General features: G+C 43.0%; 49 protein-coding genes, 1 long non-coding RNA gene and 1 other non-coding gene across 69 annotated transcripts; 24 read left to right on the forward strand and 27 right to left on the reverse strand.

Annotated features, from left to right (window-relative positions):
- Nucleotides 1-759: 759 nt before the first annotated feature.
- Nucleotides 760-16,922, forward strand: LOC6501281 (serine-rich adhesin for platelets). The gene is made up of 3 exons (XM_001954876.4): nt 760-1,323; nt 10,326-10,578; nt 14,995-16,922. Exons 2-3 carry the CDS (start codon nt 10,377-10,379, stop codon nt 15,600-15,602), a joined length of 810 nt encoding a protein of 269 aa, XP_001954912.1. The 5' UTR covers nt 760-1,323; nt 10,326-10,376; the 3' UTR covers nt 15,603-16,922.
- LOC26515136 lies at nt 12,873-14,134 on the forward strand. The gene has a single exon (XM_014911901.3). It carries the CDS (start codon nt 13,003-13,005, stop codon nt 14,059-14,061), a length of 1,059 nt encoding a protein of 352 aa, XP_014767387.1. The 5' UTR covers nt 12,873-13,002; the 3' UTR covers nt 14,062-14,134.
- Nucleotides 16,923-18,070: 1,148 nt separating the features above from the next.
- LOC6499301 lies at nt 18,071-19,830 on the reverse strand. Of its 2 annotated transcripts, none has more exons than XM_032449649.2 (3): nt 19,660-19,830; nt 19,085-19,545; nt 18,071-19,029 (listed from the first exon to the last, which is right to left on the reverse strand). In XM_032449649.2, exons 1-3 carry the CDS (start codon nt 19,699-19,701, stop codon nt 18,186-18,188), a joined length of 1,347 nt encoding a protein of 448 aa, XP_032305540.1. In that variant the 5' UTR covers nt 19,702-19,830; the 3' UTR covers nt 18,071-18,185. The 2 variants fall into 2 exon arrangements, with proteins under 2 accessions (XP_032305540.1, XP_001954913.2); XM_001954877.4 differs by having other exon boundaries at nt 18,071-19,032; nt 19,660-19,829.
- Nucleotides 19,831-19,902: 72 nt separating this feature from the next.
- On the forward strand, nt 19,903-22,116 carry LOC6501282 (actin-related protein 5). Its single transcript, XM_001954878.4, has 2 exons — nt 19,903-20,527; nt 20,582-22,116. Exons 1-2 carry the CDS (start codon nt 20,027-20,029, stop codon nt 22,034-22,036), a joined length of 1,956 nt encoding a protein of 651 aa, XP_001954914.1. The 5' UTR covers nt 19,903-20,026; the 3' UTR covers nt 22,037-22,116.
- On the reverse strand, nt 22,097-23,092 carry LOC6499300 (proteasome assembly chaperone 2). Its single transcript, XM_001954879.4, has one exon. The coding sequence runs from the start codon at nt 22,905-22,907 to the stop codon at nt 22,164-22,166; it is 744 nt and encodes a 247-aa protein (XP_001954915.1). The 5' UTR covers nt 22,908-23,092; the 3' UTR covers nt 22,097-22,163.
- Nucleotides 23,093-23,188: 96 nt separating this feature from the next.
- On the forward strand, nt 23,189-28,337 carry LOC6501283 (mediator of RNA polymerase II transcription subunit 17). Its single transcript, XM_001954880.4, has 3 exons — nt 23,189-23,357; nt 23,429-25,184; nt 25,247-28,337. The coding sequence occupies exons 1-3, from the start codon at nt 23,269-23,271 to the stop codon at nt 25,328-25,330; spliced, it is 1,929 nt and encodes a 642-aa protein (XP_001954916.1). The 5' UTR covers nt 23,189-23,268; the 3' UTR covers nt 25,331-28,337.
- On the reverse strand, nt 25,490-25,966 carry LOC6499299. The gene is made up of 2 exons (XM_001954881.4): nt 25,691-25,966; nt 25,490-25,633 (listed from the first exon to the last, which is right to left on the reverse strand). Exons 1-2 carry the CDS (start codon nt 25,964-25,966, stop codon nt 25,499-25,501), a joined length of 411 nt encoding a protein of 136 aa, XP_001954917.1. The 3' UTR covers nt 25,490-25,498.
- Nucleotides 28,338-28,710: 373 nt separating the features above from the next.
- Nucleotides 28,711-33,517, reverse strand: LOC6499298 (single-stranded DNA-binding protein 2). The gene is made up of 2 exons (XM_001954882.4): nt 32,634-33,517; nt 28,711-30,992 (listed from the first exon to the last, which is right to left on the reverse strand). The coding sequence occupies exon 2, from the start codon at nt 30,432-30,434 to the stop codon at nt 29,091-29,093; it is 1,344 nt and encodes a 447-aa protein (XP_001954918.3). The 5' UTR covers nt 30,435-30,992; nt 32,634-33,517; the 3' UTR covers nt 28,711-29,090.
- Nucleotides 33,518-34,019: 502 nt separating this feature from the next.
- On the forward strand, nt 34,020-48,316 carry LOC6501284 (hexosaminidase D). Its single transcript, XM_001954883.4, has 5 exons — nt 34,020-34,188; nt 45,768-46,499; nt 46,553-47,673; nt 47,730-48,035; nt 48,147-48,316. Exons 1-4 carry the CDS (start codon nt 34,180-34,182, stop codon nt 47,980-47,982), a joined length of 2,115 nt encoding a protein of 704 aa, XP_001954919.1. The 5' UTR covers nt 34,020-34,179; the 3' UTR covers nt 47,983-48,035; nt 48,147-48,316.
- An 85-nt stretch (nt 48,317-48,401) lies between these two features.
- Nucleotides 48,402-49,671, reverse strand: LOC26514395. Its single transcript, XR_006507385.1, has 2 exons — nt 49,221-49,671; nt 48,402-49,154 (listed from the first exon to the last, which is right to left on the reverse strand). It is a non-coding gene; the product is annotated as an uncharacterized LOC26514395 (transcript).
- A 137-nt stretch (nt 49,672-49,808) lies between these two features.
- On the forward strand, nt 49,809-52,334 carry LOC6501285. The gene is made up of 6 exons (XM_001954884.4): nt 49,809-50,199; nt 50,260-50,382; nt 50,444-50,499; nt 50,558-50,691; nt 50,748-51,393; nt 51,454-52,334. Exons 1-6 carry the CDS (start codon nt 50,038-50,040, stop codon nt 51,680-51,682), a joined length of 1,350 nt encoding a protein of 449 aa, XP_001954920.1. The 5' UTR covers nt 49,809-50,037; the 3' UTR covers nt 51,683-52,334.
- On the reverse strand, nt 52,258-54,079 carry LOC6499297 (coiled-coil domain-containing protein 174). The gene has a single exon (XM_001954885.4). The coding sequence runs from the start codon at nt 54,014-54,016 to the stop codon at nt 52,340-52,342; it is 1,677 nt and encodes a 558-aa protein (XP_001954921.1). The 5' UTR covers nt 54,017-54,079; the 3' UTR covers nt 52,258-52,339.
- A 48-nt stretch (nt 54,080-54,127) lies between these two features.
- On the forward strand, nt 54,128-55,074 carry LOC6501286 (SRR1-like protein). The gene is made up of 2 exons (XM_001954886.4): nt 54,128-54,336; nt 54,387-55,074. Exons 1-2 carry the CDS (start codon nt 54,194-54,196, stop codon nt 55,072-55,074), a joined length of 831 nt encoding a protein of 276 aa, XP_001954922.1. The 5' UTR covers nt 54,128-54,193.
- LOC6499296 (little elongation complex subunit 2) lies at nt 55,064-57,340 on the reverse strand. The gene has a single exon (XM_001954887.4). It carries the CDS (start codon nt 57,235-57,237, stop codon nt 55,234-55,236), a length of 2,004 nt encoding a protein of 667 aa, XP_001954923.1. The 5' UTR covers nt 57,238-57,340; the 3' UTR covers nt 55,064-55,233.
- Nucleotides 57,341-57,495: 155 nt separating this feature from the next.
- On the forward strand, nt 57,496-58,402 carry LOC6502681 (general odorant-binding protein 68). Its single transcript, XM_001954888.4, has 4 exons — nt 57,496-57,720; nt 57,779-57,913; nt 57,970-58,126; nt 58,181-58,402. The coding sequence occupies exons 1-4, from the start codon at nt 57,616-57,618 to the stop codon at nt 58,372-58,374; spliced, it is 591 nt and encodes a 196-aa protein (XP_001954924.1). The 5' UTR covers nt 57,496-57,615; the 3' UTR covers nt 58,375-58,402.
- On the reverse strand, nt 58,384-59,540 carry LOC6499295 (acylpyruvase FAHD1, mitochondrial). Of its 2 annotated transcripts, XM_014910516.3 has the most exons (5): nt 59,401-59,540; nt 59,189-59,294; nt 59,030-59,126; nt 58,815-58,961; nt 58,384-58,759 (listed from the first exon to the last, which is right to left on the reverse strand). In XM_014910516.3, coding segments are annotated over exons 1-5 (693 nt in total). In that variant the 5' UTR covers nt 59,402-59,540; the 3' UTR covers nt 58,384-58,417. The 2 variants fall into 2 exon arrangements, with proteins under 2 accessions (XP_014766002.1, XP_044572006.1); XM_044716071.1 differs by lacking the exon at nt 59,401-59,540 and having other exon boundaries at nt 59,189-59,384.
- Nucleotides 59,541-59,843: 303 nt separating this feature from the next.
- On the forward strand, nt 59,844-67,089 carry LOC6501287 (beta-TrCP). The gene is made up of 8 exons (XM_001954890.4): nt 59,844-60,453; nt 61,981-62,203; nt 63,807-64,078; nt 64,142-64,321; nt 64,382-64,836; nt 64,897-65,086; nt 65,156-65,291; nt 65,373-67,089. The coding sequence occupies exons 1-8, from the start codon at nt 60,397-60,399 to the stop codon at nt 65,390-65,392; spliced, it is 1,533 nt and encodes a 510-aa protein (XP_001954926.3). The 5' UTR covers nt 59,844-60,396; the 3' UTR covers nt 65,393-67,089.
- A 219-nt stretch (nt 67,090-67,308) lies between these two features.
- LOC6501288 (peptidyl-prolyl cis-trans isomerase CPR6) lies at nt 67,309-68,330 on the forward strand. The gene has a single exon (XM_001954891.4). The coding sequence runs from the start codon at nt 67,413-67,415 to the stop codon at nt 68,271-68,273; it is 861 nt and encodes a 286-aa protein (XP_001954927.1). The 5' UTR covers nt 67,309-67,412; the 3' UTR covers nt 68,274-68,330.
- On the reverse strand, nt 68,265-69,840 carry LOC6499294 (protein Peter pan). The gene is made up of 4 exons (XM_001954892.4): nt 69,446-69,840; nt 69,008-69,372; nt 68,530-68,954; nt 68,265-68,470 (listed from the first exon to the last, which is right to left on the reverse strand). Exons 1-4 carry the CDS (start codon nt 69,776-69,778, stop codon nt 68,328-68,330), a joined length of 1,266 nt encoding a protein of 421 aa, XP_001954928.1. The 5' UTR covers nt 69,779-69,840; the 3' UTR covers nt 68,265-68,327.
- A 138-nt stretch (nt 69,841-69,978) lies between these two features.
- LOC6499293 (ras-related protein Rab-11A) lies at nt 69,979-74,135 on the reverse strand. The gene is made up of 5 exons (XM_032450843.2): nt 74,037-74,135; nt 73,645-73,844; nt 71,760-71,881; nt 70,974-71,322; nt 69,979-70,910 (listed from the first exon to the last, which is right to left on the reverse strand). The coding sequence occupies exons 2-5, from the start codon at nt 73,682-73,684 to the stop codon at nt 70,777-70,779; spliced, it is 645 nt and encodes a 214-aa protein (XP_032306734.1). The 5' UTR covers nt 73,685-73,844; nt 74,037-74,135; the 3' UTR covers nt 69,979-70,776.
- Nucleotides 74,136-74,243: 108 nt separating this feature from the next.
- On the reverse strand, nt 74,244-76,491 carry LOC6499292 (major facilitator superfamily domain-containing protein 10). Its single transcript, XM_001954894.4, has 6 exons — nt 75,883-76,491; nt 75,474-75,821; nt 75,344-75,417; nt 74,897-75,072; nt 74,532-74,837; nt 74,244-74,470 (listed from the first exon to the last, which is right to left on the reverse strand). Exons 1-6 carry the CDS (start codon nt 76,303-76,305, stop codon nt 74,379-74,381), a joined length of 1,419 nt encoding a protein of 472 aa, XP_001954930.1. The 5' UTR covers nt 76,306-76,491; the 3' UTR covers nt 74,244-74,378.
- A 61-nt stretch (nt 76,492-76,552) lies between these two features.
- Nucleotides 76,553-79,743, forward strand: LOC6501289 (exocyst complex component 6). Its single transcript, XM_001954895.4, has 3 exons — nt 76,553-77,027; nt 77,098-78,191; nt 78,244-79,743. The coding sequence occupies exons 1-3, from the start codon at nt 76,952-76,954 to the stop codon at nt 79,348-79,350; spliced, it is 2,277 nt and encodes a 758-aa protein (XP_001954931.1). The 5' UTR covers nt 76,553-76,951; the 3' UTR covers nt 79,351-79,743.
- Nucleotides 79,643-82,434, reverse strand: LOC6499291 (TBC1 domain family member 22B). Of its 2 annotated transcripts, none has more exons than XM_001954896.4 (6): nt 81,873-82,434; nt 81,555-81,750; nt 81,027-81,195; nt 80,434-80,965; nt 79,966-80,189; nt 79,643-79,902 (listed from the first exon to the last, which is right to left on the reverse strand). In XM_001954896.4, exons 1-6 carry the CDS (start codon nt 82,231-82,233, stop codon nt 79,768-79,770), a joined length of 1,617 nt encoding a protein of 538 aa, XP_001954932.1. In that variant the 5' UTR covers nt 82,234-82,434; the 3' UTR covers nt 79,643-79,767. The 2 variants fall into 2 exon arrangements, with proteins under 2 accessions (XP_001954932.1, XP_044571994.1); XM_044716059.1 differs by having other exon boundaries at nt 81,027-81,285.
- Nucleotides 82,435-82,658: 224 nt separating this feature from the next.
- LOC6501290 lies at nt 82,659-86,317 on the forward strand. The gene is made up of 6 exons (XM_001954897.4): nt 82,659-82,962; nt 83,034-83,217; nt 83,384-84,734; nt 84,799-85,003; nt 85,063-85,235; nt 85,294-86,317. The coding sequence occupies exons 1-6, from the start codon at nt 82,839-82,841 to the stop codon at nt 86,191-86,193; spliced, it is 2,937 nt and encodes a 978-aa protein (XP_001954933.1). The 5' UTR covers nt 82,659-82,838; the 3' UTR covers nt 86,194-86,317.
- A 270-nt stretch (nt 86,318-86,587) lies between these two features.
- Nucleotides 86,588-100,017, forward strand: LOC6501291 (filaggrin). Its single transcript, XM_032451761.2, has 14 exons — nt 86,588-87,193; nt 88,219-88,309; nt 94,671-95,089; nt 95,201-95,286; nt 95,353-95,539; nt 95,638-95,978; nt 96,034-97,144; nt 97,202-98,038; nt 98,101-98,244; nt 98,305-98,485; nt 98,551-98,667; nt 98,728-98,851; nt 98,919-99,073; nt 99,136-100,017. Exons 1-14 carry the CDS (start codon nt 87,174-87,176, stop codon nt 99,358-99,360), a joined length of 4,038 nt encoding a protein of 1,345 aa, XP_032307652.1. The 5' UTR covers nt 86,588-87,173; the 3' UTR covers nt 99,361-100,017.
- A 1,997-nt stretch (nt 100,018-102,014) lies between these two features.
- Nucleotides 102,015-105,843, forward strand: LOC6501293 (hematopoietically-expressed homeobox protein hhex). The gene is made up of 2 exons (XM_001954900.2): nt 102,015-103,043; nt 105,275-105,843. Exons 1-2 carry the CDS (start codon nt 102,533-102,535, stop codon nt 105,766-105,768), a joined length of 1,005 nt encoding a protein of 334 aa, XP_001954936.1. The 5' UTR covers nt 102,015-102,532; the 3' UTR covers nt 105,769-105,843.
- LOC6499290 (doublesex- and mab-3-related transcription factor A2) lies at nt 105,803-111,682 on the reverse strand. Its single transcript, XM_001954901.4, has 3 exons — nt 111,166-111,682; nt 106,122-106,643; nt 105,803-106,071 (listed from the first exon to the last, which is right to left on the reverse strand). Exons 1-3 carry the CDS (start codon nt 111,421-111,423, stop codon nt 105,874-105,876), a joined length of 978 nt encoding a protein of 325 aa, XP_001954937.1. The 5' UTR covers nt 111,424-111,682; the 3' UTR covers nt 105,803-105,873.
- Nucleotides 111,683-112,184: 502 nt separating this feature from the next.
- Nucleotides 112,185-114,894, forward strand: LOC6501294 (uridine 5'-monophosphate synthase). The gene is made up of 3 exons (XM_001954902.4): nt 112,185-112,467; nt 112,536-113,052; nt 113,598-114,894. The coding sequence occupies exons 1-3, from the start codon at nt 112,315-112,317 to the stop codon at nt 114,404-114,406; spliced, it is 1,479 nt and encodes a 492-aa protein (XP_001954938.1). The 5' UTR covers nt 112,185-112,314; the 3' UTR covers nt 114,407-114,894.
- On the reverse strand, nt 114,495-120,151 carry LOC6499289 (annexin B9). 10 transcript variants are annotated; one of them, XM_044714257.1, is made up of 5 exons: nt 120,131-120,149; nt 117,939-117,995; nt 116,715-117,423; nt 116,471-116,652; nt 114,495-114,722 (listed from the first exon to the last, which is right to left on the reverse strand). In XM_044714257.1, the coding sequence occupies exons 2-5, from the start codon at nt 117,966-117,968 to the stop codon at nt 114,669-114,671; spliced, it is 975 nt and encodes a 324-aa protein (XP_044570192.1). In that variant the 5' UTR covers nt 117,969-117,995; nt 120,131-120,149; the 3' UTR covers nt 114,495-114,668. The 10 variants fall into 10 exon arrangements, with proteins under 10 accessions (XP_044570192.1, XP_044570193.1, XP_044570191.1 ...); XM_044714258.1 differs by having other exon boundaries at nt 120,115-120,148; XM_044714256.1 differs by lacking the exon at nt 120,131-120,149 and adding an exon at nt 119,792-119,808.
- Nucleotides 120,152-124,413: 4,262 nt separating this feature from the next.
- Nucleotides 124,414-127,096, forward strand: LOC6501295 (hematopoietic lineage cell-specific protein). Its single transcript, XM_001954904.4, has 4 exons — nt 124,414-124,608; nt 124,751-124,935; nt 125,018-125,421; nt 125,480-127,096. The coding sequence occupies exons 2-4, from the start codon at nt 124,775-124,777 to the stop codon at nt 126,559-126,561; spliced, it is 1,647 nt and encodes a 548-aa protein (XP_001954940.1). The 5' UTR covers nt 124,414-124,608; nt 124,751-124,774; the 3' UTR covers nt 126,562-127,096.
- Nucleotides 127,097-127,907: 811 nt separating this feature from the next.
- Nucleotides 127,908-137,254, forward strand: LOC6501296 (protein Malvolio). 4 transcript variants are annotated; one of them, XM_032450858.2, is made up of 12 exons: nt 127,908-128,396; nt 130,370-130,593; nt 130,652-130,836; nt 130,891-131,055; nt 131,148-131,286; nt 132,009-132,164; nt 132,227-132,385; nt 132,443-132,888; nt 132,952-133,067; nt 133,129-133,220; nt 133,443-133,513; nt 135,130-135,433. In XM_032450858.2, exons 2-12 carry the CDS (start codon nt 130,384-130,386, stop codon nt 135,215-135,217), a joined length of 1,827 nt encoding a protein of 608 aa, XP_032306749.1. In that variant the 5' UTR covers nt 127,908-128,396; nt 130,370-130,383; the 3' UTR covers nt 135,218-135,433. The 4 variants fall into 4 exon arrangements, with proteins under 4 accessions (XP_032306749.1, XP_032306755.1, XP_032306751.1 ...); XM_032450864.2 differs by lacking the exon at nt 135,130-135,433 and adding an exon at nt 134,271-134,564; XM_032450860.2 differs by lacking the exon at nt 135,130-135,433 and adding an exon at nt 133,815-134,225.
- A 487-nt stretch (nt 137,255-137,741) lies between these two features.
- Nucleotides 137,742-138,749, forward strand: LOC26513894 (circadian clock-controlled protein daywake). Its single transcript, XM_014911740.3, has 3 exons — nt 137,742-137,841; nt 137,901-138,378; nt 138,431-138,749. Exons 1-3 carry the CDS (start codon nt 137,781-137,783, stop codon nt 138,624-138,626), a joined length of 735 nt encoding a protein of 244 aa, XP_014767226.1. The 5' UTR covers nt 137,742-137,780; the 3' UTR covers nt 138,627-138,749.
- A 338-nt stretch (nt 138,750-139,087) lies between these two features.
- Nucleotides 139,088-140,129, forward strand: LOC6501297 (protein takeout). The gene is made up of 3 exons (XM_001954906.4): nt 139,088-139,229; nt 139,288-139,774; nt 139,838-140,129. Exons 1-3 carry the CDS (start codon nt 139,163-139,165, stop codon nt 140,043-140,045), a joined length of 762 nt encoding a protein of 253 aa, XP_001954942.1. The 5' UTR covers nt 139,088-139,162; the 3' UTR covers nt 140,046-140,129.
- Nucleotides 140,130-140,600: 471 nt separating this feature from the next.
- On the forward strand, nt 140,601-141,570 carry LOC6501298 (protein takeout). 2 transcript variants are annotated; one of them, XM_032450894.2, is made up of 3 exons: nt 140,601-140,733; nt 140,796-141,279; nt 141,337-141,570. In XM_032450894.2, the coding sequence occupies exons 2-3, from the start codon at nt 140,849-140,851 to the stop codon at nt 141,560-141,562; spliced, it is 657 nt and encodes a 218-aa protein (XP_032306785.1). In that variant the 5' UTR covers nt 140,601-140,733; nt 140,796-140,848; the 3' UTR covers nt 141,563-141,570. The 2 variants fall into 2 exon arrangements, with proteins under 2 accessions (XP_032306785.1, XP_001954943.1); XM_001954907.2 differs by having other exon boundaries at nt 140,601-140,729.
- Nucleotides 141,571-141,964: 394 nt separating this feature from the next.
- On the forward strand, nt 141,965-143,203 carry LOC6501299 (protein takeout). 3 transcript variants are annotated; one of them, XM_001954908.4, is made up of 3 exons: nt 141,965-142,122; nt 142,196-142,679; nt 142,735-143,203. In XM_001954908.4, the coding sequence occupies exons 1-3, from the start codon at nt 142,056-142,058 to the stop codon at nt 142,958-142,960; spliced, it is 777 nt and encodes a 258-aa protein (XP_001954944.1). In that variant the 5' UTR covers nt 141,965-142,055; the 3' UTR covers nt 142,961-143,203. The 3 variants fall into 3 exon arrangements, with proteins under 3 accessions (XP_001954944.1, XP_032306774.1, XP_014766978.1); XM_032450883.2 differs by having other exon boundaries at nt 141,996-142,126; XM_014911492.3 differs by lacking the exon at nt 141,965-142,122 and having other exon boundaries at nt 142,264-142,428; nt 142,491-142,679.
- Nucleotides 143,204-143,358: 155 nt separating this feature from the next.
- On the reverse strand, nt 143,359-144,018 carry LOC6499288. Its single transcript, XM_001954909.3, has one exon. It carries the CDS (start codon nt 144,016-144,018, stop codon nt 143,359-143,361), a length of 660 nt encoding a protein of 219 aa, XP_001954945.1.
- A 1,922-nt stretch (nt 144,019-145,940) lies between these two features.
- LOC6501300 (dynein beta chain, ciliary) lies at nt 145,941-164,434 on the forward strand. Its single transcript, XM_044717757.1, has 28 exons — nt 145,941-146,743; nt 147,169-147,321; nt 147,390-147,601; nt 147,677-147,918; nt 147,991-148,273; nt 148,330-148,595; nt 148,661-149,112; nt 149,212-150,788; nt 151,003-151,275; nt 151,554-151,583; nt 151,727-153,715; nt 153,774-154,486; nt 154,856-155,208; nt 155,276-156,099; nt 156,156-156,517; nt 156,580-156,736; nt 156,811-158,160; nt 158,231-158,400; nt 158,465-158,962; nt 159,017-159,527; nt 159,581-159,751; nt 159,815-160,131; nt 160,189-160,603; nt 160,909-161,910; nt 161,968-162,116; nt 162,699-162,831; nt 163,023-163,487; nt 163,564-164,434. Exons 1-27 carry the CDS (start codon nt 146,020-146,022, stop codon nt 163,185-163,187), a joined length of 13,491 nt encoding a protein of 4,496 aa, XP_044573692.1. The 5' UTR covers nt 145,941-146,019; the 3' UTR covers nt 163,188-163,487; nt 163,564-164,434.
- LOC6501301 lies at nt 164,048-166,810 on the forward strand. The gene is made up of 3 exons (XM_001954911.4): nt 164,048-165,291; nt 166,313-166,492; nt 166,562-166,810. Exons 1-3 carry the CDS (start codon nt 165,264-165,266, stop codon nt 166,594-166,596), a joined length of 243 nt encoding a protein of 80 aa, XP_001954947.1. The 5' UTR covers nt 164,048-165,263; the 3' UTR covers nt 166,597-166,810.
- A 338-nt stretch (nt 166,811-167,148) lies between these two features.
- On the reverse strand, nt 167,149-169,903 carry LOC6499287 (ralA-binding protein 1). The gene is made up of 4 exons (XM_001954912.4): nt 169,697-169,903; nt 169,502-169,634; nt 168,603-169,442; nt 167,149-168,385 (listed from the first exon to the last, which is right to left on the reverse strand). Exons 1-4 carry the CDS (start codon nt 169,791-169,793, stop codon nt 167,581-167,583), a joined length of 1,875 nt encoding a protein of 624 aa, XP_001954948.1. The 5' UTR covers nt 169,794-169,903; the 3' UTR covers nt 167,149-167,580.
- Nucleotides 169,904-170,100: 197 nt separating this feature from the next.
- LOC123257276 lies at nt 170,101-171,081 on the reverse strand. The gene is made up of 3 exons (XR_006507301.1): nt 170,728-171,081; nt 170,196-170,458; nt 170,101-170,118 (listed from the first exon to the last, which is right to left on the reverse strand). It is a non-coding gene; the product is annotated as an uncharacterized LOC123257276 (long non-coding RNA).
- Nucleotides 171,082-171,237: 156 nt separating this feature from the next.
- On the forward strand, nt 171,238-173,064 carry LOC116654471 (sex-lethal homolog). The gene is made up of 2 exons (XM_044715751.1): nt 171,238-171,376; nt 171,457-173,064. Exon 2 carries the CDS (start codon nt 171,458-171,460, stop codon nt 172,856-172,858), a length of 1,401 nt encoding a protein of 466 aa, XP_044571686.1. The 5' UTR covers nt 171,238-171,376; nt 171,457; the 3' UTR covers nt 172,859-173,064.
- Nucleotides 173,065-185,556: 12,492 nt separating this feature from the next.
- LOC6499286 lies at nt 185,557-186,398 on the reverse strand. Its single transcript, XM_001954914.4, has 2 exons — nt 186,185-186,398; nt 185,557-186,124 (listed from the first exon to the last, which is right to left on the reverse strand). Exons 1-2 carry the CDS (start codon nt 186,344-186,346, stop codon nt 185,618-185,620), a joined length of 669 nt encoding a protein of 222 aa, XP_001954950.2. The 5' UTR covers nt 186,347-186,398; the 3' UTR covers nt 185,557-185,617.
- Nucleotides 186,399-186,649: 251 nt separating this feature from the next.
- Nucleotides 186,650-188,491, reverse strand: LOC6499285 (helix-loop-helix protein 1). The gene is made up of 4 exons (XM_001954915.3): nt 187,948-188,491; nt 187,753-187,883; nt 187,109-187,692; nt 186,650-187,010 (listed from the first exon to the last, which is right to left on the reverse strand). The coding sequence occupies exons 1-3, from the start codon at nt 188,259-188,261 to the stop codon at nt 187,598-187,600; spliced, it is 540 nt and encodes a 179-aa protein (XP_001954951.2). The 5' UTR covers nt 188,262-188,491; the 3' UTR covers nt 186,650-187,010; nt 187,109-187,597.
- Nucleotides 188,492-208,810: 20,319 nt separating this feature from the next.
- LOC6499284 (allergen Tab y 5.0101) lies at nt 208,811-210,219 on the reverse strand. The gene is made up of 3 exons (XM_001954916.4): nt 210,056-210,219; nt 209,607-210,004; nt 208,811-209,547 (listed from the first exon to the last, which is right to left on the reverse strand). The coding sequence occupies exons 1-3, from the start codon at nt 210,185-210,187 to the stop codon at nt 209,235-209,237; spliced, it is 843 nt and encodes a 280-aa protein (XP_001954952.1). The 5' UTR covers nt 210,188-210,219; the 3' UTR covers nt 208,811-209,234.
- Nucleotides 210,220-210,927: 708 nt separating this feature from the next.
- LOC6499283 (xanthine dehydrogenase) lies at nt 210,928-216,459 on the reverse strand. Its single transcript, XM_001954917.4, has 6 exons — nt 216,201-216,459; nt 214,472-215,400; nt 214,119-214,352; nt 212,056-213,871; nt 211,376-211,996; nt 210,928-211,314 (listed from the first exon to the last, which is right to left on the reverse strand). Exons 1-6 carry the CDS (start codon nt 216,238-216,240, stop codon nt 211,133-211,135), a joined length of 3,822 nt encoding a protein of 1,273 aa, XP_001954953.1. The 5' UTR covers nt 216,241-216,459; the 3' UTR covers nt 210,928-211,132.
- Nucleotides 216,460-217,488: 1,029 nt separating this feature from the next.
- Nucleotides 217,489-220,993, reverse strand: LOC6499282 (abscisic-aldehyde oxidase-like). Its single transcript, XM_032449510.2, has 5 exons — nt 220,742-220,993; nt 220,454-220,687; nt 219,308-220,399; nt 218,543-219,251; nt 217,489-218,483 (listed from the first exon to the last, which is right to left on the reverse strand). Exons 1-5 carry the CDS (start codon nt 220,991-220,993, stop codon nt 217,684-217,686), a joined length of 3,087 nt encoding a protein of 1,028 aa, XP_032305401.1. The 3' UTR covers nt 217,489-217,683.
- A 72-nt stretch (nt 220,994-221,065) lies between these two features.
- LOC123257016 (probable aldehyde oxidase 4) lies at nt 221,066-222,041 on the reverse strand. The gene is made up of 3 exons (XM_044714233.1): nt 221,987-222,041; nt 221,548-221,702; nt 221,066-221,482 (listed from the first exon to the last, which is right to left on the reverse strand). The coding sequence occupies exons 1-3, from the start codon at nt 222,024-222,026 to the stop codon at nt 221,117-221,119; spliced, it is 561 nt and encodes a 186-aa protein (XP_044570168.1). The 5' UTR covers nt 222,027-222,041; the 3' UTR covers nt 221,066-221,116.
- Nucleotides 222,042-222,388: 347 nt separating this feature from the next.
- LOC6499281 (indole-3-acetaldehyde oxidase) lies at nt 222,389-227,026 on the reverse strand. Its single transcript, XM_001954919.2, has 5 exons — nt 226,804-227,026; nt 226,001-226,735; nt 225,203-225,436; nt 223,666-225,148; nt 222,389-223,603 (listed from the first exon to the last, which is right to left on the reverse strand). Exons 1-5 carry the CDS (start codon nt 227,014-227,016, stop codon nt 222,474-222,476), a joined length of 3,795 nt encoding a protein of 1,264 aa, XP_001954955.1. The 5' UTR covers nt 227,017-227,026; the 3' UTR covers nt 222,389-222,473.
- Nucleotides 227,018-231,462, reverse strand: LOC6499280 (xanthine dehydrogenase-like). Its single transcript, XM_044714234.1, is given in 7 exon segments — nt 227,018-228,492; nt 228,546-229,119; nt 229,122-229,336; nt 229,387-229,831; nt 229,892-230,089; nt 230,216-230,950; nt 231,019-231,462. Coding segments are annotated over 7 exon segments (3,513 nt in total). The 5' UTR covers nt 231,232-231,462; the 3' UTR covers nt 227,018-227,359.
- A 64-nt stretch (nt 231,463-231,526) lies between these two features.
- LOC6499279 (indole-3-acetaldehyde oxidase) lies at nt 231,527-236,683 on the reverse strand. The gene is made up of 7 exons (XM_001954921.4): nt 236,191-236,683; nt 235,521-235,675; nt 234,721-235,461; nt 234,433-234,666; nt 233,287-234,378; nt 232,518-233,226; nt 231,527-232,458 (listed from the first exon to the last, which is right to left on the reverse strand). The coding sequence occupies exons 1-7, from the start codon at nt 236,228-236,230 to the stop codon at nt 231,659-231,661; spliced, it is 3,771 nt and encodes a 1,256-aa protein (XP_001954957.1). The 5' UTR covers nt 236,231-236,683; the 3' UTR covers nt 231,527-231,658.
- A 697-nt stretch (nt 236,684-237,380) lies between these two features.
- Nucleotides 237,381-241,609, reverse strand: LOC6499278 (indole-3-acetaldehyde oxidase). The gene is made up of 6 exons (XM_001954922.4): nt 241,502-241,609; nt 241,288-241,442; nt 240,480-241,220; nt 240,185-240,418; nt 238,327-240,127; nt 237,381-238,261 (listed from the first exon to the last, which is right to left on the reverse strand). Exons 1-6 carry the CDS (start codon nt 241,539-241,541, stop codon nt 237,462-237,464), a joined length of 3,771 nt encoding a protein of 1,256 aa, XP_001954958.1. The 5' UTR covers nt 241,542-241,609; the 3' UTR covers nt 237,381-237,461.
- Nucleotides 241,610-267,488: the final 25,879 nt, after the last annotated feature.

Raw genomic sequence — 267,488 nt, forward strand, 5'->3', positions numbered from 1 at the left:
AACACTTTGAATTGAGGGCGTTTTTTGCATCAAGAAAGTCTGACAGCAGCTATGGGTTTTTATTAAACCTATAAATACTTAATATTTAGATGGAAGCACATGCATAAAAATGGTTGGACGGTACACAAATTAAAATAGAATTTTATTGATAAGAGCGGCGATAATATTAACGAGATTAATATTCGAAGTTCGAACCAAACTCAATTAGTGACTAATCAGCAAAAACGTGGAACACTCAAATAAATGTTATCTGCGCTTAAATTAAATTAACCAGTGGCAGTTCTATGACTTTTTGAACCTAAGAATTTATTTCATTTTCATTTCGAATATTTTGTACCTTTAAGAAAAAATTACTCATACGACCCGTACTCTACCACACCATTTTATTTTAAAAATTTAAATTCTGATACAATAAACTGAATTTTCCATCAAAATTGTATGTAGGACAGGAAAGTTAAATATTTAAATAGAGGCAAAACATTACTCATACGACCCGTATTACGACTGAAAACACAAACTAGTAGAACAAACGTTACTCATACGACCCGTATTACAGTTGAGAAAATCAATTCTATGCTCTTAATGATTAGGTCTGAGTGTATAAAACCTGATTTAAAGATTATTATTATTAAATTTGAAACTATAAACAATTAAAAGTGCCAGAATAGTGTATACAATTTCGCACCTTATCCGCTTATCTTGCAAACTCATTTTTGCCACGTTTGCTGGGTGTACGTTGGGGCCAGAGCTCCCATTAAAACGTCGCTCGGTCCACGGGCGCATTCATTCTGCTCTGGGCTGTCGAACAGCTCGCCTCGCATTCGAGCCAAAAAAAAAAAAAAACTGGAAAGAGGCGCGTTCGTGGATTCGAGAGCTTCGTGGATTCAAAGACGAGAGTCTACGTACTCGGCATATCCGTGTTTGTTGTTTGCCAGCGCGTGTGAGTGCCACTGCCGTAAGGTGTGCGAGTGTGTCTGTGAGTGTGGCAGTTACTGCTGTTTTTAGTGTAGTTGTTGTTGTTCGACAGCTCCACGCGCAACGAAAGCGAAAGTTTTGTTTGGCGCGCGTGTTGCCATTGGCGTCGCGAATGTCTATGAATTCGCACACACACGTACCTACCACGTACCACCTAGAATAGATTAAAAGCGTGTGAAAACAACAAGAATCGGTTGGCGAGAATATGCTGTTCATTATTTCCAATGAGGGTGCATTAAATTAAAGCAATCGTGTTAGCCAAGCGGAAAGACAAAATCAACTCACACACAAATACACCCAAAGAAGTACAAGAGGCCCACCTACCCCATCATTCCTGCAACATTTCGGGTAAGTCCCAGAGCGCTGTGTGTGAAAAGGTTGTGCGGCCATAAATCTCCGAGCATTAGCATTAGCATTTGCCAACATTTGTGTGGCACACGTGCCGCGCGGAATAATAATAAAAGGAAAAATTGCACTTGACAGCCGACTTCCGATGCCGAAAGCTCTCGCAACTAGAGATGCTGCTGCTTAGGCTTGCCTCAGTGCCCTTCCTCTATCCTGGTAGCTCCCACCACCCCAATTTTTTTTTACCACACCTTCTCAAGGACGAATTTAGGTCAGGATCTGTCGGCTCGATGGGTGACGCAGGCCCTGCCCTTTGGCATTTCGCATTCGCTGGTGCAGCTCTGAAGTGCATTTCGTCGGGTTACATGGCGTATGCGCAATATTGATTTCTTTAGCTCGCAAATACTGCCATGTGTGTGTGTGAGGCTTTTAAAGCTCGGAATCAAAAAGTAAACAAAATATGGAAATATAAAAAATTAGTGTGTGAAAGCCCCAACCATCTACGAGCCACTTAACTGGAAATATGAAGCAATATACAACATGTAAAGAGCTGAGAGCCCTTGGGAGAAGCATTAAGAGCATAAAGTTCGAAAAGGTTTCGGGCCTAAACAAATGTCCTTCGAAATTTATACGCCTCCCACTCTGTGGGGATTCATAATGTTTATACATAGTTTAGTTTTCTAATATCTTATTGTTTTCTTAACTAAACAAACCAAAAGTTCAGCATGACTTTGTCTTATCCCACAATTTATTTGTTAGCTCGCCGATTCCTGGAAATAAGATAAAAAAAGCGTACTTCCGCTCGAAGACTTTGTTGTTTTTTTTAATATAAACCCCGTTGCCTGAGCGTGTGAAATGCTCCCTAAGAGGGCAACAAATAAACATAAACCTTTGTTTTTTTTCCATAAAAAAAAAATAGAAAAGTCGCGTTTTTTTGTGTGGTGGGATAGCTTTTGCAGCTGCCCTCTAAAAAGAGCTCTAAAAAGAAGCGATGGCTCAGCTAAACTGAGTCAAGCTGTGACTTAAAAGTGGCAGCTGTTTGTTTATTTATTTATTTACTCGTGAAACCAATGAATTCGTTTAACTTATAGATACTCTTTAGAAAACCAAATTGTATGCTTAAAAGAAGAGACATCTTTCGATTCAAGTGTTTTTCAAATAATTTAAAATAAATCAGGTTTAAATGGGGAGGATATACTTGAATATTTTTATATTGGAATATTTCCAATAAATTGAGTTATCAACACTTTTTTTTGACTGTATATTTAAGGACTACCCATTTTTGTGAGACTCATGCCAACAGGAAGTCCAAATACATAGTCTGCGGACACATGCAGGTGCTCATAGAACCCCACCATATCTATATCTATGATAGGTAACTTTTGCGCGTGTGCCCGAAACCGCCCCATTCATGACACCCCATGACGCCCATAATCGTAGATTTATCATTTTTTGTCGAACGCGCGCGTTCCGCATTACAAAAACAAAACCGAAACAGAAAAAGAAGCAAAATAAAAAAAAATATGAGCCCCATCCGATATATAAATATAAACACGAGCAAAAAAATAAAAACGCTGATACGCGGATCGACAGCGACGCCAACTGCGACCGCAATGCCTACGGCCGCTCGGCCCCAAAAGCCAAATGGGGAGCAGTGGAGAAACGGGAGCGCGCGCAGCTTGCCGGCGCAACACGTGCGTTGTTAATTCAATAAAAAAAAATCAGAAAAAAAGCGACTGTATAAAAAATAAGAGCACACACAACAGCACACAAACAGACGTTCTAGGCCAGGCGGAGTGTTGTCAGAAGAGAGATAGTGGCATAAAAGTTCATTAACGGCATGTGAGCTTTTCTTTGTGTGAGTGTCCATTGTTTTTGGCCGGCTCTCCCGTGGCTTGTGTTTCAGATTAAGGGGAGAGCGGCTTTTATCTCTCTCCAGCACACTAGCATGAGTGCACTGCAAGAAAAAGCAGTGGATTATCAGAAATCTGTATATGTGTGTGAATAATACACATCTAGGAGATGTAATATATCTAAATACTTGAACTAGAAATAGCCATTTGCAGTGCAGTGCAAATTTTTATTGTTTTTATTCTCTTGCCCTTGTCTGGTCGCAGTGCTCGTGTCTATGAAATTATCGCCAAGTGGGCTACCGCAGCTGCTGCTGTGGCTGCGATTGAATGACAAAGTCTTCTTTGTTTTTGCCTGTGTTTTCTATTTTTTTTTTTTTTTCATTTTTAATTTATGCAGGCAACTACAAAATTAATTCTCCTTTTCGCATTGGCTTTTGGTCTTGTCGTTTGGCATCTGTCTGTGCTTTTGGTCGCACGTGTGGCGTCTGTGTGTGTTCGTGTGCGGGTGCGGGTGCGGGTGCGGGTGCTGGTGTGTGGGGCCATTATTTTAAACTGTAACATCCGAAATTGCTAACGGCTACTGAGGGCCCATGAATGCCAAATGTGAAACACGAGACGCCACAAATAACAATAAAAAATTGACTAATTTTTTGTAGTCTAATTAATTCGGCTAATGGCTTATTAAGGGGATCAGGCACTGGGATCCCATTGAGATTTATGCAAATCCCATGGCATAAATTTATGCCATTTCCGGAGGGATATTAAACCACTTTAATTACGTTTATAGTTTCGATAAGATTCTGAGGAAGTTGGAACATGTTTTTCAATTTCTGTTATCGCTCCCTTTAGAGAGTTGCCCACATGACGTATGCGTAATATTGACGTATGCGTATCATTTGGAATTCCCAGAATGGGCGGAGCTCGATGGGATTTACATATGTGTAGTATTTTTATTGTTTGCTTATTAAAATGGCATTCAATTGGTTTCCTGTCTGGGCAAAAGTTAAACAGGCCTGTATAATAAATGAGATTCCACGTAACTTATAATTCGCATCATAAAAAAAGACTTGTTGTGGGGGAAAAAGAAAGACTTTCCAAATTAATAATTTATGCAAATTTGAAAAGTTGACAAGAAAAATGTCCTGTCATGTTGGCAATCAATATGCATATTACTTGGCCACTTCTGAAGGGTGCCACTCGAGCTGCCCAAGAACAGCTGTTTGCACTTGGGTTGGCCACAAATACTCGGACATCTGCTACGACACTACCACTACTATTTATTCTATATCTCTGTTTATATATAGTATGTGTGTAGAGCTAATTGCTGACCCAATAACGATAGACACACACGCCTTAATAAATGTAACTGTAAATGAGTGCACGCGCGGCGAATATTTGCCAAAGTGTTGGTTTGTTTGAGAAAATGCCCGCTTTGACGGAAGCAAAGTAAACCGACCTGCCCCATCCCGACTATTTCGACATTTCTCCTTCATAAATGAGCCGCACGTGTGGCCAAAACAAGCAATAATCGCTCAATTGTTGTTGCCATCTATTGTCTCTCGGTCTCCCGTTTCGCTATATACTTTTTTTGCTCATTTTATGACCACATTAGCGAATTATATTTCACTGCCATTCAAAGCGTAGAGACACAGACTAGGCAAACATAAATTAAACAAAGGCCGGGCATTGTGACTAGAGCGAGGAAAGGGGACTGGCCAACACGCGCCGTTTCTGGTTTTACTCTTCAGCTGCCTTCTAATACTCATATATGTACAAATATATAAATACTTTGTTTTGTTTTTGTGGGGATGCCCCGTCGGTGGCTACTGTCAGTGAACTGTTTTGGCCATCCGTCGACTCTTTTGTAACTAATCCGGGCAGCTTCGAGTCATGTGAGCCGGCAGCTCAAAGCCGGCTGCTTTCAAAGAGACGATCTCTGACACCGTCAGCCTGACTCACATTTAGCCCAGGAGACCTTAAGTCTAACTTATGAACACACGAGCGAATAATTCTCCTTGGTTAAAAAAACATAATCGCTTGTTCGTGTGATTCCTGAAAGTCACACCTTTATAAAGTTCAAGATTCTGCTGAAAAAAACAGACAAATAATCGTGAGAATTGTTTAATCTTTTGTTGCTTAACTTTTTGTGTCACAGATAAAAATTAACTTGACCTACTTTGTTAATTATTTATATTACGAATGTCTGTTTACAATTAATTAATGAAACAAATGGATTACATGTCGAACAAGTTTTTATTGACTTGACAGAGTTACTTTGGGGTCATTTTAGTTTGATTTCTAAAGAAAACTTATTTCAATTTGCTCAGTAAGAAATACATATTTAATTCAGAACGTATAGACGCGACACAAATATCAAGTATACGCTTTTAGCATATTGAGTATACGCTCTGTTTCCCTCGCAAAGCAAACACACGTGCTGAAGAAATCAATTAATTAATATTAAAGACGGGGGGCATAACATTTTTATGATGTGCCAATGAAACAAGCCAACCGGAATTATTGTCGACAAAATGTCAAACACCCAAACACTTCCAAATCTTAATTTATGTTTTCGAATCATAAAATTCTATAAAAATCGAAGATAACAATGGATAGCCTATCATTCCTCTACCCACGATCCAATTAGCCCATAAAATGAAATTAATAAAAGTTGAATAATAAAATCGAACCCAAAACGCACTCTTATGTCTTCAAAATGCAAATATCTGAGGAGGTCTATCAATTAGTGACGCACGACCTGTATCAATCACATTTGTGTTTTATGTCTGTGCGAGATCTGGTTTCGCTTTTTCGACCCAACCATGGTTTATTGAGGCTTTAGGCATTGAGACGTTTAGCTAATTAGGCTGTTGATTAATGTACGGGGATATATCATATTCGTCTGAGTAGCGGAACAGAAAACAAAAGACTAGGATTTTATTTCCCACTCATTTGTCATAAAAAATCAGTTAAAAAAGGAAGGGAAGTCAGACTTACTTACAGATGCAAAGCTTTAAAATCAAATAGGTAAACAATCTTCTGATGGATGCTTCTCAAAATAAATGCGAGAAGATTAACTGAAGATTGGGGCCTGGATTGTTGGTTGTCTTAAACAGAAATCTCTGTTCGATTGCAAATGGAAGCCAGACGAGCGCAGAATCTTTTGGTCTTTTTGTCTCTGAGAGCCCATCCATGTGTGTTTTTTTTATGTGGTGTTCCGGGTTGTTGTTTTATTTCAGCCATGTCTTGACTGTTATTGGTTTCCTCTTATCGAGAAGTCATAATTTGGGACACGTGTGTCTCATTTAATGCTTTTTTTTTGGCATTTATTTGCTTTCCTCGTCAGCCATCATAAATTTTTATCGCCTGTCGTCGTGTTCCATTGGGTAACCTAAAATTTCATCATCATGCAGCCCGATCTGATCTATTGAGCTCGCTAATCTTTGGACTCCGTCTAGACCGCTCTTAGCATATGTCGCTGGTGGTGCCTGGCCTTTGAGCCTCCCCCAAGCTCCCGATTCGGAGGCTATCCCCACTTTGGCCACGTTTTTCCCCAACTTAACCGTATCTAAAAACAATTATGACGCATTCAGATTGCCTTGTGGAGTGTAGTTGTTGGCTTTTAGTTGATAGTTTTTGTTGGCCCCTGTTGCCGTCTGGACTTTTTGGCGCATGTGCCGCGATAAGAATGAAAAAATTAGCACTTTCACGTTGTGGTAGAAGGAATAGCTGTACCAAGGGGCAGCTCCAACTAAGTGAAAATAAGTAATGGGCTTAGGTTGACTTTATCAACTAATCATACACTCCAAAAATGTCAAACTTTTAATATCCTCTGTATGCTTTTAATCCTCTAATATCCTCTTTGTAAATTTAGTTGGTAATAATACTCTTACTTTCCCACAATAGTTCCTATACCATCCCAAGAAACATAGGGTATTAGCTGAAAAGAATAAACAAATCTTGGACAAACATGCCGCAAGTAAACAAAAAAGTAAGGAATAGTCATAAAATACACATGCAGCGGAAAGTTTTATATAGATGGGATTTTATTTCGCTGGCGGCGTCTTTAAAATGGTCGGCGCGTGTAAGTTTATTAGATAAGGTAAAAATGAAAGGAATGCCCATTACAGATTACATCGTGACAGTAATTAGAAAGCAAAAGGAATTTTCACTCAAGCAGCTAAGAATAATATTAAGTATACGCCGTGAAGGACAAAGAAATAGTTACAATTTCACCGCTTGCTAGATAATTGTAGACCTCATTTTAGTAATGAATATTTTAAGTACCCAGCCGTACAGAAGATGGAGGCGAGCATTTAGAGAAACGATACCCCAGTGCAACTTAAAACGCTTTTCGTGCCAACACTAACAAAGGCCAGGCGAGACGAGACGAGACGGCTTCACCTGACCACGCACTCATTTACATATTTATACCCACATGTCTGAGGAGACGTCTAACAGAGTACTGACAGTCGTATGTTGGCATATGTGAGGGTACAATATTGTAGTGCCCGGCAGGGTTTTAAATTACTCATGACAAATAATTCGTCAAATGGCAACGCCTTTTGCAAGCAACAGTTGTGACTAACAAGATAGTATTAAAAAAAATGAATGAGAAGAATTTTAAAATATTAAGGATAAAAATTTATACTTCTTACATGTCAGAATTTTTTGATTTTTTACCGATAATATTTATATTTTTCAAAAAACATGGTTTCGAGTTTACAATTCAATTCAAAATCGAGTTTCAACTCAAAAAAATATTTGAAACATTTTAAAATGTATTTCTCAATAATTTAGTTTATTTTCAAACCAAAATACTTATCTGTTTTTAGTTTTTTAACCGCAGTTGTATGCTTTTTCAAAAAGCAATAAGGAACAGGTTCCCTGAACTCTTCTTTCTTGACAATATTTTGTTGGCTCTTGTCTTTGTGATGTTGCCGCCGGACACAATTGTCTGCCACAGTGATGCCCCGGCAATTTGCAAAAACAAAACCAAAAAAACAGAAGCCCCATAATATGACAAAGAAAAAGAGAAAATCAAATTTCCCTTCCGTTTTCTGATGGCGTGTGAAAAGTCATTGCTATAAGCAGATTCCTTTGTTTCTCCTTAGTTTTTGGGTTTCATGTGGTTTTTTTTGTGCTTTTTCCCTGCTTTGACAGCTGACAACAGTGCGTGTGTTTTTTGTGGCGTGTCATGTTCAACAATTATTGGCTAATTTGTAGGCACGCAGCGGGAAATCTCATCAAAGTTGCTTGATTGACTTGACCTCCACGCAGTCAGAGGGGGGTAGCCGATCAACAGGTGTCTCTGCTCAATGAAAACGTGCCACAAATTGTTCCTCGAACAGATAAAAACTCAACCTTAAAGCGAGTCAGTGCTTTGTAGAACTTTCTCTAGCCCAGCACAATGGCTTCCTTATGGCCAGGCAGGCCTCCTTAATTTTCCTTCTTAAAGGCCCGCACGCGCCGCATAAAATTTGCCACTGGGGCAATTCGTTGGGGCTTAGTATTTGTTACGCACATTTCGGTCTTTTGTTACAGACATTTCCCTGCCATCGCTTAAGGGACGACTTGGCCGGATAAGTGCACCGAAAGAAAAATAGTTTAAATGTAATTTATAAGATAGAATCATCTGAAAATAATCTGAATAATCTTAGTTCATCTGAATACTCTATATTTATATTCTCTATAATGCCGCATTTATTTTTTCTCGGTGGTCCTAGCACTCTCCTTGACTCGGATCAGCCTTGGAGGCTTTAACTATCCGATGACGGCTGAAGCATAAATAATGAAATGTAATTTCAGCTCATATTGGCGCATTGACAACGACCTGATAGGACGGTGAGCCTCTGGGTGGGAAGGTCAGGGTGGATAGAAATCTTCTTAACCGCCCACAAGTATTTTAACTGCTTAGGGTAGAGGGTGCGAGGTAGGGGACTACCTATCAAGGTGGTGGGGAAAGACAGGTCGGTAAAATGCCGTCAAGGGCCGCAAACATTTCATCATCCTCGTCGCGAACGCTTTTACCAAATGTAATTACACTCAAGAGGTACACGTGCCGTCAACAGCCCCGGCCTCGGCCTCGGCTGATTTTCGGGCGTTTTTCAATTTGAATATGACTGCCGCCGGGCGGGGCTCATCTCCTGACAGGCAACAGCCGCCACTGCCGACACTGCCGCCACTTGAGCAATTTCGTTGGCCCGCCAAAATGCTTTCCCATCAATATTCCGTCCAAACCCACTCCCTCAGACCCCAAAAAAAATTCACTTTAAGTTTCGTCTGATGGTCGTTAGCCAGGATTTGCAACGACACGCTAAATGAGCCCGAATCGAGCTGAGCTGAGTTGAGCGGATGCGTCATATTAAATTCTGTTTTCGGGGCCAAGACCCACGCTTACTGTTTGTGCGCCAAAATGTCAACTCTCAGATTGGCCGCGACTTATTCGTGGCTCTGAACTTTGGACTTGTGGAGGCCAGAGGGACATTGATTGCCTGTCCGGAGTGGAGTGATTAATGTAGTTTTAATGGCAAACTGGATTAGTTGGGTCGATCTTGGGGAAAGTGGTTATTCGGTGGCATAGATTTTTCAAAGTTTAATGAGTTCTTGAGACTTGACTCAAACATTAAAGAAACAAGCCATAAATCTAATTAAGCCACTTGAGAAGTGTTTGACTTAAAATAAACTGAAAATATAAAGAAACCATTATCAAAGTAGTGTGATATGAACACAAGGAGATTTTGCGGTTTCTTTGTGGGTTTGAGTGGGGACTTGAACAATACTCGTTAAAATTTCCCAGAATACACAATGCGATACCATGGAGCTTCCGTTTTGCGGTTTTATAAAATCATTGGAGTACACAGAATTTACGATACCGTCATATCCTGCTCTCGACTAATGCTTAAAGAAAAGAATTCTGTATTCTTTTTTGTTAAAAAATATCTGCAAGAGCCAGAGAACAGAACGATTTGAAGGAAAGTTAAACGAACTCGTCTGCGATTGTTTCTTTAATTTATTTTGAAATTGTATTCGATTTCTTTTTATTGTCCGGCGCGTGCAACGCGGTGGGTTATTTTATGCCCGAATCGTTGAATCGATTAATCAATTTGGCGGCCAATTAATTCAGTGTTTTTATTTACATTCACATTGCAGTGTTTGCACACACGCTGCCAGAGGAGAACAAGAAAAAGACGCACTAATAAAATGGCACCCACCATATGCTCGGATAAGAAACAGATGCGGGACTCGAGGCGACATCATGGCGTGGCCACAGCCGCCATTTCATCAACCACCGCAGCCATCACAGTCGCCACCGCATCCTCGTCAACTTCGTCATCGTCCTCATCGCCGTCTGCATCGGGGGCTGCCGCAGGAGCAACGCGAAACAGTTCGGTTCTCAGTTATGGTAAGTTGGCTGACAACTTTAAGGTTATGTGGCGAATCAGCTCAAATTACATCAAACCAGAACACTTGAAATACTTTCTCAGTGTATTTTTAACGCCAACTGTCAACTGTAGGCGAACGGGGCGTATACGTAACATTGCCTTTTATATAGTTTAACAAGCTTGCATTGTCAATATAAGAGTCGCCGGCTGACTGACTTGCTGGTTCTGTTCCTCCGACCAGTTTCTTCGCTCACGTTACTCGGTCATGATTAATTAATTTATGTAAACTCGACCCACCCACTGCCGCCCATCGGATCTGAGCTCCGTAGCTCCGAGCTCTCGGTGTGTGTGTTCCCGTTTCCCCATTTCCTCATTGAAAAACTATACACATGCACGTGCCCCGAGCGCAGGGCTGAGCGTTGAAGGCTTCACGTGTTGCCCTCCATGTTTTATGGCTAATGCTGTTGTTGCTACCTCCACCAGTTGCAGGTTGTTCTGGCACGCGAGTCCGGGGTTATGCCACAACAATTTGCGTCAGCAATCGAGACTCCAGATGCTTCTTCCGGCTGTGTGGCTTTTGTTAGATAAGACAGCATCGAACCAGAAATCTGGTTAGATAAAATTTATATAAACAGTTTAGGGCTGCATGACTATTTTTATACCCTTGCAGAGGGTATTATAATTTTGGTCAAAAGTGTGCAACGCAGTGAAGGAGACATCTCCGACCCTATAAAGTATATATATTCTTGATCAGGATCACCTCCTGAGTCGATATGAGCATGTCCGTCTGTCCGTCTGTCCGTCTGTCCGTTTCTACGCAAACTAGTCTCTCAGTTTTGAAGCTATCGAGTTGAAACTTTGCACACACCCTTCTTTCCTTTGCAGGCAGTATATAAGTCGGAACGGCCGGGATCGGTCGACTATATCCTATAGCTGCCATATAACTGATTGATCGGAAATGCCATAACTTTAGTGTTTTTTAAGTTAGAGGGTTGGGACTTTCCACACATGTTATATTTGACCAAAATATCTTGTGTACAAAATTTCATAAGGATCGGCCGACTATATCCTATAGCTGTCATACAACGATCAGAATTGGCATAACTTTGGTGTTTTTTAAGTTAGAAAGATGGGACTTGGTACAGATTCTATTTTGGACAAAATAATCTGATTTGCCAAATTTCATTAGGATCGGCCGACTATATACGATCTTCTATATATCTAATAATATAAGATGCGTGGCGCCACCTAGCGGACTGCGACTGAACTGCAAGGGTATATCAACTTCGGCTCCGCCCGAAGTTAGCTTTCCTTTCTTGTTAAATATATATTCATACCAATTCTTAGAATTGGTACACTCAAACTCAATAAAAGACACTCAAACCACAAAGAGCAAGCCAATTATGCTCAATGAATACTCATTAGGCAAGTGAAAATGTTAAAACGTTTACCTAGATTTTTTCCAAGAAATTGTTTCGCAAAACCAAGGGGGTAATGGGTGAGGCTGGTAGACGAGGGTATGTGTCATAACCTCCACACGTTTGTATTTTTGCTGCTGTGTGCCACTTTTGCTGGCTCTTTATTTACATGTTTTGCACATTTGCTCCGCTTGCTTTTAGCCAACTTTGCTCATTTTGTTGTTACTGTTGGTGTTGGTGTTGGTGTTGCCGTTGCCGTTGCTGCTGCTGACTTTATTGGAGCCATATTGAATGTGAATTCATTGAAAGCATTGCTGTTGTTGGCATTGTTGCTTTTTATTTGTGCTCGTTGTAGCCTGCTAATTTCCAGCCACACATAAAAATAAACATCAAGCGAAATTTACACACACAACCTGATGAAATAAAAAATGGGTGTGGTGTTGCCACGTGCAGGCCTCCCGACATCTTGGCCCTGCCCTCGTACCTTACTTTCCTCCCTTGGGATGGGGGGGCGTGGCCCCGTGGGGCTGCTATCGCCCCTGACAATGCCCTCGTTCGGCGCCTTGAATTTAGGTATTTAAAATTGTATTTTCAAGCATAACCGCTGGCTGATTCACCGAGAACGGAACGAGGCACGTGCAATCGCCACTTACTCACCCACTTGCTCGACGATGACGAGGTTTTGCCAGCCATGCCGGCCAAAAGCACAGAAATCATACTCAAAATTAACAAATTAATAGAAAGGGCTACATGGGACAAGGGGAGTTATAGGACAATTCTCTATCGATCAGCCGCTGAGACTTATTGGAAGGATTTTAAGGGTAATTTAAGGACCTGTGCTTTACCAATGTGTATCTGATTTTGACCTTAATACCTTAAACGATTTTGGATGTATGGAATCCAAAACCAAAGTAGGTAAATAGATTAAACATTTCCCTTGTTCGAAAACAAACAAATTCAATAGTATCTGAAAGTATAGAAAATACACAAAGCGAAGTATATTAGGAGAAGGAATATTACATCAAAATGAATGAACCAAATACAATTCCACACGATTTGCAAACTGTGAAAAGCGTCCAATCCTTGCCAGAATGCGCCAAACTGCCACTGGACCGCATCGACATCATAAATCGAACTATTAAGGGGCCCCCTTTGGAAATCTTTGACTACGATGAGACCGTAAGCTTCTCCACACTGGGAGAGGAGGAAGAATTGGCGCTTAGTTACCTTGATACAGACACTGGGTCAGACGACAAAACTCGGGGCCTGCTGATGGTTCACGATATCGACTGCCTGATCCGCCGGATCGAACACATGCAGTTGGCGATCAAAAAACGACAGATGGAGGCGAGCACCGAAACTGAGAGCGAGGAGGCTCAGCCGGAGGATGAGGCCGAGGAGATCATTACCAAATTACAGCGCAGGTGCAGGAAGTTGGAGGAACGGCGCCAGGATTTGGAAAGCACCATTAAGTCCACCGCTGCTCAATCCAAAAAGTCAAAGGTTAAGCAGCTGAGCTGCGATGAACAAATAGAGGCACGAAACTTACGCCACGCCCACCACCGGCTCCAGTGCGAAATAGATGAGATTATATGCCGATACCGGGAACTTCGAGAAATCCTCACCCAGATGCGAGGCCATCTCTGTACCATGGAGCATACTTTGCGGAAGCTGAGTAAGCAATCCGAAGAGTTTCTGGAGTGGACCCAGCAAGTATCCGCTGAACTGAATGTGTGCAAGGAACGGTATACCTACCTGATCAATGCCAAGATCTCGAAACGGGAGTCCTCCACCACGGGCCACAGGCACGCCATTCGGTTCGCGAAACGCAATGCCGCCTATTTGAGCAAAAATCGGATGAAGCGCGAACTGACGGAATTTAAGGAGGAAGTCAACGAGTTGGTGGGCTTCATGGGGGAGCTGCACAAAGAGTTGGAGCGAAATCTGGCCATGTTTGGCTATAAACGGAACGTATCCGCCCATGATAACTCCACCCACTTTATTATGACCGTAGCCGTGGCATCAGCACTTGCGGAAATGATTCAAATTTCATCGGCTCGTATAGATGATACTGCTGAAACTTAATATAATATGTACTATTATGTGTTGCATTTAATTGTTTACCATATAATAAACACAAGTATGGATATTTAATCTACTTCCTCGGGCAATACCTTATCGACTGGGAAGTGACGTCGTCGTCGTGTTCCACTTTTCCTTTTCACACCATTGGAGGAGGCTAATTGATTCCTCCCAGCCAACCTCCAACTCTCACGTTTCGCTGCACTTGGCCGATTGTAGTCGCTGCAGTAAATTGTATATTTACGAATCACAAACACACGGCGTATATTGGTCGGGTGCATTGGGTTGATTTCATTTCCCGGAGTCCGGACTGCGGACCGAGTGCTGGGCCATGTGCTCTGTTAACTGAGAGCCAGTACGTCATGACCCTGACCACAGACATGGCCGAGAAAACGACGACTGTCAAAATTGAGTACTGAGGGAAAAAACAACTTTGGGAAATTGTTATTTAATATTTATGTAATTAAAAGAATAAAATGTTACATCAATATAATGAATAAAAATCAAATTAATTTAAAATGTTTTAAATATACTTATTTTTTGAGTGCAGCCATGTCTGGGGGCTCATTGTCATGACTATCAACAGCTGATGGTTGCAAATGAGCGTTACAAAACCGTTGCGACTGCGAATTGATGCGAAACGCGTCGTCAACGCCGGAACGATTGGCCCCGGTGCTGGTCACGTTTTTAGCCCACACGCGATTCCCACATACAAAATACAAAAAAAAATAAGCACACTCGACACGGCAGAAATCAACATGGTCATAGATTGCGAGAGCGGTTGACAACCCACCTGATTAGCTTTCAAAAATTCAAATATAGGACTAAAATGCTGACACACAACCTTTTACTTTAAAACTTAAATCAAGAATACTTTTTGTGCAGAATTTTTCATTAAATATTTAAAGTAATTAACCTTGATTCCTTACCTTGCAGTTGCCAAAGGATCGGTCACATCCTCGAATCGCCGCCGCCACGCGAGACTGCAACGGAGATATACTCATTCTGCCAGCAAGGTGACCTCCTCAACGGACACCAGCAGTGGAGTGGACACTGAGGCGGAGTCCTTGGATCAGATGCAGCTGGAAGACGACAGCTACCCGAATGTGCGACACCAGTACCTGCAACAACAGCAGCAACATTCCAGCAGCGAGGACAACATCAAGACAGTATTACAGCCAAAAACGGCCATAAACGGCAATCACCGGAACAGCAATCACAATCGATCCCGCGAAGAAATGCCCGTTGTGGCGGACGCGGAGACCAATGACAGCGGCAGTGATAGTGGCTATGAGTTTGGCGACCGGGAGGTGGGCAAAAAGCAGCACTTCCAGCACAACAGCGACGGACTGCTCTCGATTGCCATCAAGACCATTAAGTTGGTGCAACGCAACAAGCTGCTGCAGAAGCGACTGGCACAGTTGCAGCTGGAGACGTCGGAGTTTATTGCCTCGGTGCTGGCCAATCCGGAGAACAGAGAATTTCGCGAAAAGATCACCCCCAAGACCGAGCCCAAGGTGAGCAACATGCTGTTGCGCCACTAGGTTCTGTCTTGATTAAAAAAAAACACACTAAACCACGCCCCATCCTTTCTGGACGAAGGGAATGATTTATAATTTAAATAACCCATTTTTTTAGGCAATCAATCGAAAAATAACATTTAATTTATATTTATTTTTCATTTTTTACTTAAACTCAAGTAGGCAGAAAAAATGGAGGGAAAATTTGCAACATGTTGCTGCAACATTTCGCGGATACAAAGAGTGTTGCCTATTTCTGGGGTGTTTATTTTTAAATTTCGATATAAATTAACAAATCTTTGCTGAATTTAGTGAATGTTACTAAACAAAAAGTCAATAATCCAACAACTTTCAAAAACACTTTCTACACGTCCAGAAAGAACATTTATTCAGGGGCTATATTTTGAGAAATTCGTACTGATTAACTTTATAAATTAATACATCAAAGCTTAACAATTTAAAAATACAACATAAAAAGCTACGCTAACATTTACACACAAAAAAAAATATTTATATAAATCCCAAAAAAGTCCAAAAGTGTATCTTTATCTATAGAAGTTAAGTCATTTTTATGTTTAACAGTTTATACGGTCAAGAATTAATTTATAATAAATTAAACAACCACATAAATAGGAATATTAATGTATCTAGAACAAACCAGGCATAATCAATGAAACCCCACGACGCTTTTCGCTTATACAACAAATAGATCTACAGTAGAACTCCAATTATCCGAATTAAAGGGGACCGGGACCCATTCGGATAATCAAATATTCGGATAATCGGATTTTCGTTTTCTTTTCGAAGCCATGGTATATAAACAATACAGTATTGTACACGCACAAACAAAAGTAAGCCATAGCGAAAGAGTAGCGTCCTCGAGCAAGTGAATATTACACTTTTTAATCAAAACAAACAATCGCGGGGGGAAGTCAGTGTAGGCACAACGGCAAGTTAAGGCAAGTCAAGTCAAGACTTGTGATTCGGATAATCGGCGATTCGGATAGTCGGAGTTCGGATAATTGGAGTTCTACTGTAGTAATATTTGATTGACATTCAAAGCAATTTGTTCAATACAAAAAACCACTATACGTAATTAACACTGATCGGTATTAATGAATAATGATTCCCGATCAATTTCAAAAATAATCCAAAACTATGGAAACTATCAAAATGCTAAAAAGGGTGTTAACCATATTAAATGATAACGAAAAGCAAATCTTTCCAATTCTAAAAGTTTTATTCAAATTAAGATAGCTGACATTTTCCATATTGTTTAGAGGAAAAAGTAAGAATCATAAAACTCGCAACAATGATTTCATCAATAAAATTAGTAAAAAATTATACATTCTTCGTTGTTATTTTTGTTTAAAGGACTTCTTAGCTAAAAGGTGGGATGGGTGAAAAATAAATAGTAGATCTGATAATACTTCTTCTGACTTTATTCAATCATTTTGATATGATTATGCTTTTATAGCTGATCCGTATTTTGTATTATTTGCTCACAACATTGTTTCATTAGCCGTTGTTTTCTTCAGTATATTTTGAACTCCAGTCACGTCCTCATCTGTTTGAGAGACACGTGATTTACGAGCCACAAGTGAGTTATATGCTCATTGTACTTGACACTGAAGAGGTTTTATTACCCATCCGTCCAACAGTCCACAGACAATACCAGAAACTGTGGGGGCCAGAACTTGATTTGTGCTTTTTTTTGAGGCCGTGATTCGCCTTTTCCTTCCCCTGTTTGATCATTTTGATAATAATAAATGTAAGAATACCCGCAAATGAAGATTCGCGAAGAAAAACCCATATTTTTATTCATACGGTGTTAAATGCAGCTTATTAATCTTAAAATCTGTTCATTAATTAATTCTAATTATATGAAAGTTGCATAAAACTCCTTGGTCGGCTAAGTAATGAGTAGGTCTCTTGAATTATTAGAAGCGGAGATGTCATTGGCCATGGTAAGACCATGGGGTGGCCAATATGGCATCTTTTGAGGCACCACTTCATTTACATCCACTATATACAGCGGATATAGTAAAGGAATGCCATTTACGAATCAGAACTTTGAGTACCGTCGATCTACATCAAAATATTTAAAAAATCGAGAAAAAAAAAGTTGGCTCGATTTTCGGCCAAATTCATGAAAAATTTCGAAAATGGGGTCCGATTTTAGGTGGTCAGGTTTTGATTAAAAATGATAGTTCTCAAAGATCCAAGACCGGGAAGGTATAACATTCGACGATCGGACAATTATTAAAAAAGTTATGGCGTTTTTCCTGAAAGAAATCGTTGGGGAGATCATGTTGACCGAGGTTACAAGTAGCTTCGATTTGCTTCCGAAAAGGTTGTAACATTCATCGATTCAACAAGGATTCCTTATTTTATTTGGAACAAATGGGCCTCAATGCATAGCTCCATTCCCCCGTGCTGATACCATTCCTGAATCAGATTAATACGATTATAGAGATTATAACGGAAATAGATATTTTTTAGACGATTTTATTTACACTTCAAATAAATAACTTCAAAACAAAACAACTTAAAGCTAAATTTGATAATTCTCAGTTTGAAAAATATGCTTTTTGATCTAACATCGTTTTAGCATGCAAATTGAAAACGTAATTTCCAAAAGCAATAGTTAATATGTCCAGAGTTTTCCACAATTATCTTTTTACTTTCTTCATCTATATACACTTCGATCTGCTCGTTGTCACAAAGAACTGAAACGGCTTTGAGGCTATAATTATCTAAGCTAGGGTCCAACAATTTTCGAGCCACAACGGTCCATTTGCTGGTGACAAGTCCACAATTTTGCGTTTCCAGCAGCTCAAAAATAGAGCTCAGAGGCTTTCCTACTACTATCAAAGGAAGAACAAAGGAGGTTCGTATAAGTCCGAAAAATTTGATGAACGAAAGGCAGGAGTGGGGCGGTGTAACGCCGGCGACCGCACTCATCACCCATTTTACAGTGGGTTCATCTTCACAAACAATTAAAAGATTTGAACAGAATTTGGCCATAGCCGTACAGTTCGAAAAGTTTAAAGCTTGCTCAGAAACCTTTCCGAATACATCAAAGAAGTGCTCCATAATAGCTTTGAGGTCTACATCCTCTGCCTTTTGGTCTTTATTGCTAATAACAAGACCATAACGTCTCTTTTCCGGAAAAGTCGTGGCATACGGAGGACTAGTGTTCAAGTGATCACACTTGGTCCTTTTGCAGTTTTGAAGCGTCCTTACTTCATCCTTAAAAACTTGTTCCTTCCCTTTGTTTTCCTGGTCTTCGGATTCTTGTTCGCTGGTATAATCCGGATTACATGATCGCGCGCTTGCCACAGCTTTGGACAGCAACATTCCCGTCACACTTTTGGGTGTGTTATTAGACAAACTTACGCTCCTGGTAGGCAAGGTGGGTGTCTCGACGTTTGGGTAGATTGGCAAACGCCTACTAAAGAACGTTCTGTTAGTTTTTGATAGGACACTATAAAATCATGTAATACCGCTTTGCTAGAGGTTCCTTTTCCTCAGAGGACCTGGTGCGTTTAATGGTAGAACTACCATCTGTACTACTTGAATCATAGCTGCTTTCTGACTGGTCTGAGGACGACGAGTCCTGTGAATCCGACAGTTCACAGTATTGTGGAGGGCGCTCAACGGGCATTAGTTTCGTTTCCCGGGGCTGAGAGAAGAAGTTTTGTTGGGCACCGGCTTCAGTCCTACTGTAAAATTGTAGGAAACACACAAATTCGCCTTGATTAAGTAGCGAAATAGCCGCCCCATTCTTCGCGGGATCCTTATCGTGCTCCTGATCGAGCAGCAATGTGGAGAGCTTCTCGCCGTTTTGCATCCACCTTGATAAGCTTCTGATCTCTTGATGGTCAATAGCAATGTTCACAATACGTTCCATTTTCGCTTTCAAATCCAAAATTGTAGCAGTATCAACCAACTCGAAGATGTGGGGCTGCTGGGTCAAAAGTAAAATGAAAAATATGTTTTAAAGCTAGTTTTTAGCATGGCGCCAATTTTCGGAAACATCATTTGCTTTATATATACGAGTAATTCGTAAAGATCTAACCTTCCCATCAACCTCGTTTTCGAGTTTTATTTTCACGAACATTTTCTATATTTTTGCTTTATTAACCTTATGGTAGCTTATTAAAAGTTTATTAAAAATATAGCTCGAAAAAGGTTCAAATAACTGTAAGTCTAAACTTTAGAACTTTAGATTCTAAAGCTACGGTAGTGCGATTAACACAAATATCGATTGTGCGATAAATATAAATATCGATTATTTACATTTTTTACGATGAAAATGTTAGAGATGACAATTTATTTGCGGTAATCGGCGTTTGTTTACGAATAGAGGACTAAAAAGAAAGAAGGAAACCTTATTCTTAAAAAATATCACGATTTAATTTAATTAAATAAAAAAATAGATTAATATGGGAACTCATGGCAAAGTTCTCGTAATCGACAATGGATCATATGAGTGCCGTGTGGGTTGGGCAAATTCACGGGAGCCAGAGCTTCGTTTCCGTAATGTTTTGACAAAACCTCGAAAGGATCGCAAGAAGGAATCTGGCCAACAAGGTGCCACCGAGACCGCGTCAGGCTCTGGTGAAGCACCCGCTGAGATTCAAGTGGGCAACGATATAACCAACATTGAAGCCGTACGCGCCCACTTAAAGTCTCCCTTTGAGCGTAATATAATTACGAACTGGAACCACCAGGAGCAAATATTCGACTATATTTTCACCAAGATGGGCTTTGAGGGACAGGATAGCATTAACCATCCCATTCTACTAACGGAGGCTCTGGCCAATCCTAACTTTTGCCGCCAGAATATGAACGAATTGCTCTTCGAATGCTACGGCATTCCAGCGGTCAGCTACGGAATCGATGCTCTTTACAGCTGGGAGCATTACCAGCAAAAGCGAAAGAAGGTGAAGCGATTCCAAACACTATTGGGTTTCAAGATTTAACTGGTTTTCTTTTAGGTATCTGACGCCTTGATCATTTCCTTCGGATACAGTACGACCCATGTCATTCCCGTCCTTAATGGCAAAATTCAGCTGGAGCACGTGCGTCGTCTGAATGTCGGTGGTTATCACATTATTACCTACCTCTTCCGGCTCATGCAAATGAAATATCCCGTGCATCTAACAGCTATTACCATTAGTCGAATGGAGAAACTTGTCCACGAACATTGCCACATAGCTGTTGATTACAAAGAGGAGCTGATTCAATGGGCTAATATGGACTACTATGATGAGCATATCATGAAAATCCAGCTTCCATATAACCAGGTTACAGCAACAAATGCCCTTCTTACGGCCGAGCAGAAGCAGGAAAAGCGCCGGGAACTAGCTCTGCGTCTTCTGGAAATCAAGAACCGGCGAGAACGGGAGAAGCTTAGAGAAGATGAGCAACAGTTGTTCGTGTACAATAAGTTAAGGCAGCTATATGAACAAAAAAAGGTGCAGAAATTTGAGCGCGCTCTGGAACAGCAACAAATTGGCAGCTTGGAGGAGCTTGATAAACTAATAGAAACTATTAATTCCCGAATTAAAAAAGCTCAGGACAGAGCCAAAGCTGCACCGCGACCAAGTAAACAACAAGAGAAGCTGGACAAAATGCCGAAGCCACCAGAGGGCGTCTCCCAGGCAGATTGGCTAGCCGAACTTCACAGCAAGCGTGAAGAAATTCTACAACGGAAGCAGGCTCGTCATCAACAAAAATCTGAACAAGCCAAGCGACACACCCATGCTGCCCAGGAGAGGATGCGCATTATCTCCACTTTGGCGCGGAGTGAAAAACGGCGGAAGGCCAATGGTGAGGAGGAGGACGATGGCTTTGGAATGAACGATAACGACTGGGATGTGTACAAGCGCATCAATCGCTACAACGATGACAGTGATTCGGATGCGGATAATGAGCAGTTGCTGGAGTGTGAAAAAATCCTTAGTCATTACGACGCCAATTTCGATGATGGAAACTCGAATCAACAAGCCCAAAGTGCTGCCGAGAACTACCAGCTGCACTTCGGAATAGAGGAAATACGCGTGCCGGAGATTCTTTTCCAACCAAGCATGATTGGCAGCTCGGAGGCAGGACTCGCCGAACTGATTGCCTTCGTGCTGAAACTTTTCCCTGCCAACGAGCAACAGCGTCTTGTGAATCATGTCTACCTGACCGGAGGATGTGCCAAGTTTAAAGGCCTCAAAGAACGACTGGCTAAGGAGCTTCTGGAGATGCGACCATTTCAGTCAACTTTTTCCATCTACGAGATTGATGAACCCTCGCTAAGTGCTTGGCTGGGAGCTTGTGCCCAAGCGCGAAAATCAAACTTTAGTCAGACACTAACCACTCGAAAAGATTACCAGGAGCACGGTAGCGAGTATTTCAAGGAGCACAAAGCTAGTAATATCTTTTATCCGACGCCAAAGGAGTAAATTCCTAACACAACTTAAAGAAATAGAAATTAAGTCCAAACAGGGTATAAAATATAACAATTTTGTGTCCTACACCAAAAGTTTCAGATTTTATTTGATAACCTCCAAACAATTTTTTCTTAAATGCTTAAAATAGAAGTTCCGTGACATCGTTGCCAAAGAGCAAGTTCCACGACTTGGGCACTGTAAGCTTAAAGCTACCATCGCCACTGCTACGCAGCTGGAGGAAATCCTCGCACAGTTCGTTCAGTTCCCTGACTATCAGGGAAGCGTCTGTAGAATTGTCGCCCTCCAAAAGGTAACGGAAAAGCAGCATCACAGGAACCTTCTGCTCGTCAAAAGCCTTGAACAGTTGCAGGGCATTGCCACCGCCGTAGATGGCTTCGCCTGTGTGCTCCTTCCACTTGATCAACTCCGAGTTGCCGAGCTGTGCTGCATGAGCCTCCTTAAAGTTAGCGCTGGCACGGTATGCCCATGGGGACTCCTCGATTACACGTCGCTCGAAGCCAAAGCTGCCGCTAAGAATAACCACACGACGAGCAGATTTCAGAAGCTCCACCAGCTGACTCTGGAAGCTTGCCGTGTGGCGGGCAATCCAGGGAGCCCGGAATTGAACTACCAGTAGCTTATCCTCAGCTCCCTCATACAGCTCACAGGAAGAGACCTTTTCGTTGGGCTCATGCTGGTAGGCAGAGGGTCCATAAACCGGAATCAGAGCCGGATGAGAAAGAGATCCAATACGGTGGAGCTGTTTTGAGGCAATCAACAGGTCACAAGCCAGCTGGGCCGCGTTGCCAACACAAATGCTGGGAATGATGACCGTGTGATCGGACACGTCCAGCGATGTACTTTTATTTTTCAGAAACAGCATATTTCTGATGGATCGGAATTTTTGAATCCGAAATGAACAGTCAAAAATATGAAAGTAATGTTTCAGGGTTGTTAAGTTGCGCGTTCGAATTCGATAAATGTAAGGTGACTACCCTCGACAAGACTTAAATGTAAGAGAATTATTTAGGTTTAGTTTCTGACTCCACCTAAGCCCTATCTATTTAATTATTTTAAGTTAATAAACATAAACTTATTAGTTTTGCTTGATTTTGTATATGAAACTACCCCAAAAACCAATCGAATTTAAACACTCTTTTATCGATATCGTCCTAAAACATTTTGCAACACTACCTCTGCGTTTGCGTTTTTGCAAATGTTTTCCGGCGGAAAACCAAACAAACATGTCCAATTCCGTGAATATATCTGTGGAAACCACCTGCGAGAATCAGATTCGTGAGATAGGCTACGATGGCACCGAGCTATACCAACCGTAAGTGCTTCAATGTACACAAACCCCATTTTATCAACAAGTTGTTTGGGCGTTCCGGCGTTTCGTTGTAGGCCGCCTACTTTGTCGGAGAGTTTAGCGAAATGTGCAGCTCGCATAGACTTTAGCAAGACGTCGCTGGACGACCTGAAGAAGGAGGAGAAATCAGCAGCAGCGGCAGCTGAAGAGGAAAAAGATGCAACACAGTTTCAGGAAAGCCTCTGGCCTTGGGACGCTGTACGGAACAAACTTAAGGATGCCCTTACCGAGATCTGTGTGCTTTCCGACGTCATATCAATTGCCAAGGACAAGAGGTATCTGGTTCTGGACCCCCTTCTGGAAGAGGGAGATGATACCAAGCCAATAGTTCAGGTCTACAGCCGCAAGAAGGCCATCTCCCAGGCGGCCCAGGTTCTTCTCGGAGGTGCTGAACGTCTGCGCAATGCCCACAGCGAGCAGCGTAACCGCAATGTTTCCGATTTCCACATAGAATTGTTGCGATTGCGTCAAAACTGGCGCCTGAAAAAGGTCTCCAACGCTATCATTGGGGATCTAAGTTACCGGACGGCTGGCTCTAAGTTCGGCATGAGTGGTACCTTTGAAGTGACCAAGGCAGAAGAGACCTCCGACGATGACACCGCTAGCAGCTCCTCCAACGCATCCGGTGCCGCTGCCAATAATGGAATGCCTATAAAGGCCAGCTCTGCCTTACGCGTTATTGTTCCCTCTGAACTACAGGGCGTTGCTTACATTAAAGTTATTACACAGAAAGATCAAGAAGATCTGTGCATCGCCCAGGTGAACCTAATGGGTCACGGGCCGAATATACCGGCCCAGGTGGGTGTTTGGCAGAAGACCCTTGAGTTCGCTCAAAATGTTCTCTTCTGCAAAGAACTCTTTGCCCAGTTGGCGCGCGAGGCCATCCAACTGCAGGCACCCATTCCTCATGTGGTGATTGGAAACCAGATCAGGGCCACCTTGCTGCCCAATATACAATTAATAATATCGCTCTGTCACTCTACCACCTTCGACTCAAACCAACCGGCGCCGATTAACGATCATGACCATGTTTTGGAGCATTCCTTGCATCAACTTTTGCGTGAGGTTCACTACAAAAACTCCCACCATCCTTTCCCGCACCCGGCAAGTGCACCTCTGGGGCCATCAAAGAAGCGTATGCTGGCGGGTCCGACAGCTGCGGACCGGGAAACGCTGCTGGAGATGACCAAGACCCAAACGATATTGGAACAAATCATTGCCCAAGCACAGCACATTTTTATGCGCAAAAGAACACAGTATGTGCTGGACACACTAGCGAGGGATGTAAAGGATCCACAAATAGTTTCGCATTGGAACGCCATGAACAGTCCAACGATGTCTTGTGTTAAGATCAACATTGTAACGCACGGATACGATGCTATCGGTCGCACCTCACTGGTGATCCACGTCAAGGAGCGGTCGCTTAAATGCATCTGTCGGGATGGGCGCGTCATGCGATTATCGTATGAGCCGCAGGAATTACGGGATCTCATTCTCTGCCAGATCAACTCCCACCAGATTTCCTGCCTCATTAGTCTGGCGCGGTGTATGGCTTGGACGGTGCTGTCCAACAGCAATCACTTGGGCATTGGAAAGGTGGAACCGCTTGGAAACGCCAGTTCCTGCCTGTTGGCCTCTCCAAATAGTGATCGCATGATCGCCGTTCAGATTCGGTGCGATCCCCAGATCGATGTTAAAGTATATATTGCGAAGAGTCCACGACAAGACTTCTTCCCCAGTCCTCTGGTCCCAGAAAAGTTGTGGGAAAATCTGGGAGGAAATTTCAAGGAGGTATAAGGCATTTCTTTATGCAAAATGATCAACATTAGTTAATAAATTAAATCTTTTTCCAGGTGCGGTTCGACAAGATCGAGGGCAAGAGTTTCCTCAACAAAATGGAATTTTTGATGGCCTCACTGACGAGCAGTTCGGCCTGAAAAGTTTTCTACTTTCAGCATCCAATAGATTGTAAATCGTTTTAGCATTCTAGTTTAAGCATTATTTAATACAAAGTGTCGTAAATTAGCTCTACTGAAAAAATGTGTTGATACAGATTTCTTTTGATAGAAATTTATTTGGACAAAGAGAAGATTTTCTTTTATGATTCATCGCATAAGACTGTAGCTCACATTGTTTTTCCAAAGCCTGGGCTGATAGTTTAATGATTCCGGAGACATATTCCGCTGCTGCATGACGGTAAAGGTGTCTTCCAGGCTAACCACATTGGCGCGATTGGTGCTCTGCATGAGAAGGATCAAGGAACATCTTATAAATTTCATCACCCATCTGAAACTCACCCATCGTTCCAAGTCACAGAAACTAATGTTGTAGTTCTGACTACGTGGCTGCAAGGACATCACCTCTGAGTGTGCAGAAGGCGGTGGTGCTTGGCGCAGGTAGAGACCGCGATTGGTGGAAAAGAGGACGGGCACTCGCTTGGCCGGCGCAGAGCCAGCTCCCGTTCCGGCGCCCAGAACCTGTCGGTAGATCGGGCAATGGCTAACCGTGGCTATGGGCATGTCCTGGGGCTGCCCCTCGCCAGATACGCCTCCCACCGTACGCATTATGCCCATGCAAGCGTGGAAACAGGACGCCACTTTGCCGCATTTATGTGTCGAAGGATTTTACTCGATTTCCTGATCTCTGCCGCAACCCAAGAGTTTATTAAAGTGGATGTGCATCTTCCCTTGCCAGTATTGATTTTGTGCACTGCTGGCCACGACACTGGTCACTGTCCGTTTGCCTGGCGATTGTCCAGTGTGTAATTAACCCCACAATTTGTATGGCCACATCGAGCGACCGGTTGCCCAGACGACCGTCCATGACCATTCATTAGCCATGTGCGTGTGCCGGGCCAATTGTCTCGGCCAGAAGTATAGAATCAAAACGAGGTAGCCGGCCTCACACGCGCTGGCTGCCAAATTGTTCAATTAATGTCGGCGGTGAAAAAAAAACAAATCTTTTTGATGTATAGCATTGGGAGATCGGATCAGGGGGTTTCTCCATGACCTCAGGTGCAGATTTCCATAGGATTTTCTTTCCGATTTCGAAAGCAGGAAGGAACCACAATATCCTTAAAAAAACACAGATTTTCTCTTTTTTTACTTTTTACAAATATTGTTTTAAAACTTTATTTCATTTTATATTATATTGGTTTTTTTTTTTCCTTTTTGTGTACTTGTAAATTGTATAATTAACACTAAAATACTTATTTAAACATATTTCCATATTCAATCGGTTTTTTATTCATTCATTTTTTTTTTGTTTTTTTTTTTTTTTTTTAATTTTTACGTGTTACTTTTTGCAATTTTTTTTTTTGTTTTGTTATTTGTTTGGGCGATTCATACTTTTGTTTACTTAATTCCATTATACATAGATTTTGTTGTGGTTTATATAGATCCAGCAATTGAAACGCTCAAACCGAAAGCGTTAGTAAATAAATTTAACTTAGTCGCTATTTAAGTGTTTCGCTTGACGCATCGTTGATGCATTCATCCATACTATAATTTAGGTTTAATTCATGCAGCACATATTTATCCACTCTCCTCCTCCTACATATTTTAAATTCCGACACATTAAACATATACAATATTTAAAATAGATTTCTTCCATTTGTATCATTTTTTTTTTCTTTTTAATTATTTTATCAATTGGTTGTATGGATGTGTGTGTGTGTGTGTTGTATATTAAAGAAATTTAATTCATTTCTTTATTCATATTCCTTTTGATTTGTTTATGTTTCTGGGCTTATAAATTAGCTTCGAATCTAATGCTAATATACGGTAGGCTCTCACAACGAAAGCCAAACGTGCTGTATCTTCGGGATCGGGAAAAGGATGAAAGCACGGACATATACAATGTAAATATTTATATTAAATATTCTATGCACTTTATAGACTTTTGTTTGTACAGCATTTATCATTTTCATAACTGTGATATTTTGAAGTAAACTTGTAATTAGGTTATGTTTCTACAATTTTTTGCTTTTGCTGCCATTATGAAATATTTAATATATATTCTTTATATGCATATTAAACAGCTAAATCTTAAAGTTATGCGCGTAGCTATTTTGCAATAAATTAGTGCATACAATAGGCTACAATCTGTATCTGATTTTGTTCTATATATAATGTATACATATAGCATTCTATGCACACAATGCTTTTGGGCAAATCGAAACGAGCTGTGACACTCAACAAAATAAAGAAAATCGCACAGATACAATCATATATATCTCTTATAAAATGATATTGCTCGCCATTGGAAGGAACTTAAATAACGATCTTCATTTAGTTTCTGTTTGGTTAATTTATATATAAATACATACGACAGGTGAAGTTGAAATTAAAGACACGAAATAATACAACAAATACGCATTAAACTTTAAAACAAACAAACACAGTCACAGGGCAGACAGAATAAAAGCATTAAAAAATAGGACACAAAGGTGCCAAGTTTACAATTTTTACAATGAGAATTTAAAAGAATATAGTACATACAATTTGGGGGGCGAAAACAAGCGAAATGAATACGATCTAGAATCTACAATCTAGATCTAGACATATGCCCATCCTGACAAAAATGGTGCATTTCAAGAAGTGTGCATGTGTGAGCTAAAGACTATCCATATACATGTCCAATAATGCTAACTATATACTCAACTAGGTATTATGCATATCATTATAAATATGATTTCTCGTTCATATTATGCTTGCCTTAGCTCCCATTCTGGAGCTCTCTGATTTTCTGTCGCGCCTTGCTTAACAAAAAATGATTTCTTTCTACAAATATATATATATATTTATATTATTATGTTATAATTTTTAGTTTAATAAGCACGTGATCTTTTTGTATAAATAGAGGGCTGGGCTGGCCAAGTGAATTAAGGGCTTTTGAGGTGTAAGGTTTGGTGTGTAAGGTGAGCTTTTGCCTCGTTGCAACAACTAAACTAAACAAAAGACTCACTTAACTTGTTGCATATGTAGATGTTAAACATTACTTTAAGTATATTTGCTTGTTCATTAAGGTTACTGCTGTTGCATGCTTTCTCATATCAGTACTATTCAGTAGTTTCTTGTTTTTGTTTTTTTTTTTCTAGCCGGTTTGCGGGTGTCACTGCTCTGTTTCCTTCCACACATTAACCAAAAACCTTATTATGAGTTGAATTGTTCATCGAAAGTTAAAGCCAAGCATTAAAATACAACAATTGATATTAACTTATCTATAACTAAAAGCGAATAATTCAATTAGAAGGACAGCAGCAGTGACAAAGACATTCATTCGATATATTCCCAGTTTTACATTTCAAATAAAAATGTTGCATGTTTCTTGTCTATTATATTTAAGGGCTTTTGTTTTTGTTTTTGTTTCGCTTTTTCTCTATTTTTTTCATACATGCGTTAAATGTTAAATACTTTATGCTTATGTATCAAGGATTTCTACTACCGCGTTCTTATTTATTTTTATTTATTTTTTTTGTTTAATCTGTGGTTGCTTCTCGTGCGTGGTGTTGTTTCGCATTCAGAAGTTGTTGTTGCCATTGCTGAGCAGATTGGAGGCGGCCGCCCCCAGAGCAGCAGCCGCTATGGAAGCGGCTGAGGAGCTGCCAGATCCGTTGGAGGCCGCAGCCGCCACCACAGCTGCCACAGCGGCTGCTACCGTGCTGAGATGCTGCTGCTGCTGTTGCTGGTGATGTTGTTATGGCATGAAATAGTCCGGATGATCTGTGTCTTTCTCGAACCGCTTGGCCTCCTCGTGCATACTCTCCTTGATCTTCAGAATGGCCGCCGATTCCGTTTGATCGTTCTCGCCGGGTCCGCCGAATCCGCCTAGGTTGTAGTCGCCCATGCCACTGCCGGAATCTTCGCGCGGCGTTCCTGGTCCTCCGTTAGCTGGTGAGTTCTTCATGCCGTCCAAGCCGGTGCCGTCTGGTCCGCCTCCGCCGTTAAGTACGGGCCCCATCGAATTGGGCCCACCACCCATAGGACCCATGCCGCCAGGCCCTCCTCCGCCGCCGCCACCGTCGGGCCCACCGCCCATCGGGAACTCGGGCTTCATCAAAGCATACATGCTGTCACCAGGCCCGCCGACTGGTCCTCCTTGCGTGTTATCTTGCGGCGACGGCATAATAGGCGTTCCCGGTCCCGGCGGTCCATTTGATCCGGGACCTGGTCCATAGTTTCCTGGTGATGACGATGAATAGGCATTCAGAGGCGCCGATGCATTCGGTTGCCATTGTGGTGGTCTGCCGCCCGCTCCTCCCATTCCCATTGGGGGCATTCCGCCGGGTCCTGGTGCCGGACCTCGCATTCCGCCCGGTCCGCCATAGCCCATCGGTCCCATGCCGCCGGGACCTCGAGGCGGATTCATGCGGGGATTCATTGGACCCATGCCTCCACCGGGCCGTGTGGGGTCCATACTGTTAGGCATCATGGGCTGGCCAGGTGGCCCGTTAAACTCATTGCCCATGCCCTGCATACGGACGCCGGGCCGAGGACCACCGGGATACCGTGGTCCGCCCATGAACGGCGGCTGGCCGGGCATCATCTGTGACGGCGGCGGCTGTGGGCTGGAGGCGTGCGTGGGGGGTGATGGCCTCATTGTCGAGTTGGGAAAGAAGCCGGGACCCATCGGTCCACCTGGCCCCATTGGTCCGCCATCGCCACCGGGCGGCATCTGGCCGAGGGGACTGGGAGCTGGTCCGCCGGCATTGTGTGGGCCACCGGGTCCGATGCCATTAACACCGTATCCCGAGCTGACGAATCCGTAGTCATGGAAGGCCTTGGCCTCCGAGCTGTGATCGCACTGATCCCGGCGTTCGGGCGCCGCACAGTACAGGTCCCAGAAGACGCACCACCAAGTATGCAGGAATCCTGGTGGTTCGCCGAGCGTTATGTTCTTCTCCCACCGGATCTCCGAGAGGAATGTCTGTGCCGCCTTCTGGGCGCCGACGTGGAGCAGATACTCGTAGACATATAGCGCCAGTTTTTCACGGGCCTGGGCATCCGATGGCACCGCCGATGTCTTTGACTTGCCGTACATTTTGTGATGTTGCTGATGATGATGTTGTTATTGTTATTGGGGTATTGCTGGTGGTCGCTGGGTAAGGTGGTTTTGGTTTTGGTTCGGGCTGTTTTCTCCACTTCTTCTTTCCGCTGGTAGTTTGTTCACTTTTCGTCTACCAACTTCCACCTTATTTAAATTTATACTTTTATGTACTTTTCGAGGCTCTTGCTTTTTCCTCCTCTTCTTGTGCTGCTGCTGCTGCTGCTGTTACTTCTGCTTCTTCTTCTACTGGTGCTGGTGCTGTGCTGCTGCTGCTGCTTCTGCTGTTGTTGTTGTTTTTTTTTTAATTGGCCGCGCTTTGGGCTCACGCAGCCGTTCTCCGCCGCTCTATTACTTCCACCATTTTTAATATACAATTTTACTTTTTGGCTTTTGCGATTGGAGTTTAAAACACACTCGGTGCTTTTACTTTTGTATTTTTACAATAAACTTTTTAGCGCGCTCTCGTCGTGTGTCGCCACTTCTTCGTTTTACCGTTTATTTTTTTTTCAGGTATTTTTTGCCTGATTGTTGCTGCTTCTTCTTGCACAACCACTAAAAACAGAAAAAAGCAAATGGGGAGAGAGAAAAAGAGCGTGAGTGAGAGAGAGAGCGACTTTTGTGTGTATGTGTGTTGCAAATTTTCGTGTGCTTGTGTGGCGTGCGTGAGTGTACTTGCGTGAGTGCGAGAGAGGAGCGCGCGCATTGTCGACAAAACGGCAAACGGCACAAGTGCCACACTGCCTGCCAAAACAAACACTCCACCCTAAACCTAATACTAATAATTAACTAATTTATCAAAAAACCGTCTAATATCCGAGGATTGACTTTATTAAATCCCAATTCTAAATCATTCAGCACCCTCCTATAAAGATTTTAATGAAAACATTGTAATCGATATATATCGATTATTTTACCATAAGCCATCGATGAATATTTGAATAAAGCTCATCTTTAACCCTTATTTGAATAAAATATTTCAATTGCAAACTTTTAAGGGCCAATGTGATCACAGACTTTTGGAGGTGACTTTTGGTGCGTCGCTCGTTCCGCCAGGTGAGAAGTTTGTGAGTGATGCTCTTGGCCTCTCGGCCCGGTAGGTTGGTAGAAGCAAGAGGCCAGGCCAGCAGGCAGAGTAATCTGTCCGCCCGTCAGTTGACTGCTTATGTGGCTACCGCTCCGCTGTCAAATGGCTATTCAAATCAAAATCTGTCTATGGAATTTACGGCGGGGCCCTAGTTATTGGCAGAACTGTTTGCTCGGGGAGCGAATGTTGGCAGAGCAAATGACAACAGCTCGTAGAGACAGGCGCGTGGCGATAAGGCCAATTGGCTCTACGGACAGGTGCATCAGTAACTAGGCACTATCCAGAGTTACGAAAAACTGTACAAAACTTGGATTGTTATATTATCTTAACCCTAAAATTGTCTTTTAAAAAACTTAGAAGAAATCGATGATTAATCTTTGGATCATTTTTCCTTTTAGATTTTAATAGATTATCTTATTGGCAAAAAATAAGGATCTTCTCCAGAAAATACTCTTTAGTCGTACTAATTTTGTAAGCTAGTGTAATGGATCGAAACCACATTTGTTTTCGAGACGAATGGAACGAAACTATTGTATATTGTTAGCTGTTATCATTCCTACTAGGTGTTATCTGGGTCTATTATGAAACTTTTATGAAGCTAAAGAACTATCCAGTTTGGATACAGAGACACTCTCTGCGGCTTTGGCCGACTGGCCGATGATGGCTGGTAATCTACTGGAGGTTTAAGCCGAGTTCACAGGTCTCTAAAATCAACAACAAGAGTCGGATGGGTTCTGATACATAAACTTGCACCAACAACTACAAAATACCGGTCCATCGCTCTCTTTTCTTCCACACTTCTACGCCGCTGCGGCTGATGTTGGTCGCTGCCTCTGCTGGCGTCGCTGTCGACGTAATTCTTCTCAGAACAGTAGTGGGATCAAAAAAAAAAAAAAAACAACAAAAATCTACATTACTACCGATATTTCTCCATTGTTGTTGTCGATTCTAGTGAAGACGTCATCAAATTGGGTACGCGGGTTTTTCTCTCGCACGTTCTACTTTTTGCCACACACACTGCCACTGCCATACACCTTCACAGATGGTTGTTTGTTGTTTTTTTTTATTGGATATTTATCTTATTCTCGTTGTTGTTGTTGCATACGAACCTTTTTTTTTAATGTTTCTTTCGGACTAATACTTTTAGCGAATAATAATATATTATTTGTTCGAATGTGTCGTAGTCGTGTGTTGTTGATTGCAATTTTATCACAAAATCAACAAGAAACACAAACAGACACAAAAGTTGGAGAGGCTGCTGCTGCTGCCTGCCAGCCTGCCTGCTGCTTTCGGTTGCTGAGAGGACACGGCGAAAGAGCGGCCGCGCGGGAGAAAGAGAGCTTGAGAGGGGGAGGAACGTTGGCGATAGCGAGAATACGGAATTTTATTACAATCTCATTGATTTTTCGTATTTGCGGCTCCCCGGCTCTTCACATGTTTTGCGCGCATACATATAATTATTTATTATTAAACCGCGCGCTATTTTACTTCGTTTTTCGCTTTTTGCACCAATTCTCTTGGGTCGCGTTGTGTTCGAGCGATCGTGTGATATTTGTGTGATCCGGTGTGTATATGTATATGGTTCGAGTGTGTTTTTAATTTCTTTTCTAAACACACTTTTTTTTTGCCCTGCTGTTGCTGTTGTTGGTGTAATTTTTGCAAGTTTTTTCTTCACACGCCTTTCATTCGGCAATCGCTTTTACTGCCTGTTCGGCTGCTTGTGCTTCTTCTTCCACTAAAAATCGGCTCTTTTTTGCCTGTACGAAATTTTCACATCGAGTTAGTGCGTTGAAATGCATTTTAAACGGCTGTCATTTCAAAAGCAAACACACCATCTACATATTCACTTTGATTTTAATTATTTATTAATTCGATTAATTCGTTTTTACACAGCAAATAATTCGTATAAATATTTTTGCTGCTACAAGTTGCGTCGTCGTAGGGGTGGAGAAAACATCGGTATTTGATATCGATGTTCGGCCAGGGCCACATCGATATATCATAATTAAGTGTTACCAGAGGATTGTACTTTTATTGGTTGGCCACGCTAGCCTCTGACACTTTTTAAATTTAAGAACGGTTTTTAAAAATAATCTTTAATTTTCAGACCAGCGAATACTGAAGAGAAAATTTTGGCACTACTTTGCCCATCTGACAGTATTTTAACCCAAAGAAGGAACATTTTAAAGCCTTTTTATAATATAATTTATAATATAAAAACATATGTTAACATATTGTAAACTATAGGTATTTATTTAAAATGATATTGATTTGTAGAGAATTATTTTAAGTTATTAAAATATATGTATATATATGTATTTAAATTGGGAGTCATTGCGGTTTCCTCTGTTAAGATTAACAGAATACTCAAGGCGGGAGATTTGTTTTTTGTCTTTCGAAAAGCAGTTAACAGAACTCTAAATTTAGATTCTGTTTATTTGAAAGGCGTTCAATGCGCAGGATCCGTTGCTTGCCGCCAAATGAAAACATTTAGTGTCCTGTCGCATAAACATTCAGCTTAGTGCAACTGCAACTGTTCGCGGCAACTGAACACGTGCTACGAGTCCTAGAATCGCCTGTGAACAAAGCGTATCGCGTGCTTGTACTGAGACACAAATTGCACTCTAGTAGTTTGTTAATTTTGAAAATATCAAAATGATATTGGTGAGTTAACCATTCATATAAAAAAACATTGATTGGTTTTAACTATGGACAATTTTTTGTCTTATCCCGGATAAACAATTAAAAGTGTTTAAAAACAGAATTCAATAATTTTTGAATCTGAAAAATGCTAATGAATTCTTAAAAAAATCGTTGTTGGTAATCTAATAGTGTTATAGAGTATTTTAAATTACTAAACAAAGAGGAAATGAAGTTTAAAAGGACCATTGAGTATAACGTATCGTAAAAATAAATAACATTAAATCACCATTTATGGTACATTTATTTGTGATGTGAAAGTAGAGGACCTCCGCGTTGATTCTGCATGTGGCTTTTACAATAAACATTGGAAATATTGAGGCCTTCAGCCATTCTGCGCATTCAAATGGAACGCTTGCCCCCTTTTGGCTGCTCTCCTTTCAGCATCAGCATCCTCTTTGTGCCCCCCAGTGGGCAATCGTTTACCAAATGAATAATGTCGCTTTCGGGGACTATGCCTCAATTCCCCTTTGTCAATTTTTATTTGACACATTTTATTGGGCCAATCGCTTCAACCGGTAATCCTTTTGCATTTCTAATTCTGTCAAAATCGAGGGCGACACATTTCGCCCGTAGCTCAGGTCCCAGGGGTAACATTTTTTCCGTCGCACTCTAAATTGGAATCGAAATCAGATTTTGTGCTGATGCTGATTGCACGGCACTTTTGTCTATGGGATGTCTGTCACAGCTCTGTTGACTTTTGTTGGCAAACATTAGTTTTTCGCCTATGTTAGCGCAATTTCCAGCCAAACAAACACCCATTCGGGCGGGCAACCCCACCACTCTAAACACATTCAATTAGAAACATTGAATTGCATTGCTTTCAAGGACTAGGGGTATGCAGCTGTTGCCATGAAAGTGGGAAAGTTTGTCCCCCGTGGGGTCGCAAATCTGTATTAATTTACATGTAGTGACTGCAGCGTTAATCCGGCTGATACATAACTCTCAGTAATTGAATTAAGCTTAAATTAATGGAATTACCTTGTTATTTTTATTCGTCTGTTACTAATTGCTTGACATTTTAATTCCATTTGCAAATTAATAAAAAAGGGACTCGAGAAATGAATTTTTTGCTGGGTGAGTGGAGATATGATGCATAATTACTTACAGTGGAGCTCCTATAATTATACTTCACAAAATGTATGCTTAAAAGTAATTAAATTCAAGATTTGAATACTATTAAAACCCTTTGTTATTTAAAACGAAATTGATCCAGAATCCAATTTGGTGTGCGTTCACGTTAGTATTTTTTCGACGGCTTAAGCGGGGAAGTGAATCAATTATGGAGGGAATAACAATGTTACCTCTCCTGCTGCCTGTTACTTTTTATCCTTTATCCTTGTACCGCCTGTATCGTTTTGCGGAGCAGCTGCAGCTGGATTTTGGCATCGCACTGACGCAAGCATATTTCAGTGGATTGGGTTGCTGAAGAAAGCGGGTTGAAGATATGGGCTCTGCGGTTGTTGCCAGTCAGGATTTATGAAGCACCGCATACTCCGATGGCAGGCGTTTCCGTTTCCGTTTCCGTTTTTGCCGCTTCCGCTTCAGTCATCTTGTAAGAGAGAGTTCGAGCTCAGTGCAGTCACTATTTTCAGGTTGCTGCACTTGTAATTCAATTGCCTTGAAAAACGGAAAGCTCTTAAACGATGATTTACAATTGGTGCCTTTCAAAATTTAAGTTCTTACTATTACAGACCAAAAAAGTATGCTATTTTTTTTTTATTTCCCAATATCCCAGTTTTAAGATACCTTTGGGGACACACCGCTCGAAAAGCGCACCATCCATATATTTTGTATAGCCTAATTAAAGCGTTCTCACCACAGTTAATTAACTTAATTTTGATTAACGCGCCGAAATTACATTTAAATATTTCATTAGCCACAGGAAGCTCGGCAAACTTTTCACACGCACAAATACCAAACGTGCAAAGGCACACACACACACACACACTCACACACACAAATATGCGTTTTTTGGCTCCACTCATTTATTCACACATTCACACTTCGTCCACCGCAACTGAATGTCCACGGTTGAATATAAAAATAAGTGTGGCATGGCCGAGGAAGAATGGAGGATGAGAAGCGGAACAGGAATGGGGAAATCAGCATACATTTTTGCAATTTTCATAAACGCATGAACATGGAAAACGAAAAAGTTTCGTTTCTGCCGACCAGACCTAAATATAGTTTAAAACAATGATGGCACCTTCCCCACGAGACTCTTGTGTCCAGGTCCTTTCGCAGCAGCAGCGGAGAGAAGCTCCAAGCCAAATTGGAAGCCAGAAGCCAGAGTGTAAACACAGGGAAATACCAGATGAATGGAAACAGGGCCAGTGAGAAGCATGAAGAGAAACCAGAACGAAGCAGCCAAGTGTGAAACGCAACCTGCGGATGGGGAAATGGGAAAATGCGTCGTACAGTGAAGGGCATACATGTAAAGGGATGGAGGACTCGGTAGCGAATGGTTATACAATAATGATGATGTGAAATGGAAACCCTTCGTCGAAAACGTTTAGCATTTCAGGCGCAAGTAGGTCATTAGGCACAAGTCTTTAAAGTCTTCATTTCATAGAATGTTCAAAATGCTACTAACTATATCCTAAACGGACTTTAAATACTGGTAGTATTTAAAAATCATGATCCTTATTTTGAGAAAATGTAACAAATAAGAACAACGTAACCAGAAAAGTTCTAAAAACATGAAGGCTGCGCGAAAGTACCGACAAATGGCTCTGCCTTTTGGTGATTTTGGTCTCCTTGGTCCTTGAAAATCCTCGCATTTCGTATTCCCACTGTGTACCCTCCGCCATTTCTACTGGGCTACTGCGGCCAGTTGTTTGGCGGTCATGCATGCATCCTGCGCTTCATTTAAACGTTATTTAGAGTTTCTGCTGATGACATCACACAGGGATATGGTCGGCAGGCCCAAAAGGGAAACGATGTGCGTGTGCAAGGATTATATTCGGTTGAGTGCGTATCGAAGTCAGACCTCGTCCTGCTGAGGGCCAAATTGTGTTCTGGCAGACGGTGACAACCAAAACGAAAACATTGCGAATGTAAACATCGGGTACGGGCTGGCCGGATGCGGAGGACATGCAGGCTACGTGCAGCTTGCAACAATAGCATTAAGCTCGCTGCAACTGCAGGCACAATCAGCGAAATCTCATTTACAAAAAAAAAAAAAAAGAATACCGCATTTTGTCGTATGCAAAATAACAGGGCCGAGTTGGCAAAAGTTCCAGAGACCGGAGTAGGCAGCTCCCTAGGCTTATTCCATGGCCCCAACCGAGCAGCACGGATCCAATTTAGTTGCTACTTTGTCGGGGGTATTACAACTTTGCTATGCAGTGCAACATCCCTACGTAGCTATTCTGCCACAGGTCCTTGATTAGTTGAACTCTAACAATGGTAGAATTTAAGGTAGATGTAATTTGGTTTTAAAATCTTTTTAAAGTTTAATAAGAATCACAGAATCCTAACACGTCCCGTTTATCCTAACTATTTTTTGTTTCTTTTAAAGTTACAGGATAAAAGAATTAAACGGAAAGGGAAAAGTTTATGCAACGGAAAGTGTGCCTGGAATGGTTATTTGCTGTTGCACTTAATGCATTTGAATTGTTATAATTTGCATGGTAATTCTCGCTTTGGCTCCAAAATGAAATTAGTGAGAATATTTTAATTGCTGGCGGGATCGCCGGAATTATGCAAATGTGGCAGGAAAATGCTGTTGGAAAATATGAAAATTTTGAAGCGGCAGCTTGGCTTTTTGTTTGTCTAAACTGAGAATGGGTTTCTGTGCGAAGCGGCTTAGGATGAGTTAAATATAGGTCCTTTGGCTTTGGCTTTGCCTTTCGTCCTAGTCCACATCCGTCAGCTAAGCTTCTTTTGCTCGCTTTTGGCCTGTCGCTAGCTCCCCCGGGAGCCTTAATTAATTTTTAAGACATATTTTAGAAGCCCCCGGGGAGCTGGAGGGGAGACAACATAAAGCTTGCGAGTGACAGCTCAAGCGGAGTTGCGCATACGCCGTGTTGTCTGCAGCCACATCTGAGGCAGTTCCGCTGCAGCTCCGGTCTCTACGGTCTCTCCGCACTGACAGTGATTAATTTTCCTGTGTTTGCTGCACTTCAGGATAAATTACAAGCTGTGGCCGTCAACATCCCACTAGACAAATAACAGCCCTAGCTCTAGTCCTTCGGAAACTTCTACGGAATTCAATCACCTCAGAAGTCACTTTCTGAAATTGGCCAACAAATTTGGCCCACTCTGTTGATCTTGGCTAATGCTCAAAGCCACGGCCAGGGGCACTCGTCTAAACAATTGGCCAAAAGTTTCGTTTCGGTTAAAGTGTTTGACGTGTCCTGGTAACCCTTTGGCGTATATACATAGGGATATATGCATATGTTAGATGCGAAATGTGCACAAAAGTTTCCAGTGAGTGGGTGGAAGGTAAGGTCCTTGAGAGCGGGGAGATGTAAACTTTAAACAGACAAAGTTGCTCTTCTTTTATGCGAACTTTGTTGACTTTTCAATTGATGTGCAACTTAATCCAGATGGGGCATTACTTTAATCCCTTTTATTCAACCTCCTGTGGTTTTGGTTTCCTTAATATGTTTCAACTAGTAATCGAGCTGGATTGCCAGCCGAACAGGAAAGTGGGACATTTAGTTTAAATACCCAGGAGTTCGTTTATACACTTTGAAATCAACAGATGCAGCTGGGAGTTCTTAAAGAAAAAGTTTGCAATGTGACATTCGATATAAAAGAAAAGCACGTTGGTGTAGATTTTGTAATTCTTTATTATTAAACTTTCTAGCTGTAGATTTTATGTACCTTTAAGTAACCAACTTTTTCAACCTAGTCCTGATTGCGTCTCGAAGTCCTGCAGTTATATACTTCTTCAAATAATTGAATCAGCTTGCATTTAAGTTCTCCCCGGAGCTAAGACTTTTTAATCCTGCAATGCAGCAACATCCGCTTAAATGGCAGCTTCCAAATCATTCTCCGCTGGCATCCATCAAATGGAAACTGGGACGAGAACGGAGCCGAGGGGATTCGAAAGCGGACAGAGCTTAGCTTCTCTCCATGCAGTCACTTAATAATTCATAAACATCAATCAGAGCTGGTCCCCCCCCCCCCCCCCCCCCCCCCCCCCGGCCTATCAGCAAAATGTGGGCCAAAATCTCACACCCCTTTGCTGTTAGTGCTTTTGGACCTGCATTAGTAAACATTTTGTTGTCAGCGCTCGTCATTTACTGTCATCAGTAGACGAGTCAACATAAGTCACCCACCAGGCGATGCACTTCAGGGGCGTTACCAAAGGGGGTCTAGTCTGTCTGCCACACAAAAAAGAACAAAAGATTTTAATGGCTTTTACGGGAATTAAAAGGCTGCAAGTTGGTTTTTGTGTTGGTTTAACTTTCTCCCCGCACACAAACACAAAACTTTACAATTGCGCATTCCACAGGACCTCCCAGGACCGAGCCCAGGATGGGGAAATGAACATTGAAAGGGAATGCAAATGAACATACTTGTATTTGCATTCCGTTGACATTCCGAATTAATGATGCAAAATGTTTGCAATACCAGGCCGTGCACTTTTATCGCTAAATAAATATCACGCATACGCACCGTATCGTATGCTTTCATTGTTCTTTTGCGGTTTCAAACAAATGACTACGAAATGGCATTGATAGATGAGAATTGGCTAAATTAAACATCCAGTATTGACCAAGTAAACATTTTAAATTAATATTTTACCGATTCTAATTATAAATAGCCATATTATATTGACTCTTATCTATAAATAAAAAAAACAGAAAAGTTTAAAAGCCGCTTTCAATTTTTCATCCTGGCTGAAATTAATCAAGCGAAAAGTTTATTTATCTGGGTGTTCTCTGAATCATCTGCATGCTGCTACTCCTCCCTTGCATTTCAATTTATTTATCTACCAGAGACGACTCATAAATCAGTACAAAGCCCCGTAATGCAATTGAAATCGATGTTCTCGCACAGCTGGCCCGGAACATATGTGTCATGATAAGGCTGGGGGTTGTGTAAGTTCTGATTGAATTTTCAGCTGCAGAATCCAGTGCCGGACTTAAGGCGCTGCCTTCTCCACAATGGCGATGACACGGGTATATTGCCTCGGGCACGTTTCACCCAATCACCCAATCACAATCTGAATCACGGCCTCCATCCCTGACCAGACAACAAATTTGCAGCCAGAATGCAGGCCCTGCTATTGTCCACATTCTCGTACATTTATGTATTATGTATCTCGCAGGACTATCAAGAAACTCATTGAGGCACAGACTGCAAACAAAATGACCAAACACGTTCGTATTTTCCCTCGTATATCCTCCTATCCCACTTACCTTTTCCCTTTGCTCTGTTGGCAGAAAAATGCAGGCTAAAATCATTTCAAATTATAAACACGATGCCGTTGAGGGTCCCTTTTGAGGCGGGGACAGTCGCTACGTGTCCTTGCTGTGATTTGAATACCCAGTGCCAGTGGGTCATATCCTTTATTTGAATTTAATATTGAATTATATTAAAATAACAAGAAATTCATCTGCTTTTGCTGTCTTTGCTTTTTATAGTCATATGAATGTTCTCCGAACTTTAATTTAATAAAATGTATGATTTAACTTTTTTAAAAACATGCTTTTTCTGGAGTTCTCCTGACTTGGATTTTTGTAATCTTATAAATAAATGATGTGAATTTCTAAGATTTGATTTTATGGTGTGGCTTTGTCGGGACTCTCATAATGTGACTACTTTTTTATGGTTTCTGCTTTTTGCAGGATCTCGTCCTGCAGCAGCTGCTGTGACAGTTTGTTCATTTTGCTTTTTGCTTTCTGCTTTTTGCTGTTTAGCGCTTTCGAGCGGACAAACTGAGTGTTGCATAGTTATAGCCTCTGTGTTCTAATTCTCCCTCAACTCCCCTATTTTTTTCACTTTTTTCTCCCCCTGGCTGGTCTTTTTTCGTTTTAAACTTTTGCAGTTATAATCTACTTATGAAGTAGGTAACAACGCTTTTTATTAAGTATGGACAGCGGGTAAAAAACGGAATGCAGACAATTTTTGAAGCTTTCGAAAGTTTTGAAAGCTTGTTAGTTAAGAGGAAAAGATATTATTTTGGAGTGATGAAAAAAAAAAACAGAAAACTATTTACAGTGTGGCACAACCAGTTGATCAAATAATAATTTGAAAAATAATTAAAGAAAAAAAATACATTTCATTTAAAGTTGATTTGTTTTGGCCAATTGAAAGTGGGTTTGGTAGGTGTAAGTTTTCCTGCCATTTGATTGCCATTTTCAGAACTACATTTCATGAAAAACAATCAAGTACTCAGCTTTCTTAAAGTCGGGTATTTATTTGCTTGTCTGGGCTATTTCTCTTGATTCTTTTGAATGACTTTGAATGGAAAATCTCCCTTGCAATCCTTGCAGGCAATTTACGGGATATTTTTTTGCATCAGAATGCAAGGCGGAGAATGCCCCCAACACTATTTCCAATATTTCGAATAGAAGGGCTCTTTCCCGGGCTCTTGCATTCACTTGGAGTTGGTGAAAATTTATTTGAATGGCCATTCTTGAGGCATCTTGAGTCCGGCTGAGAAAACAGCCAGAAAACAAGGCCAGGACATGGATATTCCCTGGTTTGTTTGGCCATCAGCTCAGCGTCCATTAGTGGCTGGCTGCTAATGGACGTTAATAAGGCGTTAAATTGCCTAATTGTCGGTTATTGCTCTCATAGCGATAAGGTTCCAAGGGGGAGCCATATTTTGCATGGTCATGTACTCGACTCGACTGCATCTTCAGAATTTATGCACTGAGAAAGATTCTACTAAGCCAGAAGCAACTGTAGAAGACAGAGGAAACTGTGGGCAAAATAAAAGCTATAAATTTGTTTAATGTAGTCTCTTAAAATGCTTTTCTTTTCTCTCCATGTAAATTCTTCGTAAAGGACTACAACTTGGCCGGGCTGCGTTATCCTTAAAGCCCAGTTAAGCCAGCTTTCTCTTGGCTTTCCTCTCCATCACCCTGTGTGGCGTGTTGCAGGGGCAAGCAAATTTCTGCTGCTCAAAATGCAATACAGGGAATGCAATATAAGCGATGCCAGAGCTTCTGAATGAAAACAGCCGATGGTGCACTTACGACACCATTGAAAAGCCCTAAAGTAAAGCCCCACAAATACTTATATTCTTGTATATATAGACTCTTTGCATAAATATACTTTCCAATGTGTAGGGTAGAACTAATACCACAACTAATTTAAACAAAGCCATTAAAATGATGCCTGCATTTAATTATTTTATGAATTTATGAGGCCAGTCTTCTCACGAAATATTTCTATGAAATATTTACCATTAAAGCTTTTAGAAATATTCAATTTAATAGCTTAAAGTTGCATTTTTCATGACCTTTAGAGAGAAATACAATTTATTTATATGCAATTGCAGGTAGCACCCATTCATAAAGAGCGCTTGAGTGCATTTCCAGCCTGTCAGAGCCTGCTTTAAGGATTTTTCATGTTTCAGTTTTTGGGTGTTATTTTTGTTTTCTGTTTTTTTTTCGAAAAACATTTCAGTTTCATTTTTATTTTTGTGGCAAACTGCCAAATTGTTTGGTGGGCGGACACTTCACAGCGGGCTGCAGAGTGGAGTGCTCAAAGCTCGGTTGAAATTTCTGGCGGTGCTCCCAATTCAAAAAAAGGGGGCGGTATAATGGGAAGCCGACTGGCCATGGGGTGGTAGAGGAGCGCCGACTTACGGCCATGGCCGTTGTGAGTTGTGACTGCAAATTGGCCTGTCGGTTGTGCGGTGCAATTAAATTTAATTTAGAAAACAGTCGCCCCGAACCGTTTTGCAGTTTTGCCTGACGAGCCGAATGCAATTAGCACCGATCCATTGTCCTTGTTGGTTTCGGTTTGGTGTCTTCTGGGAGCCAACTGGTAATGGGGGTAATGGGGACAACAAGTGAAAGGACAGCTTTTTAAACACTGAAAATAACAAGATCTAAAAATTTTACTAAAAATATAAACGTACTTTTCAAAAATGCTCTTCAAAGGTTATGCTTTTTTTTTTTCTATGATACTCCACATCAAAGGCCATGTTGAGCATCGGCTAACTTTGAGACCCCTTTGTTTGGACGCCTCTGCCTTTGGGCCATCGTCTGGTGTGCGTTTTGTTAGCCTAGTTGGTGCTTCTATTTTTGCATTCTCGGCGAGAACTTGAGCCAACAAAAGGTCCGAAAACGAGAACACCCATTCAACTTGCTGCTGTTGTTGTGGTTTCGGTCTGGCTGGGAAAATATAGAGATAGAAAATGGATACTCATACCCATCCACTCTCTACCCAAGTGTCCAAACTCGACCCCGGGGGATATGGTTTGGGTGCACAAATTTGGCAACGATTTTGACGACGAAGAGTCAAGAGTGGAGAGACACAATAATGCAAATGCGATTTAAGCCAAATGGGTCACCAATCGGATTTCAATTGGCCATATACCAAATGTCGAATTGATGATCAGAGTGAAAGGAGAAAGTACTTTTAAGCCCTGTAATGGAGGATTTACTTGAAAAATGACTAGCTTCAAGAAGAGGTACTTAAAACTGAAAAAAAGGCTTCTTTTAAGTGTAATTTAGATATCTCCCACATTATCGTAGCAACCTTCTTTCAAGGTAAATGTTTGCACTACCAATTGTAATCGTGACAACCCCTCATTATATTTTTTTATCAATTGAACTTCGAACCAGCCACAATTGAGGCAAAGATCCACCACAACCAATCCACTCAATCATCTAACAAGTGTCCACAAAGACCTGAAACTTTTCGCGTTTGTCTTTGCCGGCAGTCACGAACCAGGCTGAACTAAAGCGAACTAAACGCCTCGGAAACATCCGCCACCCGCTCTTAAAACCCCACGAAAGCCACTGTGAAAACTCAATTCAATTTCCTCTATGAAGACAGACTGACAGGGGGACAGACAGCTGCACATTTCCACTTGAGCACTTGCATTTATCGCCTGTCGAAGAGTGCAAGTTTTGTTGGTTTTGGCATAGTTGTGGGTGTTGTTTCTGCTGTTGCCACTGCTGCAGGTCCTGAGGAATGCCCCAAACCCATGGCCGACTTTTATCTGTCGATTTACACACCGAGAGCCGCACCTACGAACTGCCTCTGGTTTATAGCTCTGCCAGAGACTCATTTAAATAAGCTGTTTAAACGGATGCTGCGAAACTATAACCCCAGCCATTCAATGCACAACTGATACTGTGGCACAAAAGCTCAAAAAATTGTGAATAAAACATGCATTCGTCTTGCCTAGTTGCTTTTCTTATAAGAAGAGTATATTTAATCATTTATCTAATCATTTATTTGGCCTTCCATACATTTTTTAACACTTTCAAGGGGCCCAAAAGAACATTGAATAAAAATCTGAAAAATATTTCTTTCCTATATTTTGATGTATTTTAATTTGGGGAGAATCGATCTACAAATCGTTTAAGGTATTCCGCTTGAGAATCGGATGAAAATCAGCAAAGATATGGCCTTCGCTGGGGCTCATACTGTCCTTCCATGGAGTTTTCTAGATTTTGCAGGAGAGCCCCCATAAAATTTAAGAAAAAATCTCAAAAAAATAAAGTCCTCAGATTTTGATGCAGATTAATTGGGAATCGATCTACAAATCGTTTAAGGTATTCCGCTTGAGAATCGGATGAAAATCAGCAAAGATATGGCCCTTCGCTGGGGCTCATATTGTCCTTCCATGCAGTTTTCAAGACTTTGCAGGGGAGCCCCCATAAAATTTAAGAAAAAATCTCAAAAAAATAAAGTCCTCAGATTTTGATGCAGATTAATTGGGAATCGATCTACAAATCGTTTAAGGTATTCCGCTCGAGTATCGTATGCAAGTTTGGCACAGATATAGACACTGCTGTGGGCCATATTGGAAAATAGATTTAAAAATTGTTTAAAGTGCTCCCATAGAAAATATTTATAAGATTGGCCCACTGTTTTAAGCAGCGCCTTGGCGAACTTTAGCATGAGTTGGCCAAACACAAAGACAAGACCCGCAAGAAAGGACCACAAAAACTGCGAACTACAACAATGGCAACAGCCCTTAACTCAACCTCAATGAGCTGCTTCTGCTTCTGGCCGGCACGGTGGCGTATGAGTAACGTGCGGCTGGGGGCTGTTGTGGGCGAATTTATATAGCATAACTCCGGGGGCTACTTGTTGGATCTTCAAATATTTATGAAAAGTGAAGCAAGTTTTTCATCTGCAACCCTGCAGTGGCTTACTTTCCACTTGCTGGCACTGAGAGAATAAAGGAAGTTTAATATTTTGTTTAATATCTTTTTTTCTCCTAAATTATCGGTAGTTTTATTTTATAAATATTAATTTAAAAAATTGTCACCAACAAAAATTTTATTTTTATTTTCAATAATAAATGCAAATCTTATTTCATTACTTTTCTAAAAATATCCTCAGTACTTTTAAACTTATAGTCGCTTTCTGACCTGTTTCTTTTTTCGCAGAGGCACTCAAATCTGTGGATATTTATTTGGCGCCGTAAACTCTCCTTCCTGCTCGTCGTGTCTGGCCTGGTGCTGCTCGGCCTCTGGACCTGGGCCATTTTAATCGATACCACATATCCGCCGCCAACCTCCGCCATCTCCGCCGGCACTGAGCAGCAGCAGCAGCAGCAGGATACTGGATACCAGCAGGTTCACATCATTCAAAAGCTAATTGCCCAGGCCAATCGAGTCCTAAGGGCCGAGCGGCTGAAGGACAACGTAGCTGCCCAGCAGCTGGGAAACGTGCGTTTTCTGCGACCCACCCAGTCCAAGAAAGGTCCACTGCCGCTGTCCGAAAGCTACCTATTTGAGCAGGACCGGCTCAAGATCCTGGAGCATCAGCAACGTCAAAAGAACGCCAACGGGATGGAGGAACTTAATGCCATTAGCGAGGACGAACGAATGCTCACCTCGGCGGAGCGGCAGACCCAGTACGAGCACGAGCTCCAGCGAATGGGAGTGCCCGTAGTGGCCGGAATCGGTCCAAATGGACCACGTGCTCCAACCGAGCGTCTGGTTCATCTTGATCTTAAGGGTGCTCCGCCAAAACTTAGCTTCCTCAAGCAACTACTGCCCATGCTCCGAGCCCTGGGAGCCACTGGGCTGCTCATCGAGTACGAGGACATGTTTCCCTATTCGGGGGTACTCCAACCATTGGCCGCGCACAATGCCTACAAGGAGGACGAACTGAGGGTGAGTTCAGTAAACGCTTATCCTTAGAAGTTATTTTAAGTTCGGCTTTGCAGGACTTCCTTGAGACTGCCGCCGTCCATGGCTTAAGTGTTATGCCTCTCGTCCAGACTTTTGGACACATGGAGTTTGTTTTGAAGCTTTCCGGGTTCGAGCAACTCCGCGAACTGACAGAGAGTCCGCAGTCGATCTGCCCCAGCCAACCGCAGAGTATGGCACTGTTGGAGCAAATGCTTACCCAGGTGATTGAGTTTCACCTGCAGTGCCTGGGTCAATCGACCCCTTCGTCGGCAGCTCCACCCGCAGCACCCATCCGATTCACGCACATCCACATTGGCTGCGACGAGGTCCAGAGGATGGGCGAGTGCTCCGTCTGCCGCCAGAGGCTCCGCAGTGAACTGTTCCTCTCGCACGTGGTGAGTGTGGCGCATTTCATCCGTCGCCACTGGCCCCAGCTGGGCGTGGTGATCTGGGACGACCAGTTGAGATCGATGTCCCTCGGTGAGCTGAAGCACTCCCAGGTAGGCAGCTATGTAGAGCCGATGGTGTGGGTCTACGCCAGCGATATCTATCGCTTTATACCGCCCCAGTTGTGGGACACATACGCTAAGATCTTCCCCAGCGCCTGGACGGCGTCCGCCTTCAAGGGTGCTTTCGGAGAGAGCCTGATGGTGCCGCCGCTGCAACATCATCTGGAGAACAATATCCGCTGGCTGGCGGTGATCGCCAAGGAGGGTGGCCGGTTTGCAAAAGGATTGCGGGGAATAGCACTGACCGGATGGCAGCGGTATGATCACTTTGCCGTGCTCTGCGAACTCTTGCCCGTGGGTATTCCCAGCCTGATGACCTCGCTGTCCACAGTCTCCAAGGGTTATTTCAGCACAAATCCCAGGGATAACGAGCTTCTCAAGGTGCTTCAGTGCGTCTTCCAGCCCGATAGCCGACGTTCGGGTCGTCCGTGGCTGGAACTGCACCCCAACGCCCATCACAGCCAGCTGTTCTCGGCGTGCAGCTATCCCGGACACCTGGTCTTCAAGTATGCCCAGCGCTTGTTCGAAAAGCTGGCCGAGATCAAGCTCTATTTGCAGCAGACGAAGGAACAAAGTGCCTGGCTCTCTGATTACAATGTGCGGCATAACTTCAGCTCGCCGCTGAGGGTTCGGGAATTGACTGCCAGGTTGGAATCAAAAACATTTGATGATTATCTAGAAAATTATTTTCCTTATTATCCAGAACTCCAATGCTAATCGAGGAGCTACGCACTATGTCTCGGGAGGCTCAACAGCTGCTGTGGGAAGTCTATGATGAGCACACGGTGACCGAGTTTGTGGAGCAGCATATATACCCCACCATTGTGGCGCTCCAGGGGCAACTGGCCAGTGCGGAATCCCTTCTCCCGACACGCACCTGGCCCCAGAGACCTCTCCCCCTGGCCCTGAAGGTCCAGGAGGACATGGGACTGGTGACGGATAACCAACTGCACTGAACTGCCAATAATGTCGATAAAAACTTATCCATTTCAAGGATCTGATTTTCCAAGTGAGTTTAAAGCAGATATTTCTGAAATGCAAAACAAATAGAAGTAAAAATACTTAATATTTCAAAAATAAAACATCATACCTCTCTTTATTCATAATTACTTTATTTTAGTTCGATGGGATGTCATATTTTAAGGATGGAACTATTCGTACTCAATTAGTGATGGCGTTCGAAACGCCCCAGCCCAGCACACAAACATATGTATTATATAAGCTAATATTTAAATCATCATATTATCCATTTACATTACTAATAACGTTTACGATACATTTTTTGTAAGACGCGACTTATTTCTAAAAGCAAATGATTTTCTGATTGTAATCATTGTAAGTAAAATAAACGAAAATAAAGTCTTTAAGCAAAGTCTTCCATTTAAAGATGTTTTATTCAACGGCCAGTTAACAGAAGTATAAAACTAATAACTGCCTCTTCATGCAGAAATTAAAAATTGTGAAAATAGTATATGATAATGATGACAAAACATTCTATGAAATAGGGCCAATTAAGTTATCGGTGCGACTCATTAGTCCTGTTAGGATCATCAAAGATTGGCCACTGACGTTGAGATGGGCTCAAGAAAGGAATCCAACCACAAACACCCATACTCTTAATATTTTTGCTCTTCGAACAATTTGCCCGATGAGGTGCCAAACTTTGCATCTTGTTGGTGAGAAAACCACATGGACAACCCAGATGGTAAAGCTCCGGCTTGCAAAGTAATTCATGTTTGGTTTTCTGCTCGAGATTGGTCAGGTGAAGACGGCATTTGCAACATTGATTTGGCTTTAGCGGTGGCAACTGAAAAGCGCCACTCTTCACACTCCAGGCAATGTGTTCATACAGCTTCGTCCAATATTCTCGTTGCTCCCGGGCCGTAAGTGGCCGCCCCAAAGCCCCCCTACGGAAAGGAGGATCATGTCGGACTGGCCGCATCTCTTCTACGGGTAGTACTATCTCTTTTTTTGGAATTTTTCGAGGTGGAAATTGCATGTCACGAAGATGTTCCACATTCTCAACTCCCGGATTTCCTTGGAATTGGCGCTTAGAAACTCCTGCTCCGCCTTCAGTAAGCTGCACAATTTCATTTCCATTGGAAATATTTTCTGAATCGTGATTTTCCTGCTTGTATAGTTCACATTTAAGACTTTAGTTCACTTTAAAATAGTCACAATATGTAAAATTTACCTGATTCCTGGACTTTTCTTCCCATTCCTTTCGCAATTTGTCATAGCAACCCAAAGAGTCCGAGCATTTCGGTTTTCGTTCATATAAATAAAGCATGCTAACAAAAAATAAGAAAATTCCTCCGAATTCGAACGTGTTCCAAAGTGTTCTGAAATGAAAGCTAAGTTATCCACGAGTGGAATCGATTAGAGGTCTGGTCACATTGCAATATTTATCAGTGAAATCGATTAGAGGTCTGGTCACATTGCAATGTTAATGATACAGACTATTTTTTAAGACTATTCATTAAAAAATGGTTCTAAAATAAAAAAAAATGTTATAAATACTAAGGCTGATAATGGTATGAGAAAAGGTATACTTTTTTAAATTCTGTAAGGATTAGATTTGTATGTCTGATTTAAAGCTAATCCAAATAACTGTATTTATGTGTGGTTCACTTAAGGTATTTTGTTCAAATTTAAAAAATAAAATGAAATTATATTTTTCGTTTAGGGCGCCTTTTTTTAAAAACATACATTTTCCCATCTCTAACTACGTAACGTAACGGAGCAACGTAAGACTAGAAAATGGCTTTAATAACGTAAGGGACGAAATGAAAGCACAAAAAAGGACGAATAAGAAGCAGAACCGAACACATGTTCGCGCAAAATCGATGAATAGAAGTTGAAAGCGAAGAGCGAAAACTAAAAAGTGCAGCTTGAGCGGCGAAAAGTTAACATAAGTTGTAGAAGAAACCATTTGACAAGCAGTCGAGGAGAATTCCGTCGCCTGCTGGACAACCAGGAAAGGCAGAGTGCTCCAAAAATAGCCACGGAATATGGGAATCACTGGCGAATCAGCAGCGGCCACAACAGCCGGAATGGGAGCGGCAAATGGTGCGACCGGGTCGGCTGTGGAGGGAAAACCCATCCTGTCGTTGGAGACTTTCCAGGACATTTTTAAACACGTCGAACCGGATGTGCAAATTGATGCCTTTGAGGTGATTTTATTGAATTTGCAATTCTCCGATTATGAAATCTGATTATTTTTTTTTCTTCAGCTGGCTCAGGGCTCCGACCGGGGAGACAACTATACGGCCGCCCTATACCGCATAATCCTGAGTGGAAAGCGGCAGAATTTGGATGGGAGTCATCATAAGTGGGAGCAGAAGGTCATCTGCAAGGTAGTAACATTTTTGAAACTTTTTCCTAGTTTTCTTTTTCTTATTAATGAACATTTGACAGGTTATGCCGGAAAGCGTTGTTCAGAGGGAAGCCTACAAGAGCGACAAGCTATTCCGGTAAAGAATGTGTATCCTTTTGAATCCTATAATTCATTTAATTTTTTATAATCCACAGAAATGAGGTGGAGTTCTATACCACCATCCTGCCAGAGTTGGTGAAGTTCCAGGCCAGTAAAGCTGGCCATGAAGAGCCAGTGTTCAATGCAATACCCAAATGTTACACAGCGAAACATGACCTGCTAATAATGGGTATATATAAGGATATCCTTTTTTATCTAAATACATTTATTTATTACTTAATGTAGAGGACCTTCGGGAACGTGGCTTTCAAATGTCCGACCGGCATAAAGGGCTCAGTACGGAGGAGACGCAGTCCGTCCTACTGCAGGTGGCGCAGCTTCACGCCCTTAGCCTGGCGTACAAGTTCGAGCACCCGCTGGAGTTTCGCAAGCTGTGCAGCCTCATCAGCGAGGGCATCTTCTGCACGGCAAACACTAGCTGGTACAGAAACTACTATGAGCGCCTTACGAAGAACGCCATTCAAATGGTTTCCGATGTTCTGCCCGCCGATTCCAAATATGTCGAGGCTATTAGTAAGTTCGCAGAGAGTTCCTCCTTCTTTGGACGAATGGTTCAGTTGGCCAGTGCCGAGTCGCCTCTCTCAGCCATTTGCCACGGTGATTGTTGGGTGAATAACTTTCTGTACCACTATAATCCGGAGGACTCGCAGCAGGTGCTAGAAGTGGCTCTCATTGACTTTCAACTAATACGCTACAGCTCTATTGCCCTGGACATAGCGAATCTGCTGTATTGCTGTACCACCAAGGACATGAGGGATACTAATCTCCAAACGCTACTGAAGACGTACACCGAGGAGCTCTTTCGGTGGCTTGAAATCCTGTGCACGGCTCTGCCCGAGCATTGCGACACGCTAGAGAAGCTACAGGATCTGTAAGCAGAAAGCTGGTTCTCTTTTTTTTTCATTTTTAATTATAACTCTTTATCTTAAAGGTTTGCTGAGGAACTTAAATCCTATGGACGATTTGCGCTTGGATTGGCCTTGGATATTATCCCCATCAGCACCTGCTCCTCGGAGGATGCTCCCGATATGTACTTGCAAGGCAACAAGGATTGCGAAGAGGATGTCGGAGCGCCCACTCTCAATTTTCCGCCAAATGACTTGTGCCGCAAGAAAATGTCCGAAATTGTCATCGACATGGTGGATCGGGGCATGCTTTAGGCCAGGAATAGACCTTAGTAGATGAAACACCAATTACCAATAATCTAGCAGCTCATAAGCAGACAATGTGCTTGAGTTAATGCGTCACTTGACTCCTAGTTATATGCAAGTTAGTAAATATTACCAGTAGCTTAGCAAGACTTTGTAAGTTTAGGTACCAGCGTTACTAACACGATTATTTTCATGCAGACATGATCCAAAATGGACAGGGTAGAAATAGATGAGATGAGCCATTATAACCAGAAAAGTTAACATATTAATTTGAAAATCAAACTACCGATTCCATGTATAATTTTTAGATTTTTTTTTTAATTTTTGAAGCACAGTACCTTTTAAATTTTAAACACGAATTCAACAGCATTGTTACTTTAATGAAAGTAACATGTTTCGCCAAACAAATACCATTAATACGGATTAAGGGATGTAGGATGGGCTCAAGGACTTTCCAAAAAATAACATTGATATGAAACAGGAACTGTTCACTGTGGAACTGCGATTTCTGTTTTAGACTTAGCCAAATGAACAATATATGTGTTGGACTTAGGTAAAAGAATCCAGACAATAGAACACTGGTCTAGGTCGCGTATTGTGTATTGTGTTTTTCTAAAATATTCTTTATACGAAGCAATAAAATATTAACAAAGGAAATTTACTAGCTTAGTAGTCAGCCTTTGCGGTCCAGGTGGCTTTGTTGCCGAGCGCACCTTTGTCGCAATTTTCGCGGAGGAATTTCAGGCCAGCTTCGATGGATCGTTCCAGTTCCAATTGCGATTTTGGCCGCTTGGCTGCTGGTGGCAACATGGCAGTATCATTCAGACTGGCAGGTGGAGGGATAGCAGCGCCCATTTGACGGGATGAAGTGCTGGGCCCATCATCGTTATTGTCCTCGCTGTTGGCATTATAACTTCGCCGTTGGAATGATCTTTCCTGCTTGCTGGTGTGGAAGTTGCGGAACTCCTCCTCGCCCTTTACCCACGCCGGTGGGGGTGGCATGCTGGAGAAATTGGTACGCTTTGGTTCTGGCATGGGTGCAAACTCTTCCTTGCGCTGGGCGCGTTGCTTCTCGTTCCATTCCTCCTGAGACATGGGAAGCCTCTCGGCTTTGTATTGCCACTCCTCCTCGGAGGATTCGGATTCTGTTCGCTTGGCTACGCCTGGCTTATCTCTGTCCCAATCGCGTACATGCTCCTTGCGCAGATCATCCAGTTCGGCCTCCTGCTTCGCCTTCTTTCGATCAAGAGCCTCTTTCTTCTCTCTTTCTTTTCGCTCCCGATCCGTTTCTGCCGTTTCCTCCTGCTTCTTGAGAAGCTGCTCTTGCTCGTACTCCTCCTTGCTAATGGGTGGTAGGCCTTCACGTGCCCGAATCCTGTTTTTGGCGGCCAGTACTCGGTCAGCCACGATACTATCTCGCTTAGCGCGCAACTCATCCCGGCGTTTCTGCTCCTCGGCTGTCTTCTGCCGCGCCTCTTCCAGCTCCGCTTGCTGTTGTCGGCGCTCGGCTTCGTCCGTCGAGAAAGCATAGTATCCAACGCCATGAGTTCGCGCTTCATCGAAGAAGACGTCTTGGTAATGGACATCGGGCTTTTCAATATTCTCCTGCTCCTTGACCTCCCAGTTCATGCGCTGTTCGTCGTGCTTGGTCATTGTGGATATGGCATCGCTGCACACGCTTTCCGGGGGCGGTGGTCCGTAGCTTGGCTCCTCGTCCTCCTCATCCTCGTCGTTTTTCGTGCCCTGGGTGTCAATCATCCAATTGGCCTTGCTCTGGTCCAGGCGCTGTGGCATGGTCCTGCCCAGCTCTTCATCGCGTCTCTTGGCCTCTGCCAAGTCTTTGCGTTGGCATTTTCTTGTGCGCCCCAGACAATCGATGTACTCCACTTCGTCGTCATCCGCGCCCTCATCTTCACTGCTACTGCTGCTTGGCGGTCGATGGGGACTATAACTTTGGTTTTGGTGCTCCTGATCTTCTTCCTGCTTCTTGCGATTGAACATGACCAGGCAGTTGTCGTCGGAGTTGAGGCTGCCGCCGCTGCGACTCATCCTATCGTAGTACTTGCTCTTGGCCTCCAGCACGCGCCTCGACTTTTCCAACTGCGCGGGGTCCTCCGCCTCATACACCTTGGACCCATCTTCGCTGCTGCCGATCCTTTTGTAGTCGCGCTCCTTGGACTTTACCTTTTCTTTGTCGCTGGACCTTTTGCTGGGCCGAAATTCGTTGGCAGCAGCCTTGGTGGCCTTGGCCAGCTTCACCTCATGCTGCTTCCTTAATAGTTCTGCTTTTAAGCTAAGTAGCGAGGACAAGTTAACGCTGATTTTCTTGTTTGGATCGTTCATGGCAAACAAACATAAATAAATAAGGAATAAAAACAATAATCGCTATATGCTATCGATAGTTTTCCAGTGTTGGGAAGCTCCAATTCTAGCCAAATGAAGCTAGAAATCAGCTGATCTTGGCATCACTATACGAACAAGACGACGTAGAGGGGAACAAGTGTTTATTTACCTTTTAGAATGTCGAACTCTGGCGACGATTTTCAGGTGGTTACGCGCAAAAAATGGATGGCCAGGAAGTGTCTGAGGCGGCGCGACCACCGTAAGTCTGAGAGCGATTATTTAAACGACTGCCCCGATGTCAATGTAGAGAAGTTTCAGCCGTAAGTTACCAAAGTTAAATATGGATTTTTGTATTAAAACTTTAATTTAGACGGTTGGAGCGTCTTTGCGGAGAAATGCGCCAAAGCGACTACTTCTTAGTAGCTATGGAAACGCTACAGCAGCAGTTGGATACGCTTAAAACCCCGCTGAAACGGATAGTGTGCCTGGGTCTGGGCCCCTTCACCCGAACCCACCAAGCTCTCCACCAGGCAGCTTTTATTCTTGGCCTGCAACAGCACCACAATATCGAGGAGGCTCTTTATTTTGATCCTGTATTCCGGGACAGCGAGGCAGAGCTTATCCACCTGTTCAACGGCCGGCTGATGAGTGAGGACTGCGCAGGAAAGCATGAGGCCACTGTGCCCACTCTATACTATCTGCCCCATTGCCCCTACGCCCTAATGCACAACATTTTGTGGAGCAACTGGCAGCGAACAACGTTGCCCAACGTGCTCCTAATCTCTAACAGCTTTGAAATGCTTACGATGGCGCGGAGAAATCAACAGGATCACATAACCAAAGTATTTGAATTCTGTACGGAAACTGCCCTGGATGATGACTACGAGCACCGCAACGTATTCAACGACCTATCACTGCACACTTTTCCCCAGGAAGCTCTGCCACAAAAGGATGATTCGGACTTTTGGACACGGTATCCAGCCCTAAAAGTAAATGACGACGAGCTGGTGACGGAGGTGGAAACAAATTTGGCAACTTTGAATTTATCATCGGATTAAAAAAGTTTATTCTCTTTTAAGTAAAAAGTTTGTTTCAAAAAGTTATTTATTTTATAGGCTTTCGCCTAACATCCTCTTTAAGTTAGTCAAAATAATTTATAATTCTTTTTTAAGAAAATTAAGTTTGTACTGAAAACGGTGCGTAGTCGGGGATATATTTTACAGGTCCATGAACTTTTCCAACTTGGCTTCCTGCTCCTTAACATCTTTCTTCCGGGCTTTTGCTCGAGCCTTCTGTTGGGTTTTGTTTCGGCAGCGTAACCCAGAAGGCTTCTGTGGTGGCTTTTGACGTGGTTTTCTGATAGGCGCTTTCGGGATGGGAATGGATACGGGTCCGATTGCGTTAGCTTTACGTTTTGCAAGCTTCCCCTTTGGTTTGGCAGGAAATGAACACGGAACCAATTGCAATTCCTCGTGCATGCGACCACATAGCGTGGCCGAAATGGGAAGATAACTGCTTTGGGATAAAAAGTTTTGATCGCTGGGGACGGCATCCTTTAATACCTGATGCAGCTGAAACGACTGGGTTGAAGCCTGTTTGGTGGTGGTGCACAGCAGGAACTTATCCTTGTATTTGGGGGAATATCGCAGCAGGTAATCGCCCACCGGCACCGTGTGAAAGATTTTGAGAAACTCGAAGAGATTGGAAAGTAATTGCGGCATGCTTGTGTTGTAGTAGTCGTGCAGCTGTTGTTCCAAGGATGCCAGGGTCAGTTTTTCCTCCAAAACCGGGTCAAAGTCCCGCAGAGATATCCGTGTGCAATGGCCAGACTCAGCCTGCAAGAGTTTTATTTGCAGCCAGGCTTTGAGAAGCTCATATTTGGTCATGATTTCGCAGCCACAGTCTGGCTTGTTCTCCAGTTTAATCAAATGGCAACCGAGTAACTTCTTTCCATATGAATCCCTTACTGCGGGTATGGATAAAGTGCTGAACATTTGGAAATTATGATCCTGACTCTTCAAGATCCAACTTACAAGAGCGCAATTGCTGTTGCTATCTACAATTCCCGATGAGTCTTCAGCAATCAAGTGCGGCTCATAGCTCATTTTCAGATTGAGCGAGGGGGTTTCGCCGACAAGTGGGTATGGTACTTTGTTCCTGATTTCATTTGATTTGTAGTCCAACCACTCAGCTTCTCCGGGCTGGGATGAGTAAGCATGGAAGGCCTGGCCCAAGACCATGTTGTTCGTATGCCAGCCACAGTTGCGGGCTGGTAACGGATGCTGAAACTCCACGCATTTGTAAGCACTGTAGGATGATTCCTTTATACTGAGAAACATTTCTGAAGCCAGATCCACGTAAGATCCGCATGTCAAGAGCATTAGCAACGATTCCAAGGGCAGAACGAATATGTTTCTTGCCTCCAGCTCAGCCTTTTTTCCATCCTCCCTTAAGAGATTACCCAAACGCTCAGTTGACCCGTCCGAATACCGATCCAGACGTACATTAAGTGTCCGAAAGGCTTCCCTTTTAACGTCAACCTCCGGCCACAGCCGCACACGGCCTTTGATCCGCTCCAGTTCTATTTCCTCTATGCTGGCCGTTTCTGCGTTGAGGCTCTTGCACTGGGAGAGATGTGGCAATCCGGAAAATGTTATGTATGTCTCATTGGGATAGTTCTTTATAATCGCATCCACCTTTTTATCGTACCACTTTCTATATACTGCGACCAGTCGCTTCATTGGCAAGTAAATGACTTCTTTCTTGGAAAGTTCATAATCGTGAAAGTGCTTCTGCACTTGCTGACGCTCGTTGCAGCGCTTTCCCTCTGTGGCGTTCCAATCTTCAATGTCCTTCTCCGAGGAAGGTTCTCCTCCCTGCAACGATAGGAGCACTCGAACACAGGCTCCCTGTTCGTTCTGTTTCAAGGCGGAGTACTGTTTCTGGGGATTGTGGAAGTCGTAGCCGAGTCTTTCATTCGTATGATCGTAAGCCACTTTCCCTGGAATTTCCTTGGTACGTGGATCCTTTAACGCAAAGTTGGTCTTATAGGATGTGAAGGTTTTGGAGACTCCTTCATGTTCCTCACGAAGCACCTCCGGGTCTACTTCGTTTATGAATGCGTAGAATGAATCGTTCTTATCCTCGAAAGATCTGTTAAAAACCTTGTAGGATGGTTGATTCCGGAAAATAGAGTGTCCCTGGTACAGATCTGGGTCCATGGTTGGGGTTTGTAGTGGAAATACCCAAGATCGGAATAATTTCAATGTTTTGGTTTCCCTCGTGCTAGTGTGACCATATGGGAAAAGTCTGGCAATACCAAAGAAACCGTTATATACTTTTGGTCGTACAAGTTCAAAAATTTTAAATTTCCTATTTTAAATATAAAATATTTATAGCTTTTGGTTAATCTAAATATATAAATCATTTAAAAATAGTCGTATTAAGTAACTTTGGAAAAGTTCCATATGTTTATTATGTACCATTGCTTTTTGTTATGCAACATTAACTTCTTAATAGATAGACATAAAAAAATGTCATAAAAATGATTAACTTTCCGCTTTAAATATCAGTTTATAATTTCATTTGAAACGGAAACCATGTATCATCGTTTTGCTCTGTTTTGTATCCTGTTATTTTATTTCTTCATCAGCGTATTGTCCTTTAATTATACTAATTGTGACCAAGCCAAGCACCCAAAGTTTGTTAGTTTTTTTTTACAGAAATATCCAATTACCTATATATTTAATGATTTTTTCCTAGATAAGCTCATGTTGTAATGTCCAAAAAAATAACAAGACGATAAAGGAATGTCGGAAGTCCTTATTAGCCAATAATTCAACTTCCACTAAATCAGGTTCAGCCAATCTCAGATCGGATAAAGTAGCTTTAAATGCGGTGAGTTAAAATAGTATTCGAAAACTTCATTTTCGGAAAATATACGTTTATTACAGTGCATAGCTGAATGTTCCTTTAAGGCCAATGGATTTTTGTTGAACAATGGCACTGTCAACGTGACTGCTTTACAAAAAAGCTATCAGCAGCGCTACAAAAACGATCCTGCCACATCAAAACTAATGGTTAAAAGTGTCGCACAATGTGCTAAATACGGTGGGTGCAATATTAATTTGTACAAAAAAAGGTTTAATATAAAAAATTCCACAGCCCAAGAACAGGTTCAGCAATCCGAGTGGATGCACACAAAAGGTGACTGCAACTACTATCCGGCTACCTTGTTGGCCTGCATCATGGAACAGGTGTATGTCAACTGTCCCACCACCAAATGGAAGAACACTGACGACTGTGCAGCTATGCGGAAATATTTAATGGATTGCGATGATGTCGAGCGCAAAAAATAAAAAAAATTGTTTTTAGATATTACCAGTAGTTCAAGCTTTTTATTTATTCAGAACACACGTCGAATTTAAGAGTGGCAAGATCCCCCAAACCACACTCAATTACATCGCCTGCCTTAAAGGCATCCGCGCCGTCTGGAGTGCCTGTCAGGATTAGATCGTTGGGCTCCAGGGTCATGTACTGCGACACGTACGAAATGATGTCTGGCACGTTAAATACCAAGTCGGCGGTGCATCCTTTTTGCTTCTCCACGCCGTTTACAGTGAGCCACAAACTCAAATTATGGGGGTCCTTTACTTCCTTAATGGGTATGAATTCAGATACAGGCGTGGAGGTATCGAACCCCTTTCCTAACGTCCATGGGTGTCCAGATGCTCGGGCAGGGCCCTAGAAGGATTAGTCTTATAATTCTTGTAATTAAGAGAGTATAGTTTAAAATTACCAAATGGCATTGTGCTGTCAGATCCAAAGCTAGACAGTAGCCTGCCACATAATCCATAGCCCGAGCCTTGGATACATTTTTGCAAGGCTTTCCAATTACCACGCCCAGTTCAACTTCGTAGGCCACCTTGGAGAAGACTTTAGGGATCTGAAAGATTAGATTACGTCCATAAGATCACTCATTATCAGTAAGTTTTTGCCAATAGGTTATCTCACGATAATAGGTTGGCCTTCCCGAAGGTAAGACGAAGTGGGTTTGAGGAACACCAGCGGCTCCTTGGGTACCGGAACATTCCTGGCCTTGACCACATCCCTGTTGTAGATAAGATCTGCTGTTATCAGTTATGAAGTTAGGAAGATTCTTTCGCCAATTACATGTAATTGAGGGCCACTCCGACTATTTTTTTGCCGTCGGATAGAAAGTTGGCCGGGTTTTGAGTAAGGCAAGCTGCCATCCTGAGAAAAGCGGACACTCGAACCACTGGAAATTACCAAAAAAAGAAAATGTAAATTTCAAGGCACTGAACACTAGCTGCGGTCGAATGAAAGTGAGTGTAGGAGCTTTGAATGCTGGACCTAGAACTTACTGGCGCTATGTTTATTAATTTAAAGTGCTGAGAGGTTATCGGGAGGAGAGCGCCGCTCCCCTCAAAAAGTTTATCAATTAAGTAACAACACAAAATTAAAAGAGCGGCTGAACGAGGCGGCAACAGCTGGTGGTTAGAGTTGCCAAGGCTCAAAATTGTTAAAATTTAATTTAAACTAATTAATTTTTTATAATAGATCATAAAAAATATATTTATCAATCAAAATATTTAAAAAATTGTTATAAAAAACGGTTTTAAGAAAATTTGGCTTTATCAACACTGATAGAATTGTATAGAATAAGATAAAAAATAAATACATCAAATTAAATAGTTAGAAAAACAAATAAAAAATCCACATCTATGCAGCCAAGATGTTAATTTTAAAAGAAAAAGGGTAATATTTAAAAAAGGGTAAAGAAAACCTATTCATCAGCAGCAACTTTCCAACACTTATTTTAGTGTGTGACCATACAGTTGCTAGACAGCAACATATCGACATCGCAGTGACTATCATTGGACGAAAACTCGTAAAAAACTCTTCAAAATTGTTCGTTGACACACAGGTTCGTGCATTTTGCGGGTCAAGCGCGAACCCAACACACTTTGCCCCAAGAAAGACAAGGGCTTTAGTCAACAGAAAATAATGACTTGTCAAAGAGATAGTAGGTAAAAAGTGAGGGGACTTTGCGCTGTGTTGAGTTTCCCTCAGCGCTGCCATTTTCGCGCATCCCGCCTGTGGTCATACTGCAACGAGACGGAATAGTAATTTTTTCTCAAGATTAAAACTTCATAAAAACTTACACGCAAATTTGCATATTGTGGTGTCGTGTGTGGCCTAAAATATAAGAAACAAAGTAAACGCTAGCAGGAGAACACCAACGTGTGCAGCGGCGTACGTGAGTGTGTGTGTGGTGGCAAAGAGAGAGAGAGAGAGCAGAAAGAAAAAAGAGAGAAACAAAACAGCCAAATTCAACAAACACAGCAACACACATCACAATGATGAAAATGGAGACTGACAAAATAATGGACGAAACTAACTCCAATGCCCAAGCGGTGAGTTTTCAAATGGCAAATTGGCCAGTTTAAGTAAGCGCCAATTTCAGTCTACAGTCTCTATATGCCGAGGCTCTCGAAATACCCACCTATTTATGTACATAATGTCCCAAGGTGTCGTCTTCACACACACAGGAGCGTAGTACACTCACACACATGTAGCTCTGTTAGTGAGAGTGTGTGCGTGTGCTTTATTTTCGTATATAATACAGATTTTTGCACTCGTGCACTCTATTAAAGTGGGAAATTGTCGCATTTCTTTATCCAATTGCCAATTGCCAATAACCTTAAACTTTTGGGGGCTCTGGCGTTAGCCTAATTATGTTTCAACATCATCATGATCATCTCTGACTCTCCTCTCCTCCCCCCTCTCCTTGGGCAATCTTCGATTCGATTTCTTTAACCCTTTGATGGCCAAGGGATGCTGCAATCTATTCTTAAAATATTTGTATTTAATATATAGACTTATTTATTTGAATTTAAAGGCAAGCCTACTCAACCTTGTTTGGTAATAAAAATTTAATTTAAAAATATATTTATTTAAACACACTAGGGGTTAATTAGCCTTCGAGATTTGTTTACACAATTAATAACAAACCTGCAGTGCAGTGTACATTTCAATCATATACCTTTTATTGCGTGGATATTGTTAAATATGATATGGGTATGGGTATGGGGTGTACTGAAGGTCAGTTAACCATTTAAACGTGTGCCGAAAAGTTGTTTCTTTTATTTTATTTTATTTTTTTTGGTTCGGTTAGCAATAAAGTTTTGCTTGAGTCATCTCTGTTTCATTTTTTGCTGCTGCTGCTACCGGAATCAAGGTGGTCCTATGTGCTAGTCATGGTTTAATGGTACTCTGTTTCTTGGAACTGCTCCAGCTGATTTGTGTTTTAGTTGCTATCTACTAGCTCCTTGCTAGCTGGAGGCTAACTAGCTACATTTTTGCAATTAAATTAAGGCTTTTAAGCTCTCCACGCAAGGTTTTTTAAATCGCTGACATTGCAGGCAGCTTAATTACTCGAATCACTCGCACTCGAGCCTCCGATTTGTTTACTCGACTCGACTCGACATTTATTTGAAAGAAAACTGAAACAAAAACACTCTTTGATGACGTATTATTAGTGGGCGAAATATTTATAGAATCGAATAGAAAATAAACATTAATAATATTTATATACTTTCCGTGTGAATGATCTGCCGCTGGATGCCAGCTCCCCCCAGTTTTGTTCAATTCTGCTTTGCGGATAAATTCGCGGATCGCGGATAAATAAAAACAAAAACCAAACGAGAAACTTACGAAAAAAGAGAGTCAGAGTCGGAGCTCGACTAATTGCCTAATTGTAAGCCAGGCCAGGCCAGGCACCAAGTTTGGGTCGTCACTTTGGGTCGAAACACAAAAGTTGCACAACCCTTCCTACTTTTTTCCTCTTTTTTTTTTATGAGCGCCCCCCCCTGACATCACATCATAACTCTTTCTATTTCCACTGTTTTAATGAATTTCTCGAAATTTTCTCCACCTTACAGTTCACAACCACAATGCTGTATGATCCGGTGCGCAAGAAAGACTCATCGCCCACCTACCAGACAGAGCGGGATCTCTGTTTCCAGTACTTCACCCAGTGGACCGAGGCGGGACAGGTGGACTTTGTGGAGCAGTTGCTGTCCCGCATGTGCCACTATCAACATGGCCAGATCAACGCCTATCTCAAGCCGATGCTGCAGCGCGACTTTATCACACTTCTGCCAAGTGAGTTTCAATACTGGACCTAGAGTGGTTACCATCCAGATAATAGCTTCTTTAGAGGTTTAATTGAAATGTCTTCCAAGAAACTTTTTAGCAGATAGATGGGTTGAAGAATGATACACCTGGAAAAAAGGTGCTAAGGTTAAGATTTAAAATAAAAATCATTATCTGCTGGACACTGACCTCAGATGGCAAAGAGACTCTGATAAGCTGATAAGCAGCTGTCAGGGGGAAGTATACTGGCACTGGCCAAAAATAAAACCAAGCCAAAAAGTAACTCCTTTCGAGTCCGGGAATAGAACACGCTGGCACGCAATGCCGGAAAACAATAACAAATGGCAGGCAGGTACAAAGGTGAACAACATGAAAGGTAAGCTCAGACTGTTGCTGGGCTTATGCTTTCAGAGGAGGGGAGACCGGCCCAGTGGGTGGGATGGAGGAAGGCTGTTGACTGAAAGGTCGTTGCTTCCATTAAACGCGTTCGCTCCATCACCGGAACAAAAACAAACCGAAACGAAGCGAAATGAAAGCCCAAACAAACACTTTATATTATTCATAAGGAATTTGGGAATCGATTTTCCTCTTTTGTTGGCTAATAACATAACTATTTGGGAGGGTCTATAGGTGGTCTATACCCTGAAATAGTTCGATAGCTGACTGGGATTATGTGAATCAGCCATCAGGTCGCTTATCAATGCATACTGATGACTCAGAATGGTAAACAAGAGCCGTGCGTGCAGTTTTAACCTTCGCAAAGGCATTGTCTTTCATTTATTTTTCATTATTTATTTATTTCTAACAATTTAATGAAGGAGAGAACGATTTAAGATCCAAAATTACTCATAATTATACCGAATAACAACCGCAATAAAGGCTAGGCTTGACTCAGATTCGTGTCTTGAATAAAATATAAAATAAAAACCTTTAAAGTGTAGAACTTTTCCTCCTCTTTTATTTATTTTTCCCCTAGTTCTGTAGTATGGACTAGGATCGAGGCAAAAAAAAAGCGCGAAAAGAAGGCAACATTGTCTCCTCCATTTACATTGTAATGCACTTCAAAGCCACCTAACCGGGAGGGGCTGGGACTAACTAACCCAACAGACAGGGGGGGAGACAGGAGACAGCCGGATAGGCACTCTCAAGACCGTTACCAACAACTTGAGCCAAATCGTGGAGGAACCAACCGCCTGTCATTCCGACTTGTGCACATTTTTAATTGTGTTTGTCAAACGCAGCCAACGGGGAGCAGCGCCAGCACAGCACACCACTCTCCTCCAGACTCTGGCTCAGTCCATGGCTGGGCTGTCAATGCCGATGTAGATGTGGATGTAGACACCCTCACTCCACTCCTCATCCTCCAGCCCGGCCATAACACATGCAAATATGCCTCGCAAATCCCACTCCCACTCCCACTCAGTGGACTAAGTGCATTTTAATGCCGTTTGGGGCATCATTTTGTCTGCCAAGTCTGATGATGACGGGCGCCGAGTGGATGCATTCGATCGCATTGGTTTTTCTCTGGGATGGGCTTATGATGGGTAGGGTTCGGGTGAGGCAGTTTCCATAGTTTCCAATATATTATATTCTTGTAATCTTTAAATTTCAGTCAAGGGTCTGGATCATATTGCCGAGAACATATTATCCTACTTGGATGCCGAATCGCTCAAATCAGCCGAACTGGTCTGCAAGGAATGGCTGCGCGTCATCTCCGAGGGCATGCTCTGGAAGAAGCTCATCGAGCGCAAGGTGCGCACAGACTCGTTGTGGCGCGGACTGGCCGAGCGCCGCAATTGGATGCAGTACCTCTTCAAGCCCCGCCCGGGCCAGACCCAGCGACCTCACTCATTCCATCGCGAATTGTTCCCCAAGATAATGAATGTGAGTTCCCTTCTCCAATGATCCTTACTTAGGTACTAAATTGGATTATTTTCTGGGTTTCAGGACATCGACAGTATAGAGAACAACTGGCGAACTGGTCGGCACATGCTGCGAAGGATTAATTGCCGATCGGAGAACTCCAAGGGTGTCTACTGTCTGCAGTACGATGATGGTAAGATTGTTTCCGGTCTCCGGGACAACACCATCAAGATCTGGGATCGCACGGATCTGCAGTGCGTTAAGGTAGGCTCGGCTCATCAGACTTGTAAAGAATATCTGGGCTAACATCTCTTTCCATTGCAGACTCTGATTGGACACACTGGATCGGTGCTGTGCCTGCAGTACGATGACAAGGTGATCATTAGTGGTTCCAGCGACTCCACAGTTCGTGTCTGGGACGTGAATAGTGGCGAAATGGTCAACACCCTCATCCATCACTGCGAGGCGGTGCTGCACTTGCGCTTCAACAACGGCATGATGGTGACTTGCTCCAAGGATCGCTCCATTGCCGTGTGGGACATGACCTCGCCCAGCGAGATAACACTCCGCCGAGTACTCGTTGGCCACAGAGCTGCCGTCAATGTGGTCGACTTCGATGAGAAGTATATTGTGTCCGCCAGCGGGGATCGCACCATCAAAGTGTGGTCCACCTCCAGCTGTGAATTTGTGCGCACTCTGAACGGCCACAAGCGTGGCATCGCCTGCCTGCAGTACAGAGATCGTTTGGTGGTTAGCGGCAGCTCCGATAATTCCATAAGGTGAGGTCTAGGTCTAGTAATAAAAAATATAATTTATTCGCTAATCTCTATATTTTACAGACTTTGGGACATTGAGTGTGGTGCTTGTTTACGCGTCTTGGAAGGTCATGAGGAGCTTGTGCGCTGCATCCGTTTCGACACGAAACGCATTGTAAGCGGTGCTTATGATGGAAAGATAAAGGTCTGGGATTTGGTGGCCGCTCTGGATCCGCGGGCAGCCTCCAATACCCTCTGCCTTAACACGCTCGTGGTGAGTCATCATCCCAAAATCGAGTATTCCGTTTTGTTTAATTTAATCGAGGGAATTGAACTCTTTTAGGAACATACTGGTCGCGTATTTCGTTTGCAATTCGATGAGTTCCAGATCGTAAGCAGCTCGCACGATGATACAATTTTGATATGGGACTTTCTAAACTTCACACCCAATGAGAACAAGACCGGCCGCACACCGTCACGTAAGAGTAGCAAACTTTCACCCCGTTGATGTCGTGAATTATGCATAACGTTCATCTCGTTTGCTTTTCCGATTTTTGTAGCGGCCCTGATGGAACATTAACATTTTGTGCAACGGCAGCTGCGGGAGTTACACCTTGTGTCCTCCAGCGATGAAGAGTTCGACATCGATGATGGTGACGAGGAGGATGATGAGGATGAGGATGAATACTATGATGATGAGGAAGATGAGGAGGAGGACGAGCAGGCAAGAGATTATGCTGGGGTGGATTTTGGGGGATATGTTAGGCATATCGATGCTGATGATTCGGGCTCTGGCCAAGGCGGTTCCGGTTCCGGTTCTGGTACCGATCCAGAATGGGACGACCTGGAGTACGATATAGATGTTGAGAATATTGATGATTATGATGAGTGATGAGCGTGAATGATATTAAGCCAGCGTTACTACCATACAGCATTGAGACTCGTCTATATTTAAAAAAAAAAATTATGGAAAAAAAAAAGAAGAAAAGCATGTTGAACCCAAGTTACAGCGATCTCTGTGCATCAATTTTACAATCACACACACACACATATACACCAACACCCACACCCGCACCCACACCAACACACACCACCACACCACACCACACACCACAAAAACATTTAAAAAAAAACCCGCGCAACATACGCATAATATGAATTAATTGAAGTTATAAAGCAAACACAATAAATGCAAAAGAAGTATAGAAAAAATGACAGAATATTTTTGCAAAACTGGCTGTTAGGTTTGTCATGTAAAAAATAATAATGAGAAAGAAATGAGAATGAACTATATACTAGTTACTTAGGCGCTGAAAAAAAAAAAAAAAAATCAATCGAAGGTCAGTCTTTGAATTGTGCATCCGGCCGATCGGTGGATCGATCGGAGATTATTTTAAGTGTTTCTTTAGCTCAAATAAACAAGCATCGCATCGCGTTTTGGCAGTTGTCGCCTCCGGATATTGAGGATAATGTTTAATCTGGATTCAGGCATCCCAAAAACAAAAAAGCGGCTAGATTCAGTTTTTAGCATAAATGTTAGTTAGAGTCGCTTCATTGAAATTGGCAAAGCATCATTTCGGTTGTCCGCATTGCACATTTCTAACCTAATGCCTAAATGTTTGTGTTAGTTGTAAAGGTACTTTTAAGCCTAGTATTTTATTGGCAATTGTAAACTAAGTTATCCCAAAATAAAGATAATTTAAATTAATATTGTAAACCCGACACGAACAGTGTCTCCATAATTGATCAACAAAATATTACAAACAAGAAAAAAAAACATAAAACCCAGAAAAGATGAAACAGAATTAATATATGTATTGCAATATATAACCAATTTTGATTGATTCTATATGTATGATGACTATAGATTCTAGTTATATACGGACGTATGTAGAATATAGACAATTTCCAGGCCGTTTCATCAATATATACATATATTTATATATTTACACCGATCGTTGATTGTGATCAAGGATACTTTTACTATATGTCTGTATGTATTGCTATTTGTAAGTTAAGTTCCAATGCTATACTTGGTCCGAATCCCAACCGATTTGGATCTCTGCTTCCGCGTTAACTAATGTATGTACATAACGATTAACTTAAAATACAAAAAGGTTTATTAAAATATGAAAAACACATACTCCGGAATATGTAAAACTGTTAGTGGAAAGAAAGCAGCTTGTTAAATGATGTCTGAGCAACTGCAGATTGCGCGAATGGGCTTAGTATAGGTACAGATAACTAGAAATAATAAATTGTGTATAAATGCTAAAATGTTGTTTATTTTTGAATTGATCAGAAACGGCTGGGATGCAAGTTTGAAAGTTTTAAATCATTTTTTAATGAATTGGACACATCTTTTAAAACTATATTTTATAAATTTTTATTTTAAATAAGCTTTAAAAAAAATATATAATTTTTAATTATTATTTTTAATAAAATTTTAAGTAAACTTATTTTTGTAGAAAAGTTTAGTATTTTTTAGTGGAATATTTTAGTTGCTCTTATTTGCAAAGAATGGCCACACTAGCTAAGACAAAAACATTTTATTAGCTTTTTCCAAAGTTCTGCAAATCAACAACAGCTTTTTATTCGATATGGACTGGTACGTGGGCACTGAATGGGAGGACAAGAGCCGCGGCCTGGCCAAGAAGGTCCTTAACCTCCAGTTCCGTGACATGGAAAAACCAACAACTGCCAGCACAGTGCAGTTCAGTGTCAACAAGAAGTGCGCCAATCTGGGAAACCGAGCCAGCAGCTATTTAACCAACGATGAATCCTCAACCTACCCAACACAGCACTCCTTGGAAATGGGCACATCCGTGACACCCGTGGACTGCTATTTGGAGATTCTACTGCAGCAGTTTCTGCCTGGGGAAACAGCCGCCTGTAGCATTGCCACAAAAGCCGGTGAACGGATAGAGTTCGAGCTGAAGCTGGACAGGATCGTAAAGAACACACAGGTGGACAAACTGAATGCAGCCGAGACCTATGATTTGGCCCTGCGCCTCAAGGAAAGCGGAGTGGCCACGTTTAAAGCCTATCCGAAGTTCGCATTTGATTACTTCACAAGGTCTGCCAAGTTGCTCATCACCTACAAGCCGTTCGACAAGCTAACCAAGAAATCGAATGGCATTAACGGGAGCACAGTCGAGGAGCTATTCATCCAGATCCAGACTAACCTAGCCGCTTGTTTTCTGCAGGAGAAGCGCTACGAGCATGTGATCTACGTCACCCAGTTCGTGGAGACTGCCGAGAGTCCGAGCGAGAAGAGCATTTACAGACGTGCCTTGGCTTACTATCATCTCAAGGAGTTCGCAAAGGCACAGGCCACCATCGAGCGGGTCGCTGGCTATGAGGATAAGCGGGAGTTTAGCAAACTACGCGACAACATAGCCGCGAGCTGGAAGGACAGCAATGCCCACTATAAGGAGGTAGTACAACGCATGTTCAGCTAAGTCTTATTAAGATTTTTGCAAGGTGTTTATAAAATAGCTTATATATTTACAACTCTACTTTGATTTTCTACTTTTCCTTGGGTCTGACTTAGTCTTCTTGTTTTTAGGATCAAGCTTGGCGCGTTTATTCTTGAACTTCATGCCGCCGGGCAGCTTGGGTCGCTTGCGAGAGGACTTGGCTTCCGTTTTGAAAAGTTCTATGGTGGAAAATATTTTAAATGATTAAATTGTTTGAGAGTTTAGCTGCAATACGTACCCTCGTCTGGCTCCTCGCCCACTTCCTCCTTGTAGTATTCGGCATCATCCTCGGGATCGCTATCATGACCTTCCTCCGCCTTTCTGGCGGCCCACTTTTCGTCCTTTTTGAGCTTCAAGTTACGAGCCCTGTTCTCGGCTTGCTCCTTCTTGCGCTGTTCTTTAAGCTTCTTTTTCTTTTCGACCAGCTTCCGCAGCGTTTCCTTTTCGTCTTCGGTCTTGACCACATGGTCGTGATAAAGGACTTCGCCAGTCAGCAGTCCCTCTTCAATTTTTATCAGCTGCATGGTTAGACGGGGTCCGATTTCGTGCAACTTGATGGAGCTCTTGTTGTCCTCCAGGTTTCCCTTGCTCTTCAGAGTTTGTGCCAATACCACATGCGACTGCTCGTCGTCCTCCGCCTCGGATTCGGATGCATATCCATCTCTAAAATAGAATATGTTTAAATCCATACTCGAAAAAGTTAGAAAAGTCATTACTTGGTTACAAAATCCACCACTTCGTTGCACTTCCCCAAGTTAGGCACCGTGCCCTTGAGGATCTTCTGGACGGAGCGCTTCAGGCCCACAGGTACTACTTGCACCGAATAATGCCGCATCTCGACCAGCTTCGTTTCCGGGTTGTAGGAAAACAGCACACACCGACGGATAGTGCCTATATTGACCTGCGCCAGATTGATGGAAGGGAACATATTCTGGAAAGTGGTGGCCATCAGTTTTAAATGCTTCCCGTCGCCACTGAAATTGTTCATGATCACGAGCGGCGCATGCTTGAAGTGTTCCGGGTCGATCATCTGCTTTTTGCTGCAGGAAATCACATCCCTTGCCAACGTGAACTGATGGACCTGTTGCACAAAACAATAAAATAAGTTTTTGAAACAAAATCCAGGACATCTATGGTTCCTGCTAAAAACAAACCTTGAAAGTCAACGAAGGACCTCGCGGAAGTCGAACCACTTTAAAGGACAGCTGCGTGGAGGCCTTGTTGAAGATTCCCATGTGTGAAACGTGGAAAAAGCTGCTGAGACTCACAAAGTCCTTGATGCGGTTCATCCGTTTCTCGCGCAGATTGGTCGCCGTGAACGGCTCCATGATGCGCCGAAAGTCGAGGGTGAGGTCTGTGATGTACGGACATGTTAGTCCTCGGTGGATAACGAATGAATGGGGCGCCTCTACTATTTCGCTCGGTTCACTGGCCTTAAAAGCGGCAGTTCGCGTTTTTGGATGCACCTTCTTTTTACCGCGTCCCATGTTTTCCTCCTGTTTCCAACCGCACGTGTTAAAATCAGTGTGACCGGAGCTCCTCAATATACCAACAGTGATGCATACCTAGCTTTTTTGCAGCTGTTTATGGGATTGTTTGCAAATATATTATATATATTTTTTTAGGTTTTTAAGAAAATTGTATAGAATTTGTAGTAAAAAGATTTATTTCCAACACACACATCAAGTTCATTTTATTTAAATTATATTTATTTAATCACACTTAACATAGCAAACACAAATGATGTTATTTCGTTTCATTTATGCATTTAAAGTTTTACAACTGTTTTGTTTTTGTTTTGTTTGATTTGTATTATCAGCTAGTTTTGAAAAATTTTCTTTACTTTGAGGCCAATTGATTTATTTAAAAACAATGTGAAGTGAAAACTGAACAAGAAAGTCCGCAAATTGCTTGGCGAGGAGCTGCTGAAGGATTGTTGAAATGGAGATTTGCATCATAATCGAAGATATCCGGTTGTCGTTTGTCGAAAAATTAGAACTATGTATTTATGTTGCAAAAATTAATAATATTAATATTTTTAATATTAGCATATATGTATATTTATATAAATTATAGTTCTACAGCTTAAACTGAATTTGGAGTGTTTAGTTTTTGCTTATATATTCATTCCCGTTTTTTTATTCTGCAGACATCGACGACCACGGCGATCGTTTTATGCGATACATATATATATATATTTATTTGTTTTTTTAAATCTGTATATATATAAAACTTCAGTTTAAACCGCAGTTAACTACAGCCGGATGTATTTTTCGATTTTTTTGCTGACGTTTGCTTGTGGTGGTGAATTGATTTGAAATTTTTTATGAAAAACTGCTAATGGCTGTGATTGAAAAACACAAAATCTTCTGATCCTTTTCTTGGTGTTGTTGTTGTTGTTGTTGTAGTTGTAATTGTAGTTGCTGCTTCTGCTTATGTTGCTGTTCTGGCGGTTGCGGGGGGTAGCGATATTTGCTTGGGGCGGTCACTGACAGCACTGCTTGCGCACATCGGCTGTGACAGTCGGCTTAACGTCGATGGGCTCCACGTTCGACGGACGAATGACATCGCCTTCCGGCGGATCTCTGATCTGTTTCTGCGAAACGATGCGATAGATTTCTAGCGGACGAAAGCGGAAGGATTACAAATTATGATCATCAAAGGATAATTCATTAATCTCACCTGTGAGTATGTTTTGGAATGCCGTTTCAACGTTCGTGGAGTCGAGGGCTGAGGTTTCTATGAAACTCAAGCCGTTGCGCTCGGCAAACAGTTTCGCCTCATCCGTGGGCACGGAACGCAAGTGCCTCAAATCGGACTTGTTGCCCACCAGCATGATGACAATGTTCTGGTCGGCATGGTCGCGCAGCTCCCGCAGCCACCGTTCCACATTCTCGTACGTCAGATGCTTGGCGATGTCGTAGACGAGCAGGGCACCCACGGCGCCGCGATAATAGGCAGAGGTGATGGCGCGGTAGCGCTCCTGTCCGGCCGTATCCCAGATTTGCGCTTTAATTGTTTTCCCATCGACCTGCGAGAATGAGAATGTTGAATAGTGACAGTAATTGGCAATTTTGCTGAGATATCCTTCGCGTTGTGGGTTTCGCCAACAAAATCAATAAATAAACGCGAAGCAGTGATGCAGTGGTGGTGGTGGCATCTTGTGTAACACTTTCAAAGGATTAAATTATAGTTTCTTTAGTTTGTTCCATAAACTAAGCTATATAGTTTACTAAATGGCTCATAAATTGTGAATGGAAGCCACTGGCAATACTTAATTTATGGAATCTCGCAGACACTTTCTGAAATTGAATCTTATATCATGAATGCCACCCCACTGTGCATGACCTCCCGGCGAAACCCTCACGCAAATAAACTTTCCACCTACTTTAAGAGGGTGGGTGGTTGGAGGAGAGCTCCTAGCGCCCAACCACCCACCGGCAGCCCCCTCTATTTTTTGTTACTCACCTCTATGCTGCGCGTTGCAAACTCCACGCCGATTGTCGACTTGGACTCCAAATTGAATTCATTGCGCGTGAAACGTGAGAGCAAGTTACTTTTACCAACACCCGAGTCACCGATAAGGACAACTGCAAAGGATTAGATAGCATTAACGTTATTCGCGGGTATGGCATTCGGTAATCGAATTGCATAATATGTGGGGTGGGTGTTTGTGAAGGAGGGGGGGCCGGCCACGGCCACGGCACTCCGTGTCTTGTATTTTACGGCTGTCGGGTGGCTCTCCGGCTATAGGTCAAGTCCTTCCCCGTCGAACATTTGCTGGCAAGGTCAGTGAGAACATAAAAGCGCTATGCTCGAGGGATTTCAGAGCGTGGTAAGAAATGTTTTACGATTGGGGCAGTTGACGGCTGGGAGTTCGAGTATATATTATGGAATTTTATTACATTATTGAGTGGGTTGTGCAAGGACTTGCTACCTGGATACATGGGCTTTCATTTGTGACTCTTTTTCGGACATTGTTGATTCAGTTTGTTTGCCCAAAGTCCTTCGGAAAACAATAACAAAAAAGAATCAAACCCATTTGCGTATTATCGTCCCCCAATCGGGGGAACAGCTGAGACAGCGGCCTGGTTACAGTTATCGCCGAGTGACCACTGCTGTGAGAGAGAGCCATCAGTGGTGAGTCACTCTCTTCCGATAACTCGACGATCTCCAAGTCTGAAGAAAAATTACACTTCTCTAAACGGATGTTGGAACTAATTAAAGCGGAGTAATGGTCCCTCATACTAATATAGGCCCCAACCCAGACCACGTTATATGATTATGTGCTTATCGCAGTGGAATTCTTCAACAGTTATTTTTTTTTTTAGCTCTATGAGTCATGCTTAGCCAATATCGTGTAGGGTGTGAAATTTGAGGAATCATCATGCATGTCACACATTGACAAGTTCACATGGCTGCTTACTTGAATTGACCTAAAAAACAGATAAGGGTTTAAATATTTGACAAAAGATGGCCCAGTCTCTGTATACTTTTCCTTTAATGATATTCAACCACTGGCATGACTTGAGCTCAGCTGTGATACGAGACTTTTTAAGCGCAATTGAAATTTATGGCGTAGTAGTTTCCGAACAAAGGAGAACTGAGAATTGATGACCCCGAACATAAACAGAAAGCGGAGAAAGATGTGGGAAGTTGTGGTAACGATTTGTCTGCGAACTATCCATTTCTTCCCACTGTATCTCCACTCTCAATTGGAGTTTCAAACACAGAGAGCGCGGCGAGAGAGAGAGAGAGAGTTTGGAATTCTCAAATCTGCAGAAATCTGAATGCAAAAGCCAGCTGTACAAAAATAATAATACTAGCTTGGAATCTAATCACGAAAGAGTGGGCGTTTAACTATTTAATACTCCTCCCTAAACAACGTACTCGCCGTACTACTTTTATCGCGATTATAAATACGATTTAGCTTTTTTTTTTTTACCTTTTGTATGCAACGTGGCGAGAGCAATGGGACGGACGGTAATGACAAAACAGACAGTTAACGGCACAGTACGCATACTTCTTCCCCCCCAAAAGAGAGCGCGAGAAAAAGGGCATCCAACTGCTGCAACACCAACAGCAACAACAACAACATGAAGAAGAACTAACTCAGGGGGCGTACTTCTTTGGACTTATTTTTGGGAATTAATCACACACACCAGACCAGACCAGCAAATGAACTTTGGGTTTTTTGTTCACCAACCGACATGACTGCACTTTTTGTTATTCTCCAATTAGTTTCAATTAGTGCCATTGTGTCCATGGCGAAGAGAGAGAAAGAGCCTGAAAGACCGACCGTCCGTTGGCTCCTCCGCCGGTAGTGGCCAGGCCATGTCATGTTTATAATTACCTTTGAACAGATAATCGTATTCGTCTTCTCTTGCACCCATTTTCTCTGAATTTGTTTTGCTATCGCTCGCGCCTGGCTGTGTCCCTCCTGGTTACTCCAGATCCGTGCCTTTAGGTTTCAATGCCGTGTCGCAAAATCCAATAATTCCTGCGCACCGCCGATTTCTTTATGCGTTTCTCGCAGCTCACACACTTTTTACACTTTTTTATTTGTAGTTGTAGTTGTGGTTGTAAAGAAAAAGAAAAATGTATATCAGTATTTGGTGGGCGAATCGATGTGTTTTCAGTCCGATTTCGGTTGCCCCGTATTCAAGCCTCTGGTCGGCAACTAATGCAGTATTAATTTGCTAATTGCAGCTGCTCTTAGCGTATTTATTTATAATTTTTTCTTACACGAAACTTAGTCACTCCCAATATACATCGAAGTGAAGTTGGCTGCGGCTTGTATGTATTGTGCCGTCATGCGGCAGTGTTGCCAGACATTCAAAAAAGCTATATCTAGCGGGAAATAGTGACAGAAGCTGAAAAGTTTAAAAAGTTTATTTTTTCATATCCATATCCCAATCTTTTCATAGCAGAAATAAAAGAATATTTTCTATAAAACGACATATAAAAAACATTTTTTATTAAAATATAAAATACTTTTATAAAATCTATAAATTAAGTATAATGTGCAGTTAATACTCGCGTTTTACTTTGATCCTAATATTTTTTGAACATTTGTTCCTATTACTATTAAACACGAGCCCGTTGCAGTGCCAGGGCGGGATAGATGAGTAATAATCCGCCGGCAATGTATGTGATTTTAGAGCCGACGCACCAGAAAGCTAGAAAAGATTTAGGAGCTTAGCAATGGAATCATGAGCTGAATAACCACTATCTTCTTACCAATGCAACCCACTACGGGGCCTAGAGCTCGGGCTAAAGCACCGAGGGAACGGAATATACCCAGTACTGAGCCTTTCTGGTCATCATTTCCATACTTGGACACCAGGGTTGTGAGACAGGTCACCGCAAAGGCGGTGGAGATTGCGAAGAGGATCATGCCGGCGTAGAGCATTCGACTGCCTTCGGCCAAGCCAACTAATATAAAGGCCGGAACAATTAAATAAAGACTAAAGATGGCATAGCCCTTGATCTTGGCTTCCGGCAAACGACGAACCACCGATCCCTGTAGCAGAGTCATGATAATACCTACGAAACAATATTATTCAAATTATGAACATAAATATCATTTAGAAAGTCTCCCTCACCTGTGGTCAAGAACATTTTGGCCTGATCCATGGAGGTGTATCCAAATTTATGGTACATCAAAAAGGTAACTGTGAATTCCAAACCGGAATACAGAAAAAGGTATAGGAAATAAATCAATCCAATGGATCGTAATGCATCGATGTCTTTCTTCGGTACATTTTTGATGGCGGCAAACCTAAAAATATTCAATAGTTAATGGGAAATTTTAACCCCTTGATCAGAGATTATGTTAAAGGGAACTAAATCGAGCCTTTTCCTTGTAACCAATACTAATCATCAGCCGTACTTGTCAACTGATAAGACAATCAAACAAACGTGCCTGTCCAGCCGGCCAGATAATGTTCATTAAACCAGTCAGACAACTACGCTTGGCTTGCAATAATGAATAGCTTTCGAGTTGGTCACACGACGGGTTCCGGCTACACGATAATTAAATTCCACCTTACCTAAATATGGCTGAGAAGTTAAGCAATTGCAGGCCATATGACAGGGCCGATGAGATCTCCTTAACTCGTTTTTCCTAAAATAACAATATTTTAAGTAATGCTGAATATTTTTTACATTCTTATACTGTACCTTGGGCAAAGTTTCACGCAGACAGAATGCCACCACCAGGAGATCTCCTGTAGCAAGTCCACACGCCAGGAGAGAAGGAAGAACAAACCAAGCGCCTCCGCTGGCACTTTTATCCGAAAATATAGCGAACATGGCTCCAATCATTGGTCCCACAATGAAGCCCAGGGAGAAAGCGACGCCCACAAGGGCCATGCCTCTTCCCCGCGTCTTGACGCTGGAAACATCCGTGATGACTGACATGCAGAGCGAGATGTTTCCTTTGCTGATTCCACCAACAAATCTGGCCAAGACAAACAGGGCAAAGTTGCTGGAGCATGCCCAGATCAGATAGGACAAAGCAATGCCGGTCTGGAAACAAAAAATCATTATTTTTATAAATATTTATCCTTAGTTTGGAAATTCTACTCACCGCACAGACCAGCAAGACCGGTTTCCGGCCGTAGTAATCGGATAATCCACCAACAATTGGACTGGCCACAAACTGCAAAAAGCTAAACATGGAGCCCAGAAAGCCTCCAAAGAGCACGGATATATACCTCTCCGGAGCTCCCAAGAGCTGTTGGAACCATCGCACCCGCTCCGTAAGCACGGCGTACAAGCCGGAAGCATCATTTTGGCGATAATACTCCAAAAGTGATGGCAAAAGCGGAAGAATGATGGTGAACGCCAGTAGATCAAATAGAAGCGATATGAAAACAACATATATCATTGGATCACTTTTCTCCAGTTTTTTACTATTTTCTTTTCCATTCTCGCTGGCTTCCTTTTCCACTTTGTTGTTGTTGAAGTTGGAGGTTGCTGTTGCATTGGGGCGACTTCTCAGGTCGGCCATAATTGTGTTTAGTTGGGTTCTTTAATTGTGCCGTTATTGCGTGCGTGTACATTTACCACTCGGACATAACTGCGTAACTTCTCTGATAGCTTATGGCCCCAAAAACAAGAAAAAGAGCAACCAACTGCTCCAAACCGCCACCAGAAGTGAAAGTTGAAAAAGTAACAGCTGATTGGAGTCGGCCAAAGATGGTCAGACTTCAAAGGGTTGAATCCAAACCAAATAGATACACTTTATAGTGTTTAAATAACTATACATATATATTTTTTATTTTCTAGTTAGCATTGTGGAATATTTAAAAACTTGTTGCTTAAATTTAAATTTTTACAAAACATTAAGTGTTGCAAAAGATCTGCAGACTAAGCAGCTGGCAACAATTGGAAAGGGGCGCACGAATAACTTTACAAAGGGATTTTCATTTTGTCTTTTTTACTATTCTATTGAATTAGAAATGTAAGGCTTTTAATGAAGTTTAAGCTTAATTTGTAGACTAAATATGATATTTTTCATTTTATGTAGCTCTTTCCCAATACCATTTGAAAACACTTCAGATTTAAGCACTTTACAACACAGGCTAATACGGCTGAATAATTTGTTGATTGATTTGCCGTAAAATCTAAATATTAATTAACAAAATTAGACAAAAATGTCAAAGGTAACTGTACAGGACATAGAGGCAGTGGACGACTACTGGGGGCCCACTTTTCGGTCGATTCTCGAGGGTAAGAATTGGTTCTATCTGAAATATGTTTTGTTTACGCCCATTGGCTTTGTAAATCCGTCACTCCATAGGAAACAATACAAAACAGATAAGCGAACAATTGGACCAGCGGATTCGGAGTCACGACAAGGAGATTGAGCGGATATGCAACTTGTACTACCAGGGCTTCATTGACTCCATACAGGAGCTGCTGCAGGTGCGCACACAGGCCAAGCAGCTTCATGACGAGGTGCACTCGCTGGACACCTCGCTGCGCCAGATTAGTGCCTCGCTGATTCAGCAAGGCAACGACCTGGTTCGAGCCCGCCAAATAGAGTCTAACTTGGCCAGCGCTATTGAGGCTCTGAAGTCCTGCCTTCCCGCGCTGGAGTGCTACATGAAGTTCACGCAGCAGGCTAAGAACAAGCAGTACTACCAGGCTCTGCGTACTTTGGAGACGCTGGAAACGGAGCACTTGTCACGGTTGAAAACCCACAACTACCGGTTCGCCACCCAGATGCAGATTCAGATCCCAATTATAAAGGAAAACATCCGTCGTTCCTCCGCCTTGGATTTCCGCGAGTTTTTGGAAAACATCCGAAAGTTCTCTCCGCGTATCGGGGAGCTGGCCATCACCCACACTAAACAGCTCCAGAAACGGGATATCAACGCCATCATCGCCGAGCACATGCAGCAAGCGAACGGCGACGCAGCCGACGATGACGCCAATGTGAGTGCCCAGGACCTCATCGACTTTTCGCCCATTTACCGCTGCCTCCACATTTATATGGTCCTTGGGCAACGGGAGTACTTTGAAAAAGACTACCGCCAGCAACGGCGCGACCAGGCCAAGCTTGTGCTCCAACCGCCCCCCAATATGCACGATAATTTGGAGGCTTACAAGACCTATATATGCGCGATTGTGGGTTTCTTCGTTGTGGAGGATCATGTGAAGAACACCGCTGGCGATGTGGTGACCAATAGCTACTTAGAGGACCTGTGGTCGAGCTCTCTGACCAAGTTCATGAACGAGATCAGCATGAGCTCCTCCTCCTGCACTGACCCGAACATCCTTCTGCGCATCAAGAACTTGATAATGCTTTCCATCAACACGTTCAAGTGCTATGGCTACACTGTTAACATTCTCTGGGAGTTGCTCCACAATATGCGGGATCATTACAACGAGGTATTAGTGGTTTTTTGGTGCATAGTTCTATATACAATCATACTTCTTTCAGGTTTTGCTGCAACGATGGGTGCACGTTTTCCGCGACATTCTTGACAAGGAGCAGTTTCTGCCGATGGTGGTCCAGAACCCTGAGGAATATGAAGCTATTCTGGAGCGCTTTCCTTTCCACTCTGACCAGCTTGAGAATGCACCGTTCCCCAAGAAGTTTCCCTTTTCGCGCATGGTTCCGGAGGTGTATCACCAAGCCAAGGAGTTTATGTACGCCTGCATGAAGTTTGCTGAAGAGCTAACCCTGTCGCCCAACGAAGTAGCAGCCATGGTGCGAAAAGCGGCCAATCTCTTGTTAACGCGAAGCTTCAGCGGATGCCTGTCGGTGGTTTTCCGCCAGCCCAGCATCACACTGACGCAGCTTATCCAAATAATCATTGACACGCAGTATCTGGAGAAAGCTGGTCCGTTTCTCGATGAGTTTGTCTGTCACATGACCAACACGGACCGAAGTGTGTCACAGACTCCCTCGGCCATGTTCCATGTGGCTCGACAGGATGCTGAGAAACAGGTTGGCCTTCGCATCTGCTCCAAGATCGACGAGTTCTTCGAGTTGAGTGCCTACGACTGGCTACTGGTGGAACCACCGGGCATAGCCTCTGCCTTCATCACCGACATGATTTCGTATCTGAAGAGCACCTTCGACAATTTCGCCTTTAAGTTACCTCACATCGCCCAGGCAGCCTGCCGGCGCACCTGCGAGCACATTGCCGAGAAGATATACTCCATAATGTACGACGATGACGTAAAGCAGATTTCCACGGGGGCGCTGACCCAAATCAACTTAGATCTTATGCAGTGCGAGTTCTTTGCAGCATCAGAGCCCGTTCCTGGACTAAAGGAAGGCGAGCTGAGCAAGTACTTCTTGCGCAACCGCCAACTGTTGGATCTGCTTATTCTCGAGGAGTGGAGCACGTACTTCCATGACTACGGAAAGCAGGAGAACCGCTACCACCTGGTCCAGCCTCAGTCGATTATTGTGATCCTAGAGAAGATCCGAGAGGCGGACAAGAAACCAATTTTCTCGCTGGTGCGCAAAAACGACAAAAAGAAGTTGCTGGAAACAGTTCTCAAGCAGTTGAAGCACATCGCCGAAAGGCAGAACTAGGAGGGTTTTTTGAGTTTTAGATCGCCTTTCTTTAATTTATTATTTTAAGCTAAATCGGCTCTCATATGGAAAAGTATTTAGTAATCATTAAGTTTTGATTCGATTTGTTTTTATAAAAGACAAATTTCTAATTGAAACTGCTCGACCCGTACAACGAGTAAAATTGTATTCTCTATTTTGATTTGTATGTACAAAAAGCGGGTTAATTTTTAACTCTTTTTTTTCTGTTTACGTACGGATTTAAAATAGGAATAAAATTATAAATGAGGGCAGAGAAAAACAGAGAAACGGCTAAATAACAAATTGTATATAATTATTAGATGTATGTAGCGTACGTGTATGTGTAGGTATATTCCGAACATTTTAGTAGTAAACTAACTTCTATGTTACGTATATGCATTGTTTGTGTTTCATTTGTCAACTCTTCGTTTCCAGATGCTTGGGCGCATCGGCGTACGTGAACTTGAGGCGGAATGCCTCGGCCAGCAGAACGTTGATTTGGCGATCGGACCAGTTATGGGTTGGCAGATTTTGTAGCAGCAACATGAGACCCTGCCGAATGGACATTACCATCAATTGGTTGGACAAAAGAATTAATTTTAATCAATGGGTTACCTGGAAATCGTTTTGTTGCATCAGCTGCTCCTTCCAGTGCAGCAAAAAGGCGGCACACACGTACAAATGGAACAGGGCGAACCCGTCAGACTCGGCCAGATATGTGTCCCACAAACGGATGGTGCAGTGCAGCGGTAGTTCGCGTGTCAGCAGATTATTCATCCAGCGAAATGAGAATTGCAAGTAGTCGACACCATGCGTCTGTAAATGACGGTGTAGATTCACTGCAAAAATGGATAATTAATTGTCAGTCATTATAGGTGGGGAAGGGTTAAGGTAATTGTGGAAACAACTACGTAGATCATCACAGACATTATCACCTATAATCTACATCTTTAATTTCTACGTTTCTACGTTGCCATCAACGTTCCATTTATCTTATCTTATATTTAACCTCGTTTATATCCATCTTTTATCTTCTTTTATTGAAGATATCTTGAAGAGACATACTCAAACCCATAATCTTACCGTCAATACGTTGTATAAGATCCTTGAGTTGGTTGACCTTCTCCTGGATGCCCAGTTGCGCGAAGATATAGTTGTCCTGAATGCAATCAAGAAACTTGGATAGGCACCAAAATGAGTCGGCTTCGATTATATTACGAGTTGCCTCCGGCAGCGTAGACATGTCATACTTTTCGAGATCCGTGTCCGGCGACAGAGCCTCCTGCAGAAAGACAATGAAGAAGGGCGTAACCAGATCGTTAATGCCCTGAACATAGCCGGAAGCTGGATGTCTTATTGCCCAGATAAATAGCACTCGCTCGAACATCTCTTGGACAAGCTTCTGCTGGAAGAGCGGAATTTGGGGATTCATGCGAGGCACATCGATGTGAATCTGGCGGTACGTATCCTGTTGCGTCTCATCCTGACTGTCCACGCGGAAGTAGTTGTGCCTGAGGTCTTGGTAGCCCTGTCGTTTACTCTCCAGCACCGCCATCCGCCGTTCGCTCGAGGGTGGAAGATATTTTGAGAGCAGCCTCCAGCTAACAGCGCGCATCTTCGGGAAATTATTAGATTTATTTTAACTTCTAGTCAGTTTGTAAAAAGGGATTTCTTACTTTTCTGGGAACTCCCGACCAGCTGATTTTCTTGAGGGCGGCCAGATCCAGTTGAGGCGAATCGAGAAGTACCTGGAACTTTTCAATCTTCGTCTCATACTCGCTGTCCTGGCAGTCTGACCTTATCTTCTGTAGCTGCGGCCGACCCGGGTAGTTCCTTAATCTTGATCTGTAAATGCAACCTCGATTATTATCCATGGCGGGTTTCAGTTCTTGCGTTCTTGACTCTAAACTTGGTGACTGGGACTCATGGGAAGGGCTAAGGAGTGGCGTTTGATTAGGAAATAGAATTTAGGTTGGTTATCGTTAAATTATGTTGGCAAAAAAATGGTTTAAAAGTGACTGAGAGCTCCCTGAAACTTTAGTCGATCAGGAATTTATAAAGTTAATTATTTTTAGAAGCGAGACCATGCTTACATCGCAGCAGCTTACATCCCACTCCGCCCCTGACTTGTTTGCACAACTGCTCTACTCGAACTCAACTTTCTTTTTGACTTCCCGGTTCCGCTTCCTCCACTAACCACTCACCTGTTCTCGTTGCTGTCCGGTAGCGATCGGCGGTCTTCCTTGCCATCCTCCGCCGGGTTCCTACTGGGCGTTATCACATCAGGACCGCAGTCACTTAAGGTCTTGGATGCGTTGTGGTTCTGGTTGCTGCGCGAATGCGTTTCAATCACATTAAGGGCTACCGTCTGGGACACTTGGCGAGAGATCCGTGCAGTCTCTATAGAGGATCATCAAGGGGAAGACAAATGAAAAGGTTTTGTAAACAAGAATAATTTAACTTAGGAAGTTTTATATTTTCAGACAAAGAAGCTTGACTCTTTCCGAAGGAAAGATTTTTACCGCCGGCTCCTGCTGCTGCAGCTGCTGCTTCAGAGTTGCTGATGATGCAGAATTCGTCATCGCCGGTGTCCCAGGCATCGCTCACCGACTGCTGATAGTCCCGGAAGGTGGACACCATGCCAACTCCAAGTCCCGCTGGCCTATCAAGCTCCCGCTTGGGACTGGGCCGTCCGGGCACCCTTCGTCCGCTGTTTTTCCAAAAGGTCGAGTTTGAATTTGAGTTTGCGTTGGCCAGGACCCCGGCACCGCTGGCTCCACCGACTGTTCCTGTTGCTGCTCCGGATCCAGCTGCTGCTCCAATATTTACTGTGGCGGAATCTGTTTTGCTTTTTACTGCAGCTTGCTCTACATTATTATCCATTATACGTCCCCTAGGTCCGATTCGATGTCAGCGTCATTATTTTGCATCTCCAGACAGTGTTACCGTTCTATCATTTGTTATTTGGGGCGCTCAGCTCTTCGGCAGTGATGTGAAATAGGCTGTGATTAAGATTTCATTTGTATTACTTAAATTTAAAATATATTTTATTAGGTTTAAAGCCTTTAAATATTCAAACAAACTAAAAATGAATTATTTTATATTTAGGAAAAGAATACGCACATTTAGAGTGTCTTTTATATCTGTTACTTCACATATTAGTCATTTTTATTTTTCGTTAGGATTTTATTTTTAAACTTATTAAAAATGAAATAGTATTTGGAAAAGAATCTACACCCAAATGAACTTAAAAACTGTGAAAGGGCAAGAAAATTCCTCTACCCATCACTTATTTGCATACCTGGCAACTCTGTTCGACGTTTCGCAAATAGAATGAAACGGTCTCCTTAGAATGCAAAACAAGTGTCTTCGGCGTGATAAGAGCGGCAATCAAACGATTTCATTATTTGGAGACACAATTACCAGTTGGAAAAGTATGCCCTAGGAGCAGTCGCTGGAGAGGCTACGTAGTCATCGTTACCAGCGATATGCAGAAGCAAGAGGAGGTGCTGTCGCGCCTGCGCCAGATACTAAACATATTTTTGCGCGATAACTTTTCCACAACCAACAATGTTTACTTTGAGAAGCTCCTCACGAATTTGCAGGCCAAGGGTAAGTGGGTGGTATCTGATGCCCATACTGATAGTAATATTAATTCCCAAACGATTTGTGTCCCTTCCTAGAGAATGCATATGTGCTGCAGGCTCCTTTTGTGGTCGACTGGGTGGACAAGTGCATGACCATGGTTATGGAGGACTTCGACAAAGTTCACCCGAAAGTGGTATCTTTTATGCTCAATCTGACCAGCTATCTGGCGGCCAATGAATGGATGATCCTGCGGTTGCGGGAGTTGGACATTGTTAACAGGTTGGAAATAACTATGAATGGGATACAATTTTAGTAAATTTATTTAGAAACTATTATCTTTTTTATAAGCCGAGCAAAGGTCATGACGATTTATAGAAGAAGAGAATAGCTTTCAAAATTGGTTACCTATCCTAGTACATAATTTTAATAATTAAATCTTTTTCAGAACAATAAAATTCTTACAAATGGATCGGTCCTACAGCCCCTCAATTAAATTGGGGGGCATCAGACTTATGAAGGGGATCGTGGTATATAGCATGGGGCTGGCTTTCCTGCGTATTCATCGAGCATGGAAACTACTCATCCAGTACTCGAACAATGATCACACCGTGTATGTGGTGCGGGAGGCCAGGGAACTGCTCTTCGAGATGCTGTACAAATTTTGCGATAAGCTTCATGATAAGGCGGTCACCCTGGAGTTGCTGGCCGAGATCATGAAGCCGATTCACGATAACCTGTATAAGATCCATGATGGAGAGGGTGAAGTGACTGCGATCCACATAAAGGTGGACGACAACGATCTGCTGCACAAGATCTCAGCGACCCTGGACCTACTCTCCTATATCCTGCAACAGACGCTGCTGCTGGAGGAGAGAACCAATTTAGTGGCCTTACTTAAGGAGTACCACGAGTTCGATTTTACAATTTGGAAACTCATCGATATGACGCACAATCCATACTTTATTGAGAAGATCTTCACCACGTTAAGTAGCTACAATTTCGCACTGCTGATGCACGAGAAGCTCCTAAATCCAGAAGCCACCGAACCGCCGGAGGAGTTCACTGAATTCGGGCTGTCATTTTTCAACCTCATGAAGTTCTGTATCACCCGCAAGGATGGATTAAGTTTCGTAAAGCTGGCGGAGTTAAATCACGTTCTATGGAAGAAGCTAGGTACGAGAGCGCCGAAGGAAATTGTCATCCAGCAGGAGCGTGTCACATTCGAGAATCAGCTTATTTGCTTCCATATGCTGCCGCTGCTCTTCTCCATGAAGTACGCAAAAACAATGGAGGCAGAAAACAAGGTGGAACTGTTCGACGCCTATGTCGTGAAGCTCTTAGAGATCTCCTGTGAGCAGACTTTGCGCCTGTGCTACAGCATGCGCGACGCCTTCTTCACTCCAGACGGCATGGGCTTGTCGTTGGTGACCCCCGGCTTGGCCAACAAATGCATTCACAGTTTGCTGTCATTGGAGAAGGTGCTGGATCGTGAACAGGCCGTCACCGTGTGCCAGGCTCTGTTGTATGTGCTACGGGAAGCTGTGGCCATGAATGCCATTACGAACGACTCTCAGGATGACTGCCACAGTGTGAGCAGCGCTGGCAGCACCTACCTGGAATTGTATCCTCGTGGCACCGAACTGGTCGTCAATGATCCACAAGTTCTGCACTCCGTCATGGTTGGCCTGCGCACCCTGATAGAGCGGTTCAAAATAACATGGAAGGAGTCTGTGGAGACTATTGGCCTAGTCAACTGCCTAGCTTTCGTTTTAGAAAACACCAACATGGATGCCAGAGTAAGCTAACTCTATATCTTTTTAAATTGGAAAATAATGATATATTTTATTTGTTACCTCTTAGTGTACGGTTCAGGCCTTGAAGCTGGTCCAGCTGGCTGTGGAGCACTTTCTTTCCCCGAACATGGCGCTGCTGGTAGATAACCTGCAGGGCTCAGCTTTAGTTTGTTTGGGCCCCATTATCGTTAAGCGGATGCACGACACAATGTGGGAGGTGCGTGACACCACATTGGAACTGACCACCTCCATTGCTAGCATCTCCCGCGTCAGTAAGTAGACTATCAATTATATCTCTTTCTAAGTTTATGACAAGGTTATACTTCCCCAGAATTTCCCGCCTTCCAACGGTTTCTAATCGACTCGCAGATACCTCCAATTGTCTACGAAATGGCGAAAAACGATGCAGAGCGCTATGTACGAGCGTCCGCCTTCAAGTGCCTGGCGGAAATGGTCTCTATAAACCTTTTATGGGAGAATGGTCTAAGTCAACTGGATCTTGTGGTAAGATCTTAAACAATTTTCACTTGAAGCTTTTCTCAAAATAATCTTATACTGTCAGGATCATTTACTTTATGTGATGTATCGGGAGAACGATGATATTGTTCGCGCCGAAGCTCTTATAACTCTTAGAAAGATTTATGAGCACCGGAAAATCCATCACAAGTACAAGAACACACTATTCTCCACGCTTAACTATTGTGTTGTTGGGGACCACCACACCGAAGTGAAAATGAATGCGTTGGAGTTCTGGAGGAGAGAGTTCTACCGTCAGTTCACCAACCAAGGCATGATAGACGGAGTCTTTCCCACAGTTACCTTCTCCAAGGAGCAGAAAAAGATTGTCACACTGACAGAAAAGGAGATCCAGACTAGTATCGCCAAGGTTTTTGGTGAGGTGCAGCAGTACGGATACTTTGGTATATTACTCAAGTGTCTACGGGAAGAGACCTCTAAAGAGGTGCTGGAATTTCTCATTAAGGGAGTAACTATAATGATGGAGAAATTTGAGAGATACAAGGGTATACTGGAGGAAATTGAAATGCGATCGCCCCTGGATATGGAACATTCCTCGTTTAATTTCCCATCAGAAGAGCCGACACCACCACCCCAGCAGTCAGAAACCAAACCTCCAATCAATCCCAGCGAAGCGGATGAGATTATCGAGGCGATTCTCAATTCGCAGGACCTCCAGCTTTTGGAGAAGGCGTTCGAGACTCAAATGCAGCTTAATGCAGATGAGAAACCTTCGGAAAAACGGCATATAGACGAGTTCTACTATAAGCAGTTTGCTATACCCTTGCGACAGTTTTTTGCGGAGCTGAAGGCTATCAACCCGGATCAAATTCTGAAACAACAAAAGGAGTGGTTCGAGTGCGAGGAGAGCTTCACATCGCTTCTGGATGATATACTGAGCGCGATAAAACGAGATGATGAGAATATGATCTCGGATTGCTATTAATCCGAGGCTAAGCCTATTTAAAGTCACTGTGAAGTAAAGTGTTTTTTCCTAACCAGAAACTATTTTTGATAAATTTGTATGAGATTTTATTCCACATCCAAACAATAAAAAAAAATTAAATTAATCTAAGCTATGCTATTAAGATAAGCTAAGATTTGCAATGCAAAATCAGAGGAAATAGGGCGCTTTCATTGTTTTGAGTTTAAGTAAGCAGTTCTGTTATTTTTAATTCAAATAGAAATTTGCGCTTTTTGGATTTATAAAATTAAAAATTGTGGAACAATAAAAATAATTCTTATGATTTACAAAAAAGCTTTAAAAATATGAACTTTTGAGGAATCACGCGCTCATCTCTGAAATTATGCGGCCAGAGTTGGCCGATTTGGCGTTAGGCTCAAACGGTTGGTATGATTTTTGTTCGCACAATCTGGTCACTCGTATCCGGCGCTGCAGCAAATAATAGCGGATCGCGTTCGAATTGTGCAGCCCGAAGCATAAATATTTAAGATAGCACTTAGCTCGTGGAAGATGCAGTGGCACAAGCGCAGGGCGAAGTAAAAATATGGCCTGCAAATTATGTCATAAATGTGAAAGTGTTTTTAGTTGCGCTGCAACAACAAAGTCAAATCGCAGAACTGCAGCCACAACAACACCAACTGCGGCACGCATGTGAAGGAGTACGAGTGGGTAGAAAAAAATCAATTGAGAAGGAAAATTGCATTTTCGCCGCCGCGTTCGAAACGAAAATAAGTGAAAGAAAAGTGAAATATATATATATATAGTATATATATATATAAAGTGCGTTCGGGGTGTGTAAGTGTGCGTAAGGAAATCGAGAAGAAGAAGAAGCAGTAGCAGCAGAAATAGCAAAAGGAGACAACAACCAACACAACAACAACAACAACACCGAGAGAAACCCGCCAGCAGCAACAACAACAACAATCAAAACGAGCAGCAGCCTAATAAAGAGCACAGAAAAAATGAGTTCAAGTTGTGAAAGGTGTGTGCCGTTACACTACAACTAGCATTACAACAACCAGCTAAAGCAAAAGCAACAAAAACAACAACAACAGAAACTAAAACAATTTCCAGACAACGCGAATGTCGAAATTGTGTATACAATTTATTAAGAAAGCAGGCGCAACAACAATGCAAAATTGCAGATGCTTTTGTTAAATAAATTGTCTCGAATGCAGTGCAAATGGGAGTGGGTGGGTGGTTGGGAGAAGTAAACTAACGGAAAGAGAGGCGGCATGCAAGGGGGAGGGTCAGGCGAAGCGCCTTTTGACAGCTGCGTGCTCCGGCGTGCGTGAGTGTCCGTGTGTGTGTGAGTGAGTGAGTGCGTTTGAGAGAACAGTGGCGTAAGCAGGATTTTTATCAATGGGGAAAGTAATTCTCCAAAAAGAAAAAAAATTAGTGGGTGGTACCACTGGGAGTATAAATTAATTGCCAGAGAGTATGACTGATCTAACCCCCCTTCCAACACGCCCCTGTGTTGACCTGCGTGTGTGGGTTGCGTGCAGTTCCTTACCTTGATTAAATATTAGATTTATGCATTTTCGGGCATTTTCAAGCTGGAAGTCTGAAAGGCTGCTGCAAAATCGATTTTCTAGCAAGGCGCGGCAACAAGCGCCGTCCGCTAAACGCCAAAAGTGCCAAAAAGAGAGCCAGAGAGTGCTAACACCCTCTCTTCAAACCCGCCTTAGTATCTGTGTGTGTGTGTCATGGTGGAAGGACTGCAATTTTCGAATAAGGAAAAACCGGAAAATGTTTAACAAAATGTCTTTGTTTGTGTGAGAGAAGAAGAAAAACCCCCAAAAACATACTTTTTTTTTTTTTAATATCTACAAAATACAAAGTATCTGGTAGTTACCTCGCCCGAGAAGCATTCCTGAAATGTTTTTTTTTTTGGGGCGCTCGGAGCTAAAATAGAAGCAATCGCATTTAATGCCTTATTTATGTGTATTTCTCGCCTCTTGCTTTTCTCGCTGGATTCTGGATGGGATCTTCGTTCCGGATACACAGAATAGAATGGGTGGAGATCATCGAGCCGCGCACCAAGGACCACATGTACGCCAATCTCACCACCGGCGAATGTGTTTGGGATCCACCAGAAGTAAGTACCACCATCACAAATGTATCTATCTATGTATCTATGATCATCAAAATAAAGTATCTTGAAGATCCTCTGGCAGTTCATTAACCTCTTCATTGATTAATTAAAGTATCTTATGCGACGGCTGGTTGTTTAATTATCATTCTGGGTCACTCGTTTGCACAATTTTTTTCATTCGCTTGTGTTGGGCTTGCAAATTTCGTAACCTACTTCGCCGCGTGGCGTGACCAAGGTTAATTATATTAAAATAACTTTCGGATGATGCTTATAGCCCGCATCCCATAACTATTCTGATATAACAGTCAAGAAAAAGTAATTCAAGCCTATTTTATGCCGTGTTTGATTATTTTTCCTCAAAAGAGAAAAGAGTTTTCTGAAAGAAGATACTTTTCCTTTTTGAAAGAAAGCTTAGCTTCCATGGAAAGTCTAATGTTTGCTTAAATCTTGTCTTTATCCTTTGTATCCTTTTTTCCCTGGCCTGTTTGGGTAATGCGGCAACACAAAAAGGTGTTGCAGGCTAATAACTTTGGTCTCGCCCGCCGGGCCAAGCTGAAACGCAAACATCGCCCAGACTATCCTCCATTTAGTCTTCCTTTTCGGTTTCGTTTTTCCCACCTCCTGTTCCTGCCCCTTGCCCCCTGTCTCTTGCCCGGAAGTAGTGAAAATTTCATTGATTTTGTTCCTGGCCTGCAATGTCCTCGTTTCGCTCCTGATTGCACACACATGGCTCATACTATAGTGTTTAAAAAAATAGTATAAATATTTTTAGATTTCTTAAAAAATATAAGATATGATTTTTGATTCGAATTTTTAAACTGGAGACTCTTTTAGTTACTATTTGAGGCTTGTTAGTTAATTATTTTAATGAAAACCTATTTTTTTACCCCCAAGTGTTAGTGCAGGGCATGTCCTGCTTCCTTAATGAAAAGGCTGGCATGCAGAGCTGCGACTGTGGGCGTGATGTCCCTTTGACGCCATGATTTATTGCCCGTCCGGCGTCCTGCCCTCCACTCTTGGGAGCCAGAGCCATACTGCAGTAAACCCTCTCACTCTCTTTCCAATACCCTTCTCGAGTATTTATTTATGTGCATTTCATTTCTCTTTTCTGTTCACTCTCACTCTCTTTTGGAGTCACACTCACAGGAGCATGAGGAAACAGGAACAAAAATGAAAGAAAAAAAAGAATAAACAAGTTAAAAATATAATTAAAGCAATGACTTATAATTATTGATTAGTAAAAGGTTATTAGGTATTTATTAAATACTAAAAAAAAACCTTAACATTAGCTTAGTTTTTTAACTCAAAAGAGGACTCAATCGACACTTCCTTCTCCTTTTTGTTGTTCGTCCTAACGGGAAAACAAAAAACCTGCCCTCGTTTCGGTATCTGATTGCAGTTGCCGGTGGCACTTCCCCTCGAGAAGTTGAGGAAGTGAATCCTTTTCACTGCGCCATATAATCCGCACAATTTATGCAGAGCTGCGTGAAAAAGACATTATTAACAGAGGGTGATCACCGTACCCCTCTCCTCTTTGTTCTTTTCATTCATTATTCCACCCCCTCGGTTTTCTAACTTTCTTTAAATTGGCAACATTCAGGTCGTCTTCTTGTTGTTCCTTTTCTTTTGTTCAGTTTTTTTTTTTTACAGTTGTCTGTGGGCCAAGTTGCAGTTAGTTTGTTTTGGACTTGTTTGCACTTGTTCAGACATGTCACAGGCGCAGGGAAATGGGGAAAAGTATATATTTTTTAATGAAAAAACTATTCTAGATGGAGTTTGTTATTATTTTTTTAATAATTAAAATAGAATTTAAAATTTCTCTCACTGCATTTGTGATATAGACTCTACTACGCCCTCTGTACGTGATTTGAAATTTATTCGCAGTGTGGAAAGAGACAATTTTTTTTTATTATAACTCAAAATTACTTCCCGCCCCCTGCCTCTCCCTGGTCTTTGTCATCTTTTTCATACTTTTTTCTTTAATTTTTTGTTGTTGTTTTTTTGCTCATTTGCTTTGTAAAACTTCCGGTTGAGAGCGGAGGGAGACACAGAAGCAGAAGAAGAAGCAGCAGCGCCAACGGAAGAAAGCGCCCCACAAGAAAAGTTGCCCACACGTTGCACGTCCACTTGCCCCATCCCGTCCCGTTTCACGTTTCATGTTACGAAACCCGCCTCGAACCACGAACCTCTGCTCGGACCAGAAGCCCGGAGTGGCGGCGAAGGTGAAGTCTCTCTAAACGGTTAATGTTCACGTGCGTCCGCCGGCGTCGTCACCTATTCTTTCAATCCTCCGCAGCGGGATGGTGCAATCCGGTCCCCAAGAGAGGTCTCCCCTCTTATATGACCAGACCCCGATCTGGGTCTTCTTCTTCTTCATGTGCTACGCAATCGTCAAAGTATTTCAAAGTTTTATTGTGTTTTCTTGGTGGCTTTTAATGGGTATAAGGGGTATACAAGGCTATAGAAGAGTTATAAGGATTTTAGATGGTTTCAAAATATTATAAATCGACTAAAAGGGGTCTTGGGGGCGGTACTTAGTCTTGGAGTCAGTAGAGAGCCAGTAAGTATCATCTAAAGATTGTAGATGATTTAAAAATATTATAATAAAAGAGTTCTAAAGATTGTAGATGGTTTAAAAATATTATAATTTGACTAGAATAGGTCTAGGTACTCGGTACTTAGTCTTAAAGTTAGTAGAGAGTTAGTAAGTACTGAGTTTGAAGGCTTTAGAGTCCCTGCTTTCTTAAAGATTGTTCTAAAGATTAAATATGATTTAGAAATATTATATTTCGACTAGAAAATAAGGGGTATAAGGGGGATATATGACTAATGAAGGGTTCTAAAGAGTGTAGATGATTAAAAAATAATTGTAATTCGAATAGAATAGCTCTTAGTAATGTAATTAGTCTTGTAGTTGGTCGATAGCCAGTGATTACTAAGTTACTGTTGTGATAAGTAAGTACTAATCACCCATATATGACTATGGAAGAGTTCTAAAGATTGTAGATGATTTCAAAAATATTGTAGTTCGACTAGAGTTTAAGGGTTATAAGGGGTTTATATGACTATAAAAGAGTTCTAAACTCTATTATAATTCGACAAGAATAGGCCTTAAGATTCTAATAAATATTAGAAATAGTAGTGACCCCTTGAGTACTGACTTTGATGACTATGAAGACCCTGCCTTCTATTCGCCCATTGCCTTCTTGGGCCAAGCCGTTTCCTGTGGTGGCCCTAACCACGCTTTTGGGCCTCTTCCGCTTGGCATGGCTCAATTTGAAAGCAATTACGAAGCCAATTAAATGTGCATAAATATTGCTAATGAATAGAAACATTGAGTTGTGAAATCCCCTTGCGATTCGGCGCATAAGGTCACTTACTTAGTCATGTATTGTGGTGGAGCTTAACCGCGATGAGCCTGCTCTGGTGAGCCAGCTGCCTATATGTCATTTGAATAACGATTATGTCGATCCAAATTGAGTTTATTGCGGAGATTGAACTATTCTCCGGCGCCCGTATCATAAATAAGTTCAAGACTCGATCACAGATCTATAAATAAGGTCGATTCCCTCGTCGGGAATGTGAAACATGTGCCCCTCAAGCTCATCTATAGCCGGGACGGGCCGGGCTGGGCCATAATCTATAAATCGGAGAACTTATTGTTATGTCTTGGGTCTGGGAGCCATTCAGTTGGGAAATATTTGCATAAATTCGAAACTCAAATCGGGAGAGAATACTTCCGTCTGACAACAATTCAATTCCATTGATTGGACCTCGCTTTTGGGGACACATTCCATTCCACAGTCCATTCCTCCACATGCCACATGCCGCCAGCCCGGTAGTCCCGATATTATCGGCTGCTATTTTGGGATCTGTGCTGGGCTTTAATATTCGCCCTGATGATGACCTAATTTTCCATATTTTTCGTTTAGTGGCTATTTTTTGGTTGCATGATTCACTCTCAGATGGTGGGGGGGCAGCCAGAACTGACCTCGGTCATTGGGGGCCTCGGGAACTCAACTCGATTAGAAGCATTGTGCGTGGCACGCTTCTTCGCCTCGATCGGCCGGTCGGCCGGCCCACTTGCCGCTGATTAAGACTGGGAATTGTTTTTCAATTGAATGGAGGAGATAACATGTCTCAGGGATCTGTACTTGAGGCTCCAGTTGCTTCCAGTTGCAACGCAATGAGCTTTAATTGGGAAATAGTGACCGTTTCAACAAAGAAACTTTCACAATATATCCATCTAGAGTGCCTCATCATAGAATGATTATCGAGAACGATGAACCACATCCCTTTGTGGTCGCATTTTTCATCTTATACGAAGGCATACGGGGCGTATGAGTAATGGTTCTTCACAAAGAATTCTTGATCTATAGACTGGTGAGTCTCTTTGAAGGGAAATACAGATTTTAAATGAAATATTTTATATTTTTAAAGAGATTTTATAATAGATTTTATAGAAATCAAAGTAAGTAAGAGTTTTAAGAGAGTTGAAGTAAGTATTGTGTTTAATATTTAACAATTCTTACTTCAAAAGCTACTTAAAAACACAGAGTATTAAGGCACTTTTGTAACATTTTTAATCACTTTTGAATTAATTAAAAATTACTTCCACAAATGGCTACTTTTCAGGCCACTGTTAGAGATTAAGATGTAGGCCAGAGACAGAGACCTCCTCCCTTCGCATTGTTTTTGTGGAAATCCATAATAATTACAAAAATATTTGGAATATCGTACAAGGCCACAAATGAGGTCGCCCCTCGCTTGATGTTTCTTTTTATAGTCCATCTCTCATTACGGCCTCTCTGGAGGAGGCATCATCATGGGAGTGGGCTTTCGAGGGGGAGGAACCTGCAATCTGGATGAATGGCTGACTGACTGACTGACGGAGTGACTGACTAACTGTCAGTTGGAAATGCGAATAGCGTAACGAGACGACATCTCTACTGGGTGGCCTTGCACCCAGAGCTACTCCCCATCCTTCTCCTCCATTCAGTAAGCGTCTGGTCGCGCCCACAAATTATGCAACATGCAACGCCGGGTGGAAATTCGTAATGGAAATGAAAACCAGAAATGGGAAGCAGCCATGCCGAAAGCTTTCATTTGCAGCCACTCATTGTTGTTGCTATCAGTGGCGAGCTGTTGCCACAATAACAACAACAAGGGAGGAGGGAGGAGGCAGGCAGTGGCAGCTTGTGGCAGATTAAATACAAAAACAACAAACCACCACCCACTTGGGCCGCAGGAAGGGCAGCAGGAACTGTAGGACTGAAGGACTGTGGGCGTTGGGTGGTGGCCAGTGGGCTTTAAGCGCATCTGCAGCGCAAAAGTTCAAGGTCAGCGTGCTGCCTCTGCCACTGCCTCTGGCCCTGCCACTGCATCTGCCACTGCCACTGCATTTTGCAGAAATAACCCTGACTTCTGGGCAAGATGGAGCGAGCGAGATGAGGCGGATTAAGCACACGCGCCACACCACCAAGGCCAAATAGCTGCGAGGATGTGGGGGATTCTTCAAAAGAGAATATATATATTGCAAAAAAAATAAAGATTAATCCAACTTTTGATTAAAATATTAATTGGTTTTGAGGTAATTGTTGTCTGTTACATTTTTCTCAGTGCCTTGAAGCTTCGAGAGGAGACCCACTTGCACTTGCCCAGCACTTGTTGTATTTGCTCGGCAGATAAAACCCTTCAGATTGCGATTATAAATACCCACACCCCACACCCACACTCAAGTCTGCTGATTAAGCCAGAAGAGAAGCCCTCGAGCCGAGATACCAAAATAAATATGCTTTTGTCTTGGATTGTTGGATAATTCAAGAGAAGGGATCACGAAAGCCTCCCGCTCTTGAGAAATCATCCGAATATTTTCGGCTCTGGTGTCAGTTCTGGAGAAAATGCTGCAAAAATATAAAATATATAGCGATTGTAGATGGAACGTGCTGAAATATAAGCATATATGTATAGAATATGAGAACAGTAGTTAGATATTTAATGAAACTTGCCACTTCTCTTCATGGGCAGAGTCTCGAAAGTACACCTTTCTGGTCGTCTCTGCAGGAAGTAAAGAGCCAAGACCCATAAGAAAGCGAGTCTGGTGTGACTCACGATTTGCATAAATAGGTTGGAGAACATCCGGACGGGTCGGCTGCATCGATTGAATCAATCTTTATTCGTATTCATGAGCGTTTCTAATCCAACTAATGGCGCAGCCCACGTGCTCCCCCATTTTTTTTATCAACCCATATCATACCACACCCACACAACAGACCAGATGATCCACACAGAGTTCCCCCCACAGAGCTTGCCACGCGTTCCACGTTCCACCAGTACTCATTCCCGTTCCGTTCTCGCTTTACAGGATGTGCCAATTAAGCGGACCGACTCATCGCAATGGTGGGAACTGTTCGATACGAATACCCAGAGGTTCTACTACTACAATGCGGCCACGCAGAAGACCGTCTGGCACCGGCCGAGCAAGTGCGACATCATTCCGCTGGCCAAGCTCCAGACTCTCAAACAGAACACCGATCCCAGCGAGCGTCGCGAACAGACCACACCCCAGAAACATCCTGCCCAGCAGCAGCAGCAGCAGCCACCGCAGCAGCAACAGCAACCGAATCTCCCCCAGCAACAGCAACCGTCGCCCATGTCGGGGCCGAACAAGAAGGGACGCAGCCAGCAGAGGATCAGCGGTGGCAATGGGGCGGTGGCCAGTTCCGAGGAGAAGCTGGCTGGCAGCGAAGTGATCTCTAGTCCGCGGGGCCGTCAGAGCTTTCGGTGAGTTGGTTATTGGGTTGAGTAACCTCATCGGATTTTATTTGATTTTTTGTTTATTTGTGTGTTTCCATTCCCATTTGTTTACATTCCATTTTGGGGCATCTTCTGCAGCGTCGGCACGGGTGACTCATCCCGCTCCATGGACCCTCAGCAGCAGCAGCAGCATCCACAGGCCTACGGCTCCAGGCGTTCGCAAGGTGAGTGCTTGTCCTCGTTTGTAAGCTCTCGCGATGACTCATCCCGGTATCGATTTCCCACGACAGACTCCTGCAATCATTACAAGGAGTCGGGCAAGTCCAGTGACTCGAGCCTGTCCAGTGCGCATGGCTACAGGCGCTTCAATGACGGCGGCGGCGGTGGAGGAGGTACTCCCGGGTCGGGTCATGCGGACAACCTGCGCCTCAGCTCCCTGCAGAAGCACCAGCGTGGCGGCGGCAAGGACAATGGAGGGTAAGTGGTCTTGGCTTCTGCAGCATCCCATCACCACCATTGTCACTCATTCTTGCTTTTGTTTCGGTGTTGGCTTCCGTTTCCTGATCCGCCTTCAGCTTTGAGATGCTGCAAGAGAGCCCCAGTTCGCATAACCTGCCGCATGGTAGCACCTCCACATCCTCATCCTATGCCGGGGGCAGTGGCTACGGGGACAAGTACTTCGACCACCAGTTGCTGCCCAACCACATTCAGGGCTACTCCTCCAAGTCGTCCGACATCGCCTCACCGACTCACTCCATTCATACGCCTCAGTCCCAGAAGAAGAAGGTGTCGCCCGATGCCTCTGCTCCGCCGGCTCTCTTCAATTACGCACAACAGCAGCACCAGCAGAGAAGCGCACAACGCAGTGGCGGCAGCAGTGCCGGAACACCTGCATCCGGAAAATCCTATGCCGGAGGTAAGGGAAATCCCCATCCTTTAAAGACAATAATTAACTTGAAGTGGCTTTTCAGATCGCGAGTACAAGGTGTCGCTGGCGAGGTCTGGAAGCTTCATGTCCTCCTCGATCAACCCCGCCGCCGCCGGACATCACAGCAAGTCCTACCGCAAGAGCAGCGCAGAGGCGGCCAACGGAGGAGCGGCCAGCGACGACTCGATGCATGAGAAGTACTTCAAGTCCGTGGAGAACACGCCACTCTCTCGCCGCCGGCACACCACGAATGCGGCCAAGAGTGGCGGTGGAGCTGGAGGTGCCAGTGGCAGCAACACGGCCACGAGTACGGCGGGCAGCGGAAGCAGCAGCCACAAGAAGCATTCGAGCGACTCGAGCCCACAGAGTCCGATCAGTCCGCAGACGAAGAGCTCGCGGCAGGCGAAGACGAGTGCCACCAGTGCACTGCCCCAGCTGCAGCTGCAACACTCGCCCCGGCTGCAGGAGCCGAGCCACAGCCTGGACCTGCATAGTCTGAGGGTATCGCTGGGAAAGACAGGTCCGATTTCGCCGGGAGGCAATCCAGAGAACCTCGGTCTAATGACACATTCTTCGCGCGGCTCCAACGACTCGGCCCGCCACCGCCAGAAGTCCAATAACTCGACTGCGAATCGGTCACAAACACACCACTATCCGGAACAGGGATCGCTGAGGCACAGCGCCAGCTCCAGTCTGGACAAGAGAGGTTACCATGGAGGTGGTGGGTCTGGAGTCGGAGCTGGCGGGGAGAAGCGTCGGTCCAAGCAGCACCACTACCACCAGCAGGCGGACAATAGCGACGTGGAGTATGACAATGGGAACATCTCGCCGCTGTATACAAACTGGGATCAGGAGATGCCCCACCTCCTGCCCCTGAAGCACTACATCCTCGAGCAGGCGAAGCTCTCGGGGCGCTACGACTACCGTGGCGGAGATGGCGGCGACTCGGACTCTTACCATTCGGACAGCCAATCGGAACACTCGCTGTCCGGCCACGAGCCAGACAACGAGGATTCCGACGGCGGGTCGGACACGCATGGTGGATACCTGGAGCACAACTACGGGATAATCGACGATTATGCCAACATGGGCGATAGCGTGTCCTACTACGCCTATCAGTGTCCGCCGTACGATATCGCCGCAAGGGAGGATATGTGAGTAAAGCGATGACCTAGGGTTGCTTCTATACTTACTCATTTCTGGTATTTCAGTTCCGACAACGTAGAAGCTGTGCTTGAGGGGATCGGCGGGAATGCAACCGAGTCCTCGCCGGCTGCTGCTCCCAAGCCAAAGCCCCGCTACCAGATCTCATATTACGACACGGTATCACATAGTCCTGGTGGCGGTTACCACGGCCAACAGCTGTACTCGAATACTCCGCCGTACCCCAGTCACGGACATGGGGGCCACCACGTACCGCCGCCGACGCTCCCCAACCAGCAGCAACACCACCAGCAGCAGCTTCATTTGGACCCCAGCGACGCCAAGCAGACTCAGTCACAAACTTTGCCCTCGCCCAATCGCCAGATCTCGCGGCTGGCAGGAGCTGGTCACCAGGGTGCGGGACCTGGATCCAGACTGGGACCGGGAGCAGTTACTTCAACCAAAGAAGATATTATCGGGCAGCAGGAGTCGCGGGTGGGTGGAGCGCCTGCCAGCCTGTCTCGGGGTAGTCATAAGTTGGCACCGCCATCGCTGAAGCCCACCATTCAGCAGATATTCCCGCCCAGCGATCGGGCACCGGGCATGGGCGCCACCTTGGCGTGCATGAAGGAATGTGATATCGAGAAGTTCGCCGCCGACAATCTGAATCTGCACTCGAAGGGCCTCTTCCGGAAGAAGGCTTCGGTTCGGGACATGCTGAGCTGGACAGCGGAGGCCATCAGCAGACCTATGCTGGCTCTGTCCAGGGACAAGGCGGACAAGAAGACGGCCATTGAAATTTTCAAGCTGGTCCAGATCTACATGGCGGATCGCAAAGCTCGCTCGGGTATGACCCTGAACTCGGTGGCGATTGATATCATTTGCGCATCCTTGCCGCAGCAGCAGTGAGTTCATCCACTTCCTCTCCAACACTTATGTTTAGTAATCCTTTAAAATGTACTTCCAGATTAAGGGATGAGTTGTACGTCCAGCTGTGTCGGCAGACAACGGAGAATCCCAAGCGGGAGTCGCTTATCCGGGGATGGGAGCTGATGGCCATTTGTCTCTCCTTTGTACCACCCTCGCTGACGTTCCAGCCCACTCTGCTGAAGTGAGTTTTGAAATCTTTCGTCACAATAAGGAAAAGCTTAATGGAAACCCTTTCTTGCAGCTATGTGAATCGACATCGCGATCCTTCGTTCGGCACCAACTTCATGGAAGTGAGCAAGTGGCCCATCCACGTGCAGATCTCCCACTATGCCACCGTCTGTTGTCGGCGCTTGGATCGCATCGGTAGCAGCGGACGAAGACTGGCCAAGAAGCCCTCAGAGGACGAGGTGGAACAGGCTCGGGTAAATGATTTAAATTTTGACTATAACTTTAAGAACTATGAAAATAATGCGATTATCCCTTCCAGCAACAAATCCTGAGGAACAGCATGTTTGGCAACACGTTGAATGAGGTGATGGATCTGCAAAAGGACAAGTTTCCCTTCCGCAAGCTGCCCTGGATTCAAACAACGCTATCCGAGCACGTACGTATTTGGAGGGATGGAAAAGAGGGAAGAGAAATATAATTTTAATGTTACTTTCAGGTGCTACTCCTTAATGGAAAGCAAACCGAGGGCATCTTTCGGGTCTCCGCGGATGTGGATGAGGTGAACTGCATGAAGAATCGACTGGATCGGTGGGATGTTCCTGACTATAAAAACACTTTGGGTAAGGATCAGTTCGGACGGATTGGGATGTGTTATTCTAAATAATATTATTGCTTTTCTATCCAAAGTTGATGCCCATGCGCCAGCCAGTCTGCTAAAGCTGTGGTACCGAGAGCTGTACGATCCGCTCATACCGGACGCCTACTATGAGGATTGCGTTAACACCGAGGATCCCGACAAAGCCAAAGAAATAGTTAATAAGTTGCCTGAAATTAATCAGTTGGTAAGACAATATCTTCACACAAAATAAGAGCTTTAAAATAATGGAATTTCATTGAATTTCAGGTTCTAACGTATCTAATACATTTTCTGCAACAATTCTCCAACCCCGAGGTGGTGAGCTGCACCAAAATGGACTCCTCGAACCTGGCCATGGTGTTTGCGCCGAATTGCCTGCGCTGCACGTCCGAGGACCCCAAGGTGATACTGGAGAACGCGCGCAAGGAGATGTCCTTCATGCGCACCCTCATCCAGCACATGGACACGTCGCACGTGTCCAACTTGGTCTGAAGGACAGACGCGGTGGCAGATGCAGCCCCTACCTAAGAACCTCTCTACCCATATGTAAAAGTTATTAACCTATCTTAACTTACTACCTACCAAAATCTAACTTAAACTCAATTTGTATTTATGGAATGGTTGCCGAGCGAGGAATCCTAACTCCTACTTTAACTTTAACTCGTTTTGCTACTCGAATTTTTCTTACTAACTGCTACCAAAACCAAATGTAATCGGACCTATTTTAGTTTCGTAATGTCTCTAGGCAGTCTTTGTTAAGAACAAACTCGAACAAATACTCGAAGATCGTGTAACTCGTAGTGCTTTTTTAAACCAAAAATAACTAAAAGATGAACCGAATCCAAATCCAAAAAGCCGTAAAGCCGTAAACTCAATGTGTGCATGCCTAGAAATGTGTCAAATTGTAGTTGAATTAATTTATTTTGCATTTTCACAATTGTTTTTCTTTAAATAGAATTTAAATCAAAGCAAGTAAGCAAATACTCAAAGCAACTCTAACTCTCAAACAAAATGTGAAGCAAAGCAAACCTTGAACAACTTCGCGCGAAGCCTATAAATAGTTATAATATAAAGCTAAAGATAAAGTAAATTAAACTCTTGTTCATTTGCATAAATAAAAGAATGAAAATAAATCAATAAACCAATGTTCGAATGAAGTATTATTCAATGGGAGAGTTGGGGGGAGAAACCCAACCCCACAAAGCTTAGAAAATGAAATGATTTTGATATTACCGGGGAGTAACATATTTATGCCCAATTTTGTAGTCATTTGAAACCGTTTGTCTCCTGATAATTGCTAATAATTTAGGAACGCCTGACGGCCATAATCCCTACAAGACCATGGGCCTCTTATCGACGTGCGTAGTTTGTGGCAGAAGACCTCGTCAATGCCTCGAATTGGCCGCATTTACTTATCACATCCACCACCGGCCCCAAATTCCTTACCAGAATTTGTTGTTTCCTCTGTTTACCATTCATTATTCATTATTTTTACTTGCATTTTATATAAAGTACAAGATAGTTTGTGAATGGCTGATATTGGCCAACCATTGAGGGGGTTTCACCTCCCATTCATATATAGATAGATAGATAAATACATATATCACCTTGTGATGTGTCGGACAAAATGGTGGTCGGTCCGGGTGCAAAATGTTATATCTTGTCGCTCACTGGGATTTGGATAGGGATTACACAACTGACTCTCTGATAGCGGGGAACAAGTGCCATACCATAATGAAGCAGCGTATTCCGGGGCACTAGGATTATAATATATATTCAATTTCCATATCTTTCAATATCAAAATTATTTATACAAACAACAACATCGAACTTAATGTTATAGGAAATTGAATATTGATTCTGTATTTCCGGGAAGCTTCTAGTTCTTTTAATAAATATAACTTAAGATCTTTAAAGTGTATTTATTTTTTAAGTTTCCATGCGACTGTATTCCTATTTTTAGGTATTATAAAAATTAATCAGCAATCGATTGGCTGTATTTTACGAGCTCTATCAATGGAGAATCCCCCGGAAAGTTATATTAGCAATTTGGCAAATCACTTGTTCTTCAGTGGAACCCTATCGAATGGAAGAACTTTATTGCATATGTTTATCAAATTTCTTTGAGTCATTGAGTGTGGGAAGTGTGGGGTGATGAACTATCCCTGAAATTTTCTAATAGTCATAAGACTATATAATCATTATGACAATTACTTTGAATTTCTGATACTACTCCGTAAAAGGGTGTGAAATGAAAACAATCCACTTTTCCACCTAATTTACTAACCGAAACTGAAGATTTCCATTGTTCCTCGAATCGACCAAAAAACTTATCTAGAAGATACAAAAAAACTTTCAGACGACCTAAAAATATCAAAGGAGGTAGTGGAGTTGTTGAATCAGCAACACTAACAACAATTGGAGGCATTTACAGACTGGTTTTCGGGTATGGGCTCTGTTTTTTTTTTTTATCACCCGCCCAAAGGCCGAAATCAAAAGTAATCCATCATCTGGGAGGCTTTACGGGGAGCCCGAGTACAACTGATAAGACACCCCCGAAATATCGCCCGGAATTCTCTCACCAACTACAGTTATACAAACGCATAAATAAGGAGATAACCAAAAATCATATCACAAACTCGATTACTCAATCAAAGTGATATCTTTCCCAGAGAAGGACATGTCCCAGGCAGGTGTGCTCCAAGGGGGGAAAGGTAATTTTAATTTGTTTACAACAACTATCAACAAATGAGGAGTACGAATAAAATAATTGAACAGTAGTAGTGCGTCCTAGAAGAATCTGAGGGGTTTCAGCACCGATGCTTAAGATACTCTTTCTATAAGTAAGGTTGTCAAGAAAAGTTGAGACTTTGTATTAAAAAATTTAATGGGATTTACTTTAGGAGTCTTAAATATATTCAATTTTCGAATGTTTGAAAAGAGGATATAGATATTATATATCTTATAATTCTTAATGAATTATATATTGTCTTTACCCGTAAAGTAAAGGGACGAAAACGAATCCAAACGCACCGAGAGCCGAAACCAGGTAACGATACCGATAACGGGTGATTAACAATTACTCGATCAAACGCACCGACCCGCCGAATGGGAGGCGGCAACCGGGTGGTATAAATAACAGCGCCCGCCGGACTGTGATTTATACGACGGGCGGACGGGATCGGATCGCCGATCCACGATTGGGTGTCCGACCACTGGTACGAGCAACTGCGTCGAGCTGTCGTTGTCTGCCGATTGGGAATTCGAGTGGAGTGGTTGGAATGGAGTGGAGTGGAGTGGAGAGCCCATCGAGCCATAGAGCCATCGAGCCACCGAAGAGCCCCACCAACCACCACTCTTATCAATCGATGGCCGGTAGCAGGGCATTATCTTCTCCATATCTGCCAGTGTATGCGTATCTACATACCGCTCTATTATTGTTAATATTGATATCTACCCATTAGCACAACATTATAGGTACAATCTATTATATTCTGTGAAATCAGATTTTGTACAATTTATTGGGCCCTGGGCTCTACGGCGACTTCTTCAATTCCCGACATTAGTTCACCGCCTGCGACCATCGCAGTCGCTTCGATCGCTCCGGCACAGAAACGCTAACGGCCCCCAACTATCTGGATAATTATAAAACTGAATCAAAATAATGGATATCACTACCAAGTCGAGCAAGGCCGCCTTCTCCATCGAGAATATCTTGGAGCAGAAGACGCGTACGGTTCAAAGTCCGGCCGTAGACCCTGTCAGTCGAATCCAATCGCGACGCGGCTCCTCGCAAAGTCCTGTGACAGGAACTACCGTCTCCTCTGCAAGTGCAATCGCCTTGCCCAAGGCCACCATGGCCATCAGCTCATCTCCCACCTCGTCCACCACATCTGCCTCCGCCTCCAATATCTACGATCTGTCTCGAGAGGCAGTCGCCGCCCAGTACGCTCTCAAGAATCTGGAATCCAGTCCGGTGCTGGCGCCCACCACACTGCGCTTCAATCCAATCTACCCGGATCCTGCCTCGCTCTTCTACCAGCAGGTGCTCAACCTCCAGAAGAATCCCTCGCTCTTCATGCCCCATTTCCAGGCAGCTGCCGTGGCAGCCGCAGCCGCCGTCCAACCCACAGCCTATTGTGATCAGTATAGTCCTTTCGCCATGGACTGCGAAGGTAGGTCTTCTAAGAACTTATATATCTATTATATATCTAGTCCCAAACACTTGAATTTTATGGGGATAGTAGTCTAATACTATCTTTATTATTGTTGCAAATTATTATAAAAAACCAAAAACTAGATCTTTATTTTTTGGTTCTTAAAAATCTATAATTTATAGTATATAGTCTATAGTATAGTACCCCCAAGACTATCCTTTTTTGAGTTCTATAAATATTTTGAATTACACAATATTAGAAAGAAAATTAGCATGCAATCGAAGACCGGATGTGAGTCAGGAGCTCCATATCTGGTATTAGGAATGAATGAGCGTTACAATTATCAATTAAAGACTGAAATGCTGATAAATGTTAAGGCATTCGTATCTACAAAACTGATATGTTAATTCCTTGAAGGAAGGCCTAATCCCAGAGTCTTGCAAATAGACGGGGAAGCACCGCCTCAGAACTGAGGATCTCAATTTGGTTATAAATTTTCTCACACTTTTAGGCCCAAGCTATGGGTTTAGATCCTATAACTTATCTATCTGACAGTTTCCAAGTTCAAGTCAATGAACCTTGGAATGTTAATGCCATAATCGCCTTCCGTCAGGCCGACATATGGAAATTGATCGACCATGGGAACGGTGTGATCAGAAATCCTCATTTAAATTGAGTCTTAACTAGCCTAAGTCCAGAACGAATATTACAATGGGATCCCACACAAAATGGGCCATAAACATGATTAATGTGTGTTTGCCAGGAGGCTTCTGTTTGTGTTTGTCAAAGTCAAGTGTTGGCGCCAATGCCACTCGAATCCCACTTTCTCTCCTCCACCCATCTATTGCATTCCCAATGCAATGTAACGCTAGATTAGCCCATGGAGCATTTTCCAAGGGGGTTACGACTCTCCCGATAGTGTCACCGCCCCAATTCCACCCCAAAAAACAAAAAATAATATTTTCGGTGGCCTTATCGATATGACAAATATTTGAAATTGAGGTGAGAGCCATCGGAAGCCGAATAATTTGGCTCCTATTAGGGGTATATGGGAATCGGTGGGAACTCGTTTTTAACAGTTTGATATTATTTTAAAGTCCATGTATCATACCATTTATTAAAAATCTTAATAAACATTATAAAATAATTTATGAAAAATATTCATTCATATAGTAACCTAGTTCGTACGATCTAGATAGTTCTGATAGTTAAGGTATACCTATCATCCGCCCACTCCAAACTCAATGTTATTCCAATTTCCGATTTGTGTTGGCTTATCTAAACAAAAAATGCTATTAGAGGCGATTAATAGGCGCTGTCCATCATCTTATAGCGACAATTGCTATTTGATATTGATAAGCTCGTCGCTTGTCGGTCTGAAAGCAACAAAAACTAGAGTACCTTGTATAATTTTTTCTTTATTTTCAACACGCACATTATAAAATAATAACAAATTCAATTTTCAGTGATTAAAGAAGGTAAAGAATAGGAGTATCATTCGCGGGTGTGTGGTGTGGGCTTATCACTAGGTACGCCACTTAATAAAAATAAACGTTAATAAGTCTATTTGTAACAATTTGAATTACGACATTGTGAAAAACGACTGTTATTTATTTAACGGCTTTGGCTTTGGAAGTTTTTCAAAATATATACCCCATATGTACTTCCAGCTTTGCCATCATGAGGGAAGATAGTCCCAAAATATTAGATTACTCAATAATATTAGATTGTTCAATGATCGCAATTCAAATGTTCAACAAGTGCGAATTTCCGTTACGTCAACAAAGTAGAGTTTCAGGCTTATCGCAGATACTGAATGAACATTGCAACATATATTTCTATATAGAGGTACATATATACGGTGGCCCTAATCGGATTGCTTGTCGAGTAGCAATTGATTTGGGTCGATTATTTCGGAATCTCTCCAGCTCAGCCCAACTCCCAATCGATCCATTTCGCATTTCATTGGTGACTTACAAGTGGGCGTTGACACACAGAGATATATATATATATATACTCACTCATACACGTGTGGCCCCCGATAAGTTTGATAAGAACTTGGGGGCGGAGATAGGGGAATGGGGCCACCGCCGCACCCACCAATCAAAATCAAACGATTATGCCACTTGATATCGGACAAATCGTTTAATGCCTTAATTGAATAAATCAAGTGTTTGGTGCAACTGAACATAATATTTTATTAAATTTATTTAAATGAAAAATAAAATAAATGTAAACTTTCTCTTCAGGCTTTCCCAATCCTGCTACTGCTGCCGCGGCTCTCTATTGCAACGCCTATCCGGCGGCCAGCTTCTACATGTCCAACTTCGGAGTGAAGCGCAAAGGCGGCCAGATCCGATTCACCTCCCAGCAGACCAAAAACCTCGAGGGGCGCTTCGCCAGCCACAAATACCTGTCGCCCGAGGAACGCCGCCACCTGGCCCTCCAGCTGAAGCTGACCGACCGGCAGGTGAAGACGTGGTTCCAGAACCGAAGGGCCAAGTGGCGACGAGCCAATCTCAGCAAGCGCAGTGGATCTGCCTCAGGCGGAGCTTCCTCGTCGGCCTCTACCAGCTCCAGTGGTGGAGCATCGGCGTTGAATCTGGGAAGCGGTAGCCGGAGTGGTCAGCAAAGCGACGAGGACGATCGCATGTTCCTGTCCGAGGACGACGAGGATGACGATGGAGACGAAGAGGAGGATGCGGATGCCGAAGAGGCCACGGCAAAGTCTGCCGCCAAGTGAAGCTCGAAGATTGATCAACTTACTCATAAGATAGTCCAGCTTGTAGTTAGGTTAAATAAATTTATTCCAATTGAAGTAACGATAGAGTTTTGGGAGTAAGGATTTCTAGTGGAACTGGTAGCTGTCCAGGCAGGCGCAATTGGGCAGAGTGCATCGCGGTGCCAGGTTTGAGAGGTGGCCCATGGTGACCGGAAAGGAGAGGGGCACGAACCACTTGGGGTAGGCGCAGATGGCGGCCGCTGCTGCCGAAGTGGTGCTCCCAAACGGAGGCGGCTTCAACTCCACCATGGATTTGTTCTGGTACTGCAATGTAAGATGTCAGAAACTATGGGAAGAGCTAATGATCCACTCACTTGATCAGCCACGACAGGTCTGAAGGCACTGCTCCTGTGGGACGTGGCCTGAGGCAAGCTGGGCAGACTGGGCAGAGTGGATCCTGTCTGCTGATTGGAAACCTGACTACTAGTAGTCTCCACTGGCGCGGATTTTCCCGCCGGAGACACATTCTCGATGGCACGGATCAAGTCGAGATCGCAACGCTTGAGGACCAGCTCCAGGACAGAACGCTTCCTCTGGGGAAACAGCTGAGCCAGCATGTCAATGGCTGTCTGGGAGACACTTTCCCGTCGGCTTGCACTCAGATCCTGGGCAACCGCTGGAGCTTCGATAGAGACCTCATTCTGTCGCTTCAAGTCCTCGACCAAAGGTTTTCCATCCGGCTCGTCATTCTTCTTGGTAGTTGGTGAACTTGGCTGGGTCACGGTCAGCCCAAAAATGTTGCCCGGCGGCAGGGCATCTATGGAGCGACCCGTTTTGGTGGCCACCAACCGCAGTGCAATCGCATCCTCCACGGCCTGCTGGCGCTTGAGGGCAACCTAAAAGACCACAAATGGAAATTAATATGCGACAAGTGAACCTTTTCAGGTCTGTGTTTCAGTGTTTGACTTTTCCGCAAATAAAAGTCCCCCAGAATTCCTTGGGGTATCTATAAAATACACATGTACCACAGGATTCTATTCGTCTAACCCCTCTCGGACTTAATGAAATGCGAGACGCAGTAACACTTGTGCAAACAGTTTTGGTAAGCGGATATTTTGGTCGATTTGTTCCTCCGCTTTGACAACTTTCCATCATCATCATCACTGCCACCCACAGGCGAGAATACCATCGAACTGGTTGTCCTGTTCCTCGTTTTCCGTTTCATTGGCTGTTGGTCCTGCGGTTGGAGTGGGTATGGTGTTGATTCAAGGATTCCCCCATAGAGTCTCTGCCCGTCGGCTATTGACGTTTCAAATTAGGGCACGGCCAGATTCTTACCCAAAAATAATATAAATGTATAGCTTACTATTTTTATTAGAAATCCGGTAATTAAATCCAGCTACACAGATTGATAAACTCTGGTTTGACTTTTGATAAAATTTTATGACTAGATTTCCCATTTGTGTCAAAAACAATAACTCCATAGGTGGTAAAATGTAGGTAGAATATAGGCTCCATAGGAATAAACTTAAATTCTAAATTATTCTCTACGAAATATTGTTCACAAAAGTATTTGAAACTAAGGAAGATCATTTGTTTTAAAAGGTTTGATTTTTGAGGAGAATTTTGTATATTTTAGGTCTAAATACTATTTATTTCTGTTAAGAATCTAAACTTCAGCACAGAGTGGAAGTAATAGTAAAATAGAGTTTTTGGGTTAATACATTTGGTGAATTATTTATAAAGTTAAATAATTATGGAAAAATAAGTAAACTGCAATATAAGGTTGTGTTTTGGTGATCATTTGAGATGTTTTATGTTGAATTTTCTTACATTCGAATTAACCTTTGGTATTTGCCATTGCTAAGTATATCACTGTGGACGGAAGTCCACGAGGTGACGACCTGCATGCCTAGGCGTGCGCGAGGAAACTCTATATATAGCCGAAGAATTAAAAATTTTCTGTAGGCAACCGATCTAAATGAATGATATACCAATCGAAAGGTATTGTTTCAATTAGATAATTTTTGTCGAAACATATTCCAAAAGTTATTTGGTTTGGGAGAAATTAGGGTGAAAGTAAAAAAATTTTTTATCACTAAAGTGGGGCTGGTGGACACATTTTAGTCCCCAGATAGAATATTTTTATATATTCGCATTCTAGAGCTAAATACGCGTCGATTGGTACCTCAATCGACCCGATCCAACATTTCATTCAGAAGTTATTCGAAAAATTCAATTTTTTCTTCTTCTTCAAAATGAAGCCAGTTTGCGTCGGTTTGTCGGTTTGTCTGTTTGCACTATTTTTATCTTAAAAATCCTGAAAAAAATTGGAAAATGTTTGTTACTATCATATGAGCAACTATTGTTCTACAACTTTTTGAAATACCTTAAGCTTACGTCAAAAAATTAAAAAAACTTTGTTAATGAAAAAATGCATAACTTTATAATTAAGAAAGATATTAAAAAGAGCTTTACACCGTTGAAAGGGGTTTTTAAATATCTATTTCACTTTCTTTGGGACCAAACGTCTATATAGTACACAAAAAAAAATACACTGAAAATAAACTTTTTTTTTAAGAAAAAAAATTATTTTTCAAAATTTAGTCGACTGACCCTTTTTTTTTTTTGCACGTGTAGATAGCTTTTGAGATGACGCAACTTTTGACATATCGCTCATATCTGGCAAAATCCGTTAACTCAAGATATAGTCCTGTAAGTGCAGCTACCCATTTTGTGCAGCCTCCTGTGAAGCTTGCATTTACTTATACATGTGTGTGTATTTGATTGGCAACTTTGCTTTTTGGAGTCTGCATATATTTGGTCTATACCCTAAAAAATATGGAGTAGATCTTTTCAGATTTTAGATAATTTATTTAAAAATAAAATCCAAATAAAAAAGGGCTTAAAAAAGTAAAACGTAAACATTGACTCAAGTCGGACTCGAACCCAGGCCCTCCGTGTTAGGAACCACGACGCTCTCCACTCAGCTATCCTCGAACTTTGTAGCTTAATGGCAACTTTTGATGTAATTCTACTTTGTGTTTCAGTGTCTCATGTCTTAATGAGAAGACTCAGAAGATTGGTACTTCAACCGACCCGGTCCGACATTTCTTTCAGAAGTTATTCAAGAAATTCGATTTTTACAGTTTTTTTAAAATTAAGCCAGTGGGTTTGTTTGTCTATATTTTTTTCTTTGCAATACTGAATAAAATTGGAGATTTTTGTTAATGTCATATGACTCATATGATATGAGCAATTATTGTTCTACAACTTTTTGAAAAAGCTGTAAAAATCTAATTTCTTGAATAACTTCTGAAAGAAATGTCGGACGGGTCGGTTGAGGTACCAATCTTGAGGTCCCAAAGAAAAACAAGAAAAGAAAGCTAACTTCGGGCGAAGCCGAAGTTGATATATCCTTGCAGTTGTGCCATTTCCGATCGTTCAGTTATATGGCGGCTATTGGATATAGTTGGCCGATCCCTATGAAATTTGGCCAATAAGATTATTTTGCCCAAAATGGAATCTGTGCCAAGTCCCATCTTTCTAACTTAAAAAACACCAAAGTTATGCCAATTCGGATCGTTCTATGATAGCTATAGGATATAGTCGGCCCATCCTTATGAAAGTTTGTACATAAGATATTTTCAAATATTTCAAAAATAAAATCCAAATAAAAAAGGGCTTAAAAAGTAAAACGTAAACATTGACTCAACTAGGATTAGAACTCAGGCCCTCCCGTATTAGAAACTCTCCACTCGGCTAATCTCGAACTTTTTTGCTTGATGGGAAATTTTGATGTAATTCTGCTGTATGTTTCAGTGTCTCATGTCTTAATGAGAAGAATGCAAAATTTTATGAGTAGAACGCTTGCATATGCCCCTACTGCATATGCATATGCCCCTACTGAGCATATAATGCATATAAATAAATGCAGCCACCACCGTTTTGGGCCAAATCATGGATTAAAAGCTAAAAAAAACCAGGCAAACCAACTCCGCCAATACTTTTCTAATATTTATTATTTTATATCGCACACCCAAAATAAATTGTTACATTCAACAATTGGTTTAACTAGAAAAACTGGAAAAACGTAATTTCCATTTTTTTTTTTAATTTTTTATCTTTGCGCATTTTTTTTTAGATATAATACATGTTTATTATATGATTGATCGGATATGCCATAAATTTTTTTTTTGTTATAAGTTAGAAGGAAGGAACTTAGTACAGATTGCATTTTGGGCAATCTTATCCGATTTGCAAAATTTTATTAGGATAATTGGCTTAACTTTGTTGTTTTTGAAGCTAGAATGATGGGACTTTTTATGGTTTCCGTTTTGGGCAATCTAATCCTATGTTCATAAGAATCGGCCAACTATATCCTATACCTGCCATATAACTGAACGATCGGAAATGGCACAACCTTTCTATTTTTAAAGATGCTTGGGGTGTTTCCAATATTTTTATTAGAAATTTTGTTGATGGTGAAATTCTCATAAGGATCGGACAACTATATAGGATCCGATATATATAATAATAATATAAGCTTCTGCTTAACTGCAAGGGTATTTCAACTTCGGCTCCGCTTGAAGTTAGCTTTCCTTTTTTGTTTTTTTTTTATAATTTATTATATAGTGGAACTCTCATAAGGATAGGCCTCTCATCTGTTAATTTGTTAAAAAAAATTGGTTTCCCACAACTACGAAAAAATGTTGGATCTTAAATACATTTTTGGGCAAATTTTTAATTAAAATTTTTAAACTAACCAAATTCCAAAACCTTTGTAAATTAAAAATACGTATAACTTCAGAGACTCTGAAGCTATTGAAAAATTCTTTACGTCTTTGGAAAGGTTTTTAATTATTCCACCTTCTTGAATGTCAAAATCTATAGAGTTCAAAAAAAAAAAGAGTTTTGATGTTTATCCTTACAATTAAAGTATTGCTAACTGTGTGAATCGCCTGTCCAGAGGTTACTTCCATATATATATATTCTATATATTATGCGTTCTGTTTTAAATAATTGAAGATCAATATATACAAAAAACAACTGATATCATATAAAAAAAACCTCTTGACGAGGTAAAGTACCGGTGACGAACCTGCATGCGAAACCCAAAATATCTGATATCAATTTTAGTGACGATAATATGCTATATAGGTGTACAAAATTGCATATAAAAAATATTCTTGTTCGGCACGTGCAAGAAAAACAAAAAACAAATCAGTCACGTGCCGAACAAGAATATTTTTTATATGCAATTTTGTACACCTATATAGCATATTATCGTCACTAAAATTGATATCAGATATTTTGGGTTTCGCATGCAGGTTCGTCACCGGTACTTTACCTCGTCAAGAGGTTTTTTTTATATGATAGATAAGTAAATAGAATAAAAATATATATCCTCCAACTCACCTGAGCAGCCATTATGCGTTGCCTTTCAAAGATCAAGATGCATTTGGAGCACCTGCAGTTCTTGTAGGTGCAGAGTTTCTTGTGGCCTCTTAACTCCGAAATAATCCCGTGATTACGACATCTAGCGCACTTGGGCACTCGATTGTTGGCCTTAGGCTGGGGCTCCACTATTTTCAGACTCTTGGAGCTGATTGCGACCCGCGGACGCTTAGCGGAAGACACAGAATCACCAATAGAGTCACTACCGATACTGGCCATTGCAATGCAGCCCTTAAACTGATTCAATTATAAACGATAATTGAGTAAAAAGTTTCTGACTTCAATGGGAAAACTGCGACTTAGTTGGGGGCTTGCGAAAAGAAACTAAATTTTGGAAACACTTGGCTCAAGGATCTGGAATTGTTTCAAAGGACTTTAGCTTACTGCCAAAACTTTGTTGACTTACGCAGGCGCATTAAGAGCCATTTTGATTGGTGGTTGAATAATAGTTAGTCCGCCCATTATAACATTATAGCTGGTGGAGATTGTGGGTGGAGCTTAAGTTATAGGTTTTTATGTTATTTAAGGTTGAAGACGATTAGTTTTTCATAAAACTATTTTAATAATTGTTAAATTACTTCATGACCACTTTCAGTAGTTGAAACCGTATATTGTATTTTCTTTTTCCTATACAACTCTAAGAATGGTTTCACTTAGGTTGAGAGCTGTAATCTTTTTGTCTTCAACACTATAGCCAAGGAATTAAAAATTTAATAGGAGCCTCACTATATTTAGTTTTTCAAATGAAAACCTCGATACTTATTGCTGAATACCTCGTCTCTCCCTTAAACTTACATCATTAGCCTATATTGTATACAAAATCCATAAATAAATTGTTTTTTTCTTTTGAATCCCTAATTTTTAGTTCTTAAAAATAAACCTAACAATTTTTCAAAGCATAAAAGATGTGGCAACGCTTAGATAACGGCCATCCTAGTCTGGCAACGCTACGAACCGTGGTATAACTTTGGCGCCCTGCTTGCGGTCACTCTACAGCAGACCCACCACATCCACCATCCACTAACTCCCAATCGGACGTGTGTTTCGGATTGGAGTAGCTATAGCACGTGTACGGAGAAAGCTTACAGCCTTGACTGAGAATATTTAACCATGGTGGCACAGACTGCAGATAAAATGCGGGCTCTGGCCCTTAAGCTCTTCGAGATTAATGCCTTCAAATTCGGCGACTTTAAGATGAAGGTCGGTATCAATTCCCCGGTTTATTTCGATCTCCGCGTAATTGTCAGCTATCCGGATGTGATGGTGAGTTCCGTAACCACCTATCTTTAAATGTGCATATTTTGAACTCATGAGGTAATATCTGAACACAGCAAACTGTATCCGATCTTCTGGTGGAGCACATCAAAGACAAACAACTGACCGCCCGGCACGTGTGCGGAGTTCCCTACACGGCTCTTCCTTTGGCTACCATTGTGTCTGTACAGCAGGGAACCCCCATGTTGGTGCGACGTAAGGAAGCCAAAGCCTACGGCACCAAGAAGCTCGTCGAGGGCATCTTCAATGCCGGCGACACCTGTTTGATTGTCGAGGATGTGGTTACCTCGGGCTCTAGCATCCTGGACACAGTTCGGGACCTACAGAGCGAGGGCATCGTGGTCACTGATGCTGTGGTGGTAGTAGACCGAGAGCAGGGTGGCGTGGCCAATATTTCCAAGCATGGCGTGAAGATGCACTCGCTCTTTACGCTCTCCTTCCTGCTGAACACGCTCCACGAGGCCGGACGCATCGAGAAGTCCACCGTGGACGCAGTGGCCAAGTACATAGCTGCTGTCCAAATCAACAGCGACGGCTCGTTCGTCGGAGGCGATAAAGCCGATGTTATTAAAGGTGTGTATTCTCCTGGTTCCTAGTATAGATACGTGGACAGACAGATAAAAGATACAGATAGAGAGATAATATTAACATGACACTCGGAGTAGGAATGGGTCCGTATCCGAGGCAAATTCAATTAGGGGACGCCTGGTCATAAAGTGCCTAAATTTGCTTTCGTGCGTTATAGAACCCGCCATAAACAACGGTAACCCAATCTAGTGTCCAGATCAAGTTCGGGGGACGGCGGCACATGATTCCGGCCGCAGCTCCACTCAATTATGCCATGCTTATCAGCCCCACTCGACGGGCGGGACGAGCTTCTCCAATCAAGCCAATGTCTGGCCGGCCCATAATGATTCTGAGAATCTATTTCGAGTGTTCTGACAACCGGTTTTTCTATTTTAATATATTTCTATCGGCACATGGCTAAATAACCATAACTTAAAGCCCTTTGGATAGGATTAGAAATGCCACATACACAGATAAGATTAGCCCACCAATATATATTAAAAATTGTTTAGGTTATCATTAAGTAATCGCCATTTATTGTTTCATTTCAGCCAATGACTTGCAGCGCACTAAACTGACCTACGAAAGTCGCGCCAACTTGGCCAAGAGCCCCATTGCCAAGCGGCTCTTCCACTTGATTGCCAGCAAGCAGACGAATCTCTGTTTGGCCGCCGATCTCACCCGGACGGATGAGATCCTGGACATAGCCGATAAGTGCGGTCCCTTCATCTGCCTACTGAAGACCCATGTGGACATTGTGGAGGACTTCAGCGAAGGATTCATCAACAACCTCAAGTCTTTGGCTCAAAAACACAATTTCCTCCTGATGGAGGACCGTAAGTTTGCGGATATTGGCAACACGGTATCCCTCCAGTACGGAAAAGGCATCTACAAGATATCCAGCTGGGCGGATCTGGTCACGGCACACACTCTGCCTGGTCGGAGCATCCTGCAGGGATTGAAGGCGGCTCTGGGCGAAGGGGAATCCAAGGAGCGAGGAGTGTTCTTGCTCTCGGAAATGTCTGCCAGTGGCAACCTGATCGATGCCAAGTACAAGGAGAGCAGCAATAAGATTGCGACCGAAGGAGCCGATGTGGATTTCGTTGCCGGCGTAGTATGCCAGTCCTCCGATGCCTTCGCCTTTCCTGGACTGCTGCAGTTGACTCCTGGCGTCAAGATCGACGAGAGTGTGGACCAGCTGGGCCAGCAGTACCAGACCCCGGAACATGTGGTCAAGGAGCGAGGAGCCGACATTGGTGTTGTGGGCAGGGGCATTCTCAAGGCCGCCAATCCTGAAAAAGCAGCCCAGACCTACAGGGACCGTTTGTGGGCAGCCTACCAGGATCGAGTGGCAAAATAGAGTCATTCCTGTTCCCTAAAATTCGTTTAAATTCCACATCCCGGTTTCGGTTATCCCTTAGTTAAGCCCAACAAAAAAAGGCATTTTCTTTTCATGATTTTAGAATGCATTTAAGATGAAAGATTCCCTGGAAAGTAACAGGTGACAAACATAGTTTGCCGTAAGATAAGATTTATAACAAATATAATGATGGCTAAATTAGCAAACAAAGTGTGAAATGCCTCAGGGTTGAGCCGATCTTCCGCCGGAATGAGTCCGCCTCTTAATAAGATGCCAGGCACTGCAATACGTAGCTGTAGTCCCCGGAGAGATCGTCCTATAAAGAAAATCGGGAGAGCAGAGGAGCATGTTGAATCTGACCATTTGTTTTTTTCCGGTTTAAGATAACTTTATTAGTTAATACAAGCACAAATTCATACGATTACTATGCTGAATAATTTACAAAAACATGTATACAAAATAAAATACGTAAAAAAAGTTTTAAAAAACGGACGTTTTTCGATATTGCACAAGGGTATGGTGAAAATACTATGTAGGTTTCATTAAAATTTACGAATTGGAATTTTGGAAACACATCACAACAACTATAATTTCACTTGATTTAACTTTGTTCGCCACTTTTTGTTATTTTCGAAACGCAATCTTCTCAATTGCTTCTATGGTTTTTGGTATTTTGGGAGTGTTGGGTATATATATTCGTGTTCGGGATCTGGATCCGCTCTACCAAGCAGTCAGTGTTACTAGCACGTATCCAATATCGGTCTCGGCATCCTCCTTTTGTTGTTGGTTGGGTTATACGATATAGATAAAGCGTGAAAAAGAGCAAAGTGTCAGAGCATTAAACGCTTTTTACTTTGTATACATGGCTTAGTTTTGATTAGCACACGAAATTATTCAGTGAATGTTTGACTAAATTCATGTAAAAATGATCAAGTTGGGACTAACATATATATATATTTAATTTTGATCAGCCTGAATAAGGACAAAAACTATTTCAAGTTAGCGCTACAAGCTTGAAAGAAAATTTGACATGGATATCTACATTTTACAAAAAGCAAGCAGTTCAAAAAGTCTGAAGTAATTCCAGCGGAAAAAAAACAATTTTTCAATTTAAAAATAGCATTTTTGTATGCTTACATATAAGAAAAAAAAGAAAATTTCCAAATCATGACCAAAATTTACACGAATTTCTTATTAATCCAATCCATTTTGTTATAATGTTAAGCACTAACACGACCCTGTATGGTGAATGGCAAGCAGTGCAGATTTTTCCAATAACATAAACTCAAATTAAATCTTTTTTTGTCATATTTTTTTTTATTTTGTTGCGTTTTTTAATGTCAAATAGATTCAAATGAGTCAGGGTAACAAAATCATAAGGCTAGAAATATAGCAATGTCAAGAATATAGGGATACAATTATGTGCATGGGTCGTGCATATATATACTAAACGTATATATTAATTAGCATGATGCAGTTTCATCACGGATTAAGATTCTGATTCTTTAGCTTAAATGCACGGAGTGGCCTCGTCTTCCTTAAAAGTGCTCCAACTTTAAACCTATACTTTGTCAACTATTCGATCTCAATGGTACATGGTAGTATATATATAGTTTAAGGCATGGAACGGATGATAGCAACTAATTGTTGGAGCTTTTCTTGCTTTTTTTTTGTTTTTGGTTTAGCAGTTCTTTTTTTTTTTTTTAGAATCCAACAATGGCCAATAGGGCGCGCTTATAATCGCCGGATGTATCGCCCTAAAAATATAGAACATGCCAAGTTTTAATGTTTTATGGAGACAAATGAAGTAATCAAGTCAATCAGGGAAGTGTAATGGCATTGAACGGAATATATTGATCAAGAAGCGAAGGATCGATTTGGAGAGGGAACATCAAACACAACAACAAGAAAAGCAATTTGAACTATGTTTTGATTCTACGATATGAGGGTGTTATTGCAAGACAAACCAATGCTAGTTAGTTGTATTAACAAGATGCATATTAAGTGAATATTTCAGACTTAAAACGTGAATAATGAAAGGAATGAATCAAAATCTTTATTTACCTTGATCCAGGACTCCAGGCTCTTGCCATACTTGTTCTGGAATGCCTCCTTGATGTCGCCCAGATCGATCTCCGAACGGCTGACAATGATGCGGATCAGGGTCTTGTCCTTGGTGCCCAGACCAGCCATGGAATCGTGCAGGCGCTCAGAGAAGTAGTCGATCTTGGACTTGCAGCACTTAACTAGAAAAGGGGACCAAATTTCAATAAAATATACAAAAACAAAGTAAAAATAAAACACCTACCAATGGCCAAGAAGCCCTTCTCCACGGAGCCGCTGAACTCCTTCTTGATGGCCTTCTCGATGTCCTGGCCGGATAGGTTCTCGTACTCGAGGAAGATCTGTCGCAGTTGCTGGTAGGAGCGGGTGATCAGAATCGAGTTGAAGGTCGACTCATCAGTGCCCCACTGTCCCTCACCGGCGTCGAACAGAGCCTGGGCATCGGCAATGGCAGCGGCCTCGTCCACACCCTGGTTCTCATCGCGGTTACCCTGGACCAGGGATACGCACAGCCTCTTGAAATGGCCACTGGTGTCGCCCTTGAGGTCCGACTCTAGGGCCTTGCCGAAGCTCTGCTCGTAGAACTGGGCAATCGTCTTGATGCCATAGTTGGACAGAGTGCAGAGGATCTCGATGATGGCCTCTTCATCGGTACCCAGACCCGAAATGGCGTCGTGCAGCTCCTGGGCGTAGAACTGTGGCAGCGGCGTCATCAGCGCCAAGATCACATCTTCGAACTTGCCGCCCAGTTCAGACTTCAGATCCGAAATCAGATCCTTGCCGTAGGCGGTCTTGAACGCCTCGGCGATCTCCAGGCGCTGAACGATGCCACGACGGGCCAGGATCTCGATGATGGCCTTCTCATCGGTGCCGAAGCCCTTCATGGCCTTGCGCAGAATGGCCGCATCCTCGACGGGATCGAAAGGATCCGCGGGGTAGACGGTGGGTGTGCACTGTACGAAATAAGTATCAAAGAAAAACAATCAGCAAATGAGTAAAAAGCGTGAATGCATGAATAATTGAATTTATTTCGATGCGCTGCACGTAATACCTCAAAAGGGTGCTGCTAGTCTGACTCATTTTACTCCCCAACAATGCCTTTTTGAATTTTTTATACAAATAAATTAGTACATTCCATTGTATTTCTAATTTTAAATTTTTTTGTGGTTTAGGTCTTGACAAATCCTCTTATCAGAGAGACTCATAGAGGAACCCCTATCAAGCAATCTCATTTCCTACCATCTAGTTACTAGATTCTTGTACTGGTGGTTAAAAATTATCTAGAATACTCTATTTGATGAGCATTTAATGGTCATATTATAGATAAGATTTTGGCATCGTGTGGTAGCAGAAGATTGTAGCATAATACTTTAGAAATATGCTATATACTCTTGAGCTTAATTACTATTTCTGATTAATATCCGTAGCTCATCTCGGGTCTATCAAATCGATTTCATTGTCTACTCACCTTGAATGGGTAGTACTCGGCGGAGCTCATTTTGGTTTTTGGAATTTTGTTGAAAATCTGTAAGTAGGAAGTAATAATTACATGAATAATAGCTCATAGATTGCTACTAGAAGCTTGATAGAAAATTAACCCCCGGCAAGGTCAGCCTCTGGAGCCCCTTGATTACATCATCAACCGAATACAGAAAACCCTCGCATTACGCATACGCCTCGTAGCCAGCCTGGCGCTGAACTAATAACGTTTTTCCATTGATTTTTTTCCTAGTTTGTTTACCCAGATGTTTTTCTAGTTTCTGTCTCTGAATGGTTTGGGCGGTTAAGTTCAACGTCCAGTCGGGGAAAGTGAAAGTTTTCACTTCCGAGGAGGTGGAGCTCTGGGGACCAAACCTCTTTTTGATAAAAGTGTGTACTATTTCTGCCTAGTTTCGTGATAGGCCAGGCAAGACCAAACCCACACGAAATGGCCTTATAAATGGATGAGCTCATTGCGTTCTGGTTTTGAAAACATCGGGCACGGCTCGTTTGTGGCCAAGAGAAAGCTTCTGGGAAATGCCTAGTAACTCACTATCATAAACAGAAAAAAAAGTATACTTTTTTAGAAAGCCTATCCACTTCAGTTGTCAAGAGGGACGACGTTATCTCAGGGAATTGGTTCTAAAGCCTCCATAATCACAAAAATCAATAGGGCCAAATGACTTTATGATAAATTGATTGAAATTTCTGATCGCTAAACCGCCGAAGAAAATATGTTTGCTTTCCTATGCTGCCGCCAAAGTAGAAAGTCAACAAAAGGCAGCAAGTCAGGAAAGCAGAAAAGTAAAACACATAAAAAAAGCTTGACGTGGCGACGCTCCAAACAGGCCAGGCCAAAAACAACTACCACTACGCCTCTGCAATGGGGCTATAAACAAACAAAAATGTTTTGGCCAAAGCTGGAACCGGTTCTTATATATAGAACTATGTACCGCCATATGTATTTGAATAGACCCATAAATTAAAATACCCATTGTAAAGAACTGGCAAACAGAATTTGGAAATTTTTTGTGCGGCTGGAAATTAGACTTGAATTTGAATGATGATGCATCCATGACGTAGCTTCCTATACTTTTCTATAAATAGCATCCAACATGATCATGTCTTGTGATACATTTGTTATTACAGCACTTAATGATTCATGGCGGTTATGACGTAAATTGGAAACTTGAAACAAAACTAGATTTCAGGGGGGAAGAGAGCTCTCTTGGAGCTCGTGACTTTCAAACAAATGTGTGAATAAATTTTTGAACAAAAGCTTTTTCGGAAACTTCTTTTTAGGTCCCTGAGCCGACTGTACCCTGACTTTATGAATAAAAAAATGTGTTTTATCACTTCAAAATTGTGAATAATATAGTTGGTAATAAACCTTGATGACACACCTATTCTAGGGTAATTGCCCGGCCTTAAGTGCACTAATAGTTATGCCGGAATGCTGCCCAACTGGATGCGATGAGTAATCCCAGCTCTACCCACTAAAACATTTTAATTTATATTAGATTGGGGTTTTTCAAGCTAGTTTTGACATACAATTTATGCACTTGAGTATGGGTCTTAGGCCTTTCGGATTTATGGCAGTTGGAAGCCTCCTATCAGAGCAATTGAAATTGATTCAATTAGGAACGGAAAAGAGTCTTGTGTTTGCCGTTTCCTTTTTTTCTTCGAATTTAGCTTTTTATTATAAACTTTTTAGTGTAAAGAGAAAAAGTAACAAAAATTACTTTTTGCAACTGGGAGATGAACAAAAGTCACACGCGTCTGCGAATGGCGAGAGAAAAATTGCTAACTGAGAAAAAAAGGCAGCCCACTTGATGATGTCACCTTTTGCTGGCAGTTTTGTATTATATTTTTTTGTTCTCCGACTCTACTTGGATGGGGCGGCGCAATTTGGTAAAAAAATAAACAAATAATAGAGATTCTTCGACTCTGCCTCACTTCAAAGATTCTGGAGAATTCTTCTGGGGGCCGCGCCTAGAACTCTTCAAAATGCCCTTGGCCCGAAAGTATCTCTCCCGTTTACACTTTCTTTTCTTTTCACTTGAAATTGTGTTTACTTATATCTGCACTTGACTTGGCGAGAGTCAACAAATATTTTAATCTAGTAAATTCCTCAAAATTGACCAATTCTAAATAATATTATATACTTCTGGTTCCACGTACAAGTCTACAGCGAACGAGTGGTGAAAAAATACTATGGGGTTTTCGCGCTCTCCATTCCTATTTATACAGTCGCTCTCCCCACTGGGTGGGGAAAAAAGCCGGTGCTGGGATCCAAGAGAACAAGAGAATTTGGGACTGTTTCGACTTCGTGCCACCGTGTATTTCACATCGCTCATATACCTGCTTTCATAAACCAGGTATTTTTTTATGCATTTTAATGTATTATTGTTACTTATTTTAGGTCAAATACGATCCAATAAAATATCTCGTAAACTAAATTTAATGAAATGTATGTATGAGCCTTATACATATTAGAAATATAATCCAAACACCCTCCCCCTTGGGAAAAATAAAAATCAGAGAGCCAGAGAGTACCTGATCGGAAGAGATCTTGGAAACCTATACAAAATTCATGCTCCCCATTGGACGATGACGTATTTGAGTTTATAGTTTCAATACAAACTTTTTCACATGAGTCTCGACTTTGACTGTCAGTTTATTCTCTTCTCTTCTAGGCAAATATCTGAGTTCCAAGTCAGTAAAGATTAAACAAGATGAATCACCGTCAAGAAACTGATGCTGTCACAACTGTGACGTATAGTTCAATATTGAAACTTTAAGATTTATAAGAAAAAAAGGGGGCGAATGTAGATCCAGTTCCCTAGCGAAATACTAGAAGCAAAATATATTTTAGAAAATTTCCGGGGGGTCGCCTTTAAAATGTGGCAAAGAGCATGAAAGGGCAATACGGCCCACAACGGTGGCCATATCTTTGCCAATATATATCCAATTCCAGCGAGGGATACCTTAATCGATTTGTAGATCGATTCTGCACCATTCTGCATCAAAATCTAAGAACGAAATATTTTTTAGATTTTTCATCAAATTTTCTGGGGATCCCCTTCAAAATGTTGAAAAGTGACCGGAGGAGCATTATGGCCCACTGCGGAGGCCATATCTTTGCCAATTTCCATCCGATTCTTGAGCGGTGTACCTTAATCGATTTGTAGATCTATTTTCCACCATTCTGCATCAAAACCTAAGAACAAAATATTTTTTAGATTTTTCATCAAATTTTCTGAGGGATCCCCTTCAAAATGTTGAAAAGTGACCGGAGGAACATTCTGACCCACTGCGGAGGCCATATCTTTGCCAATTTCCACCCGATTCTTGAGCGGTATACCTTAATCGATTTCTAGATCGATTCTCCACCATTCTGCATCAAAATCTAAGAACGAAATATTTCTTAGATTTTTCATCAAATTTTCTGGGGGGTCCCCTTCAAAATATTGAAAAGTGACCGGAGGAGTAATATGTCCCACTGCGGAGGCCATATCTTTGCCAATTTCCATCCGATTCTTGAGCGATGTACCTTAAGCGATTTGTAGATCGATTCTCCACCATTCTGCATCAAAATCTAAGAACGCAATATTTTTTAGATTTTTCATCAAATTTTCTGGGGGGTCCCCTTCAAAATGCTGAAAAGTGACCGGAGGAGCATTCTGGCCCACTGCGGAGGCCATATCTTTGCCAATTTCCACCCGATTCTTGAGCGGTATACCTTAATCGATTTCTAGATCGATTCTCCACCATTCTGCATCAAAATCTAAGAACGAAATATTTCTTAGATTTTTCATCAAATTTTCTGGGGGGTCCCCTTCAAAATGCTGAAAAGTGACCGGAGGAGTAATATGGCCCACTGCGGAGGCCATATCTTTGCCAATTTCCATCCGATTCTTGAGCGGTGTACCTTAATCGATTTGTAGATTCTCCACCATTCTGCATCAAAATCTAAGAACGAAATATTTTTTAGATTTTTCATCAAATTTTCTGGGGGGTCCCCTTCAAAATGCTGAAAAGTGACCGGAGGAGCAATATGGCCCACTGCGGAGGCCATATCTTTGCCAATTTCCATCCGATTCTTGAGCGGTGTATCTTAATCGATTTGTAGATCGATTCTCCACCATTCTGCATCAAAACCTAAGAACGCAATATTTTTTAGATTTTTCATCAAATTTTCTGGGGGATCCCCTTCAAAATGCTGAAAAGTGACCGGAGGAGCAATATGGCCCACTGCGGAGGCCATATCTTTGCCAATTTCCATCCGATTCTTGAGTGGTGTACCTTAATCGATTTGAAGATCGATTCTCCACCAGTCTGCATTAAAATCTAAGAACGCAATATTTTTTAAATTTTTCATAAAATTTTCTGGGGGATCCCCTCCAAAATGTTGAAAAGTGACCGGAGGAGCATTAGGGCCCACTACGGAGGCCATATCTTTGCCAATTTCCATCCGTTTCTTGAGCGGTATACCTTAATCAATTTGCAGATCGATTCTCCACCATTCTGCATCAAAATCTAAGTAAGAAATATTTATTAGATTTTTCATCAAATTTTCTGGGGGATCCCCTTCAAAATGCTGAAAAGTGACCGGAGGAGCAATATGGCCCACTGCGGAGGCCATATCTTTGCCAATTTCCATCCGATTCTTGAGTGGTGTACCTTAATCGATTTCTAGATCGATTCTCCACCATTCTGCATCAAAATCTAAGAACGCAATATTTTTTAGATTTTTCATCAAATTTTCTGGGGGGTCCCCTTCAAAATGCTGAAAAGTGACCGGAGGAGCAATATGGCCCACTGCGGAGGCCATATCTTTGCAAATTTCCATCCGATTCTTGAGTGGTGTACCTTAATCGATTTCTAGATCGATTCTCCACCATTCTGCATCAAAATCTAAGAACGCAATATTTTTTAGATTTTTCATCAAATTTTCTGGGGGATCCCCTTCAAAATGTTGAAAAGTGACCGGAAGAGTAATATGGCCCACTGCGGAGGCCATATCTTTGCCAATTTCCATCCGATTCTTGAGTGGTGTACCTTAATCGATTTGAAGATCGATTCTCCACCAGTCTGCATTAAAATCTAAGAACGCAATATTTTTTAAATTTTTCATAAAATTTTCTGGGGGATCCCCTTCAAAATGTTGAAAAGTGACCGGAGGAGCATTATGGCCCACTGCGGAGGCCATATCTTTGCCAATTTCCATCCGATTCTTGAGCGGTGTATCTTAATCGATTTGTAGATCGATTCTCCACCATTCTGCATCAAAACCTAAGAACGCAATATTTTTTAGATTTTTCATCAAATTTTCTGGGGGATCCCCTTCAAAATGCTGAAAAGTGACCGGAGGAGCAATATGGCCCACTGCGGAGGCCATATCTTTGCCAATTTCCATCCGATTCTTGAGTGGTGTACCTTAATCGATTTGAAGATCGATTCTCCACCAGTCTGCATTAAAATCTAAGAACGCAATATTTTTTAAATTTTTCATAAAATTTTCTGGGGGATCCCCTCCAAAATGTTGAAAAGTGACCGGAGGAGCATTAGGGCCCACTACGGAGGCCATATCTTTGCCAATTTCCATCCGTTTCTTGAGCGGTATACCTTAATCAATTTGCAGATCGATTCTCCACCATTCTGCATCAAAATCTAAGTAAGAAATATTTATTAGATTTTTCATCAAATTTTCTGGGGGATCCCCTTCAAAATGCTGAAAAGTGACCGGAGGAGCAATATGGCCCACTGCGGAGGCCATATCTTTGCCAATTTCCATCCGATTCTTGAGCGGTATACCTTAATCAATTTGCAGATCGATTCTCCACCATTCTGCATCAAAATCTAAGTAAGAAATATTTATTAGATTTTTCATCAAATTTTCAAAATGTTGAAAAGTGACCGGAGGGGCAATATGACCCACGGCGAAGGCCATATCGTTGCCAATAGTCATCCAATTCTGGAGCGGGATAGCTTAATCGATTTTTATATAGCTTCTTCTCAAATCTGCATTAAAAAATGGGGACAAAATATTTTGGAGATTTTTTGTAAAAATTGTTGGGGGGTCCCCTTCAAAACTTTTAAAAGTCCATGGAAGGCGATACGGCCCACAGCGATGGTCATATCTTTGCTAGTAGTCATCCAATTCAAGAGCGGGATACCTTAATCGATTTGAAGATTGATTCTCCCTTAATCTATCTGGAGAAATCTGGAGAAACTATTTATTATATTAATATCAATTGTTTTTCTTATAAATGGTCCACAACAAGTTTTTTCGCTTAAAATTCTGAACTCCTGAACTTTGAATTTATATAATTATTTGTTGAATTTTGAATCGTTTTTTTTAATAATCCTTGTTGAATTTGAGCAAATCTATTTATTTTAGATGTAAGAATTCGTAAAACCAAGGGTTTGTCCAAAAAATTTGCTTTCAGACCAATGTGCGCAGTTCTGAAGGAATTTCGGAGCCACCGCACGACGGTCACACTGGCTTTGAGCTTCTTCGTTTCCCTCGGCATTTGTTGGTGTTATTTTATGAATCAATTGCTAAATTTGCTTCCTACGGATATTCGCAAACATTCGTCAGCTTCTGAGTCCAATTCCCAACAGCAGCTTTTGCATTTGCAGTTAGTCACCAGGTCGTAAGTATGCGCTTTGACCCCTTTCCGGGCGGCGGCCCCTCCCTTCTTTCTTTGTCAGACTCCGTTATCTGTAAGCGGAATAAGAATAAAACCTGCCTCCCCCACTCACTATTTTGTTGTTTATCTACAAAACATTATATAGATAAGGGTAAGTGAAGCAGTCAGTATGTGGAAGGCAACCGCCGGTCACCAGATTCAAGCCAGAATTCAAGCCGAGGACGATGATTGGGAAACTGATCCCGACTTTATCAACGATGTCAGCGAGCAGGAGCAGCGCTGGGGCTCGAAGACGATCGATGGCAGCGGTCGCACTGCCGGCGCCATAGAGTGAGTCACCTCTCGATTTCTCTTGAAAATGCTGATCAAGTTCAATGTCCGATGTGATCAAATTCTTTTTAAATGTTTACAGCATGGACAAGTTGAGGGAGGAGACTGAAAAGGCGGATCTTGACAAGAAAAAGCAACTGCTGAAGGAGCAGAACGCCGGCTACGGCTATGGTGGTAAGTTCGGCGTGGAAAAGGACCGCATGGACAAGTCGGCAGTGGGTCACGACTACCTGGAGAAGGTTGGCAAGCACGCCTCCCAGAAGGATTACAGCGAGGGATTCGGTGGAAAATTTGGCGTCCAGACAAATCGCGTCGACAAGTCGGCTGTTGGCTGGGACCACGTCGAGAAGGTGGAGAAGCATGCCTCCCAGAAGGATTATGCCACCGGTTTTGGAGGCAAGTTCGGTGTCCAGTCAGATCGAGTGGACAAATCCGCCGTGGGCTGGGATCACATCGAGAAAGTGGAGAAGCACGAGTCGCAAAAGGGTGAGACACATATTAACCATAACTCCGAATCAATATAAACATATATTTTCACCATCAGATTATTCCAAGGGCTTTGGCGGAAAGTTTGGAGTTCAGGAGGATCGTAAAGATAAGTCTGCGGTGGGCTGGGATCATAAGGAAGCCCCCCAAAAGCATGCCAGCCAGGTGGATCACAAAGTGAAGCCTGTGATCGAGGGTGTAAAGCCTTCCAATCTGCGCGCCAAGTTCGAGAACCTGGCCAAGAACTCTGAGGAGGAGTCTCGTAAGCGGGCCGAGGAACAAAAACGCCTCAGGGAAGCCAAGGACAAACGAGATCGCGAAGAGGCCGCCAAGCAGACGGTAGTAGAAAATACTCCTAAAACTTCCACTGAAACGCCTCCGCCAAAGGGCAGCCGGGCAGCTATACAAACGGGTCGTGCTGGTGGCATTGGCAATGCCATCAGTGCTTTTAATCAGATGCAATCGCCAGTTAGCGAAACTCCCCCGGCCCGCAAGGAACCTATCGTTATTCCAAAGGCTCTGCCGACTAAGGTGGAAGTGCCCAAGGAGGAACCAGCCGAAGTCCCTGTGAAGGCTCCGACTCCAGCGGTTGTTGCGGCTGCTGCCCCAGAACCAGCTCCTGAAGCTAAAGCTCCTTCTCCAATACCCACTCCTGTACCCGACTTAGTGCCACAGATTGAGGTGGAAACTGTTCCAACGCCACCCAGAAGTGAGCCAGAATCCCCTGTACACGAGCCGACGCCCAAAGCCCCTGTCCAACCCGAAGCTCAAGCTCCAGCCGAAGTTCCAGCCCAACCAGTTGCCATAGAGGAGCCACTCTATCAAAACCAAGCAGAGATTAAGGCTGCCTCACCGGTACCACCTTCCAATGGGTCAGCAACTGAAGCAACTGCATCTGCTCCCGAGGAAGCTATCTATGCCAATTCCGATAATTTGGCCGACTACTTGGAGGATACAGGCATCCATGCCATTGCCCTGTACGATTATCAAGCGGCCGACGACGATGAGATTTCCTTCGATCCCGATGATGTGGTCACCCACATCGACAAGATTGATGATGGCTGGTGGAGGGGTCTGTGCAAGAACCGGTACGGACTATTCCCGGCTAATTATGTGCAGGTTGTGGAACAGAATTCCTAATTGCTTCCAAATGAAATTCACGATAGATCAAAATCAAATTGTATTTACTTACTAACGATACCATAATACTGATGTTGGAGTATAAAATCGATTCGCTACTAACCTCCCCCATTTCGTGTGTCCCTCATCCTTACATTGTTTTTCTTACTTAAACCCCAAAAACTACGTGCAACGAACGGAAAAGTTTAAAATTATTTTAATTTGTTATGCTAGCATTTGATCAAGGTAGCAATCAAGGTATTCCATATTTTATAAATTATTTACTGCATTTAACATTCTTTTATTTTAACTATATATTGCCAAGCTATTTATGTACTCATTTTAAGCAATTTATGTGCAAAAAAAAATAACCTGTTGCTCATTTCATATTTTAAACGTTGGTTATGATGAAGTTGAATGTGTCCAGTAATGGTTTTGCTCTTTTTAAATTGTATAAAGTCTATGAGAATTTCCCATGTCAGGTGAGATCAAATGTTAAAGACAGTCACAACTAAAAGTCTGCTCTTTTGATAAATAAATACATAATGAAAATTAATAATAAATGTTGTTTATAGTGGGATTTCTTTTTTAATAACTGAAAGATTTAACATGAAACCACAATGGGAGGATGAATCATAAATTTTGTATGAATTACAACTGCTGGCAGACAAAGGAACGAATTCGTTTTGCTGATTAGTTAGTTTTCGAGAAAAAAGTACACCCGGGAGTGCTGTAAATTTGATCGACAGCCAAAAAGAAGCCGCTGCTCTTGATAAGATTTACCGTGATCGGAATCGACACAGAATGTCAAGACAAAATCGAAAATTTTGCCGATAAAGTTGATTTATATATTTAATTTGGACAAAGGCATTACGATAAAGTGTGCGTGTTAATGTCAACGTGGAGAATATTTAATTGTAATCGTCTGTCGCAGAATTAGAACTAGTAACTGCCTACGTACATTGCCTATTAACGGTATCTTGTGGTTAAAATGATAAGAGAGTGCAGGAGAGTCCGAGAGAATGACGAGGCCACGTGCGAAACCGGTATTTCTAACGCCAAATTCGAATCGTAGACTCCAAGTTCCCCCGAGTTTTTATCAAAAAATCCCCCACTATCAAAAACAAAGAGCACCACCCCTATTTTCTCTCTTTCTATCCAGCTATCAGTAAAAAATATTTGAATAAATAGCCGCAACCGAATAACAAAATAGACACTCATTAGCTTCCATCGCGTTGGGTCGGGGCGTACGTCTTTTTGGCTATTTAAATTCTATTAGCCTATAAGGTACTGAGCATGAGTAAAAAATAAACTTAGTGTTTCTAAAACAAAAAGATTGAGTTGTGTTCAATATAGAATCAAAAATTCAAAATAAATGTAACTGAAATTATAGGCAGCGTTGCCAGACCAAGTCGATTTTTAGGAAGATTATCGGAAAGTTTTACGGCCACACTGCCACCAGCTGATTACGAACCTGCAAGAATCACAATATTGGACGGAGAGCGAGAAAAATTAATAAACAAAAGCGTCCGAGTCTGAGAAATAATTGACTGTCACGTCGCGCGTCAATTGTCGTTAACTAAGTCAACAATTGGGAGCCGAAGCAGACGCTATACGCTTTGCTGCCGTTGTAGCTGTTTTATTTCCGTTTATCGTTTTCATTTTTTGTTTTCGCCACAACGTCACCGAATTCGTGTAAATTGGTCCGCGGGCGGGTGAAATGCTCGGAAAATGCATTTATAAGCAGTAATAAGTGCCGAGTCGCCGCTTCTTTTCGTTTTGTGTGATATAATAAAGGCGCAGGCTTCAATTCTGATCGATTAATTAATACATCCCGTCAGCCAGCTGCTCTGCAAGTAAGCCTATCTAAAGGAATTTCAATCAATTATTTCGTGGCCGAGGACGACCAACCGACCAACAAAAAAAAAGTTTGCATTGTGGTGCTCATCTCCAATAAATCGTGTTTTTTACGTGGAGGAGAGTGTGTCTGGCATTGGTGTGTGTGCGCACGCAGGTGTGTGCTATTAACAAAAAAAAAAAGAAATAAAACGTGGGGCCATCATCCCAAACAGAAATGGTCTCCCCAACTCTCCCTCCCTCTCTCTCTCTCTCACTCACTGGCTAAGAGACGTGGGCAGACTGATGTACATATATGTTTTTGTTTTCAAATCCTAAATAATATTGTTTGTTGACTAAGTTTTTTTTTTCATACACTTCACACTTCTAAATCTTCTGGCCCCAACAAGGGGCCAATTTCATTACAGATAAGGCTATCTGCCATCCAAACATAAGCTAGCGTCCCAGTAGATCAAAATATTATCAAGTTTAATCAAATATTGATCCTGTTTATAGCTCCAAATTCCACAATTAGCTTTGGCATTTTACTAAAAATGGCACTGATCGTGCCGTGCGCCAATCTGTTCTTTCCAAAGAGCCCCACTGATAAGTGGGCTAATTATTGTTATTAGATTTTCAAACTGCGCTTATCTTTGTTTAGAAAAAGTTTTGTTGTCAAGTGTTTTTTGTTTCACTCACAACAAAATAAAATGTGTATAATTTTCGCCTGCAGACTGCGCAATTTTTAAGCACTTATATACCCAAGCGTATAAATAAACCCAATTCCCGTGGAGGACAATGTCAATGGACATGGCGCGACACAGACTCAATTGGAAACAGCCATGAAAGCCATAGTTTTTATGTATTTTCTGTCAATAATTAGTTTAATTTATGATCACTGATTTGGGCAATCGCTAAAAAAGTGTTACAATTTGAGGCAGAAAACCTTCCGCTGGCTGAACACGTCGCTGATATAGGTTATCTGTACGGGTTTTTGGGTTCGGGGAGTGCCAACTGGGTAAACAGAACATGCTCCGAGAGATATACTTGCTACGTATAGCTCGACTGACTGCTTGTGACAGTGTCTCTTTCCTTACAAGATGGCCATTGAATCGCCATTAATGGCACCTGGACTGGACCAACTTGGCTCGCTAAACACGACCAAGTGCCGTACAAAATTCGACACGATCGATGCTGCTCTCCGGCTCTTTGTCTTCATCTCGCTTTATCTGTCATCGATGAAGCGATGTGGAAAGTAGCACCACATCGCTTCGGTGGCACTGGGGCAGCCTTGTCAAGGTGAGCCACTTGGCGGTATTTCCAGCCATACGCCTCTCAGAGCTCTCCGCCGCTCAGGCATCGCATTTAAAATGCACTTGTAATCACTTTTTTATCACATCCACAATATCCGAAAAAGCAAACACCGAGCCAGGTCAATAGACTCGTATTTTTGTCGAATTCGGTGTTATTAAATGTACGAAAATGTTTACTAAATGGACTTTGCTTTCCACAACGAGTGTTACAAATAAATATAATTGGCTTTGCAAAATTGTCTAGAGGAATGTTTCAATTGCTCGCCATGATTCATGCAGCTCGGGCGCACTTCCTCATCTGTATGCCATATTTTGCCGCATACTCGCTGATTACATAGAATGAAGTCCAGTCGCAGTATAGTGGTGTTATCAGTGCCCCCAAGTGCTTTCCAAACTATAAACGTATACAATTTTATTTTTATTTCGTTGTGTTTTCCCCACGCACTTTCCGGGAACACATCAACATTTTTTGTGTCGCCCCACTGGCCATAAAATGTTTGCACATTCTTACTATGAGGTGCTAAATTCTTTTGTTTTTATTGTTAGTACTATGATAATTGAGTCGAAATCCCAGTCAGATGCACAATTAAATGCAAATTGTGAGAATTATTAGCGTGGAAAATCGGAAAGCAAACAAACAATTTAATCTGGTCTAATGCATTATTGGTTCTCTATTCCAGGTCGTCCTTGAAGAATGTCTTCGAATGAGGCTTACCACAACAACATCGAGCCGGGCGCCGGTGGCGATGGTCCTGCAACGTCCAACGGGCTAGGTGGCAGTCAGAGAAGCAATCAGCAGCACCACCATCAGATGCTCAATGAGACCACCTACCTAAAACCCGCCGCCAAGCAGGCCTATTTCAGTGACGAAAAGGTCCTCATACCGGACGATGACCGGACAAATGTGAGTACTAAAAATCCACTCCTTAAATTTTATAATCTAATATAACTTTATTCTACAGGTTCGTTTCAGTTTTCGCAAGCTGTGGGCCTTCACGGGACCCGGTTTTCTCATGTCCATTGCATATCTGGATCCCGGCAACATCGAATCCGATATGCAGTCGGGTGCGGCGGCCAAGTACAAGATCTTGTGGGTCTTGCTCTGGGCCACCGTTTTGGGTCTGCTCATGCAACGATTGGCTGCAAGGTGAGTGGGAGTTTGTCTCATAAAAAGTTGGTCTTTACGAGCTTCTTTTTGCAGATTGGGAGTGGTGACGGGCCTCCATCTGGCTGAGATGTGCTACCGGCAGTACAAGCGATTCCCGCGCTGGATCCTTTGGATCATGATTGAAATAGCCATCATTGGGTCGGACATGCAAGAGGTCATCGGTACAGCCATTGCCATTTATTTGCTGTCCAATAAAGTGTAAGTTGATCAAACAGCAGAATTAAAATTCTCAGAACACTCTATGTGATTTCCCCATTCTTTATTTTATTTATTTTTTATTTTATTTGCAGAGTGCCTTTGTGGGGTGGCGTGCTGATCACCATTGTTGACACGTTCACGTTCCTGTTTCTGGACAAGTACGGTCTACGCAAGCTGGAGTTTCTGTTCGGTTCGCTCATTACCATTATGGCTGTCTCATTTGGATATGAGGTAAGCCCCGATCGAAAGCCTCATTATTGAAAGTTATCCCCCAAAAATTTGCAAAATTCCCCGTACCTAGGGCATTTAAAATAGACAGTCGCACATTCAATTAGTTTAGACAAGTGTTTAAAGTCTTTCATAACAAAAAACCCAAAGTAAATTGTTTTTGTCTATGTCTGGTGTTTCGTCAATTTGAAAAAATGCAAATTGCCATTTGGCGTGGGCGTTCCCTTCTCGATATCATCACCCTTAAACCAACCAATTTTTCCGCGTAAATCTACTGCTCTGGCATGTTTACAGCCCAGATAATAAGTAATTGTACTTGAGCTGTCTGTCCCAGACGGAGACGGGGAAAGACACGCAGACGATTAGATAAGCTGCACTTGCACATTTTGAGGAGCAATACTATGTGCCGGAGGCTTCATCTGCGGCTGTCCAAGCACATGATGCTGCCGGATATGACAAACAGTTCCAGATGGAGCACACAATACAACCCTTATCTGTTTGGTTATATAACAAAGTGATTTACAATTATCCGTGGGGATTTTTATAATCACCAATGGGTGCGGGTGCGGGTGCCTGTGAATATTGGGGGAATTTATTTCTGCCTACTTATTTATCCTATTGTTTTTTGGATTCTGCCAGCGCGTAATAATCGTTTATCAAGTTTTAGGGGATTTTTTACTAATTGTTTCCTTTGTTTTTAATGCCTTTCGTGATCTCTATTTCAGTATATTGTCTCAGCGCCCAATCAAGGCGAGGTTCTAGAGGGAATGTTCGTGCCCTGGTGCTCCAACTGCAATTCGAGTGTGCTACTGCAGGCGGTGGGCGTGGTGGGCGCTGTGATCATGCCCCACAATCTCTACCTGCACTCTGCCCTAGTTAAGGTGAGCAATTTATAAATACCTGAGACTAGAGTTCATAAATTAATCAAAATTTCGTTTGATAGTCCCGCGATGTTGATCGTCGCCAGCCAAAAAAAGTGAGCGAAGCGAACTTCTACTTCTTCATAGAGGCATCGGTCGCCCTGTTTGTGTCTTTCATCATTAATCTGTTTGTGGTGGCCGTCTTTGCTCATGGAATGTACGGAAAGACCAACAATGATGTGGTAAGTAGTGTGTCCTTTGCAATCCTACCTCTTTATGCATAGTTCTGTCTTTTTTAGCTGGAGATCTGTACAAACAAATCGATGTACGAGGATGCCAAGACATCCTTTGTGGACAGCAACAATGGAACGGACATCATTGACGCAGACTTGTACAAGGGTGGCCTCTTTTTGGGCTGCACATTCGGGGCTGTGGCCATGTACATTTGGGGCGTGGGTATTTTGGCCGCTGGTCAGAGCTCCACGATGACTGGCACCTATGCTGGTCAGTTCTCTATGGAGGGTTTCCTCAACCTGCAGTGGCCGCGCTGGTGCCGCGTGCTGGTCACGCGATGCATTGCCATCATTCCCACCTTCTGCCTGGCCATGTTCAGCAAAATGGACGACCTGACCCACATGAATGATATTCTGAATGCTGTGATGTCGCTCCAGCTGCCATTTGCTGCCATTCCCACCATTGCGTTCACATCGTGTGCCGCCATAATGGGCGAGTTCGTCAATGGACTGTAAGCGTCCATACATTTCCAGCTGATTGATTTCGCTTTTATTTTAATTGACTGATTTTTCAGGGGCAACAAAATCGTTTCCATATTGCTCACCATTGTGGTGATTGGCGTTAATTTGTACTTTGTGGTTGTGCAGGTGGAGAACATGCAAATCGAAGGCGGCCTGCTGGCGTTAGTCTGTGAGTTTAACATTACCACCCATTGCATTTCTTTCCATTACAATTTTTATCCTAATTTCAGGTATATTTGCCGTTTTGTATATACTTTTTAACCTTTACCTTGTTATACATATGGCCGCCTGCATGGGCAATCAACGTCTGATGAATAGCCGGGTAAGTAGTTGGTCATCGGTTCTTGGTGGCACTTATCAAGGGGGCTTAGCAAATCACAAATTGGGCGACCGCTTTGTCACATTTTAAAGCATCACTGATAGGCCCATCAGTTTACGGACTTTATCAATTTACGTGACCGTCAGCATACGGTTCTCCGAGGCTTTTGGGGCTTAGGGCGGACTACTTCATCTAGTGGTACTCAACTTATTCTCTTACTTACAGTGGGTGCAGCGGTTTGTGTTGCCAAGCCAGAACAGCTTTTCGATAAAGAACGCCAATTCGACGTATGCCAGGTATGTTTTTGAGTAAGCTCGCCCCAGCACACCACCATATACCTCCACAACACACACAACTCTGCACAACTCTCTCGATCTGTAATCTCGATCTATCTATTTAAACCCTCGGCTTGTGATTTATTTTTACCCGCTTTTAACCCACTTTTCTAACCAAATTGGCTGTGCCAAGCTTTACTTCTTTATTCTTCCTCCCATCTGTAATTCTTCTACTAATTATCTTTTGGTTAACAACTCTAAATCTCAACTAAAGTCCCGAATCGTATCTCGCTATGCTCTCTCTTCTCTTGATTCTTCACAGTGATGTAACCTTAGTTGTAGGCGAATCAGCTACTAACACGGTGAAAGGTCTCGATACCGTCTCGGAGAAAGTGCCTAACTAAATCACACAGGCCATGCTCCTCCAAAACCCCACACTTACCCTTGTGATATTAACACTAAATCACGCTCTAACACCAACTAACACTAACTAATCATCAAGCTACCTAACTAATAAGTACCTAGTAGGATCTATGCAACAACTAGCAATATTAAGGCATGTCTCTAGGGGATCTACGATTGTACATAGACAGCATTTACCCATCAGAAATGGGCTCCTATAGATAATAAGTAAGTCTGCACAGATTGTTTTATCGAGCAATGGGTGTTATGTACTCATAAGGCGTTGGCGCTTAGCATGTTAAATAAAGATTGCATTTATCAATAAGTATTACTCGAAAGTCTTTTAATTTATTGTTAATTGGTGTTTGGCCACAAGTGCCTAGAGATGTTCTACGCCAACTGGAATTCAATACGGATCACCAAAGGACATACTCGAGTTTATATCATAAGTTTATACCTTTAGTTATATAGTTTAAGATTATTTTATGGATTTTGGTTTAGTTTTTGGTTTTGGGCATCACAGCACATCGGACGTGGCTCATTTTTACACTCTACCTACTAAACTTTCTAAATAAACAATGTCATTTCTCTTTTATTATATGTTTACGGAAACCCCTGTATCCTATCTGTCTGTATCTGTGTGTTTTCACCAAATGCCTCCATGTACAAATAAAAATCAAACTATATTGCACCATCTCCACCTTGCTCTTATACTTGGTGTCTACTGTAACAACAACTATACCCTACCGATCGGATTGATTGATGTTTTCCATTCATTTGTGGCTAATTGAAATGTACAAAACGATATTCTGCAAAAAAAAACAATGTATTCTAAATTGACACATTCAAACAAACAAATATACACGCACCCGTACCCCTCGGAAATGGATTTTTTGGCATTGATACAAAAAAATTGAAAATTCTTTCCGAAACAAAATCGATTTTCGAAGAATTGCGCATAATATGCAAAATTTCAATGCAACATAAAAATGAACTTGAGTTTTCCAAATTATAATCGATTAGCCGACGCGTGCCATGGCCGGCAGAATAATTCGAAACAGAATATTAAATAAAAATCCATTTTTGAAACAAATTAAACAAAAAATTATGAACAAAATGTGCTGCGTCCAAATAAGTAGTGTGTGCTGGTCAAAACTGATTTTTTCTCTTTGTTGGGGCGACATCGACGTGAACTACTTTCTACCGTTTTGGATTGGATCCTTAAATGTATATAGCGAGCTGACTCTAAACGATAATGGAGCCCCAAGAAACCCCATACAGAATCCTAGCCAGAATCTCACCCAACGAAGCCAACTAAGATAGTTTTAAGTACCATTTCCGTAATTGTAAAGTAAGATTTGAGCTTTCTGTAAATGTGTTAATGAATTTATTATCGTCCTACTTAGATCAAGCTATTTAAGTATATTGCTTAGATGAATTTTACCGAAATAGTTTATTTATTAGACAAATTGTACGTACTTCTCTCCACAATGGACTTTGTTGATATTCCAAGCTGTATAAATCATGATGTACTTGAAAGTTTCTGTGTTTGTATATATTTTATAGACTCTATTTATACTCTAGAAATAAATAAATCTCCAAGAGCTTTTATTTCCCTTTCCAGAAAATAATAAATACGAATATTCGTTTTAGTGTTTGTTGGTGGTTTTTATTTGTTTGCTTCTAATTTGTTTTCGTGTTTTTATTCTGGGACTTTGTATAATTTTATGTTTTTGGTAACATTCTGTGTAACTTTTTTTTATTTTCGATTGTTGTTATATTAGCTTTGACTTTTATTTATTTGCTGTATAAATTTTTAATAATTAACTGAAAAAAAAACTTTTTTATACAAATGTATGTAGTTTGAAAACCCATTATTGTTGAAAGTAATCCCTAGAATTACGTTTTCTAACTTAACTTTCCCTAATATATATATTTCGTTTAAAAGATGCAGAAACTGGGGTTTCAAAAAATTATTTGTAGTTTGTGTCGATTTGCATGCTTATGTTTCGAATTTGTAATATCCCTTTTTCCTTTTGAAATTCTTGCACCAATATATATATATTTTTTTTTAATTATATACATTCGCTAAAAATACATTTTTAAATATGGTTCCAAAATCAGATCGCAATTTAAAAACCAAAAGTTTGCTCTAAAGGAATGTGACCATTTTAAATTTTTCAAAGCTTCCTAATTAATGTCTTGATAGAAATCCCATTATTATAATTGTAGATTCTATTTTATTTTACATTTTTGCCTCCTTGATTGAAAGTTCTATGAATCCTTACAAAATAGCTCGATAGATAGATATTTAAAATTAGATAATTCTTTAATAGTTTTGAAATCAATAAAATCACTAAGCCCTTGAACTCCATAACTCCTCCGCTTTATCTTTCAAGACCCTAGTAGTTGCTTACTCCTTTAGATTGACGAGAGAGTTGTCCGTCATCCAAGCACTCATCAATCCCCATCCATTTATGACCATTTCATCAATGACTTCCACTTGCAGAATTGCCACAAACGGCGACCAAGAGCCGGACGTGATGGACGGTGAGGATGCGTAGCCATTACTGTGCTGCACTGATTCCGATGGCAGTGAGGAGGTTTGTTTCACCAACAGCAACAATAACGAGCTAGGATGCCCCAGCAGCAATCTGGAGGCCAGGTCCGATGGACAGCATCTGGTAATCAGCTAGCGGTGGCATTCGAATCGGCTCCGTGAATGCCGCCGCCGTAACGGATAACAAACCACTCAACAGCGGACGCCGTGTGGCAAAGTTTTCCGGGAAGGGACTCCCGGAAAATGGACTGGCGCTCGTTGTTGCTTCGGGTATTCTCTATTCTTGAGGGGTTCTCCAAGAGGACCCGGGATCAGTGTAACACAATAACTAATTTCTAACATAAACGCATACCAAAAATGAATCGAAAACGGAAATGAACACTACTTACAAAAGCGCTGAGAGACATAGAAATCCATGATGAGATACAAGAATCGTCGAAATTAATACTTATCAAATGCAATTTTAAGTAAATCAAGTAATTATAAAGTCTCTTAATAGTAAGGCTGTGAAATTAAGTGAGCATAAATCGAGCCACATCAATTGTCTAATCGTGTGTAAATCTTCCTGTAAAAATTGCATATATTTGTGTCTCTTTATAATAACTGTGTGTGTGCGAAATAATTTAGCGAAACGTTTTAAAAACTAAATTTTTTGTATTTCCTATTTATTTTGTACTATTTTACTTAAGAACTCCTTCTCTTTATAATGCACATTTTGATTAACACTAAAGGTCCAACAGGAGTTCATTACTCTCCTAAATTTAACTATTTAATAAAAAATCGTTGTGTACAAAAATCTATAAAAATAAAGTTTTTAAACTATTTGAAATACTTTTCTTGTGGTTACAACATCTGTCATTATTTGAAAGATGAAATTAATAGCTGCTGTTTAGTGGCTAATTAATTCACTAATTGAAAGTGAAAATTCTAACCACAAGCCATCAACGAAGCGCTAATAGAATCATTCATTAAATCTGATATCCGATCTCAAGTTTGGGCGTGGGTGTAATTTTTCAAAACTAGTTATATGATTTGCATAATTAATCCGGCAGTTACTAGCCCATTAAAATGATTAGTTGACTAGATAGTATATGTATGTATGTTCCAAATCTGAACCTCAGATGTTTCAGATCTTTCAGCCTTTTTCGAACTTTATAAAATCGAAACCGGAAGCTCCTTATAATCCAGCTACACCTCTTAAAGTGCAACAGTTGGGGTATGTGATTCATCTATTGTTTTTATATAAAAACTAGTCAAGCCAGTCAAAGCTCAGAATCTAACAAATATATAGATTTGTGCAACCTGGATCGATTAATAGTGAGCGTAATGCATTTGAGGTGGATATGTCTCGCGCTAGTTTTTCATCTAATAGAAGGCAATCAGTTACGTAAGTGCACTGTTTATCAAAACTATAAAGAGACATTATTGTTTGAAAAATTGCATTAGCTCCTGATGTTCAAAAGTGTCGTTATGGGGATGAGAAGTGCCTCCTGCGGACCAGTAATGCCCTGATCAAGCGGTATGGAAAAGTAGGACTTCCGGAAATCTCACTGCCACCATTGAATGCCTTGAAAGTAAAAAACGGCAAACTTGGAGGAGGTGATCCCAATGGACCTCTCTGGTCTAAGTGGATCCTGTCAGACCACTGGGCTTATGGCATCGAAAACTTTACCCTCTCTCGGATCCGGGGATTTAATGCTGATCCCAGCCGATCACAGGTGGAGATTCACGGAAGGACACCCAGCTTGCGATCCAAACTCAAGTTCAAGTTCATTTCTAAATTTCTTAATATATATGTGAATGCCTCGGGTCAGGCAGATTCCGACTTTCAAAACTTTCGGTTCATAGCAAAATTCTCCTTAACACCTGTGAAGGAAGGGTACGTGAAGATTTACAATCTGGACTTGAGAATTGAAATAGATCGGTAAGTATTTCATAAAAGGTTTTGAGCAGTTTTGCTGAAATTCACGTTTTAGTTGGATACTAGACATACCAAATCTGTTTGTGAGCAATACTGATCTGACTGTTATCGCCAATCAATGGGTAAATAAAAATTGGAAGGAATACTGGGTGGACATCGAGCCAGAAGTAACTGCTGAGATGCGTCACGAATTTGATCACCGATTAAATGATATTTTCTCAGCGATTCCCTACAAAGATCTATTTCTATAGTTCATATACATATATCTCTATTGGATAGTACAAAGTATACCATTAACAATGTATTAATGATTTAATTATATGATATTATTCGATGGATTAATAAACGGTCTATAAAGCTCTAGAATACCAAAAGCTTTTCAATGTATTTTTATTTTAGTGTTGGATCAGGTAATGCTAATTGTAAAATTAGTCCAGAGGTTTAATTTATTAAGGCACTGAACCAAAATTTTGAAAATTATTCTTTATTTGAAACATGTTCCATAAGTACGCTAATAATTTTAATTTTATTATTTAACACTTATTATATTCCTTTTACAAGAAACTTTGGTTCAAAAGATAATACTTTTATTTTAAAGAACATTTTAATTGTTTTTCCTCAGTGATTATATTGCATGTAGTCTCATAGAGAACGTGTTATGATAATGACAGCGGGTTTTGATTTCCTTGTGAATTCTCCGACTTATTACAAATTGTTTAGCGGATCGAGCAGTTGGCTCGGAATATGCCAGTGCATCGGACTGTCGGAAATCTTGTGTTTCTAGAAAATGCATATTTTGGACTACTTTTTGATTGGCCTTCAACTTTATGTGGGAATTCTGGGACAAACTTTTCGTAAGAGTTTCCAATAGACTTATCCTTTAAAAGTATGCCAACCTATCCCATTAATTAGCTTCCAATATAAAGAAATGTCATTATGGTGATGGCAAGTGCCTGATGGAATCCGCCAATGCCTTATTGAGGAATTATCCTAAAGGCATTCCTGAGTTGAATCTAAAGCCTTTTGATGTGTTGCCCGTCAAGGATTGGTTGCTGGTAAATGATTCGCAGGTGGGTGGTGCCTGGTACAGCTTCGAGCTGCTCAACCAAATCAACCTCGGCTTCGAGAACACCACAATCACCCAGATCAGGGGCTTCGATCGAGATCCCACCTCCACCAAAATTGAAATCCATGGCAAGATACCCCGATTGATATACAAGGGAGATTACAAGGCAAAGGGCAGGATGCTTTGGTTTGTTGAGATAAATTCAACAGGCACGTCCAGCTCAGATTTCCTCAACTTTAGGTTCGATTTGACACTGAAAGTCCGGACGGAATACAGAAACAATAAACGGTATATAAGGATATACGAACTGGTCCCAAATATCCGGCTGGATCGGTGAGTTTTTTATTAAAACAGTTTTTATGAAAAAACTCTATTCAAAACAACTTAATCTCTTAGCTGGATAATATGGTTGGATGACTTCTTTCCGGATAATTTCGATTTGACTATTGCGATCAATAACCTATTCAATCACAATTGGGTAGAGTTCTGGAACGAGCTGGAGCCGGGAATTCTTCGACTGTTTGAAACTGTTTTCCGGAGCATGATTGATGATTTATTCCACAATGTGCCCTATGATGACCTGTTTCTGTCCGATGAGGATTGATCAAAACTTTAGTGTAGATAAGTTTTTTAAAAGACTTTTAAAATAATATAAATACAGTAATATATAGAGATATGTCGAAGATAATCGGCGTTTTTATATATATCAGTTGCTTGGTCATTAAATCGGGTTAATCTCATTTCTGTTGAATGGAAAACTTTTAGAAAGTTTTTATAGACCTTTATTTTATAGTAGTTACGTAGTATTCTAAGTCCAGCTGTGATGACAATACCAGTACAATATTTATTGTCTAAATTAAACGCTTCTATTAGATAATGTTCCAGAGCATGAAGGGGATCATAGAAACCTATTTATACCCTCCATGGGCATGATATCGATTGATGTAATTGACATCAAACACTCTTAGATGCTCCATGGCGAAGAGTAAGTTTATTTTAGAACATATTCGTGTCAAAGCATTATGAAAAGTTTTGATAAGGAATTCGTATTGAAAGAGTACAACAAATATTTAATGTTGAAAATGCAAATGACATTAGAGCTTTCAACCGGTTATAAAGGCAGCCTTAGCACGTTTCAGTTGCTCTTCCACCAATAAACTTAAATGCGAATCGACAATTGAAGGCACTAGATGTACTAATACTTGTAAATATTATATAGAAATGCGCGACTTGGTAGTCACTTTGCTGGGCCTTCAGTTTTTCGGGGCGATCAATACTCAGATGTTGCGTAGGTAAAAACACTAGTACCTCGGTGACCACAAACTTTTATTTTCAATTATTTGGAAACCTTCAGCCAAGGAAATTCCTAAATGTAACTTTGGAGATTCGCAGTGTATTGTCAAGTCTATGAACGCGCTAATAAGGAAGTTTCCCAAAGGAATACCTGCGCTGGGTCTCAAACCCATCGACGTGGTGGACATCAAGGACTCAAAGTTCTGGGACGACGAACGGGTGGGAGGCTTCTGGATAAGGACTTTTCTATACGATCAGGTGAACTGTGGGTTTGAGAACACGACCATCACGAAGGTGAACGGCTTCGATGAGAATCCCACTTCCAGTTTGATAGAGATTCACGGCCGTATTCCTAGCCTCATCCACAAAGGAAGCTATTTATCTGAAGCAAGAATTACGCTCATCAGACTAAATTCTTCGGGAGAGTCCTTTTCGGACTTCCAGAACTTTCGCTTCGTCCTAAAGCTGAAGGTCATCATGGAGTATCGGAACAACAAGCGCTACCTGAAGATCTACGAGCTGACTCCGTTTGTCAACATGGATCGGTGAGGACTATTAGAACTAACCGTGTAATATAACTAACTAGGAGTTTTAATCCCAAGCTGGGTGTTCTGGTTGGACAACTTTTTCGCTGACAACACGGATGCCACAATAGCCATAAACAATGTTTTCAACAAGTACTGGGTAGAGTTATGGAACGAACTGGAGCCGCAGAATCTAAAAATCTTTTCCGAAGTATTTCGTAGTGTGTTTGAGGATGTATTCGCAAACATTTCCTACGACGATATGTTCCTTCCGGTCCACAAAGAATTTGAAATAAACGATTAACATATGAATTATCCAGTTTTGATGACAACAGAAGTACAATTTTGATGGCCGTTTATTGGTAATCATGTTGTTTGGTTAAAAGTTATTTTGCCAAATACTTACTTCATTTTGTACTTTAATACTTAACTTCCCTAATTAAATTTATTTTAATAATTGAAACGATAAGGGTAACGCATGAAACATATAAAAACAGTTGACACCAAAGACTCTGAAATCCCGCTTTCATGGCGATTTTGGAACATATTCTTGTTTATTTAGGAACTATTTTTTGAATAGTCAACAGTTTGTACCTTTCATAAGGAAATCTCAAAGAAATTCAAGAAAAATTTTCAAGTTAAAAATGCAAATTACATCAGTAGAGCTTTCAACCGGTTATAGAGGCAGCTGGTACATAACCAGGTTTTAGTCGTTCTTCCATAGAGCAATTTCAAATGCGAACTGGCGGTTGAAGGCACTGGATGTTTAATTACAATCACTAAAATATTATATAGAAATGCGCGACTTGCTACTCACTTTGCTGGGCCTTCAGTTTTTCGGGGCAATCAATTCTCAGATGTTGCGTAGGTAACGAAACTCATTTTTAGTACCTCGGTGATCACAAACTTTTATTTTAAAATTGTTTAAAACCTCCAGCTAAAGAAATTCCAAAATGTAACTTTGGAGATTCGCAGTGTATTGTCAAATCTATGAACGCGCTGATACGAAAGTTTCCCAGAGGAATACCTGCGCTGGGTCTGAAACCCATTGACGTGGTGGACATCAAGGACTCAAAGTTCTGGGACGACGACCGAGTAGGAGGTTTCTGGCTGAAGTTTTTCCTATACGAACAGGTGAACTATGGATTCGAGAACACGACCATCACGAAGGTAAATGGCTTCGATGAGAACCCCACCTCCAGTTTGATAGAGATTCATGGTCGGATACCCAGTCTCATCCACAAGGGTAGCTACTTCTCGGAGGGCAGGGCGTGGCTGGTCCAGTTGAACTCCACTGGCGAATCCTTCTCGGACTTTCAGAACTTTCGCTTCGTCCTCAAGCTGAAGGTAATCATGGAGTATCGGAACCACAAGCGCTACCTGAAGATCTACGAGCTGAATCCCTTTGTCAATATGGATCGGTAAGTCCTCTCATGTAACCTTGATGCATAACTAACTAGGAGTTTTAATCCCAAGCTGGGTGTTCTGGTTGGACAACTTTTTCGCTGAAAATACGGATGCCACAATAGCCATAAACCATGTCTTCAACAAGCATTGGGTGGAGTTCTGGAACGAACTGGAGCCCCAGAATCTGAAAATCTTTGCCGGAGTATTTCGTGGCATCTTTGAGGATGTATTCGCCAAAATTTCATACGACGATATGTTCCTGCCGGTCTACAAAGAATCCGAAGTGAACGATTAAAATCAAATCGTAAAGCAACTGCATTCCAGTTTTATTGCATTTGTGGAAGGACAAATATGACTATTGCACGCAAACCGGTTAAATTAGCATTAAATATTTTAGTCTAGTCGGTTAGTTTATTGTAAATTGTTGAAAAGCTTTTCTAATAGGCGGTTCTTAGTAGTTGAAACTCTATTAATTGTTCCGTGACGTGACAGTTTTAACTCGCAAAACGTAATGATAAATTATGCAATTGCTCCCGTACAATGTGAATTTCCTTTAAATTTATTTTAAACTCAAAACTTTAAATCGTATAATGCTTGCAGTCTCTATAAATATTTATGAGACCCATTGAGTAATAGTTGACATTGAAGCACCCCTTCAACCGAAAACCGGATAGAATCCTCCTCAAAACCTCCCTATTTGGAATTTTCTTTCCCAGAGTTATGGAACTCCCCATCGGAATGAAGCTCGTCGTAGAAGATGTGATCATTGTAGGATTCGTCGCGATGGTACATGTGCTGGAATCCCTTGGAGCTATTGCCTCTCTTGAATCTGCGATGATCGGCGGACAACTTCAAAAGCTTTTGTTTCCGGTGCGGACGTCCCAGATGCTCGAGCGGTGAAGATAGCTTGTCTGGATTCTTATCCTTGCCAGGATTAAACAGCTTATCCCTATTATGCTGGCGCTTGGGGCGCTTGTGGCTACGTCTCATGGCTGGAGGTCTGAGGGGGCGAAGCACAATCCGAAAGGGGACCATATGGAGACGCTTTTTGGACCTAGATTTTTGCTTCTTTTTCCATATTTCCTTGTATTGATCCACCACGTTGCACGTCTGCATGTCCTGTGGCTTGGGTATGCCCTCCTCTAGCTTCGGTGGACATTGTAGGACATAGAAAACTTCCTTGCCATCAAAGGGATGGGCCAACTCCTGGGACTCGTATTCGTAGTCGGTATTCTGGGCAAGGAGTAGCTGATCCGCCGGCACCTTGTAGTAGGCAAACATATTCCGCTCCACCACTATGGCCAAAATACTCAGGTGCTGGAGGAGGCCCAAGGCCAGTGCCAACTGCCACATTATCGCCACTCAACTGGTTGCCATCGCCTGGTCCGCCGGTTTGTTTATAAGCTTATTGATTTTCAGGCTTGGCTGACTGCTTGCATAAATGTGGTTTTCGGTTTTTGGGGTCTAGTCTTGCAACTCTCAAGTTCACTGAACCAGCACCCAAAGCACGAGACACTGGATTCCCCGACCTAGGCCTTGATGGAAATAGCAAATTGCTAAACTTTTACATCCGGAAGACATGCAAGAAACTGTTGCTCGTTGGAGACATTCACCCAAAGCTACAGGTGTCTTGGGTTTGTTTTTATTTTCTTGCCACGTGTTGCGCGCGCCTGCGCCTAGGGCTGCCATAAAAAGGGGTCCAAAATTGTGGCAAGTGTGAATGATTATCTCTCGTTTGGTTGGCCCAACAGTTTCCCCTGGCAAACTGTTGCAGGGAAAGTGCAACAGTTCTTGGCGTGATTGGAAATCATTTGATAGAATTAGAGTAAGTGATTTGTGGCCTGGGGATTGATAGCCTTTTTTGGTTTTCAGGTTGCTTGTTGCGAAATCAATTGGGTAATAAGATTGGGCAATAATAATTATTAGCTAAGTAAGTTTTTAAAGACAAAAACATATACATGAGGTTATTATTCTGTTGTGTTGACATCGATTCTATTTTCTTAAACTATGTCTTGGACAAAAAACAGATTAATATCTTTATTTATCGAACCTTGGTATATAAAAAAAGTAATAAGATTTATTCATTCTCTTAACTATTGATTCTATAGTCATAATACCATAATTAAAATTGTTATTGAAATTAAATTGCTAATGATTATAATAGAATTGTTTTGTTTAAATAGTATTTATTACCTATAAGATCAGTTTAAGTAACTAGATCCGTTTAGTCTGTCCTAAAACAATTAACACTTTCTAACCCTGGTATAGTCAGAACCCACATACGGCCTAAATTCGCGTGAATAAATCAAATAAAACTGCAAACGATTAAAACTAACACCGACAATCTTAATTGATTAATCAGTAATTAGCTCTTAATCCATCATAGGGAATCGTGCAAATCGAACATCTTATTTCGCACTCCATGGTGCCACAATGGCGTGCCGTTTGCCATTTTGTGGCAATTAAGCGATGGCGGCGCAACAAATGGCCAAAAACATAGCAACCGCCTTGGAAACGGCATTATGGCGCAGGGGAAATAACAAACAGTAAAAACTGCCACTAGACGGATCCAGGTCCAAAAATCAACAACTCCTTAGCAACGAGTCCTGCCACGATCACTTTTACGCCTGAAATCGCGTGTCAGGTAGGACTTTTGACGTCAGAGGAAATAACGAGACTTTCAGTCGGATTCCGTCAGCCGAGGTAAGCAGTCGCAATTGGAAAAAGGAAAAATCCGTGGAAAACTTATAAGGATAATAGGAAAAATCTATACTATATAAGGGAAATTTGTGAAAATGATTAAAATAGGTTGTGAAGTGTATTTTTTTTTTTTAATTTGAGATAAAATATAAATAGAAACAGTGAAAAAAGGTGTTTAAGTAAAAATTTAAGGATTTTTCCTTTCTTGAGAGTTATGTAATGTGCAAGTTACATAATCTATGGTATTAGACTTTAAGATTTAACTATTTAAAGCTATAAATGAATAAAAAAGTGGCTTAATATTAACTTTAACCAATCATTATGTAGATAAATGTGAAATATTGAAACTTATATAATAAATTTTGAAGCCTGTTACGTAAGAATTGTTTGAATTTTAAAAAAACTTAGCCCATGAATAGGTTATGAAATCAAATTTTATATTTTCATAAAAAGTATGTATTGATTTTTATTTTTTTGATTGATTTTATTTATGATATTTGTTGTTAGTGGTAACAAGGTCAGGCAAACACTCAAATATGCATGTGCACCTCATCCCCAGAATAAACAACAGACAATAATAACAACAACAAGGCAACCACTGCAGGAGAAGCAACCAAACAACCCAACCACCCAACCACCCATCAGTGGGTTGCGATGGAACCATCCACCAGCGCCGAGGCAGCCGCTGCAGCGGCCGGAGGAGGTCCGGACCCGCGACTGGAGCTGATGGGCTCCTTCGTCATCAAGTCGCTCAAACTGAAGCCGGAGAAGTGGACCCGCGTCATAACGGTGGAGGAGCACAAGGGCATTATCAAGGAGTTCTTGGACCGGTGTACACCAGTAGTCCTCATCATCATCCTGACGCCGGCCGCCCAATTAGTGCCCTCGACCACGTTTCCACTCTCCCAGCTGAAAAGCAAGGGCGTGTACTTCATCAAGCGATATGCCAAGCCGATTCCACGGGAGGATTGTGGCAACTTCATCATCTACGGGGACCTGGCCACGCGGACCATTGATCAGTTGTCCGCCCTGGTAGAGGAGGTCCTTGTGCCCCTGCTCTCCAACGAGGATAACTACCGCACTTGGCCCATCATGGTGGCCCAGGATGTGCAGAAGCATGTTCATAGCCTAAAGAGCACCGTGCACCAGGTGAAGGGGCAGGTGAGCGGCGAGACCATCCTGGCTATGCCCGTGGGCGTTGAGAAGATTGTGAAGGCGGCGAAGGAGCTGGTTGAAACGGAGCAGTGCCAGTTCGATTTGTATCTGAAGAGCGCCATCGAGGGCGTGGTCATCAAGTGGGCCACCCAGATCCACGAGGTCATCAAGGAGAGCCCCTCGAATGCCTTTGCCAATGGCCAGAATCCCACTCCACACACAGGTGGGTGGCGGTCGTGTCATGTGTTTTATTTTTGGCTTCCACACATTTATTATTTATTGATAAAATTCAAGTCTTCCCATATCCTAGCAACCCCGATGGCGGTGCCTCGGAATTTGCATGTCCTGTGAAAAGTTTTTGTTGCCTTTCTTTATTATCTGTTCACAAATGACATTCCGCTTGCATGCAATATTTATTTGGTTATTATCGTAAGAAAAGGGTTTTCATTTGGGATTTATAGTTGCTTTTGCCAAGTGAGCTTCACATTTTCGAGGAAGGTGGAAGCTATTGGTATGATTTGCCTAAAAACCTGGATTTTTTATGATTCTAAACTAGATTTGCAGATGATAATCCCTACAATGCTATAGTTATAGCCGCCTTGAAATTATTTATCCTAATTTTTTAATCCTTCTAATTTGGTTTTCCAGAATTTACCTTTTGGAATAATCGCCTCAAGAATCTATCCTTTATCTATGACCAATTGCGCAATGAGCGTATCCGGGCCATGGCCCTGATACTCGAGTACTCGATGAGTGCCTACCATCCATGTTTCCAGACCCTCTTCAAGAATGTCGTTACGGGTGAGTAGTTAGTATATTATCGATGGCACGGAATGTGATTTTTGCATGCAAATGGGTAATTTTCATAGCACTGGCGGAGGCAAAGGACATAACACTATATTTGAACCCGCTGAAACGACCCCTTCAGCACCTGGAGGAGATGGATTTTGCCGAGTGCAAGCCACTGCTCATTCCGTTCATGAATACGGTTGGCATTTTGTGGGGTAATTCGCGTTACTATTGCCAATCTGCGAAAATAACCGTACTGCTGCAGGAAATATGCAATTTGATTATCCACCAGGTGAGCAGTTTCTTCGGAATGATGGAAAAATCAATTATTTAAACTGTGATGCAATCTTGGCATTTCGTTATCCAGGCCAAGCGATATTTGGATCCATCTTCAATATTCCACAGCGATATTGATGAGGCCATGCAACGGCTCACCCTGTCCATACAGATCCTTAAGTTCTTCCGAGAACTATTTGACTATTACAAGGAACGACTAGCCACATTCTTCACGGAGCCTGAAGAGCGGCCCCCGATTTTGTGGACCTTTCATCCAAATTCAGTTTTCAAGCGCTTTAATGCCTTTCTGGAGCGGCTTACAACCATACAATGGTGATTTTAACTTTACTTATATATTATATACATTTTTGGAATTCCCTTTAATATTTTTTTGTATCCTTAAAGGTTCTTCTTTACTGTGATTGAATTCCTGAAATTAGAGAAAGTCGAAATCGGTGGGCTGCGAGGTCGCCAGCTAAGCACTCGCATCACGGATGTCTATGTGGAGTTCAATCAATACTTCACGGCTTTTGCCTCGAAGAGCTATGATGTCCTGGATCCGGATGATCACGAGTTCGATGATGATTTCAAGGGCTTCCAGACCCGTATCCTGGAACTGGACATGAAACTGGCAGCCATACTCTGCCAAGCCTTCGATGATTGCCATAACCTGGAGAGTATATTCAAGGTGATTATCGATTATGACCTGCAAGTTATAAAACGTAATATATTGTTGATCCTTAGCTCATTAGCATCGTGGGCAGTGTCCTGGATCGTCCAAAGATCAAGGAGGAGTTTACCCAGCGATATGCGGAAATAGTACGCATGTTGGACGATGAAATGACAGTTTGCGAAACCATTTACGACAAGCAAATGGAACTCAAGAAAGTGGGCGACAATCTGTTTCCCAACTACAATTGTCCACCCGTGGCGGCCTTCATCCGGTGGTGCCACCAGCTGGAAACCCGGATCACAGCTCCAATCAAACACTTTAAAGCACTCCAGCATGAGTAAGATATCCCATTATTTAATATAAAATATATGAAGTAATTCCTAACAATAAATTTATCTTCAGAATAACCAAGACAGAAAAATCCCTGGAAATAGTGGAACGCTACGAAGTTCTTATGGTAAAGCTGGGAGCCTGCAAGACCCAGTTCTTTGATGACTGGGCCGAGCGTCTGGATGGCCAAATCGAGGAGAATCTTAAGAAATCGCTGATAGCCCGCGATCCTCGCAGCCATTCACTCATTCTAAACTTCAGCGCCGCTCTGTTCTCCATTCTCCGAGAGGTTCACTATTTGCAGCAGATGAGGATCGACGGCATTCCCCAAATAGCAATTGACTTTGCCGAAAAGACCGACGTCTTCCGATCCTACACTTTGAATCTCGAGAAGACAATCGACTGGTACAACAGCATCCAAGAGGGCAGCTCGCCGGTGGAGCTCAGGCTGATCGAACCCGAGATAAAGATGATTGATGATTTGGTCAAGATCGGTGTGGAGCAGCTCGTTTGGAATTCGTCAGGTAATTAAAGATATTCAGTTCTTAAAAAAAAAAAAATTCTTTAAAAACTTAAAAAGAATGCGCGAAACAGGTTAAATATTATATTTAAATATTTTACAGATATCTTGACTTATTTGGACAAGCTTCGAAAGCCTGTGGCTGCTCTCCAGAACCGTATGGATCACACGCAGGGTAACCTCCGTCAGATTCGCAAGATAATGGGCGTTTGGGCCAAGCAACCCCTCTTCGAAAGGCGGGATTGCAAAAAGGATACGGTGCTGTCAATAGACGAGCGACCTGATCGCACGGCCAAGCGTTATACGGAAATCCAGTCCGCCTCCATAGAAATTCATAAGCTACTGCAGGATAATATGCTGCAGTTTGACATGGAGGCCAAACAGGACGATCCTGTCTGGCTTAGTTATGTGGACTTTGTGGACAACATAGTCTACGAAAACATCCTCCGAACGGTGGGAGTTAGTGTGGGATATTTGGCGGAAAACATGGATCCGGAGAACAACTATGCTCCGTTGTTCGAGTCCCGCTTGGAACTGGTGGAACCCAATCTGGTGTTTGTTCCTTCCTTGGATCCCGACGATCCCATGGGCTTCAATAACATGCTGATCGAGCTGATGAGGGACATTATGAAAATGGGTTCGCTAATCAAACGCCTGAAGCCGAATGAAAAGCGAAACTACGTAGAGATGATAAAGGAAAACCAGGACATCATAGACATGCGCCGTGAAATCCTCAACGGAGTGGATTTGGTAATGGAGGAAGCATCGCGATTCTGTCGCCAGTTCGAAAGATACTCATACCTCTGGCTGGATGATCGCGAAGAGTGCATGGAATACTTCCTGGAGTTTGGAAGGATGTTGGATCCGGACGAGATTGAGCTGCTCATGATAAACGATCCCAATCAGCCACCGCCACAGCCGTGTCAACCGACAATTGAGGCTTTCAGGGAACAAATCGATAACTACGAGTCCTTGTTCAACGAGATCGAGGACATTGCACCCTTCCAGGTGTTCAGCTCCTGGTTCCAGGTGGACGTCAGACCCTTCCGTCAGGCACTACTCAATACAGTCTGCAAGTGGGGCAACATGTTCAAGGAGCATTTGGTAACGACTGTCACCTCCAGTCTGATGAACCTGAGTCACTTCATTCGCAAGGCGGACGAGGGCCTCCTGCAGACCGTGAAGGAAAAGGACTACGAGGGCCTGGTTAGCATCATGGCCTTCCTCATGCAAGTAAAGGAGCGGGCAGCCCGAACGGACGAGATGTTCGAGCCCATGCAGGAGACTATTCAGCTACTAAAATACTACGACATGGACATTCCCGAGGAGGTGAACGTGCTGCTGCAGGAGCTGCCGGAGCAGTGGGCCAACACCAAGAAGATCGCCACCACTGTGAAGCAGCAGGTGTCGCCCCTGCAGGCCACAGAGGTGGTCAGCATCCGGAACAAAATCGCCCTTTTTGAGAGCCACATACAGCTGTTCCGCGAGGTCTTCAAGACCTACGACTTCTTCCGGTTCGATTGCTTTAAACCGTACCTCCTCATGGATCGCATCAATGACGACATGTTCCTGTGCGAGAGCGAGATGCGGGACATCCAGGAGTCGGGCAGTCTCTTCGAGGTCAACATTCCGGAGTTCAAAGTCCTCAAGCAGTGCCGCAAGGAGCTGCGCATGCTCAAGGTACCTAGAGTCCTGTTTAGTCGAAGTACTCACCCGTTTCCTTTTTCTTCCTTTTTGTCTGTGCATGTTTTAATCTTGAACTCGTACTAAATTCTTGCATGCCACATGTGGAACTTGAGCTTTTACTTTTTTCCCCCAAGCTATTAACTAATAACAATTATAATTGATAATCGATTGCATACTAATGTTCCTGATTGTTTTAACAACTGCTCAGCAACTCTGGGACTACGTAAATATTGTGCAGACAAGCATAGACGACTGGAAAACGACGCCATGGCGGAAGGTCGATGTGGAGAACATGGATATCGAGTGCAAAAAGTTTGCCAAAGATATACGTCTACTGGACAAGGAGATGCGTCCGTGGGATACTTTCATCAATCTGGAGTCTACGGTGAAGAATATGCTCACCTCACTTAGGGCAGTCGGCGAGCTTCAGAATCCAGCCATCAGGGAGCGGCACTGGAACCAGCTCATGAACTCGACCAAGGTCTATTTTGTGCTTCCAACTATATGCTATATGTTTTTTTGATCTCCTAAGCCAATCCCAGATATTTGGCCTGACTGTAAATAATCCATGTAAATCTCTCTCCACTCCCCTAGCACCCGAGCCGTCCTGTTTAAGGATGCTCCTTTGTACATACTTACATATAGCAACAATACCTTTTTTACATAATCGATCGTTCTTTCTTTCGTTTCCGCTTGATTTCCGGGATTTTTGTGCCCGGCAGAAACTGTACAGTTCTTGTAAATACCATTTCATTGCAGAGTCTGGCCGCCCTGCCCAAAGAAGTGACCGTAAGTGGCCTAGCCAAGACAGGCACATATCGCATGTGTCCGTAGTCGGTAGTAGTCTTTAGTAGCTTTAGATCCACTGCAGACGTAGCCTTGGCACCCCAATTCCGGCTTCCACTTTTGCTTTACTGAGGTCCTCTTTATAGGTCAAGTTCATCATGGATCACGAGACAACGCTGGCGGAACTATTAGGACTCAATCTGCACGAATGCGAGGAGGAGGTTAAGAACATTGTGGACAAGGCCGTCAAGGAGATGTCCATGGAGAAGATACTGAGGGATTTGAATACCACCTGGTCGGCCATGGAGTTCGACCACGAACTGCACCCGCGCACTGGCTGTAACCTCCTAAAGGCATCGGAAGAACTCATAGAGACGCTTGAAGATAATCAGGTTTGCCTACAGAATCTCATAACATCCAAGTACATCGCCCATTTCCTCGAGGAAGTCTCCACTTGGCAGAATAAGCTTATGATCGCCGATCAAGTGATAACCGTTTGGTTTGAGGTGCAACGCACTTGGACCCATCTTGAGAGTATCTTCATGAGTTCGGAAGACATACGCAAACAGCTCCCCGTCGATTCGGTGCGCTTCGATAACATCGACGCCGAGTTCCGCGTTCTCATGGACGAGATGTCCGTCTCGTCGAACGTGGTGGCGTCCACGAATCGATCGGGCCTGATCGAACGCCTGGAGCATTTGCAGAAGGAGCTTACGCTATGCGAGAAGGCGTTGGCAGAGTACTTGGAAACGAAACGCTTGGCATTCCCGCGCTTTTACTTTGTGTCCTCGGCCGATTTGCTGGACGTGCTCAGCAACGGCATCCAACCCGAAATGGTGACCAAACACCTGACCAAGCTCTTCGATTCAATCGCACGCTTGAAGTTCAACAAGGACGAGTCTGGCGAGATTGAGACCGCCTCCGGAATGTACGCCAAAGATGGCGAATATGTGGAATTTAGCGAACTGGCCAGCATCCGGGGACCCGTTGAGGTCTGGCTGAATCGCATCCAGGCGGCAATGCGTGCCAGTTTGAGGCACTACGTCACCGAAGCGGTAATCGCTTACGAGGAGAAGCAGCGGGAACAGTGGCTGTTCGACTATCCCGCCCAGGTGTCACTCTGCGGATCGCAGATCTGGTGGTCAACCGAGGTGAACATAGCCTTCGGCCGGCTGGAGGAGGGATACGACAACGCCATCAAGGACTATTACAAGAAGCAGATATCGCAGCTCAGCCTGCTCATAACGCTTCTGTTGGGCGAGCTTAGCAAAGGCGATCGTCAGAAGATAATGACGATATGCACCATTGATGTGCACTCAAGAGATGTGGTCGCCAAGATGATTCAGGCCAAATTGGATTCGGGTTCCGCGTTTATGTGGCAATCGCAGCTGAGGCATCGCTTCGACGATGTGGAGAAGGACTGTTTTGCCAATATCTGCGACGCCGAGTTCCAGTATTGTCACGAATACTTGGGCAATACGCCACGCCTGGTGATAACGCCGCTCACAGATCGTTGTTATATAACACTGACACAGTCCCTCCACCTGGTGATGGGCGGAGCCCCGGCCGGGCCAGCCGGCACGGGTAAGACAGAAACCACCAAGGACCTGGGACGGGCCATCGGCATCATGGTCTACGTCTTCAACTGCTCCGAGCAGATGGACTATCAGTCCTGCGGCAACATCTACAAAGGATTGGCCCAAACGGGCGCATGGGGCTGCTTCGACGAGTTCAATCGCATCACCGTGGAAGTCCTCTCGGTGGTGGCCGTCCAGGTGAAGTCCGTACAGGACGCCATTCGCGACAAAAAGGAGAAGTTCAACTTTATGGGCGAAATGATAAGCTGCGTACCCACTGTCGGCATTTTCATCACCATGAATCCTGGCTACGCGGGACGCACAGAGCTGCCGGAGAATCTTAAGGCTCTCTTCCGTCCGTGCGCCATGGTCGTGCCGGACTTTGAGCTCATCTGCGAGATTATGCTGGTGGCCGAGGGATTCCAGGATGCGCGTGTCCTGGCCCGTAAGTTCATCACCCTGTACACTTTGTGCAAGGAGCTGTTGTCCAAGCAGGATCACTACGATTGGGGTCTTCGGGCCATCAAGTCTGTGCTCGTTGTGGCAGGATCTCTCAAGGTAAGGGGGTTTATTAAGTAAGAAGTGTTTAAGTATTTAAAAATATCATCTATTTTAGAGAGGAGATCCCGGACGTCCCGAGGAGGAAGTGCTCATGCGCGCCCTCCGCGACTTCAACATACCGAAAATAATCACGGACGACATGCCGGTGTTCATGGGGCTCATCAGCGACCTGTTTCCCGCCCTGGATGTGCCCCGCAAACGTGATCAGGATTTTGAGCGCACCGTAAAACAAGCGGCCTCTGACCTGCTACTGCAACCAGAAGACAATTTTATCCTGAAAGTGGTGCAGCTGGAGGAGCTGTTGGAGGTACGTCACTCCGTGTTCATCGTTGGCAACGCGGGCACTGGCAAGACCCAGGTGTGGAAGACGCTGCTGCGCACCTACCAGAACATCAAGCGGAAACCCATATTCAATGACTTGAATCCGAAAGCTGTGACCAATGATGAACTCTTCGGCATTATCAACCCGGCGACTCGCGAGTGGAAAGACGGCCTGTTCTCGGTATTGATGCGGGATCAGGCAAACATAACGGGCGATCAACCAAAGTGGATCGTGCTCGACGGCGATATCGATCCCATGTGGATTGAAAGTTTGAACACCGTGATGGACGACAACAAGGTCCTCACACTGGCCAGCAACGAGCGCATTGCGTTGACGCCTTCGATGCGTTTGCTCTTCGAGATCTCCAACCTGAGAACAGCAACGCCGGCAACCGTATCCAGGGCTGGCATCCTGTACATTAATCCGCAGGACTTGGGTTGGAATCCGTGAGTACTCGGATTATTAAGTACACTATGTCATGGCTCAAAAATGATTGCAAATTACTTTCCCCCCAAAAAAACCCATTGGCGTTTCTACAATTGGTGATGAATCAAAGATTTTTTATTTTCTAGCCAAAAAGTTCAACGAAAATGATAAATATTTATTATTTTATTTTGGTTTTTATAAAAATTGGATAAAAGTATATAAATTCAGTCAAATAAATTCATAGTCGTGGGAAGAGTGGATAGTTCCTCTCTAAGATAACCCAAGTTTGTACTTGAATTCAGAATCCTTGAGATACTTGTTTGACTGGATTTGTATTTTGGCCATTTTATTGTTATAAGGAATAGGTATTAACCTGCATTTTCTTACAGCTATGTGACCAGTTGGGTTGAAACGCGCAAAATTCCAGCCGAAAAGTCCAATTTGGTCATGTTATTTGATAAGTACATACCGCCTTCATTGGAAACGATTCGCGTGCGATTCAAGAAGATCACGCCAGTCGCCGAAATGGCCCACATACAAATGCTGTGCCATCTGCTAAACTGTTTTCTAATCCCAGCGAACACGCCAGCCGATTGTCCAAAAGAATGGCACGAACTGTACTTTGTTTTTGCCTGTATCTGGGCCTTCGGATCGGCCATGTTCCAGGATCAAGCCATTGACTACCGCGTGGAGTTCAGCAAATGGTGGGTAAATGAGTTCAAAACTGTTAAGTTCCCGCCAGGTGAGTGCCGCTTTTGTGACCTTTTAGTTTAACCCTTGAACCTTACCATAAAACTCACACACAAAAGGCGGAACAGTTTTCGACTATTTCCTGGATAGCGAAACAAAGACCTTCCTGCCCTGGACGGAGAAGATACCGAAGTTCGAGCTGGACTCGGACCTGCCGCTGCAGGCTGTCATCGTGCACACCTCCGAGTCGATTCGCCTGCGTTACTTCCTAGATCTCCTGATGGATAAGAAGCACCCGGTGATGCTAGTGGGGAATGCCGGCTGCGGCAAGACCGTACTGGTGAACGAGAAGCTTCAATCGCTATCTGAGAATTACGCTGTCACTACAATACCATTCAATTTCTACACAACGTCCGAGATGTTGCAGAAGATCCTCGAGAAGCCGCTGGAGAAGAAGGCGGGTCGCAACTACGGACCGCCCGGCAACAAGCTCCTCTGTTACTTCGTGGACGACATCAATATGCCCGAGGTGGACCAGTATGGCACAGTGCAGCCGCACACCCTGATGCGCCAGCACCTGGACTACGGCCACTGGTACGACCGAAACAAGCTGACCCTCAAGGACATCCACAACTGTCAGTATGTGGCCTGTATGAACCCCACCTCGGGCAGTTTCACGATTAATCCGCGCCTGCAGCGCCACTTCTGCGTCCTAGCAGTCAGTTTCCCCGGACCCGAGTCCATCACGGTTATGTACTCGGCTATTTTGGCGCAGCATTTTGCCAATGCGGAGCAGAAATTCAACCCGATTGTAACAAGGATGACGCCAAACATTGTGGCAGCCACGATTGCGCTCCACAACAAGTGTTTGCAGGTGTTCCTGCCCACGGCGATAAAATCCCATTACATCTTTAATCTGCGAGATATCAGCAATGTATTTCAGGTAGGAAGATACATTATTAATTGAATTATTTTATTAAATATGTCTATACCCTGTAGGGATTGCTATTCAGTTCGACAGAGTGCTTGGCGGGCTCTACAGATCTTATACGTTTGTGGCAACATGAGACACAGCGTGTGTACTCGGATAAGCTAACCGACGATAAGGACATCGATAGCTTTACCAAAATGCAGCATGACATTGTCAAGAAGTCGTTCGAAGAAATTGACGAATCCGTTATATTCGACAAGCCGAATATCTACTGTCATTTCGCTGGAGGAATTGGTGATCCTAAGTACATGCCCATCAAGGGTTGGCCTGAGCTTCACAAACTCCTTCAGGAAGCAATGTCATCGTATAATGATCTAGTCGCTGCCATGAATCTGGTGTTATTCGAGGATGCGATGATGCACGTCTGCAGGTGGGTCTTCCTTAACTGCAAGTGACTCAAAAGGATCTTAAAACATATATCTTGCTTTCCAGAATCAATCGCATTTTAGAATCACCGCGTGGCAGCGCTCTATTGGTTGGTGTTGGTGGCAGCGGGAAACAATCTCTAGCGCGCTTGGCAGCATTCATATCCAGCTTGGAGGTCGTGCAGATACAGCTAAAGAAGGGATACGGAGTCAATGACTTGAAGGTTTCTTTAATCATACCAAATAAAACCTTTAAACGATCCTATTGACTGTTGAATTTGGTGATCTTTCATTGCAGAATGAATTTTCAGGACTTTATTTGAAGGCCGGACTCAAGAATGTTGGCATTATGTTCCTAATGACGGATGCACAAATCCCCAGCGAGGATTTTCTTGTCTTAATCAACGATATGTTAGCCACTGGCGAGATCCCAGATCTGTTTCCGGACGACGAGATCGAGAACATAATCGCTGGCGTCCGCAATGAGGTCAAAGGTGCGGGACTGGTTGACACGAGGGAAAACTGCTGGAAATTCTTCATCGATCGAGTGCGCAAGCAACTGAAGATAGTTCTGTGCTTTTCACCAGTGGGTTCAACATTGCGTGTTCGGTCGAGAAAATTCCCTGCCATCATCAATGCCACATCCATCAATTGGTTCCACGAATGGCCTCAGGAAGCACTCATCTCGGTGGCCATGAACTTCCTCGCCCAGAACAAGGTGCTACCGGAGAACCACCGCGACTCTGTGGCAAAGTTCATGGCCTACGTCCACACCTCGGTCAACACGACCTCGAAGGTGTACTTACAGAACGAGCGACGGTACAACTACACAACCCCAAAGAGCTACCTGGAGCAGATCAATCTCTATATCAAGCTATTGAATCATAAGCATGAGGATCTGCAGAGTAAGATCGAGCGGCTGGAGAACGGACTTGAGAAGCTCCGATCCACTGCCCTGCAAGTGGCCGATCTGAAGGTGAAGCTCGCCGTTCAGGAGATCGAGCTGAAGGAGAAGAACGACGCGGCTGACGCCCTCATCGAGATTGTGGGCATCGAGACGGAGAAGGTGCAAACGGAGAAAGCCGTGGCCGATGAGGAGGAAATGAAGGTTGCTTTGATAGCCGACGAAGTCACCAAGAAGCAGCGAGACTGCGAGGAGGATCTCCTCAAGGCGGAGCCCGCCCTGACCGCCGCCCAGGAGGCGCTCAACACCCTCAACAAAGCCAATCTTACCGAGCTCAAGAGCTTTGGTTCGCCGCCTGGCGCGGTCACCAATGTGACGGCTGCCGTCATGGTGCTGCTCTCCCCGGGAGGCAAGTTACCCAAAGACCGCTCCTGGAAGGCGGCCAAAATCGCCATGGCCAAGGTGGACACGTTCCTCGATTCGTTGATCAATTACGACAAAGAGAACATCCACCCGGAGATCATAAAGGCCATCCAGCCGTACCTGAAGGATCCGGAGTTCGAGCCGGAGTTTGTACGCTCCAAGTCGGGAGCTGCAGCTGGCCTATGCGCCTGGGTGATAAATATCATAAAGTTCTACGAGGTCTACTGCGACGTGGAGCCCAAACGGAAGGCCCTAGCGGCCGCCAATGCTGAGCTGGCAGCGGCCCAGGACAAACTGGCAGGCATCAAGCGGAAAGTCGCGGTAAGATATTATTTTCTTTAATGCTAACACAATGCAAACGGCTTAACAAAATCTTTAATTTTCCTTCCAGAGCCTCGAGGAACAGCTGGCCAAGCTGACGGCGGATTTCGAGAAGGCTACAGCCGATAAACTGCGTTGTCAGCAGGAGGCGGACGCCACTCAAGCAACCATCGCGCTGGCCAATCGCCTGGTGGGCGGCCTGGCCAGTGAAAATGTCCGCTGGGCGGAAGCAGTCAACAAGTGAGATTCCAAATTAACAATATTAACTAACATGTAATTAATTATCTTGTATTCCACCATAAAGCTTCGTCAAGCAGGGAATTACCTTACCCGGCGACATTCTACTCATTACCGCCTTTATTTCCTATGTCGGCTGTTTTACGAAAGGATTCCGCATCGATCTTCTACTCAAGATGTGGACTCCCTTTTTGAAGAGCATCGATCCGCCCATACCCACAACCGAGAATCTCGATCCATTGTCGCTGCTGACCGACGACACCACCATCGCCATTTGGACAAACGAAGGTCTGCCCAGCGATAGGATGTCGATTGAGAATGCCACCATCCTGTCCAACTCAGACCGCTGGCCGCTAATGATCGATCCCCAACTACAGGGAGTCAAATGGATCAAGCAAAAGTATGGTGAGGAGCTGAAGGTGATTCGTCTAGGTCAACGCAGCTATCTGGACATCATCGAGAAGTCCATCAACGCGGGAAACACTGTACTGATCGAGAACATTGACGAGAACCTGGACCCAGTGCTGGACTCATTACTGGGTCGAAATTTGATTAAAAAGGGAAAGTAAGTAAAGGAGTCCTATTATCCAGCTATATTCTAAGTCTCCTTTCTTTTTAGGGCAATTAAAATCGGAGACAAGGAGGTCGAATACAACTCTAACTTCCGCTTAATCCTGCACACCAAACTAGCCAACCCGCACTACAAGCCTGAGATGCAAGCACAAACCACACTTATTAACTTCACCGTAACACGAGACGGACTGGAGGACCAACTTCTGGCGGAAGTGGTGAAGGCGGAGCGTCCCGATCTGGAGGAACTGAAAGCCGAACTTACAAAGCAACAGAATGACTTCAAGATCATGCTCAAGAAACTGGAGGACGACCTTCTATCGCGCCTTTCGTCGGCGGGTGAGAATATTTTAGGTGACACGGCGCTTGTCGAGAATCTGGAGACCACCAAGAGCACCGCGTCGGAGATCGAGGAGAAGGTCGCCGAGGCGAAGATAACATCCAAGGAGATCGACAAGGCCCGAGAATACTACAGACCTGCGGCTGCCCGAGCCAGTCTGCTATATTTCATTCTCAACGAACTAAACACTATCAATCCGATCTATCAGTTTTCACTGAAAGTAAGTGGAATATTAGTATGGATTATAATCTCTATATGGCATATTACTTACAGGCTTTTAGTGTAGTGTTCCAAAAGGCCATAGCCAAGGCTGAACCGGGCGAAACTTTGGATTTGCGAGTGTCCAATCTGATCGATTGTATAACGTATTCGGTCTTTCAGTATACTTCGCGTGGTCTTTTCGAATGCGACAAGCTCATCTTCGCCTCGCAAATGACATTTCAGGTGAGCCCTTGCTAAAAGCCAAATGAAAATAATCTTAGACAATTGATATATCATCCTTGACAGATACTGCTTATGAACGAGGAGGTTACATCCGCGGAACTGGACTTCCTACTCCGCTTCCCGATCAAGCCACATGTGACAAGTCCTGTGGACTTTCTGACCAATCAATCGTGGGGCGGAATTTGCAGTCTAGCGTCCAAAGATGAATTCAGGAACCTGGACCGCGACATTGAGACCTCCTCGAAGCGCTGGAAGAAACTGGTGGAGTCGGAGTTGCCCGAGAAAGAGAAGTTCCCGCAGGAGTGGAAGAACAAAACGGCCTTACAGAGGCTCTGCATGATACGAGCTCTAAGACCCGATCGTATGACCTATGCTTTAGCGTGAGTATTTAAAAGAAAAATATTAAACTTTTTATTCCTAACCACCATCTTCTTTAGGGACTTTATTGAAGAGAAGCTGGGATCAAAATATGTGGAGAACCGCGCTATGGAGTTTGCCAAGTCCTACGAGGAAGCCAGTCCTTCTACTCCAATCTTCTTTATCCTATCGCCCGGCGTTAATCCCCTTAAGGACGTGGAAGCCCTAGGCAAACAAATGGGCTTCACCATGGATCTGGGTAATTTCCATAATGTGTCTTTGGGTCAGGGCCAGGAATGCATTGCCGAGGCGGCCATGGACACGGCTGCCAAGAACGGCCACTGGGTGGTTCTGCAGAATATACATTTGGTCAGGAAGTGGCTGCCAGTACTTGAGAAGAAGCTAGAATACTACGCCGAGGACTCGCACCCGGACTATCGGATGTTCCTTAGTGCAGAGCCAGCATCAACACCCTCGGCTCACATCATTCCACAGGTAAATACATAAAGGATAATTAAGGACTATATTCTTTACGATTCAAGGAAAATATTGAGTGAATATTGAATTTTCTTTATTATGCATGTTCTATTCGATCTATTCATTTAAATGGGTTTAAAGGTAAATCCCAGTACATTTGGTTTTTCAGACTCCGTAGATAATATATTTGTAGACATAGATAGATCTTAGTAGTAGGAATATTATTTGATTCTATTATCCCATTTCTAATGGATATTGTTTGATAAAAATCTCCATCTTTGGAAACATGAAACTAAACAAGAGATTTCCCATTTGACTTATAGGGGATCTTAGAGTCTTCGATCAAGATCACCAACGAGCCACCTACGGGCATGCTGGCCAATCTGCACAAGGCCCTGGACAACTTCACCCAGGAGACCTTGGAGATGTCCGGCAAGGAGGCCGAGTTCAAGGCCATCCTGTTCTCGCTCTGCTACTTCCACGCCGTCGTGGCGGAGCGACGCAAGTTTGGGCCCCAGGGCTGGAACAAGATCTATCCCTTCAATGTGGGCGATCTGAACATCAGTGTGTCCGTGCTATACAATTACTTGGAGGCCAATGCCAAGGTGCCGTGGGAGGATCTGCGATATCTGTTCGGGGAGATCATGTACGGAGGTCATATCACGGACGACTGGGATCGCCGGCTATGCATTACTTATCTGGAAGAGTACATGCAGCCGGACCTGGTCGATGGTGAACTCTTCCTGGCGCCCTCCTTCCCGGCGCCTCCCAATACGGACTATCTGGGCTACCACACCTATGTAGATGAAATGATGCCGGCAGAGTCGCCCTACCTATATGGACTGCATCCTAATGCCGAGATTGGATTCCTCACCACGCGGGCGGAGAACATATTCCGAACAGTGTTCGAGATGCAGCCACGGGATGCCGGAGCTGGCGGAGGGGCGACGGTGACCCGCGAGGACAAGGTGAAGCAGATCGTCGATGAGATCATCGAGAAGCTGCCCGAGGAGTTCAACATGGTCGAGATCATGAACAAGGTGGAGGAGCGCACGCCGTATGTTATAGTGGCCTTTCAGGAGTGCGAGCGGATGAACTTCCTCACCAGCGAGATGAAGCGCAGCCTGAAGGAGTTGGACTTGGGCTTAAAGGGTGAATTGACCATTACGTCGGACATGGAGGTGCTGGAGAATTCACTGTTTTTGGATCAAGTACCGCCCATTTGGACGCAACGTGCGTATCCTTCGCTCTTGGGTCTCAACAATTGGTTCATTGATCTGTGCCTGCGTCTTCGCGAACTGGAGACTTGGTCTACCGATTTTGTGGTATGAATCACCCTTCTTATTATGAATTTGATTTCGATTTATTTATTTTTATTTTAGTTACCCTCCTGCGTCTGGCTGGCCGGATTCTTTAATCCGCAATCCCTGCTCACCGCCATCATGCAGAGCACCGCCCGTCGCAATGATCTGCCGCTGGACAAGATGTGCCTCCAGTGTGACGTTACCAAGAAGCAGAAGGAGGAATTTACGTGAGTGAATTGATTGCCACGCCATATCCAATTGACTTCTGGACTGACCCCTTCCCGAGAATGCTTACACTCTCAAGTACCATGAGCAAAAGTGTTACGATTTTTATGCGTCACAGACTTCTTTGGAATCAATATTTCAGTATACCCCCTATTAGGGTATAGAATCGCTGCGGCAATCAATGCTGCAAGTCAGCGACCGGCTTGGAGGTTCTAAAAATAGTCGGAATGCTATTTCATAAGAGCTAATTTTAAACCAGCACTCGGACTATAAATATGTGCTGCCTATTAATAGCTCGTAATTTACAAGCCTCCATTTGTTTGTGAGCCGATCGCTGGGCGCAGATTGCTTATTAAGTGGCGCCCGGGCAGACACGTTTCGCTTGGCGACGCCGCCGTTGGAACAATGGAGCAACCCACTCGGCTCCGGCTCCGGCGCGTCGATGTACTTGTCGATGCAGATTAGCCTCGGCCGACACCCGCCCCTCTAATTGACTTAATTTGGACGGGGGAGCTCTTAGGGGAGACGCCTAGATTAAGATATAATCTAGAGATCAAGTTAGAGCCACGATTTTGTAATTGCAGGACGGCGCCACGGGACGGATGCTGCGTGCACGGCATCTTCATGGAGGGCGCCAGGTGGGACATACAGCAGGGCATCATCATGGAGTCGCGCCTCAAGGAGCTCTATCCCTCAATGCCGGTGATCAATATTCGGGTGAGTTTGCGTTGCAAATTCGTCAAATGCAAATGCCACAAAAAATAATCGAATCTGCGAATCGAGGGCGGATCTGTGGCGTCTCGATGCTGGCGCATGTTGGCATAAATTCGAAAACTAGATTCCGACTCCGATCTATTGTTCCACTTAATGTTATTCTGATTGTGTGTGGGTTTCTTTATTTTTTGCAGGCCATCACCCAAGATAAGCAAGACCTGAGGAACATGTACGAGTGCCCCGTCTACAAGACCCGTACCCGGGGCCCCAGCACCTATGTTTCCAATCTGAATCTCAAGACCAAAGACAAGCCGGGAAAATGGATACTGGCCGGAGTGGCATTACTTCTTCAAACCTAATTTACCCATTTTATTTATCAACTAATTTAGTAGAAACTGATAACAGAAACACCATTTAGAAAGACATCTCTTTAGTACAATAATAGAGCTAAGTTAGTAAAATGTATCGTGTTTGCTAAGTAGACTTCAAGTTCAACTTTCGATTTCATCCTTATGTAGTGCACGTTTTTAAAATAAACACTTCCTAAGTAGACTTGCCTTAGGCGCACTAGCATAAAACCTAAAAAAAAAGCTAAACCTGTCTATATCTTTGCATCTATCTTTGGGGACCCCATTTTCTCGAAGGATTTTCCCTTCCAGGTATGAATTCTTTGAGTTCCAATGTCGGTCCTGTGACTTCATTTGTTTACATCCCAGCATTTGTTTACTTTCATAGGTACTAAGTGTAGGTAATGCCCAAATGGAAACCACCAAGTGGAGGACAACAAACCATTAAAATATAATGAAATTGGTTCCAAATTGATAATATTGGATGAGCTGGCAAACGCAGCTGATAAGCTCAAATGAATACCGAGATAGAAAAATTTGAAAAATGTTAATGAAAAAGCTAAATCAAAAGCGTCGCGCATCCATAAATAACAAACTATATGTTTTGGCTAAAAGCATCATAGAAAATTCATAGACTTTGATGGGTGGAGTGAACTCGTGGCCGTCACCAACTGTAGAATTTTCATATTTTTTTGCTGTTCTTTTTTTTTTTATAGTCGGTTCATTATGTATTTGTCGCTCTCTGGCTGATAAGCCTGCTGCTCCGAATCGGTTCTCGGTTTTGCTGACGAAATTTTCAAAGATTTTCGAAGATGCCCCCCGTCCAAAGGCGATTGAAGAATCCAACCATCTCAGCATCTTGTCAGTGCTGAGCGGTATGCGAAGCGAGGAGGAGAATCGAAGAGTTTTTAGTGACTGCATAAAAGTACATGAATAATTCAAACACAAAAATCCCGATCCCCGATCCCAGCGGCGGCGGCGACAACGTGACCTGCCTGTAGAGAGGGTATCGATCAAACGATCGACCGATCGGTCCGATCTACCGATTGATCGGAGTACGGGGCTATGGTTTCCTCCCAACTAGCCAGCCAGCCAGCCAGCAGCAGCAGCAAGCAAACACAAAAAGCAAATCAAAGCCAACACAAAGCCACAAGAAAAAAAAAAAGAATAATACAAAAAAATAAAAATAAATAAATAATAAAAAAAAAAATAACAACTACGGGACGGGCTACGGCGAAATGTGCGCGGAGAAACAAAAAGAAAATTGAAGACGACGACACGAGCGTAAATCTTTTTAGCATGAAAAAATTCTATAAAACTAACAGGCACTGTGTGGTCGGACATCATTCTACATTCGTGCGCTACGACGGCAGACGACAGCCAGATACAGTCAGCCGTTCAGATACAGATACAGATACGGATACAGATACAGATATAGATACGGGATACAGATACAGATTGCCGGTGGGACGGACAGCCGAATTGATTGATTGATTGCCGAACCCGAGAGCCCCAAACCAAAACCCAAACTCAAACCCAAAAACCCAAACTCGAAACATAAATTGAAAATCAAACTGCAGCGACCAGCCGCCAAGCCATCAATCAGTCACTGAGTCAGTTAGTCATTTAATCAATTTGCCCACCCGAGTCCGAGCTGGCTGGAGGATATATGCTCTTCGCTTTGGCGGCGCTTCAGTTTCAGTTCGCATTTGGACGCGTCTGTGCGGCCGATAGAGTCGGATCGGATCCAAATCAGGGTCGGAATTAAAATCGTGCGCGAATTAATCTATATACGTATCGCCCAACCAAAACAGTAGCACACACACGTGTCTGCGGTTCAGTGACAAGCCCCGAATCGGCCATAGAATATACATATATAAATCGTGAAATCGTAAAATCGTAAAGCATTTTTAATCAATCCGAACCGAAACCAGGCAGGCAGCGGCATAATTAATTCGTCTGACCCGCAAAGTTCACGCTGAGCAAAATCAAATTGTGCAAAGTGTGCTTAAAAATAGTTTAACCACAAAATATAATAAATAAATTAATTAATTTGGTGAAATAATTACCCATCGAATTGCAAGCAAAATGAAGTTCTTTGCAGTATTGTTAGCATGTAAGTAAAAACAAAACTATAAAGTTTAAAACTAAAACAAAGTTTAAATATCTGCTAGGCTTTTGGCGGATTTTCTTTGAAAACTTAAGTAGAAAGGGGACAGAAATTCAAAATTATTTTAAACTGGGAGTTTTAGGTGAAAAATTTTTTAAAGCCAGTGATTCATGAAATTTTTTAAGTGAAAAAATCTATTTTAATAAGTTGGGTTTTTTAAGGTTAATAAAAAGTAGATTGCAGCTGGGAATAAAAAATGATTTTTTCTTTGAATCATACAGAAAAATAGAGAATTTTAAGTGAAATATACTAAAAACAGCGATTTCTTGAAATTTAAAGTTTTAAATTCTTTGTAATTTTGCATTAAAATTTTAATGAGTGCTAAGAATTTTAAGTGACACGTTCTTTTCGGATTTCCAAACAGAGATTTTCTGAGAAATTTTGAGTAATTAATTCTTATTGTAATTTTTAAATCAGCTTATCAAGTCGTTACTTCTTTTTTGGAAGTGTAGTGGAATTGCTGACGCATGTTTTTACTTTTAATCTAGTAAACATGTGTAACATGTGATTTTTAGAAATGCTGCGTCAGAATAGAAGCCACTTGACCCACTAAAGCGTTGACTTTTTATTAAACTAAATATTAAAAAATAATCCGAGTGGGATAAACTTCATTCACTTTTACGATGCAACTTATGAATGGAATATTTAGTACTCGAATAGAGTTGTTAGCAACAGAATGTTTCCTTTGCGTGCCGACATGGCTAATTAGGTATGCAGCGCTAATTCCAATAGCCCCTGCCTCGGGGGCCATTAAGCCGATTCATCGGCATTGCCAGACGGCCTGGCGTCGCCTAGAATCGATGGTTGTCTATATGGATGTGGCTGTGGATGTGGGTGATATCACGGGGCGTGATGGGCTGATCAACAGCGCTTTGTATGCGGGCAGTGGTTGTTTTTTTATGACTGACGGTTCTAATCGCACGCCTCCTGCCTAACTAATCGGATGTGATGTCCCTTCTATTTATAGTAGCCCTTTTCGCCATGACGATGGTCCAGTGCCTGAGCCTGCCCGATGCCAATGCCAAGTGCGTCATGGATTGCGAGACGCAGACCTATAATTCGATCTGTGCCGCGGACGACAAAGGAACCACCAAGACCTATCGCAATGTTTGCGTAATGAAGGTCGAGAATTGTCTGCAGAATGCAAGTGAGTTTTCAAGTTTATTTAGAGTCTGATTTAAATTCTAAACTACTCTTTATTTCAACCTATTCATAGACTTTCAAAAGATAAGCGACAAAGAGTGTCCATAATCGATTCGAAGGATTCGTAGTCCAGCAGGCAAAAACTTAAATCATGGAGGAGGACTGCTGGAGGACTCGGCTTTTTCGCGTGGTATTTGTGTGTGATATTTTTAAGTTGTACTTCAGCGGAATAGAGAACACGCCCCGGAACGAAATGCATAATTCTAATGTATTCTATAATTATTAATTCTTAATATTAAAAATAAAGTAATCATAACACGCACCATCCATATCTATTCCTTGACCATCACAATTTCACATCACATTTCCATGAAACGTAATATTAGCGATGACTTCATATAGTATTTCCGCCTTACCCCAACGAACAATCAATCCATAGTCTATGTACGACAGCCTGATCTTTAATCTCTGCCTCATAAGCTCCACTGCTCCAATCGAAATTAAGTCATCCGACCGATTTAGAAAATTGGATCTTGATAATTGCTATCAGATCAAGTGCCTTTTCATTTCCAATTTCCTACCCATTTTATGAATCAATTGATGCTGGAACAAATGGCTTATTATTTAATAAAGTATATTATTCAATAAATAGGGTTCTGATTAGTTTTGGGGCAAACTGCCAATTCAACACGTGAGCATTTATTTAGAATTTATAAGCTTTTTGATCGATTTAAATACATTGAGATTTTAGGGGAATAATCTTATATACATATATATGGATATATTAGTATTGATGGGTCGATTGGTTTAAAACATCAATGAGACTCAAAAATTAAAAAAAAAGAATATAAAAATATCCTGTATAGCAGTCATTTTCAATGTCTGTTTTGTAAATTATGGTTTTTATCTTTGCTTAGCTGAATGATTGAAAATTGGACAGCGCACGTTTCTTTTATAGTTTTAATCAACTTTGTAAACTTTCATAACTTAGTACCTTAATTTAAAAGTTTTTGAATTTAAAATTAATTAAGGTAAGCATTAGTACCTGATAGTGACCGACCCATCCGTGGTTATTAACAAACATTAATACATTTAAAACTCGTGCATCCGCAACTCCACTTGAAGAGCAATGCAAGCCCGTCGCTCCTCCTTGAGTTCGATGCCCAACATCTTCTTCTTGTGCTCCAGCAGAGCGTTTTCACGCGTATAGTGATCGATAACCCGCTCGTAGTCGGCCTCCGTTGGCATAGGCTCCGCATGTGATCCCTGGGCTTTGGGGTTCTGAAGATCGTACAACTGCTTCAGTTTGTAGACTTCGTTGCGTTCGGCCAGGATGCGGGCTTTTAATTCGTGCTTCCAAGCCTTTAGTTCCTGGTATTCGATTTGTAGGCGCAACAATTCTTCCCGGTGCGGATTCGTCTTGGGGAGCACGACGAAACCAGTAACGGAATCGATAGTGTAGTCAGGTGCACTAGGATAAGTATCGAGCTCCTCCGTTTTTGGCTCCTCGGATGCAATACTGTTGTTTGAAGCTGCCCCAGTTTCGGCAGCTGGTTTGGAATCGGTGGTGTCTTCAGCTACGGCGATGGAAGCGGCAGCCAGCTGAGCCGATACGCCCGCTACGTCGACGGAAGCGGCAGCCAGCTGAGCACTGCTGGTGCTTTCCAGCTCTTCAACAGATTTCTCTTGCTTCTTTTCGAAACTTCGCAATCTTCTCTTCAGCTGAGTGATGATTCGCTGTACTTCCCAGAGCTGCTCCTCCCGTTTCTTGGTAATAAAACCGGCATTCATCTCGCTGTGGATCTGGGCCAGTAAGCTGTCCTGCTTGCGGAGCTCTATTTGGATTTCTTCGGGTCTATCCGGCAGCTGGTTGGCCGAAGTAAGAGGTGGAACATACCTAAAAATAACCAAATATTAGATTTGCGGGCCTGTTTTTTGCTTTTAGCATCTCCGCCTGATTAGGAAGCTGATGAAACGCGACCAGCGCTTCCGTTTACGAGGTACTACACTCATTATTTCTAGACTACTAATTACCAACAGCAGCACGAAAAGTTACAACCATAACCTTATCGTACGGCATACTTAAATAAGCTACGCGAAACAAGTTTGCTCACTTTATCAGCTTGACGTCCGGGAAAAGATTGTTGCAGTGACAGAGCAGTGCTACCATTAGACGGTGAGACATCTGAAGCGTCGGACTGAGAAGCATGGCCAGGGACTGAGCGTTGAGCTTGTTGTGCCGCTCCTGCTGGATCACGCAGTCAAAGTGGAGCAGAACCCACGCCAACAATGTGCGGTTGCACTTGGGCAATTGCTCAAGCAGCTGCTGCAGCTCTGCCTCTTGATCGGTGACCTTCGGATGGGAGGCCACCTCCTCGAAGCGGGCGACCAAATCAGTGGTTAGCACCGGCTCCGGTAGTTCGCACAGGAAGAGCTTCAGCAGACTGCAGGCGGTGGGCAGGTTGAGCTCATCAACGGCGGCGTCGTGCTCTCGATTGTTGTACAATCGCTTATAGTGCATCAGACGCGCCTTGATGGGCTCAACCTTATAGATATGCTCGCACTTGCAGTGATCCTGCAGGTAATCGATGCAGTCGCGCACGACCAGCGGCAGATCGACGCCGTCGTGGCAACGGGATCGTTCAGTGGCCAAGCTAACCGATACTCCAAAAACAGGATATCCCAAGGCCAGTACTTCCTCAGCAGCGATAGCTTCTTCTTGTTGTTGTTGCTGCTGCTGCGATAGCTGCTTTCCCTTCTTATCCTTTTTATCCTTCTTATCAGACTTATCCTTCTTGTCTTTCTTGTCCTTGGCCTTGTGGGACGACGGTTCCTCCTCTAGATGCTTCACATCTCTTTCGGATCTCTCCTTGTCACGGGATTTCTCTCTCTTCTCCTTGCTTTTGGAGCTGGTAAACTTGAAGGTTTTCGACTTTTTTGACTTCGAAGGACTCCTGGATAAACAAAAAGCATTGAGATAAAATGCAAATTACATATTTTAGAGCCAACCCACTTGGTGTCCAACTCCTCCTCAGGGGAACTTTCACCCTCGAGAGCCGCATAGCCACGGTCCTTGCCTTTGTCCTTCTTGTCCTTGCGACGTCCAATCAACAGGTCCTTTTTGCTAAGGTCATGATCCTCGCTGACTGCAAGGACGCCAGTTGAAAGATTTTATTGATTTTTCGCAGCCACTTTTCTGTGAACTTACAATCGCTTTCTTCCTTGCTCTTCTTGGAGCGTGAGTCCGCCGCCTCGGAGGCATAAAGGCCGGGGAACTCCTTTTCCTCGGGGCTGTCGAAATCCATCGTTTTCGCTCCTTTTTAAAAGAAAATAAACAATTTGCGTAAACAAAAACAATGCACCTGCAGCTGTTCCATGTTGAAAATAGGGTTGTTGATAATATATCTAAATAATAATAAATCGATAACATATTCTGTGCATTCAACAATTTTTCGTGGTTTGTGTCTTCGCTCAATCGCTGCCAACTTGCTTATCCTTAGCTGTAGTTACGAAAAGTGCCGGTAGGTGTTTGATTGAGGAACCGTTATTGTAGGATTCATTAATTATTTTATTTTATGTTATAATGACTGTTAAATATAATTATTTATTTATTAAATATATTATTTTAAGCTAAAAAAACAATAAAACAAATAAGAATGTTAATTTGTACCTGAGTTATTTGCAACGAAAATATTTAAATGACCCACCTCATCCGGACGTATTGTTTACGTGCGGCGTCTTTTAATGGCGGCTTTTATCCTCGCCCCCTCCCCACACATGGCACTGAGAAATGTTAGCATATTCAAGTGATTAATGCGGACCAGCCAATGATGCCCACCACAGTGCGCGCTGGAGAGTATTCACAGGTCCCCGAGGGGGGTCTCTGCCTCCAGGTTGGATAAGGTTTGGGTGGGTGAGGTATCGAGTGCCTTGGGTCCTCCATCCATGTCCTCCCTGCACCTCCCGCAACCTTTGAGTAATTAAACTTGATTAATTGTCTAGTCAGCATGAAGGTAAAAATCGGCGTAGCCAAGATAACAAAACGGAAATGGAAATTAATTAATATGAGTCTAGAGTGAAACAGAAAGAAATAATGAACAAGTTTGCTTTTTCCGCCAATTCCGGGAGAGCTTGCATGCCCTCTGGGATATGCGATCAGGTGGATTTCCAATCAATATGGACTTGGAATATTTTTGTTTCCAAAGAAAACAAATTGGGCAAGTACAACAGCCAATTTACTTTCCACCTGCCGCCGTTTCGGACATTCCTCGGTGCAGTGTTCCACCATCGAAATGCGTTGAAATTCCATAATCAGCAATCAAATAAATAAACAGCTGAAAACTTCTCGCAAACTTTTGCACCTTGTAAACAAAGTGGGTTTCATTTTGTCTGGCCATGAAATCAATGATTGCCAGCCATAAAAACCTTTTTTCATTCAAAAAAGGATAATTTACAAATCTGTGAAAAATAAAATGACATTTAAAGCAACGATAGCTTTATATAATTTGAAGCTTTTGTTCCTTTCCAGTACTATTTGAAGACATTATGTTTTTCCAACACTATTATTCGATAGCTAGTGGGCATAGAAAAAAATTTATTTTACTTAAATTTCTTACAAAAAAATCAAACAAAGAAAAATTTCGAAAAGTATAGACAAAATAATAAAAATAGCTTGCAAAAGAGGAGACCCGCTTTATTAAATTGGTTTAAGCAATTAATTTTTTTATAATTAAAGTTTAGCACACTTACAGACAATGTTGTAAAATATGGAAAAATTTGCAAGAAAATTGAAAATCATCTGACAGGAAAAAAGTTCGTTCATTCCTTCAACATTCACAAGACGATACGGTTCCTGAAAAAAAAACTTCATACTTTTTTTTTAGACAGAGTAAGTTCTTTTTTGTATTTAGTCTAAAAATTTTTATTTCTTTTTTCCGTCCTTTTCTATATTTATTTGTTAATTGCAAGCATGGATCACTCGGTGAATTCAAACACGGTTCATAAACACCTTATGGAAATAAACGAGGAACGCCGCAATCCTGTGGGTGTCGCGGCAGTGCCTATGCTGGCGTGTTCAGTTATTAAGGAAGAGCCTTCCTCGTTGTACCAGGAAAATAAAACTGGCCGCGGCCCTCCTGGCTACTCTCAGCCGATTTGTGGTCCTGGTTCTTCAACCTTCCGCCAGGCTGATCCTGATGCTCCCACCTATCATCAGATTATTTCGGGATATTCGGGCTTCCAGGGGCAGAATCGTTTTTCTGTCCCCCCACCTCCAACCTACCCGAATTCTGGTTCTTCTCAGCCCATAGGATCACACATGGGAACCAGCGCACTGGCGACTGAAGTGAACAATGTGGGGCAGCCGGCGCCACCCGTCCAGCCAAGCAATAGGACTAACTTGATTATTAACTACTTGCCGCAGGACATGACGGAGATGGAGCTGGCCGATATTTTTTCGAAATTCGGCCACCTCCGCCGCCACAAGATTATCCGGGACCTGAGCACTGGATTCAGCTTTGGGTATGGTTTCGTAGATTTTATGGATTCACGTCAGGCTCAGGTGGCCCAGATTATCTTGGATGGGCGTCAGTTGCGCGGCAAGCGCCTCAAGGTTTCCTATGCTCGTCCCCGTAGTGAGGACATTAAGAACTCCAACCTTTATGTGTCGCACTTGCCGGCGACCACGAATGAATCTCAAATCCGTGAACTATTTGGCCCTCATGGCCAGATTTTGGATATCAACATTCTAATTAACAAGGCCACAGGGCTGCCAAAGGGCGTGGCCTTTGTTCGTTTCTGCTCTCGCACTTCGGCCGAGAAGGCGCAGAAAACCTTGGATGGAATCGTTCCGAGGGGGGGCTCCAGACCTATTGAAGTGAAGTTTGTCAATCGCCAAATCAAGCCGCCATTTTCAAACGGCAATGCTTCTAACCGAATGAAAGTGGAGAAGAAGGGTCAGTCACAGTGTCAGACTCTACCTAATGCTGTGCAAAGTCATGGACAAGATCATGGACAAGATCATGGACAAGATCATGGACAAGATCATGGAAAAGATCATGGAAAAGATCATGGAAAAGATCATGGAAAATATCATGGAAAAGATCACGGACAAGATCATGGAGAAGGTCATGGACAAGGTGGAGTAGATGGACAAGGTGGAGTAGGTAGAAAAAGTGGACAAGTCGGACAAGCTGGACAGCCTAGTGTCTCACAATGGCCATACGTCAACTTATCGCTTCCGCAGCAAATCCAGAACTCGAACCAGACCCAGGGCGGCTCATCGCCGCAGCCCTTCAAGCGTCGCATTGCTGCACCGTCTATTCAGAATCCAAATCAACCCAAACGTCCACGTGGTTTCGTCTGGGAGTAATCGAATCCAACTCCCATTTGGCAATGCATTTTTTAATTTTTTGTACTGAAGCGACTGAAATTTTCACCTTATACTATTTCATGATAACTATTGTATGGAATGAACTCTTTGCTATATTTATTATATATTCAGGAATTAGGACATACATCTACTTCGAAATCCTGTCGCTCGATTCGATGGACAAATACATAGATTAATAATTCTAATCGTTTCAATTTAATGATTTCAGATACACAAGAAGACTTAAGGACACGATGCCACATATAACAACACCACCACCACCACTTTACAGGGTCAGTTCTTAGAGGGCCAGATCTCCAATTGGTATTGTCGGAGTATTTTTTTATTTCAATAAAAAATAACAATTACTAACAATGATTATCTCTAATACTTACTAATTTTTTTTGGACTTTAAGATTTGTTCTAACAATCTTGTTTAACTAACAAATCTTTAATTAACTTGTAAAAATGTAGTCACCTTTCCAAAGTTACCTTCCTTATTCATTTATTCTTAACAAATTCAGTTTCGCATTTTACAGCCTTTTGCATTTAAGGTTTAAATAAATAATTCTTTATTCAGCCGCAGGAGGTTGGCTTATCGTTGGTAAACAAGGCACTCCTACAGACACTCGGGACACCTCCTCTGTACTGGACACAAAAAACATTAACAGCTTTATCAATCGGTTCATACCTTCCACTAAGCCAGGGGCTTTGGCCAGCTTGGCCGCAAAAAAAGGTACCTCTTGCATTTCGGGGTTTCTGATTCCGATTTCGGGATGCATGCAAAAGTTTGTGCGATTCAAATAAATAATGGGAACAAAGGGCGCATAAATATTTGATGATCGCAGTTCGAATGAGCAGGAAAGACCAACGAAAGTAGGTGGGAAAGAAGCGAATTGAAAATTATTTCCAATTCGTTTGCTTTTCTCATTATAATTGAGGCGCAAAAGTTGCCCCTGCATCTCGGTTTCTGTATCTCGTTCAGGGTCTGTTTTTGTTTCCCATTCGGCGACTGCTGCTGCTTTGGATCCCATTCAGATTTAACTTACAGATTCAGCTTGCTTCCCTTTTAGCTTACAAGGACCCTTTGTGCCCCAAGGTAGAATGCACTTTTTGTTGGCATATAAAAATTTATTTATTAAACAGAAACGGCTTTAACAGAAATGTTTGCCTTTATAAGTCACATATATTGATTAGACCATTGGTTGTAGTCCAAATATCAGTTTTAGGATCCCTTATTTTGCATTAATTGTTTTTTGCTTGCTGCTCCTTTCAGTATATTACCTTTGGCTGACACGTAATACTGTGCAATAATATTCTCTTACAAATTGCATAATCATCTTTCTGCCATGTCATTGTTCTAGACCCGTCTAGCTTCTGGAACGAAGATTGGAACAAGTATACATTTAAGGTTGTTTTAACAGCAACAACTGAAACACCAGAAATTGAATTTTAGCTTCAGCTTGCGTAAGAGAATTCAAATCAAATTTTCACTTCCTATTGTTTACACTTTTCATTTCTTTTTTCAGAAAACATTTGTGCCGCATGGCCAAGAAAAAAAGGATTTCTTAAGGGAAAAGCAAGGACTGCAGCCCTTTGATAAGCAGATTATACGCTTTTCATGCTTCTCCTTACCCTTTGGCGTTTCTGGCGGAAAATGTTTTGGGGATTTTCATTTTGTTCTCGGCATTGTTGTATTGACATTTGTAGCATATTGTTTTCAGCAAGGATTATTGTGCAGAAACTGATTACTTTTAATCATATTGCAAAAATATTCTGAATTATTTTTAAGTGTTGGAAACCCAAGCTCTAATTTTTTTCGATTTTAAAAAGTATTTCCTTACATTTTTCTTTCTGATTTTGTTTCATGGTCCGACTCATTTGTCTTACTTTGTCCACAAACATTAAGGAAACAGACTGCTCTCGAGCCGAAAAGGAAGAGAAAAGTGGCGGGAGCTAAAAGGACTTGTCAACCGAGCCGCCCACAAGCGTCACGTCAGGATAATTAAGAAATTTTTCAGTTCCCGATGCTGAACGTTGGTGGAGCAGTTGGTGGTGGTCTTGATATCGAAGTAAATGGAAATTGATTGAATTCCATTAGGCCGGGCGAGGACCGAATCGAGCCAAGCCGGGCGCCTGCCTTTCAAATTAGGCAAAAACTAATGAGCTATGCACATGACCATCGACCTCAACATCGACAGGGGGCATTAAAAGTTGTCCAGCTTCCGGCTATCATTTAACGAGGGGAGAGAATTACGGCAAAACAGAATTACGAGAAGTTGGGGTGAAGTCTTGGCCCCCAAAAGAAGGACATTGAGTCATCATTGTATTTCCGGGGAGCTACTGGCTTTGACCCTTGCAGGTCTGGTAATGGACAACCATTACAGGGTTCAGGGAATCTCTGGCAGTGCATTAGAGTTATATTTAATGAACTCAAGGTAAGATATCATGGACATATGTAGAAGGCAATGATCAAGAGATTCAATAAAGAATTATTACCTATTGTAAAATCATATATTAAAGAATCATTTTACCAATTAAAATATATTTAACTTCAAAGCAAAAGCCCTTATGCAAACATAATTATAAGGGTCCAAGATAATCTTGTCAAGTAAATATATAAGTCTTGGTCCAACTCTTTGGCTCAATGATAAAGTGGCTGCGAGTACCTTCAAAAGGTCGCATAATTCGGAACGCCTGGATCCGTGACAGGATTGTCAGGGAGTCCGTCAGTGGAATCAGTGCAACGCATGCGTGCCACATTCATCATCGTCAGTGGCACACACTCCAGTTCAACATATTGTTGCAACATATTTTACGTGAGGGGGACTTTCTATCCTGATGCCTGCGTGGAGATTTTTTCAATTTTTAGCGAAAATTACATCATCACTTATGCTGAATGAGATTTGCTCTTGCTCCTGACTCGGTGAATTATTAAAAAATTTCTTTGTCAACAAATCACTTGGCTTTTGGGTTTGGGGGCGTTTCACTAAATAAGGCGTAGGTCACAAAGACACACACACACACACATGTGATTTACATTAGCCGCTTCCCTCCATTCAGGATAAAAAAAATAAAAATTTAAAAACGTCGCAAAGAAATTTGTTAACGTTGGAGGGTTGTTTTGCCAGCTTTTGTTGTCCTTCTGAGGGGAGAAGTCCTGATGATGTATGACGCCAAAGGTGGAAAATCGTTTGGAAACATAATTTTGTTTGCCTGACACCTACAACAGTCGCATAAATCTCCCAGCTCTTTAATTCTGTGCTGCTTTAAGCCCTGATCCTGGCTATGGCCCAAGTCCTGGTCGAACAGCCTGCGGCAGTCGTTGACAAATTCAATAATTTTTCCCATTACAAAAGGCGATTCTGTGCGGTGGGTATGGGGCTGAGAATGGGGAGGTGCGGCTTGTTTTTGTCTGACGAAAGCGACCAAAATTGATTGACGCTGATTTGAGTGAGTGTCCTGAGGAGGAGAAAGGCAAAGGAGGAAAGGCAGCCAAGTCCCTGGCTAAATTTAATTTCACCCAAAAGAAAAATCACACGAAATCGACACCTGCCGAGGCGCCGGAAAATAATCAAAATAAAATATGGATTTTCTTTGTTCCACGTGCCCGAGGGCGAATCTAGTTAGCTATGGCAGGGGAGAGTGGAGTCCTTCGAGTAGAGTCTACCAATCTGCAATTTGTCTTGCCGGATGTGGGGGACTATGTGTGTTTCTGTGAGTCTTCTAAGCCGCTCAGCAAACAAGCGGAAGTTTCCCCACGATGCGTTAATACTTGAAAATTTGCGATAAGACCTCCAGGTGGGTCTCCAGTTTGGGCACTTCCACTTCCCCCCAAAAAGATAATGCACAAAAGCTGCTTTCCAGGTGGGAATGAATAAAAGTCGACTAAGCCTGCTTAGGGTTTATACATCACTTGTTCTTCAAGCATAAATTTTGCTAAAAAGGGTTGAACTTTAACCAAGATTTTCTACGCTGTATCCATTAAATATTAAACCTTTTACCATTTTAAATATTGCTATAATTAGACCATACCCTAAGCAATTTTCTCATTTATTTTTCTTTTTCCCATCCATTATTTGCACTTCTTATCGATATGAAGAAATTGCAGTTGGAAGAAATGGGAACTTTTGGTAACAAATAACCCGAAACTTGCCGAGATAAGCAACGAACGAAAATAATTTGGCAGAATTCGGTATGCCAGAAGTTTTCCGGATCGGGAAGACCAAGCCCAAGCCCAAACCAAAAATTGCAGACACATTACCGCGCTTCAATTTCAATAATGTGGAACACTCGAGTGTGAACACAAACGTGCTCCGAAAACTATTCTGCTCCGAAATAGTTTGCCAACACATCTACATCTGTTGGCATCTCCCAAATAGAAGAAAGGCCAAAAATTGGTATTATTGAACAGCAATAAATTTGACTGGAACACAGGAACTGAATACAGGAAGGAATAAGGGCTGGTGGAGTGGGATTCTGGGGATAATGGGGTTTGAGGAGGACTGGGAATTTGGGAAAAACAAAAACCAACTTTCGGGCAAAAATGGGTAAAAGTTTTAATTACCCATAAAGATGTTCGTACACGAAACTACCAGGAAAACCAGGCATCTGGTTGTTCTTTTTTTTTGTGTTCTGGTCGTTGGTGCTGGAATGGAAAGGAATTGGCAAGGCAAAGTGTTATGGCAAATGATTCGGTCTCAGTTCGTTGGAGAGGGGCTTCCAAGGACCTGCCGCCCTCGTAAAGATCATAACGCATTAAATTGGCTAGCTGGCTGGCTGACTGGCTGACTGGCCCATTTTTCAGAAATCAATGGCCAATAAGTAGGCAACGTAGTTGGTAAAATCGGCCAAATCGTTTTCTGGTCAGTCAGGCCGAGTCTGTTGTTGAGTAATCGCAATTTGGCAAGCGGCAGACCAGTTCCTTTGCACTGTCATCCGTGGCCGGGACACGCCCTCGAGATATCCTTGGCTGTGCTGCTGTTGTGCTTTGCCGGGCTTTGAGAAGTTAAGAATTCAATTGACCACAAAATCAAGATTATTGTACGGTCTCAAGAGCTAGCTTGGGTGTGAGGAGGAAAAGTGAGGAGAAAGCCACTCGGGCTTTCTTTTTTTCCATGGGTGGTGTTTTGAAGTTTATCCCTGGACAGTCGGAAGTGCCGGAGGCTATCGAATCGCTAACGCCTGGACACTGACCACAGCCCACTGACTGACTGTCTTAACGTTTTGCACAAGTGGCTTTTGAAACCTCTCAAAGTCTGATGGCGGGCGATGAGCTGGAAAGTGTCGGATAAATCCAATTTCATTTGCGGCACTGGACTTATTAAACTGTCGTTGAGAAAGCACTTGGCAATTAAAGAAATGAAAGAGTTTCATGATAAAATTGGCCTCCAAACAAAAGGATATGATAGTCCGTGATAGAAGTCTTTAAAAGTAATCCGATTTCCCTTAATTAATGATGACTTCATTTTCCCCTCTCATAATTCTATTCCCATGCCACCAAATATCTATTTACACTTTCAATCAAATTTTATTTAACAGTTTGCTCAGTTTCCGAAAACATTATGTCTGGCGGCCCTCAATTAGCAGGCAAGTCGCGACCAAAAACCAGGACAGAAGCCATTCCAGGATGGGGGCAGAGGCCACTGTCCATGTCCATGTCCAGTTTTGGTTAATTGAAAGCAAACAAGACAAAACGCAGCGGAAATGCTGCTCAAACACGCCAGCGAAAGTGGGAAATCGGGGGCAGGCAGCCATCCCCTAAATATTATTTATGCCTCCATATAGACCACATATTGACCATTCATTTCGGGGCTTTTAACGCTCGGGCTGCCGCGTCTGGGTGCGGCGATGGACAATATTTATTAAGTCGTGACCAGTTAGTGGGCAGAGCATTTAACATTCGCCGGTCGGTCGGTTGGCCGGTCGCTGATTGTTGGTGTCGCCTTGCACGGAAATTAGTGAAATTGTATCGTCCTCCAGACTGTCGTCCCTTTTGCTTGTAACTTAATTAAGTCCCGGCCAACTGGGCTGGGCTGGGCAGGAGCAGCTGCTATTTGGGCTAAAGTCAAGGCAATTGACACGGTGACACCAAAGACCTACTAACACTGTTTTTGTTTTGGCCAGAATGTGTACATAACTCATCGTTTCTTGTGCAAGTTAGCTAGAAAGAGAGTATAACAAATGTTATAAGGAATTGGACTAAGAACTAAAGGATATACATTTAAAAAATAGTAAAATTCCGAAAAAGCCAATGAATAATAAAATATTCCATAAAATTATAATATATTTACTTAATAAACTATATTAAGTACTTACCCTTATATTAATAAATATTCTAGGTATCGTCTGTACTATATATTATGTTATTAATATTTTACCAATAAGTGTATTACAAATTCGACCTTTTAACCCCTAAATCCCTTTTAGTTTGCCGTTAATTTTTTGTGTTTTACCATTTTCGCCCTTTCATGTCAAAGCAGCATAATTTTCAGGCATTTAGTCTGGCCAGCCCGGAAGCATTTGGCTTAAATGTTTGGTCATTTGTAAATAGTTCGTGTCCTGGCAGCTGCAGACGCGGCACTTGACGGAAATGGCCAAGAAATGAGCCTGCTCTGCCACCTCCGCCTCCATCTCCGCCTGACCGCATGAAAATGTCACGACTTTCACCTGGTTCGGGCGGGGGGCTACTTCCTTTATTCTCTACCTGGGGTGTGTTTGGTGTGTTCGAGTCCTGTTGACTTGACCAGAAATTAGCACAACATTAAATAACACGATTTTGTCGCTGTGATAAGCAAGCTTCGCATATTTGTTTGCGTTGACCTGCCCTGACATGAGTTATGATCTTGTAATAATTAGGAGGGGGTCGCGCCCCATGAATATTTTATGGAATACGCTTTAATGGGCTAAGCGGATGAGTTATGTCTTAGTCGAGCTTAGTATATACTAATTAGGTCAGCATGATAGAGGAGTTTTGTCGGGATCTGCTTCTGTATATGCATTTAGGACAGAGCTCTTCGGATTGGCTTGCAATTTAGTGGAAACTTTGACTCTAAGATAAAAATATTAAAGAGTAATATAATATAAACCAAATCAACAGCTTTTCATTTAGTCGTTATTTGCAGCCCCACCTTTATAGCCAAATAACCAAATCCTTGCGTAAAAGTTTCCACAATTAGCCAGACTAGCACTGACTTGGAATGTGGGCTTGGCGAAACTTTACTTCTTTTCTGGCTAAATGGCTAGCATTTGTTCCCACATCCCCGGCATAGCCAGAATGTCAGCCAGTTGGTTAGTCAGTCTGCCAGTCAAAGTTGGAGGAGCTGGAGCTGGAGGAGCTGCGGTCGTTCATTTCATGGCCCAGATCATCAATAACTCATGCCAGGCCAATTTGTATACTCTGGACAGTTTTGTGTTCGGCGTTTTTCGTTCTAGTTCTCGTTCTCGTTGTGGCCCTCTTCTTGACTTTTGGCCAACATTGGAGCAATGAGCGGAGCATAGGCCGAGACTGAAGCCACATTTCAAAAACAGTTTCCAGGGCATAAATCACCCGAGTGCTCCAGGAGTCCAGAAAAGATCCGGAACGGGAACGAGAACGGGGAAAAGCGGCAAAAGTTCGATTTGCCGGCTTTGAAAGTTTTCCCTTTCCCTGACTTCATTTGGGAGTGTGTGCTATGACTTCTTCTTTTTTTTTTGGATCGGGGGATTCTAGTGGTTCTTTATCATAGGCTAAATTGATTTTTTGTTTCGTCCTGGCCAAAAATAACGATAAATTGAGCAGATGTCACCGAGCCTTGGAGGAGCCGAGTAGCAGAACCAAAACTACTGCGGAGCTGAGTTGAATTATAGTTGAAGTTGATGTGTGGCTTTCAGTTACCTGGCCCCGGGGCCGGAAGTAAACTTGGCTTTGGCATATCGTCGCCTAATTTGTGGAAAATTGAGATTTACGGCCGGATCGGCAGTTCGGTTTGTCTAGCTCTTAAAGTCTGCCAAGTTGTCGCACAAATTAAATGATTCAACGATGGGATTAAACCCTGCAGGAAGACCACAGAAAGCAGCAGCAGATCTCATTTTATTATGATTAATGACCGGCTAATGACTGTTTTCGCTCATCACACATCAGCAAATTTTGCAATACGACGAACTTGCAAATTTATTGAAATTTTCTGGAAAGCAGAAACCAATCAATACTCCGTTAAAATATTTAAATCCTAACATATTGCTGCTTAAAAAAAGGAAAGCAAACATAACGACAATTTCACGCTACAAATGTTTCGATTAAAAATTGCCATTCTTTTTTTTCTTGTACTTTGCTGCCCAAGTCGTTAGGGGTTTGCCAATAAAGCAACCACACCCCACCAACCAACCCACCCAACCCGCACCACCTCAGTATCATAACCACCCCGCACCGCACCACTGACATGTGCAAAAAGTGAGTAACGGAGAAAACAAAATACGGCGAAGACTGAAGCGTAAAGAGTCCCCGGAATCGCCGGACTCTATTTGATATTTGCCGAAGCACGACAATGAATAATAACTACATGGATTGCATATGCTAGCAAAAAAAAGGACAATCAGGTTTGGATATCCTCGAAGGGTATACTTTGTAGAAGTTATTCTTTTTTTGGATAGTTTTTTAAGATATCAGCTTTCAAGGGTAGTTTTGAAAAAAGATGCCAGACCAAAATTTGAATTATTTTTAAAGGAAACATTCAATAGAGATGAAAAGATATTTTAGGAAGGTGTCTAGAGCAGGAATAAATAAATAATAAACAACATAAAATATAATAAAATTAAATAAATAAGCATTTTTTCTCCGTACACCTGCCGTAAGGCAATTACTTAAAGCATCCTGCACAAAAATTGCAATAAAACTTTTGCAAATATTTCATACTGGAGACACAGCTTTTCCCGCCCATCCACGAATATCCTTTTATGCCCTTTCGTGTTGGTTTCTCTGTTTCTGTATTTATTTGCCATTTGCCAGAGACTTGTTTCATATTTATCAACGTCTGTGGCAAATAATTTTATTAACTTTTGCGCAGAACTTCAGCGATGCAGCGAGTATTAGGTTTGGGTGGCTTTTGGCCAGACAGACTGCGAACAGTTCGCGAAAAGTTGCAGTAGGTACAGTTCCCTTACCTTATTCCAAGAGGCAAGGACACGGGCAGGGCTGGGTCAGACTCGAGAGCAGGGACAACTTTGCAATACTGCCGCCGCACCACTATCTGGAGCGCATATTTTATTATTATCCTTTCGCACAAATAAATATACTTTTGCGCAAATTACAAAAGAGCGCAACTAACTGGCGACTTTAAGTTGGAAAGGCAACTATATCTATGGGCCAACTCCACGGCTTCCATTTACTGGACTGGGCGACAAAAAACTTTCGTCCAGATCTAATCAAAAATTCACTTAAAAGTTTGCACTGCCAGTTGTGCGAGGCTGAATGACTTCAAGTGCAACCTTCGCAGCAGGAATTGTTGCAGTTCCTTTGTTGCAGAGTCGGATCCGGTCGGGAGGACTTTCACGGCTGGCACTTAATGAAATCTTTCTAGGCCTGGACCTGGCTGGGGGGTTTAGTAAATAAAGGCAAACAGCCATCTCAAGGAATAAAAATAGAAGACCGGCAGCATTAACTTTAAGAAACTATAAGTATAAAATGTTTAGATTTTTTATGAAAACCTATACATTTTAAGTTGAAATAAGTTTTCTGTTTAACAAATCTTAAGCCGTTGGTAAGTCCTTGCCAAATTCCACATTTCATTAAAGGGCATTCCAAGCTTCCACTTTGGACCACTTAACTGGGCTCAAGGCAAATCCTTAACCACAACAATGGCTCCACTTTGATTACGCTGAGTGGAGTTATTTTGATGGCGGGACATTTCATTGCAATGCAAATTGCTGCACAATCGACGACAATCGAGGGTTGAAGGACAATGGCAAGAGTATTTTAAATCCTTAAAACTTCACAGGGAGTGACACAAATGAAGTGTCAATTTTAATATCCCGAATGCAAAAATAAACCGGCAAATTGAGCAACCCATGGAGAAGAGGGAGCAGACTGCCTCGCCAATCTCCTGGGCACAACAATGGCGCGCCACCCGGTTTTCCATCACTTGCCTCGGGAGTCCTGGCACAAATTGCATAAAAAATTTCGCGCACTCTTAAAAAATTTTCAAGTGCAGTGCCAAAGTCACCGACTCCGGCAGGCGGAGGAGGAGGAGGCCGTCTGGCGAAATATTCCCTCATTTTTGTGCTTTTTTTCTTTTAAATTTGCACAAAATTGCAAATAACTTGCAATCAAGGTGCAAGGACTCAGGAAGTGGTGCAACAAGGATAAAGGAAGTAACTTTGGAGTCACAACAAAATGGCAATGGCCCGAGCTAAGTTTTATTTCGCTGGAAAACGTCTGGGAATCAATTTAAGTTAACTCGAGTCTATTGTTTCAACGCCGGCTGCCTGGCTCTTTAAGCTCTGTTATCCTTCCTAGCCCTCTCCCCCTCGCTCCGCAGCTGCAGTGAGTCCTGGGCTTTTGTCGTCAACTAAGGAATTTTTATGAGCTCGTGGCTCTTCTGGCCGCCGTCTCGTCCTTTGCCGTTGCTTCTCGACGACGTCGCGCCAACTTCAGTCCCGACTCCTGCTTGTTAATATTTCACCTAGATTGATACAACAAAAAATCGGCGGCGTATATACGGGCATACGGAGAGGAGAGGAGCCATCCCACCAAGTGGCTTCGTCCTGGCTGAGCTTTGAACCCAGCTAGGAATTTCATTATGTGCACCCCAAGCCAAAGGACAAAGACATGTTTTTAATAGTTTGGTATGTTTGTGCAGCCGGTTTTTTCCCCAAGACTCCACTCCGGGCTTTAGTTTCCCCTTTTAGTTTCGATTGTGTGCAGTATGCACCGAGTTTGGACAGATTTTTTCACATGCATTTTGAATAGTTGCATTTTTGAATAGTTTGCAGGTTAAACTGCAGGACAAAAGTTATATTAGCCTGACAGGGGGTAATGGCAGTCCGTATAGTATTATCCGCTATAAGAGAAACATGACAAGATGGTTTCGGTGTACTCCTTTCAATTATATTTACATAAAAATAAAATTAATGAAAAGCACTATTCAAGCTATACACAGATAAAGCCTCTTTTAAAATGAACTACCATGTTTTTTTGGTACTCTGAACAAGCTTCTACAGTTAAAACCCATTCCTATGCCATAAAAAAATCAAGAAACCTTATTTATGAACCCCATTTCTGGGCGTAACTCAATCGAAATTGAAACCTTGTTGCACATCTATTAAGAGCAAATGTCAAAATTAATTGGAACACGTACGGGACGGGGTTCACTTGTTGGCACCGTTTAACCCTTTACAGCCACATCCACATCCAATGATGTGCCGGCACATTAACTTTCGTTTTCTACTTTCTTTCGATTTGTTTTCTTCGTATGTGTGTTTGGATTTTTTTCCCTTGAAATAGAGGGCGTGGCCGGGCGTCTGGCGATTTTGCAGAGACTTTGGCAAAGTCATCGCATGATTACGTCGATTCCGGGACCGAGTAATCATGTGGTGTACACGCACAAGGGATTCCTCCCCGGAATCCTTGTGTTCCATCCTGTATCCCATTACCCCAAAAGCCAATAGACGGAGCCAAAGCAGGATCGCTGGCCTGAGCCGGACACAATTATCCGGGCAAAAGGGCTTTCAATTTCACTTGGTTAGCTGCAAGTAAACAGCTTTGCAGCTCCTCGTCCAGTTCGGTTTCGGTGGCGCTCAAGTCGAGCATGCAACCACCGAAAGCGGCACGCCAACGCATCAAATCAACGAAAGTGCCCCGGCAATCGATGGGTGGTATCGGTCTCTGGTCTCCCAAATTTGCCCTCGAGTCCCAACTCATTTGACCACGGTTTGCACTTCATTGAGTCTGCCAAGAGCTGTGGCCAATGAAAGTTCCATGCACAAAAGAAAAATTTTCTGCGTTTAAGCTATGACGTATTTTAAATGTTTCAAAGTTATTTATCATAATTATTATAGTGGTATTAAATTGTAAAAATATCATATTAATAGATATTTTTTACTTTTTCTCCAAGTGCAACAATGAAATGCTTCGAGTTCGAATTCTACTCTCTATTCGCTTTATTTTCCATCCACTTGGCTTTATGGGGTTTATGAAAATGAAAATAGCCAAGAAATTCGAGAAGCCAACGAATTTTTAGCCCTAGACTCGCCCGGCAATATTTTATACTGTTTTCTTTTGAAATTTCTGGACTAGTAATTGCACTTGTATGAGCTTAGTGGGGCATATGATGTGCCGGAGCTGAAGCGCATTCCTCCCTGCGTTCCTCCCGAGAAAGCTGCATAGAATTGAAAAGTCTCGCTTTGTTATTCTCTTTTTTGCTTGATTTAATCGGAATACAAATCGCTTATCAACCCCGATGGGAGGGGCTCAAAAACAAGTAAGAAAAATAGTCTAAAAAAAACTATTTTATGGATAAAGCAATGAGTATAGTCTGTCGTAGATAAAGAACTTTAAGGAACGGAAACTGTTTAAATCTCAGAAACTGTGATAAAGCAATATCGTCAAATTATGTACTCAATAGACAATAAAAACTTGTCATAAAGACATTTTAGATAAAACAAGCTCTTTTATTATAATATTGTATGTCGTATTTGTTCAAAAGGCAGCAAAGAGCGGGGAATGAGTGATAAAACAACGAACACTGATAAGCGTTTAGAGAAATTCAAATGATGATAATTTAGTTAAAAACTCTTTGGCAACCAAACAAATGCGATTGAAACTACTAGAATTCTTAGAGGAGTTAGGCCCCAGGATCCATTGCACGTCCCTGGCGACTGATCCTGCCATGAAATCATCGAGTCCACTCCATAAATCTTTGCAATATTCTTGACGATTTCAATTTTCTCCGCGCTAATCTCCCGCTCCCTGGTTAGAAGCTTAAAAAGAGGAATGGGGGATATGCTTCCGTAGCCACAGATGAAGGCGACGTCGGCGTTGTCCGTGAACACCAGTTTGTAGGTTACAGACACCTTTTCGAACTGCAGTTCAAAAATTCCATGTTGGGTTGAGTTATTCCAAGGAAAATCAACGGATTCGTTGGTGAATGATCTGCCTCCATTGGTCGTATCGATATAGTTCAAGCCCAAGGATAATGTATTATTCACTATTCCGTTGGGGACCGAGACATTAAGGCACTCCATAACTTCGACGTTGGGTACCCGGGCAGCTTCGTACCAATACCCGGATAGCTATAATTTACATATAAGTTTTATGTGTTTTTTTTTTTTTAGATGTATGTAGTTACTCACGGTTGTCAAGTTTAACTGGGTTCCAATGTTGTCCGCCTGGCAGTTCCAAGATTTTAAATTCCCTGACAAGTTGGGCATTCTAAATCTGGCCCCCTCAACCTCCGGGTTTGTGGCGAAGCATAGGGCGATCCAGAGCCCCAAGATAGTCGCCGGAACCTCCATACTTTTCGATCTGTTTGCGACGGCAACCGCCAGACTACTAAACGACGTTTTAATCGTCCAGTAGCTTTTGATTTCCTAATGACGGGCTTATCAGCAGCAATGGTGTTTTATTGAATGCATAGAAAATACATACTTCCCACAAAACCATTCCAGCTATGACTCACCTTCCGATGAACCCGGCATCGCTTACTTTTGTATCTTTCTATCTTATCGTTGTTCGAATTTCCACACGTGCAAAATTTATATATCACGATCTGAAATCTAATCTATTAGCCTATTTAATTTTTGTCTAAGGCAGAAATGTTTGTTTTGCGTGGAAATTACATTTTATTGGCTTTTGTTACAGAAAACTATTGCAACAAATCTTTTTTTAAATAATTATACATTGGTTAGGTCTTTAATGCTATTGTTTTTTTGTTTCAAATTTTTTTACAAACAATTAAGCTTTATATTAATTAAATTGACCAATAATTAATGTGATTGAAACTATTAGAAACGTGAATGGAACCAATCCTAGAGCTCCATTTCCGCTATCTGGAGTAGAAGTAGTATGTGGAGATGTATCTGGAGTAGTATTTGGAGTAGTACCTAAAGTAGTAGTTTCTGAAGGATTAGCTGCAGAATCTGAAACAGTAGTATCTGCCCCAGTATTAGTATCTATCAACTGAAATTATATTTAAAGAATTGGTAGAAGTTTAAGATTTTGATGCCTTAGTTCATTAAACAAAATGGAATGGGATAGTGAGTGCCACGACATATTACCGATTGAGCATTAACTCTTGATGAATTCAAGGACAAGCAAAGAAGGAGGAATAAAATCAAAGAAAGTGACTTGTTATCCATTTTTTTAGGTAACTTTGCGTTGATGAGCTTCTTGGAAATGAAGAATGCACTGCCAGATTGCTCTCTTATAAACGAATAGAAGGTAAATACTATGTGCGGTATTTATAGTCTTGACTCAATATAGATTACAAGAACTTTTTACAATTTATGTGCACGTACTTTTGTTCTTTCCGATGCCTTGGCGTTGCCTTTATTTGTGCAATTATTCAAGCAAACTTGTTCGCGACATTTGATTTTCAGATTATAGAGACTGATACATCGAATAATTTTTGCTTACAAAGAATTATTTGTAAGAATATGGCCATTTATTAATGCATTTTTTACCTTTCCATTTTAAAATGTATTATCATGTAAAAGATTAATCTTAATACTATAAAACACAGAATAAAAACTAATTATTATGAAAAGTTACTTAGCTGTGAAGCAAAAAGTACATATGCTAATGCGTTTAACGAGGCCTTCGCCTTCGTATTTGTGCATCAAGCATGGCTGACAGTCAGTTCCTATAAAAATAAAGAGCTATATGCCTTCGGATTAAACATATGTATTTATGAGTAACCAACCTGTATGCAAAGTACTGGTGAGGTGAGTGATATAGCTGCTGGCGAGGCGAATAATCTCAATTTTAGAAAGTTTGCGATTCAAAGGATCTGTAGGGATTAGGCCTCGTAAAGCTTCATAGGCGGCATTGACACTAATGTAAGGGAAATATGTATAAATTTTATTCGAGACTTGTTATACGATGGGTTCCAACTAACCTTAAGGTCCTGTAGCGCTCCCTGGCGTTGATTTTTTGTCGGGGTGGACGCCCTCTCTGACTGTTATGGCTTTTGATGTCCTGACCCGTAAAAGACATCAATCCAGCTTCCGTTTGGGAGTCTTCCGAATCCGGTGCTGTTCCGCTGCCACACCCACTGCTGCTGCTGTTCTCATGGGCAATACCAGCCGGAAAATGAAGGGAAATGGATGAGGCGGCCATCCGAATGCTGCGACGATCGGCGAGTGAATGAGCTCTGGGGCTCTGACTCGGTGGCCTGGTCCAGTCCCAGTTCCAGCCTCCGTCCCAGAACATCGCTCGCTAAATACATTAAGTCATCGCCAAGTGACGACAAATTGTGCGTGAAGATGGAAAACAACAAACGAGAACATTCCAACACGCTGCCGGAGCGCACTTGTCATAATAAAGCCGCTGGGCTCGTCCCATCTGTGGCGGACAGACGGTGGTATTTGTGCGATCAAAATTGGGCATCAAGTGCCTGTCAATGGGGCGGCCAAGGATAAGTGACCATTGGTCCAATTTCTGTGTGCTTGCATTTTCAAAAACGGAAGTATCACTTTGGGCGATGACCTCCCCACCCTCTATTCTGGACCGCACACATGCTAGTCATGCGTCCCAACAATGCGCCCCGTGCATTCAGTCGTCCATCTATTTACTTCTCCAGCCAAGCAGTTTATTTTTATGTAGAATTCGCTGAAATGGATAATCCAGATATTTATTTATAAACAAAATTTGGCGGGGCAGCCAGAGAATAAGAAATTTACTTAAATAGAGAATATAAAGAGTTGGGTTTTATTTTCCTAAAATATTTTCAAGAGATAATCTTGCTTGTAATTTTATAAAAAACATTTTAAATGAAAGAACAAGGAGAGTAAAAGTATTACATTAAAAATAAAACCAAAAACTTTTCAATCCAATTTCTCTGGCTGAAAAGAAACCAAGAATCGCCCTGCGGACACTGAAGAAAAGTCAAAAGTTTTTCGAACAATGAGGAGAGCTGCTTGTAAAAATCACATGAAATTCGATTGTCGCTTAAAGTGAAATTGCACAATGTTTGCAATGAAATGTTGTCGCAGTAAAATATCGCTGCATCTCGCTTGCCGTTTTCCCCTATTTGCCGTTTTACTTTTTTTCCAGATGGAGTCTGCTATCCTGCATCCTGCAACTCGTCCAGTTTCCCAGCTTTCCCAATGCCAACATCCAGAGCCAGGCAGTGCTGAAATGACGAAGATAAAAACGCAATCAAACAGCAACAAAAAAACAAAAATGGCAACGGCATCTGTTTGTATTTGTGACTGAGTGTGAGTAAATGCACTCGAGCACGCGCTTCCAAGGAACTCCCAGTGATCATCCGCTCCGGAGTCCTTCCATACCCTTGGATAAATCAATGAAAATAAAACATATTTTACAAACCCCTTCCTATAAAAAGTAACAATCTAAATTAGCTTTAATCGCAATCTTTTAATCAAACTTGAGGGCACACTTTGTTATGACTCATTACGTATACGTTTCCCATGTACTTATTGATAAAAAAATAGTTTTTTTCTTCAAAATTAATTATAAGAATCAGCAGAAAGTGCTGTGTACCTGTATGAGGTGTGATTCTTCTTGATAATTTTTATAGCATAGACTCAAGTCAATAAGATAAGTTACAGAGAACTGTGCAATAAAATGATACTCTCTATAGAATATTGTTTTTTTCATAATTAATTCTCAAAAACAACAATGATTCATCAAAAAATGTTAAAAGATTCAGCTAAATTTATCAAAATATCCTACTGAGTAAGACGGTCCTGGGTATCCTGGAAATGGATAACTGTGCTGCGGAATCGATTGCTCTGCCAACTTAACTGTGTTAAAGAGTTGTCATTGTGTTGTTTGCAGAGTTGTCGTTCGTGCGTTGGACCTTGTATGCCAGTGTATGTGTGTGTGGCGCCTCGGTGGGTGGGGGGTGTTCTCTTTTGTAACTGTAAAGATATTGCAGTTGCAACGTGTTGAAGTGGCGCCTCGGTAAAATTGTGTCAAACTGTGATTGCATTTTTGTGACTGACATTCAATTGCTGTGGCTGTTTGGCTTTGGCAACTCTCACTATCTCTCCACTAACCCTCCAACCCCCCCACTTTGCCATGCCCCTTGGATGGGCGGCATTGTTTGCCGGGATGTGTGGTCGTGGTCTGATTTAAGCTCTATAGCTTGTCAGGCTCAGATAGTAGTTATCACCTCCCAATTGTTACGACGATGTTGAACAACGATCATGTTTGTTTGATATTTTCCGAATAATAGCTCTAGTTTATTATCAGATCTATATATTTAAACTAAATAACCCCCAGTTAATTATCTAGTATCAGAGGAAAGCCCCTGCTAATTCAAGTGACAATCCCGCCACCCCAGATTGGCTAGAAATCCCAATAAAGACCCGAGTGCCACGCAATTAACTGAGCGACTTTTTAAAATCTCCCCAATGATGGAAACGCCCTACCCTAGCCAGGAAAAATAACAGAAAACACCATCCCATGCCCTCCACCAGTCCGGTGCACCTTGCCCCTTCCCCATCCCGGGCTCCGGATACTTGGTCTATGATTATTACTTATGATAATTCAACTTGACGGCGCAAAAAGAACTTGACACCACCACCGACCGAAAGGGAAAGCAAAATGCTGTCAAGACAACAAAAACAAGGGGGGCCGAAGGACGAATGGGTTTTTTCGTGATGGGTGGGGAACGGGAGGGGGCTGGCTAAACAACCCCTGAGGGGTGAAAATGTGGGCAAGTGGGTTTTATGTTTCGCCAACTGCAATTGAGACTTCCTCCGCTCTCAGCGATTCCCTGGGCGAACATGAAAACCTCCAACTAACATGAAACTGTTGCGTATTTTGCATTTGGCCCAGGAAGGACTCCGGTTCTGGTCCTCAACCTCATCGTTTATTGTTTTCCGTTTCCAGCCCGCTGTCTTTTTCTTTTTCCAGGGGTGCGAGTACGTCGCATTTGCACCTTCAATTAATATACTGGCAGTCTGGGCCCAACTTCAACCCTCGTCCTCCGGATCCTTGCTCTTTTTGTGATTTATGAGGGTGCGACGGCACAACAAAATTAAGCCAGCGGACGAACGACATTTGGCGTCAGCATCTTAGCCAGAGGATTGCCCCAGCCCATCCCACACCATCTCCTGCCCCTGACACTGCCACTGAGGTTTGAACTTTTAATTAAAAGTCACTTTTGATTTATAATTTGCAAGCGTTTTCAAGCTTTGCATAAACAACGGGCAAGCGCTTGTCCGGAGATGACAGCTATCAATGTGAAGGTGCGACCAAAGGTAAAATTTTCTGTAGTTTCAGCTTAAGGAGGACTTCCGGGAAATTTTAAAAAAATCTCAATAATATTTTGTTCCTAGATTTTGATGCCGAGTGACGGAGAATCTATCTACAAATCGTTTAAGGTATTCCGATCAAGAATCGGATAAAAATTGGCAGAGAAAGATATGGTCTTTGCTGGGGCTCATAATGCCTTTCCTGAATTTATAACATTTTGAAGAGGACCCCCTAGAAAATTAAAAAAAAAATTTCAAAAATATTTTTTTTCCTGATTTTAATACAGATTAACGGAGAATCGATCAACAAATCGTTTAAGGTATTCCGATCAAGAATCGAATGCAAATTGGCAAAGATATGGTCTTTGTGGGGGGTCTTAATGTCCTTTCCAGCATTTTCAACATTTTAAAGGGGACCCCATAGGAAATTTTACAAAAAATTTCAAAAATAATTTTTTTCCTGATTTTAATACAGATTAACGGAGAATCGATCTACAAATCGTTTAAGGTATTCCGATCAAGAATCGGATGAAAATTGGCAGAGATATGGTCTTTGCTGGGGTTCATAATGTCCTTTCCTGAATTTATAACATTTTGAAGGGGACCCCCTAGAAAATTTTATAAAAAATTTCAAAAATATTTTCTTTCCTGATTTTAATGCAGATTAACGGAGAATCGATCTACAAATCGTTTAAGGTATTCCGATCAAGAATCGGATGAAAATTGGCAAAGATATGGTCTTTGTGGGGGGTCTTAATGTCCTTCCCAGCATTTTCAAAATTTTAAAGGGGACCACCTAGAAAACTTTGCAAAAAATTAAAAAATTTTTTTTTTTTAGATTTTGATGCAGATTAACGGAGAATCGATCTACAAATCGTTTAGGTTTTCCAATCAAGAATCGGATGAAATTTGGCAAAGATATGGTCTTTGTGGGGAATCATAATACCCTTCCCTGCATCGTTTCGTACTCACCATTTTTAAGAGGACTCCCCAGATGTATAAGTTTTAAGTTTGATGTATTATAAAAATCAGATATATAATTAATTAAAATTGAATGCTATTTAGCTTTCATAAATAAGGTATAAAACGACTGGGAGTAACAATATCGTCTGAGCTCAGCGCAATTAAATTTAATATATATGAAAATGCAATAGCTCCTGTATTATTTCCCTGAGCCAACAAAAGTTTATTAGATTTGCAATTCTCAGCAAATAAATGCTGTATAGCTCTGTGCCCAAGAAATGCGTAAAAAAGGAAATCCACCACGCATTTTGGTTGCCCTGACAATCGACCGTTTGTTCCCATATTGTCGCAGCCGCACGTGACGCCCAGAAGGATATAAATGACTGTGGGGCAGGATGCGAGAGGGGTGAAGTCTAGTGACGCGTGTCCTGTGGATAATCGGGATTTGCATGCATCAACTGAAACGGTAGTGGTATTGTGTCCCAAGGAAATACATCATCAAAAGAAGCTGGACGAGACCTGTCTGCTAAGTTCTAGACCAGCTCTAAGATTATGCACTGGAATAAAAGGAAATAAGAGAAGTTTTTATATATTTTTTTTTTAATTTTATTAAAATTATTTTTTGTTTAATGTATCTGAGTTTAATAAATAAAGATTCATGTTACTGCCAAAATGAAATGAAATTGTTTCTTGTGTAGTAGAAAGCCACCACCATGTTGAGGATGAGCTGCAGGTCCTTTGATGCGTGAACTGTTTGCGGCAAATAAAGTGAAAGAACTCAAAGGACTCATCCTCCTGCGACAGCTGGCAACCAACCTTGACAACCGAAAGTTGCATGCGCTGCACATTGCCCGTTAACCAAACGCCAACGCGTGTCCTTCTAATAAGCCTAATGCATGGGAAAGTCCTAGGAAGGAGACGTCGAAGAGGAGCAAAAATGGGTAGGAGGTTACACCAGATAGCTGACAATATTGGTAATATTTTAAAGTGGACGCAGGCACACGACCCAGGCGACGTTTGTTGTCATAAAGAGACCTTTAATTAAATTCATATTTGGACGCACAACACTGCTGATTTATGGCTGAGGGGAGTGTCCTCAGAGGGAATGGGAACGACGCGTGTCCTGAGCCATTGAAAAACAATCATGGGAGTCATAATTGTTTATATAGCCATGCATTAATCTAATTGGATTTCCAAGGGAAGTATTTTCCAACATTTTTGAATTAAAACTCCTTAAAATCTTCTTTAGAAACTCCCATTAATCTTCACCTGATCGTTTCCCTGGAAACATGTCCTTGGAAAGAGGAATTTGGCAGGCTATCCTTGTCGCAAACTGTGAGCATCTTTGGCATGTGTTGTTCATATTTGCATAAGCCGCATCCCTGAGCATATTTCGTCCTTCGTTTGTCCTCAGCCTTCTGCCTTTCTTGCTGTCTTGCCTCTTGCTGTTGCTGGTGGAGCTGCTGCATCATGGTCATCATTACTCAACTTCTGGGCCCTGAGCAAATACTCGTGGCGGGCACTTTACAACCTGACCCCGCCTAATGGGCGTGGCCCGTGGACGGGCATGAAGAGGTAATGCACGGCACTCGTCCGGAGATGTACGGCTAGATGGCCGTAAACAGCAACTGCTGCTCATGCTGCTGCTGCCGTTCCGGAAACGTGCCGAGCATATTGAAATTGCTTACCAAAATCCAGAGCAGCCATCCAGCCAGTGGTGAAATTTGAAAAATGGTCAAAAGTTGTTTCCTGTTTTTACCTGCCACCTGACGGGTAAAGGCCCTAAGGCCCACTTACCCAGAGCCATAGATATACACGTAAATATATATCAGTGCATATCCGGTCATATGCCAAAGATCACGCGCGCACACCTCTTCTCGAACATAACGCATCGGACTTTAACCCAGTTCTCTTCAGCTCTTCCTTTTTTTAAGGAGCGGAGCACGTGAGTCCTGGCTAATCATTTGTCTTACTCTACTGCATTTTCCAAGAAAGAAAATTGCAGCCGAGTACGAAGTTTCCATTACGCACTGACAGCTGATTGCCAAGTTTATTATTGCTTGAGTTTGCGTTGCTGTTTCCGTTTCCGTTTCCGTCTGCGTTTCAGTTTCTGCTCGCGTTCGCCTTTCTGCTTTGCGTTCGCTTATGAATCGCCAAGGATTCTCGCAGCTAGACTATTTATCAAGTGCTGACCTATGATGGCATTATGTAAGCATCCAGCTTATCCTGGCTTCCAATCATTTGTCTTCCACAGACACATTTGCAGAACTTTCAAGTTTGTCCTGAAAACAAAAAATCAATTCAAATAAATGAAAATTCTTTTTTGAGTTTATGGAAAATATTTTAATAAACTATTTTTGAAAATAACGCAACTACGATTAGCATATCAAAGTAAAAATCCCTTTACTATCATAAACACATTACCATCCATCGGCTGGGGACAAATTGACACATCCTTTGGCTAAAGTACTCAACAACAACCGCAGCCAGGAAGCCAGACACAAAGGATCCAGGATCCAGTCAGACTGCGACTGTAACTGCGAGTTGCATGAAATTATGCTTTAATCTAATTAGCATAATTTGGCTGCCCTGCTGGCAATGACGATGATGATGATGATGGGGTATGATGACTCTGTTTTTGTGGGGCTCCAAGGAGCCATGCTGGCAGTGAAGTCCTGGCTGGCGACAACAATTGAAATTGAAACTGCATTATGCACAACAAGTGCAGCAACTACTATTGTTGCTCCCCAAACTTTTTTGCATTTCATTATGGCATTTTTGGTTACACTTTGTTCCGGGGCGTCTGTTGTCGCTTTTATCCTTGTATTTGCATTGCTTTTGTTGCTGTTGTTAATGCCATTTTGATTATGATTATGAAATTTTGTTGGCTTCACCGCCAGCTTCCTACCCCGCCATCCTGCCATTCCGCTTTGCCATTCTGCCACTAGCCCTTTACCATTGGCAGTCACATTGTTTGTTTACATGGCTCGTTGTCGGCGCACGCTGCGTATACGTATTACGTAACGATGTCCTTCTGTTGCAATCCCGAAACCCTGCAATCCGGCTGGTGGCTCGTCACGGGTCCGCTGCCGCCACTTAAATTCATATTTAAATTACATTTGTTTATATATAAATCCCCCGTCGTTTGGTGTGCGTTTTCATTTGCAATTCTTCGCATTCGTCTGCCCAGCAAATTTTCCCCTTCCCAAGGACTTCCCTGTGTTTTCACTTCCCCCTTCTGTCTGCTTACATTTCGACTTTCATTTCATTTTCCGAATTAATGTACTTAACTTTCTTTTCTTGAGCACAACAAGGATGAACAGAATTTGCATTTCATTTTCGACGAATTTATTGTTGGTTGCAATTATTTAGTTAATTATGCCGTCAGTGAAGGCAGTTCCAATTTAAATTAATTTTCTTTTGGCTTTATATTACACAATTATAATAATAAAAATATTATTGGTCTAAAGAGCTCCTCAAAAATTAAAAAATACATTTTATTCCATCCAAATAACCAATAATAGTTGTGTTGAGTTGATTTCCTATACATTTAATGATTAAAATAAAGATAATGACTTAACTTGATGATCAACCTTTCGAAATAGAAACCTATAGAAATAAATTTAATCTTAACCATAATTTCCATCCAGGAAGATCTTATGAATTTGCTCTCGTTGGCTTCCTGGAACATAAAAGTAAGCTCCTGGCAGGATCCACCCATATAATTACACTTTCAAAAATTAACTGTAAAACAGACAAGGACAAAGGACTCTTTAGGGGTGTTCTCAAAGGGGAAGGAATAATAGGTGGGGCGGGGGCGACAGTTGACATTGACAGTTGCTGGTGGTGGCGGAGTCCTTCATGGCGTTGATGTCGCCTGGGCCTCAGCCATATGCGCTCACGTATTGCACGTATCATAAAAAGGATAACAATATAATCAGCTTAATGAGTGGCTCTGGATCCTGCCGTTCTGTTCCTGTTCCCGTTCCTGCGTTACTGCGTCTGCGGATGCGACAGAGCTTTACTTTTACTTTTTTTATGCACTGCTTTGTCTTTCCTCGTTGAAAATAAAGAGGGTTTGGCGTGGGCGGGGTGTGAGTGCCCTTTCGAGGGCTAGTGGGGGCGAAAGGGGTGGCCGCCGGTTGTGCGTTGTCGTTGCCGCTGTTAAGCTTTGTGTAAGCAATGTACTTTGTCTGGCGACCCCTCTCCAGCGCTCTCCACACCCCCCTTTGGCATTGATTTACAAAAAAGCGGTGGTAAAGAGGGCCGGGCGGGGGTAAAGTTTAAAACAAGCAAACGGAAACGGAAGTGGGCTGCACGTGATGCTCGTTGAGGTGCCCAAGAGGAAGCTAAGGACTCGTCCTGCTCCTTGTTGCTTCATCACAAACTTGACTCCTGCGTACGTGTGCAATGCGTGCGTGCTACAGTGTCTGGGTGTGCGAGTGTGCCTGAGTATCTGTGTGCGTGTGGCGCGCAGCTGTTTTTTATTACACTTTCAATATGGGCTAACAGGATGCGGATGCGCGGCATCTTGGCCTTGCAGCTTGTTTGTTGCCATTGTAAATTGGTTAAAAGTTAATCCGTAAATTTATGACATGCCAACAGCCATTTTGGCTGTCTAGGAAGAGCGCGTGTCTGTGTGAGGTTTCCCCGCTTCCGCATCCTTGCCACATCCTTGCCTCGGTTGCCTTCGAACGTGTCTAACTAGGCTGTAGGCAAAACGGATAATGGCAATTGCACTTTGAACTTGTAATTAATTGGGGAAAGCATTTACTAAGGGTAATTTGCATTTAAATAAAGGAGAGGGATTCGTGAAAGGTCTTCTTTTAAGGATATTTTAGCAATAAAAATATTCATTATAAATGGTCTTCCTCCATAAATATGTACAATTCTTTTTTAAATCGTTTTCTAATATAATACGATTCCCATTTGGTTCCCAATTTATTGAAGTTGAGACTTTGTTCCTTATTTTATTTTAATCCTAGTAACGGGAAGTCGTATTATTCCATAAAAATGTAGTCCTTAAATATACCTCTAGACTTTCCATTCGAAAACTCAAACTCCCTTTATTTTTTTGAATGCCAATCCCCAGTGGTGTTCTCAATAATAATGTTGATTTTCTTGGCTTGATTGGCAAATGTTTAATGAGCATCGAGCTCGTTTCAGGATATGCAAAATATGATTTAATTACGTTGGCCCGGGGGAGGAGGTGACAATGCACAGGGGAAATGCCTCAAAAGGGCAAATTAGGCAACCATTGTTGGGCAATTCTCGAGCAGTGGCAGGATGTGCAGGCATCCTTTCAAGGCAGGCATAAATAAAAAAACGCAAAAAAAGAAATAACATAGTAACCAGATGAAGAGGCAGGAGAGAGTGGGTCTTTAAGCTGCGCCGCCATTTAGGGGTGGCTACCACCACCGAACCACCAGCGAATCAACCCCTCGGTGTCAGCCAGTCAGTCACTTGTTCGCGCTGTCACGGTGAATCCTCCAAGGATTTAACCCAATTTATGAAAATTCGTTTTCGCTCTTTTTTGTGTGTGTGTGCTGTTCCAAAGCAAAATATTTGATTTTGTTTTGCACTTCATTTTTCAGCTGTGAGGAGTGGCAAAAAAATAAAGGAAAACCACCAGCAGGCAGGACGTGGAGTGTCAAGGATAACGCTGGCAATCTGACGGGCATGTGAGAGGGTTGCCAGTCGCCTGTCACTCCTCCACCCATTCAGCCCTCCGCCGCACCTTGCCCACCCATTGTGACAGGTTGGCATTGGCGTTGGCGTTACATTATTTTTGTCGCATCTTCCACAACAAGGAGCAGCAACAGGCCGTCCTGTCACCTTAACAGGCTTAATGAACAACTCATTAATCATGCGCGTTTCGCATTCATAAACTTGCCGCGACAAATCAATCCATCAATCAATCAATCGAGCCCACTTGGCCGGCAGGACTTTCACCTCAGACAGCGAAATGCTTTTGTCACAACAGCTCTTGGCTCGCGAGCAGGAGGCTTTAAAATGTTATATCGCCATGATTGATGCGGTTTGGGTTCAGGATGCAGGCCCAACAGGACACCAAGGGTTCTGGTGCTTCTAATTCCATTCGGTGTCGAGCCATATCCCGGATCCGGAATGAAATCCCCCCGATTTGCGTCTAATGAGTGGAATGTGCCAAGCTGGGTCCTAAAGATTGATGGACTTACATAAGAGTATTTGGCTTGGTATTACGGAAATGGAAGCTGATTGGAAAACATCAAATGTATGCATGAGTTCTCCCTATAAAGGCGAGCCATACCTTAAGCATTAAAGGAATCCCTAACAAGACACCAACTAAATCCTGGAAAATCGCAATTCAGCTATATCAGCAGAAAACGGAATGCAAAATGCACAGAGACAGATACAGATATCCTGGTGCCCTGGCAGATACTTTATTGCAGTTTCAGCAGCGGCAACCCCAGCTTTGTCCTTGCTGTTATCGCAGCTTTTCAAATGACATTTAAATATTTCCCACAAAGCCACAAACTGTCAGAGAATATGGAATAGTAGTGGAGTGGCAAGGACTCGAGGATGCGCTCCCGCCACAAGGAGCTGTGAAAGATGCTGTCTGACAGCGAACAAAGCTCAAATTAGTGGCCGCCGCGCCCTTTTCTACGTCGTCCTGCGACATCATCAAAAAATCCATTCTGGTGTTATCAAAAGATGGCCGAAAAAGAATATTATATCTATGGCTTTCTGTGTGACATCAAAGTGCCTCATTTTTTCTGCTTAATGGATGGAAATTGCTTAATTACTTGTAAACATGAATTGCCAACACCTCCCGGTCGTGGTCCGAGACAGGCCACTCCCGCTATGAAAGACCGACCTAATTCAAGGCTATTAACGCCTTGACGCCCGCCAAAATTGAATATCAACCGCCTGCGCCCAGGACACTCTTAATTTAATTAGAAGCCCGACGCACTCTCTGAGCTCTATGTAAATTTTGTCAACTTTTAAAGTGAGAACTTCAAACGAATTTCTCTCCAGGATCGGGTCGGGGCATACATAATTTGCATTCGGCTTTTCAAAGATGGGCGATGGGTCTTCCCGGGTAGATGTTATTTTTGTACGTCAGATAGGTATCTCTATGGTGGCAAAGTTTTGGGGCGGGGTTGTTGGACTATATTTTCCGGGAGGGAAAGATTTAGACTGAACAGAAGCCAATAATCGAATTTAATATTTAGAAGGACTGCCTGAAAAATACCTAGAAACTTATTGTTGTTACTTTGACATGGAAATATACATAGCTTTGTTTGCAGTCAAATTTATAGATTTTGAAGGATTCGAATTTATTTTTAAACTAGTAGTCCGATGCCAAAGGAATCTTGAAACCGTCTGCATCAATAAAACGATAACGAAAACCATTTCCATTGGATCGTTGTCTGCATCGCGTTATTTATTCTTTAGATAATCACTTTTTTATTTAATCCAATGTCTGTTCTTGGTTTTTAATGACACTGGCGTGTCGATGCGACAAATAAAAGTCCACAGTCCAGCATTCAGAGTCCAACTCCGCTGCCAGCGAGCGTTGTCCTTTGGCATTGATTCAACTGCCGGCCGTCGTCCTGTCCTGTCCACTTCAGGGCCAAGCTGTCTAGCCGTAGGATGAATGTCAACGTATTGATTTCAGAGTCCTTTGGCCACTTCACTCTCTTTCGCTTTCACAGGATTCGTTTCAAGGCTTTAAATTACTTTTCAAACTGTCAGACCAAAGATGGAGAGTACACAGAAAGTTGTTGGCTTTAAGTTGTTTATTTTAAGTAATAGATAGAGGATTATTTAATAAAATATATATTGGTTAAGATGTAGTAGCTTGTAGATTACTTTTAGTTTAATAGCCTTTGATGCAGTAGATGCAGAAGATTTCAGTTTTTCGCCGTGTATTATTACTGCGCTTGTAATCTGTTTATGATTGACACTTCGTGGTACTTGCGTCTAGACTAGAAATATAAGTTTCTTTTGCAATTAAAATTGCCTGGCTGATGACAAGTGATGGGAGTATACTCTACTGCTCCCCGAAAGGCAATAATAGTCCAGTAATTTGCTTTAGCACTTCCCATGAAGTCACGCCAGGACGAGCCCTTCCCGTTTAGTTTGTCGGGTTGGTGCGTGAATTTGTCTTTCGGCTGTTATCTTTATCGCACTGTTAAGTGCTGGCACGCTTTAAAGTGACATCCTCACAGCTGCTACATCCTAGTAGTAACCCCCCCCTCCCTACTGCCACCCACTGCACTCCCACTCCAAGGACCTCCCACTGGGTCGGCCATAAAGCTCTTGGCGATATGTTTGTAGCCTGGCTCCGAGGCACTTTTGGTTTATGCCCGGCCAAATAAAACTTTAGTGCTCGAATGACTGAAACGCCAAGGACTCGAGGACTCGTCCGCTCGTACTTGACTCGAAACTAAAATCTAATAACACTTTTAGCACAAAATACATGTTAATGCGACCCCAAGGACCGGCCGCAGGCCACATAAAACCGAATGCAAAGTTACGCATCCTGGTAGGGAGTAGAGAACGGTGGTGATGGGAAATCCTGGACCCTGAATGGGCTTTCATAATTTCTGTGCCGTGCAAAGGGGCCACTAAAACCGGGAACACTACTGCCAACCTGTGCCGCCGAACAAGTTTATGCGGCAATATTAGCCGTAGTAAAAGTTGAGTTTTTAGCCAAAGTCCAAAGTCCAGAGTCCGATGGCCAGAAAAGGCGCCTTCCTGGTTTATTAGATGGCCGATGGCTCTGTTCTCGTAAACTTTTCCCACCGCTCCAGTCCAGGGTATTAAAGTGGAGGATGCCGCAAGAGAAACATGTAGCCAAGAAAAAGGCCAAAAAACTTTTAGATCCCAAAAAATGCAGAACTTTCATTTTTTTGTTTGTGCTGGCCGTACTGTGTAAATACTGTATATATATATATATATATATATATATATATATGTATGTATCTATGTCGAATATTCCTTATATTTTCTCTAATATGCGGCAGCATTGAAAACTTTGTTTGCCGGCTGGAAAAGTTTCCGGTCTCGTAGTGAATCCCAGAAAACAAGGGAAAAGTTGTAATTGTTGTTGAGGTAAGATATTTGTTAAAGGAATTTGTATTTATAGAGAGGCCAGAAATCAACAAAAATACTTCGTTGATGAAGTGGTCTCGAGGCACTTCAATTCAAGTCTTCAAGTTATTTCCGTGTGCTCCGCTTTAAGTCTCAAACAAATTGCCAATTGGCCATATGCAAATATGGTCAGCACTTCGTTACCGCAAGTGCCGGACCGCAACACTTCAGTTTGGAGTGCGGCGGATATTCCGGCAATATTTATATCCGGCAATGCACTTCCGTCATTGACATTTTTCTGTTAATTACTTCAGCCATCAAGGGTTGTCATATTTCAAGTGTCGACAGATCGACGGATAAATCGCATTTCCAATTTTCGCAATTAGCAAACCAAAATGAACATAATGAATGGTAATCTGAGAAGAGCTCGCTGATTCGCTGATTAAAGACAAACAAGCCATGTATCACATTTTCGGGGGCCAAAGGCCGCGAAACGGATACGATTCCGGATACACTGGAGAAGTACGTGTAACTGTGCCCCGGATTGCCGTATTTCTGTCTCAGTTTCGGTATCATCGCCGGTGTTTTTGCCATCACCTGGCAACCGCTCCTCTAATGAGACATCAAAGCGAGGGGCAACCTTCGATTTGATTTGTTTCTGGTTTCGGCTGCCGGCTCTTTTTGGGACTCTTGGGGGATGGCTGGCGCCATCGATTCTCAGAGTATCTAACAGATACGTGTTCACCTCAGATGTACGTGTCGTGGATTAAATGAGCCGCAAAATTCGGTTACATTCGCCTCAAATCAATAACACGGAGAAAGTTTCCAACTTAAAGAGTTTGTTTTGGTTTCGGGGATGATTTTGAAGTAATGGCTTTTAAAGAGATGCCTTAAATAGTCTAGTAAAAATGGAGGGGGCTTCGATTCGATCAATAAATCATATCAAAATGATGACCTCTCTGCAGAATTCTTTCGGCAAATGTTGATGAAATCATAACTTTTGAATTTGGCAGATATTTTTCATTTCCGAATGGTGATTTTATCCGCTTTCTTTGGACCATTAAAGCCTGTCAACTACTGGGCCAGTGACTGTAACTTATGGCCATGTTTAATGTGCAACAAATGAAGCAACAAGCCAAGTCCGGACCCCGTTGCTGATACGACCACCCCCGCCCTGTTCACGGCCCACAGATGGCAGTTGGCAGTTGCCAGTGGGAAATGCGAATGCATTTATTTATTTTAATTCCGCCACAACACTTCCGCTGTGCAATCAATGCACGCACAGGCACAATGAGACATATAACCATATGCATACATGTAAATACATATCCATTTATAAAGGCGGCTCCCCATGCATATATCCCACATATATGTTTATTCTGCTTGCTGTGTCCAGTGTCCTGTATCCTGTGTCCAATGTCCTGTGTCCCTGTGTGCTCTGGGCCAAGGCAATCGCTGATCACTTTTCGCACACAAAGGCACAAAAACAATAAATGCAAATGACGATGACGGTGACGTCGGGCAAGGGGATGATGACGTTGATAATGATAATGACGAGGCTGCGACAATGCCTTTTTGGATGATAATAACGAGGATGACCAGGACCACGACCCGCACCAGGGCCAGACGTCGACCCGCCCACCAGACGCCATTATTGGCCCGGAGGCGACACCCACAAAGAGGGGGCGGATGCTGCAGTCGCGGCATGCATTAAAAATTCACAATTTTCAGATTATTTTTAACGATTTTAAATACACATAAAAGTGCCCCTTATGGTAGTGTCGTGGTCTACCGAATGGATCACAAACGTTGAGTCTGGTTTGGGTTTACGGATTTCAGACCCAGAGAGTGGACCAGCGGAAGTTGCAGAAGCAAAATGCATCAATCAGGAAAATTTCAGGGAAAGTATTTAAAAATGAGTTGATAGTTCAGGGAATAGTAAAGAAACTAGAAACTTGAGCTTCTCAAAACAAAAGGATTACCAAACAACAATTAAACTCTGCCCTTTCGAAATTTGCATATTCTGTTAAACAAAACAAGCATTCTCATTTTCAGGTATGTTGTACAGGTACTTTGTTCACTTCAATTAACAAGCCTAACAACCTTTTCAATTATCCAGTCCGGGGAAAAGCTTCTATTGTAATCCACCAAACAATGAAAACATTCAGAATTTAACCATTTGATTTAATTAATTTTAATTTTAAATCGGCAAAGTTGCCGTTCAAGAAAATTCTAATTCGGGGAATATCCGACCGAAAGTTCAACTCCTCGAGGACTGCTTGTGGGAAAAGCGAGTCAGCCAAGGAAAGCTGATTGCCTCGATTTTCATTTGTAATTGTTGTTGTTTCGCCTTCATTATAATAGTTGTTGTTGCGGTTGTTATTGTGCGCTGCACTTTAATTACACACTTGTGGTCATTTAAAATTATTTCACTGTAGTTTCTCAACAGCAACAGCAGCAGCAGCTGCCACACAGTCCATGGACTTTGCAACCACCCACCTCCCACTATCCAACTTTGCCGGCTTATCTGCGAAATGAATACAAAATAAAACTCAAAGAAATGAAAATGAAAATGGCGAAGTTAACACTTGTTAAACTTTCAACGAGATCATTCTTTTTCTTATTTTGGCCAGCAATGCTACTATTGTTGTTACGAATTTTTTTGTAAATTATACGATGAGCGAGCAACGGGCCAACTGGGGATGGGTAACAAGTTGCAACAAAGTGGCCAAGTGCCCAGGCGAATAATTAGCCAAATAACCGTGGGGCATAAGTTCAAGTGCAACAAAGTTTTGGCGGAAACCAGAACAGCAACAAAGTTGCAACAAAGTGATAGACAAATCAGCAGGAACAGCAGCAACATCACTTGCCCTGCTGCCACTCGCCACTGGTAACTAGTTCGCATTTTTGTTAAGCTAAAATGTAAAGCAAAGTGGTAACTTGGCCAGCCTTGCTTAGGACTTGGTCGACACGTTGTTGGCCGAATTGACAGCAATTGCAGAGGCGCTTGGCATGCATTGCATGTCCCGGTGGAAGGCGGTGGGGAGCGAGGCGACTTCCCAATCCCATAAATTGTTTATTGCCTACGGGGGACCTGGGGATCGGGCCACATATATACGTACGTATCTGCCATTTAACACCAGCTATTGGACAGCTGAAGTTTTGTTCAGTTGTGGTGCGTGGGCGTTGATGTTTTGCCGACTCGGCTGCCGGTTGACAAATGTTGCAGCCACATGCGCCGCTTAACTAAAACTGCCTGCCTGCCAGCCAGAGCTGCGATTAATCGTGGATAATGGATAATGGTCGCGGGGCAGGGAAATCGGAAGGCTATCTTGTTTCTACCTACCTCGATGCCGGCCGATCAATGCAAAATGCAAACCGTACTTCATTCACAACCGATCCGAGATAGGGTATAAGCAATGGGTATGATTATATACCCGTAGAGCTTGTAACTGCTAATACTTTGTACTTTGGTACCCATACTTTCTTATTTATTTAATATAATATCTTATCTAATCTCTTAATAATAATATCTCTTACTCCGTAAGAGTATTTTTCACCTCGTTTATATTTTATTCTTCGAATTGTATAAATCTCCATACCCCCTGTAAACACCTGATTTATTGAATAGTTCTGTTGAATGCGTTTCGCCACGAACCTCAATGAGTTTCCCTTATAGACTGTGTTGTTATTACCGAGTTATTATGAAATTGCAGTTAGAGCCTTATTAGCAAATGGATGGATTGCAATGGTTAGCGGATATTGGATAAACAACTCATACCCGTTGTCCGCAATTTGTGCCAGGAATTTTGTTGCCTCTGAGACTGATACCAGGGCTAACCGCAAATGAAGCCATTTCCACAAGCATGGTTTTTCCCTTATCCCAGAAGGTGGCCATCCTTTGGAGACTCGTGACCTCCCTGCCATCGAAAGGCCCTTTGAAAACCACAAACGTCCACAGCTGCTGCGGAATGGAATGGCCCAAGGCGATGTGGCAACGTGAGGGAAGGACTCGCGACTGTCAAATTAAATTAATAAACACAACAATTGGTAACGGCGAGTTCTCTGAATCCTGCGAGTCCCGCCAGTCCCGGCCAACTGTCCACTCCCACATAAAAGGTCGGGGTGGCCATGCCGGCGTCGGCAATTGTAAATGAAATTTTTATCAAATTGAGTTTTGGGAGCAACGGCGCCGCGGCAAGGACTCAGCTTTTGGAACGCCCCCGGCCAAAAGGATCCTCCTGCCCATCCCATTTTTCTGTCAGTGTCTCAGGCCGCAGCATTTTGTATTAATTACAGCATAGCCAGCGGTATTGGCGCTTCCAGAAAGTTTCAACATAATTGATTTCATTTTTATTCGCCCTTCGAGAGATGGGAGCAGAAAGAGCTTTACGGTCATGACGTGTGCTCTACACCTCACCCATTACACCAACTACGGGCATTAAAGTGAAAATAAATTGATTGAATTATTGGCTGGACGAAAAGATGCGTCGACGAGGGGGATTCAGTGAAAAAATTTACTTTTTAATTTACTCAGAAAATCAGGTTGAAAGAAAAACAATGTCGGTGTGGCTTAGGGATTCATTTTTTTGTGATAGAGTCCTGGTTATCCTATAATTAAAAATATTGTTCATAAATTTGCTTCGAATATTCAGTTTAAGTCCAACAAAGAGTTATTAAACTACAGCTTTTAAGATTATGTGACCTGAAAAACAAAATCCAAATAGTCTCAATATCCTACAGGGTTGGATATATACCCTGTATGGCCACGAGGTTGGTTTTATTTTTTGAGAGTTTTTTCTCACCTTTTTTTACATTCTGCTTTCATTGTCCTGCAGCAGTGGCTGGTTATTCCTTTTTGCACATCCACAGATTGGGTTACGCCCGTTTGTCCTTTGCCGAAGTTGTCCATCGTTTGCGCTGTCCTTGTCGTCGCCTATCAGTCTGAATCAGATTCTCGTCCTGGCAGTGGCCGTGGCCGTGAACAGGACGTGCACTTTTCCCACCTACCACCTCCTGCCAGGTGGCACTTGGAGCTCGGTTGGGTTATTGAAAAATCGGATATTGCGTATTTTTTAATTATGAACGAAGCGGCTGGATATTAAGTCCCATTTGGATTTAAATTTAATTAAACTTTACTTGAAGCCCTGTGGCGCCTTCTTAGTAATGTGTGAGCGATACTTTAAGGGATTGTCGAAGGAAAGCCACTCACATTTTGTGCATTTAAAATGCTGCATAAACTTTAAAGTCGGGACAAGAAACCATTCTTAGTGCTTCAAATTTTGTGCAGACATGCAGAAGTATTTTAACCCGCTCGGGCATCGCAGAGTCCGTTGAGCAAATAAACTTGAAAATACGTATCATAAATGCATAGTTTTCGTCCTTTTGCTATTCATTGCTATTCATGTTTGGCCAGACGCCTTCGAGCAGAGGTTCGGAGGGGCAAAGGACAATGAGGACCAATGGCAAGGACAAGCTGCTTGTTCTGCCTCTTTGGCTGCCACTGCAGTGGCAAGCTCAAAATTTTAATGATATCAAATATATACACGGATATACATACATATGTGGCAGTTCGCTCCACATGTGTGTATCTGTATCTGGGCACAATGCAGTCGGCATTAAGTGGAAAAGGATGCGGCAAGGATACCAGCTTTTTCGCTCACACTCACACACAGACCGACGTGCATGCGTAGATTTTATGTATTTGGCTCACGATTTAAGCTGCCGAGGAAAATCGGAGCGGGAAGGAGCAGAGTAGACACTCGCTGCGGCATAAAATCCAACAATGCGAGTGTGTCCTACCCACAGGATATGCGCCAAAAGCAGCCGACAATCAAGCCAGCCCGAAATGATGTACTTAATTCTGTTCCTTGGCAATTTTTTTTTTATTTTCGCTCTCTTCCTATTTAATAAACTGCATGCAGTTTTCCGCTTTCTGGGGGAAATGCAAATGAAACTGTACGAAAGAAAGAGAAAACCCGGTTGTTAAATCCTTGGAGCAGCCACCAGCTGCACCGCAGGAGTCTAGAAGCCCGAGTCTAGACCTTGACGACCGACCACATCGCTGTCCTTGTCGGCGGTGTCGCCTCCGATAAGCATACGCCCTGTGGGCGCGCCAGATATTATAATACGTGGCTATTATCCCGGCTCTGCCGGCGATAAATCACACCAGGACATCTTTGTGTGCCAGCAGCAGACGCAACACCATTGCGGACCACCAGCAGTCCAAGTGCACTGTAAAAAATATATAAGTACAGTATATATGAAACTATCTTTGAAGATATGGAATAAAGAGACTATTGGGATATTTTTTCCAAGTGCTAGAAGAGAAAACATTGAAATGGTTCCTCTGGAAACTGGAGCAGTTTGAGAATCGGACTTGGTGGCTCTGGCCGCGCGAAGCAGACGTTTCCCCGGCCATATCTGAGTCGCTGCATCGCGGGCACGCTCATAAAATGTTGCGCCTGCCCACACCCTCCTACCGACGACAAATTTGCTTAGAATTTGAAATGCAAGCCAGACAATGGCCGCAGACAGGGCCAGGATGCGACAGTCGGAGGACGAGTCGAGAATGCGCTGACTCTGAAAGAGAAATAAAAGCTGCCCAGCTCTATCTGAAAGCGGAGCGATGGTGCAAGGATTGTTAGCCGGGATCTGCATTATTATTATTATTACAGTTGCAAGTTCAAGTTCACGGTTGACTCTGGACTGCTCTCGACTGGTAATGGAAATGGAAACCCTTATAATGGCGGATTAAGAGACTTGCATATAAAGGGGAGTGCCACCAGATATGACAGCTCGAGGACTTGGGTTCGTTGTGGTCATAAAATAGTTGATTCCTTTGGATTTTGTGTCTTGGCTTTTTAGATAGTAGAAACTATATTTTTCCGGCATTGAATTACCTTTAAACTATGCTTTATTTTTAAGAAATTCATTTATTAAAAGCTAAATGATTTCTATAAGAGTGTAAGTGTTTGTCAAGCTCCTATCCATGAAATGATGTTCTATTCATGCAGGACATAAACAGTTTATTTCCACTTCCACACCGTCCTCAATCCCGTCGCCGAATTTCACTTCTGGGACAGCCAGTTCATCTTGTCACAATGCCAAACTCATCCGTTGCCTATGCCTCGATGGTGAAACTTTTGAATAATTCCGTGGACATTCCGAAGAGCAACATCAGCATGCTTCATTGGAGCCCCGCCTTTTAATGCACCATTGCCAGCCAGGGCTGATCCCAGCTCCCTCCCAGCTCCTTCCTTCTCCGAGTATCTGCATCCGCATCCGTATCCGTATCTGTATCTCAACCTCCCGGCAGTGAGCTCGGACCGTTTTATGGTCATGTCCGTGTCTGCTGTCTGCTCTCGTGGCCTTCAGACGCTCATAAACAAGCGACACAAGTCGGACACTGCCAGAGCAGCATCAGCAGAACCGGAGGAGCTGGACAGGCGATGTGGGGATTGTCAGTAGAACACTAGTGGGACGAGGAGGACCTAATGTGCTGGGCGTGGCTTTGCATTTATTCGTGTGTAAAATTTTAATTGAAATATATATTTAAGCAGGGAAGGGGCGACACCGACGAATGTCATTTGTATCTGTATCTGTCGCTGTCCCTGCCGCTGACTCTGTATCTGCATTTCGTAGATGCGGATGCGCGTGTGCCTCGCTAATGTTTTCATTTGCATGCGAAGGACATCAGCCCGGAAGCGTGTTTATATGCAAATGCGTCCTGTGATTATCGAGGCTGCTTTGGAATGTCTGTTCCCAATGCTCCCGCCATGTCGGGGTGTTAACTATTTGTTTTTGTGCTCTGATTTTGTTTGGGTTTCTCTGGGCGTGTACTTTTGTCTAGCCATCGCAACAATAAAACTTTCTATTATTTCGACTTAAAGTAAAATTTTAAATTAAGTTAAACTTCCTAAGCTGGAATTATAGTAGTCGGAATATTTGATAAGTTAGACGGTGGTTCGAAGATCACTGCTCCTGGCTTGTACTTTTCATTTCCGTAGTCCTCTCCCACCGCGCACAGCGCCGCATAAGTTCTGTCCTGTTCCTTGCAGGCACTGGCCGGAATGAAGGACATCCGGTATAAAGGCTTCCTAACAAAGAGATCCGTGCTAAAGGCACACACAAGTATAAAATGATGAAGGTGGTCGATGGTGAACCGCATCGCTGCACATCCCATGTGGGTGTTGCGGGCGGCGATCAACAGGGCTGCCTTGGCAGTATTTCTTTTGACAGAAAAGGATTTATTATCAAGGATACTATAATTTTTAAACATATTTTTTACCTGTTTTCTAATTTTGCTGGCATATACAGCCCCATTTTCATATTAATGCTGGCAGAATACTTTATCCATTCTTCGATCTTTCGCGTCATTAGCTCAAGATCTTCGTATTGGTTTAAGTCGCCTTTATATATGTAGCCCTCGAGGATACTGCCCACATAATAGAACTCGGGCGTTCCGACACAAAACTTCTCCGCGGAGCAGGTGATGGCTATCAGGCGGGCCATTTCTTCCAGTTCCAGAGAGTAGCTCATTCGAGACATACGTGCGGCACCCTTAAGGAGTTTCAGACCACCACTGGCCGTCAAGTTGCGAAACTCGTTGATCCTTTTCAAGATTATGTGGCGATACTGAGGCATTGAGATAGTTCTGCTGTTTGGCGCACAGTCTTTGCTATATAGCTAATAGAAATGCGAGTTAAAATATTTTACTCATTTTCTCTATAAACTTACTGCTTGATTGTTGCAAGGCAGGTTGTTCACGCCACAATAGGGCAAATGGCAGTAATCTGTCTTCGGCGCTTCACCAAAGGAAGTTACAAAGATACTGAGCGTTATTGCGGATATTAGCCAGCTAAGCTCCATTTCTATTCACAGACTGAAAGCACTAGAACTAGCTTTCATATATTTATAGAAAAACTGCAGTCTAAAACTTATAAATCGAACGACAGGGAACATTCTGGTTTCTTCCAGGAAACATAAATTTATATCTGCTTTAAAATTTATATGTAGAGGTTTCCTTCGACAATCTGTAGTGTAAACATCTGTTAAAGTAAGAACTAAAAATTCTGTCATTCAGAATCATAATAAAAGCATTCCTAATATAATTGAGACAATCCTTTTATTTACTCCCTCTATAGAGGAGATTCTTAGCATGTTCCTGGAACCCCAGAGATATTCAATTGCCCCGATTAAAGCTGACACATCCTGTGCGCCACTGCCGAGTGTGTCAATCGGACAACGTCATTAGGGATGCGCTCATTAACGACGCAGCAGTTGGTGATATTTGAAAAATCCATTAGACCCTTCAGGCCCTCCGGCCACAACCACAAGCAACCCCAACTCCAGGACACGCCCCCATCCCCGGGCTCTGACCAGCTCTCAGACACTTAACGCTCCGTGTGGCATAAAATTTCTATACAACAATTTATGTTAAAATTAATGAAGAGCTCGGCGTGGGGTGTGTCGCGGGTGTTGAGGTGTTAAGCACAAAAAAACGAGACGGGCAAAATGTAAATTCCCAATGCCTGGAGGAGATCAGAGGCGGCGGGAGGGCCTGCTGTTGACCCAAGCCAGAGGCGAGCTCGCAATGAATGTCATTTGGATTAAGCGTTGGATAAGTTTTTAATTTATTGTGCATACAACACAGTGTTCAGTGTTCTTGGCTGCTATGCTTTTCAGCCAGGTTAAGTGGGGGTGTAAGTGCAGGTTATCTTGGCGTGTTTATCGGAGCGTTCCCATCGCGGCCACGTGCCGTGTCCCACGCTAAGGAGATGTGAGTGTTAAATACTCCTTCTCCGCCTCCTCGGCTTAGTTCAGCTTGAACTGGCTGGGCTCGGTGCCGGCATGGAGGACCAACAGCTCGGGGGTCATCGGGGCGGTCAGGGTCACCCAGGACTTGGGTACGCCAGCGTCATCGCGGGCCGATTGCAGTGCCTGCTGCAGGGCGAAGGCCACCGCTATGGACAGACAGATGGCTGGCTCTCCAGTGGCTAAAAAATGCATGGAATTCTTAGTTAATCCTTTAAACAAACAAAGAGGATTTTAACTCACCCTTGGAGCGCATAAAGCCGGCCTTGTTTGGACTCTTGGGCAGAAGCTCGATACGCAGATCCGATGGGATATCCTTGGCTCCTGGCGGCTTGTAGGTCCACGTGCGATTTGTGAGACATTCGCCAGTATGCGGATCCACTACGATCTGTTCGCTGGTCCAGTAGCCCAGGCCCATCATAAAGGCGCCCTCAATTTGGCCAATGTCCACATTAGGATTAAGACTCTCGCCGGTGTCCTCAAGGATATCGGTACGACCAACTACATAGTTTCCAGTGAGCACATCCAGCTCCACTTCAATCAAACAGAGACCGCACACCGAGTAAGGATCCATGTCGCCCTGCTTGCACTGATCGCTGGCGATAAGGTTGATCTTGCGGTTGTAGGCCTCATTGATCAGCGAGCGCCAGTCCTGGGGCTTCAGTTCCTCCTTGAGCGGCTCCAGACGCTGGTTGAGAGTCTCGCAAGCCTTGCGAACCGCAAAGCAGAGTGTTTCGCTTCCCACCGCTCCACCAGTGACCATGGAGTTAGCTCCGTTAATCGTGTCGCTGGTCTCGATACGCACCAGCTCCATGGGGATACCCAGAGTGTGGGCCACAACCTGCGAGATCTTGGTGTTCATGCCTGTGCGAGTAATTAATATATTGTAAAAATAATCAAATTAATGGATCGCAGGCACTCACCTTGACCCATTTCAATGCCTCCGTGTGAGATAACCACAGTTCCATCGCTATGGTAGATGGCCACCGTTGCAGGGTACTGTCCAAAGTAGCCGATTTGGTACTCCATGATGCACAGGCCCAATCCACGTTTGCGCCAGCGGTTCTCCTTGTTAAAGGCAATTGTCTCGGCTTTGCGTTTCCGATACTGGGTGCTCTCGAGGAATCTGGGTATCATGTCTCCCATTTTGTGGGCTGGCAGTATATTGGCCAGGCGCACATCTACCGGATCGACTCCGGTTTCAAACGCAATATGCTCAATGATGTTCTCCATCATGGCGATGCCTTCCACGGAGCCTGGAGCTCTGCAAGGCGTGTTTGATGGGGAGTCAGTATACACCAAGTAGCCATCCAGTTTGTAATTATCACTGAACTCATAGCAATTCTTGGAGAGCAATACAACGTGTCCGATAGGGGACTCGTTAGACAAGTAGCCGGCATCCTCGAAGAAACGGCTTACGATGCCCGAAATTTTTCCAGATTTCTGGACAAAGAAATCGTAGTCGCAGTGGAAGGCCCATCGCTTGCCCAAAGTGGTCATAATAGACTCCAGGGATTGCACAAACCGAACTGGTCTATTTAGTTTATGCGCAGCTACGGCGGCTGCAGCGGCAGCCAAGTTGCAGCGAGTGGCCTTGCCACCGTATCCTCCACCGATTCGTCTGGTTTTTACCTGAACTTCGTTGGACTTCAAGTTCAGTATATTGGCGATAATGTCCTGGGTCAGGTCCATCCACTGGGTGGCACAGTATACCTGGACGCCGCCTTCAAACGGCAAGACCACCGTGGTCTGGGGCTCCATAAAATAGTGGTACTGCAGGCCCATATCCAGTTGTCCGGAAGAGCTGACGTCAAAAGGTTCCTCCAACTCCAATTTATCAAGGCTGGACTTGACCTTATGTTCAAAACGCTTATTGCTTCCTACTTCGGAGCCCAACTTATCCAGAACGTGTTTCAGGCTGGGGAGAAGCTCCTCCTTTTCACCCTCGTAGCTGAGCTTCACCAGCTCCGCTGCACGATTGGCCAGTGCGTTGGAGTCGGCCAGGATCATGCCCACGGGCTCGCCGTAGAACTGGATCGCGCCAGTAGCGAAAATCTGCTCGTCCTGCGAGAAGAAGAAATCGTCTCTGGTCTTGGGCCCAATATAGTTGGGCCCCGGAATGTCTTTGGCATCCAGATAGGCCACCACACCCGGCAGAGACAGAGCTGGCTGGGCGTCTACTTTTGTGACCTTGGCGCCCACCTTTTTGGCGGTGACAAAGGCCGCCCAGAGCTGGTTATGCTGGGTGGGCAGATCGTTGGAGTAAGTGGCTTCTCCAGAGCATTGGATCAATCCCTCGTGCTTTTCGGTGGCCTTTGTGACAGGATAATGTTCTTGGAAGCTCTCGAAGATCTGCTGTCCACTGGACACTGGACGGTGGAGCAGAGATCCTCCAGTTAAGTAACGGTTACCCAATCCCTGCTTTCGCTGGGCCGCAGCTTTGAGAAGGGACTTGTAGAAAAGGCCGCAGGCCAATTTGCGACGATACACTGGGGAGGCATCGGGCAGGACTTCGTCGGGTTGGAGCAGAGTGGAAAGCTGCCCGAAGGCCTTCTCCACGAGGCCATTCTCGAAGGGGTTCTTTCCCTGCAAGAACTTTTCTATGGCCGTGGCATGAACGAATTCGGGATTGATTCCACCGAAGCAGATGCGGGAGGACTTCACCCGGGAGTCTGCTTCCAATTCCAGGAGGAAGGCGGCGTTCACATAGGCATGAGCGTTCTGGGCACGAGGCATAATCTTTGAAAGAGAATATCAATTGTTAGAAAACATTGTTTGGAAATTATGGGAATATTTTCATTCAGTGTTACCACACCTTTCACAAGACATTAAATTATAATCTATGTTAAGGTTCTGCTTAGCAGCTTCATTCCTGTTACTTGTTATGTTAACCCTATGTTATTGTTAATGTTAGTTAACATTTAGATCTAAATTTTAGATCATTGCTAGATCATTGGAAATAAGTTTTCAAAAATTATTGGCTTACCTTGTAGGAGTCGAAGAAGAATTTATCCTGGGGATAAGCTCGCAGCACCAATCCAGTAATAGCCTTTCCCTCCAGGGAGCTGCTTAGGAAGCTGGCAAGGCTCACAGTTTCCTGCTTATCCGCCGATGACTGGACAATCACCTGGGCATCCAGAGCCTCCAGGACGATGAACACATCCGAGGGGAACTCCGGGTGGGCGTGCTTGATGGCCAGGTTTCCAGCCAACGTTCCAGCCTGGGTTAATACGAAAAATATTGATAAAACTCAACAACACTCAAGGTGTTTTCCAACAATCGCAGATAAGATTGTTATGGAGGGCTTAAGTATGAGGCGGTGTCACTGGTTCTACTTACATTGCGCACCGGCACATTGGCGATCCAATCGAGGTGTTGCCACACCTGAGCCAGGTACTCGAAACCCTTGGTCTTCTCCAATTGCCGGCAGAGATCCATGGTCTCGCTGAGGCTCAAGTTGGCGCCAAGTACTAGGGTGGAATTATCAGCGGATAGGCTATAGCTTTTGAGCTCCTTTAGGCCGGACACATCGATGAAGACCTTTATGTCCGGGCTGCGCCGGTAGACCCCGTGGGCAGTGTTGCCTGCCACCAGCATGTAGGGCAGCTTCTCCTTGAAAGCTTCTTGAAGTGCGGCAAAGAACTCAGTCAGATTTTCCGGCCAGATCCAACTACTTCCATTAGGATAGAGTTGGCTGCCTTTGGGCTGTTGCTTCTTGCAGCTTCCAGAGCAGGCTTGCCCTGTTTTGGGGCACTGCTTGATGGTCAGATCCTCGATGTCGGCACACTCTGCTGGCACCTGGATATTGCTATCCACGGCAAAGGATTTCATGGCGTCCAAGATAGGACGGTAGCCGGTGCAGCGACATATGTTACCTCCGAAGGAATTCTCTACCTCGGCCATGGTAACCTTGCCACCCTTCGACTTCAGGAGTCCGTACATGTTCATCACGATTCCGGGGGAGCAGTATCCGCACTGAGTGCCATTCATCTTGGTCAGCCGCTGCTGGATGGCGTGGTATCCAGTTCTCTTGTTGCCCAATCCCTCGGTGGTGGTCACCTCCAGGCCCAGGCAGGTGTTCAGCAGAGTCAGGCAGGAGTTTACCGCCCAGGTGCGGAGCTCTCCTGTCTCCGAATGCAGTCCGGTCAGAGTGCAAACACAGACGCCGCACCCGCCCTCCTGGCACATGAACTTGGTGCCGGTGAGGCCGGCATGCTCCCGAATAAAGGTGTTCAGCGAGATATCCGCCGGCAAGGCAGCCAGGTGGACTGGGGAAAAGAAAAAGGTGGGAGGTCGGTGGTTAGCCTTATCTAATCTTCAATTCAAATCTGAATTGACTGCGAAAACATGTCAAATCATTTCCTGATAAGAGCTTTAATAAAAAACTTACATTATCTTGAAGTTTTATTTATAAAATGTATACAACTAAATAATTAAACTAAACCTAGAAATATTTAAAAATAAGATACTTTTTAGCAAGATAATAGTTTATTTTCTTTTTTTCTTGATTTCTTGATTGATTTGCATTTGCAACTAGTGGAGATGTATTTCTTTGCAAAATGACAACCCGTTTTGGGTATCACTGATATGCAATCAGTTTGCTGATATACTAATATAGAAACACAAGGTTAATAGGTGTCAATTAATTGTAATTTAAACTAAAAACTATTTATAAACACGAATCCACTGTGTTCTTTAAATGTAATCAAAGCATATACATATAAGTAATAGACCTGGATGAAGTGTTTTCCCTGTTCAAATTTCAATTCCAAAGTCCACTTTCTGGAACCCTTGCTATAACTACGCATTAAGAGTGCTTGTGCACCTAAAGAATAAAGTTATTATAAAGTGATTAAAGAAATTTCACAACAGCTCATCCAAGATTCTAGTCATTTTCCCTACTCTGCTTTGAAGCCTGAAATATACACGAAGATCTTAAAAGCAGGTATTACGTAGTCGAGCAATCCAACGTTTTGTAAATGACAACCCACATCATTCAAATGACAATTAACTTCCCACACACCCAAACATTATAGATTTTATAAACTTTTGTATACCCGGGACTCACCTTCATGCCTAGTGCCGTTGATTGTAATGCTTCCAGTCATTATCTATATCTTATATAAGAAAAATAATCACTTGAGGAATTATTGTGAAATTAAATGTAGCCTCTCTAAATTTGAACAGCCTCAGAATTATATCAAAAATATGGATGGATTTTTAGGTTTGTTCTGGAACTGTGGAATTTCACAATGTGAAAAAACCGGCCACTTGTTCGATGCGAGCAACTCCTCGGCGATCTGAAAGTGACTGTGGCCACGGGTCTCCCGGAGTCCTCTATATATTCGTTCTCCGGAGCCCGGAACCTAAAGAGATTCAAGTTCACCTGGTTTCGCTCTTAGGTTCCCCGCTCATTTTCAACATTAGATCACACTCTACCGCCTCAAAATCTTATCTAACATGTGTGTTTAATTGTTATTCTCTCAGCACGCTAGGGCGTGAGAGCTTTATCAACAAACAGTTTCGACGATTTTGTTTTGCTCGGTTTTCTAAACAAATATACAAAAGTATTATTTATTCGATTCCGTTTAAAACCGAGAGAGGCATTAATTAACACGAATATGGGGAGAAATTTAAAAATGGATGGAAACTTGTTTGCTAAAAAATCTAAATTATTTTGGGCATTTCGACATCCGACCCGAAGCAACACATATGTTGGAAAAAAAGGCGTTTCAAGATACCATTTTGGCCTTCTCATGCCCTATTTCAAACCTATTTCAAGTTAAAGCCAAATCCACCTCAATTTATTTCAGAAAAATTGTCATAACTTTGTTACTAATTCTCCGATCGGCAAATGTTATACCTTCCCGATCTTGGATCTTCGAGAACTATAATTTTCAATCAAAACCCTCGGACCCTCATTTTCGAAATTTTTCAAAGGGGTAACATCATGATTTTGGCCAAAAATAGAGCCAAAATTTTATTTCGCCATTGGAACTATATTTTGATGCAGATCGAAGGTGCTTAGTTCCCTGATTTGTAAATGGTATTCCTTTTCCCAATCCGATGTGAATTGGCCTAAATATTGACTAAGAAGTGTCACAAAAGGTTCCATTTTAGTCACCCAAGGATCTTAACTTGGTCAACATGGTCTCCCCATCGATTTATTTCAGGAAAATTGCCATAACTTTGTTAATAATTGTCCGATGGGCGAATGTAATATCTTCCCGATCTTGAATCTTCGAGAACTAACAGTTTCAATCAAAACCTGACTACCTAAAATCGGAGCCCATTTTCGAAATTTTTCAAAGGGGTAACATCAGGCAAAGGGGTTTTTAAATTTTTCGAAGGATAACAAAATTGTATATCTTGATTTTTTAAATATTTCTATGCAGATAAAAGCTATTCAGAGCACTGATTTCCATTTCCAAATCCGATGCGAAATAATTTAAATATGGGATAAAAAGTGCCTCAAATTGTGGCTTATGTTTCAAGTTGGTCAACAATAAGATAAAACTCTTCCCAGAACTCTGAAATGGGTGAATAAATAACTAATTAAGCCTAAAGCTGGCAACATCATGGCCTGCATTTAGCACCAAAGTTTCCGGAGTGGTGGGAGCTCCCAGACGCACCCACTCCCTCGGAAGTCCAGCATCCTGACGCGCCGACTGTACCGCTTCACGGAGGGCGAAGACCACACTGACGGCCAGACAGCAAGGTGGCTCTCCAGTGGTCTTCGATCGCATGAATCCAGCTCCACTGGGATTTGGTTTCTGGATAAGCTCAATACGAAAGTCAATGGGTATGTCCTTGGCGCCTGGGGGCTTATAATTCCAGGTACGGTTGGTCAGCAAGCGACCCGTTTCACGATCATAAACTAACTGCTCACTTAGCCAGTAGCCCAAGAGCATCACAAAGGCACCTTCCACCTGGCCCACATCAATGTAAGGACTCAGACTTTCCCCAGCATCCTCCAAAATGTCTACCCGCGTGATCTGACTGTTTCCGGTGAGTACGTCGAGCTCTATTTCTGTGAGCGCCAGTCCATAGATGTGATAGTTCTCCATATCATCTTCTTTATAGTGTTCAGAAGCAATTAGGTTGATCGATTTCCTATAAGCTGTTTTTACAATGTCCAGCCATGTGGCATCCTTCTTTTTAAGGGGTCTTAAACGATCGTTTAGGGTTTCACAGGCTTTTCGAACGGCGAAGCAAAGCCTTTCACTACCTAGAGCTCCACCAGTTACCATTGAGTTGGCTCCATTGATGGTGTCCGAGGACTCCACTTTGATGTAGCTCATAACGATACCCAATGTGTAGGCCGCCACTTGAGCAATCTTTGTATTCATACCTAAAGATTAAACATAAAAGATCAGAGAGCATTACTAATAACCAAAGGTTACAACGTACCCTGCCCCATTTCGATGCCTCCGTGGCTAATCACAACCGATCCATCCACATGGTAAATGGCCACTGTGGCCGGGTACTGTCCAAAATAGTAGACGGGGTATTCCATAACAGCCAATCCGATTCCCCGCTTTATCCATCGGTTTGTGGCATTATAATCCTCGATCTGCTGCTTTCTTTTATAATAATCCCTGGACTCTAGGAATTCGGGCAGCAATTCGCTCATTTTGTTTCCAGGACAAATGTTAACCAATCTTACTTCAGCTGGATCCTTCTGCACCTCGAAAGCAACATGCTCAATGATGTTCTCTATCATGGCGATTCCCTCAACCGACCCTGGAGCTCGGCACCAACTGGAACTGGGGGCATCTGTGAGAACCTCGTGGCCATTCAGCTTAAAATTTTGCTCGGTGAAGTCGTAGCAATTGGAGGCGGTGAACTTGGATTGAAGGTTGACGGGACTGTCGTTGGGGCACCATCCTGCATCTTCAAAGTAATCGTGCGATAATCCAACAATCTTGCCATTATCCTTTACATGGCATTGGTAGTCGGAGCGGCAAGCCCACCTCTTCCCATTGCAATCCATCATGGACTCCAGGCTCTGTACAAAGCGTGCAGGACGGTTAAGCTTGTAAGCGGCCAAAGAAGCAGCACAAGCCACCTGGTTGCCTCGGGAAATCTTAGAGCCATAAGCTCCGCCCAATCGGCGAACCTATGAAAAGGTATTCGAATCAAAAAATTAAATTAAACGTATATGTCTCGACTTACTTGCAATTGCACATTTGTTGCCTTCATCTGAAGGCAATGAGCAATAACAGCCTGGGTATGATCCATCCATTGGGTAGAAGAGAATACTTTGAGGCCTTCCTCGAAAGGAATCGCCACCGTTGTCTGTGGTTCCAATGTGAATTGATACTGCAACCCTATCTCAAAAATTCCACGAACCTCCTTCTGTGGTTCGTCGGAAAATTGTAGTTTCTTCACATCTGACTTTGCCACGAGAGAAATCCGAGATTGATCTAGAATGGAAGATGCAAACACATCCTTCAAGCTGGGAAGCAACTTAAACTCAGGGTTGGGATTGCTGTATATGATCTCTACCAGCTCGGTAGCCTTTTGGGCCTGATTCGCCGAAAGAGCAACAATAACTCCAAAAGGCTGGTTACAAAAGCGAACCAATCCCGAGCAGAAAATTTCTTCAACCTGAAACCCAAAACTGGGATCACTGAAGGTATTCGTTCCGGGAATGTCCTTTGCAGAGAAGAAGGCTATTACTCCTGGCTGCTTCAGAGCCTCCGATGCATCGATCTGGTCGATGGTGGCTCCCACCTTGGTGGCTCCCACAAAAGCACAATGAACAGCGTTGGAAGTAGTCAACACATCATTCATGTAAGTGGCTTCTCCGGAGCACTGGATCATACCCTCAACTTTCTCCACAGCCTGAGTGACGGGATAACTTTTCTTCTGGGTCTGGAAGAGCTGCAGTCCGGAGGACAGAGGACGCTGAAGGATCTGGCCACCACTCCTGAATTTCTCGCTGATATCGGCGGAGGGAGCATGTTTCAAGAGAAACTTGTAGAGGAGTCCACAGGCCAACTTGGATCTATAAGCGGGACTGGCGTCAGGTAGCACCTCATCAGGTTCGATCACTTCACCGAGTTTGTTGAATGTCTGTTCCACCGAATTGTTTTCATACGGATTCTGACCCACCAGCAACTTCTCAACCGCAGAGGCGTGAACAAAATCGGGTCGGATTCCCCCGAAGCAGATGCGGGCGGATTTTACTTTGGAGTCAGTTTCCAGTTCCAAGAGGAAAGCTGCGTTTACATAAGCGTGTGCGTTCTGGGCACGTGGCATGATCTGAAGAAAGAGAAGCTTTCAAGGAAAGGAAAGGTCGAAAGAAAGTGCCCTTACCTTGTAAGAGTCGTAAATATAAGTATCCTTGGGATAAGCAGGAAGTATAAATCCCTTGATCACCAGCTTCCTGTCATTCGAACTCAAATATTCCGACATAGTTAGTATCTGCTCTTTAGTGGCCTTTTTGGCGGTCAGGATTTTTACGTCCAGAGCTTCAAAGGATATGAAAATATCCGAAGGAAACTCGGGGTGTTGCTTTTTTATCGAGATGTTGCCAGCCAAAGTTCCTGACTAGAAAACACGATTGTACACAAAATAAAGTCTCAAAACTAACCATCAACTCACGTTTCGCACTGGTACGTTGGCGATCAGATCAATGTGATTCCAAAGGACTTCCAAGTACTCAAATCCTGGCTGCTTAGAGGTCGTCCGAATGATTTCCATAGTCTGAGTCAGACTGAGATTAGCTCCCAGTTTAAGTTGCTGTCCCTCAAAGCTATGTTGATGCAGTTCCTCTACTCCGTTTACATCGATAAACTGTTTTATTTCGGATGATCTACGGTAGACACCGTGAGCGGTGTTTCCCGCCACCATCATGAATTCCTCGGAATCCTTGACCTTGTCAAGAGCCTCAAACAGGTAGGCGAGGTTCTTGGGCCAATGCCACTGGCTTCCATCGTCGTAAACCAAGGTGGATCGGGACTGATCACAAGTTCCGCTTCACGCTAATCCTGTCTTGGGGCAGTTGCGCGGCTTAAGATCCTCGATATCGGCACACTCTTTGGGAACCTGGATGTTGCTATCCACGGCGAAGGATTTCATAGCATCCAGAATAGGTCGGTAACCAGTGCACCGGCAGATGTTGCCCCCGAAGGAGTTCTCCACTTCCGTCATGGAAACTTTTCCGTCATTCTGCTCGAGCAACCCATACATGTTCATCACGAAACCCGGGGAACAGAAGCCGCACTGGGTGCCGTTCATCTTGGCCAGTCTCTTCTGGATGGGGTTGTAGCCCGTACGCTGGTTTCCCAATCCTTCTGCCGTGACGATCTCCAAATTGGCGCAGGTATTGAGCAGAGTGAGGCACTAAAATTACGTACATAATATTTTTTAGTGGGTTAGTGATTGCCTTATTTTAAATATCCTCCAACCGAGTTGACAGCCCAGCTGCGTTTTCCATCGCGCACCACACAGACACAGGCTCCACATCCTCCCTCCTGGCACATGAACTTGGTGGCCGTAAGTTGGGCATGCTCCCGGATAAAGGTATTCAGGGTAATATCCGGCGGCAAAACAGCCAGATTTACTGAAGCGAATCGTAATATAATTTATTCAATAACTTATTTCACAAATATTCTTTAAAATTGTTCTGTAGATGTGGGGCCAATAATACAAGGTTGATAGCGTGATATTTCGATCCATTTTCCGGTGGTTCAATTTTTGTATTCAAGGTTTTTGCTTTTCAGCCCTACTTATTCACGCGATACAATTACAGGCAAGTAATTGACAATGATTTTACAATTTTCACCTTAGTTGTTAAAGTTATTTTTTTACTGAATAAATTGTATTATTTAACTCCTAGGGACTCACCTTTATGACTTATTCCATTGATCGTAATATATTCAGCCATTTTCTCAACCTTCAGTTTGTTCCAAGAACTGCTTCTGAATTATACCTAGATAATATCTAGTAGATATTAACTTGGGCTTAATAAATATTGACGTTGCAATGCAAACGTGTGAATTTAATGTCACTATATCAACAATTGTGTGAAATGATTCCCGGACGCCTCTATTTAAGAGATTTTTGAGTGGTGGGACTCGCGTGTGCCCCAGTTCCAGTTCACTGCTCCTGAAGAGCACTCACAAATGGAGTCATTAGATCAAATTAAAGCATAGTTTTCCAATAACGGGTGATATATAAATAGACCTTCATTCAAATAGACCATACAAAAGCATATAAGTCTTTCCCCTTTAAAGAACTCATAAGAAGTTTCATAAAAATATACAATTTTATTGATAATTCAATTTTTATAAGTGTTAGATCCTCCACCAAGTAAGATTACATTCTGTAAAAATCACAAAGAAAATGTTTCCACCTGGCTGCCAGCATTGAGTACCACAGTCTCTGGCGTGGTGGGGGCTCCCAATCGCACCCATTCCCTCGGAAGTCCTGCGTCTGTTCGCGCCGACTGGATAGCGTGTTGGATGGCGAAAAGGACTCCCACTGCCAGACACAAAGCAGGTTCTCCCGTGGCCTTGGACCGCATAAATCCTACCGGATTGGGACTCTTTTGAAGCAACTCGATGCGGAAATCAATGGGAATGTCCTTGGCTCCTGGAGGGTGGTAGTTCCAGGTCCGGTTTGTGAGAATCTGGCCCGTCTGACGATCGTAGACAAGAAGTTCTGTGAGATAGTATCCCAGCCCCATCACGAATGCTCCCTCAACTTGGCCCACATCGATGTTTGGACTCAGGCTTTCGCCAGCATCCTCCAAGATGTCCACCCGACGAATTAAATGGTTTCCCGTCAGAATGTCTAGCTCCACCTCTGTGAGACTCAGGCCAAAAATGCTGTAATTGGGAATATCACCCAATTTATACGATTCTGTGGCAATCAAGAAAATGGACTGCAGATAGGCAGCTTGGAGCACCTGCACCCATGTGCCCTGAGGCCCCAATTGCTTTTTTACTGGAGCTAGTCTCTGGTTGAGGGTATCGCAGGCTTTCCTCACAGCCAGTCCAATCATCTCGCTGCACATGGAGTTGGCAGTAACAAAGGCGTTGGCTCCGTTCACAGTGTTGCTGCTTTCCACTCGCACCTTATCTAAAGGGACTCCTAACACAAAGGCGGCTACTTGTGCCGCCTTCGTATTTATTCCCTGACCGATCTCGATACCTCCGTGGGAAATCACCACGGATCCGTCTTCGTGGTAAATAGCTACTGTTGTGGGGTAAGAGAAGGAGAAAGTAGTGTTCAGTGGAAATTCCATGAGAGACAATCCGATGCCGCGCTTCCGCCAACGATTTTGGGCGTTAAACAGGTTGATCTGATCCCGGCGCTTGCGGTACTCCGTGGAGCCCAAAAATCGAGGCAAAAGTTGCACCATTTTGCTACCAGGTCGAAGATTCACCAACCGAACGTCAGCAGGATCAAGCTGACAGGTAAAGGCAATGTGCTCCAAGGCGGTCTCTGTCATAGCAAGGCCTGAAGATAAATAGTTTAAATGAGAATATATTGAAATTTAAGTTGGTGTAGTGCTTTCTTACCTTCTGCAGATCCTGGAGCCCGACACCATGTGTTGCTTGGAGCATCAGTGATGATGGCGCTACCTTTCGCCTTGAAATTCGAGTCCGTCAAGTTGTAAACGTTTTTTAAAATCGGAAGAGTGAGAAAATCGACAACATTCTCGTTAAGATTGCAACCCGCGTCCTCGTAGTAGTTTTGAGTTAGCATAATTATAGATCCATTGGCTCGAGCACGGAACTCATAATCTGCGCGGCAAGCCCATCGCTTGCCAAGAGTTTCCATCATGGACTCGATGGTCTGTACAAACCTGGTTGGCCTGTTCAATTTGGAAGCCACCAACGCGGCGGCACAGGCCACAACGTTGCACCGAGTGACCTTTGCCCCGTACGCGCCTCCCACTCTGCGGACTTGTAGCTGAATGGAGTTCACGGTGACGCCTAACATTTTGGCAATGGCTCCTTGGGTGCAGTCCATGAACTGAGAGGAGCAATAAACCTGAAGGATGTTGTCAACAGGAACTACTATAGTGGTCTGTGGTTCCATCGTGAAGTGGTACTGCGACTCCAGTTCCAGGATTCCTCTGCCCAGGACTTCTCCAGGGGCTAACAGAGGTGTTTTCAGGGGCTCATCCTCATCCTTCTTCAAGCATATAATTCGTTCAGTTTGGTTCTCTGCGATGACTTGGTTCATGCTCATATAGATCTTTCTCTGGTTGTTGGAATAGGTTATCTTCACGAGGGTTGCTGCATACACTGCAGTGTCATGATTGAGCGCCGCAATTACTCCCAAGGGCTGGTCATAGAACTTGACCTGAGCTGCTGCGAAGAGTTCGTCCACTTCGGGTGTCAGTAGATTGTTGGTGACGGTGTTGTTGAGTCCTGGAATATCCTTTGCGGAAAAGAAGGCTACTACTCCCTTGCACTGCAATGCCTCTGATGGATCAATCTGCTCAATAGTGGCTCCCACTCGTTTGGCGGTCACAAAAGCACAATAAACGGAATTCGAGGGGGTCAGCAGGTCGTTCATGTACGAAGCCTCTCCAGAACACTGTATTAGACCCTCTAGCTTCTGAACCGGTTGGGTGACTGGATAGTTTTTCTTTATAGTCTCAAAAGTCTGGCTCCCCGAAGAAAGAGGCCTCTCTAGTAGAAAACCCCCCGTGCGATTTCGTCCCTGAACCCGCTCCTTAGGAGCGGTGGCGAGAAGAAATTTGTAGAAGAGAGAACAGGCCAGCATCTGACGGTATTCCGGAGATGCTTCCGGTGGTCGTTCCTCTGGCTGGATGCTGCCTGAAAGTTGTTGGAAGATCTGAGTAACGGTGGCGGGGTCGTAGAGATCCCTTCCCGGGAGCAGTTGCTCCAATCCGTCATCATGAACGTAATCTGGACGGATGTTTCCAAAGCAAATTCGGGCAGACCGCACAATACTGCGCTGTGTATCTTGCCATTCGATCAGGAATCCTGCATTCACATAGGCGTGGACATTCTGCGCTCTGGCAAGGATCTGTTTCAAGGCAATACTTCACTTCACAGAAGTCCGTAATAAGGAATACAATACCTTGTAAGAACCGAAAAGATATCTGTTCTTAGGATACGCCTTCAGAATAAACCCTCCAAGGACCAGCTTGGGCGTGGTATCACTGATATAGGACAACAAACTCATCACCCTTTGGGTGCTGGGATTATCGTAGACCAGGACATTCACATCCAAGGCTTCAAAGGTAATGAACACATCCGAAGGGAATTCTGTGTGCTGCTTTTTAATGCTGATATTTCCGGCCAGAGTACCGTTCTGAAAAACAATAACATTTTAAAAAACAAATACATTTCATTTTAATGATAATTTCTTAAAATTTGATAAAATTTGAGTTGAAATTGAAACTGATCAACCATTTTAACTCAAATTTGAGTTGAAATTGAAACTGATCAACCATTTTAACTTAAATTTTTCTTTTTGCAACACTTTTTACACAAAGGAATAAATTAATTTTAAATGCCGTTTCTTCTATTTTGTTTTTAAATTAATTTACTATCTCTGTTGCGAAAAATGTTAAAAAGTAAATTAGTTTGCAAACTCATTATTCTCTGTGAAAAAGTTGTTTCACTTTTATGGTCGCCTTAAAAATATAAAGAGGGAACTGACAATTTCCTTACTTAATAAAAATAATTTAAAAGTATAATGTATGTATATAAACATGCTTTTGTATTTAAATTAGAAACTGTAAAGTAATTGCTTGGTATGGTTCTAATAACTAAAAGAAAGAAAGAGCATTCGACAGTGGGGACTACTACTTTCTTATCTTTGCGATTGTTAACCGCCAAACGAGTTTTTAGATTTATGGTGCGCTCTACTCACATTTCGGACTGGCACATTGGCTATCAAGTTGAAGTGCTGCCACAACTGAATACAGTACTCGAATCCGGGCCTCTTGGCAGCCAGTAGGAACAAGTCCATGGCATCGCTGAGAGAAATATTTGCTCCTATCAGCATATGATCCGCTTCGATGCTGTACTGCTTCAGCTCTGCCACTTTGTTCACATCGATAAAGTGTCGGATATTCCTTGGTCTTCTGTAGACTCCATGAGCCGTGTTGCCCGCCACCAGGATGTACAGTTCTCCGCTTCCCACCTGCCCCAAGGCGGTGAAGAGCTCCGTGAGGGACTTGGGCCAGTACCAGTGGCTGCCACTCTGATCCCTCATGGGAGGCCTCAAACAGCTGCCCTTACAAGATTGTCCGGTTTTCAAGCAGAGGAGCTCGAAGGAGTCCTCGATGTCTATGCACTCGGAAGGTACGTCCACGGTGCTGTCCACAGCGAAAGATTTCATGGCGTCCAGAATGGGGCGATAGCCTGTGCAGCGGCAGATGTTTCCTCCGAAGGCGTCCTCCACCTGTGCCATGCTTACCTGTCCCTGGTGCTGCTCCAACAGTCCGTACATGTTCATCACGAATCCCGGGGAGCAGTAGCCACACTGAGTGCCGTTCAGCTGCGCCAGACGCTTCTGGATCGGATGGTAGCCACTCAACTGGTTGCCCAGCCCCTCGTCCGTTATAATTTCGGCATCGTCGCAGGTGTTTAGGAGTGTAAGGCACTGAAATCGGGAACCGAAAGTTAACCAGTGAAATAATTTAAATCTCAGTATCTGTACTAGCCACTTACGGAATTCGCTGCACGGGATTGAACTTCCTGGGTGACCGGGTGTCGCCTACGGATGACGCAGACACAGGAGCCGCATCCGCCCTCAAGGCACATGTATTTAGTAGCAGTTAGGTGGAGATGCTCCCGCAGGAAGGCATTGAGGGTGATGTCCGGGGCGAAGTCCGTGGCCTCCACCGCGTACGGGAATCCGTTGACTGTGAACTTGATGCTCATCGTTGAGGAGTCGACGGGCGAGTGTAACAACTCCACTTCGCGCTATTGAACGGAGTCCATTCCAAAGCTACTCGAAACCTGATTATCCGTTAATTAGGCTAAACGGGTTCGAGTAGATAAAAGTGACATCAACCGACCACTGCAAAAAATCTTCCAGTCTTTGGAAAGCTAAAATAACTAATGTTCCTTGCTCACGATAGATATACAATGAAAGCGATGCTACTTTAAAAAGGAAGCAGTAACAATTTTATTACCCTTTAGTATTATTATCAGCCATAATTTAATATTCTTGATACCTCAACCTAGTTTTAAATAAATTAAATAAGACTTCTGCGCAGCTTCTTCAGTTCAACGAAAATGTTTGTATCTGGCTGCCAGCATTGAGTACCACAGTCTCCGGCGTGGTGGGGGCTCCCAATCGCACCCATTCCCGTGGAAGTCCTGCGTCCTTTCGCGCCGACTGAATAGCGTGTTGGATAGCGAAAAGGACTCCCACTGCCAGACACAAAGCAGGTTCTCCCGTGGCCTTGGATCGCATAAAACCAACTGGGTTAGGACTCTTTTGAAGCAACTCGATGCGGAAATCAATGGGAATGTCCTTGGCTCCTGGAGGGTGGTAGTTCCAGGTCCGGTTTGTGAGGATCTGGCCTGTCTGACGATCATAGATGAGAAGTTCAGTGAGATAGTACCCCAGGCCCATCACGAAAGCCCCCTCGACCTGGCCCACATCGATGTTTGGGCTCAGGCTTTCGCCAGCATCCTCCAGGATGTCCACCCGTCGAATTAAGTGATTTCCCGTCAAAATGTCTAGCTCCACCTCTGTGAGACTTAGACCAAAGATGCTGTAATTGGGAATATCACCCAATTTATACGATTCTGTGGCAATTAAGAAAATGGACTGTAGATAAGCAGCTTGGAGCACCTGTACCCACGTGGCCTGAGGCCCCAGTTGCTGCTTTATCGGAGCCAGTCTTTGGTTGAGGGTTTCGCAAGCTTTTCTCACGGCAATCCCAATCATCTCACTGCTCATTGAGTTGGCGGTTATCATGGTGTTGGCTCCATTCACGGTATTGCTTCCTTCAACCAGCACCTTATCCAACGGAACTCCGAGCAAGAACGCTGCCACCTGCGCCGCCTTCGTGTTGATTCCTTGGCCAATCTCTATGGCCCCGTGGGAAATAACCACTGAACCGTCTTCGTGGTAAATGGCCACAGTGGCTGGGTAGGTGAAGCCTATGGTTGTGTTGAGAGGAAAATTCATTATGGACAGACCCAGGCCGCGTTTACGCCACCGATTCTGGGTGTTGAAGAGGTTAACCTCGTCTCGTCGTTTCCGATACTCTGTGGAGGCCAGGAACCTTGGAAGAAGTTGAACCATTTTGCTTCCCGGCTGCAGGTTAACAAGTCGAACATCAGCTGGATCCAACTGGCATTCGAAGGCAATATGCTCCATGGCGTTCTCTGTCATGGCAATGCCTGATAAAACGAGTTTTATAATTTGGGAATACAATATATCTTTGGTATATTACCTTCCGCTGATCCTGGTGCTCGGCACCAAGTCGAACTGGGAGCGTCGGTCAGGATGGCACTGCCCTTGACTCTAAAGTTTGTTTCGGCAAGATTGTAAACATTTCTGAGGGCCGGCAGGGTCAGGAAATCCACCACGTTCTCGTTAAGACTGCTTCCGGCATCTTCATAGTAGTCGTTTGTGAGCAGAATTATGGAACCACTGGCACGGACACGGAACTCGTAGTCCGAACGGCAGGCCCAGCGTTTGCCGAGTGTCTCCATCATGGACTCGATGGTTTGGACGAATCTGACGGGTCTGTTTAATTTGGAAGCCACCAGAGCGGCGGCACAAGCTGCAAAGTTAGCACGAGTGACCTTGGCTCCGTAACCTCCACCGACTCTCCTCACATGGAGCTGAATAGAGTTTACAGTGACCCCCAGCATATGAGCAATGGCTCCCTGAGTGCCGTCCATCCATTGGGTGGAAGAGTACACCTGCAGAATGTTATCCACCGGCATCACAATAGTTGTCTGCGTTTCCATGGAGAAGTGATACTGTGAACCCATTTCAAAGATCCCCTTTCCCTGAACATCGGTGTCTCTCTAGTGACGGTGACGATGCTATTTACGCCAGGAATGTCTTTGGCTGCATAAAAGCCCAACACGCCCTTGCACTGGAGCGCCGATCTTGGATCTATCAACTCGATGCTGGCCCCCACTCGCTTGGCTGTTACAAAAGCACAGTACACGGAGCTTGAAGGAGTCAGGATATCGTTCACATACGAGGCCTCTCCAGAACATTGGATGAGTCCTGATAAAGACATTATTATGAGCCTATATGTATAGTTTACTACAGCTTACCCTCTAGTTTCAGGACGGGCTGGGTAACTGGATAGTTTTTCCTTATAGTCTCAAAAGTCTGACTTCCCGAAGAAAGCGGTCTGTCCAGCTGAAAACCCCCAGTGCGATATCGTCCTAGAACCCGTTCCTTAGGAGATGTAGCGAGTAGAAACTTGTAAAAGAGGGAGCAGGCCAGCATCTTTCGATATTCCGGAGATGCTTCTGGAGGTCGTTCATCTGGCTGGATACTGGCTGAAAGTTGCTGGAAGATCTGAGTAACGGTGGCGTGGTCGTAGAGATCCCTTCCCGGAAGCAGGTGCTCCAGTCCGTCATCATGAACGTAATCTGGACGGATGTTTCCAAAGCAAATTCGGGCTGATCGCACAATACTGCGCTTTATATCCTGCCATTCGATCAGGAAACCCGCATTCACATAGGCGTGGACATTCTGGGCTCTGGCCAGGATCTGTTAATTTGTAGGACGTAAAATTTCAATGAATGGCACTTTTTAAAGGATATATATTACCTTGTATGAGCTGAAGAGGTATTTATCTCTGGGATATGCCTTAAGGAGAAATGCAGCTAGAACCAGTTTGGCGGATTTATCCCTAAGATACGACAACAAACTCATCACTCTTTTCTTCATTACAATCATAACAAAAATGTATAAAGATCTAATCTAATCGAATCGTAATGAAAATGTTTTAAAATTGTAAAATAAGGTCTATTATAAGACTTACGGCCATTTAATTTACATTAAAGCGATCTAAAGAAAGAGCATTCATCAGTGAAGAATACTAATTTCTTTACCGCCAAACGAGTTCGCGGACTTATGGAGCGCTATACTCACATTTCGGACTGGCACATTGGCAATCAGGTTGAAGTGCTGCCACAACTGGACACAGTATTCGAATCCGGGCCTCTTGGCGACCAGCAGGAACACCTGCATGGCATCGTTGAGTGAAAGATTCGCTCCCAACAGCAAGTGATCCGCTTCGATGCTGTACTGCTTCAGCTCTGCCACTTTGTTCACATCGATAAAGTGTCGGATATTCCTTGGTCTTCTGTAGACTCCATGAGCCGTGTTGCCCGCCACCAGGATGTACAGTTCTCCGCTTCCCACCTGTCCCAAGGCGGTGAAGAGCTCCGTGAGGGACTTGGGCCAGTACCAGTGGCTGCCACTTTGATCCCTCATGGGAGGCCTCAAACAGCTGCCCTTACAAGATTGTCCGGTTTTCAAGCAGAGGAGCTCGAAGGAGTCCTCGATGTCTATGCACTCGGAAGGTACGTCCACGGTGCTGTCCACAGCGAAAGATTTCATGGCGTCCAGAATGGGGCGATAGCCTGTGCAGCGGCAGATGTTTCCTCCGAAGGCGTCCTCCACCTGTGCCATGCTTACCTGTCCCTGGTGCTGCTCCAACAGTCCGTACATGTTCATCACGAATCCCGGGGAGCAGTAGCCACACTGAGTGCCGTTCAGCTGCGCCAGACGCTTCTGGATCGGATGGTAGCCACTCAACTGGTTGCCCAGCCCCTCGTCCGTTATAATCTTGGCATCGTCGCAGGTGTTTAGGAGTGTAAGGCACTGAAATCGGGAACCGAAAGTTAACCAGAGAAATAATTTAAATCTCAGTATCTGGACTAGCCACTTACGGAATTCGCTGCTCGGGATTGTACTTCCTGGGTGACCGGGTGTCGCCTGCGGATGACGCAGACACAGGAGCCGCATCCGCCCTCAAGGCACATGTATTTAGTGGCAGTTAGGTGGAGATGCTCCCGCAGGAAGGCATTGAGGGTGATGTCCGGGGGGAAGTCCGTGGGCTCCACCTCGTACGGGAATCCGTTGACTGTGAATTTGATACTCATCGCTGCAAAGTCGTCGGGTGAATGAAGCACTTTCGAGCAAGTGCTCCTATTGGAGAGCTGTGGGACCTGAACACAAACGAAATTGGGCTGAACGGGTTTAAACAATCAAAGTGCCATAAAAGCAAAACGCAAATACTGAATGAACATTGCACTTTTTTCTTTCCAATGCTCCATCCATTTCTGTTGCAGTGCACAAAATGCGATATTATGAAATTATTCAATTAATAAATAACCCAATAATACGATAATTATGAAATTTGATGTATAGCTTTAAAAGTTAATAAGATAAACATTATTATATTGCGTGTGTTTCTTGGGACACAATTTATTCAATTTATTCATCTTTGTAAGTATTTATACATACATTTATATAAGTGGTAACATATTTAAAAAGAAAGGAGTACAACCCCACCAGAGGATAAACCTATTATTTAAGCCTAAAACTGGTCACCTCATGGCCCGCATTTAGCACCAAAGTTTCAGGAGTGGTGGGAGCTCCCAGACGCACCCACTTCCTCGGAAGTCCTGCATCCTGTCGGGCGGACTGCAGCGCCTGCTGTAGAGCAAAGACCACACTCACGGCCAGACAGCTAGGTGGCTCTCCAGTGGCCTTCGAGCGCATGAACCCTGCCCCATTTGGATTGGGCTTCTGGATGAGTTCAATGCGGAAGTCGATGGGTATGTCCTTAGCTCCCGGTGGCTTGTAATTCCAGGTGCGATTGGTCAGCAAGCGACCCGTTTCGCGATCATAAACCAACTGCTCACTTAGCCAGTAGCCCAAGAGCATCACAAATGCACCTTCCACCTGTCCAACATCAATGTATGGACTCAGACTTTCACCAGCATCCTCTAAAATGTCCACCCGTGTGATCTGATTATTTCCGGTAAGTACATCCAACTCTATTTCCGTAAGGGCCAGTCCATAAACATGGTAGTTCTGCATGTCGCCTTCCTTATAGTGATCCGATGCGATCAGATTGATGGATTTAGCATATGCTGCTTCGACAGTCTCAACCCAACTGGCATCGTTTTTCTTGACTGGCTTCAACCGATCATTAAGAGTTTCGCAAGCTTTTCGAACTGCGAAACAAAGGCTCTCGCTGCCCACAGCTCCTCCAGTGACCATTGAATTGGCTCCATTGATGGTGTCCGAGGACTCCACTTTGATAAAGCTTAGGTCGATGCCCAAGGTAAAGGCAGCCACTTGAGCAACCTTCGTATTCATACCTTATGTATAATAAAATATTAGAGACGCATAAAGAGAGAATCTAAAGTCTACAATGTACCTTGTCCCATTTCGATGCCTCCATGGGTGACTACAACCGTTCCATCCACATGATAAATGGCCACGGTAGCCGGGTATTGCCCAAAATAGAAGATGGGATAGTCCATTACAGCCAATCCGAGACCCCGCTTAGTCCAGCGATTATTGGAATTGTGCGTCTCTATTTGCTGCTTTCTCTTATAGTAGTCCCTGGACTGAAGGAATTGGGGCAGTAGTTCGGTCATCTTATTCCCGGCAGGAATGTTAAGAAGTCGCACTTCGGCCGGGTCCTTCTGCACCTCAAATGCGATGTGTTCGATTATGTTCTCCATCATGGCGATTCCCTCTACCGATCCCGGAGCACGGCACCAGGTGGAACTAGGGGCATCTGTGAGCACCGCATTGCCATTAATCTTAAAGTTCTCCCCCGAGAATTCGTAGCAGTTCGCGGCGGTGAAGGTGGAGTGGCCATCAATTGGGCTCTCGTTAAGATTCCATCCAGCGTCTTCATAGAAATCGTTGGACATTCCAACGATCTTGCCATTCGATTTAACATGACACTGATAATCGGAGCGACAGGCCCACCGCTTTCCATTGCAGTCCATCATGGACTCTATTGTTTGGACAAAACGGACAGGACGGTTGAGCTTGTAAGCCGCCAAGGAAGTGGCACAGGCCACCTGGTTGCCACGAGAAATCTTAGAGCCATATCCTCCGCCCAATCTACGAACCTTTAGTTTGGAAATAAATATATAAGCAATCAATATTAAAAAAGCTTTCAAGTGTCTAACCTGTAGCTGAACATCCTTGGCTTTCACCTGGATCATGTGAGCAATCACTGATTGGGTGAGGTCCATCCATTGGGTAGCCGAAAAGACTTTAAGGCCATCCTCGAAAGGAATAGCCACTGTTGTGTGCGGTTCCATTGTGAAGTGATACTGCAGTCCCATCTCGAAAATGCCTCGCACCTCCTTATCAGGTTGATCCGAAAACTTGATCTTTTTAATTTTCGACTCAGAAACAGCCACAATTCGGGAGGGATCAGGAGTGGGAGATGCAAACACATCCGTCAAGCTAGGCAGCAACTTAAACTCAGGGTTGGGATTGCTGTAGCTGATTTTCACTAGCTTGGCTGCTCGATTGGCTTGATCCGCCGTAAGAGCTACAACAACTCCAGCGGGCTGCTCTGAATGACGAACTAATCCCGAGCAAAAGATCTCCTCAGCCGCAAACCCGAAACTGGGTTCCACAAAGGTATTCGTTCCGGGAATGTCTTTTGCAGAGTAGAAGGCTATTACTCCTGGCTGCTTCAGAGCCTCCGATGCATCGATCTGGTCGATGGAGGCTCCCACCTTGGTGGCTCCCACAAAAGCACAATGAACAGCGTTGGAAGTAGTCAACACATCATTCATGTAAGTGGCTTCTCCGGAGCACTGGATCATACCCTCAACTTTCTCCACAGCCTGGGTGACGGGATAACTTTTCTTCTGGGTTTGGAAGAGCTGCAGTCCGGAGGACAGTGGACGCTCGAGGATCTGGCCACCACTCCTGAATTTCTCGCTGATATCGGCGGAAGGAGCATGTTTCAAGAGAAACTTGTAGAGGAGTCCACAGGCCAACTTGGATCGATAAGCGGGACTGGCGTCAGGTAGCACCTCATCAGGTTCGATCACTTCACCGAGTTTGTTGAATGTCTGTTCCACCGAATTGTTTTCATACGGATTCTGACCCACCAGCAACTTCTCAACCGCAGAGGCGTGAACAAAATCGGGTCGGATTCCCCCGAAGCAGATGCGGGCGGATTTTACTTTGGAGTCAGTTTCCAGTTCCAAGAGGAAAGCTGCGTTTACATAAGCGTGTGCGTTCTGGGCACGTGGCATGATCTGAAGAAAGAGAAGCTTTCAAGGAAAGGAAAGGTCGAAAGAAAGTGCCCTTACCTTGTAAGAGTCGTAAGTATAAGTATCCTTGGGATAAGCAGGAAGGATAAATCCCTTGAGCACCAGCTTCCTGTCATTCAAACTCAAATACTCCGACATAGTTAGTTGCTGCTCTTCAGTGGCCTTTTTGGCGGTCAGGATTTTTACGTCCAGAGCTTCAAAGGATATAAAAATATCCGAAGGAAACTCGGGGTGTTGCTTTTTTATCGAGATGTTGCCAGCCAAAGTTCCTGACTAGAAAACACGGTTGTACACAAAATAAAGTCTCAAAACTAACCATCAACTCACGTTTCGCACTGGTACGTTGGCTATCAGATCAATGTGATTCCAGAGGACTTCCAAGTACTCAAATCCTGGCTGCTTAGAGGTCGTCCGAATTATTGCCATAGTCTGAGTCAGACTGAGATTAGCTCCCAGTTTAAGTTGCTGCCCCTCAAAGCTATGTTGATGCAGTTCCTCTACTCCGTTTACATCGATAAAGTGTTTTATTTGGGATGATCTACGGTAGACACCGTGAGCGGTGTTTCCCGCCACCATCATGAATTCCTCGGAATCCTTGACCTTGTCAAGAGCCTCAAACAGGTCGGCGAGGTTCTTGGGCCAATGCCACTGGGTTCCATCGTCGTAAACCAAGGTGGATCGGGACTGATCACAAGTTCCGCTACACGCTAATCCTGTCTTGGGGCAGTTGCGCGGCTTAAGATCCTCGATATCGGCACACTCCTTGGGAACCTGGATGTTGCTATCCACGGCGAAGGACTTCATAGCATCCAGAATGGGTCGGTAGCCAGTGCACCGGCAGATGTTGCCCCCGAAGGAGTTCTCCACTTCCGTCATGGAAACTTTTCCGTCATTCTGCTCGAGCAACCCATACATGTTCATCACGAAACCCGGGGAACAGAAGCCGCACTGGGTGCCGTTCATCTTGGCCAGTCTCTTCTGGATGGGATTGTAGCCCGTACGCTGGTTTCCCAATCCTTCTGCCGTGACGATCTCCAAATTGGCGCAGGTATTAAGCAGAGTGAGGCACTAAAATTACGATATTTGTTAGTGGGTTAGTGATTGCCTTATTTTAAATATCCTCCAACCGAGTTGACAGCCCAGCTGCGTTTTCCATCGCGCACCACACAGACACAGGCTCCACATCCTCCCTCCTGGCACATGAACTTGGTGGCCGTAAGTTGGGCATGCTCCCGGATAAAGGTATTCAGGGTAATATCCGGCGGCAGGTTGGTGAGATTCACTGCAGAGGACAAGAGGATTCATTAGCATTGCGTGCATAAAAGTAGCCGAGTCACAGAATCTTAAGTACGAGCTTGAAAACCAGTCGCACAATAACAATGTGTGTAATATATGCACTTTAATTTGTTTATTCGAAATCTGTTATGATTGCAGTCATTGAGTTTTAAAATTTATGGAATTAACTTAGTCGAGCTATATATAGTTATGAAGCTGGCGGAACAAACGATGTAAGGGCGGGACTACTGGGAACACTTGACGAACCATTGTTCTTATCTTAGCCATGAATAGGCAAACATAAGCTAGTAGTAAGTTAAGTGTGGAAAATGAGGCTAATCAAATAAATTAGTACATTATCGCTAAAGTAACTCTCTTACTTTTATCGATGTTTTTTCATTATATATTAGGAAATCTTAGAAACTGGTCAGTTGAGACAGTTAAGGAAAAATACTTAGTGGATATAGAAAAGCTTTTTCGATTTCAGATGTATGTTTTAATACGTTTTCAATCAACACTTACCCGTGTACGGCAATCCATTGATTGTAAATTTCGTAGTCATTCTGATTAGTTTATGCAATAAACCTTATTGTTGTTCTCGGCTCTAACAAGGCAACAAATAACTTAAATGTCAGATGCTGAATTATATTCTATAAATAATTCAATTGGTGTAAGACGGTTGCTTCTGTTTTCTATTATATATAGCCTGCTGGGAGCTATTGCCTCCGTTTGCTCCGAGCTTCTCAGGCCAACTGATCGAGTAATCAACAAATTCGAGACTTGGGCCCCTTCTCCGGTTTGTTTTTGCGCAACTTTTTTGCCGTAAACAACACAAGTCGCATTCGTGCACATGCGCGGACCGACTAAACAGAATTTTGAATAGATTTTCGTGCTTGGCGATCGACGTTAATTGCAGATAGTCAAGTTTTTGCTCCCCGATTGCAAGCTGGTAAAAAACTCACAAATAATGAATTAAAACTGCCGGCGCCGAGTTTTCGGTTTGCTTGTTGCTTTAATTCCCCATTCGTCGGCCGATTTTTAGGCAGCTGCGAAGTAGTCACGATATATGCGAGAATTGGGGTAGAAAACCAAAAATAAAAATATATATTTATAGCGAAGTAATAAATACACTACTTTGCTATAAACTTTGCTACTTTGCTTTACTCTAGATTTGCATTTAAACGTAATTTTTGTTTCATTAAAAAGTATAACTATTTAGAGCTTAAGATATATATATTGAAAACTTTAAGATTATATCATATATGATAGATACTTTTTGAAAGAGTAAAAAATCAAAGCTTTATCGCTGACGTACAAAATACTATTAACAGTAGCAGCCCTTTGTTCGGGATGCAAATTATTTCGAGTAAGCTTTGGAATGAAATTAACTTTTTGTTTGTACACCGATGACCTTTCAGTATAGAGAGAATGTGTCTTCAAATTTACATTGAGCTCCATAGAAAATATCAAAAATAAAAAACTTACTAGACAGCTTATGAGTAAGCTAAAAATAAAAAAAAAGAGAAAAAGCCGGCCGGCGTAAATAGAAGACAGCTCTCTTTTTACGCAACAAAAAAAGTATTCTCTCTTAGCTTTCAAAAAAACTAACATTTTAAAAGCTTTGACTTTAAAATAACTCAATGAAAAAACTAGAAAATCAAGCTTTTGAGTGATTTTTGTTTAACATTTAGGAACAACAACTTTTTAGGTAGGAGTGCTTTTTTTATATTTTTGTTAGGAATTTTTTTTTTTGTATTTCTGTAAAAAGTACATTTTGATTAATATTTCAGCATCTATTTGAGCTTGAACTCCGCCACTTGGTGGCCCGAATTAAGAACCAGAGTCTCCGGGGTTGTGGGGGCCCCAAGGCGCAGCCACTCTCTCGGAAGTCCTGCATCCTGCCGGGCGGATTGCAGGGCCTGCTGCAGGGCGAATATCACGCTGACTGCCAAAACGCAAGGCGGCTCCCCCGTGGCCTTCGATCGCATAAATCCAGCCCCATTAGGCCGCGGATTATGCATCAGCTCCACCCTGAAGTCGATGGGTATGTCCTTGGCCCCCAGCGGCTTGTAGTTCCAGGTGCGGTTGGTCAGCAGGCGTCCATTGTCGCCCTCGTAGATAAGCAGTTCGCTGAGCCAGTAGCCCAGGCCCATCACGAAGGCACCCTCCACCTGCCCCACATCTATCCAGGGACTCAGGCTCTCGCCAGCGTCTTCCAGTAGGTCCACCCTTTTGATAAGGATGTTGCCCGTAAGGACATCTATCTCCACTTCGGAGAGGGCCAGTCCCAGGACCTGGTAGGTCTGCATGTCTCCCGCCTTGCATTGATCCGAGGCGATAAGGTTGATTAACTGGGCGTTGGCGGCCTCCACAGTTTCCACCCAGGAGGCCTTCGGTTTTCTCACTGGCTTCAATCGTGCATTTAAAGTTTCACAAATCTTTCGCACCGCAAAGCAAACACTCTCGCTTCCGATGGCGTATCCTGTGACCATGGAGTTGGCTCCGTTGATTGTCTCCGAGGACTCCACCTTTATGTAGCTCAGGTCGATGCCCAACGTGTAGGCGGCAACTTGAGCCACCTTTGTGTTCATGCCTGGAGAATCAGAAGGACAAAATCAGAGACATAAATAAAAATGTTACCTAAAGTCTGCATTATACCTTGTCCCATTTCGATGCCTCCATGGGTGACTACAACTGTTCCATCCACATGATAAATAGCCACTGTTGCTGGAAACTGACCAAGGTATATTATTGGAAAGTTCATCACGGATAATCCCAGTCCTCGCTTTTTCCATCTGTTGTTAGAATTATAGGCCTCGATCTCCTTCTTCCGGGAGAAGTACTCTCTCGTTTTCAGGAACTCTGGCAGCAGAGTTGCCATCTTACTCTTTTTGTTTATATTGGCTAATCGCACATCTGCCGGGTCCTTCTGGATCTCGAAAGCCACATGTTCGATAATGTTCTCCATCATAGCGATTCCCTCAACCGATCCTGGAGCCCGGCACCAGGTGGAACTAGGGGCGTCTGTAAGCACCGCGTGGCCACTTACCTTGAAGTTGCTCTCCGTGAACTCGTAACAATTGGATGCAGTTGAGGTGGAGTGTCCTTGGACAGGACTTTCGTTAGTATTCCAACCAGCATCTTCATAGAAATCGTTGGATAAGCCCACGATTTTGCCATTCGATTTCACATGGCATTGGTACTCCGAGCGGCAGGCCCATCTCTTTCCATTGCATTCCATCATGGATTCTATGGTCTGAACAAATCGGACAGGACGATTCAACTTGTAAGCCGCCAAGGAGGCGGCGCAAGCCACCTGATTGCCACGAGAAATCTTGGATCCGTAACCTCCGCCCAGTCTGCGTACCTGAAGCTGTACATCCTTAGCCTTTATTTGGAGCATGTGTGCAATTGCGGACTGGGTGTGATCCATCCACTGAGTGGCCGAAAAGACCCGAAGTCCATCCTCGAAAGGAATAACCACTGTTGTCTGTGGTTCCATAGTGAAGTGATATTGCAGTCCCATCTCGAAGATTCCGCGCACCTCAACATCTGGTTTATCGGAGAACTTGACGTCCTTTAGTTTCGAAACAGCCAGTGGCACAATTCGGGATGCGTCCAATGTGGGAGATGAGAATACGTGCTTTAAGCTTGGCATTAATTGGAAATCGGCCCGCGGATTACTGTAGTTGATATTTACGAACTTGACAGCCCTTTGAGCTTGATCAGCAGTCAGGGCCACAATCATTCCCACCGGTTGTTCCGAGTAAAGCACCAATCCCGAGCAGAAGATCTCCTCCGCCTGGTAGCCGAAACTTGGCTCACAGAAAGTGTTTGTTCCAGGAATGTCCTTTGCAGAATAAAAAGCGACGACACCAGGTTGTTGGAGAGCCTCGGACGCATCGATCTGGTCAATGGTGGCTCCTACTTTGGTGGCACCCACAAAGGCGCAATAAACGGAGTTGGAAGCGGTCAACACATCGTTCATGTAGGTAGCTTCTCCGGAGCACTGTATCATTCCCTCTAACTTTTGCACTGCCTGGGTGACAGGGTAGTTTTGCTTTTGGGTCTGGAAGAGCTGCATTCCGGAGGAAAGGGGCCTCTGAAGGCTTTGCCCACCACTCTTGAACTTCTCACTGACTTCCGCATCGGGAGCATGTTTCAGTAGGAACTTGTATAGGAGTCCACAGGCCAGCTTGGAGCGGTAAGCTGGACTAGCATCGGGCAGGACTTCGTCCGGCTGGATAAGGTTCTCTAGTTTGTTGAACAGTTGCTCTATTAGACCGCTCTCAAAGGGCTTATGGCCCACCATTAGCTGCTCTATGGGTGCGGCATGGGTAAAATCAGGACGAATGCCTCCAAAACAAATCCGAGCTGATTCTACGGTAGAATCCGATTCCACTTCTAGGAGAAAGGCTGCATTTACATAAGCATGGGCATTCTGGGCACGTGGCATGATCTAGACAAGAATGCTAAATAAATAAAAGGAATATGAATAGTGTTCTATATGCGGTACCTTATAAGAGTCATATATGAATTTATCCTTGGGATATGCTGGAAGATGGAATGCCTTGAGCACCAGTTTTTTATTCGAATCACTTAAAAACTCTTCCAAAGTCATTTCTTGTTCATCAGTAGCGTTTTCCATTGCCAATACTTTCACATCCAGGGCCTCAAATGAAATAAAGATGTCCGATGGAAACTCCGGATGATGTTTTTTTGTTGCAATATTTCCAGCCAAGGTGCCAGACTAAAAGTGGGACATATTAAAAGAATCTAAAAGTCACAATGTCTAGAATAGGAAGACTTACATTTCTCACTGGTACGTTGGCCACCAAATCGATGTGATTCCAAAGAACTTCAAGATACTCAAAGCCTGGTTGCTTCGAAGTGCTCTGGAGGATTTCCATGGTCTGAGTCAGACTCATATTAGCTCCCAGTTTCAATTGTTGGGAATCAGAGCTATGCTGGTATAGTTCCTCCAGGCCACTCACATCTATAAAGTGCTTGATATCAGGGGATCTGCGATAGACACCGTGAGCTGTGTTTCCCGCCACCAGCATAAACTCATCCGAATCCTCAATATTCTCCAGAGCTTCGAACAATTCAACTAGGGTTTTGGGCCAGTACCACTGGTAGCCTTCCTCGTAAATAAGTTTAGACCGCTGGCAGCCACCCCCGCAAATTTTACCCGTTCGCGGACAATTCCTTGGCTTTACAGACAGATCTTCAATGTCCGTACATTCAGCTGGAACCTCAATGTCGCTGTCCACTGCGAAGGACTTCATGGCATCCAGAATTGGACGGTAACCGGTGCATCGGCATATGTTACCTCCGAAAGAGTTCTCCACCTCCGACATGGTCACTCTCCCGCCGTGCTGCTCCAACAGGCCATACATGTTCATCACGAATCCGGGCGAGCAATAACCGCACTGGGTGCCATTCATCTTAGCCAGCCGCTTCTGAATTGGATGGTAGCCGCTGTTCTGGTTGCCCAGACCCTCGCAGGTAACGATCTCCAGCTGGGAGCAGGTATTCAGCAGCTTGAGGCACTGCAATCGGGAATGGGATAAGTGGGTCGTTAGTGCTGCAGAATGATTCGGCTGATCTCTGACCCACTGAATTAACGGTCCAGGAGCTCTTGCCATCGCTCACAGCGCAGACACAGGCACCGCATCCTCCCTCCTGGCACATGAACTTGGTTGCCGTCAGTTGGGCGTGCTCCCGGATGAAAGTATTCAGAGTGATGTCCGGCGGGAGGTCGGTCAGGTTAACTGTGAAGATTATTTATGCACTTCATAATTTTAAAATTCTATCCTTAATCCTTAAATACCCGAATAAGGCTGTCCGTTAATAGTAAAGGTGGTGGACATTTTTCCAAATGGTGTTCTAACCACAGAATGATTGGAAGATCCAAGCTCAACTGGCGCTAACTAATTCCAGAGCTCCCAATTTAAACCCAAATTTAAATTAATTTAGTTAAATGGTTTTAAACAAAGTTTGAATTTGAAAAATGCAACTAACTTACAAATTATTAACAACTGGTTCATTGTTGCAGAAAAGCTTTGTTATTTGTGTAAATTGTGCAGCCTTTGAAATTTATTGTGTTGCACAAATAAAAAGCCATTGTTTGGTAAACCGATTAGCGAAACTAATGGGCATTTGCACAAAGCGCAGCAGCAGATTTGATCGGTTTTTGGAAGCTTAAAATATACCTTATTATTAAGCACTTTTATCCCCAACAAGCCGTAATGTTCATCAATATTGGCCCTCTTATCGCATTTCGGATTTTGTATCTTGACGCGACTTAATTAATTAAATACATGTTCCCTCCTCGTTGTTTCCTTTATTAACCCTGTCCGAAAAGGCCGAAAAAAAAACTGTCAACTCATTGGTATATCATTTGTCAAAATATATAAATCGGGGTTTTCTTTCGGGGAACGGTGGGTCATCAACCAAAAAATGTTACATAATCATGCGCAAAACACACAGAACAAGAATCCAATCCCAATAGCAGTCCCAACAACAAAGCCGCCGTTCCGCCTTTGCACCTTATCGATATTCAAGAATCGTTTTCCAAATACACAAAATAATAATCAAAAATGAGAAAACGAAAAGTGATGAGGAAGCGCTGAACAAGTAAAATTAAAATATGAATAACGCAATCTTTTCTCACATGGCTAAGCATTCTGGTCGTAGGAATCGGAGGCAACCCGCTGTCAAACAGGTAAGCAGAGGGTTAAGTCTGCCGCTCCTTGTTGTTGCTGTTTTTGGGGGAGTGTCCATTGTTGGATGTTTCTTCTTAAGTTTTTGTTTTATTTCTCCTTTTTTTGAGCTGTCATGCATAATAAAATTCCAATATATTCGAGCGTACGCCTTCGCCCTGTCTTCGTTCTCAATTGCGGATCCTTATCAAACAAGAAAAGTGACGTGAGCTCTACATCTCCCCCATCCCAGAATAGCCAGCATCGGATCCCCAAACTCAAACCCCTGCCCAAAAGATGATGCACAGGAACCGGAGCCCCACGCCCTGTCCAAGTGTTGGGTTTTATTGGCCAGCGGCCAATCGGGCTCAGCAGTGCGACTCGGATGATGACACTGACCCACTGATAGTCTACCAAAAACCAAACCAAAAGCCAAGCCCAGCCCAGGTCAGGTTGGCAAGGTGAGACGCCTCTCAGCTCTGCCCATAAATATGCCAGTTTCGAAGGCCTGGGGGCCTGGAGATTAGCCAAAGTTTGTGGGGAAACTTTTCACATCCAGATAGTGAAAGAAAAAGTGAATATATTAAGTCTGTCTAGTTCTTTAGAATCCAGGAATACCCATGTGTCAAATATATCATGAGCCAGGGAATGGCTCATAAAAACTATTGTAATTTTTCAGTTTTCAAATTAAAGGTAAAGCAAAAATTAAAGATTCTCCCATCTTACATTTACATTTATTTTCCAATTTCCCTCATCAAACGGGCATTATGTGAGTCAAACATTTTTTGTAAAAAAACGTATAGGGGAGGAAATAAATAAATGGGTAACTACTCGATGGTGACACTGTTAACCCTTTGTCACTTCCATTGACAGTTCAATAATGCGTCATTTGGTGTCTGTCAGGGTTTTGGGGAAGGGTCTTCCTCACTTCGATTCCCGAGGAGCGGGAAGGGGCAGCAGTGCCACATCAAAGTTGGACAAAAGGGAGAATGCCAGCAGGTACAAAGTGTCCTCTTTTTGAGAGGGTAAAGCCGGGTTTACTGGGTAGCATAAAATAAACTGAGAATGATTAAGCGCAACATAATAGTGTCTTTTCGAAGAGAATAGTTATAAATAACTTAACAAGTTAACATAAAGTCATAAAGCCCCATAAAAAGTCTTAAGACTTAATTCCAATTAAAGAAACTTTAAATAAACAACACAGTTTAATGGAAAATATTTTTTATAGAAGGGCATCCAAGAGCAACTCGATTCTAAATGGTTTTTCTGCCTTTGTGGGGTCTGTTTCTGGCCAACATCTTGGCCTTCATTGGCTTGTTCTCTCGAGTCCTTGTCTCCTCTCCCCAAGCCATTGTTCCTCGCCTTAGCGAATCTCTTGTCGCCTGTCGGATGTCACATTAAATTCGCATTATTTGCTTGAAATAATTTCGCGTTTATCGTTTTGGGCCAACTTCCACCACTGGTTGGTGCATTTTGCAGGGGCTTGCGGAGGTTTTGGGGAGAACGACGATGTATTTTAATGACTTCTGCTGCATTGGCAGGCAGCTTGTGATAAATGATTGCACTTGGGATAAGTTTATGTGGCCGAAATGCCATTTAATTGATTCATCAGCGCTTCATTATTGATTAGCAGTGGTTTTTGAATCGTTTTCGGTTTTGGGTTACCCGGGGAGTGAGCCACCCAGGTGCAAATGGGCTTGGGGATCGGTTTTTTCGAAATAGGGTTGGGCCAGAAAACTGCACCTGCCACCGACCAGAACTGTCGTCGAACTCATTTGCGGCAGAGAAATAGAAATTAAAACACTATTTAACATTTCTATTTTTACGAGTTCAACGAAAAATCCATAAAAACTCTTTAAGCGCAACCCTCGCCTTCGACCCGCTGTCATTTCTATTGGCGACAAATAAACAAATAACAAATTTTATATTTAAGTGAAATGAGCTTTTCAGAATCGAGCCAGCCGGGCAGACAGCGGAAACCTAATTGAAAGAAGCCACGCAAATTGAGTTAACCAAGCGGAAAACCAGGCCATTAAATTCCGACTCTATGGGAGTGGGAGTTCCATCGATATGGACATGGCTGGACGGGAATCGGACTCGAAACAGAGGGAAAAACTCCACATTTTCCCGCTTTCATTCGAATCGACTCGACTCGATTCGATTCAATTCCATTCGATTTATGGCATTCGCAATTGTGTGGCAATTTAATAGCAATTTGCTGCTGAACCCGAAAATTGACGAAACTTTGATGAAATGCAATTGGAAACTTCACTGACTCCGGACATTCCGCGCCCACTCCCCATTCCCCACATTCCATTCTGTCAAATTTAGTGGCGGAAATATTTGTGGGAGAACACATAGATACTTTGTGCGGTTTCAATATTTTATTAAATCTGGTACCTTGTAATCTACTTTCCGATTTAAATAAAGTTGTTTTCCAGCTTTTTGGCTTTTATTTGATTCCCTTTTTATTTCGCCTGGCCTACACGAATTTGGTTTTTTGGTCACAACCCGGCAAGGCGCCTACCTGGCAGATACAGCTTCAGATAAGTCAACATCCAAACATTAAGATTCAAAGATAATGCACAAACAAGAGAAGGGGTTTTCTAGGATACTGAAGCTTAAATGCTCTAGATAAGATTTATATCCATCTTAGCTAAAATTTATAAGGAATCTAAAAGCAAGAAAAAAACGACATATTTGCTGAAAATTTTAAGAATCGAAAGCAGGACCTTTTCAGTTAGAATATCCTAATATAGAGTATCTGTAAGATAACACAAAAACTCATACACTAAGGAGGCGCGATAAATTATTAAGTGGCTGTGACGGGATGACTCCTGGTGCCGCCTCAGACCCCTCCGGGTCCCGCTGATGCTCCAGCTCTTCTCCTCTTGCCAGTCATCCTCCTGTGGTGTGGAGTTTGTCACCCGAACAAGCTGGCCTTATCTTCCAGATGACGGGCCTTATTTCTGTTTGGCTTTATTTTATTTATTTTTGGTTGTTACTGGCGGCAGCCCCTCCCCTCATTCCTTTCAACTGTGGGAGCCAACAACTTAATTTGTGATTTATTTTTTGCAGTGATTTTTTTGCGGCGAGCAATAGTCGGCACCAGACTCTTGTGCAGCCTGCCATGGAGTTGCTTTGGAGTTAATTTATAAAATGAGCAAAAAAATTAACTGACGTTGATAATAAATCAATTTCCTGCCTACACACTAAATTATACAGTTAATAATAAGCCGGCATGGCATGGCATGGCCAGACTGGGCCCACGTCTTCAGTCTGGACATGGACCTGGTCGGGTCCTGAACTGGTCGGGTCTCCAGCGATCCACCGCGACTGCTCTTTATCTCGCAAATCCATTTGCATCTCATCAAGTTTTGGCTTAACACTCAGCCAGGGTTGGGAATCGGTTTGCGCGGATTGCGTGTCTTCGCCAATTTGTTGGCAGATTAAACAAATTTCCTGCCAACGGCCACGCAATTTTTTCGCATATTCTCGCGACCAACAGGTGGGCATTTCTTGCTTTTGTTTCGATTGCATGTAGTTTGATTTTGTAAGCATTTTCCAAACATCTGAGCTGTGAGAGTTTTTACAGCTTATATATGAATTATATGGGTTTAACAACGAAAGTTTCTTAAATTGTTAAAAAAAATATTATAGAGAAATATTATAAAAGAAATCCCCTTCTTTAAGGCAAGTCTCCCTCAGGGCAAGACCCGCATCGCATCTTAGTCGCTTTAGGTACACGTCGCTCGTCCTTTTTTAATTAAAAACTTGCAGACTGCTTAATTTTGTTTGCCCAAATCCCAGGACAACAATGAAACTTTTTTCCAACTGCCTAAGAGGGACTACGACTCCAGCTCCAACTCGCCGTCAAATCCTTTCGCGTGAGCCTCGAGTGAGCTTTTCAATTTGAGCCAGGTAACGAGAGCGGAAGGCAGGACGAGTGCCAGGACGAGTGGCATTGCCAAGGATGGGTTTTTACACTTTCGGCACTTTAGCGTTTCCCCAACGTTTCCGAAACTACTTACGATGCCTTGAACTTCATTTCCTGGCCGGGACCTTTCTGGCCTTTGGCCATAAATCATTGCCTCAAAGAAAGCGGCGCAAGGCGGGCCAAAAACAAAAAGAAAATAAAATAAAAAGGGTAAATAAAATGGTAGAGGTGGAAAGGAATTTTTTATACGAAAGGCTCAAGGCGAGCAACAAGTTTGAGTTTGTTTTCATCTTTGTAGACGAAAATAATACGAGCGCAGCCCTTGGCTGCTTTATTATTAACCAAGGTAAATAGCAAAAGGGCTAACACACGAAAAGGTAGCCGGCAAGGATTCTGAATCGCTCGAGTGTCCTTTCTCGCTGGATATTAATGAGTTTTGGCGTTGAAATTAATTGCATTCTGGAACTTTGAAGCACATTTCCATTCCCATTTTGGCTGTGAGTTGGGCTGGGAAGGCTGCCCACCGCCTTTGGTTTATCAAAAATAGGACTCATAACAGACAAGAGGTTGGCAAAAGGATGATAGTTTTCAGTTGAGTGTACACAAAGTCCTTTGCCCTTTTTGGGCTGACTCAGCGGGCGTTCCAAATATTAGACTTTACCTTATGCTTAAAAAATGAAACATAAAACTCTGAGCTGGGCACAGACCTAATGTCCTGGCTCCTTTCACTTGGTCAACCTTTGTCAGGATCTCAAAGCATGGCTTTGGCTTAATGAGCCTTTTGGCAAATGGGTTTTCTTAAAGTTGAGCAGTAAATTGGTTTTTTAAAGCATCAAAAATAGGTATCTAATCTTTGTTGTGAAATTGTTGCATTGCATTTCCAAGAGTTAAGTGAAGATTGGAATGGAATCTAACTCTTCTACTGTAATAAGCTCTGGAGGATCTGCTAGAGGTCGAAATGTGCATTTTAAGTACTTAATTTTAATTCCTCCTCGAGCCCGCACCATCGCATCCTTGTTTATCATTTATGTTATATGCCAAACTTAATGAAAGGGCCGGCTGAAACGTGTAAAGTGCTTTTGGTGTCTGCCCGATGGACCCCCAAAAGCATTATAATGAAATGGCCCCATGTTTGGGCTAGAATGAAATCCCCCACATCCATGGGCTAGGATACATATTGGTGTGAAAAGGACTCGTCCTTCTGGCTCTCACTCTCCACCCACTACCGGTTATTCTCTGTTTCTCTCTGGTCATCAGCATAATTTAAATGCTTTTTAATTTTGGGGCAGCTAAAGTGCAACAACAGCAACATTTGACAGCAGGGTTACCCAGGACAACAGCCCCGCCCCGCCCGCTTCCGACGGGAGGAGCATTATGCCATTCAACTAGGCCGTGGGTTTTTAAGTGGACTTTTGATGCTGTCGCGTTTCTCATTTCAAAAGCTGAATCAATATTAAATTTATTTTAACAACCGTCAGGACCACGGTGCTATGGGAGGGCCGCTTTCGGAGTTTGTTTTTTGTGGTTGTTTGCATCATAATTTTTCAGAGGGGAAGGGGGCAAAGTGGCAGGGCACAATAAACAATTGTCTGTCGGTTTTTGGGCCTTTACGTGTTTTCCGCCATTATTAGCCAAAGCCAAGGGATACGTAGATAGGCACTAGAACCCAAAATTTATTTAGTTGTAGGCTGTGTCCGGGAGACACTGGCTGGTTCATGAACTTCTATTACACCTGTTTAAGTGAACTAGTTCATTGGCTATTTGGAACAAATCTGGCCATCAGGTAAATGGACCTGCCGCCATATCTCAAAACCTCGGAATAGGACTACCACGCCGACCGCCCCGCCCAGCCAATGCTCACCCTAATGCTTGCATATAAATTGGCTCACGTTTCCTTGGCTTTGAGGATTATTACACTTAAATTAGCAACTTGGGAGCTCAGCGCGTGCAATTCGTAGCACTGGGGGTGGTGTAGGTGGTCAGGCAGGGGGAGGCAACATTGCATAAAACATGCGTTTCGAGGGTTGCTCGACCATCCCGAGATGTTTACGTGCCTCAGCTACCATTTTCCCCAATCCCATTCCCATTCCCACTCCCATCAAGTAGCCGCCCCGTGTACTGGTGTGTCTGTTTCTGGAATCTACAGTCTGGGCGGGTCTTTTTCCCCCTGGAAAATCTGACAAAATCAAATTGTTGCCATTTTTACGCATTTCATTTAATTTGAAGAACGTCCGGGCGTTCGAAACACCTGTGGGACCCCGGAAGGACCTTCGCCCAGGATTCAGTGCTTAGGAATCCGGATTCGGGACTCGGGATTGTGGGTGTGGGCCACTTTAAGTGCCACATTTGACGTTTTATGGGGGAAAATTATGGTCGGCAGGAAAATGAAATGTGTGTGTTCATGTAATGAGAAAATTTTTCGTGCTTTTGTTTAGCTTAAATTAGTTCGACTGATGAGCTTTTCAACTTTGCCACTTGTCGTTGGTTTATGATCTTTAGAAATTGGAAAATATCTAGGAAATGGGAAGGTAAAAAAAGATACATATACACTCCCCAACTCTTTTGTCATCTTTTATCAAAACTCCGGTAGCGGACCTCTGTTCCTGACACTCGAACAAGAAGCATGATTCGAGATCCATTTGCTTACATTAATTGAAGTTTTTGGTATTTGCTTAGAAGCCAGAATCCACAAGGACAAAGGAACACTTTGATGTCACTTTGATTCCCAATTGCTTTGGGGTTTTAATTAATTTTTGCGATTTCAACTACGATTGGATTTGTACTGGACTTTACATTAATCTAGCCATCGAGTGTTGCCATAAAATGATGTTTAATTCCATTTCTCCTTTGAGTTGGTTAGGCGGTCGGTCGAAAGTGGAATGCAATTTGTAGCACAGACATTGTTAGCGGTGATCCTGCGACGACTTTTGTGGTCAATAATGAGAAATTCTTTTGGCTGCGCTTACCAATCATCAAATGAAAAGTGAAAAAATAAAACATGACCCGGGCAAAGACAAAGGAAGGTATTTTCAGTCGATTCAATTAAGTAATGGCAACGAAATTGAGAAAAAAAGCAACTTTTTTTCTGCAAAGTAATTTGAATTCTTGACATTGCTTTTTGTTCGTTTTTTTTTGGCCACGCCCCTCTGCAGCCCCTGACCCCTGACATATGTGTCTTTTGTGGTCCTGACATTTTGAGCAGGCCATGCACGACTAAGGACGAGAAAAACGAGTGTCCTCCCCGAAAATTCCAAGATTCCCCACACAATCCATGAGTTGTCAGAAGGTCCCTGGAGTGTCATAGAGTTGAGAACACAAACACTTTTGGCTTTTGCATCCATGGGGTTTCTTCACACTGGCACTGCCTTGCCACCGAGAGTTTTCTTTGTCTTTTGCTCAAGTTTTTGTTTTGACGCTTGCCTGAATGTCAGTTACATGTGCATAAAGTTATAAGCCAAGTCCACTTCAGAGGCTTGAATATGCAAGTCAGGCCGACATGGGTGTGTCATTGATTGTTCTGGGGGAGCTTACAAGAACGTCTTGAGATGTTATTTGCCGGCTCAGAGCCACTTAAAATATTAAAATGTTGATATGAGCTACTTAATGCATGAGCTTGACGGGAAAGCAATTTTCAACGAATCGATTGTTTATTTATGTTGTGTTACAAGAGTTCTTTCAAACTCCTTTGCAAATAATGTTTTCTTATCTAGCTAATTCCAAAAATTAGTTGCTTATCTAAACTCAAAAAATCTGAAAACATTGAACCATTAATCGCTGCCAGCTTCACTTTATTCTTCGTCCTCAAAACTGTTCCATCTAATTAGCTTTACAAGCTCATATCAGGGCTTACATTGTCTTTGAGTTTACCTCGAATTAGTTGTCGAAAGTTTCTTCATCAGCGATTTGCCACCTAATTGTTTGAACAATTAAATCATTAAATTGTTCAATGAGGAAACAGGTTCTTTTGTTTCAGCATTTTGGTGGCCTGCTACTTCGATCAATTATTTCTTGGGGTGGAGGAGTTGCCTATTTGTTGTCCACAAACTTTTAATCAAATTAAGTCGCAGGCAAAGCCGGAAGTGTAGTTGACACAAAGGTGGACATGTGGGTGGGAATTAACAAACTTTGGCCTGTCAGACGGCGACAAGTGGCGCTGTGGGCAGTCCCCGGATCTCGAAAGCCACACAAATGCTCAATTAATAGAAGTTTGTCGTCTTAATGAAACGGCGGATTGGGCTGCCATGGAATGGAATGCGTCCAGGACGAAGAACAATGACTGGGATCTGGTGGCTTAGCCGAGAGACAGTGGCTCTAGTTTTGGCTTCTGCCCTTCCCTCGGCTGTTTGGCTAATTGAATCAAAGCAATGTTGTCCTGGCACACGCGTGGCTCTAATTGCGAAATTGGAAAGCATACTTTTGGGCGTGCCAGCGGCTGTCAAAGACATTCGATACGGTCTCACTCTATATCCCTATATCCGTCCCACTCTTTTAGTCCCCACCCTCATTATTTTGCCGCCCCTCTGCTCCCTGTAAAGTGGACAGACAGCAAAACCCTTTGCCCCCTTTTAAGTGCTGAACGGTAAAAACAATTAATATTATGACCTGCAGGCACATTATCTACCAAGCGCTTTCTGCCAGACCCCCACGAATCCTTCGTCCTTTCTGTGTCTGTGTTCACGGGTGTGTGTCTGTATGTTTGCCTATCGCCTGTCGCTGACATCCTGGCGAAAAGGGAGAATCCGTGAGCCACGGCTGAAAAGGGGGCAGGCAAGGGTGAAGATGGAGATTTGCGGGCTTGCCTTTTAAATGTTGGCCGTGTCCTGCCGCTTGCCTGTTATCCTGGCCGTTGTTGGGTTGCTCGAGCTGCTCCGGCTTCTGCTGCTGTTTGTTGGTTTAGAATCTCCTTAATTATGCACTTGTTTACTTAACACTAAAATGCGCTTAAAGGGTTTCTGGGGAAATAGACTGGAAATAAGGATCGGATAAATAGTTGAGCACCTGCTGGGAGTGTTGTTAGAAATCCATTCAAGGTCTGTGTCACTCTGGAGTTTTATTGAAAGGAGATCAAGGTAAATAGTTCGTAAAGTACGTTTTGTGGCTTAGGATTAAAGAGCTTTCTTTAAAATATTATAAAATATGAAAAAATTGCATAAAACTTAAAGCCTCTTGGAAAATTAGGATTGTCCCTTTTTGGAATAGAAACAATGTTAACAAGGTTCTTCAAAAAATTCCATTAAGCTCACACCTTCTCAGCAATCACTCAAACGAAGATTCACCAACAAACTTGAATTGTTTGAGTGCCCGGGGCAGTAGTTCACATTCTGAGTGAGGGCTTCAGCTTCAGCTTCACATCCAGAATTTCCTTACTGGCAGACGCAAATAATTGCATTTCTAGCCAGGATCTCAGCTGCCAGGGCTCGTCTTGCAACGCAATTTCCGTAACAACTTCTCCGGGAAACTTTCGGGAAGTAGGGCTCGAAAGGCTACCGGAGTCAAGCGGGAACTAAGACAATAGCGGGGTCTGGCCATATGATATCAATTAAAAATTTGTCTAATTAAATTGGAAACTTGTACGGGAAGTAACGAAGCCGTTGGCCAGCATAGCCACTTGAACTCTGAACCCTGTAATGGAGATGGCAGCTTGACGAAGGCAAAAGCAGAGGCGGTGCAAGACCTCAATGCCAAATGAACGTGGTGCCAGATGACTCCTGGCAGTCACTTCCTCGGTGTAGCTCCTCAACCTTGCAGTGATTGCCAATTTGTAGTAAATTTGCAGACAGCCACGCCCCTCAAATGTCAATAAAGGCCGAGAAATATTTGACTACCATCGAGTGCCACTCTTGAGGTTGTAAGAACCTCTTTTAAAACTAGTCGAAGGGCACCGAAAACAAGACAAGTTCAAACACTAAAAAAACTAATATAACATTTGCAAAAATCCTTTGATTAAATATGTACCATTAATAGAAAGAGTGAAAAGGTGGGACTATGTATAATTTTATACGAACTTATGTATGAGAAATATTTTCTTTCAGTGGTCCAAGCACAATGGATCTCTACCTAATTGCTCACTGGACTTTTTGGGTGCCAGATGGAGCGAACCCGACGGCAAAGCCAAAGTCCACCCAGACACTCTACTATGCAACTGGAAGAAGCTGTTGATTTTTAGTACCAAATGAACACACACTCTTATATTAAAAGTTGCTAAATGGTAGTCGTGATTGTTGTTTCTGGTGGTACACTGGAGGGGCTTAGTAAAATTCGAATGGCTTTTAGGGGCACAGGGGCAGTAGTCAGGGGGCAGTCGAGTCGAGTGATTGTCGGTTTGTTCCTAATGAAGTTATTGTCAAAACTGCAAAAAGGATTTTCGTTGCGGCATCAGAACAAATGGTGTGTGGTTTGGTGCGAGGTAGGTTAAGGGTATAGTTCAAGAGTATGCAAAGTGTACTCACAAGGCAGAGGAATTGTTGTAAAATAAGCGATACCTAATTTCAATCTATAATGTATTCAAATTTGTCTATCCAACGTGTTGGCAGTCATTGAATATAATTGAAATTTAGTTTCAGATGTTTATTTGTTAAAGGACTACTTGAATTTTAAGCCTAGCTATTCATAATAAGGCTTAATGCAGACTAAATTCTCTCAAAATCAACTACACTTGCTCGTTCACCAAACACAATTCCAATCGCCGCTCGCCACACATTTTGACAGACAACCGTCTATCAGCAAACATTTCCATCAGTCCACGCTCCTCTCCAGCTATTTCTACAACCCTTCCACTATTCAAGCTGATTGCATTAAATCGCAAATCGAAATCGGCTCATGTTTTATGGATCAAATGTTACTGTGAACCATGAATACACTCCTGTGCTGCGAAATCCTCGCCCTCGTCCACGTCCTCGTCCTAACTGCCGTTTTGAATGGACGTGAACCGAGAGTTTTGCATAAATATTCCCCAATGTGGAGACGATGATGACGAGTTGAGTGTGGGATTTTCGGAGCCTTGTCCAGGGGCTAAACACACATTTTCCACAACAATTGGCGATGTTGTCGATGGATGTTGGTGTTTCTGCCAATTCTGTTGCTGATGTCGTCGCCGTAGTTGCTGTGATTTTCATATTTGCGTGCAAACAGCAATTGTTACAGGCCATCTACTCCCTGGGGGATCCTGAATGGAATCGGTTTTCTGTACTGCAAAGACAATAGGCGGCAACTGCAACAGCATCATCAATGGCAACGGGAATAGCAACTTCAACGGCGGCAACATCCTCGATTCTAAGCTGTCTCGCGGGGCGTAAAAGCCAAACAACGTTGACGAGCATACTTCGCTGGCAGTAAACGAACTTTGCCTTCGCTCTTGCTATTGCTTTTGATTTCCCTGCTAGCTGGCAAAAAGGTACCACGAAACGGGCTCCAAAAAGACAACTCCTTTAGACCCGGAGACTGACCGAAGACAGGTCCCAAGAGAAGCAGAAGGACTCACACACTCTCAGAAATATGCAAATATTTTCCTGCCCCTATCTCCGAATCACCGTGTTCCGCCCTCCTGTTCTTCTAGCCAATCTAACAACCATATTTGGCCACTCCGCTTGACAGACAACAAAAAACCCCCGGCACTAGTCCCCAATTTCCACTATTCACTATCCACTCTCCGCTTGCAGTCCCACCAGCAACATCAACAACATCAGCAGACATGGCACTTGCCTTAACCCGCAACGCCCCGAACATTTTGGTAGCCACTGGATCGGGAAGTATCCCCTTTGACTTTGCAAGCTTGTTGTAAGGTTTTTTTGTTTGGGTTTCTGTTGGGTTCTTTGGAGGTATATCTACTACAAGACTTTGCTTGGTAACTAAATGTAAGATGTGATATATATTTTTTTCTGTTAAATAATTATTAGATCTCAAACAAAAATTATGCATTTTAAAAAAGTTGCTATAGTAATAGTGGCCTAATGTTATCGGAGTACAGGGAATTTGGAGTGTTACTACTTTCGTCTACTTTTTCAAGACTTTGGGTTGCCTTTTTTGTCTGGGAAATTTTCTGCGGTATGAAATTTTTGCTTATGCATACGAGTCTGTGTGTGGAGTCCAGACCCCACAAAAATGTTGTGTGCGTGTTTGCGAGTCCGGTGTGAGTGCCTAACTTGATTTACTACTCAAAACCCACAACTCCATTTAGTCTGTCAATATGTCGATGTGCCCCGCCTTGTTGTCCACCTCCTTCATTCTTCTTTCCGCCCAGCTCCACCTTCCCTCCCACCGTCTCCTCCTCCCGCTCCTCATGTTGTGTATATTTTTTTTTGTTGTTGGACGTTTTTTTTAGTGACTGCCAATCGCATGGAAAATGCGCGTTTTGGTTGCAAACACGCCAGCAGGAACAACAAGTCGCTACATCTACCGCAGCAACACTTGCAACAAAAACAAAAGAGAGTGGGACTAACTTTTGCTTTTCGTTGATGACTCCTGTTACTGTTATCGTTGCTACGTTTTGCTATTCATACACTGTAAAAAATACTTACATATTTAAAAATATTGACAGTCTTATATAAAAAAAAGATTCTATGGCCTTATAGTCAAATATTTATAGGATAGTTCCAATATTTCATTAGTTTTATGATTTTAAAAGTAATATTTTCGTAAATATTTTTCAGTGCAAGTGTTATTGTTTTAGCCTTCTAGTAGTTCGTCCATAATTGACTAGCTGGAGAATTCCTGAATTTTTTTGTTTTTGGCGTTTTGGTTTGTCCTTTGGAGCTGCTTCTTTTCTCCTTCATATGGCCAGCTACTTTTTTCTTTGTTTTTTATTTAGTAGAGGTTACCCTGATGGGCGTGATTTGTGGGCGTAACGGTATTTAGTCTGTGGCAGACAAACCTTCTTTTGTTGTCTAGCTTTTGATTTCTGGTTAGCTTTTTTTGCTCAGTGGGAAAGGGCATGTGGCTAAGCTAATGGGTTCGACCAGAGCCTTGATTGAGCTTGGGGTTTCTGTGGGGTTATCACCTTTTATCTGAGTGACACCTATCAAAATCGAAGAACTAGAAGATTGAATGTTCAATCCCTACTTCTAGAACAAAGAGAACTTTCAATAATGCCAAATGAGTAGGGATTAACCATTATTGGATTTTCAATAACTGCAGTCGTCTTACAAACAATATCTTCGGAATTACAAAACTCTTCCACATTGTGAACATGCATTCGCAATTAAGTTTCGGTTTTTGTTGTCCAAATATTAGCACTTGCATTTTCAATAAATGTCCGGACCTCTCGTCGAAGGCAACAGCTCATCGAACTCGAGTCGAAGCTCATTTGCATGGCAGTCATTCCGAGTCGACTTGGTAGCAGGAGTGTTCAATAAGTTGGTCTTCAGGTTCAGAGCCAGACACAAAGAACACGCTTCATTAGACGGAGGGCCAGCGGGATGGGGGTGATCGGGTCCGAAAGAAGATATATCCTAGGGAATAGGTTGGCAGCGGGGAGTGACAACAGTTGAAAGATAAACAACAATGGTACGCACTGATTTGGCCAGGACGCAAAGGAGCCGGGAGGCAGCAGCACAGACTTTTGGCCAGGACAGCTGACAACACTTGAGCTTTGATTGGCAAGACGAAGACAGCGCTCCGGGGGCGGGGAGGCTGCCGGCAAGACTGGGCAATTAGCAGAGAGAAATCCATCCGAAGGTCCGGCTGAAATGAAGCTGAAGCGTTGAATGCCTCACTAAGTGCATGAATAAATAAACCGAAAGACACTTGACGGCACTACTACCTACGCTCCATCCATCCACCCGGACCGCTCACCACTCACTCAACCAGCACCCCAGTCCCCTGCCAGGAGCTGGCCAAAACCCCATCCATGGTCAACACATGTTAACAACTTGATGGACGAAAAGTCAAACTGCCCAAAAGCTTACATTGTAAGCAAACAGAGTAGAGATTGAGGAGAAAGATTCCTTCTATACAGAGAGCAAAATGAAATGGAATTTCACTTTGAACTTTTCAATACTGAGAAACATTGTAGATGTTACACAAAGTCAAGCCTGCATTTTTACAAAAGCCCACATGCAAAATACTCAAAATCGGTTCTTAACTATTTCTCTCCGTACAATCTGAAGTCCAGCCAGCAAAATAATGTCCAGCGGTAGAAGGACAACCTCAAGCCGCAAAGTGAAAAAAGCTTTGCCGGAGACACACGAGTATATGCAAATTGAAAGGCAAATAAAATTATTATTCACATTTTTGGCATGCCCCATGAGCACTAAACTAACAGCTGGGAACAATGGACAACAACATGGGCAGGAAGAGTAGATTGGAGGTGAATGAAGCTGTCCACGTCCCCTCGGGGACAAAATTGTTGATGTTACAGAGGATGGATCTTCTAAGAGTGAGGGCTTCATAAAAGTCATGCGTTTGTTTTTGATGAAATAAAATGGAAGTGTCTGAAATGGGTTGGAAAAAGTGTGTGGTTTGGTATAAAATGTTCAAGAAGATGAGATTATTAAAGTATTTTTTATTTAAGTTACTATTTAATGGCTGCCATGCAAGCCCCTCTGCGTGGATTTCCCTGTCTTCATTATCTCAACTCATTAAGATATTAAAAATTCACTTAGTTCTACACTTAATGGACAATGCCCGGAGGCTGTCCTTGGGGAAGAGGTCCTTGTTTTCAACATTCCGGCAATTGCAGCTACTAAATAACTAATTGCCTGACTGCACAGGTCAACAATGACAAACAACAGCAACTGAAGCCGAGATAAGTGCAGCATTTGTCTGGCCGAAGTTGAAGAGCAACAATTTACCTTATGTATAAATTAAATAATAAAATTTGGCTAATTGCCAACTGCCGGACGAGTAAGTCAGAAGGATCTAAGGGTTAAACTTGAGGTTTTAATTCAATTTTTAATGCCCAGGGCTTTGGCAGCATAAATAAATAAGGCAATCATCCAAGCGCACAAACAAACATCTTCCCTACATGTACTAGGACATGTGTATTTGTAATCTTATCGGGAATCTTGGCAGAAAGGCAAATGCCAATATTTGTCTGGCCCCAGTTGGGCAATGATTGAATGAATGACGGAGCAACTGAGCAAGTGAGCGAATGAGCAAGTGGCTGACTAAGTTGTTCACTTAACTTTTTGCCCTGGCCAAGACAGGATTTTCAATTAAAATTGATTTTATGCAAATTTTCAATTAGACCAAAACATACACATTCGGAAGACGAACTGGGAAAAGGCTGGCGAAGGACCTTCGGCAGACATGCAAACAAACAAAACTGTTGTCATGGCTCTGCAAGGACCTCTGGCAAATCCTTATCGTTGCCATTCATTTCGGAGATGTGGAAACCACTTGAGATAAATAGACTTTAAGTTGCATTTAAGTTCTTTTTCCCATTTTTTCCCTTTAGCAATGTATGTATGTGTCTGCCGTTTTTGTCTGTGAATGCTGATTACGTAATTGCATTTTAGACGTCGCAAAATTTTCGTACAACATTTTGGCGTTTACTTCATTTGCAGCGCCTTTCAGCTTCAATTAGAGCAACGACATGGGGTCTGTCTGTGTATGTTAACTGATGGTGTGTTTCGGTGTGTGTGTGTGGGGGTGTGTTAAATGTTTTCCAGCATTCACTAATTGCATTAAAAAAGAAGTTCGCACACCCCCTCCTCGATTCACATCGTTGTCTGGCGCTTTCGCCAAATTATACAAAATAGAACAGACAACAAGGGATGCAAGGAACAACGGAGGGACGGAGGAGCTAAGGAGCGGGCGGCTTGCCGCCTGGACACGCCTTTGGATGGATGAGCTTTTCCTTTGCCTGTCTTTGCCCGTTTAAGTTGCAATTTGGTTGCGTGTCACTTGGAAATGCTTTCAGACCTTGTTAACCAGAAAGTGGAACTCAAAAGGGGCACCGCCAGGAGGATACATCAGAAAGACAGGATCCAACAGAACAAAGTACCCACCTGTTCATGCCTATAGAACTAAATAGAAAATAATATTTTAAAGAAAGACATACATTTTTTCAACACATAAGCTTTAAACAAAATAAAATATGTGCGTATATTTGCGTTAATAAATGGGCTTCCAAAAATATTGTGAATACGCAGAGAGAGAAAAAAGACTTTTTTTAAAAATAAAATACACGATAATATTAGATTGAATGACTTAATTTGAATTTTGAAATCGACACTGCAGATGTAATAAGCAAAGGATTATGACAAAGATGGAGGAGGATTATCCGGAGGCCTAATTTCAGAAAACAAACTAATGTTTTAGCCATAACTTGAAATTAAAAACCAATTAGTCTCAAAAGTATGCCCAAGTAGCTTAATATGGTCAACATGGTCTCCCCATCGATTTATTTCAGGAAAATTGCCATAACTTTGTTAATAATTGTCCGATCGTCGAATGTTATACCTTCCCGGACTTGGAGCTTTGAAAACTATCAATTTCAATCAAAATCTGACCACCTAAAATCGGACCCCATTTTTGAAATTTTTCAAAGGGTGAACATCTTGATTTTGGCCAAAAATCGAGCCAAAATTTTATTTTGCGATTGGAAGTATATTTTGATGCAGATCGACGGTACTTAGTACCCTGATTCATAAATGGTATTCTATTTTGAAATCCGAAATAAATTGGCCAAAATATTAATTAAATAGTGGCCAAAAATTTCCCTTATAGCCACCCAAGGATCTTAACTTGGTCAACATGATTTCCCCATCGATTTCTTTCAGGAAAAATGACATTACTTTTTAAATAATTGTCCGATCGTCGAATGTTATACCTTCCCGGACTTGGAGCTTTGGAAACTATCAATTTCAATCAAAACCTGAACACCTAAAATCGGACCCCATTTTCGAAATTTTTGTAAGGGTTAAGGGGTATCACGACGTTAGCAAAAGACGAATTTTAGGAAAATTGCCAAATAGTAGTTAATAATTGTCCGATGGGAGAGTGTTATTTCTTCTCGATCTTCAAACTATAAGTTTGATTAAAAGCCTAGGGACGTTTTTCTGGTGAAATGGTCGTTCTTTTCCATATCCGAAGCGAAATGACTGAAAGTTGCCATTTGGCCACTCCATGATCAATGAGGTTTATCATAAGTCATTATTTCCAGGCTTATAAAATGAAAAGAATACTATTAAATGTAAACAAAGCTGACTGCGATCGAAGCTAGTTTTCCTAAATACTTAATTTTCAGCTGCTTTGTTTGTTTATCTAAAATTGTATTCTTAAAGTTTCGACCCAAAAACCCGTTCCCGAAACTTTTAGTGTTGACACATCGTTAACATTAGCCCATTAAAGCACGGCATTGAAAGGTATCACCTACAAGTGTCACCGACTAAATCCACTGTTAGTAAAAAAAATAAAAACTACGACTACAGGACTAAACGAATTTTGTGAAAAGCTACGACCCAAAATAACAGCCCGACAACGGGGAAACCTTTCGATGAAACTGAGCCGCAAAATTGCTTTTTAATGCCACACGGTTGGCTAGTCGACTGGGGAGGGAAAAGGACATATCGTTCCCCTCCCTCACTCGGAAACGGTATCTCTCTCCTTCTCCCGGATATATTTTGCCTAATTTCCGCTGACAGAAATTCCAGCTAAGCCATCAGATCAATGGAAAACTATGTCAGAAAAAGAGATTTTTGTGTGTTTGCATTCTGTTTTTCCATACCAGCCAAAGGGTATGAACAAGTAGTATTCCAAATGAAAAACTTAATTTTACAATTAAAAGTTTTATGGTTTTAAAACATTAGTGTATTCTGTCACAATATTTGGTACATGTTCCTAAAAATAATTATTTATTATATTATACTTTTCAGTTAGAAATATTTTTTATTTAGTACTTTGTGTTTTGAGTTGAATTTGATTTTAGTTTTGAATAGAAAATTGGATTTATAATTTTAAAAGTAAACTAATATTATCTATTTCATATGGAAGAGCATTCAAAGTTCCATTTCCTAAAATTTACCATTTCTATCCACGATTTTTGCTGACTTTCGCCTGGCGCCAAAAAAATCGGTTTAAAATTTGTTGACTTTGGGGAAAGTTGTTAACTGGACTATCAAGTGCAATTAGAAAATTGAATAAAGGATTCTTGGCACTGCGCCCAAAAATATGCAAGTGATTCAAAAGTGAAATAGCATTGGAAACAAAATTCTGGGTATTTTCGTCAGCAAGTTTGAAGTTGTCGGTAGATCTGGGCATCGGTTTTGGGCTTCAGTTTTGGTTTTCGGCCTTGGGGGCAGTCATAAAGTCCAGGAAACATGGCTGGTCTTCATGTCGGCTCAACACTGACAGGTGTAAATGGCCGAGGCTTAACAAAAGCCACTGCAAAGCTGGGCAAACGCTGTGGGAGCAGAAGAATACTGGGGTATTGGAGGTACTGCCAGTACTGGATGTCTTTGGTGTGCGTTTAATTAATTTGACAACACCCCCCACCTCGAAGTGGGTAGCTACGCAATGTATATGTATCCAGTCGTCCCGACTCAAACTCTCGGAGAACGTCACTTAATTAATTTGCCTGGTTGCCGGTTGTCCGTCAGCTTGTCTGTGCACTTAATGCCGGAAGTTGAAGAAATACGGCCGTATTTTGGCTTCATGGTAAATTTCATCACATGGCCGAAATGGCCGAAATGGCCAAGATCTGTGCTGCTCGCATGTGTGTGTAAATCAATCAAACTGCTTCCGCCAAGGCGTGCTGGCCACCCCAAAGCCCATTCCCCTTGTCCAAACCCACTCAATTTATGGCAAATCTCATGCAAAAGTCTAAGAAGCTTACAACGCCCGAAATCGTTTACGCATTTTTAACCCATTATGCGATGTTTCACCCCTTTCACTACCCGACGCGATGGTCTAAGCTGCTTTTTGGGGCGCCACCTCCTTGCAGAGAGCTCTCCTACGTGGTCCAAATGCCCCTATCTACCTCTGTGAGGGATGCCGACAAACTCATTAGAAGCCAAAGGCAAGTCATAAATTTACAAACAGTCCAGAGACCGAAACCAAAACCAAAAGAGGAACTCCAGAGCATCCACTCTGAAGGCTCTTTGTTGGCTTTTGGATCGTTTTGTGCCTTGTGGCACGTGGAAATTCTCTTAAAGCCAACTTCCTTTAACTGTCAGTCCCGCCTGTGTACGACCCTTCGAGTTGAAGTTGAAAAAGTGCCGGAGTATCCTGCAAACGTTTTTGATTGAAAGGCGGCTATGAAGCTGAGAACTTTTGTTTAGGATCCAAGTTTTAAAGTTTTCATCTCATCAATTGCCCACCCAATAATCATAATCTTCCTCTCCACTTATCGCATCCATTTTGGCTGCATTACCAAACTTCAAATTATTCAAAACTTCGCCCACAAAAACTCCACTCAGTTGGTTCATTTTCATTAATGGATGACGGAGAACAAAATGCATCAAAGCGGATTATCTCACTCACATATCCTGCAGATAGACAGATGGATGTCCCCTGCCGCCAAAGTTCCTATCTGGTGGCGGATTCACTTCTGGTGGTGTTGGGGAATCACTTCAGTGCACTAAAATCCTATTAAGTCTATGTGTGCAGTGTGTGTGCCCAACAACAAAGGCAGTGCCAAAAACATTAGTCAAGTATTTTTTAGCCGTTTTTGGCTCACGAAAAATGCAAATAAGTCAGCCCAAACGTCGAATGGCATTTCAGAGATGGAGCTCCTCTGACTATAATGAAAGCAATTCGTTGTTGCGTGGCTTTCTGGAGTATTTCGAGGAAGGTTTCGACTCGACGAGTGGGTTTCTTGCACGAAAAATGAAAGGCGATGAACGCTGAAAAAATGCACCAAAGCCATTTGAAATTTAAAACCAACAACAGCACCGACTACGCATAATTTATCTCCATCTCCAACTCCAGTTCCAGCTCGAACGCCATCTCCTTGGATAAGTGGCGGTGCCAAAAGCTTTTCTTCCTGCCTGCCTGCCAGTATCACAGTCTTCTAGCCTGCTAGACTGCGAGCTGAGCTGTCAAATCGTCAGCTCGTGAAAATGTTTTATTCCGCCGGCTAGCGTGTGCAATGCGATGTGATTTGATCAGTTATCCCCAACCGAAAACCAAAGAGTGTGGGTGGGATTCGCATTCGACTCCTGCTCACTGCTGGCACTCTGCCACTAATGATTATGGCAGCTGGCAGCTCAAGTCCTGAGCTCTTGGCTTCTCATTCGGGAGCGATGCCGAAACAAGTGAGTTTAGCCTTTTGAATTGAGTGGCTAAGTGTGGGTAAGGTGGGGATTTTTCGGTTGGGTGGCACCTTTCGCATGTTTTCCACAATCTTAGCAGCTAGTGTTTCAACATTATGATTATTTAATATTAAGTTTTTTTCTGAAAAGTGAGATATAGTGCGCCTCTGCGAACTGACCCAATTAGCCAAGTTTAGCTGGCAGTCTGCTCTCCAGATGGCCTTTAGCTCCTTGCTTATTTTTCTGCAGCTTGCCTTAAAAATTAAATTAAACATACTTTTATTTAATTCTCGCTTATGAACCCACACTACCATGGCTACTGACTTACCCATCTCGCCCAGAATGCTGCTGTTCATGTTGCAGTCTTCATAATTTATTAAATTGTGAGTCCACCGTCGTGGCTCTTCTCGTAGCTTTCTATCCACATCTCTGGGGCAAAACAAGCTTACTTTTGCGCCTCCCCCTCTCCGGGAATCGCATTAGCTGCAATTAATTAAGTTTTGCGCTGGCCATTTACAGTAGCTACTGTTGTTGTGCGCACAGCAAATTAACAGTTCATAAATATCTCACACGGAGTCGTAAATAGTTGAGGATGCATCCAGGGGATGTGGGAGAGAATGTCTATCCGCAGGATGTGGAAAATGCTCATTGAGATGGTCAGAGATGAGCAAGGGAAGTGCTTCCTTCGTAATGAACTTTCTAATTTGAATGTAAGCACCTTATAGACTTACATTTATAAACCACTTCAGGAAAAACTACTGAAACCAAAACATTAAGAACATTTTTTACTTACTTTAAGGATATTCCGAATTTGTACGCCTTTCATTATTGAGGCCGTACTTATGCTGTCTGAAAACCTCAAACAGACCGCACATATCACGTTTTCAATTTGTCACTAAACAAATGGAAAAATAAAAAACCAAAATTGGGAAAAAATTGAAGAAACATGCCCAAATAATAAGCCAAAGCCGTGGGGCAGAGCTCAAATCCAAAGCCGAGTTCGAGTCGCTGCACTCGCATCCGCATCAACCGCCATTGTCACCTGGCTGAAATGTAAAGGTAAGGCAAATGTCAATTGTTCGCCTCTGGGACAGAGACCGGGTACCCAGGACCAAGGATATTCTGTCGGGTTGAACACTCAACGAATTGCATGTCAACAGCTCCGGCACAAATGTCAGCTCGACAGGATTATCCCTGGGTGCACCTACAGCGCAGCTCGATCCGGGATTAGGGATGACAAATACAGAGGGTCGAGGAGCCATGCGGATTCTGGGCTGTTTTTGTATTTCCACTGCAATAGAAATTTGAAAATAATTATCCGCAGATCAAGAGGACATTGCGAATCAATCGAGCTTGTAATTCGGTTCGAATCCGCAACTCCCACGCAGCTGTGCTGGGGAATGTTTTTTATTTTCGGTTCCCGACTTTTTTACGAACTGTCCAAAAACGGAGTTGTCAACAGGCTGCCCTCATAAATTAGTCGAGTGGAGGACCCAATTGTTAATTGTTATGACTGGGAGTTTATCGCTTGGAACTTGCAGTTTTTTATTAACAGAATTTTGTTCTCTTTCGAACCTTAAGTTCACCGTTAGCGGGTAAAACTAATTAAGTTTCCGCAGTTTCATTTTGGTAGTCGGTAGGTCGGTGCACTTGGTTTACATTTTTATGGCTTTATTTACGACCTTTCCTCATTGGCGGCGAGTGGAGTGGGTTGAAGAACGAATTGTGTGAGTTTTTCTTCCAACTTCTTTTTAATGCATTTTAATACTAATTACCACACGATCCACTCGTTCCCACCTTTGTCCCTTACTCTACTCCTCATCATCGACTGTCTGCCCACTATCAATTTTTAGTTTACGACTTTTCACATTTTAATGGCTATCTCCATCGCCACAATCCGTTAAGAGTTGGAATTTTATTTCTCGTAAAAGAAATACAATTTCAGCATCATTAAACGTAAAATGTTTGCCTGCACTAATTTCGTTTTCTTAATATTTTTTCAAACACCTGAAAAACTGACTCCATGCGTCGGCTTATAATGATGATCCACCAGAAACCCCAACTTCGGTTTCCACTTTTTTGTGTCTATCCGACGGACTTAAGTACAATTTTATGGTTCATTTTGTGAGAGATTTGTTTGTTGTTATTTGGCTGCGCTTATTGCACTTAATGCAGCGTATCAAAAGAAAACCCTTGGGTAAATTGGATTCTTGTAAAGAACCTGTTAGCCAGAAGACTTCAATCGTCCAGAAGACAAGTGGAAAAGAGATTGTCTTGGAAAGTGGATCTCCAGTTTTGGGTTAACCAATTTCTTACGGTTTGGCTAATCAATCTCGGATTGAATGGGAGAGAAAGAAATCTAAAAAGTTGTCTTGTCTTGCAGTAAAACGAAACAAAAGAAGTCTCATTTGATTTAGATGTAAAATGTCATGCCAGAACTCAAAAAGACTGTAATGCAATCAGTCCAAATAGTCTGTCAGATTTGTTCATTAGTTATTAACTAAAACTTCTTGCGTGGCTCAATTTGTCCGCTTAACTTTAGCCCGACTAATTCCGGGGGACACCTTCCACAATATTTTAATGTAATATTTGACAATTATAAATTTCCACACACTGCCACCTCGGCGCTTGGCGCTGGGCGCAAATCCAACTTTAAGCTTCGACGGGGAAAAGTGCTAGCCCACAAAACCAAATTACTGGCAATTAGTTGACACCAACCCGACCAACTTTCTGTGACAACTTGCTGGCGGCTAATCTGGGCGGAGCTTTGGACAATTATTTATGAGTACTCGCAGTGTGTAACAGTGACTGGGAACAGTGACTCGGATTTATGGGGCTTTATCCTGGGGGAAGCAAGGTTGTGGAGGTGGGGAAGTCAACCAAGTGCGCTTTATGTGATTAACTTTTTATCAAATCCGTTCAGAGCAGCAAGCTGCTAAAACAGAAATCGCAATTGCAATTCACTTTGCTCATTGCTCATGCTCATTCCACTCCTGCTGGGATCCCCCAATGGAGCTTTTGGCGAATGTTATTCTAAATATGAGTTTATTTATTTACGCTGCGGCCAAGGATGCACACTGACTGGCTCGACCAGATGTGGCCACCCACCACCGCCCCCTTGTTTGCACAATTTTCTGCTCCAAATCATTTTGCTGGGGCAACTGTTGCATCCTCCGTCCTGTCGGGCAGGAGGCGGGCGAGGTGGCGGGGGCAGATGACATGTTTGCAATTAAGGAAACTCTTAACTAAATGACAATGGCTAACGGATGAGATACGCACACAGTCCCGCAGATACAAATGCAAATGTGCAGAGCTTCGAGCTGCGAGCTTAGTTGCCAGCCCAGCCCCTTTGGCCCGAAAAGTGCCCTCGGATCGGAATGGAATTGTTAACTCGGAAATTATGCCACCCAGAGTAAATGTTGACAAATTGTTTTTGCAACTCTCCGGACGATCTTGTTGTAATATCTAAATTATTTGCATTTATTTAATTCAAATCCGCCAGCATGAAGTGAAGGAAATATTTCCAAGTTCAGGGGTGCGGATTCCTTGGCTTTCGGAAAATGCATACTTTGATTAGCAGTAGGAATTATATTTGATTTTATGGAAGGGAACTTTGTTTTAGCTTAGAAAATAGAAGTATTCATTTTTTGACGTTTAAAGCAGTAATCGTTATCTTCACGCACTTCTAATGACCATACAAAAATATATTTCTAGCATGGTTTTTCTCACACTCCAGACAGCTGTTTGAAATCTTTACTCACTCCTCATTTCTGCAGCCAGGCAAAACCCAAGTGCGTGGTTAATCCTTATCATGAGGCACATGGTCCTTTGCACGGATAGCCCTCCATGTCATTCCACCCACTCCTGCTTGAATTTATACCCTCTGAAGTCCTGGCAGTTCCGCAAACGCAGATAACATTTAAAGTGCATTGCAAAAATTGAACTTGACTTTGGTTTTGTGCCGATACGAAGGGTCGAATGGCCCTGCCTATCGCAGCAGTCCTGGCATACACACCCACACCCGCACAGGATAACAAAATTACGGACTCTGATTTTTGGGCTGTCATTTGTTAGAGGTCCTTATCGAGATGCCAACGCCCCGAGTTGCCTTGAAGTATGCATTAAAAGTGCGATTGCTGGCAGTGATGTGTTTGCCAATCGAATCGTCCAGGACAGGCCAAACACACAAATATCCTGCTGCCACAGCTCGGATGCATGCTGCACGCTGCTGCTGCCACTGCTGCTGCTGCACGCTTTTATCCTGCATCTGACACTTAACACTTGAGTGGAGATCGACGCAGTCCATTAGGGGGAGTCCTTGTGGCAATATGCTTATCGAGGCAGCAACACGACAATTATTGTTATTATTGCTTGGGAACCGCACGACAGCAACTCCCTTCTGAGGAACGCTTCACCCTCGAGAACTTTTCCCCGCGCTGTGATTTCTGATTTGTGCATTCGATTTCATTTGAGTGGACAATCGAATTATGATGCCGAACGTTTTCGGTTTTCGGTAAGGATTTTTCCCTTTGTTCGGCTACCGATTTCCGAAGAACGCGCATTCTCAGGCGATTTTTTTATGGCCTCTGTGGTTGCTCATTTGTTGCGGACACGTTTTGGGTCCGTGAATCCAACTGTGAATTAAAGTGCGATTCCCGATGCACACTCACAGTCACCCGGAAGGTCGCATGTTCCTCAGGATAAGCTCAGGCCCAATCCCAGTGACATTCGACAACTTTCTTCCCTTCGACGCCTTTGAGTGGCAACTTCCTTTGGGTTGAGGCGTCAACTTCTTTATTATCATCCAAGTCATTGTTCTCGTTCAGCAGCGACGTCTACCCAAGGTATATTATTTTGATATTTCCTCTATTTTTTATTCACAATGAAAAGAGTTTCTTGGTGGTGATTTTTCCGCTTTTTGAGTCTCCTAGAGTGACTCCAATAGACTCAGCCGAATTAAAATTTAAAAGGAGAGTTTCTTTAAACAAG

The sequence above is a fragment of the Drosophila ananassae genome, chromosome 2L (assembly GCF_017639315.1).
Source record: "Drosophila ananassae strain 14024-0371.13 chromosome 2L, ASM1763931v2, whole genome shotgun sequence".
Lineage (NCBI taxonomy): Eukaryota > Metazoa > Arthropoda > Insecta > Diptera > Drosophilidae > Drosophila > Drosophila ananassae.

What these genes read in the sequence shown, in the direction of transcription:
- LOC6501281 (XM_001954876.4), top strand. Translation starts at nt 10,377, where the DNA reads ATGGCACCCACCATATGCTCGGATAAGAAACAGATGCGGGACTCGAGG. An exon ending in CAGTTCGGTTCTCAGTTATG is followed by an intron (nt 10,579 to 14,994) that starts GTAAGTTGGCTG and finishes CTTACCTTGCAG; the next exon opens with TTGCCAAAGGATCGGTCACA.
- LOC26515136 (XM_014911901.3), top strand. Translation starts at nt 13,003, where the DNA reads ATGAATGAACCAAATACAATTCCACACGATTTGCAAACTGTGAAAAGC.
- LOC6499301 (XM_001954877.4), bottom strand. Translation starts at nt 19,701, where the DNA reads ATGTTCGTGAAAATAAAACTCGAAAACGAGGTTGATGGGAAG. An exon ending in AAAACGAGGTTGATGGGAAG is followed by an intron (nt 19,546 to 19,659) that starts GTTAGATCTTTA and finishes TTGACCCAGCAG; the next exon opens with CCCCACATCTTCGAGTTGGT. An exon ending in AAGGAACCTCTAGCAAAGCG is followed by an intron (nt 19,033 to 19,084) that starts GTATTACATGAT and finishes AACGTTCTTTAG; the next exon opens with TAGGCGTTTGCCAATCTACC.
- LOC6501282 (XM_001954878.4), top strand. Translation starts at nt 20,027, where the DNA reads ATGGGAACTCATGGCAAAGTTCTCGTAATCGACAATGGATCATATGAG. An exon ending in ACCAGCAAAAGCGAAAGAAG is followed by an intron (nt 20,528 to 20,581) that starts GTGAAGCGATTC and finishes GTTTTCTTTTAG; the next exon opens with GTATCTGACGCCTTGATCAT.
- LOC6499300 (XM_001954879.4), bottom strand. Translation starts at nt 22,907, where the DNA reads ATGCTGTTTCTGAAAAATAAAAGTACATCGCTGGACGTGTCCGATCAC.
- LOC6501283 (XM_001954880.4), top strand. Translation starts at nt 23,269, where the DNA reads ATGTCCAATTCCGTGAATATATCTGTGGAAACCACCTGCGAGAATCAG. An exon ending in GGCACCGAGCTATACCAACC is followed by an intron (nt 23,358 to 23,428) that starts GTAAGTGCTTCA and finishes GTTTCGTTGTAG; the next exon opens with GCCGCCTACTTTGTCGGAGA. An exon ending in TGGGAGGAAATTTCAAGGAG is followed by an intron (nt 25,185 to 25,246) that starts GTATAAGGCATT and finishes ATCTTTTTCCAG; the next exon opens with GTGCGGTTCGACAAGATCGA.
- LOC6499299 (XM_001954881.4), bottom strand. Translation starts at nt 25,966, where the DNA reads ATGGGCATAATGCGTACGGTGGGAGGCGTATCTGGCGAGGGGCAGCCC. An exon ending in TCTGTGACTTGGAACGATGG is followed by an intron (nt 25,634 to 25,690) that starts GTGAGTTTCAGA and finishes CTTCTCATGCAG; the next exon opens with AGCACCAATCGCGCCAATGT.
- LOC6499298 (XM_001954882.4), bottom strand. Translation starts at nt 30,434, where the DNA reads ATGTACGGCAAGTCAAAGACATCGGCGGTGCCATCGGATGCCCAGGCC.
- LOC6501284 (XM_001954883.4), top strand. An exon ending in ACAAGGAGGACGAACTGAGG is followed by an intron (nt 46,500 to 46,552) that starts GTGAGTTCAGTA and finishes TCGGCTTTGCAG; the next exon opens with GACTTCCTTGAGACTGCCGC. An exon ending in GTTCGGGAATTGACTGCCAG is followed by an intron (nt 47,674 to 47,729) that starts GTTGGAATCAAA and finishes CTTATTATCCAG; the next exon opens with AACTCCAATGCTAATCGAGG.
- LOC6501285 (XM_001954884.4), top strand. Translation starts at nt 50,038, where the DNA reads ATGGGAATCACTGGCGAATCAGCAGCGGCCACAACAGCCGGAATGGGA. An exon ending in AAGAGCGACAAGCTATTCCG is followed by an intron (nt 50,500 to 50,557) that starts GTAAAGAATGTG and finishes TATAATCCACAG; the next exon opens with AAATGAGGTGGAGTTCTATA. An exon ending in ACATGACCTGCTAATAATGG is followed by an intron (nt 50,692 to 50,747) that starts GTATATATAAGG and finishes TACTTAATGTAG; the next exon opens with AGGACCTTCGGGAACGTGGC.
- LOC6499297 (XM_001954885.4), bottom strand. Translation starts at nt 54,016, where the DNA reads ATGAACGATCCAAACAAGAAAATCAGCGTTAACTTGTCCTCGCTACTT.
- LOC6501286 (XM_001954886.4), top strand. Translation starts at nt 54,194, where the DNA reads ATGTCGAACTCTGGCGACGATTTTCAGGTGGTTACGCGCAAAAAATGG. An exon ending in AATGTAGAGAAGTTTCAGCC is followed by an intron (nt 54,337 to 54,386) that starts GTAAGTTACCAA and finishes ACTTTAATTTAG; the next exon opens with ACGGTTGGAGCGTCTTTGCG.
- LOC6499296 (XM_001954887.4), bottom strand. Translation starts at nt 57,237, where the DNA reads ATGGACCCAGATCTGTACCAGGGACACTCTATTTTCCGGAATCAACCA.
- LOC6502681 (XM_001954888.4), top strand. Translation starts at nt 57,616, where the DNA reads ATGTATCATCGTTTTGCTCTGTTTTGTATCCTGTTATTTTATTTCTTC. An exon ending in ATAAAGTAGCTTTAAATGCG is followed by an intron (nt 57,914 to 57,969) that starts GTGAGTTAAAAT and finishes CGTTTATTACAG; the next exon opens with TGCATAGCTGAATGTTCCTT. An exon ending in CGCACAATGTGCTAAATACG is followed by an intron (nt 58,127 to 58,180) that starts GTGGGTGCAATA and finishes AAAATTCCACAG; the next exon opens with CCCAAGAACAGGTTCAGCAA.
- LOC6499295 (XM_014910516.3), bottom strand. An exon ending in GGAGTGGCCCTCAATTACAT is followed by an intron (nt 59,127 to 59,188) that starts GTAATTGGCGAA and finishes TATCTACAACAG; the next exon opens with GGATGTGGTCAAGGCCAGGA. An exon ending in TGACAGCACAATGCCATTTG is followed by an intron (nt 58,760 to 58,814) that starts GTAATTTTAAAC and finishes TAATCCTTCTAG; the next exon opens with GGCCCTGCCCGAGCATCTGG.
- LOC6501287 (XM_001954890.4), top strand. Translation starts at nt 60,397, where the DNA reads ATGATGAAAATGGAGACTGACAAAATAATGGACGAAACTAACTCCAAT. An exon ending in CTTTATCACACTTCTGCCAA is followed by an intron (nt 62,204 to 63,806) that starts GTGAGTTTCAAT and finishes TTTAAATTTCAG; the next exon opens with TCAAGGGTCTGGATCATATT. An exon ending in CGGATCTGCAGTGCGTTAAG is followed by an intron (nt 64,322 to 64,381) that starts GTAGGCTCGGCT and finishes TTTCCATTGCAG; the next exon opens with ACTCTGATTGGACACACTGG.
- LOC6501288 (XM_001954891.4), top strand. Translation starts at nt 67,413, where the DNA reads ATGGACTGGTACGTGGGCACTGAATGGGAGGACAAGAGCCGCGGCCTG.
- LOC6499294 (XM_001954892.4), bottom strand. Translation starts at nt 69,778, where the DNA reads ATGGGACGCGGTAAAAAGAAGGTGCATCCAAAAACGCGAACTGCCGCT. An exon ending in GTCCTTCGTTGACTTTCAAG is followed by an intron (nt 69,373 to 69,445) that starts GTTTGTTTTTAG and finishes TTTGTGCAACAG; the next exon opens with GTCCATCAGTTCACGTTGGC. An exon ending in GGGCGAGGAGCCAGACGAGG is followed by an intron (nt 68,471 to 68,529) that starts GTACGTATTGCA and finishes TTTCCACCATAG; the next exon opens with AACTTTTCAAAACGGAAGCC.
- LOC6499293 (XM_032450843.2), bottom strand. Translation starts at nt 73,684, where the DNA reads ATGGGTGCAAGAGAAGACGAATACGATTATCTGTTCAAAG. An exon ending in ATACGATTATCTGTTCAAAG is followed by an intron (nt 71,882 to 73,644) that starts GTAATTATAAAC and finishes AATCCTTTGCAG; the next exon opens with TTGTCCTTATCGGTGACTCG. An exon ending in ATTCCAAAACATACTCACAG is followed by an intron (nt 70,911 to 70,973) that starts GTGAGATTAATG and finishes TTCGTCCGCTAG; the next exon opens with AAATCTATCGCATCGTTTCG.
- LOC6499292 (XM_001954894.4), bottom strand. Translation starts at nt 76,305, where the DNA reads ATGGCCGACCTGAGAAGTCGCCCCAATGCAACAGCAACCTCCAACTTC. An exon ending in CGGTCTTGCTGGTCTGTGCG is followed by an intron (nt 75,822 to 75,882) that starts GTGAGTAGAATT and finishes TTTTGTTTCCAG; the next exon opens with ACCGGCATTGCTTTGTCCTA. An exon ending in CAAAATGTTCTTGACCACAG is followed by an intron (nt 74,838 to 74,896) that starts GTGAGGGAGACT and finishes ATTGTTTCGTAG; the next exon opens with GTATTATCATGACTCTGCTA.
- LOC6501289 (XM_001954895.4), top strand. Translation starts at nt 76,952, where the DNA reads ATGTCAAAGGTAACTGTACAGGACATAGAGGCAGTGGACGACTACTGG. An exon ending in TTTTCGGTCGATTCTCGAGG is followed by an intron (nt 77,028 to 77,097) that starts GTAAGAATTGGT and finishes GTCACTCCATAG; the next exon opens with GAAACAATACAAAACAGATA. An exon ending in TGCGGGATCATTACAACGAG is followed by an intron (nt 78,192 to 78,243) that starts GTATTAGTGGTT and finishes TACTTCTTTCAG; the next exon opens with GTTTTGCTGCAACGATGGGT.
- LOC6499291 (XM_044716059.1), bottom strand. Translation starts at nt 82,233, where the DNA reads ATGGATAATAATGTAGAGCAAGCTGCAGTAAAAAGCAAAACAGATTCC. An exon ending in TCTTATACAACGTATTGACG is followed by an intron (nt 80,190 to 80,433) that starts GTAAGATTATGG and finishes CCATTTTTGCAG; the next exon opens with TGAATCTACACCGTCATTTA. An exon ending in TGCAACAAAACGATTTCCAG is followed by an intron (nt 79,903 to 79,965) that starts GTAACCCATTGA and finishes TCCATTCGGCAG; the next exon opens with GGTCTCATGTTGCTGCTACA.
- LOC6501290 (XM_001954897.4), top strand. Translation starts at nt 82,839, where the DNA reads ATGCAGAAGCAAGAGGAGGTGCTGTCGCGCCTGCGCCAGATACTAAAC. An exon ending in CACGAATTTGCAGGCCAAGG is followed by an intron (nt 82,963 to 83,033) that starts GTAAGTGGGTGG and finishes GTCCCTTCCTAG; the next exon opens with AGAATGCATATGTGCTGCAG. An exon ending in ACACCAACATGGATGCCAGA is followed by an intron (nt 84,735 to 84,798) that starts GTAAGCTAACTC and finishes GTTACCTCTTAG; the next exon opens with TGTACGGTTCAGGCCTTGAA.
- LOC6501291 (XM_032451761.2), top strand. Translation starts at nt 87,174, where the DNA reads ATGAGTTCAAGTTGTGAAAG. An exon ending in CGGGGCCGTCAGAGCTTTCG is followed by an intron (nt 95,090 to 95,200) that starts GTGAGTTGGTTA and finishes CATCTTCTGCAG; the next exon opens with CGTCGGCACGGGTGACTCAT. An exon ending in AAACAACGCTATCCGAGCAC is followed by an intron (nt 98,668 to 98,727) that starts GTACGTATTTGG and finishes TGTTACTTTCAG; the next exon opens with GTGCTACTCCTTAATGGAAA.
- LOC6501293 (XM_001954900.2), top strand. Translation starts at nt 102,533, where the DNA reads ATGGATATCACTACCAAGTCGAGCAAGGCCGCCTTCTCCATCGAGAAT. An exon ending in TTTCGCCATGGACTGCGAAG is followed by an intron (nt 103,044 to 105,274) that starts GTAGGTCTTCTA and finishes CTTTCTCTTCAG; the next exon opens with GCTTTCCCAATCCTGCTACT.
- LOC6499290 (XM_001954901.4), bottom strand. Translation starts at nt 111,423, where the DNA reads ATGGCCAGTATCGGTAGTGACTCTATTGGTGATTCTGTGTCTTCCGCT. An exon ending in AACGCATAATGGCTGCTCAG is followed by an intron (nt 106,644 to 111,165) that starts GTGAGTTGGAGG and finishes GTGGTCTTTTAG; the next exon opens with GTTGCCCTCAAGCGCCAGCA. An exon ending in GACCTGTCGTGGCTGATCAA is followed by an intron (nt 106,072 to 106,121) that starts GTGAGTGGATCA and finishes CTTACATTGCAG; the next exon opens with TACCAGAACAAATCCATGGT.
- LOC6501294 (XM_001954902.4), top strand. Translation starts at nt 112,315, where the DNA reads ATGGTGGCACAGACTGCAGATAAAATGCGGGCTCTGGCCCTTAAGCTC. An exon ending in TCAGCTATCCGGATGTGATG is followed by an intron (nt 112,468 to 112,535) that starts GTGAGTTCCGTA and finishes ATCTGAACACAG; the next exon opens with CAAACTGTATCCGATCTTCT. An exon ending in TAAAGCCGATGTTATTAAAG is followed by an intron (nt 113,053 to 113,597) that starts GTGTGTATTCTC and finishes GTTTCATTTCAG; the next exon opens with CCAATGACTTGCAGCGCACT.
- LOC6499289 (XM_044714257.1), bottom strand. Translation starts at nt 117,968, where the DNA reads ATGAGCTCCGCCGAGTACTACCCATTCAAG. An exon ending in CCGAGTACTACCCATTCAAG is followed by an intron (nt 117,424 to 117,938) that starts GTGAGTAGACAA and finishes TATTTCGTACAG; the next exon opens with TGCACACCCACCGTCTACCC. An exon ending in GCCTGGAGTCCTGGATCAAG is followed by an intron (nt 114,723 to 116,470) that starts GTAAATAAAGAT and finishes TTTTCTTTATAG; the next exon opens with GACGATCTCTCCGGGGACTA.
- LOC6501295 (XM_001954904.4), top strand. Translation starts at nt 124,775, where the DNA reads ATGTGGAAGGCAACCGCCGGTCACCAGATTCAAGCCAGAATTCAAGCC. An exon ending in CGCACTGCCGGCGCCATAGA is followed by an intron (nt 124,936 to 125,017) that starts GTGAGTCACCTC and finishes AAATGTTTACAG; the next exon opens with CATGGACAAGTTGAGGGAGG. An exon ending in GAAGCACGAGTCGCAAAAGG is followed by an intron (nt 125,422 to 125,479) that starts GTGAGACACATA and finishes TTTCACCATCAG; the next exon opens with ATTATTCCAAGGGCTTTGGC.
- LOC6501296 (XM_032450858.2), top strand. Translation starts at nt 130,384, where the DNA reads ATGTCTTCGAATGAGGCTTACCACAACAACATCGAGCCGGGCGCCGGT. An exon ending in ATGCAACGATTGGCTGCAAG is followed by an intron (nt 130,837 to 130,890) that starts GTGAGTGGGAGT and finishes TTCTTTTTGCAG; the next exon opens with ATTGGGAGTGGTGACGGGCC. An exon ending in AACGTCTGATGAATAGCCGG is followed by an intron (nt 133,221 to 133,442) that starts GTAAGTAGTTGG and finishes TCTTACTTACAG; the next exon opens with TGGGTGCAGCGGTTTGTGTT.
- LOC26513894 (XM_014911740.3), top strand. Translation starts at nt 137,781, where the DNA reads ATGCATTTGAGGTGGATATGTCTCGCGCTAGTTTTTCATCTAATAGAA. An exon ending in AATAGAAGGCAATCAGTTAC is followed by an intron (nt 137,842 to 137,900) that starts GTAAGTGCACTG and finishes AAATTGCATTAG; the next exon opens with CTCCTGATGTTCAAAAGTGT. An exon ending in TTGAGAATTGAAATAGATCG is followed by an intron (nt 138,379 to 138,430) that starts GTAAGTATTTCA and finishes TTCACGTTTTAG; the next exon opens with TTGGATACTAGACATACCAA.
- LOC6501297 (XM_001954906.4), top strand. Translation starts at nt 139,163, where the DNA reads ATGCATATTTTGGACTACTTTTTGATTGGCCTTCAACTTTATGTGGGA. An exon ending in AATTCTGGGACAAACTTTTC is followed by an intron (nt 139,230 to 139,287) that starts GTAAGAGTTTCC and finishes CCCATTAATTAG; the next exon opens with CTTCCAATATAAAGAAATGT. An exon ending in CCAAATATCCGGCTGGATCG is followed by an intron (nt 139,775 to 139,837) that starts GTGAGTTTTTTA and finishes TTAATCTCTTAG; the next exon opens with CTGGATAATATGGTTGGATG.
- LOC6501298 (XM_001954907.2), top strand. Translation starts at nt 140,663, where the DNA reads ATGCGCGACTTGGTAGTCACTTTGCTGGGCCTTCAGTTTTTCGGGGCG. An exon ending in GATCAATACTCAGATGTTGC is followed by an intron (nt 140,730 to 140,795) that starts GTAGGTAAAAAC and finishes GGAAACCTTCAG; the next exon opens with CCAAGGAAATTCCTAAATGT. An exon ending in CCGTTTGTCAACATGGATCG is followed by an intron (nt 141,280 to 141,336) that starts GTGAGGACTATT and finishes TTTAATCCCAAG; the next exon opens with CTGGGTGTTCTGGTTGGACA.
- LOC6501299 (XM_001954908.4), top strand. Translation starts at nt 142,056, where the DNA reads ATGCGCGACTTGCTACTCACTTTGCTGGGCCTTCAGTTTTTCGGGGCA. An exon ending in AATCAATTCTCAGATGTTGC is followed by an intron (nt 142,123 to 142,195) that starts GTAGGTAACGAA and finishes TAAAACCTCCAG; the next exon opens with CTAAAGAAATTCCAAAATGT. An exon ending in CCCTTTGTCAATATGGATCG is followed by an intron (nt 142,680 to 142,734) that starts GTAAGTCCTCTC and finishes TTTAATCCCAAG; the next exon opens with CTGGGTGTTCTGGTTGGACA.
- LOC6499288 (XM_001954909.3), bottom strand. Translation starts at nt 144,018, where the DNA reads ATGTGGCAGTTGGCACTGGCCTTGGGCCTCCTCCAGCACCTGAGTATT.
- LOC6501300 (XM_044717757.1), top strand. Translation starts at nt 146,020, where the DNA reads ATGGAACCATCCACCAGCGCCGAGGCAGCCGCTGCAGCGGCCGGAGGA. An exon ending in ACCTGGAGAGTATATTCAAG is followed by an intron (nt 148,274 to 148,329) that starts GTGATTATCGAT and finishes GTTGATCCTTAG; the next exon opens with CTCATTAGCATCGTGGGCAG. An exon ending in ATATCAGCAATGTATTTCAG is followed by an intron (nt 156,100 to 156,155) that starts GTAGGAAGATAC and finishes TATACCCTGTAG; the next exon opens with GGATTGCTATTCAGTTCGAC.
- LOC6501301 (XM_001954911.4), top strand. Translation starts at nt 165,264, where the DNA reads ATGAAGTTCTTTGCAGTATTGTTAGCAT. An exon ending in CTTTGCAGTATTGTTAGCAT is followed by an intron (nt 165,292 to 166,312) that starts GTAAGTAAAAAC and finishes TTCTATTTATAG; the next exon opens with TAGCCCTTTTCGCCATGACG. An exon ending in GAATTGTCTGCAGAATGCAA is followed by an intron (nt 166,493 to 166,561) that starts GTGAGTTTTCAA and finishes ACCTATTCATAG; the next exon opens with ACTTTCAAAAGATAAGCGAC.
- LOC6499287 (XM_001954912.4), bottom strand. Translation starts at nt 169,793, where the DNA reads ATGGATTTCGACAGCCCCGAGGAAAAGGAGTTCCCCGGCCTTTATGCC. An exon ending in GAGCAAGGAAGAAAGCGATT is followed by an intron (nt 169,635 to 169,696) that starts GTAAGTTCACAG and finishes GCGTCCTTGCAG; the next exon opens with TCAGCGAGGATCATGACCTT. An exon ending in GAGGAGGAGTTGGACACCAA is followed by an intron (nt 169,443 to 169,501) that starts GTGGGTTGGCTC and finishes TTGTTTATCCAG; the next exon opens with GAGTCCTTCGAAGTCAAAAA.
- LOC116654471 (XM_044715751.1), top strand. Translation starts at nt 171,458, where the DNA reads ATGGATCACTCGGTGAATTCAAACACGGTTCATAAACACCTTATGGAA.
- LOC6499286 (XM_001954914.4), bottom strand. Translation starts at nt 186,346, where the DNA reads ATGGAGGTTCCGGCGACTATCTTGGGGCTCTGGATCGCCCTATGCTTC. An exon ending in CCCAGTTAAACTTGACAACC is followed by an intron (nt 186,125 to 186,184) that starts GTGAGTAACTAC and finishes TGTAAATTATAG; the next exon opens with CTATCCGGGTATTGGTACGA.
- LOC6499285 (XM_001954915.3), bottom strand. Translation starts at nt 188,261, where the DNA reads ATGTTCTGGGACGGAGGCTGGAACTGGGACTGGACCAGGCCACCGAGT. An exon ending in GAGCGCTACAGGACCTTAAG is followed by an intron (nt 187,884 to 187,947) that starts GTTAGTTGGAAC and finishes CCCTTACATTAG; the next exon opens with TGTCAATGCCGCCTATGAAG. An exon ending in CACCAGTACTTTGCATACAG is followed by an intron (nt 187,693 to 187,752) that starts GTTGGTTACTCA and finishes TTATTTTTATAG; the next exon opens with GAACTGACTGTCAGCCATGC.
- LOC6499284 (XM_001954916.4), bottom strand. Translation starts at nt 210,187, where the DNA reads ATGGAGCTTAGCTGGCTAATATCCGCAATAACGCTCAGTATCTTTGTA. An exon ending in TGCCTTGCAACAATCAAGCA is followed by an intron (nt 210,005 to 210,055) that starts GTAAGTTTATAG and finishes CATTTCTATTAG; the next exon opens with CTATATAGCAAAGACTGTGC. An exon ending in CCAGCAAAATTAGAAAACAG is followed by an intron (nt 209,548 to 209,606) that starts GTAAAAAATATG and finishes TTCTGTCAAAAG; the next exon opens with AAATACTGCCAAGGCAGCCC.
- LOC6499283 (XM_001954917.4), bottom strand. Translation starts at nt 216,240, where the DNA reads ATGACTGGAAGCATTACAATCAACGGCACTAGGCATGAAG. An exon ending in CAACGGCACTAGGCATGAAG is followed by an intron (nt 215,401 to 216,200) that starts GTGAGTCCCGGG and finishes TCTTTTCCCCAG; the next exon opens with TCCACCTGGCTGCCTTGCCG. An exon ending in CGGCTTTATGCGCTCCAAGG is followed by an intron (nt 211,315 to 211,375) that starts GTGAGTTAAAAT and finishes TGCATTTTTTAG; the next exon opens with CCACTGGAGAGCCAGCCATC.
- LOC6499282 (XM_032449510.2), bottom strand. Translation starts at nt 220,993, where the DNA reads ATGATGGTGGCGGGAAACACCGCTCACGGTGTCTACCGTAGATCATCC. An exon ending in CCAACGTACCAGTGCGAAAC is followed by an intron (nt 220,688 to 220,741) that starts GTGAGTTGATGG and finishes CGTGTTTTCTAG; the next exon opens with TCAGGAACTTTGGCTGGCAA. An exon ending in ATATTTACGACTCTTACAAG is followed by an intron (nt 220,400 to 220,453) that starts GTAAGGGCACTT and finishes CTCTTTCTTCAG; the next exon opens with ATCATGCCACGTGCCCAGAA.
- LOC123257016 (XM_044714233.1), bottom strand. Translation starts at nt 222,026, where the DNA reads ATGGCTGAATATATTACGATCAATGGAATAAGTCATAAAG. An exon ending in CAATGGAATAAGTCATAAAG is followed by an intron (nt 221,703 to 221,986) that starts GTGAGTCCCTAG and finishes GATTCGCTTCAG; the next exon opens with TAAATCTGGCTGTTTTGCCG. An exon ending in GCAGCTGGGCTGTCAACTCG is followed by an intron (nt 221,483 to 221,547) that starts GTTGGAGGATAT and finishes ACGTAATTTTAG; the next exon opens with TGCCTCACTCTGCTCAATAC.
- LOC6499281 (XM_001954919.2), bottom strand. Translation starts at nt 227,016, where the DNA reads ATGAGCATCAAGTTCACAGTCAACGGATTCCCGTACGCGGTGGAGGCC. An exon ending in AATCCCGTGCAGCGAATTCC is followed by an intron (nt 226,736 to 226,803) that starts GTAAGTGGCTAG and finishes TCCCGATTTCAG; the next exon opens with TGCCTTACACTCCTAAACAC. An exon ending in GGCTCCAGGATCTGCAGAAG is followed by an intron (nt 223,604 to 223,665) that starts GTAAGAAAGCAC and finishes ATTTATCTTCAG; the next exon opens with GCCTTGCTATGACAGAGACC.
- LOC6499279 (XM_001954921.4), bottom strand. Translation starts at nt 236,230, where the DNA reads ATGACTACGAAATTTACAATCAATGGATTGCCGTACACGG. An exon ending in GCAGCTGGGCTGTCAACTCG is followed by an intron (nt 235,462 to 235,520) that starts GTTGGAGGATAT and finishes TCGTAATTTTAG; the next exon opens with TGCCTCACTCTGCTTAATAC. An exon ending in CCAAGGATGTTCAGCTACAG is followed by an intron (nt 233,227 to 233,286) that starts GTTAGACACTTG and finishes TCCAAACTAAAG; the next exon opens with GTTCGTAGATTGGGCGGAGG.
- LOC6499278 (XM_001954922.4), bottom strand. Translation starts at nt 241,541, where the DNA reads ATGTCCACCACCTTTACTATTAACGGACAGCCTTATTCGG. An exon ending in GCTCCTGGACCGTTAATTCA is followed by an intron (nt 241,221 to 241,287) that starts GTGGGTCAGAGA and finishes TCCCGATTGCAG; the next exon opens with TGCCTCAAGCTGCTGAATAC. An exon ending in CCAACGTACCAGTGAGAAAT is followed by an intron (nt 240,419 to 240,479) that starts GTAAGTCTTCCT and finishes TCCCACTTTTAG; the next exon opens with TCTGGCACCTTGGCTGGAAA.